The 251,512-nt window shown below is 49.2% G+C and overlaps 2 protein-coding genes across 3 annotated transcripts; both read right to left on the bottom strand.

The window, feature by feature from the left end:
- Positions 1-16,971: 16,971 nt before the first annotated feature.
- ZBTB16 (zinc finger and BTB domain containing 16) lies at positions 16,972-224,193 on the bottom strand. 2 transcript variants are annotated; one of them, XM_055548124.1, is made up of 7 exons: positions 223,910-224,193; positions 219,228-220,585; positions 125,446-125,543; positions 90,453-90,539; positions 30,308-30,478; positions 24,958-25,125; positions 16,972-22,581 (listed from the first exon to the last, which is right to left on the bottom strand). In XM_055548124.1, the coding sequence occupies exons 2-7, from the start codon at positions 220,493-220,495 to the stop codon at positions 22,352-22,354; spliced, it is 2,022 nt and encodes a 673-aa protein (XP_055404099.1). In that variant the 5' UTR covers positions 220,496-220,585; positions 223,910-224,193; the 3' UTR covers positions 16,972-22,351. The 2 variants fall into 2 exon arrangements, with proteins under 2 accessions (XP_055404099.1, XP_055404101.1); XM_055548126.1 differs by lacking the exon at positions 223,910-224,193 and adding an exon at positions 223,650-223,902.
- Positions 182,720-213,161, bottom strand: LOC129628650 (histone H2B type 1-C/E/F/G/I-like). Its single transcript, XM_055548127.1, has 2 exons — positions 209,238-213,161; positions 182,720-196,353 (listed from the first exon to the last, which is right to left on the bottom strand). Exon 2 carries the CDS (start codon positions 194,203-194,205, stop codon positions 193,825-193,827), a length of 381 nt encoding a protein of 126 aa, XP_055404102.1. The 5' UTR covers positions 194,206-196,353; positions 209,238-213,161; the 3' UTR covers positions 182,720-193,824.
- Positions 224,194-251,512: the final 27,319 nt, after the last annotated feature.

The raw sequence follows: 251,512 nt of genomic DNA, 5'->3' as shown, positions 1-251,512 counted from the left end.
CCATCGAGTCGGTGATGCCATCCAGCCATCTCATCCTCTGTCATCCCCTTCTCCTCCTGCCCCCAATCCCTGCCAGCATTAGAGGCTTTTCCAATGAGTCAACTCTTCGCATGAGATGGCCAAAGTACTGGAGTTTCAGCTTTAGCATCAGTCCTTCCAAAGAACACCCAGGACTGATCTCCTTTAGAATGGACTGGTTGGATCTCCTTGCAGTTCAAGGGACTCTCAGGAGTCTTCTCCAACACCACAGTTCAAAAGCATCAATCCTTTGGCACTCAGCTTTCTTCACAGTCCAACTCTCACATCCATACATGACCACAGTCTTGACTAGACGGACCTTTGTTGGCAAGACCATAGCCTTGACTAGACAGACCTATGCTATCTAGGTTGGTCATAACTTTCCTTCCAAGGAGTAAGAGTCTTTTAATTTCATGGCTGCAGTCACCATCTGCAGTGATTTTGGAGCCCCCCCCCCCAAAAAGTCTGGCACTGTTTCCACTGTTTCCCCATCTATTTCCCATGAAGTGATGGGACCAGATGCCATGATCTTCATTTTCTGAATGTTGAGCTTTAAGCCAACTTTTTCACTCTCCACTTTCACTTTCATAAAGAGGCTTTTTAGTTCCTCTTCACTTTCTGCCATAAGGGTGGTGTCATCTGCATATCTGAGGTTATTGATATTTCTCCCAGCAATCTTGATTCCAGCTTGTGTTTCTTCCAGCGTTTCTCATGATGTACTCTGCATATAAGTTAAATAAGCAGGGTGACAATATACAGCCTTGACATATTCCTTTTCCTATTTTGAACCAGTCTGTTGTTCCATGTCCAGTTCTAACTGTTGCTTCCTAACCTGTATACAGGCTTCTCAAGAGGCAGGTCAGGTGGTCTGGTATTCCCATCTCTTTCAGAATTTCCCACAGTTTATTGTGATACCCACAGTCAAAGGCTTTGGCATAGTCAATAAAGCAGAAATAGATGTTTTTCTGGAACTCTCTTGCTTTTTCCATGATCCAGCGGATATTGGCAATTTGATCTCTGGTTCCTCTGCCTTTTCTAAAACCAGCTTGAACATCTGGAAGTTCACGGTTCACGTATTGCTAAAGCCTTGCTTGGAGAATTTTGAGCATTACTTTACTAGCGTGTGAGATGAGTGCAATTGTGATAGGGAAATTAAAATGGAGGAAGTCTTGTTCAGGCTTTAGAAGCCTGATCTGCTTCTGATCTGCCTGGATACTGTCCAGATTCCATGCCTGCCTGCAAACACAGCAAGTCAGGAAGCACTTTAGACAAGAAAAGGAGTGTGTCTTGGAATTCTTGAGCCCCTAAGGGTCTGGCCAACTCCCGGGGTCTAACTAAGTCCTATAACTTACAAGGTGAGACAAACAGCATTGTAAAATGGTTAAAGTAAAACCAAAGTTGCATTTTTGCACATGAATTGATGATGATATCACTTTATTGCTTGGGATTATAAGCCAGAGCCCCAAAACTGCAATTTGAAGTCTGAGTCATGGGGTGGAAGTACTGCCCAGGACACTTTCCCAACTGGGACTCCAGATTGCTTTTAACAAAGGACTTCCCAGCCCACTGTCTAAGTCTGGATTTAGCTTGGCCCAATATGGTGATGTATCCACTGTTACCTCTCTCTATTGTTTCTATTTCTTTTCTTTTAATGGCTGTATATTGAAATAGCGTCAGGTAATCTTCTATAAAAAATTGAAATTATTTATGTGTGTACTGAGTAGTTTCTTTTGTTAATGAATCCTTCAAGGCTAAAACAAAAGTAAAACTTTCAGCAAAACACTACAAATTTATTCAAGTAGATAAAGGAAAACACAGTCTTGATGAATAGCAAACAAGGAATCTCAAAGAGAAGACTTTTTAAAGAGAAATTCTAAACTGAAAATATAATATCTAAATTGAAGAATTCACCGAATTGTTTTAACAGCAGATTGGAGATGGCAGGAATAAAGAGTCCCTGAACTTGGAGAAGGAGCTGTAAAAATGACCCAACTCAAAGAAAAGAGAAAAAAAAAGGTTGAAACAAAATGAACAGAGCCTCAGTAATCTGTTGGAAAATATAAAGCTAACATTTACATAATTAGAATCCCTGAAGGAAAAGAGGAAGAGAATAGTATAGGAAAAGGTACATGAATAAAAATGATAAAACTTCCTTAAATTTGATGTAATATATCAACCTACAGATTCAAAAGCTCAGCAAACTCCTAAGTTACAAGGCATATCATAGTTGCTTGCTTGCTTGCTTCTTTAGTTGCTAAGTCATGTCTGACTCTTTACAACCCCATGAACTGCAGCATACCAGGCTTCCCTGTCCTTCACCACCTCCCAGAGTTTGCTCAAACTCATGTCCATTGAGTCAGTGATGCCATTCAACCATTTAATCGTCTGTCACCCTCTTCTCTTGCCTTCAATCTTTCCCAGCATCAGGGTCTTTTCCAAAGAGCCGAGTCTTCACGTGGGATGGCCAAAGTATTGGTGCTTCAGCTTCAGCATTTGCCTTTCCAATGAATATTCAGGGTGGATGTCCTTTAGGATTGACTGGTTTGATCACCTTGCTGTCCAAGGGACTCGCAAGAGTCTTCTCCAGCACCACAGTTCAAAAGCATCAATTCTTCTAGCCTGGCAGACTATAGTCCATGGAGTCGCAAAAGAGCCAGATACAACTTAGCAACTAAACTACTCTCATGGTTAAATGAAACAGAAATATCATCATTAGACTTGTGCAAATTGTGAAATCATCCAAAGGAAAATGACATGTTATACATAGGAGAACAAGGACACAATAAATGGCTGAGTTCTCATCAGAAACAGTGGAGGTCAGGAGATAAAGGATAATGTCCTTAAAGCCTGAAACAAACTTAAATAAAATAACTGTCAACACAGAATTCCATTTCCAGCAAAAATATCCTTCAAAAATGAGGGTGAAATAAAGGTATTTTCATATAAATGAAAGCTGAGAGGATTTGCTACCAATAAACCTGTAGTATAAGAAATACTGAAGGAAGATTTTCAGGCTAATGGAAAATGATACTGATAGAATCTTAGGTCTACAGGAAGGAAGGAGGAGCTCTAGAAATGGCAAATTCTAGTCTTCCTTACCCCAATGTGCCTTCTTTTTCTTCTAGACCCTTAATCGCCTTTTCTCCTTCTTTAGGCTTAGGTACATCCATTAGGAAATTTTCATGTCCTGAGCCCCCTCAGATCCAAGAGGTGACAGGAGGAATGGAAGATTTGGGTCCAATGAAACTTGGAGAGCTGACATAACTTTTTTGTTTGCTCAGCAACTAATTTGGAAAGTTTCCATGGTTGAACAGTAGAGGAAAAAAAAAAAAAGCAACCAAGGTGAACCAGACACACCTCTCTCCAAGCAGGATTCAAGGTTATGAAAAGGACTGTTAGAGAAAAGAGGAGCTTTTCAATGATATCTGGAAGCTTATCAAATGGGCCCCTTGGAGGAAGACTTGGGCAAATAAAAATTGGCTGAAAATATCCCAGAGCAGTAGTTCACAGATGGGCAGACATCCAAAAAAGAACCCACTGGGCTTCAAGAAGCAAATATTAGAACTTCTATTTACTTGCTAAATCTTAAAATAAACTTTTTTACTTTAGTGTGTTTTATACTTAATATGGTAGTACAGTAATACATGTATATAATGTGCGGAGAAGGCAATGGCACCCCACTCCAGTACTCTTGCCTGGAAAATCCCATGGATGGAGGAGCCTGGTGGGCTGCAGTCCATGGGGTCGCTAGGAGTCGGACACGACTGAGCGACTTCACTTTCACTTTTCACTTTCATGCATTGGAGAAGGAAATGGCAGCCCACTCCAGTGTTCTTGCCTGGAGAATCCCAGGGACGGGGGAGCCTGGTGGGCTGCCGTCGATGGGGTCGCAGAGTCGGACACGACTGAAGCGACTTAGCAGCAGCAGCAGCAGCAGTGTGCATTAGTTGCTCAGTTGTGTCTGACTCTTTGCAACCCCACGGACTGTGGTCCGCCAGGCTCCTCTGTCCATGGAATTCTCCAGGCAAGAATACTGGAGTGGGTGACCATTTCCTTCTCCAGGGGACCTTCCTGACCCAGGGACTGAACCAGGTCTCCTGCATTGCAGGCAGATTCTTTACCCTCTGAGCCAAATGTTGAGGTATATGATTAAAATTTAAATTAAAATTTTCATATCCTTTTTTAACAAAAAATGTGGGAGATGATTGACCTCAGAGGAATTGCGACTTTGCTGGCAGAAACTGCCTTACAGATTTTATCTTAGGACTCACATCATTGGTATATTCTACAAAGTTTCTGATCCAGGTCCATAATTACATCACGGTCATCCAGAAAGTGGTTTTAAAATACACATTCCTATGGCCACAGGTGCTCATCCCAATGGCCTGGGATAGGTAGTCAGATATTTGAGTATAATTTTACAGAAGCAGAAGAAACTCCATGAGTTTTGGTGCACAATTGGTGTGAGAACCCCACCATGTACAGTGTGTGGGGACTGACCCTTCCCAACAAGCTTCAGAGCTGCAAGATAAAGAAGGAATTTTGTGAAGAAGTGGGAGGATTGTACAGATGTTCTGTCCAGCTGGGAGAGGCTTAGTAAGGGACTAAAACAAGAGATACAATTAGCTGATCTGAGGCTTCCATTCAGCTGTCATAGCAGGAACCCTCTAAGGGGGAGCAAGGCGATTACTATTCTCATAGCTCCTGAGTGCTTCCAAGTGGGCAGTGATGTCGCCACTCTATGGACCCACGTCAGGGTCAATCAGATGACCCTACTCCACATGGTCTCTTCAGAACATTTCCTTCTTTTCATCCCTATTATCCAGCCCCATTTCCAGCCTTCATCATCTCATAGCTGAAATGTTCGTTATAATAACCACTTTCTTCAACAAGTCATCAGTATGGGAGACAGGGAGAAGGAGATTTAGGAGACATAACAAATGTGTGGACCTAGCTTGGTTCCTGTTTCAAACAGGCCAACATTAAAAAGTTAGTTTTGAGGTAATCAAGGAAATATGAATATGGACTGAGTGATAATACTAAGAAATCATTTCTAATTTTTTGAGGTGTATGAATGGCATTGAAATTCTATAAGAAAAATTAACTTTTTAAAAAATGAAGGATACAGTGGGGTGGGGGAGGAATGACAAAATGCCTGGGATTTTCTACAGAAAACTTCAACAGAAGCAAGGAAAGGGAAAGAGAAATGAAGGAAGGAAAGAAAGAAGGATAGATAAAGAAAGTGTTTTTCTTGATAATGTTGAATCTGGGTGATGGGCTTTGTGAGGTTCATCATATTATTCTACTTGTGTGTATCTTGAAATTTTTCATTAAAAAAGTTTTCAGTAAAAAACTAAACCAGTGTCTGGCACACAATACGGACAATTTGTCTTCATAACAGCTGTATGGCAAGCCCAGTTCTTAACACCAGCAGGGGCAAACACAGCCAACAGGATCCTGGTTTTCACACAGCCCATGCTCAAGGGGAGTGGGGCCTGGGCCATGATGAGTAAGCAAATAAAGAAGATAATATTGGATGGTGGTAAATGCTGTAAAGAAACACACTTGAATGGGATGGTCAGGGTAGACTCCACCAAGAAGCAATGTCTGAGCTGAGACCTCAATTATATGTGCAGGAGGCAGCCTGGCAAAGGCTTAGACAGAGGGACCAGCTGTCTAGGAAGTGATGGAAGGCAGTGAGGCAGGGAACACTGGTAAAGGACAGTGGGGAAGACGGAACAGGGAAATAGACAGTGGCCAACAAGGAGAGAGGGATGGCTGGCTAGAGAGATGGAGTCCCATGGTAGGCAGAAATAACACAATTAGGAAAACTCTTGTCTGACAACCTGAAAGACAGACCAAATAGGTATTGAGTCTATAGCTCTAAGAGAAACTTTGGGGGAAGGACCAGAGTGTATGTTAGAGTTTGTTGGTTGTTCTCTAGTGTTTACAGCAAAATATTATTGACAAACTTTCCAAGAAGAAATACAAGAAAATAGGGTGTATCTAGATATTTGTGTGTTTTTGGATGTAGGTAAGCTGATTGTTTCTATGCCCTATGTAATTACAGGAAATAAGACTGAGAAAGGCTTCAAGCATTAAAGGTTCATTACTTAAAATTCTCTTACAAAGGGATTCGGCTTCATGGCAAACATCAAATTAAGAGTGTTATGATTCCACCCACGCCAGCCCTCTCAGGTAGCCACCAGGAAGTTCACAAGGAGGCTCGGATTTGAGAATGAAAAATAATTACTAATAACAATAATAATGCCAATGATAAAAGCAGTTTTGACAACTATGTGTCGGAAGGAAGTTTGGGTGTGTCTACTAGCACGAGGAATGGATTAGAAGCAAATGGATCTAAAGGTTGTTTTTCAAGAAACTGAATTGCCAAAAAAAAATCCATGCACCTAGCCTAGTAAAGGCCTTGGAAGTTCAGACCTTAAAATCATGCTCAGTCCCCCTGAACTTGTACTGCTGGTGCTGGTGGTGAAAGAGGTGCTGTCCTAAGGGAGGCCCACCTCCCAGGACCACTTGAGACGGGCCAGGTCAGACAACAGTCAAGAAATGATTCCTCGGAGGCTGGAGCCAGGGCTTTCTGAGAACATCGGACAAGGCGACTCCTCCCAGGCTAGAGATTCAGAACATTCCCCACTGCTGGGGCAGGGGTCCTTCACACGTACCTGTGCATGGGGCCTCCACCATCGCTGGGGTCTTGAGACTTGGATGAGCCCCTTGCTTCCCATTGCAGAAGAGGATTTTTATTATAAAGCGGGCTGTAGAGGATTAGATGGTTTCTTCCCAAAATTCATGTCCACTGGAACCTCAGCATATGACTTTACTTGGAAATGGGGTCTTAAATGTGGTTAAGATAAGGATGGTGATGAGTTTATACGGGATTTGGGGTGGTAGTTCAGCTGGGAAAGAATCCACCTGTAATGCAGGAAACCCCGATTTGATTCCTGAGTCAAGAAGATCCCCTGGAGAAGGAATAGGCTACCCACTCCAGTATTCTTGGGCTTCCCTGGTGGCTCAGTTGGTACAGAATCCACCTGCAACGCGAGAGACCTGGGTTCCATCCCTGGGTTGGGAAGATCCCTGAAGTAAGGAATGGCAACCCACTCCAGTATTCTGGCCTGGAGAATTCCATGGACTGTACAGTCCATGGGGTTGCAAAGAGTCAGACATGACTGAGTGACTTTCACTTTCCAAATCCAATGAGAGTGTCCTTAAAATAGACAGAAACAAAACAGACACAGGGGAAAAGGTCATGTACAGAGTCAGGGATGCTGCCACAAGCCAGGGAATGTCAGGCGCCTCAGGAGCTAGAAGAGACAAAAGAAATTCTCTCCTGGAGACTTAAGAGGGAATGTGGCCATCTGACATCTTGGTCTTGGATTTCTGTCTTCCACAACTGTGGGAAAACTAGTTTCTCTTGGTTTAAGGCATCAAGTTGTCACAATTTATCATGAGAGCCTTAGGAAACTTCACCAGGGGATAGTGCCTTTAAAATCCTCTTCCCGACAGTAATACAAATAACTCCTACCCATGTGATTGTTAGACATCAGTCATCTGGCCACACCTAACTGCAGGGGAACTATAACCTTGATTTAAACCAAGAAGGGGAGAAAACTGATTACTGCACAGCATGGGCAGTTGTCATTTATTTTAGCCATGTACCCGCGGATGTGGGTGGGATACACGTAACTTGCTTTTAGGTCACAGAGCTGATGGTGAAGACTGAACAGCAACCAGAGACCCCCGCGTTTTGAAATGGGTACAATGATAGGATAGAATTGGGGGTTATTTCTCTTTGGGAATGTTTTACATGTGGGAAGAAGAGTGTAAACACACTAGAAGGACAATTGCAGAAGGAATCTCTAGCTTTTCACCAAAACTCACTCTCCTCCCTCTGAACGTAGCTGAAAGGCATTTTCCTGTTCCCCTTGCCCTTAGATGTAGCCATGTGACAGGATACAATCCAATGGAACGAAAGCAGGAAAGATACATATCATTCCTGGGCCAAGGTTTTTAAAAAGCAGGAAAACTCCCTTCAGACTCTGTCTTCCCTTCTTCTAGAAGATGAAGATGATGACAAGACCTCCAGGGATAGCAGAACCACAGGATTGTAGAGAAGAGCCACCTGCCAACCAAAATCATCCACCTTCAGATAGCTAAAGGAGTGAGAAATAAACTTATATTGGAGGCCCCTGGAGTAGGTGCTGTTTCCAGCACCCACTGGAAATGTACTCCAGCATTCTTGCGTGGGAAATTCCATGGGCAGAGAAGCCTAGCAGTCTACAGTCCATGGGGCCACAAAGAGTCGGACATGACTGAGTGAGCACACAAAGACACATCGGAGGCATTGTGTGTTTTGGATCTATTTGTTACTGCAGCTAGTGTTATCCTGTTTAATATATACCCAATGGAAGAAACAGGCATGGATATGTACAGACAGGCTTTCTGATAAGGACATGGTACGTGTGAGATACCTGTTTGATATTAAAATTTTGTGTCAATTAAGTAACTGAGTCTGGAACTCAATGGAAAATTAAAGACAAGGGAGAAAGATTTGGGAGTCATTAGCCTGAATTGGACACAACTGAGCGACTTCACTTTATTGCATTGGAGAAGGAAATGGCAACCCACTCCAGTGTTCTTGCCTGGAGAATCCCAGGGATGGGGGAGCCTGGTGGGCTGCCATCTGTGGGGTCACACAGAGTCAGACATGACTGAAGCAACTTAGCGGCAGCAGCAGCCTGATGCTGGGAGGGATTGGGGGCAGGAGGAGAAGGGGATGACAGAGGATGAGATGGCTGGATGGCATCACTGACTTGATGGACGTGAGTCTGAGTGAACTCCGGGAGTTGGTGATGGACAGGGAGGCCTGGCGTGCTGCGATTCATGGGGTCGCAAAGAGTCAGACACGACTGAGCGACTGAACTGAACTGAACTGAGCAAGTATAAAAGTGACAGGAGTGGATGCCACAGGGGACAGTTGACAGTTAAGGCAAGAGGGTCAGGGGAGCACTTAGAGATAGTCTACTATTATATCCAAAATTCCAGAAGAGGAGTCAGTGAGACTCAGAAGCAGCAGGCTGTGGGGTAGAGGCTAAAGCCAGGAGAGTCAGTGTTTCCAAAAGGAGCCAGGGATTTAGAAAGCTGCTGAGAGCTCAAGCAAGATGGAGACAGCAAAGTAGCCTTAGTCTCTTGGAAGCCACTGATGACCTTTACTTTCAATGAAGTAAAACCAAGATAAAACCCAGGTCAGAAAATGTTGTAAGAAAAATGACAGAAGGCAATGTGTATGGGCAAAATTCTCTCTAGAATTTTGCTGTTCAAAGGAGGAGGATTCAGTTGGTAACTAAAGAGGGACTTTGGGTCAGGGGAAGTTTTGATAACAGATATTTGTAATGCCGATAGGAATAATCTGGTTAAAAGGGGGAAATGGGTACAGCAGAGAGAAAAGTACAAAAGCAAAGGGTTTGGAAGAAACAGGGAGGATGAGACCCAGAGTCCAGGAGGAGGGGCTGACCTTCAATAGGATGGACATGTAATCCATTAGACGCCTCACTCTGGGTCTCACTTTATTGGGTTTCTTGGTTCTAGGGATTAAAGATGGCATGGTCTCATGAAGGTAGGCAGGCAGAGAGCTGGGCTAATGTTATGTTGTTCTTGGTGCTTATTTTCTGCTGTTGTCCTTGAGACTTCAGAGAAATCTAATTTAAATGTTACAGGCTGGTCTCAGCTGTGCTCTGGGGAGTTAAGGGAAAGGTCAAGGCAGCCGCTTGGGACAACTGGTGTTAAGGAGGAATGCTAAATGGCAAGAGATTTCTGAGAATAAGGTGGATATCAATCAAATCTAACTTGCATGGTCCAACCGGTTCCTGCTCCCCTCCTTTTGACTCCCTCCCTTCCCTGTTCCTTTCTCTGCCCATCAGACCAACCATCAAATGTGCGTTTCCCCCTTCTCACCACCTGGTGTCACTAGATGCTTGCTCTAAACTGAGGCTCACCCGATCCAGGCGGAGGGAGAAACAAGTGCTAACAGGTGATGTGGAGCCAGAGGTGTCTTTTGCTCTAAGGATCTTCATAGTTGGCAAGAGTCATAGAATCTCAGAAGTTTAGCGTTGGGAGTGAAGTGAAGTCGCTCAGTCGTGCCCGACTCTTTGCGACCCCATGGATAGTAGCCTGCACCAAGTTCCTCCATCCATGGGATTTTCAAGGCAAGAGTACTGGAGTGGGTTGCCATTTCCTTCTCCAGGAAATCTTCCCAACCCAGGTCTCTCACATTGTAGACAGACACTTTACCGTCTGAGCCACATTGGGAAGGGTCTTCTAAACCATTCCGTTGAATCTGTTTGAGACGGTCAGAGATGCCAAGAGTCAAGAAGAGAGACAAAAATGTCCCAACCGAAGATCTGCTGCTGCTGCTGCTGCTAAATCGCTTCAGTCGTGTCCGACTCTGTGCGACCCCATAGACGGCAGCCCACCAGGCTCCCCTGTCCCTGGGATTCTCCAGGCAAGAACACTGGATTGGGTTGCCATTTCCTTCTCCAATGCAGGAAAGTGAAAAGTGAAAATTGAAAGTGAAGTCGCTCAGTCGTGTCCGACTCTTCGCGACCCCATGGACTGCAGCCTACCAGGCTCCTCCATCCATGGGATTTTCCAGGCAAGAGTACTGGAGTGGGGTGTCATGGCCTTCTCTGAACCAAAGATCACTTCCAATCAAATACCTGCAGACCCAAATGTCCAAGGAGAGTCCACTACCTCCCAGAGAACTCAGGTGTTAAGCAGCCAGAGAGGGGCCGTGGAGGGCTTGGGGACAGGCACAGGTCAACCCGCTATACGAGAAGGGCAGTTCTATTTAGAGGCAGGAACTGACCTTAGCAACCTTCCATGACGGCTCTCCTAGGCTCTCTGAAGGTTCTCAGGAAGTAAGAGTTGGTCCCACCGCCCCTTGCCCTTTGCGGTCGCCTCTCAGGCCCTCGCGTGTGGAGCTGGGGACCTCTGAGCTCCTGTGCAGCCCTCTGGCCTGCCTGCTTCTCTCCCAGCAGCAAAGCTTTTGAGGGGCTGGGTCCCCTCGAGGCTGATCTTCCCTCAGTGTCAGATGAGGCCGCGTGGATCCCTGGGGTGTGGGCTGGCTGATGGCAGCCTTTGGGGACGGGAGGGGCTGGATTTGACAAGGCCAGTTGCTCAGCCGGGGGGAAAAGGATGAGGGTAGAAATACTGACTCGGGTGAACTTCTGGAAAACCCAACTGCACCATCTCCCAAGTAGTTTAGCATTTCCTTTCTGGTGTAAAACTGGACCACTTTCCCCCCTTACGAAGCCCAACCTGGCCCATGGACTGTAGCCTGCCAGGCTCCTCTGTCCATGAGGATTTTCCAGGCAAGAACACTGGAGTGGGTTGCCATGCCCTCCTCCAGGGGTTCTTCCCAACCCGGGGATCGAACCCGCATCTCTTGTATTTCCTGCATTGGCAGGCAGGTTGTTCAGTACTAGCACCACCTGGGAAGCCCTACCTCAGACCCGGTATAGCATGGGGTGCCCCCAAAGAACCGAAGTTCCTTGCAAGGGCATGTGCTTTCCCAGTCTCTTTGCAGACCTGCCTGCCCAGTAGAGGCACCTGCAGTCAGAGTCCACTAGGTGGTGATAGAGTCCTAGTGATGCCAGCAGAGCCCAGGAACCCACCCCAAGTCTCCTAGGTCCTGGCTCCAGGGCTCCAGCTCTGGGAATGAATGCCTAGGCCATTAGCACCACTGCCCCCTCCCCCAGCTCAGGCCGGCCCTGAGCCTGCCCTCTCCCCCACTAATGTATAAGTTTCATTTTATAGCACCGTGGTGTTTAGAAAGCTGATTCACAGGCCTTGCTTCAGTTGGCAATGTCCTGAAGGTAGACAGGGCAGGCATTTCTGTACCCCATTTTACAGCTGAGGACATAGAACCTCAGAGTGGCTTGGAGTTCCAGTCGAGGTCACATGACAAATGGCAGAGCTGGTCTCAGACCTAGGTCCTCTTGACTCCGGACACTAGGTTCTTTCAGCCAGGACTCAGTTGCCCCTGCTCCTTGCGGGGAGCCCAGAATAGCAGCCACCGCACATCAGTCAGAGTGGAGCTGGGTGCTCGATTCCATGGGTCCATATGCCGCACCCTGATGGGACCCATCTGGGCTTCAGTTGCTGCCAGGCCCCAAGGCCGGAGCTCAGCTCTGCCTCATGGGGCCTGAGGGCACTAGGTGAAGCAGACAGTGCCAGGCAGCCTGGTGACACCACCCTGCAGAAGCCCACAGCTGGCCTCGCTCTCCAGACCCGCCCAGGTGTGAGTGGCGGAGGGATGTGGTCCTCTGGCTAAGGCTGGCCTTAGGTCTGCCCTGGGACAGGCTACTGAGAGTGAAGGAAAGGCTCTAGGGCCCGGGTTTCCAGCAAATTCTGGGCAGGTATGTCAATGAGGCAGAAAAGCTGGGAGATAAAGGCTCTGAATCAACACAGGAGTGGAAGCTGTGAAAACATATCACTAAATGGAAATGATCCAACCTGGGTTGATCGGGCCAGGAGTGGGAGGGTGTCACCTGGACAGGTGGCCTGGCGGAGAGAAGAGACAGAGCTGATGGAATGACAGATCTCGGCGTCCAGCCTCACCTTCACCGGCCACCACCACGAGTCATAGTCTCAGTTTACCCATCTGTAAAATGCAGCCAGCGCTCAGCACCTCACAGGAGCTATGAAGAAAGGGAGGCTTCCAAGAGTCCCCCAAATAGCAGAACCCCCTGGGGATGCAGGGTGTTGGGTGCTCCTGCTCTTTTGAAGAACCAGAACAAGAGAAGCAGCCCTGCCGGCTCGGCATACGCAAAGGCGGGATGGAGCCTCACAGCCCCACCGCTTGGGTCAGGGAGTATGAGGGGGAAGGCTGTGACTTTCATTGTGGCCCTGGGCTCCCGGATGGGCTTTCCAGGCTGTATCTCTGCACCACCAACCCCTCCCCCCACCCCCCACCCCCAGGAGAGGCAGCGGCAGAGGAACAGGGTGCAGCCAGCGGGGTACAGTCGTGAGCTGCAGAAAGCAGCGGCTTTGCTATTAATGTAGTCAGTAAATAAATAAAGGAGGGCTTAAGCGTAGTGTACAGCAATCAGTTTAGAGCTACAGGGTAATTAGCGCTGCAGGGGGCTGCAAGGCTGCAGAGTCAGGTTTAAATGAGTGAGTTCACTTTCACTGAGACGCCCCCCCGGAGAGCAGAAAAAAACACAGCGCAGAGAAGAGCCTGCCCTCCCTCCAGCCCATGCGAGGGGCAGGGGCTGGGGCGGGGGATGGCAGGCCTGGGTCTGAGCCACAGCGAGAGCTGGGGGATAACCTCTCCCCAAAGTGGCCGGGGACCAGGTGTCTACACCCACATGCTCATGCGCACACACGCACCCAGAGTGATGTCCAGGCTGAGGAGCACCGCTGTCCTGGGCTGACTGCTCCTCCCCTGCACATGGCTATGAGCTGACTCTTCAGGCGTCTCTCTGAACTGACGTGGGCACGTGTGAGGGGAGGCACGGTCGCTTCCACTGTAGTCTGCACGTGGTGACACGCACGCTCGTGGAGGTGCCTGGGCAGCATGGGTGTGCACCTCTAACCTCAGCCCCTGATGCTGCCTCTCCTTCCCTCCTTCTCCCATCTGTTTATCCGGCAAAGCTTTACTGGGGGCCTTCTACGTGCCGGACGGCGTCAGCTCTGGGAATATGAAGACGTACGATGCTCCCTCTCAAGGAACTTAGCGTTGGGGTGATGGTGACAGTTAAGGAAGTGAGTGATCACAGTGCGTGAGGGCCATGGGACCAGCGAGGGAAGGGGTGACTCTGAACTCAGTCTCAGCGGCCCCTTGCAGAGCTTTCCTGGGAACCTAGGGTTTGTCCGGGACCTGAGCCAAGACCAAGGGGAGGCCGGCGTGTGTGTGCATGATGCAGTTCCCAGAAGAGCACACAGAACAAGCAAAGGCCCATGGGGGACAGAGCTCAGTGTCTCCCAGAAGCCCTCTGCATTCTGGAGCACAAGGGCAGGGGAGGTGGGGACAAGGGCAGGGCAGGGCAGAGTGCAATGCTGAGATGAGTCTGCGATGGCCGGCAGGGGTTCTCTCATGGAGGGTCTTGCAAACCTCGTTGAGGAAGGAGTCAGAACTCCATCTGCAGAGTAACGAGGGACTTCAATCACAGGAGTGACGTGATGCTGTTTGCATTTTTGGGAAATCCATCTGGCTGCTGCAAACTCGAGGGTGGACGGAGAGAGGAAGAGCACGTTGGGTCAGTACTCCTCAGTTTCCTGCCTTCCTGGTGGGGACGAGGGGCCCCGGTGCGGCCAGGCAGAAACCCTGGCAACGTAGACCTGGGTGGAACGCCCTGGCCTCGGACTCAGCTGGACAGCTCTGTCTGCTCCTCTGCCACAACCTGAGTCTTCAGCAAGGCTCTGCTGGCTCTGCCGCTCGGCGCTCCGACCTCTGGCGGGAGGGGGGCCGCTCAGAGCGGCTGAAAGGAGAGCCATTAAGGTTGATCCATGTGACCCCAGCACCTACCAGAACTCCAGCAGCCTCATCCAAGAAGGGACAGTGTGCCTGTGTGCAGGGAGGGGCAGGCTCCCACCTAATGTCCCCGGAGACACAGTCAGGAGGAATGGAGCCTCCGCCCCGCCCTGCCAGCAGCCCAGCCCCTCCTCTGAGCCCAGCGGAGCATCCTCTGGGCAAGCCCAGTCCTGGAGGAGGTGGCCCCAGGCTGAAGGCTGGAGCCGAGGGCTGCTGCACCTGGGCTGGCCGTGGACAGGCAGGCGGCCGGCCCCCTGCCCTGGGGAGGGAGGCTGGGGCGGCTGGGGGGGGTCGGTCGGGGGTTGAGTCAGGCCATGGAGCGTTTTCAGGCTGGCCACGGCCAGGGCCCCTCTCTCTCCATGAGATCATATCTGGGTCAAAGAGCATGTAAAGCAGGCAGACCCCAGCGGCCACACAAAGCCCATTCAGTCCGGCCCTATTCACTCACCTCCTCTCCCCCAGAGCCCGCGCACTGCGACCCCAGCACAGCGCCTAAGCCCCAGCTTTGATGTCCAAGAACAGAAAACGGCGATTAAATGTTGTTTTAAAGAGGGAGCGCTCACTGCCCTCCCATCTGTCAAGAGAACGCTGAGGCCTGGGGGGGAGCGGGGAGGAGGGAGTGTGGGGGAGGGGCGGGGAGGCTGGGTGGGGTGGGGTGGGGGGGCATGGGAATGAGCAGGGACCAGGAGAAGAAAGGCCCGGCCCAAGGGCTCCGAGGAAAAGGGCAGGGGCTCGGAATAAAGGGGCAGAGGGTTGTTTTCCAAGACGAGAAACACGGGGAAGGGAAAAGAGTATGGGACCCAAAGGAACCTCAAGAGAAAGGACAGACAGAGAGAGAAGGGGAGATGGGAGAAGGACTGGGAAAGAGGGAGAGAGAGACGAGGAGGTGAAGGAAAACGACCAGAGCGGAGCACAGAGACCAGGAAAGGAGAAAGGACAGACGGACAGAGCGGCCACCCGCAGAGGGGCTGCCGCCCACCCAGGCAGGTGAGTGTAGCTCCAGGCGGTGTGCAGCTCGCAACCCCAGTGACACACCGACATCGGACCGGAGGGCTGAAGGGACGGCACCCGGAGCTGGCAGGTGAGGCCGGAGATCGGGCCCCACCGCCTGGCTGGTGCTGGGAGGGCATCACGTGGAGGACGCTTCCCGGTGATGCCCAGGACGCCGCTGGAGGCCAGGCCGGCCCCTGAGGCCTGGCACTGGTTTCACACCCAGGGGGGCGGCCTGCTGTGTTCTTAGCTAGGTCTCGGTGACCAGACGGATTCTCCTCCTCCTTTTTGTGGTCAGCGTCAGGCAGGTAGGTGGCCTCGGGCAGAGGTGTTGAGCCAGTGTGTCTGGGATTGGGTGACATTGGCTTTCTGGCTTACACTTACCAGTGGGGCAAATGCTCCTATCCCGAAGGAGAGGAAAGCAGACAGACCCTGAGACAGGGCAGCGCGGGAGGAGCCATGCCATCCCAGTTTGTACAAAGGCTTTATTCTGCGAGTGACGATGCTGGGCTTGTGTCCCCCCCGCCCCACCAGCTCCAAACTCCTTTCTCCCCTAGGCCCGGCTGGCAGACCTAGGGACCTTTAACTGAGGGGCAGCGTCTTGATGAGAACAGATGAAACGCACTTGGCTGTGAGCAAAAAGTGGAAAACATCTCTAAGACCAGACAAGGGCCCCCCTGCTTCTGGTGTCAGGAAAAAAAGGAACCTGATTTAGAACGGAGAGTTCTAGATGCAGGCTATGACCCTGCCACTCACCAGCTGTGGGATCAAGACAAGTTATAATCTAAGAACGTTCCAACCCAGCAGCTCAGAATATCGGCTCCTGAGGGGAGGGGTCTGTCTGCTCCCTTCTCACTATATTCCCAAGGTTTATGATAATAACTGCCAATTACCGGATGAACACTTATGCTGAAGCGATAAACGGACAAATATCTGCTTCACACATCCTGTGTGCTCAGTCGCTTCAGTCGTGTCTGACTCTTTGAGACCCCGTGGACTGTAGCCCGCCAGGCCCCTCTGTCCATGGGATTCTCCAGGCAAGAATACTGGAGTGGGTTGACATGCCCTCCTCCAGGGGCATCTTCCTGACCCGGAGATTGAACCTGCGTCTCCTGCACTGCAAGCAGATTCTTTATCCACTGAGCCACCCAGGAAGCCTGCTTCACATACCGTACCAAGGGTCAAATGCCGTTTGTGTATTTAATGCTATTTTTTAAACGAAAACTCATCAGGTAAGTATGTCATGAGGTGGGTATGAGCCTCTCAAATATGCATAAAAGTGCCACATAAGTGAGGCTGACGGGTAATGCACTCTCTTTACCATCCCCAGACAGAAACCTCAGTTCTTCCCCACCCAGGAAAAGGCAGAAAAGGCAAAGCACATTTAAAAAAAGGGGGGACACTTCAAGCCAGAGACAACTGAATTAACTTTATTCTCTTCTAACTGCAGATTCAAGGTATACAACTGAACATTGCTATTTTTCTTATGAGACTTATAAATAAAAATACAAAAAATGTTCACTACAAAAAAATCTACTGTTAGTAGGATGTAAAAAATATTCTCTTTGCTATAGAAGGCACAAACTTCACTTAGTGACACATGGAGAGAGAGAAAAAAACCTGCAGCAGTAAATTCATTTTTTTTTCTTTTTTCCTTTTTCTTTTTAAATCTCGTCAGAAACACTGAAATTACAAAGAAACGCGTCCATCTACACGAAACGAAGGCAGATGCGGCAAGCTGCAACCAGGACCGCACAAGTTCGGGTGAACTGCTTCGGGCTTAGAACAGATAGGGGCCGGCAAGCACAACGTGGGGGTGCAGGGCTGGGTGGGGCCGGGGCGGGGCAAGAAGGGGAGAGTGAGAGAGAGAGTAAGACAAACAGAAGTGAGAGGGGAGGGAAGAGAAAAGGGACAGAGGGAGCGAGGGGAGAGAAGTGGGGAGAGAGGAGAGGGAGGGAGAGAGGGAGAGAGAGATTTGTACAAAAAGTAACCAGTAAAATTGAAGAAACAAAATTGGGCAACCTCCTAAAAGTAGGCTAAGAGGAGGTGCTGAGGTAGACATGAACTAGAACATCAATTAATTAAAAACACTACTCTGTAATACAGCGCGATCCGACTGGCACTTGTGCCGTCATGACAGAAGACAAGCCACACACACACAAAAACAAACAAGTAACAAAACAAAACAAAATACCCAAACCAAAAGGCTGAGTTCTGCTTGGTCCAGCAGGGCAGCAGAGCCCACAGTGCTATCATTTACATACATATATATATATATTTATCTTTATATATATGGGTCGGATGTCATGGTGCACCACCACGGCGTCTTAACCTTACAAAGATCATGCATAACACTATGTGAACAACTCCTATGACACACCCCAGGAGGCCGGTACCCTGTCTGCAAAGTGGGATGCCAAGGGCTCAGGGAGGCAGGGCTGCGGGGCCTGAAGGCCCTCTGCCCCCAGCCCTCTTCCCCTGACCCAGCTCCCCTGGTCTGTCTTGCACACCTTCTCCTGGCTGGCTGTGCCTTTCCGCTCCACCCAGCAGCCCCACCGTATAGGCCTGGTCTGGCCTTTTCCCCTCCTACTGAAATATCAGGTTAAGTGCCACCAACGAAGCTCCAAGATGGAGGGAAAAAAGACGGGAGGGGGAAACTGATTTGACATAGGCCTAGGAAAAAACGAACACAGGCTGCTCGCTTTCCACTTTTCTGTCTTAACGTCCAGTGCCCCCAGCTTTTGCCCTCTTGGGGTTTGCAGGGAATTGGCCACCAATCTCCCCCAGGACCCCCCAGAGTCAGAAGGCTGCCCCCCACCACTGTTCAGTCCCCTGTAAGAAGGTGAGCCAGTCAGCTCTGTCCCTCCTAGGCCTTGAGACCTCAGCAGCCAGTTGTACCAACAGCATCCAGAAGGGTACCATACACTTGTGAAAAATTGCAGCAGTTTTTTTTTTTTTTTTTCCTTTTTTTTTTCTTTTCTACACGTGGAAAAACTGTTCAGGCACAAAGATTAAACAAGCCCGCGTTGCATCCCTGGATTGTACTGAATCACTGGGTCCCCCAGCCTCCCTCCCCACCCCTACACCCCACATCTCCCTTCCCCGTATTCGTGGCCTCCTCCAAAGCAGCCCAAAGCAGCAATGATATTTACTATTTTATATCTCTCTCTTGCTATATATATATCTCTCTATATATTTGTCTATCCTATATACACATAGGACTTTAATGCTTTGAATGAGTGAAGGAGTGAACAGGGAAAGAGCGGATGAGTGAGGGGGGAAATGTCACCAAAAGCATTAAGGGGGCACAGTTCTAGGAGCTGAACACAGAAAAGGGACTGTTAGTCAACTTGGACTTCCCAGACTGGACAAGCTCACTGTGCTGGATAAGGCAGTAGCAAGTCAGGTTGTCAGCAGTACCACAGCCAGAGGCAAGGGGTGGCCAAGGAGCCAGGTGGCAAAGAAGAGGCAAGTAAGAACACTGGGGTCTCACCTGGGCAAAGAGCGGCCTCCGCCCTCCTCGTCTCCTTAGCCCTCTTTGTGCAGACACGTCTAAAGCCTCCAGATCACCTCTGACCTTCACCTTGGCCATCAGGCCCGACCACCTTGGCAAGGTCAGAATCATTTTGTCTTTGTGAGCAGGAAGCTGGGGCAAGAGGCATGCTGCAGTCTCTTCAGGAGTCTGGGGCTTTGTGGGAGAGGAGGGGAGAGCCAGGTACAGAGATCTCCCCGCTCAGCATCCTTCAGAGACCCCACGCCCAAACCCTCTCTCTCCCCATCTCTCGACCAGGATCCCTCTGTGATGATGGGGGCTGGCAGGGGCTGATTAAGTACCATCCAGCGCTGCAACACCAGATTACGACAATACTGCATGACTGAACACACAACCGCACACAAGCACACGCACGCACACGCATGTACAAAGGGACATTTTGGTGGCGGTGGTGGTGAAATTTTTTGTCTTTTTTTCTTTTTCCTATTCACATTACAAAAGGAAAAGGGCAAGGTCTGGTAGAACTGATGAAGGAACTAACAAATATTACAAAAATATTACAATTTGTAAATATTAGCTCAACCCTCTCAGCTTTTATGAACAGGGGAGGAGACCCAGGCTGTGTAGGAAGGGTAGGGGGAGGGGGAGAGGGGCCAGCTGGGCCTATGGAATAGTTTGATTTTTTTTTTCCCTTCCCCACCTAAGGTGAATGATATCTTGCTGTTCAAACACTGTTTTCTGGGATTTATAGATCCCCTGAGGGCCAGCCTGTCCCCGCTTCTTCCAGGACTGGGGGAGGCTGCAATAGTGCACAAAGATTTCTTACGGACTGCCCCTCCCCCAGCGATTCCACTCTTTTCACATTATAAACACGACAACTGTTCTAGTTACATATTTCAAGTTTAACTTTTTTTCCTTTCCAAAGCACTAAATCATTATTATAGTTTGCAAAACAGCATCCTCCCTACGTTATCACCCCCAGTCAACGGTCTAGTGACACAGTCCTCCCAATCCATATCCCCCCAACACACCACTTTTAAGGCCTTCAGATTTGGTGGGCGAGATTGCAGGGGAGAACAGAAGGGATGGGGCCCAGGAACAGAGGGTGGTCAGAGCAGCACGCACCCCTCCGACTTCCCTGTATGCCTCACAACCCTTCTCCCCAAAACCACTTCCCTAAACCTCTTTTTAAAATCTAAAGATAAAAACGCAGCCACAATTTTCTCAGAGAGAGAAAGGAAAGAAGAAGAAAAAAAAAAAACCCACAAACAACTCTTACAAATAAAGCATGAGATGAAACGGAAGACCCGTCCCAAAGCAAACACAAATATTGCAAATGTGCTTTCCAAAAATTCAGGGGGCGGGGAGGTTGGGGAGAAGTGGGGGACGCAGAGCAGCAGGATGGGAGGTGTGTAGGGGAACAAAAGAACTGGACAAACGTAAGAGGTAGCTTTGAGAAAAACAACACCCCCGCCCCATTGCAACAACTCACGGGCCGTCTCGTCCCCAACCAGCCCTGCAAAGAGACCAGAGGCCAGTTTTGGCAGTGATAATGCACACGGAGGTGGGGCCACACGCGTGAAAAAGGATTTGAAGAACACAGGCCCCCAGACCTGGAGGACCCAGCAAACTGTAAGAAAGGTGGGATTCGCTCCAGAGCGTTCTAGGCCTGGGGACGTCATGCCTGGTCGGAGCCAGCTGTGGTCCTGCGGTGCCCCCGGCGGGCACCCACCTCCTGCCCCGGCCTCCCATTCAGATCCTGAGTACTCAGCTCCTTCTGCACGGCTCCCTCCATCTGGGAGGCTCGTCCGAGGGGATGGGGAGGGCCTTGGCCAGCTGAAGTCTATTAAACCAGCTATTAATTTACACAAGAAACTGAAAAGAACACTCTCCCCCATTCCTCCAACCCCCAACCAAAACAGAGATACAGGGGTCAACAAAGCTCATGAGGTCACAAAAAACTGAGGTAATTCAAGTACAATGTGCTAACAGGTGAACAGAGGACAAAGAACAGAAGCAAAACGGAACACAAGGCAAAGCGCTTTCAACGCCTCCTCTCGGTGGCCTGGGGGCCCCTGGGAGTCAGGAATTCTGCACAGCCCTCTGGACCTGGGTCTCCCCGCAGAGAGCACCAGGCCTGGGGGGGTCCCATGAGTTACAAGGGTCCCCAGCACGGCTCCCCAACTCCCTCCCAGGGCAGGGGTCCCCCCCTCCAGGTGTAGGGCACCTCTGGAGAAGGACATCACATCCCTCCACGGGCCACGAGCCCTTTCATGGACGGAACCCTCCTCCTAGGGGCTGTGTTTGTTTGGTGCGACAGGATGTATTTAGTTGTTAAATTTTTCCATTTTGGAAGCAAAAGCAGCTCAGCAGGAGTCTTGCTCAGGATGGCTGGACTGGGATGGGCTATTCCACTGAATTTGTCTGCATTTTTTCAGAAAGCAAAAGGGTGCAAGTTGGGTGGGGGGGTGCTCTCTAGTCAGACCCAGCTTCCCCATCAGGGAGCCGGAGGAGGCAGGAGACACTCCGATCCATGGGGGGTTGGGAGGACAGGAATCAAGGGGAGCCGGGGAGCAGGCAAGAGCCCCGAGGCTCCTAAAAGATTGTGAAGGGACACCCAGGTGTGGCGGGGTGGCGGAGGAAGCAAGCAACAGATGAACTGAGCAGTGGGAAGGGCGGGAGGGCTCCTCCCCACCCCAGTGTGCCCCCCAGCAAATGAGAGCTGCCATTGTGAGTGTCAACCAGTGACCCAGCCCAGCCCCCACCTCTGCAGGCCCCCCTTGCACACCCCCACCCATCCCTCAGCCCCCCACCTTCTGAGGAGTCAGTGAGGGGACGGCAGGCAGGGATGGTCTGACTCTGACCAGAGGGCCCCACAGCCCTTTCCTAGTTTCTAATTCCGGACACAAAAGAAGGATCTGGGTGGAGGGAAGAGAGAAACATCCCACCATCTGAGCTCGACAAACACCCCCCTCCACCCCCACCCAAAAAGAGCAGGCCGACGACCCCCAGGCAGAAAAGGAGGGACGGAGGCCTGGGTGGAGGGGCTGGGCCAGGCATCCGGGTCACCTGGAGCCCCAGACAGAACCAGAGCCAGACAGCTCCGAGACTTCCTTTTCCTCCTTTCTCTTTTTCCTTTCTGCTTTTTTTCGTTTGCTTTTTGTTTTTTGCTGTGTGTGTGTGTGTGTGTGTGTGTGTGTGTGTGTTTTCTGCCCTGCACGGTCCTCCTGGACTCCACCCAGCTCCATCGCTCCTCCTCCTGCTCCTCGCTCCCCTGCCGCGGACTCAGGCCGGCCTCACACGTAGCACAGATAGAGGTACGTCTTCTCTATCCTCCAGTCGGGCGGGATCTCCTCGGGCTTGTGGCCCTTCATGTGCTTCTGCATGGAGGACAGGCTGGGGCAGTACTCGCTGCAGATGGTGCACTGGTAGGGCGACGCGCCGTTGTGCGTTCGCAGGTGCTTGATCATGGCCGAGTAGTCCCGGGAGCGCTGGTGGCACAGCTTACACTCGAAGGGCTTCTCACCTGTGCGGGGAGAGGGGTCAGGAGAAGCCAGGGGAGAGGGAGGGGGCTGTGGGGACCCCCACTCAGGCCGGAGACGCTCAGTCCCTCTGGGCCAGCACTCTTCCACGGTGATGGGTGCACCACCCAGCGTGGCGGCCACAAGTCACATCCGGCTCCCAAGTGCCTGAAATGTGGCCCGTGCGACTGCAACCCTACGTTCTTTTTCTTTTTAATTGAAGTGTAGTTGATTTACAATGGTGTGTTAGTTTCCGGTATATTACATTCTTAATCTTGTTCACCATAGCTAATGTATTGTGTGTGTGTGTGTGTGTGTGTGTGTGCAAAAGTCACTCAGTCGTGTCCGACTCTTTGCAACCCCATGGACTATACAGTCCATGGATTTCTCCAGGCCAGAATACAGGAGGGGGTAGTCTTTCCTTTCTCCAGGGGATCTTCCCAACCCAGTCTCCCGTGCTGCAGGCAGATTCTTTACCAGCTGAGTCACAAGGGAAGTCTTGGGTATTGGGACCCTGCAGGAACTTTTTGGCCAACCCAATAAATAGCCAAATGGAAGTAGTGGTCATGTGTGGGCCAGCTCCAGCCCATGGACTTACTCTTAACTCTCTCTAGCGTGTGGACTCTCTCCTTCCTGAGAGAGGAAACAGAAATCTAGAAAAGTGCCCTCGAAGCCTCTAAAGTCCTTAGGGATGGCTCTTTAGCACACAGCTCCTTCTAGGGGAGCAAGGGGATAGAGTTCTTTCAGGGCTACAGATGGTGGGGAGCAGGGGGTGGTAAGAGTGAGAGAACCCCAGTCTGGCAAGCATGCTACCCCTGGGTACCTCCTCCTCTAAGACTCGAAGAATCTGCCCTGGACCCTGCTTTCCCTCTCGAGCTAGAATGGGGGAGGGATGGAGACCCTGGGAGCCTGTGGCCCACGCCCTAGCTGTGACCACCCACCCTTCTGTTACAGTCCCCTGGAGCTGAGCAGAGGACGCAGCAGAACCTTGTTTCGATACAGTAATTAACTGGCCAGCCATCTCGCTATCGATACTCCTCCGTGCAGAGGCCCCTGCAAATAATGAAGTAATGAACAGCCAAAGTGATCTAACTATCGACCGGCTATTTACGATAGTCAGTGCCAATGCATTTAATGATCCACCTGCCAGGTCACATCTCCCACAAGGGGCTAAGGAAGTCCCTGAGGCTCTGCAAAATCCTGGGGGTCATTCCAGTTGTCAGCAATGACCACCCCATCCTCTCCATGTGGCCCAACGCAGACCTGAGACAATACATATCCTGTGCTTACTGCCCCCTCCATCCACCTCCCCTCCCAGGAATTCACACCCTCCCCGCCAGTGCCAGGGGAATCGCCTCTCCCTTCTAACTCTGCTCAGGCAGCTATTTCCCCTGATCAGGGGAGGCTTTCTGTTTGGCCACATTCCACTGCCTTCCACCACTTCTTATCCTCAAAGGAAGTCCTTCTGAATATCTACCTCCAACCCAGCAGTGTGCTGGTGGTAAGTGTTTAACAACGGGCTCTCCACAAAGCCCTGATTTTGTAGCATTTGCAGATGGTCATGCCGTGAATGAAGAAGGAAATGGCAACCCACTCCAGTATTCTTGCCTGGAGAATCCCATGGACGGAGGAGCCTGGGGGGCTACAGTCCACGGGGTCGCAAAGAGTTGGACACGACTGAGCGACTTCACTCACTTGCTCAATCATGCCGATTTTAAGCAAACAAGGTGATAACAATGAACAAGGAGGTGGGGGGCGGTGCTGGAAAGACGTGTGAATGGTGGCTCTGCCAGGCAGGCTGGGGCTGGGTCCAGCTTCCCCTGCTCCCAGCTCTGGCTGTGCTGGACATCGGGACCACTTCCACCTGTTCTGTCCTCAGGCCCTAAGAAAACAGTTGCTCACATTCACGTAAAAAGGAAGGGGAAGGCCCTTTGAAATGGTAAAACATTATACACATGGAGGGGTTAGTAAAAACATCGGCTTTTCTAATCTTTCAACTCAGTCGAACATACGATTTTTCCCAACCCTCATTGTAAATCCTAACTTAATGTCCCCTAGGGTCTTATTCTAACCCTCAAGTCACATGAAATCATCCTAGCCTTCATTTTCAGCTAATCGGGCCAAGTGAACCCTAATTAAGGATTCATGAATGGACATCATCTGCGAGCTATTGGTGTGGCTGCTCTGGGCTGCTGGAAAGTGTGATCGATTAGCGATGTCTGCCTCGCCCTCTCCAGGAGGTGGTGGCACTCAGGTCGCCATACTAAGCCTTAAGAGGAGCCGTTCCTCCCTGGTTCAGCCTGGGACCATCCTCGCCTGGGCCTCTCTGGGGAGCCACCTGCCCCGCCCCCAGCCCGGAGCCGGCTGTTTGTCCCGGGTACCTGTATGCACGCGGTAGTGCGTCTCCAGCTGGTGCTTGAGGCTGAACTTCTTGCCGCAGCCGTTGCACTCGTAGGGTTTCTCGCCCGTGTGGATGCGCTTGTGGCTCTTGAGTGTGCTCTCATCCCGGAAGCAGCTGCCACAGAACTCACACTCGTACGGGTGGTCGCCTGTGGGGACAAGGGGCTGCATCAGGCCCTCGCCTCGGCCCGCCCTCTCCTTAGGGCACATGAGGGCAGGATCAGAGCACCAGAAGGACGAGGCTGCTTGTCCTCACTACCTGCAGACAGGACCGAGGAGCCCCCCGCCGTCGGCCCCTTAGCATTAATGGGGAGCACACACGGCCTCATGGTCATCCATGCCTCGAGGGCTACTCCCGGGAAAAGAGAGCCCATGTAAGTCAGGGAGGACAGAGCCCCCAGAAAGCAGGCGCCCTGGGGGCAGAGCAGACCCAGGGGCTTCGAGACCCTGCTCCCAGCTTCCTTTCTTCTAGGTCAAGGCTGAAAGCCATTCCAGCCTGACTCCACTACCCTCAAAAAATCCCTCCAATGTTCTCAGTGGCTCTGCTCTTTCCCTCCTCCACAGTTTCATGCATTTGTTCTTTCTGTATGATATGCTCTTCTTAACAAACTCCTAGTCACCCATCAAAACCCACGTCACGTGTCACGACGGTTCAGAATTTTCCCTTTAGCGCCACCTCCCATCACCCCAGCCCAGGCAAATTGAGTCACTTTCTCCTCTATCTCCGGAGAGAAGAAATGTCCAGCATTCTATCCCTTTTGTAGTAACAGTACAATTTTCATGGCGCTAATTAAAATGGCCCACACTGAGTGCTCACCACTGTGCTGAGAACCTCACACGGATCGTATCACATAATCACTTCAACAACCTTACAAGAAAGACAGTATCATTCTCATTTTACAGATGAGAAACATGAGATCTTTAAAGACACTTAAACAGGGTCCCTAAGGTCAAAGAACTGGTAAGGAGCCGAGTTGGGATCCAGATCCAGTTCCAGGGTCTGGACACTCGTGTCGGTCAGCAGACTAATGCCTGACATGCCGTGTTGTATCTGTTGTGACACCCCCTGTGCCCGTAGAACAGAAGCACCACAAGGGCCAGAAGGAAGCCTCGCTCATCCCTGTGGCCTCAGTACGTAGCACAGAGTCAAATCCAATCAAGGTGCTCAGAAAATGTCAGTACGTGAAGCTGGGGGACAACGGCCTTTCCCTTTCCCTGGCCTGGCATCTATGCCCATCAGCATCCTGTTTGTAATGCACCTTGAAGTCCCCTACTGGGTCAGAGGCTGGGGCGTGGGGATTAAGTATCCTTCCTTTTGTACCCAAAGTGGGGGCTTCGGTGGCGGGGGGGGGGTGGGGGGGGGATGAAAGGTGAAGACTTCAGCTACTTATTTATTACAGGAGTGAAGGCACAGACAATAAAGATAGATTGATCACCCCAGACTTTGTTCATGAATATTTAAATATCGCTGATTCGTCTTGTCACTGTAATTACAATTTCTCTGGGCTGCATCTCCAACAACCACAGTTTATGGTAAAGAATGGCCACTGTATTTCACTTGTCCCTCTGCAGATGTGCGAGGCTGCCAACCGTGTAATGTCCTCTGCATTTCATACATTTTCTTCAGCCGCTGAAGGTTTAAGTCATCCACAATGACCTACGTTTTTTCATTATCCCCATGTCAAACTGCGCTCGTGCCTGGGCATAAATTGTCCTTCTCGTTATAGACTTGCATGCCTGCGCCTTCACTTCCTCTTTAAAATGATATTTTACTCTCTTCTCTCTCTCTCCCCTCCTCAGGCCTCTAACCAAACCTCCCCATTCTCGAAGGCAGGCCTCCGTACCCACATATATTCTCATCTCTTCTGATGGCTCTGAAGGGTTTTTAAGGCTTTGTGGGGAGAGGACGCTGGGGTCCGCTGGCTGGTGGGCTCTCTCACGGGAGGAAGACTTGCAAGATGCTCCAAGGGTGTAGAGGGGTGGGTGGGAACACTTCCATTGAGACATCGGATGGAAGAAGCTCAAAGAGGAGAGCTATCCTTCCACGCCAGTCCCCACCACCCTAGGGGCCCTGCCCTGGGCTCAGAGGAGAGGACCCCACGTGCAGATCTGGGGATGAGCAGGGGTCTGGGTTCCCGGCATCTGCCTGCCCTCTCGCTGCGGGGCTGTGCAGACTGCCCGGTCCCCCAGCCCCCAGCCTCATCCAGTCCCAGGGGAGATGAGGCCCAGGCAGACCCTGGTCCTAATTAGTTGTGTGTCTAAGAGACTGAGGGGTGATCTGCATGTGCCTGGCCCCACACACCACTGTGTGTGTGTAGGTGTCTGCGCTCACCGCCGTCTGACATCCAACCCCACCCGCCTTAGTGAATCGGCAACGATTACGACTTTAATCAAGGATTCAGTATCCTCATTAAGATATAAATAAATAAATAAGGCAGGGCCCACGTGAGACTTCAGCCAGAGCCGGTAATTAAAACGTACATCGGCAGCCACTCGGCAGGTGGGTGGGGGGCACTGCCGTCTGTCTGCGTCTTCCCCCCTCCAGAGGGGGCCCGGAGAGTTTAAAAAACAAAGGGTTAAGGCAGAGAGGTTGGTTTGATCAGACTTTTATGAATTTAATCATGAAGTGGATCACATTAAATGAGTTTAAATAGGAAATCTCTAGAGGCAGTCCAGGGAAAGGAATAAAAAATTTAGGAAGGAAAAAAAACACAGCAACGCACCAACACACACACACGAACACACACACACACACACACACACACGCACGGATTTTGAAGCACCTGGCCCAAAATCCTCACCCTGAGAGTTAATCGTGTCAGTGTTGCCATAATGTACACAAAACTGGCTGCAGAACTCAAAATCCAATTTGTGGTATGTTGATTAACTCTGTAGCCTCTTTAATGAGCTTGACATTAAGTGCAGGACAAACGAGACTAATTAGAGCCCCCTACGGCCTGCCCAGTGCACCTGTGACCCCAGTGGTCCGTCCTCACCTGGTTGGTTTCCCTGGCACCGGCCAAGCCCAATGTCCCCTTCCCCACCCCAGCCCCATCCCATCAGCCCCTCAGCCACCCCTCCAACACAGCTGAGAGTTTATTATATGATGAGCCATGTGAATCAGGGATCCATCAATGCCAACAGCGCGGCTGGACTAACCTACCAAACACAGCTGCTGATGCTAAACACCCGGCCCCAGCAGCAAATGGGCCAAGAACAACGGAATATTAATGAGGCATTGTGTGGGGGTGTGCTCGGCCTGTGAGGGCTGTGTGCACAGGCCCTGGCTGGTGTGAAATTGATGGGTGTGGGTCTGTGTGTGTACAAGCAGCGCACACGCTCCATGTTTCCTAGATTAAGCAAGTACTTCTCCCAGCGATGTCTGGAAACAGTCCCTCCCAATGGATCCGAGCCATGACTGACCCAGGGAACCGTGACATTTCGGTATCTGAGCTCTGAGAAGACAGCATGGGCAGAGCAGGGCGACCCTGGGTGGGATCATCTCAGGCAGCATGCTCAGAAGTGGCCAAAGGGGGACTTCCCTGATGGTCCAGTGGTTAAGAATCCTCCTGCCAATGCAGGGGACACGGGTTTGATCCCTGCTCTGGGAAGACCCCACATGCCACAGGGCATTTAAGCCCATGCACCATGACGGAGCCCACGTGCCGTGGAGCCCATGCTCTGCAAAGAGAGGGCCCACTGCGATGAGAAGCCATGACTAGAGAGCAGCCCCCGCTTGCTGTGACTAGAGAAAGGCCTACGCGCAGCAACCATGGCCAAAAATTAACAAATAAAAAGTAATAAAAAAGAAGTGTCTGAAAGGTACTGGCCATCTTCGATAAGCCGAGCTTAGGGACCCAGCGGGGCAGGTCCTGACAGAAAGTGCTGATACGTGCCAGGGATGCTTAGGCGGTCACTGCAGAGAAAGTTCTTGCCAACATTCTCTCCTCCTTTGGCCTTCTTGTCGGACCTTACCCTCTGGGACCCCTCCTCGTCCTAAGCCAGCAAATCTGAGAAGTTCTAAGCAAATCTGGTGATGCTAAGGCAACATGCTCTCCTGAACAGAATGGCATCCAGAAATAAGAGCCTGGGAGGCTCCTTGGTGAGGACGCCTACTGCCAGCAGGACAGGCCAGGTTGTGATGAATAACCACCTCTCCCATATTCAGCAAAGCCTGCCACTTAATCCTGGGGCTGTGACAAGACCCAAGAGTGAGGAAAGGGTCCTGCCAAGTCTGTCATGAGGCATCCAGAGTTTTTTATACCCTCTCCAGCAGCCAGGAGAACACACCCTGTTACACCCCCCAGAAAGAGAATCTGCCTCTCTATCTCCCCGGCCCCATCATCCACCTCGCATCCCAAACCCAGGACAGAACACACACAAGCAGAGACACATGCAGACTTAGAAATGGGCAATCCTTTATCGACATACAGTCAGAGAAAGGGAGGCTTTAAGTCACCTGTGACATTGTTGGGGGGTAGGGGATGATGCAAGTAAGCCAATGCCCCTTGGGTCTCAGAAGCAAGCACCCCACCCCCTACCCCTGACTCATAGCTACTCTCCTCCCCCAGCATCAGTGACTGGCTGAGCATGGCTCACAATTTATACACTCGCACTGTCTCCCCTAAGCAGGGTAAGGCCCGATGTGAACATGTGCTTCTGTTAACTGGTAAGCAGGACCACTTCCACCACATTCCCTTAAGAGCCCAAGGTTGACCTAAGAAACATATGTGCACAGTGTGTGTATGTATGTGTGTATGCTGTGTGTGTGCAGAGTGTGAAGTGTGTGCACAGCATGTGTGCACAATGTGTGTGTACAGTATGTGTGTACACAGTGTGCGCATGCACAATGTGTGTGTGTGCATGTGTGTGCAGTGTATGTGCCTGCACAAGGCGTGTGAGCACAATATGTGTGCATGGTATGTATATGTATGTCCATACAGTGTGTGTGTGTGTGTGTGTGGAGTAGGACCAGTGGTGGGAAACAGAGACCAAGCAAGCAGATTTTTCTCAAAATTCATTTCAGGTCCACCTGCATCAGAATCTTTGGGAATACTTATTAACCATGTTGAGTCTTAGATCCCACCATGCCCACTAAATGGAAGTTTCTGGGGTGGGGGGGACCCATGAGCCTACATTTCTAATGAGAGCCATCTCTGTTGGGCACAGAGATATGGAGAACTAAACGTCCCCAAGGTGGGATGGGATAAGAACTGTCCACACTGGCCTGTACCTCAGAGGCCCCTGCACGCCAGACCTTTGAGCAGAGAAGGGCCGAGGGCTCCCCCACTGGAGAGACCCCACCCACCTGCCCGCCCGTGGCCAGCCTACCTGTGTGTGAGCGCAGGTGGCGTTTCAGGGCGGTGTGGCTGGGGAAGGTGCGGTTGCACTCGCTGCAGATGTAGCTGCGCACGCCCGCGTGGACCTCCATGTGCTGCTGGAGCGCGCTCTGTGCCTGGAAACGCTTTCCGCACAGCAGACAGAAGACAGCCATGTCCGTGCCTGCGGGAAACGGGGCAGAGCCTCAGCTGGGCTGGAGCACGAGCCAGCGTCAGGACAGCACCCCCAGCCCCACGCTCAGCAGCAAACCCAGAGGCAGCGCGGGCCACGCGATGCTGATGGAGCCCCCAGTACACGGCTCCACCGGTGGACAAAATCCACTCTTTTCCCATCCTCATGGAACCTAAAGTCTAGTGGGAGAAACAGAGATATTAATCAAAAACATCATGGCAGCAAATGACTCTGCAATTGTCTGGAGTGCTGTGTCAAAGGCAGGGTACCAAGAAGCCATCTATCAGAGGGACTTTTCAAGCCTGGGCAGGAGATGGGGTGTCCGGGGGCCTCTGTGAGGAACCACAATAGCGAAGATGAAAGCCATCATTGGAAGGTAACACTTAAAACATCCCATCTGCAAAATGGGACCTCTGCAGCCTCACCCTTCAGCTAAGGAAAAGGAGACACAGAGAGATTGAGTAATTTGTCCAAAGTAGTGGAGTTTACAAGCAAACAGGGCTGGGATTCAAGCCCAGGCAGCCTGGATCTGACCCTCCCCTGATGCTACAGACCCGATTCTCTTAACCACATCTCCACTCATGAATGCACACATCCTAAGGGTCCGTTCTTTGAACAAATGCTATTTTAGTATCTACTACAAGTAGGACTCTCTTTTTGGCCCTGGGGGTGTAGCCATGGAAAACTGTACAAAGTGCCTGCCCTCATCACAGATGATTCCCAGCACACTGAGGACATGGGGACAGCATTCTAGGAAGAAAAAATAGTATCTGTGAACTGGAGAGAAACATGGCCGGTAGAAGGATCAGACAGAACAGTGCAGCTAGGGAGGCAGAGAAAAAACAGGCAGGGAGTCAAAGAAGTGGGCTGGGCCAGCTTGTAAGGCGTCTTGAAAATCGTGGTTAGAACTTTAGGCTTCATCCCAAGACCAACATGCAACTGTCATGGGATTTTTTTAAAAGATTTTTTTGATGTGAACCATTTTTAAAGTCTTTATTGAATTGGTTACAATATTGCTTCTGTTTTATGTTTTGATATTTTGGCCATGAGGCGTGTGGGATCTTAGATTCCCAATCAGGGATTGAACTCATACTCTCTGCATTGGAAAACAAAGTCTTAACCACTGGGCCATCAGGGAAGTCCTCTGTCAAGAGATTTTAAGCTAATGAGGGACATGAGATTTTCATTTAACTCTGGTTGTTTCCTGTGCTGATCAGAAGTAGAGGTAGCTAGCCCACGAAATCCTACACAGTTGTTCTTGCTGTTTAGTCGCTAGGTCGTGTCTGACTGCAACTCCATGGACCGTAGCCCACCAGGCTCCTCTGTCCATGGAATCTCCCAGGCAAGAATCCTGGAGTAGGCTGCCATTTCCTTCTCCAGGGGATCTTCCTGACCCAAGGATCAAACCAACATCTCCTGCATTGGCAGGCAGATTCTTTACCACTGAGCCACCAGGAAAGCCCTACAAAGACAGGCTGCTCTTTTCTGTTCGTCAACCCTCTTTCCGGTACTGCTGTGGAGCCATGGCTTTCCAGGGATCAGCACCTAAGGAGGAAGCACCTAAGCCCTCCATCTGAGTCCCAGCTGGTCTTGGGCACTTTGGCCACTATTTTGGGTTCCATTTTCCTGAGCATGTCAGCTCTCCCTGGAAGCTCCCAGTCTGCTCACCTCTCTTTGCTGGCATCTGGGCTTGATCACTTGTGCTCAGCCCAGCACTGCCTCCCCACCCCCTGTGTAAAGGACACAAGCAGGAAAGAGGCTGAGGCACAGCACCTGTCAGTCCAGAGTGGAAGATGGGGCAGAGCTTGGCTGCTTCAAGTCAAGGTCTGCTCGGTGTGGCATCAGGGAGCTCCCAGTGGGAATGGGGGGCGGTACAAGAAAGATAGCACGGACAGCCTGCTATCTCACAGGTCTATCAGTGGAGACAGCAAACGGGGGGTCTCTTTTGGCTGCCTCAGTCCCATTCATGGCTGGGTCTGCGATGGACTAGCAGGAATGCAAGGACACCTTCTCATTTCCCCACGTCCCCACCCCTCAAGGCCCTTGTAGCCATGCTCCATCCCACCCATGGGCATCACCTGCACCCAGGTCCAGGGAAGGCTGGGCAGGGGACATGAGTACCAGCCAGGGCACGAACTTCCTCCTGGCCTCAAAGAGCAGAGGGTAAGGGAACAGCTATAGGCCTTGCTAGGCGCTTTATTTATGCCATCATCTCATTTAAAACTTGCAACAGTACCCGGCAGGATGCTCACGCCCCTTTTCACAAATGGCAAAACAGAGTGGTTAAATAACTTGCCTGAGATCACACAGTCAGAAAGAAGAGGAGCTGGGATTTACAAATGCCTCAGTTTGTCTGATTTCAGAAACCACAGAGTTGGGTTAATGTCTCCCTATCTGCCTGGGCTTCTCTGGGAAGAGGCACAGTGATGACATAGTGAACCAATTCCAACCCAGCTGGCTCAGGAGCCCCCGTGCATCCAAGGTGCACCCTAGAAACGGACAGCCCAGGCCAGGAGGAGCGCCCTAGTAGACGTCACGAGGTAGGGCTCTCTGAAGCCTTCCAACCCCTCTGGGAGCCAGCAAGGCCTCTGCAAGAAGAACTGAGGTGCTCCATTTGATTGAGGGGAGCACAGTGAGAGAAGTGGTCTGCCCAGCAGACACAGACAAGGGTTGACAGTGAATCCTCAAAGTCCAGTCTGGCCTGGCCAGCACTCCCCAGGGTGGCATCCATCTGCAACACATCCAGGGGCACGGCAGCTCCGGCTGCTTCATCCCACAAGCCCCCAGCACCAGCTCTATCTCTGGCCTGAACCTCAACATACAGAGAGTCCCGATGAAGCCAGACATCAAACATCTGCCTTTTATCGCTGAGAGAGAACAAGCTTCCTGGGCAAGCCATGCCCTTTAAGAGCCCAGGTTTGTCCTTATGGATCTCCCAAAATCCCCAGTGTGGAAGGAGCCTGGGTCAGAGGGAACATGAATGACATCCCCAGTAGGAGATCCCAAGCCTAAAAAGCCAAGCCCGGAGGAGTTCTGAGGGTCAGTCCCAGCCCAGGGAAGACTGAGAACCCTGGCAGCCTCACCCTCCGGGTTTTCCCAGGGCCCCAGAGCTGCCCCACTGTGCAGGCCCTTCTTCTCAGGATCCCCTGAGCCTATTTCGTGTCCATTCAGTCAACTCTGTGAATATCACCCGGTGCAGGCACTGTACTAGGTGACAAGAGGGATGCTGAGATCAACCAGAGACACGGGGTCCCGGCCGAGTGGAGGACACAGACAAGCCAACCACCAGCCAGAGGATAAGACAGGCTGATCCCAAGAGGGCTTTGGAGATTCTTTCTAAGACTTTAAGAAATAAAGTGTACTGAGGAGCTAAGGACCAGAGCGGGCACAGGAGCCAAGCTAGAAACAACGCAATCGAATATCAAAGCAGGCAGGAAGAGAGGACAGACCACGCCCCCAAGGATGAAGATAAGCAGAGACAGTTATTGGGGGTCAGATGGCAGAGGGCCATATCGCCAGGTGGGACAGGTTAGATTTCATTCCTTAAGAGGTGCCGGGAAAAGATGTGGGGAGCGGGGGCTAGCATGTTCCAACCAGTACGTGAAGGCAATGCCCCAGGGGGCTGAGTGGGGACCAACGGCATAAAGTGGCTGAAATCAGGGACAGAGGTGACGGCTTTTGTGCTACCACTGGAGGAGTGTTGGGACCAGTCTAAGGTAGGGGCTGGGAGGACAGAGGAGGACTGGAGAAGTGGAATCCCGGGGCAATGGCAGGACAGGACCCTCAGCCTGGGCTCAAGTCAGGAAGCCTCATGCATCTGAAGTTCTGGATATCGGCTCTGCACCTTGGTGACAAGTGTGAAGTCATGCAGTGACCACCTGGAAAGGATCTATTACAGTGTCCCCAGGGCGGTCCCCTCCTTCCTAGGCATTGCACAGGGCACAGGGGTTCCCCCGGTCACTGATGACACTGCCTGAGGCTCAGAGATGAAGAAAGGAGGGCCCCCCGTCCACTCCCCATTCTTCTGTTTGGACACCAGCAGCTGAGAGGATAGAAAATATCTTTAAAGGAAAAATGAAAGGGCGGGGGTGGTGGGGAGGGGGAGAAATGGATGAGACACAAGAAAAGCTAGTGGTGCATGTAAGTTAAAAATCCAGAGACTAGATTTGACTTATTAAACAATTTGCTGTAGTTTCTGCCTAGCTGATTGTTCGCATGTATGATGAGTCAGGGCAGATTCTATTACACTGGGAGATTAAGCAAATAAATGCTAGCTTTTGGAAACACATTAAAATGTGGGACTATGGAAATAAAATTATCTAGAAAATTGTATTAGCAATTCATTAGCTGCCGTGAGATGTAGGGCAAAGCAAGGGGGCCCGGCAGTGTTAGAACCCTGTTCCCTTCAATGCCTGAGACCCTGAGACGCGCACTGCCCCTTCCTCTGCTGTCGGGGGAACCTCATGCCTGATACCACTGGGGAGAGGCAAGGAGCCTCCACTGGTTGCAAAAGACCTTCAGAAATCAGAGGGCCAGCAGGACACGGGGGAGACCAGAGAAACACGTGGGTCCTGCCTCAGCGACTCCCTTGCCTTGCAACCCAGAGCAAGTCACTCTGCTTCTCTGGACCAGAGTCTGCTCATCCTTTGCCACCCTGCTTGTGGCAGTTGACAGCATCCAATGAGATACCCAAGTGGAAAAGCTTCTTAGCTATGAAGTGGTAGCAGAACTAATGCCAGCCCAGAGGATGCCTTTGTCTGAATTAGAAAATAATGCCTCTTTCTCTAGCCCAACACAGATCCTCGCCTGGGCACACAGCTCTGGCACGCAAAGACGGCTGGACTGCAGCCTCTGTTTCTCCCTCAGCTGGGCATCCTCCTGCAGTGAACAGCCTGGATACAGATCACGGCCGCTCTGCACGATACACAAGCTGATGTTGTTTTATCGACTCTGGGCTGCTTCTTTCAGGAAACTGACCCTAGAGAAGGTGTCTTGGATGAGAGACACTGTTTAGGACTCAGGGCCAAGGATACCTTCTTCCTCTGAGCCCTCACGACCCCAGCACAACTATTAAACCCTTTGTTGTACTTATTTTTGACATGTAGCTCTGCCCAGGAGATGGTAAGAGATGGTAAGCAAGAAGCACGTTCTTCATCATTATATCCCCTAACATAAATCACAGGACCTGGAATACAGTAGGCGCTCAATAGCTGCATGTTGCTTTCAAGAATAAATAAGGAGGGACATCCCTGGCAGTCCAGGGATTAAGACTCCAATGCAAGGAGGCAGGTTCAATCCCTGGTGGGGGAACTAAGATTCCCACATGCCACACAGTATAGCCAAGAAAATATAAAATAATAATAATCAATAAAGAGCTTTTTTTTTTAAAAAGAATAAATAAGGGGTTGTGGGACAATCACAAAGAGCACAGGGGGTCATGGGATGGGGAAAGTCATGGTACAGAGCAATGGATGGCTAGAGCTGGAGAAAGCCCAGACTGAATGCAGAACTTCCAATAAGATGCTCCTTGGAAATGAGTAATGCCCAGTAATCCCTAAAGAGTTGATATCTTTGGGGCCTCTCATGTCTGTCTAGTGGGCTGAACAGGACACCTTGGTTCTGGCTCCATGTCTCAGCTCTGCTGCTCAGAAGCAAAGACCCAGCCCACAGAAGGATCAGTTTTACCACCTCATGCAATGATACAGTCAGCAGACCCTGGTTCTCGCCCAAAGGTGAAGCCCTTCCTGGCTGTGACCCTGGGCCAGCTACCTGCTGCCCTTGGCCTCATTTCTTCATCTAGGAAATGGTATTCACGACTCAGCTGCCCTTTCCAACACCAACTTCATAATGATGTTAATAGGCAACTGGCAAAAATTATTGAGTATGTAAATCCTACAAAGGTATTGTTTTCAATCAATCTGTAATTTCAAATGTAAATCAGATACATAAATTAGGCTTGGCCCAAAGAAATCATGTATCATGTCAAAGAATAGAACCCCCTCTGCTCTTATGAATGGGTCTCCATCTTAGGCTGGACTCCAGGGGTGTCTGCCTGGTCTGAAGGGAATATGAACTAGGAGGAGGGAATGGGTGTGGTGGGATTGATGGAGAGAGGCCCCAGGTAAGGCGGGGAAGGGCATGCAAATATCTGTACCCTCATTAGCATCAATTCTACCTGGAGATGGTGGCCCCCAACATACCTGCCTTCCACCCTCAAGGGCAGCGGAGCCAATCTGGCTGCAGGGCATGTACGACTCAGAGATTCCCAATTTAAAACAAGTTTAATTTTAGCCAAAAAATAAAAAAGAACGGGAGAAAGCCAAGGCTAGGATGGAACAGGAGGCAGGAGGGGTGACACAGACCCAGGGTATTTATTTCACCCCGGTGATGACTGGGTCTGAAACTATGAGACACAAAAACCCTCATGTTTACACCTGTGCCATTTCCATACCAATTAGCTCTTTAATAGAAAGGCAGGAACAGGATCAGAGGGGCACACAGCTGGAGAAGACGCTCAGGTGCTACACCTTCTTGGAGCAAGGCTCTTATTATCCCTAGACATAAGCAGGTTCTTAATCAAAAGAGCAGAGGGATCTAAATATATTTGGGCTTTTTTTGGTAAGCCGGCTGTGACTATTACATGTGTGTGCGTGTGTACAAGTCTGTGCTTGCACATGGGCCAAGGATGGGCTTCTGATGTCCAACTCTACCCAAGCTCACCCAAGAAAGGAAGAGCTGCTTCCCCACCCCCTGCAACTTCTTCTTTCCAGAGGAAAGAAAATAGCAAATTTGGGCGGGGTAGGGGGGGCGCGCCGTGTGAAAATCTTGATTTAAACTGGAACCACCTCCCACCCCTCCACCCCCACCCTATCCCCAAGTCCTCAGACAGGCCTACCTACTTTACTTCCTCTGACCTTCAGGAGTACTCTTTCCTAAGACACCATTTCCAGTCCTGTGAAGCCTTGTAACCACACACCAAAACTGTCACAGAAACTGCCACCTCTCCCTCTTCCCCATCTTTCTCCTCACCACCTCCCCCCGCCCCAGGTTACTGCTAAAAAAGCGGCAGAGCTGCGTCATCTACTGTGCAGGAGAAAAAGACAGACAGAGACAAGCAGCCCAGGGCTGACTCACACGGAAGGCAGGAAGGCTCTGTCTGCATCTCAAGAGGCTGGAGGTGTGAGTGTGTGGGGGGGAGGACAGGACCGGAAGCAGACAGAAAGGAAGCAAAAGCCCAGCGCATGACATGGGCAGGGGTGCCTCCCTTTTGACCCCCCTGAGCCATCACTTGGCTCCTTTTCAAGGGATCTACTGAAGAAAGTACCCAACGATCCTGCTCTAGAGCTCTCCTCCTGGGCATAAGCTGAAGCATCATTTGGGATGAACCCTCAACTCCCAGCCTTCCTGAGAAGGCTAGCTATGTGCACGAAGAGGGCCCAGTCCACCCAGCCCAAGAAAATGTCAGCCCACCAGCCCCCCACTCCCGCCCCAGGAGTGACAGCTGCTGGAGAGTGGGAGACAAGTCCCACTCTTGCCTTTACTGCCTACAGCCTCTCTCCCAGCAAGGGTAGGGAAGGCTGAGAAAATAGCTTTGGTAGGCTTGCCCCAAACCAAATTAGCCACAAGCCTGTGCACCAGTACTTGTCTGCTACATATAGTCACCTACTTGTAGGGCACCTTTAATCATCGGCTTCGTCACATCTTCCCAAACCAAGCCAGGAGCTAGAAACCATAGCATCTTAACCTTCTTGTCAACTTCAGTCTCGTCAATTCCAGTCTTGTTATCTAGCCTCACCTGCCACATTTTCCTTTATTTCTTATCTGCTTAGAATCTTGGGAGGCACCCATATATCAACATAACCTTCCATTTCCACAGGGAAAGGGGGGATGTTGGGGTTTCCTATCATTAGCCCAGGGAGTAGAGTTCTCAATGAATAACCAAAGGGGGAGGAGCTGGAGCTGGAGCTGCTGATTCAAATTTGTTTTGGAACTAAGACATGGATTGGTGAGTGATTACAAGTCTCAGGGCATGTGTGTGCCCTACACACACACACACACACACACAAAGGCACACACTCACTCACACACCCCTCTCAGTCTCTTGGGGAGTGTGGCCACATCCTCAAGCAGCAGCAGGCAATGCTGGATCCCAGAAAACTGTGTATTTGTTTAGCAGTGAGCTGCAGACACAAATGCATTTCATTACTCGGCACCTCCAGCTACAGTAAACAAATTTGTCAGCTCACTAGCTCATTAAGGTGCACCCCGGACACGGGGGGGATTTATTGAGGCCTGCACAATAAAAGTTAACATGAATGGATTTACTAATTTTGTCAATCATTCCAACAAACGGAGCCGAAGAGGGGGAGAAACTGGGGGAAGGGGACAAGAACAGGGGAGGAAGGGTGGAAAAGAAAGGAAAAGCAGTAAAAAGGAAGAGGAAAGTTGAATTTGGTTGGCAAGAGAGAGTCCACGGGTTAAGAGGGAGTCAGATCTGTGCTCTGCTGCCTGGTTACACAACCGTCTCCAGTTCGCTTATGTTGGGCTGCTTTGTCCAGGAGGCGCGGGCCCGGGCAGAAAGGTGGCCAGGGCAAACTCAACTGCAAGATGTCAAACCGAGTCCCGGGGTCCCGGGCAGCACTGTTCTGATGGGAACACGCCCTCCCTGCCCGGCATCAGAGAGGGAACTTAAGGGATCAAGGACGAAGAGCTCCCCCCACCACCCCATCAGACCGCTTGCCTCTCCTGGAACCTCCCACCTGCCCCTCATCCCCATCCCAGCCCAGCTCCCGGACCCTTCCAGACGTTCTAGAAGGAGCCCAGACTGCCACCGCCAAGAGCAAAGGGAGGAAAAAGGGAAGGGGCACGGTGCGTGCAGAGTTGGGGGGAGAAAAGTAAATCCGGAGAGGTATGCGGCCCTCTGGTCTGTAACTTTCAAAAAGACAGCAGGACTGGGGCAGAGGTCAGGGGGTCCAAGGCCTTAAGCACCTCGGCCAGCTGTGGCGGTGCCGCAGGACGCCTGCCCGTATAAATCAGCCGTAAGCAGCCCCCGCTGGGGGCGAGGACAATGGGCCCCCACGGGGGTGGGAGGCAGGACAATGGGGCCCGGCCAGTGCGCAGGCCCGGAACAAATGCGCCCTGGCACCACGGGGGCCCCCATTTGTGAAACTAATTGGCCCACGATTGAAAAATTGGACGAACTTCAACAGCCTTGAGTGGAGAGGGGCGGCCGGCAGTCCCTTAAACCTAGCCCAGCCCAGCAAAGCCTGCCTGGCCCAGGAGCAGGGGTCGGAAATGGGAGCAGCTCCGGGTGCTGCCCACTCTGGCGGAGGGACATGGGCCTCTGAGACAAGGCCATCTAGAGAGGAGGGGCCTCGAGCTGTCTAGAAGGACCAATACCCGGCTTCTCCTCCAAGAGGCAGAGAAGGACCGACTTCCGCAATTTCTCTACGCTGTCTCTTCTGCAGGACTGAAGATCAAAGGAGACAGGCAAGGCACCTGTCTGTCCAGAGGGTTCCTGAAACCCAAGGGCTCCCAACTTCCTTCCTTTGGTGGGTAGATGGGTGCAAATAAACCCAGAGCTGCAATGGGTTCCTTCCTCAATCCAGCCTCCCTGGCATGTATTCAGCTCTGCACCTGTGGCCTATAACCCCTGCGAGAAGCCTGCCGCTCTCTACCAGGCTGTGTGAGAGCTGGCTTGGAAGAAGCCAGGAGCCTCCTGGTCCTGAGGTTTCTGGCAAAGAAGCCCTGAAACGTGCGATGGGAAGCCAGGATGACATAGAAAAGGACACGCCAGGGTAATCGTCCTGCCATGGTCCTCTTGCCCTTCCCTTTCCGGTGACTTCTCACTACCGGCTCCCAGTTGAAGAAGACCAGAAGGGTAGAAAGCACTGGAAGGCCCATCCTCAGGTCCTGGCTCAGCAGCTCACTTGCTGTGCACACTCCGGTAGGTTCCTGGACCTCTCTGGGCCTCAAGTTTCTCATCAGAAAAATGCAGGTAGAAGTCAGTAATCTTCAAGTTTCCCCTCACTCTGTGTATTCAGTCACTCAGTTGTGTCCAACTCTTTGTGACCCCATGGGCTGCAGCACACCAGACTTCCCTGTCCTTCACCCTCTCCCAAAGCTTGCTCAAACTCAAGTCCACTGAGTCAGTGATGCCATCCAACCATCTCATCTTCTGTCGACCCCTTCTCCTCCTGCCTTCACTCTAACAAACAGGCAGTAATCCTAGGCCTGTAAGAGGGTGCTGGAAGCTGAAAGGCCTTTCCCCCGGTAAGATGCGTTCCAGACATTTCTCCTTCAAAGTCTCCCTTGACAGTTTTTCTTTGGTTAAGGAGACTCTCGGGGCTTCACTGGGAAGCCACCATCTTTGGCTCACAGAGAGACAGCCCCAGGAGAGGCTTAGAAGACAGCTAAGCTTGACTGAGCACCAGCTTTGGGAGATCCAGGTCTCTCCCTCCGAACCCTCCACCAGTCCTGAGAGACAGGGGTGTTTAGGAAGATGGGGCAAGCAAGACTCGAGAGACCCTGCTAGGTCCTTTCTCTCAAGGGGCCACCAGTTACTTAGTACCTCCTAGAATTAGCCCTACGCCCAGAAGGGCAATTCTTGAGCTGCTGGGTCCGAGAGTCCCTGCCAGCCTCTCTGGACAGGGCAAGGGCCAGGCTGATGGGGAGGGGAGAAGGGAGAAGGGGCTTTCTCTCTCAGGCCCCCAGCACTGGGTGACGGAAAACACAACCAAGATGGTGGGTCAGAGAACCAGACCCTCTGATTCCAGTGGCCTCATTTCCTTAGCATTTTGCCCGACACACAGTAGGCACTTCAGTTTTCAGCTGTGTGTCCAAGGCTTCATGGGAGGGTGTTGCGGTTCCACCTGAAGATGAGACCCAATTTCCTTATTGCAGTGATACAATAACTTATCCCCAGGCAGCTTTCCTCGCTGATCTTCTTCAGGTATACAAGATGTTTTCAACAGAGCCCACCTCCCTAGATCCAGGCATCCCCAAAACCACCTTGAGGCCCCCCGGGCTAGAATTGGGACCCAGAAGAGGGATCAATGGAAAAGAAGATATCAGCTCAGCTGGGGTCTTATCTAAACGGTCCTGTAAATCCCAATGCATTTCAGAGATGATGAGGATGAGTCAGCAGGGAGGCCCACCTAGAAGAGAAGGGACAGAGGAGGAGACAGGCCTCTGCAGACAAAGACCCAGGGACAGAACAGGGTGGGGAGGGGAGCAGGGACTGGGGGAGACGGGAATTCAAAATCAAATGGAATACTGGTTGTTTCAGACAAACCTTGGGCACTGCAAAGGAAAACCACCCCATATAAATAAACAAAACCAAGCCAAAGAGACAGAGAGAGAGAGAGATGGATGTATTCATTTTACTGACATTTTAATGGCTCCTCTCCTTCCCCCCCACCCCACCCCCAAGAAGATGATTACAAATTAAGCAGCATTTAAACGCTTTTTACTGTCAACAATTAGAAGGAGGGCTGTGAGCCTGAGAGTGTGGTGGCCATTCATTCCCACGGTAACCAGGCTATCAGAGGCACTGCCAGGCCTGCCTGTACTGTACCGCACACAATGGCCAAAGAGGGAAAAGTCCGCACACCGTTAATTTTGCAGGACATTCAGAAGCAAATTAAAAGATAAAAAGCTTCTGGTGCACAGACAGAGAGAGTGAGGGCAGGGCAGGCAGGTCTAGCTTGTGGAGTAAAGTCTTAGCAACAGGAGAGTTTATGCACAACCTGATTACACCTTATTCAGGGCTGCCTTGTGTTCAGGTTATATAGTGTGTGTGTGTGTGTGTGTGTGTGTGACAGAAAGGATGAAGGAGTCTCCTGTATTGCAGGCAGATTCTTTACCATCTGAACCACCAGGGAAGCCCTCTGGGGACAGAGGAATAAACAATTAAAGAGAGACCAGGAGCTCAAGTCTGGACTCCAGACCCCAGCAAGTGGGTAGAAGAAACCGGCTAAACCCTGACGCAGGCTACACGGTGAGTACGGGTCCACAACACCCACTCCTCCAGTGCCTGAGCCACAGCTTCTCTGCTGGACCAAAGGGAGGAACCTTGGGATTGGAATTTCACCCTGGTGAGAAGAAAGGTTTTCATTCCAGGGTGGACTGAAGAACAAATTTAAGTTTTCAGAAATTGGCTCTTTCATCACCCACACTGTCACTACCAACTCAGGCCCACCCACCCAATGCCACCAATATTCATTTCTTTCAGAAAAGTTAAACCCTAGTCCACGCTGCTCCTGCTAAGTCGCTTCAGTCGTGTCCAACTCTGTGCGACCCCATAGATGGCAGCCCACCAGGCTCTGCTGTCCCTGGGATTCTCCAGGCAAGAACACTGGAGTGGGTTGCCATTTCCTTCTCCAATGCATGAAAGTGAAAAGTGAAAGTGAAGTCGCTCAGTCGTGTCCGACTCTTTGCAACCCCATGGACTGCAGCCTACCAGGCTCCTCCGCCCATGGGATTTTCCAGGCAAGAGTACTGGAGTGGGGTGCCATTGCCTTCTCCGAGTCCACGCTGGGTATCATCAAATTTTATTGCTAGAACTCTGTGTTATCCAACTCAAAATGAATTCTAAGAACTCATATCATCACAGGGGTCTTTTAAAATAATCAAATAATTAAAACTCACCCCTAGAATACAGGGGAGAAACACAAGGATTAAAAAAGAAAAGGAGTGTGGGAGGGAAATAAAGGATGTAGCCGCCAATTTCCTTTCCAGTCCTTCAGAGAGGGAGATGGAAAGCACCAGAAGTGAGCTGGTTACTTGGTGCAGGGCGCGAGGAGGCTGGATTTAGAAGCAGCCAGGTACATTTCTGTGCCACAAGGTTTAATATGCAGAAGGGGCACCACAGAAATAAAAGAGACACGTCCCCTTTAAAAGGAAATATAATTTACAGTGTGCAGCCAGGCGGCCCATAGTTTCAATCTCGTTTACTATAGAGAAAACTCTGCTAGCTGTTCTCTATCCCACAAATCCGATTTAATCAGACAAGCCAGCCAGCGTGGCTTGGAGTAAAAACGGATAATTAGTAAACAGAGAGCTACTCCAGTGCTTCATTGGCATTCGAGCTGGGCTACTGTGTCGCATTTAAAATGCAGTCTGATGAAGTTTACAAAATCAAACCATTTGTTACTCCTATTGAAGAGGCTTCAGGCCACTTGCAATTAAATTGGAATTAGTGCTCAGAATGAGACACAGCAAATTCATACTAAAAAGGGATCTGACTTTGAGACATTTGACTTCAACAGTTTCTGTGTGAGTGCGTGCGGTACTAAAAAGACGCCTCACTCACCCTGACTCTGCAGGGCTCCCCAACTCAGTGAGCTTGCCCCCCACAACCTGCTATGCTCTGGGCTGGCGATGGGAGATGGGGCATCGTGGGGGAGGGGACAGACAGCTGACACTGGGGAGCCAGACCCTTGCATTCACACCAGGAAGATACTGTACTGGGGAAAATGTGTCCACAAAGGACCATATGGCTCCCTTCTGCATTGAGCCTTTGGACAAGGGGGTAGAAGGGGGGTGGGGAAGCTGCCAGAAGGCACGCTTCCAGAGGGCGCTGGCCCCGCCCACCTCAGACAGCAGGCTGGCAGCTTGGGGAGAAAGGGGGCACCTCGTCCCCTGTTGGCTGGGTTCCTGGGATGTTCCCGCCATCCCTCTCTCTTGAGAGCCGGTGCACAGGGAGGGTTTCTGTCACTCGTCCTACCCATCAACATACTCCTGGCCCCAGGCACTGCCCTCTCAGGCGGAAAAGGTTAGGCAAACTGGCTCTGCAAGGCCTCTCTGCACCTCCAGGCCAAGAAACCCCAATGCAACTCAGGGACAGAATTCAGGAGGCTGATGATCGTGGAGAAGAAAATATTCCCTTTTTATTTTTACCAACCTCTAACCAATGGTGGGGAAGATCAAAGGTGAAAGGAAAAGGTGGCGGAAGAGGGTGAGATGGTCGGATAGCATCACCGACTCAATGGATGTGAAACTGAACAAACTCTCGGAGACAGTGGAGGAGGTTGGTATCCTGCAGCCCACTGTGTCGGCAAAGAGTCAGACATGACTTAGCGACCGAAAAACAACAACAAACTGAAATTCAGCAGTTCCTTCAATGGGGGAATGAAAGCGACAAAGCAGCCAGATGAACTGTACTTGTGACCTGTTCATGCACAGACAGCTGGATGTGTTCACACCACGACAGAAGAAATGTTGCAGTTACCTCGAACTATTCATGCCAACTGCAGATGCCCAACCACTGCTTGAGCCTGTTAACAGGATGACAAAGGATCACACATATTAACTGTATTACAAATGGTTTAAAAATATTGTGCTATCTGTATTTAAAGTTTCCCTTTGTAATCTTAGGTATTTCATTCTATGCAACTAGAGACATTATTCTGAGGCAGGGTTCCTAGCTTTCACCATGGCACAAAATGTGAAGAATTCCTGGTCCAGGGGCTCGGGGGACTTAGGGAGAATTACTGTCCAATGCAGACAGAGTTTCAGTTTGGAAAGATGAAAAAGTTCTGTGGACAGACGGTGCTGATGACTGCACGACAACACGATAGTACTTAATGCCACGGAGTACTGTGCGTGTGAGCAGTCGTGTCCGACTCTGTAACCCTATAGACTGTGTGGCCCACCAGGCTCCTCTGTCCATGGGATTCTCCAGGCAAGAATACTCGAGTGGGTTGCCATTTCCTTAATGCCACTAAACAGCACTCTTAAAAATGGTTAAAACGCTAAATCCCTATGCTCGATACATTTTACCAAAATAACGGAAAGAATCCTGTCTCAATTGGTCAAAAGTTATGTGGAGTTCCAGGACCCTCAGCTGCTCAGAAGTATCAAGGCTAAAATCCAGTTTCAATCCTTCTAAATGTTTCCATCTGCTTTTTAGAGAGAACTGAAGCTCAGGCTCCAAGGAAGGTAGGCAGTCATCACGCACCGGTCCCGGAAAGGGCACTGCAGAAGGTCCAGGCTCAGCTCTGTGGCCGCCCACTAGCCTTGGGAGAGCTGCTTCAAGTTCAAGGTTTATGGTGTCTCCCTCCTCATCAGAACAAAAGCCGACTGAGAGCAGGGGACCTCGTTGCTGTGCCTCTTGGATCTGACAGGCGTTTGGTGAATCTTTATTAGACAGAGGGAAGAACGGACCAGCGGATGAAAGATTAAACAGATGAATTTTCTCTCTCTGACCCTCAATCTCATCTGGGACATAAGGAGGACGGGCTCTGTGATCCTTTAAGGTGCCGACAGTCCCCGCAGGGCTCCATCTGCCCACCAGGCTCCCCCTGCCTACTGCCCACACCTCGCCTCCAGCACGCAGCCCTCGGAAGTAGACAGTGGGTGGTGTGGGGGGTTCGTGCACACAGGTTGTGGGGGATGGGCTGTGGCAGGAGTATGCCTGACATGGAGACTGAGGGCAAGAGGCCACTGCGCCCAGGCCCCACGACTCTCCCCTGGACCCCAGGCCTTGCCCCATGGAGAGGAAATGGGCTGGTAATGATGGTGGGAGACAGAGGACGATGAACACGTAGACCTGCTGGACAGACAGGCGACAAGAGGGAGGCAGGGAGGCCTGAGGACTAGGCCCTGTGGTAGCATCAGGTGGCGTGCGGTGGCCTTTAAAGCCTGGAAGGAGGAAACTGTCCTTTTTGCTACTCAGGGAGGGTGGGAGAGAAGTATGCGGTCAAGAACAAAAACCAAACCACATGGTCCACGAGCCTTCCCCACTTCCCCCAAACGTGGAAGTCCCCTCCCTTCAAGCAGGCTGCGAACCTGACCCACCAAATCTTTCCCAGGGGCAAGCGATGGGGCAGCCACCCAGCAGACATTGCCAGGGCCTTAAGCCTGCTACCAGGGAGTGTGGGTGCTCTTCAGACAACTGGTGAGGAACCTGGGCCTTCCTTGCCCACGGCCTCACACACACGCGTGTGCACACACATGCCCCTTGACAACATGATGGAAAGTCTGCAGAGAATCCCCAGCCTCACATTCTAAAAAGGAAACACAGGACAGTGTCAGGGAGTGGTCGGGGCTTCTCATTTCTCCCCTGCGGGTTCTATTTCCTAGGTCCCTCCCCTCTCAGTTCCACCTCTGGGGACTCTAGGCCACTCCCTGCCAGGACTGGAACTTGAGGCTGGCCCCAGTGCAGATGGGAAGGCTGACAGTCGACTCTCTCATGCCACAGCCAAGCTCCCAGCAGCCCGCTCACAAAAGAGCCTGAGAAGACACCTCTGTTGTATTCATTCAACATAAGCGCCACTTGATTGCCAAACCTGTCCCTCCTTCTTTACAGTGATCTTCATGTCTCTCTTGGGGTGGCAGTACTTTTATTTCCCTTGGGAGATAGCATTGGAGCGTCACTCTTAGCATCACTCACTCATTTTCTCATGCACCCTGGCACCTGGCGTTTCTTGAGCTCCAATTCTGCACAGGCATCAAATTACCAAGGCTTTAGCCCTAAGAAGACACTTCTTGCCCTCACTAAGCTTGCAGTCCAAGAAATGGAGAGACAGAAGTCTAGACTCTGAAGTCAGATAGAACCTGGCTCTGCCATTTACTTCCTAGCTAGAGAATCGTAGGCAAATTTCCTAATATCTCTGGGTCTTGGTTTATCTTTATTAGAGTGATAACATCCACAACTCAAGCTCGCTGGGAGGGTTGGAGGTAATATATGAGTCTACCACAGTGTGAGAGATTCTGTCATAGCTCAGTCGGTAGAGAATGTGTCTGCAATGCAGAAGACCCAGGTTTGATTCCTGGCTTGGGAAGATCCCCTGGAGAAGGCAATGGCAACCCACTCCAGTATTCTTGCCTGGCGAATCTCTTGAACAGGGGAGCCTGGTAGGCTACAGTCCATGGGGTCATGGACTATGTCAGACACGACTTAGTAACTAAAACCAATAACAACCACCACAGTGTGAGACGGTAGGGAGTGGAGAATTGGTAGCTGGTTAGAACAGGGATCCAGGGACCTGGTTGAAGGCCGTAGGCAGAGAGCTATGTAAATAATGGATTTGTGTTTGAACTTAGGTACCCTGAACTGAGGGTTTCCCTGATGGTTTATATGGTAAATAATCTGTCTGCAATGCAGAAGACCCGGGTTCAATCCCTGGGTCGGGAAGATCCCTTGGAGAAGGAAATGACAACCCACTCCATTCTTCTTGTCTGGAGAATTCCATGGACAGAGGAGGCTGGCGAACTGTAGACCATGAGGTTGCAAAGAGTCCAGAGGTGTTTGCAACTAACACCTTCACCTTCACCCTGAACTGTGCAGGCCCACTCCAGGTGATGCTGACAGAGAATACTCCAGGCCTTTCATCACCAGTAAGAGCTACTCCTCTGAAGTATTACACTGAAACCTGCCCCGCCCCACCAGCTCTCCCATCCAGTTACTCTCACCAGAACTGTTCTCGGAGCCCCAGTGATCCCCAGCATGTCCTTCCTTTCTGCCTTCTTTATCCATCAGCCCCTACTTCAGGGCCCATGGTTCAACTCCCATCTGCTTTCTGGCCAGTTCGTTAACTCCCTTGCCCATTATCCTTCCACTGTACTGCCCCACCCCCGCCAAACACTACCCTTGGATCAGTCTAACTCCTTGCCTCCTCCACTCCTAGAGCTGCCTACACATGCTGCCTCCCCTTCCTTCCCACGTGCCCAACCCACCATGATGTCAGCCCTGCTTCCATCATTCCATGAAGACCAAGACTGTTCGCCTCTGATAACCAATGACCCCATGTCACTAAATCCAACAGATGTTTCTAGTCCCTCTTAGGGGGCTTAACGGCAGCATAAGACTGATGACTACTTTTTCCCTTTAGAAACCTCTTTCATGACACCACACTCTCCTGGTCTCCATCCCGTTTCTTCCAGCAACTCTGTTTTAATCTCCATGGTGGGTTGGGACTATCCTGGAGGGCGCAGTATGTTGGAGCTCCTTTGGATTCTGTTCCAGGCTCTCCTCTCTTGTTTTGTAAACTCACCAGCTTGGAGAATCATTTATATGCTGATGGCACCAATAGATACATGGCCAGCAAATCTCTCTCTTTCCCGAATTTCAGACATAACAATGAATCCAAATGCCTCTTATGGGTCCCGGACACTGGATGTCACACAGGCCTCACTGCTGTGCCACTAAAACTCTTCATCATCTTAACAGCAATAACAAAGTTCTTCTCCTTCTTCCCCTTCACCCCCATTTCAGTAAAGGGCTTCCACTGTCACCCACTGGGCCCCAAGTAAGAAAAGGGGCCATCATCTTTGATTCCTTTCTCTCTCATCTTCGACAACAGATCAGTTATCAAATTTCTTCAGCCTCCTAAGTACCGTGAACTTTTCCCACTTCTTATCCATCCTCGCTGTAAATACACTGGTTCCAGCTACCACAATTTCTTGCCTGGATTATGGCAACATTTTCCTTACTAATCTCCTTGCCTTCTGTGTAAACCCCTCCAGTCTTTTCACAACTATGTAGTCCAAGTCATTTTTCTAAAACATAATTTGATGTCACTCTCCGAGGACCTTTTAACTGCTCCCCATCACCCTCAGGAAAAACACACAGTTACTTAAGGCTTTTAGGGGTCTTTCACAGTTAATGTCCATCATCTCGCCACACTCAGGCCTCAGCCCTACTCCCCATTCCCATTTTTCCGTTCACACACCAGCCTAACTTGACTCCAAGTCTGAGCGTTGACCTCAGTCTGGCATTCTTCCCTTTCTCCCCCAGTAACCTATCTTCTTTACTTAATAACTTCTCATCCTGCAGAAGATACCACCTCCAAGAAGCCTCCCCAATTCCCCATCCATGTGGAGGCCTCCATGTGTGCTCTTATAACATCTTATGCCTCCACTGTAACAATATGTATCCTGTACGTGACTTGCTTACTTACCTGTCTTGCCTCCCTGTAAGACATGAGCCCCATGAGGACAGGAATTCTATTTACTCACCACTGCATTCCCAGAGCCTAATACACTATTAGGTATATGACGGGTGTTGATAAATATTTACTGAATGGATAAATAAACGATACATAAAGTTTTAACCATTAATATCTCTGTGGGTTTGGTCCACAGTCCTTGGCAAGTTACGATTTCTAAAGTCCACGCCATTAATATTTTATTCTTACCGACTTCAAGTAAAACATGCCTCCTTACCCTCTTCAGCCATTCCACCACCAGCCCAGATTCCCTGTAAGTTGCAGGCTTCTGGGCCTGTCTGTTTCTATGATTAGTTTTCCTGACTGCAGAATAATCTTTAGCAAGACGTCTGCAGTCTTTTTGTCGTGGTGTTCTGGAAACAGTGTATTCTGGTTTAGTGATCATCTGAAAGCTGATAAATTGAGATTTAAAAAAAAAAAAAAAACCTACCAAAAAGTGTATTGTAAACGGATCTCTTAAAAGCTTGAATATTTGTTACAATATACTTACTAGTATGACTGACAAGTGTGAAGTCGTATCCGTATGCTCCAGAATCTGGGCATGGGCTCTCCTGGGCTTGGCTTCGCCTCCCAACCTGGAAGCCCTCCTGTGCAGAACTACCCAGGGGGTACATGTGGAACCCAGTGCAGAACTACCCAGATGTCTCTTCAAGATGGAAAGTCATCCGCACCAAAGGAGGATCCAGCTCTTTGAATGAAAGGACTGTAGAACGGAGTTACCAGATATTACTTTCTGGCCAAAGCTGTGAGCTGGCAGCCAACAAGTCACTAACAGTTTGGAACCTGATGTTAAAGCTGGCAACTCCTCCTGGCCCCTGGCAGGACGTGGACCCAAGGCTATACGTGCACCTGGTGTCTACTTGCTACCTCTTCCTCCTCTAAGATCAGAGCAGGCCCTCAGCTCTCCCCGCAGGACTTGCTCTGAGCTGCCCAGAGGACAGAGTCCTCTACACTCAGGCAGTACGTGTCCCCAAATCACACTCTGGGTGGGCTGCTTTCATCCTTCTTCAGAGGGTGATGATGTATACTGTCCTATCCTGAGACTCCATCTCTACAGCAGATGGAAAACGTCTAGAACAGAGCTGCTAATGGAAATGCCCAAAGCTGTGTCGCTACCACACACGTAAGTTGTGACCTCCAATACTATCCTGCTCGGAAACTCAAGATTGATTTTTCTTCAAGAGTTCAACAGGCTTTTGCAGATCTGAGTCCAGGGCTGCTCTCTGACCTGGTCAAAGACCCAGTTCCTGTGGCTCTACGGGTGACCTGCCAGCGGTGAGTGTAGTACCCGGTGTCCTTGTAAGCAAATGTGACAACACGGGGAGCCCCTGGGAGATACCAGGTCCCAGGCAAAGGGGCCTTGGCATTGCCCACATCCACGCAGGTCCCTTTGTTTGTCCAGCTTGTCCACAACTATTTCCCTATCCCCCACTTCTCAAAACCCTTAGAAATGAGAAAGCAGTGTTTACTCATTCATCTTTCCTAACTTTTTGCAGGGGCAGGGGGTGAGAAGGTGGGAAGCGTATGATTTTTTAGACTAGTGCTAGGGGCCTTTGAGAATTGGCAAATACTGAGGATGCTTTCTGTTTATTCATGTTAGAGTAACTGTTCATTTGGAGGATTTTCACAAAGGTCTTTGAAAGGAGTGAGGAATTGTCAAAATGTTCCCATCTGAACTCAAACAGAAGTACTGTGGAGCTTCTTAAAGCCTCTGGGATCAGCAGCAAAGATCAGCAAGAAAGACCTTATCCTTCCAAAGGACTTCAAGACAGGTTCCCCACCACCACTCACGCAAGACGTCTGGTTCCAGGAGGGTTTTCCACGCAGGGAACGCCAGTGACAAGCCCCAATGGACGTCGTGTGGTCACACCCACTCCTTTTCACGGCCTGAGCCTTCTCTTTGGACAGACCAGTTTCTTACTCCTCCCTGACTCCTCCAATCTCCAAATGCTCCCCAGGTCACCCATCCTACTCCCTTCTCCCTGGTCTTCCCTTCCTCCTCCTCACATCAGCTGTTTTTTGGAAACAACGGCCTATTGAGACAAGACTAGTTCGTTAGTAATACCAGCACAGAGAAAGCTTACACCACCTCTTGATGTGAGGGGTCTGGACAACAGAGCAGTGGGGAGGGGGCCGTGCGGACTGTACAAGGCCTCAGACAAGGACAGCACAGACACAGCCCTCAAATCTTTCAGCTCTGACAACCTGGGCAGCTCATGAGCTTTGGGTTTTCTGAAACATTGAGGGCGGTGCACAAGCAGGACAGGCTGAGAGGAGGTTGGGGGACGCACGTGGACTCCCTGCAACGTTTTCTATTTTTTATTTTTATTTATTTATTTTTTTAATATAAATTTATTTATTTATTTTTTTAATATAAATGTATTTAATTTAATTGGAGGCTAATTACTTTACAATATCGCATTGTTTTGCCATACATTGAGATGAATCCACCACGGGTGTACCCGTGTTCCCCATCCTGAAACCCCCTCCCACCTCCCTCCCCATCCCATCGCTCTGGGTCATCCCAGTGCACCAGCCCCGAGCACCCTGTACCATGCATCAAACCTGGACTGGCGATCTGTTTCATATATGATAATATACACGTTTCAATGCCATTCTCCCAAATCGTCCCACCCTCGCCCTCTCCCACAGAGTCCAAAAGACTGCTCTATACATCTGTGTCTCTTTGGCTGTCTCCTGTGACATTTTCTAACTCAGCTGCACTGATGGCTAAGCTGTCTTTTCCTCTTTCCACTGTGATTTTTTTTTATGATGTGCTTAACTTCAGACAAAGCAACTTCCATCTCTGACAGAATCTGGCTTGATTCCCCCAAACTAGTTCATTCTCCAAAAGGCGAAGATCCCGAAGAGTCGGTTTACTCAGGGCTGGATGGGCGGTCGTGTACCATTTGCACAGGAGACTGCCTCTGAACATGAGACCAGAATGCTCATATTAATTAACATCTTCATAGAAAGGAACCTCTCCAGGGAGTATCTGTTTGATTATTCTTATTTACTCAGTGATTTTGCCACGTGGTTCTTCCCTCCCCTAAATCCTAAGGAGCCTAAACAGATTCTGTGAAAGGAAAGGAATCTGTGTAGCCTGTGGATGGAGACTCTAGGGCCAGAGATTGGGGCAGGTTGACTTTTCTGCTGCCTGGGGGCCTCCAGGCTGGAAAAGCTGCCACCAAGCATCAGGACGCTTACGTATATTCTGCGTCCATGTATGCCTGCAAATCGTCAACACGGGAAACTGTGGAGACATCTACCTAGAGAACGCTTATGACAGGAAGCCCTGCATCACCCCAAACCTTCTAAAGTGGCAGCTCTGGTGGGTGTCCTGCCCATCTCATTCAGTGCTCGTGACTGTCCCTAGACGGGAACCGTGTGAGGAATGCCAGGATCAGTGTTGGGCCACTAAACTCAGGTACCAATTCCTAGGTGGCGCAGAGGGTAAACAGTCTGCCTGCAGTGTGGGAGGCTCGGGTTCAATTCCTAGGTCAGGAAGATTCCCTGAAGAAAATGGCTATCCACTCCAGTATTCCTGCCTGGAAAATTCCATAGTCAGACCAGCCTGGCGGTCTACAATCCACAGGGGTCACAAAGAGTTGGACACAACTGAGCGACTAATACTTTCACTTTCAATTATTAGTTTAATAAATGAATTGGAGGCTACCATGAAGCTACAGAGGAAAATAAGAATGCTGCTAACGGGACTTCCCTGGTGGTCCAGCGGCTAAGATTCCCTGCTCCCAATGCAGGGAGCCCAGGTTCAATTCCTGATCAGGGGACTAGATCCCACATACCATAACTAATCAAGACCTCTTCTTACGCCACAGTAAAGATCCCACGAGATGCAACGAAGACTTGGTGCAGCCAAAAAAAAAAAGAGAATGCTGCCAGAACTTTCCCTGTGTTTCTATTTATTAGGCACCTTGTAGGAAGCAGCTGCTGTGCAATGCATGTCTTAGGGACATGCTGATGAATCAGACACATACAGTCCCTGCCCTTGGACAGCTTCCTGTCTATGGAAGGAGGCAAACCAGCGTGACTACTCCTAAAACTCTAAAGGGTTGGAATCTAAAGTGGGGCTCTAGGTGATGTCTCCTGATATCTACCCCTCACAACATGGCCTCATATACTCTTCTTTGCTGCTGCTGCTGCTAAGTCACTTCAGTCGTGTTGGACTCTGTGCAACCCCAGAGACGGCAGCCCACAGGCTCCCCCATTCCTGGGATTCTCCAGGCAAGAACACTGGAGTGGGTGGCCATTTCCTTCTCCAATGCGCGAAAAGTGAAAGTGAAGTCGCTCACTCGTGCCCGACTCTTAAGCGACCCCACGGACTGCAGCCCACCAGGCTTCTCCGTCCATGGGAGTTTCCCCACAAGAGTACTGGAGTGGGGTGCCATTGCCTTCTCCGACACTCTTCTTTAAGAGGCTATGAAAGGATATATTTTCTCTCTCTCACACATACACCATCGCCCCCCCCCCCCCCGCCCCCATTCCAACACCCACAGTACAGATATGAAAGGTCTGCTCTTCCGGGCCGGGCTGGGTTATGTGGCTGGAGAATAGCAGACAAGCAGTTGCTCCAACGTCCTTGTACTGGAAGTCTGTCTCTGCCTGAGCTGATTTATTCCAAGGACCATCTGGGCACAGAGAACAATGTGCTCTCCTATCTGAATGACCGGCCGTATTAGTCATACCCTCTTAACTCGACCCCTCCGTCCCCTAATCTTCACACTTCCCTTCATTCCCTTTGACGGAGGCCAAGGACTGGCTCTCTTTTCTCACCTCTCCCTAGGCTGAAGAAGTTCGTCCGGGACAAAGAGCTCTGCCCTCATGCCTGTGGGTCCAGCAGTCACACTGGGACAGGCTGGATGAAAACCAACCCCCTCCACTCTCCTGTTTGAATATGGGGATAAAGCCCCCAACAATGCTCACCCCAGGCTTCCCAGGCACCAGACACGGACGGACTTGAGTATCAGCTCTCAATTCCATTAGCGACTCATGTCCTAAAAGCTCTCCCTGAACTGGCCTCACTTCACTCCGATAATCCACACGCTGCCCAGATGGTGGACGTGTGACTTGTCCAACAGCGTCGCATCCTTACCCACATCACAGCTGCCTCAAGTTGTCCTCTAGCGGTTTAACAAGGGAAGTGTCATATCTATTTTTTCTTTTTAAAGTTTTGTTGAAATGTAATTGATTTACAATGCTGTGCTAATTTCTGCTGTACAGCAAAGTGGGTGCTCACTTAGTTATGTCCAACTATTTGTGACCCCATGGACTGCAGCCCACGAGGCTACTCTGTCCGTGGGATTTTCCAGGCAAGGATACCAGAGTAGGTTCCCATTCCCTTCTCGAGGGGATCCTCTAGACCCAGGGATAGACCCACGGATCAAACCCATGTCTCCTGCATCTCCTGCCCTGGCAAGCAGGTTCTTTACCACTGAGCCACCAGGGAAGCACACAGCAATGTGATTCAGTCATAAATATATATATGTGTGTGTGTATAGATATTATTTTTAATGCTCTTTTCCATTATTGTTTTAAGCTATATTTCTTCCAGAGCAGGGGGAAAAAAAACCCAGTCTTCTGCTTTGATCTCCCTCATGGCCTAGCAGTAGCTAAGTCAGGCATCACAACCTGATTTTGCAATAAGAATGAATGACCCCAGCACAGAAAACCTGAATCTTTGAGCCAGATTAAAGAGTTTCAAATGCAGCCTCATCTCCCACCCTGGCCCTGTACCCAAGGGAGGGCCTGGGTTTCTCTGGGATGGAAAAGAGCCAGAACTTATTCAGACACCTAATCCAAGATCATATACCTGCTAAGGAAACTCCCTTTAAGCATTTCACTTGGATGCTACAAGATGCTGCTTAGGTCTGTGACCTGTGGGTTTTGGCGTGGTGATTTTGCTATATTTTGGCTTAAGTGCTTAACTGGAAACGGTGCATTACAAAGAGAATTCTGATCCATGGGGACAAGCAAACCTTCATGCCTCTTCCCCCGCCCCGGTTTCCACCACATTCACCCCCTGTTCTTGTCTCTACCATTCAGACGAGGGGGTCTCAGTCAATCTTCCCCTTGCTCCAACTCCACTCCACACACACACACACACACACACACACAACACGCACACGCATGGCTTTCACTTGATGTCTCGCCTTGTACCAAGGCAGAATTGATGGTGATGAGCGAAGGAGACAGGAAAAAACTCAAGCGGACGATTAGCTGGGTTAGGTTTATGGCAACAGGCAGCAAACTCATTCATTTCATGTTTTGCAGAATATAAAAGCGCTGAAACATTTTAATTTTAAATTCTTATCATTGGATTTACTGCTTTTCTCCCGCAATGATTTGTGTTGCTTTTTAATTTTTACAGTCTCTACAGAAGCCAGATGCTACTGCCTAAGGACAAAATAATAAAAACCTACTGCAGTCATGAGTTACAGAACAAAAAAGAAACAAGCAGTTGACAGAAGTTAATATCTCAATTTAACAGTGCTGCTCTGCTAATGATCCTTTGATATGTGTTTATTTAGAAAGGTCTGATCTTGACCTTGAAGGCAAACTCAACCACAAAGTCTTTATGAGAAGAGAAAAAGACTTTATTTATAGATTGGCTTTATGTCAATCACTCTAGCAGCTGGTCCCAAAATGCCAAGCCACCAGAGAAGGACATCAGGGAGAGTGGGACCCACATGCCCAGAGAAGTGTTCATTTGGGGATCAGGGTGAGAGCGGGAAAGTGGGGGATGGGGTTTAAGAGAAGGTCAAACCCAAATGGGGCCATGATCCCAGCTTCCTCTGGAAGGAAGCGGGGGCGCTTATATTCCTTCCAGAATATGCGACATAACCTAGCACCATAAACCTCAAAAAAGAGACACACGTGCAAAAAGATGGGGCCGTGGGAAGCGGGACCAGCTTAAGGGCTCACTGGACGAGACTCCTAGGAAGGGCCGCGCCGCCGGGCAGGGTCGGGTATTCGAACCGTCTAGAATGGCCCAGAGGACTGACTGTTCCAACCCAGAAGAGGAGGGGAGATCTGACATCCCGTAAGGCCCCAGTAGTTCTGAAATAATTCCTTCAGCCTGTCTTCTCTCCTGCCTGAGACCAGGGCACGGGTCAAAGGAGCTCCCTGGGGTTCAAGAACACCAGCCGCTGGGACCCTGGACCTCCTCCTCAGTCTCCTCTGTGGGTGTCTCTACACACGCCACACCTGGGGCCAGCCCTCCAGAGACAGCCCTCTGCACCCCAGGCCCGTGCTTCTTTCTGCAAAGTCTGAGGCTGATGAGGGCTGAGGCCTTCCTCAGCTTTTGGCCCTGCAGTGTTCAGCTCACGCTGCTCCCCACGCCCCATGGTCTGTCCCAGTGAACTCTCCTCTCCTGGTCTCACTGGCCCTCAGAAGCTAACAACCACGCCTGTCGCCCAGACCTCTGGGAGCAAAACCCATAAGCGCGAGTGCGCCAGCATGCTCCACAGGCACCCTAGACTCAGCGTGTCCAAGCCTGAAACCCACGTCTTCTGCTCCCAATCCCGCCCCCGTTCCTGGATCTCTGTCTCAACTGCCAGCACTGCCACACACGCTGTCACTCAGGCTAAATGCCTGGATGCCATCCCGAGGCCCCCGCCCCCGCCCCCTCCGTCCCAATCTGGCTAATGTTTTAGGACCTAAGACCTTGCCATGCGTGTCCCTTCCTTCTCCTACCAGAAAGGCACAGCCTGGACCCAGCCACCAGCATCACCACCAGGATTCCTGCAAGAGGCTCCTGAACACAGCACATCTTCCCCAGCGCATCTCACACAACCACCAACATGGCCTCTAGGAAACTGATCTGATGTTGCAGCTTCCTTTTAAAGGCTTCCCAGGACTCTCCATCACCTAGAGAGAATTTCTAGGCTCCGTAAGACAGTCTAGGGACCTCCCTGGTGGTCCAGGGGTTAAGAATCTGCCTGCCAATGCAGGGGACACTGGTTTGATCCCTGGTCTGGAAGATCCCACATACTGCAGGGCAACTAAGCTCAGCTGCCACAACTACTGAAGCCCAGGACCCTGGAGCCCATGCTCCGAAACAAGAGAAACCATTGCAATGAGAAGCCCACTCTCTGCAACAAAAAGTAGCCCCGACTTGCTGCAACTAAAGGAAGCCTGAGCATAGCAATGAAGACCCAGCACAACCACAAATAAATAAATAAATTAAAAACAACAAAAAAAAAGATGGCCTAGCGAGACCTCTGTGGTCTGGGCCTGTTTTTCCCTCCAACCTTATCCAACGCATCTGTCTCAGATGTGATGCTTAAGCTACCCCACAGCCGTTTCTAAGCACACACAGGTCTGTTCCTTCTGTCCAGCTCTCCCTTCGTTTTGTCTAATTTCCACATCTTCTTTCAATCCTATGATGTCTTCTCCAGGATGTCTTATCTGTCCCCTGAGTATCCACTGCGGACACTTCCTCTGAGTGCCCACAGTACCAAGTACAAACGTCTCCATTAACCAGCACTGTCTGTTATAACCACCTGCTTACTGACTGTCTTCTCGACTCTGAGTCTCCGGAATCAAGACACCAGGACTTATTGGCCCTTGTATCCCTAGCATTTAGCACACAGCAGACACTCCATGAGGGCTTCCCAAGTGGTACTAATGGTAAAGAACCTGCCTGCCAATGCTTGAGATGTAAGAGACACAGGTTCGATCCCTGGGTTGCGTAGATCCCCTGGAGGAGGGCATGGCAACCCACTCCCGTATTCTTGCTTGGAGAATCCCATGGACAGAAGAGCCTGGCAGGCTATGGTCCAAAGTGTTCAAAGAGTTGGACACGACTAAAGTGACTTAGCAAACAAACATGCAGACACTCAATGAATGTTGAATGAATGAATTAATGTCGGGCTATTTTGCTTCTGAAAATACTAGCGGGAAGCGGGGGTCCTTTAGGAACATGCCAGCACAGTGAGAATCTGGATTTGGTTCAAGGAAGGGGCAGCGAGGCCTCACACATCCTTTGTCTCCAGCCGTTCATCAGAGGATGGAATGCGTGTGCTCTCGCTTGCCTTCAGCATAAATGTTTTTAGGCTGATAGCACCCAGTTTTGTCAGGTTCTCTGGGGCCCAAACAAGTTTTTCCAGACCAGCTAGGTGGGCATTCCCCTGCCAAAGTTCATCAGCCTCCAAACCTGGTGCTGGAGCAGTAGTTCTCCCTGTCCTTTTCACCCAGACTCCTTCTGATCGAAGATAACAGCAGAGTCAGAGCCCCAGTGCATCCCAAGAGCATGTCATCAGCCTGGTGAAGGTGCGACAAGGAGAGACGGTGGGGACAAGGGGAAGGAAGGCCCACCAGACAGTCTAGGCACAAGGCCAGCTAAGGCAAGACTCAAACCATGGCCACAAAGGTCCCAGCCCAGCCCCACTCTGCCAGGAAGTCATCAGCACCCAGATCAGGGACTTTCTTGTATTTGTCCCCACCCACCCCACATACCAAAGCTGCAGCCTTTACCAGTACAGTGTGTACAAGGGAGAGGGGTGTGGGGAGACCGGGCGGGGTGTCCTCTTCCCCACTCAGCAGCCCCAAGGAAAGATTCGCTCAGGGCCCCAGGGCCTGTTCTTACCTTGTTCTTACCCCAGATAAAGTGGGAAAGGTGATAACCCATGGAAATCACAGCTTTATCTTGGCCTGCCTTCATGACGCTCCCACACCCCCACTCTGGCTGCTCTGTTCAAGGGTTTCCCTCCCCAAAGCCCTTCCTGTCCTGGATGAGCACCGTGGGTAGGGTCCTGGCCACTGAGTCCAGCCTCCTGCCTCTGACTTTCCAGATGGGGAGTTCAGCCAACCTTTCTTCAGTGGTCTTCATGAATGATGCTTGAATTGTATGGCTAAGCTCCATTACTTTTAAGATGTGTGATCACCAAACCATTTAAATTCAACTTCTAAAAGATTTAAAAAAATAAAAACTATAAAAAGCTAAGAGCACATGTATATGTGCAAACTCTAGTGATGGACATGCCTCAGCCTCTCTTAAGAATAGCTCTTCAATTCAGAAGTTCTCACCAGCATCTCACCTAGATTTCTTTTCCTTTTTTTTTCAAAAGCTCACTGTCTTCATCGTAGGGTATAGATAAGAGAAACTCCTTTACAGCCCTTGTACCTCTTTCTTTGTGCTTCTCTTCTCTTCCCTAGCACAGTTAGCCACATCTAGGTGGGACTCCAGCAGAGAGGGACTGGGATGAGCCTCCATGTTTTCCTTTCCCCTTCTGGGTCAGAGCCAGTTAGGAGAGGCGAGAGCTCTCAGTCGTCCCGGGCTGGCAGGCCAGGTGGCCCTTCTCCACAATCCCCCTCGAATGAGGAGCCTGATCGTGGACGAGGGAACAGCTGCATGCCTCGGCCACTCAAGAGGAACAAGATGGCAACTTTAAAACAAGTTCTTTTACTGCAGGCAGCCAGCATAACTGACTGAGTTATGAGTCCTTTGTGTTGAACAACTACTAGTTATCAGGTAAGTCATAAAGGGTTATTCATAAAATTAGATTCACCACTTGTTTTTATAGCACTCATTAAGGAACATAAAAAACGATTCTTTTCAGCATTTGGGGGGCTGAATTATAAATTCAATTAACTGGTCACAGTTAACTTCACAGATCCAGATATCCTTATATCAAAGAGGCAACTCCCAACCACAAGCAGAAGAAAAGAGGACACGCTCTCCTCCCTGGTTTTCCAGGTCCCCGGTGCCAAATGAGCAGTCTCTGCAGTCTACCTCTGTCACTTGTATTCTTTTTACCCTTTACTTGTGCCTTTTTCTTGGCCTTGGGGAAAGGAAATGGATTTTGAAATCATGGGGAGAATTCTTGGTCAAGATACAGAGCTTCTTTTCAGCCTCAGTTTCAGTTCAGTTCAGTTCAGTCGCTCAGTCGTGTCCGACTCTTTGCGACCCCAGGAATTGCAGCACGCCAGGCCTCCCTGTCCATCACCAACTCCCGGAGTTCACTCAGACTCACGTCCATCAAGTCAGTGATGCCATCCAGCCATCTCATCCTCTGTCGTCCCCTTTTCCTCCTGCCCCCAATCCCTCCCAGCATCAGAGTCTTTCCCCATGAGTCAACTCTTCGCATGAAGTGGCTAAAGTACTGGAGTTTCAGCTTTAGCATCATGCCTTCCAAAGAAATCCCAGGGCTGATCTCCTTCAGAATGGACTGGTTGGATCTCCTTGCAGTCCAAGGGACTCTCAAGAGTCTTCTCCAACACCACAGTTCAAAGGCATCAATTCTTCGGTGCTCAGCCTTCTTCACAGTCCAACTCTCACATCCATACATGACCACTGGAAAAACCATAGCCTTGACTAGACGGACCTTTGTTGGCAAAGTAATGTCTCTGCTTTTGAACAGCCTCAGTTTACTCTAGGGATAATAACAGCCACAGGGCTGATGTATAAAGGTTAAAGTATAGCATAAACATGTGCTTCCCAAGTGGCATTCCTGGTAAAGAATCCACCTGCCAGTGCAGGAGATCTAAGAGATGCAGGTTCAATCCCTGGGTCAGGAAGATGCCCTGGAGGAGAGCACGGCAACCCACTCCAGGATTCTTGCCTGGAGAATCCCCATGGACAGAGGAGCCTGGTGGGCTACAGTCCACAGGGCTGCAAAGAGTCAGACACGTCTGAAGTGACTTAGCACACACACGCACGCATAGAGCATAAATAACATACCTGGCATGCAGAGGACCTGGCACCTTGTCAGCCCGCCATGAAAGGGAGACAGCTAAAAACACCATTTTCCTAAAACAAATCCACTTCACTCCACCTCCCCCATGCAATCCTTCCTAGTAATTTAATCAGCATTTGTGAAGAGCTAACGTGTACCAGTCCTGGGTGAGGTCTAGTGATGGAAAGGTGAGGAACAGTGCCCTTACTGCGGGAGCTTAGAGATGGGGCTGGGTGATGTCCTCGTTAACATATTGCTCCTCTAAATTCCTCTCCATGCACCACCCAGGCTGGCATCTGATTACACAGGGACCTTTTGCTGGTCTCGGGTTGATTTATATATGTCTATATATAGTGTCTCCCAGCAAATTTATGTTAGGATAGTGAGAAAGAACAATATGAGCACTGACATCTGAAACTCTTGAGTTCCAGCCCAGCTCTGAAACCTAAAGAGACAGAGTGGCAATGCAGTTTAAGGGGAAACCCTTAGTCCCAAATCCAGCTTGGCCACTTACTTCTGCTGTGTGGTCTCGGGAAAGTTACCTAACTCCTCTGTGCCTGTTTAAGGCTTTGTAAAACCAGGATGATATCAGTACCTACTTCATAGGGGTTTTGTACAGATTCAGGAAGGTCATGTGTTTTAAAAGTTTAGCACTACCCAGCATGAAGCAAATGTTCAATCAGTTTTCACTATAATGCTGCTGCTGCTGCTAAGTCGCTTCAGTTGTGTCCGACTCTGTGCGACCCCATAGACGGCAGCCCACCAGGCTCCCCTGTCCCTGGGATTCTCCAGGCAAGAACACTGGAGTGGGTTGCCATTTCCTTCTCCAATGCATGAAAGTGAAAAGTGAAAGTGAAGTCGCTCAGTCGCGTCCGACTCTTAGCGACCCCATGGACTGCAGCCTACCAGGCTCCTTCATCCATGGGATTTTCCAGGCAAGAGTACTGGAGTGGGGTGCCATTCCCTTCTCTGTTCACTATAATGGTTATTAGATTTATCTCCAGGGAAAGCGGTTCATGCCTCCCTCATCTGGAGACAAGAATGTTCACTTTGAAAAGCTGATAAAAGCACTAAATAAAATTATTACAATTAAGCATTAGAACAGTGTCTGACACTCAGCAAATTCTATAAGAACTCAATAAATGCTGTTCTTCTCTCACCAGCAAGAACCAGGTCCCACACAATTTCAGTCTCTTCCTCATGGTGATGCCCCGTCTGCCCAAATTAGCATTCACTAATTTAACTGGAATAGGAATGAGGGGAATAGAAGGAATTGGGATTCCTAAAGCAATTCCCAGGAAGACAATTCCTTGTACTGTATCTTCTTAAGTGGCAGCAAGAAGGACAAAATCAGGAATATGGCCAACAGGAATATCATGTGACTCCCACAGACACGTAACTGTAGGCAAAGAATTTCTCTGCCCGGGTTTCCACTGGTGTTCAACGAGCTGAAAGGCATGACCAGGTGTCCCTTTGCTATCCTGGGGCATCACCAGGTAAGTTAGCTGGGTGAGATTTGGGGGGTTAAACATCCCCCTGGGGTGCTGAGTCCACAGCAGAGAACTATACACAGTGAGGTGCCCTGGGAAGTCCCGGCCCTGGGTGACCCCTCTCACACCCGTGGACAGACAGTCAGCCTCCACTCAGGCCACTCCTGAGCTCCAGGCCAGGGGAAGCTTACTGTTCAGAAGAACACCTAGACCATCAGAGTGACAAAGACTGGAAGAGGGATGCTGCTATTTTCTACCAAGCAGAGTACACGGAGCACCGCCCTCCAACCCCAGACGTTTAGGAAGGGGGCACAGAGTGAGTCCTCTGGGCCATGTGAGCACACACTGTCTATATAGAGATGGAGGCGGGTCCTTCCAGCCCAAGGAACCTAGGAGAGGTCCCCAAGTCTCAAACATCTAGGGTTTAGAAGCAACAAAATAGTGGGCTGGCCGAAAAAGTTTGGTTTGCGGAACAGACCCAAACGAACATTTTGGCCAACCTGATGCCATCACTTTATCTCCACTTGGCATCCAAAACTTTAAGAAACAACTTCATGTGCTCAGAGGAGCAGCAGAAGTGGGGTCAGGAGAACAAAACCCAGTGCCTGCCTCTACAACCAACCAGCTGCATGACTCTGAGTAAGTCCTTCCACCTGCCAAAGCTCTGTTTCTTCATCTAAAACAGGGGGACGCTGGAGCGCAGAGACCTTTGCTAGGTTTTTAAGGTCGGTCCTTCCTGCTTCCCCAAGCTGGGACCACACTTAGGGACGGAGGGCAGGGACCTCCAGGGATCCTCAAACATGTCTGGGGAGGGCAAGAGACACAACAGAACCCCTTCCTTCCTTTCTTTTTTTTTTTTAAATCGAAAGTCACTCCCAGCTTCTAGGGACACAAAAGTTATCTGTTAAGGTAAGTTAAACCTTCTCAAGATGAATTTTCCTGCTACTTTTAATTAAAAGTTCTTTAGAATTAAAAGGACACTATTCAGAAAAGGTTGAAAAAAATTTTCCTTGACACTCCCTCCCCACCCCCTCCCCGTTTTCCCAAGGCAAAGAAAAAGCTGTTTTGTGCACCGCTCACCCGGTCCACACTGTACAAAAGGAGGTGGATTGGCGGCAAGACACATGAGATGACCCTTTGACCCTGAACCGCTGACAAGTCCTCAATGGCATAAATACCAGATAATCAATCACATGCCAGGAGGGCGAGTCCCCCTGCCCTCGCCCCAGCGTTGGGGTTTATGAGAGATACACTGTAAACAGACGCTGGCTTCTTAAGAGAGGCCCCCTCTGCATTCCAGGGGCCGGCCATAATCCTGAACCAGGCCGGCCAGACCCTTGACCATCTCATTTTACAGCTTTCATCGCGAGCTTATAAAGCGCTCTGCCCTCCCAATCCCCCTCTGCACGCTGGACTTTCTGGTATGAAATGAAGACAGTCCTCACCTAGCCACCCCCACCCCCTATCCAAGAGAGGACTCCAAAAATCACTGCAAAGAAAGCTAGGCTAGAGAAGCCAGAGATGGGGCAAGTCACCCAGAAAACTTGTGGGGTGCCAATGTGGTGGGGACTGGGAGGGATGGGGGTGTGGCCAAAGACACGCAGGACCTGGGGAAGTAATAAAGAATCAATACTGATACTGAAGACAACAGGAATAACAATAGCTAATGTCTGCTAAACAGGGAGTACACTGATTTAAGTGTCATGCACCATTCTAGGCTCTTCCCATGCTATCCAATTACATACAATACCCTATTATACATTATATATTATATCTTGTCATGAATGTGCCCACCTTACAGATAAGGAAGTGAGGCTCAGAGTTCACACAAATTGCCCATTTAGTGACCAAATGACAGGGGAGGGATTTATACCCAGAGAATTGACTCAGGTCCAGATACCCGCCCTGCACCATCCTCCAAGTCCACGGATTTCTGCCTGGAGGGGGAAAATGTCGGAAATCAATCCTTTGGATCAACCAGTACTTTGAGATCACATAGCAACCGGGTGGAAGGAGGCATTAAAAAGTTCTGACGAATGTGGGTCTAAAAATCAATGTACCATCTGACTAGTGTCCAGTTTCCAAGCTAGCCGAGAACTAGGCCAGTTCCAAGAGAGAAAGAGTGTTAAAAGGAAGCCCATAAATTCTGACGCCCACTGCAGCACAAGACTCTCAGCTCTGCCCTTTAGCTCACCTTGGACCCCAGGAGCTCGGACAGCCAGCACCAGGCCCGGACGTCTCTAAGGCAACAATGGTCTTCTGGACCTTTGCTCTTGCTCAGAAGTTTACCAAGGTCCTAAACCAGTCCAGGCAAACAGGGACATGGGGGGCAGGGAGAGGAAGACAGAGCCTCTTGGCAACTAATTTTGATAATGCTTTTGTGTCAGGGTCAAAGGTTAAATATGGCCACACTAATCCGCTTCTTCCAGAATTAAAGCACAAGGGAGATTTTTCTGTAGCTTAGCAAGACGGCTTTTCTCATGGCTGGAGAAATGGTCCTGAGCAAGCCCACTGAATGGGGACGCCTGGCTACTGGAGACATTCTTGCATTTATTTGGACAGACCATCCCAGGCCCTGGTCACTCAGTCAGTTATTTATTATTAAGACCAAGGTGAAAGGAATGCAGAGTGGCACTTAAAAAATGTAAGAGTCCCTCTGTCCAGCTCCACCCGCTTCTAAATAATGTTTTCTGAGATGCCGGAGAAAGAAGGGGGAGAAAATGCTGGGCAACCTCGCCCTACATACAGAAACTGTAAGAATCATATATGCAAACCGGCAGCAAACTGTGGTTCTTAAAGAAACTCTAATAACCTACCATAACATTGGCTTCACAGGGTGCAGGGCGCTCCATACCTATTATTCTCTGAGCCTCACAGCAGGCCTGTTAGGTAAGTGAGCTTTCTGGATCCCTTTCTACCAATGCAGAAACTGAGCTTCTAAAAGGGCAAGCGACTGACTGGTCCAGAGTCTTGTGCAGCACCAAGGTCAGAAATAGTCTTTGTTGCTGTAACTGCAGGAGACAGACAGACATCCTTCACGCAGAAACACGGGGCTCCCCCGCAAGCAGGAGACACACGACAAGAAGGCCAGAGGGAACATGGGCCCGAAATGTCTCCTGGATTCGTTTTCTTGAAGCTCTCCCCACCTGGGGAGGGGGGTGCCACTGAACTGGCAGGTGAGAGAGGAAAGGACACGGACACATCTGGTGAGGGGGTGGCTGCCGTGGGGGCGCCCCCTCCGTTCCTCCCACTCCGGCTGGGAGCAAGCTTCTCCTTTGCCACCCCCCTTCCCAGCTGGGGGAGCCGTCACCACCCCAAGGCAGGCAGGGGAGCTCCCGAGGGAGGCAGTGGTCCTGCGAGAAATGATTGTCCCAGTGTCAATAACCTGCTGCTTCTCAGAGCCTTGGGGTCAGAGGCCAGGACGGAGCACAATGGCTTTCTCGGGCTGAAGGGTCCAGGGAGCGGGGCCTCTGGGGGGTCCCGGAATGCAGAGGCTCTGAATCCAGGCACCGGGGTCTCCTGTCTTGCCCTTTTATATCCTTCCTCCCTGCACAAACGCCAGACACCGCCAGCCTCAGAAACAGGAGACTGAGAAAGGAAAGGGATTAGCGACAGCCTCCATCTGCAAGCCTAAACACGCAGGTTTTACTCTGCAAGATACAGGGAGCAACTCAGTCACCATCCCCATGAGATAAATTTACCCTAAAGCAGCATGAGAAGAAAACTCAGCCTGAGGGTCTCCTCCTGCCTCCAAGCCCTTCCTGGCCCCATCACGGCTGGGCACCTGCCCATCTTGCTCCCGAGCTCACCAGACACAGCCATCCTCTCATCTGCAAGCTCCTGAGTAGGGGTCGGGGGCAGGTGAGGCAGGCTACCCTCAGATGCTGGCAGGCGGGCACCTGCAGCATGCCCATGGTTGGTGCTCTAATCACACAGGGCGGATGAGCAAGGAATGACTGAACTCAGGTTCCTTCCGGAACTTTCTCCACACTAGAAATTATGGATCTGGAATGGATGGCATGAGGGATCTGACCTATTCAGATCATATTTAGTCAAACACCCTAGGACACCTCTCCCTCTAACGTCTGTCCATCATGTTACACTGAAGAGTTAATTTCCGGATGGACCAGCCTGCATCCCCCCCTTACTTTCTGTGTAATTCAAAATATATGATAATAGAATTTGACTTTTTTTTTCATGCAGCATTCATGTATGTGCAGGATGGTAGGTGCAACAGAGCAAGCCAGGGAAGGAAAGGGCCAGGAAGAGCTGGGAGGGGTGTGGTGCAGAGGGTACAGACTGGGTATCTGAAGGGCAGAAACCAAGGCCCCCAAGGGTCTCCAGAGCTGGTACAATTAGAACAATACCTTACATTTTAATTTGCTTTTCACCTCACAAGGACGTTACTGCTGAGATTATTCTAGTTGTCACATCCATCTTTGGCGTGACTGGGGTAAGCATGAAGTTCTTGTTTTTCAGGTAAGGAATCTGATACTTACAAAGGTTGAGTGACTTGTCCAAGGCCATACAGCTGGCAAGTGAAGAGCAAAATTCTGAATTCAGACAAGAATAGATTCCCTTTTCCTGCTTTTCACCAGGAAGCTCCCCTTATTGTTTTTGGTTAATCACACAACAAATACTGATTGGGTGGCTGCTCTTTTAAAAACAGTCAAAGGGTCCAGGGACCAAAGATGCTTCAGACACTGCCCCTCCCCAACACACGGAGTAATAAGATGGCCAAGTGGTACAAGTGGAGTTATGCGCATGGTGCAGGAGATGAAAAGGAGGGCATGCTTTCCACTGCTTATTTGGGGAGAGGGGGGTGACAGAGGGGGACCCTGTCTTAGTCTGCTTGGGCTGCTCTAGCAAGATGCTGTGACTGGGCGGCTTAACCATCGTTTATTTCTCATAGTTCTAGAAGCTGGAAGTCCTAGATCAGGGTGCTAATGTGGCTGGATTCCTGGTGAGGGCTCTTCTTGACTTGCAGATGGCCACCTTGGAGCTGTGTCCTTACATGGAAGCGAGAGCTCTAGTCTCTCCTGCTTCTTCTGTTGTTGGTAAGTCGCTAAGTCATGTCCGACTCTTGGCAACCCCATGGACTGCAGCACGCCAGGCTCCTATGTCCGTCACGATCTCCCAGAGTTTGCTCAAATTTATGTCCATTGAAGTAGTGATGCTATCTAACCATCTCGTCCTCTGCTGCTCCCTTCTCCTTTTGCCTTCCATCTCTCCTAACATCAGGGTCTTTTGCAACAAATCAGCTCTTTGCATCAGGTGGCCAAAGTATTAGTGCTTCCGTTACAGCATCAGTCCTTACAACAAACATTGAGGGTTGATTTCCTTTTAGGATTGACTGCTTTAATCTCCTTGCAGTCCAAGGGACTCTCAAGCATCTTCTTTAGCACCACAATCCGAAAGCATCAATTCTTTGGCGCTCAGCCTCCTTTATGGTCCAGCTCTCACATCCATACATGACTACTGGAAAAACCAAAGCTTTGACTAGACAGACCTTTGCTGGCAAAGTGATGTCTTTGCTTCTGCTTCTTATAAGGACACTAATCCCATTATGGGGGTTCATCATCCTTATGATCTCCTTTAAACCTGCCAAAGCTCTACCTCCAAATACCTTCACCTTGGAAGTAAGGGCTTCAAGACATGAATTGGGGCAGGGAACAGGGGTGGAGGGCAGACACAAACATTTATATGACATAAACAATGGAGCTGAAAAGAAATAGTCTACAAAAACAAGACACAGGAAAATGAAGCAGTCAGGGGAAGATACAAGGAGAAGAAAAGCAGCAAAGGGAGATAGGAAATTATAAGTGACTCAGGATGAACACTGTAGGTGGTAGTATGAGATGGCCTGAAATTCTGATTGGAGGCATTTTCTGGGCCACGCAGTACAGTCTGATCTTATCTCATCCAGAAGTTCTCAACCCTGATTTTACATGTGAGCCTCCTGGGGAGCTTTAGAAAACATCCATGCCTGAGCCCCTCACTGGCACCCACGCTGAAGATTCTGATTCAGCAAGTCTGTGGTGGGAATCCTTGCTTGCTATTTCTTTAAAAAAAAAAAAAAAAAAAAGCTCCCTTCAAGTGATTTTAGTATGTAGCTGATAAAAGACAATGAGGACCTTCCAGAGGAGGAACATGGGAGAGACAACACTGGTGTGGGCTGCCATTTCCTCCTGCAGATTGAGGGATCAAACCCATGTCTCTTGCATCTCCTGCATGGAGAGACAACACCGGTAAGGATGCCAGAGCCAACCTTAGCTAAGGTAAGTGCATGAGGCTATGCCCTAAAACCAGCCTGGACCCATCAGCTCCACACCCATCCTCCACTGCCATCTCCATCTGACAGAACTGGGCAGGAACGTGAAGACAGTGGGGCTCTCCATGCCACCATCCTGGGTCTTATGTGATAAAACCATCACGGGGGGTCCTTTCCCAGAGTCAGCTGCCTTCAGACCAGTGACTTCAGTCTAATCATGTGCTCCTGAGCAATCAGGCAGAGACGTAATGTGGGGGATACTGTGGGCAGGAACTATGGGTTTCTGGCTGCAGCAGAAAGAATTTCAGGCAGACGAAGGGATGAGAGATACTCCAATCACCACCCCTGGATCCACACAGCATGCATCTGATTCAAGTGCCTTGTATCACTAATTACCTTTTCAGCTATGTCTGTGTTTTTTCCTCCCTAGCAATTGTTCGCTTTCTGAAGGTAAGATTCCAATCTGATTTTTCTATTTTGAAAAAAATTGATAGAGTAATTCAAACAATACAGCTGATGGGCAAGTGAGGTCTGAAGAAGTTCAGAGCATCTGCACCATTTTTGCTCTGGGCTTCTCAGACCCCTAGGGGCCCTGGAAGCTCTCAGTGCAGACCCTGATGCATGGATAACCAAGGAAGGCCACGTGGACAAATCTCCTACTCTGGAAATTCCCAGGAAAGGGGCTGAGGATTATTTCTAGATCGAAGAGTTGTGGGAATCCTGTGGGACAGGAGAAGTGGTCCAAGACCAGGATTCCTGGGTTACATACCACAGTGCATGCATGAAAGCTAGGTCGTGTCTGACTCTTTCCGACTCTACAGATTGTAACCCACCAGGCTCCTCTGTCTTTGCAATTTTCCAGGCAAGAAAGTGTGTTGCCATTCCCCTCTCCAGTGTATCTTCTTGACCCAGGGATTGAACCCACATTTTCTACATCTCTCACATTGCAGGTGGATTCTTTACCACTAAGCCACCTGGGAAGCCCCCTAGACCACAGTATGTCTCTCTCTAACTTGCTGTGTGATCCTGGGCAAATTCACTGAACCTCTCTTGAGGCTCAGTGTCCCACTCCTTAATGCCTCCTGCTCCAATTCTGAAGTCTAGGATTCTAAATATGTTAGAATTCGAGATCTGGAATTAGCCTCTTCCAATATGAGTACACCCCAAAGCTGGGCTAATAAATGTAAATGGTGATTCCAGGCTCTATTTTGGAAGGTGGGGCTGTAACATCATGACTCACTGTTGGATGAGGCAAGTTCTCTTTCTGAGCAGCAACCAGGCCTCCTTCCATCACCCAGAAGCTTAAGATGTTGTTGCTGTTCAGTCGCTAAGTCATCTCAGATTCTTTGGGACCCCATGGACTGCAGCACGCCAGGCTTCCCTGTCCTTTAACTATCTCATGGAGTTTGCTCAAATTCATGTCCATTGAGCTTAAGATGGGGAGGCCGGAAGGCATCCCAGGACAGGGGGTCCAAACTTGGGAGCCAGATGAGAGCAGTGGCCAAGATGCTGCCTTCTGGACCCCCTCCCCAGAGACAGGGGTTCCCAAGTCATTTCAAAACAGAGAAACACTTGGTGCTCCTTCATTTGTCAAAAACCTCAAGAGTGTTTCCCAGAGGAGAGAAGTCAGAGTGACTCTAGGGCCCAAGGGGCAGCTTTCCGATGCAAAGTCTCCCCCTTTTCAATTCCTGTAACTAAAATGAATATGGAGAAGATAATTACCTTTAAAACATACTTAATACTTGAACACATTATCTCTACCTGCAGAAAAAGAATGTTATCTGATGGGATCTTCCCCATAAGCTTAATCAAATTGCTATCTTAAAACTCTCTGGAGTCCTGTGAAACAGTAATAGAAAATCTGAGGCAGAGGCTGGAAGCATTTTATATTTGTTTGGTGGAGGGGAATGTGTATTCCATCTAACAATGGGCACTTAGAGACAAAGTCATTTCCAATCTGTAATGGATCTTCTCCAAACGGGGGCAGGGAACACTTCATCTGACCCAAACCTGTAATCCCCCTGTTAGGTAACTTTTCCTAATGTTCAGAGAAGGAAATGCCAAAAGAAAAGCCTTTTTCTTAATACCTGTTTGGGGTGGTTCTTCGGTAGGAAATCTACTCTAGTTGGGCCTGGGACACTTAACGCATGGAGATGCTTACCTTGCTACTTAACTCTGGGCTTAAACTTGGCAAATAAATCGATGCCTGTATTTTCCTTGGTCTGCCCAGCCCCCAGGCAGCGCCATCCGTTATGTTAGTGGAGGAGGTAAATTACCTGCCCAGATCGTGCCCAGGGCGAGTGGCCATTTGCAAGGCTGGAGAAAACCAAAGGCAAACAGCTTCTAAGAAGATCTAATGTTGAGGACTGGCTGTGTTCCCAGCATCTCAAGCTTGCCTGGAATGACCAAGTAAACAGCTGCCGCAGAAGTGCCTGGCCAGCCCAGTTCATCTTGTTGACAGAAGCAGCGATAGGTAAGAGGTGATAACGTGCTGTATCTGTTAGTCACTTCTCCTGCCTGCAGCCCCCCAGAAGGTCCTTCATGTGTGGGAGTGGTTCCCCACCTCCCACGAAAGCATGGAGAGCAAAGGGGGCATCCCAGTGCACAAAGTAAGGCAATCAGAGGCTTACAGAAAAAAAAAATATGGGGAGTAGGGGACAACACTAGGGAAGCATTACAATGATCATCAAGATACAGGTTTGCTGGCATGCGAGCAACAGATTACAAAACAGCATGCACTGCCTATTATCGCCCCAATGTTGTTTAAAAGACAACAGAAAAAGATGGTGCGACTACAGGAGACACATTTCTTTTGTTTACATGTATTTTCTAATTTCCCCACATGGAGCGCATATTACTTGTGTGATTCTTTGCTTAAAACGGGCTGCCTGGGTCCACGCTGTTCACGTACGCCCTCTGGTCAGAGTGACTCCTCTCGGACATGCGAAGACCTGGCTGTACTTCTGAAGATGTACAACACAAGGCAACTCCCAGTCTCCACTGACTGCGGTCAGATTCACATCTTTCTCCTACTGATGATCCCTTCTTTTTTCCCGGCAGTTGATATACAGGAAGGACAGGAGGAGATCTCTGAGCCATCCTGCTCCCCACTGCCTCCAAGAACAGAACGATCCCGAAGGCACCAGAGCCTCCTGCATTGTCTGGTCACCATCCTGCAAACTGCTAGCTATCTAAAAAAAATCCTGAGATGCAGCAGGTAGAGGGGATTGGGCCGAGGGTGCAAAAACCAACAAGACCTGGAAGTTGCTTTTCATTTCAGTGAAGATATAATCCACAAACCATGAAACACACCCTTTTAAAACACACAATTCAATGGTTTTCAATGTACTCAGAAAGTTGTACAACCATCATCAACACCAACTCCAGAACATTTTCATCACCTCTCAAAAGAAACTCCATATTCATTAGTTCTCACTCCCCATTTTCTGCTCCCCTCCGCCTCTGGCAACTACTGATCTGCTCTGTTCCTATAGATTTGCCTATTCTGAATATTTCACATGAATGGAATCATACATTATGTAGCCTTTCATGCCCAACTTTTTTTTTTCAAGTTTTTAAAATTTTTCTTATTGCCTTTATTTTTTTATTTTTTAACTTTACAATATTGTATTGGTTTTGCCATGTATCAACATGAATCCGCCACAGGTATACACGTGTTCCCCATCCTGAACCCTCCTCCCTCCTCCCTCCCCGTACCATCCCTCTGGGTCGTCCCAGTGCACCAGCCCCAAGCATCCAGTATCGTGCATCGAACCTGGACTGGTGACTTGTTTCATATATGATATTATACATGTTTCAATGCCCACCTTCCTTCATGTTGGTTTTAACATTCATCCATGGTGTAGCATGCAAGTGTATCTATTCCTTTTTAGGGCTGGATAATGATACAGATATACCACGTTTTGTTCATCTATTCCTCAGCTGATGGACATGTGGGTTCCAGTTCCTATGTTGAGGGTATAAATGAAGTGGCTATGAACACTGATGTACAACTTTTTGTGTGGATGGATGTTTTTCAATTCTCCCGGGCTAGAAGTTGCTTTTTAAAAGTAAATTCTTGTTATTAGGTTGTCATTTGTGTCTCTCACACATTAAAAAAAAAAAAGAGCACAGGATATTTAAAAGATAGTTTGAAATATCTGAGACTTTCAACTACATACTTGGGTTCCAAGAAACTGACAGCTGTGGGTCCTTGTTGTTCCCCAATCCCACACACGTATTTTTATCGCAACTCCTCTGCCCCTCCACCCCAGGGGCCACCGTGTCGCCATCCTTACTCTGTGGGCTTCACCAGTCCAGTTCATCCTCTAAGAAAAAATCTGTGCTGCAACACATGAATTATTTAAGCTGTTTTTCTAAATATATACATTATTTAGCTTACAGTCTATAAAATATTTACATTGTTTGTTCCTCCCACCCCCAAATATCTGCATTATTTACAGTACAATCAGGAAAACATTATCCCTTGTAGGGCTTTAAGTTGTTGCTTTTAATTTATCTTGGAGTACAGCCAATTAACAATGTTGTGAGAGTTTCAGGTGGACAGCAGAGGGGCTCAGCCAAACATACATGTGTATCCAGTCTCCCCCAAACTCCCCTCCCATCCAGGTTGCCACATAACGTGGAGCAGAGTCCCCTGTGATATCCAGTAGGTCCTTGTTGGCTATCTATTTTACAAGGCATCCATTTTACATGGCAGTGTGTACATGTCCAGTCCAACCTTTGTTTTGTGACCTGTGCAATTTTCCTGGGTGTTACTGGGTGCACACAGCCGTGAGAGGCAACAGTGACTTCTCTGGCCCAAGTCACAGAGCAAGCGCTGGGGACGCAGGAGCTAACACAGTGTTCAAAGCCAGACGGACAGAACGGGTCACACCTGTCACTCCATGGGACCCGAAGGCATAGACCATAGCATTCCTAGGGAGGCACTTCTGGATGCCAAGCTCAGTACCCCGCCCGTGTTGACATTTAGTTGCTCTCTGAAAAATGGGAGCTCATTCCTATTGAGCCCCGGCCTGGGTCACCCGTCCAGGTGTGACGTCAGTCCTCACTTAATTTTAAGGAAAATCTCCCCTGCTACCCACATCCTCTATCAGGCCGTGGTGAACACAGACAGTGGTTGTGACCCCTGAGCGCTGGCACAGCCCCTCCCAGGTCCGGAGTTCTCCATGGGGCAGTCACCTGCCTTAAGAGTGGGAAACTGAGGTCGAGACAGTCATGTCCTACATCTGCCTCAAAAACCCATTTACTTGCACTTGCAACCTTTTTTTTAGAAATTCTCCTCCATGGAAAGAATGAGGCTCAAAGGTGATATTTTTTATTATTTATAATGTGACCTTAATTTTTAAAATCAAACAAGGGACTTCACTGGAGGTCTGTGGCTAAGATTCTGAGCTTCCTCTGCAGGGGTCATGGGTTCGATTCCTGGTTGGGGAACTAAGAGCCCACATGCCATGCAGCATGCCCAGAAAGTAAATATATAAAGTAAAATTATATAAGTAAAACATGCCAATAAGTCATTGTTATTATATAATAATAAAAAATACTAGTTCTTATTATTATTCAGAAATAGATAATGCAGAAAGTAAAACCCGCTTTGCTCTGTGATCCTATTCTCTAAAGACAATCACTGTTAATAGGTGGACTGTAGAGCCTTATAGAATCTTACAGGATGGCTTCTGTATTTTACATGAAATGAGACGACACTAAACCACCTTCTCCTCTAATCACCTTTTATCGCAATAAACATCACGGCTCTTTTTCCATGCAGGTGCCATAATTAACAGAGTCCCTATCTTTGGACATGGAGGTTGGTCTCAGGCTTTGTAATTACATATAATGCTGTAATCAGCATCTCTAAGGGAAGCTAAAAAACTGATCCTTGTGACGTAAAGGCCAAAGCTGGGCATGAACCACCAAGGGTCCCTGAGCATCTGTGGCATTGTCATAGGGGTGACCTGCCCTGGGTTTCCAGCCCAGCTCTGCTGCATGCCCCCCCGACTCAGGCACCTCTGATGAAACATCAGGAGTGTGAAATCAATTCTCGCATCTCCTGGTTGTTCAACTCAGGAGAGATCTCCTCCTCCTCCTCCTCCCCCCCCCCCCACCCAGTACCTCTACTTACCCTGCTTCTGTTTTGAATCTCTAAAATAATGTGACAAGTTAATGATGGTACAATTATCTAAATGTTTAACAGACATGTTATCTAAGTGAGTCGGATTGAGATTCCATCCCGCTGACAATAAACATCAGTGGTGGAGCAGAAAGCGATAGGCAAATTATAGCAAACCCTGCAATTTCAATGCTATTAAATTTGGAGGAATAACAGCCTTGAGGCCTGTAAACTCTGAATAAAATAGGCCCTTGTGTTTGTCCAACTATTAAATCAAAATGCTACCAACATCCTAGAAAAAAACAAGGCGATTTATGGCTTTTCAAGTTTCAGTTACACATTGGTTTTTATTAACTCCTTTCTGTCATCAGGCAGCAGTGGTATCACGAAGGGGAGAAGGGAGAACAGCCAGAGAGGAAGGGGCAGGAGCTGAAAAGATGGAGGGGATACACGGGGCCAGCAGGAGCAGGGGGTGGAGAGGTGAGTGGGAGCCCCAAGGCTGACCACGCGGACTCTGGCGTGAGGATGGCATGAAAGGGAAGGGGCCATTCTGAACACAGGCAATTCTGAATCCAGTTAAGTCCTCTCTGCATATGAACCTTCGAGTTGCGAACTTTCAAAGATGCGAGCATGTGTCTGGTCCCACCGAGGAACCAGAACCCTTGCCCCCCACGTCATGTGTGACTGAAACTGCAGCTCGCCCCCGTCTCCCGCTGCTGATGACCCGCGAGCTCTGCCATCTCCCACCTCCTCCAGTCAGGAACCCTTCTTGCCTGCTTACTCAAGGCCAGCCCCCCGATGCCAGCTCTTGTATTGTACTTTTCAAGGTACTGCACGGTAAGATGTTTTATTTTTTATGTTTGCTACATATTACACAGTCAAAGGCTTTGGCATAGTCAATAAAGCAGAAATAGATGTTTTTCTGGAACTCTCTTGCTTTTTCCATGATCCAGCGGATGTTGGCAATTTGATCTCTGGTTCCTCTGCCTTTTCTAAAACCAGCTTGAACATCAGGAAGTTCACGGTTCACATATTGCTGAAGCCTGGCTTGGAAAATTTTGAGCATTACTTTACTAGCGTGTGAGATGAGTGCAATTGTGCGGTAGTTTGAGCATTCTTTGGCATTGCCTTTCTTTGGGATTGGAATGAAAACTGACATTTTCCAGTCCTGTAGCCACTGCTGAGTTTTCCAAATTTGCTGGCATATTGAGTGCAGCACTTTCACAGCATCATCTTTCAGAATTTGGAATAGCTCAACTGGAATTCCATCACCTCCACTAGCTCTGTTCGTAGTGATGCTTTCTAAGGCCCACTTGACTTCACATTCCAGGATGTCTGGCTCTAGGTCAGTGATCACACCATTGTGATTATCTGGGTCGTGAAGATCTTTTTTGTACAGTTCTTCTGTGTATTCTTGCCATCTCTTCTTAATATCTTCTGCTTCTGTTAGATCCATACCATTTCTGTCCTTTATGGAGCTCATCTTTGCATGAAATTTTCCTTTGGTATCTCTGATTTTCTTGTAAGAGATCCCTAGTCTTTCCCATTCTGTTGTTTTCCTCTATTTCTTTGCATTGATCGCTGAAGAAGGCTTTCTTATCTCTTCTTGCTATTCTTTGGAACTCTGCATTCAGATGTTTATATCTTTCCTTTTCTCTTTTGCTTTTCGCTTCTCTTCTTTCCACAGCTATTTGTAAGGCCTCCTCAGACAGCCATTTTGCTTTTTTGCATTTCTTTTCTATGGGAATGGTCTTGATCCCTGTCTCCTGTACAGTGTCACGAACCTCATTCCATAGTCATCAGGCACTCTATCTATCAGATCTAGGCCCTTAAATCTGTTTCTCACTTCCACTGTATAATCATAAGGGATTTGATTTAGGTCATACCTGAATGGTCTAGTGGTTTTCCCTATTTTTTTCAATTTAAGTCTGAATTTGGCAATAAGGAGTTCATGATGTGAGCCTCAGTCTGCTCCTGGTCTTGTTTTTGCTGACTGTATAGAGCTTCTCCATCTTTGGCTGCAAAGAATATAATCAATCTGATTTCGGTGTTGACCATCTGGTGATGTCCATGTATAGAGTCTTCTCTTGTGTTGTTGGAAGAGGGTGTTTGTTATGACCAGTGCATTTTAGCCTTTGACTGTGTGGATCACAATAAACTGTGGAAAATTCTTAAAGAGATGGGAATACCAGACCACCTGATCTGCCTCTTGAGAAATCTGTATGCAGGTCAGGAAGCAAGAGTTAGAACTGGACATGGAACAACAGACTGGTTCCAAATAGGAAAAGGAGTTTGTCAAGGCTGTATATTGTCACCCTGTTTATTTAACTTATATGTAGAGTACATCATGAGAAATGCTGAACTGGAAAAAACACAAACTGGAATCAAGATTGCCGGGAGAAATATCAATAACCGCAGATATGCAGATGACACCACCCTTATGGCAGAAAGTGAAGAGGAACTCAAAAGCCTCTTGATGAAAGTGAAAGTGGAGAGTGAAAAAGTTGGCTTATAATAGCTCAACATTCAGAAAACGAAGATCATGGCATCCAGTCCCACCACTTCATGGGAAATAGATGGGGAAACAGTGTCAGACTTTATTTTTCTGGGCTCCAAAATCACTGCAGATGGTGACTGCAGCCATGAAATTAAAAGACGCTTACTCCTTGGAAGGAAAGTTATGACCAACCTAGATAGCATATTCAAAAGCAGAGACATTACTTTGCCAACAAAGGTCCGTCTAGTCAAGGCTATGGTTTTTCCAGTGGTCATGTATGGATGTGAGAGTTGGACTGTGAAGAAGGCTGAGCGCCGAAGAATTGATGCTTTTGAACTGTGGTGTTGGAGAAGACTCTTGAGAGTCCCTTGGACTGCAAGGAGATCCAACCAGTCCATTCTGAAGGAGATCAGCCCTGGGATTTCTTTGGAAGGAATGATGCTAAAGCTGAAACTTCAATACTTTGGCCACCTCATGCGAAGAGTTGACTCATTGGAAAAGACTCTGATGCTGGGTGGGATTGGGGGCAGGAGGAGAATGGGACGACAGGATGAGATGGCTGGATGGCATCACTGACTTGATGGACGTGAGACTCAGTGAACTCCGGGAGTTGGTGATGGACAGGGAGGCCTGGCGTGCTGCGGTTCATGGGGTCGCAAAGAGTCGGACATGACTGAGCGACTGATATGATCTGATCTGATGTGTGTGAGAAGTATTGTAAACCTATTACAGTACAGTACTATGGGGCCGACTGTGTTAGTTGGGTACCTAGGCTAACTTCCAATAGACTTACGAACAAACTGGACTTACCAACCCACTCGTGGAACAGAACTTGTTCATATGCAAGGGACTTACAACCATAGGAGAACGACACATACCCTGGAAGTTGCATCAGACTCCCAGCTGGGGGCCCTGAACTTGAAGCCCAGTCCTTCCACTGAGCAAGTCATGTTACTTAAACCACTCTGAGCCCGCAGCTCCTCAGCAGCGATAGGGGCAGTGGACCTGCCTCTTAGTGGGCTCTACCAGATAATATATAAAAGCACCAGAGCCAGGCACAGTCCAAGCTCTGAACAACAGTCCTCAAAGGTCAAAATCGTTTCAATCCCCTCAAACTTCTGGAATAGTTCTTAAAAGACAAAAGATCTTCACCTTTAATTTCTTCTTCAGACGCAGTATGCATTTAATTTTTTATTGAATACGCATCTAAATAAAATGAAAGAAGCGGCTGTCTACTGGTGAGACAGAAACTGTAAATGTCTAATGTGCTTAGTTACGTCTGGCTCTTTGTGACCCCACGAACTGTAGACCACCAGGCTCCTCTGTTCATGGGGTTCTCCAGGCAAGAATACTGGAATGGGTTGCTATTTCCTATTCCAAAGGATCTTCCCCACCTAGGGATCAAACCTGTGTCTCCTGTATCTGCAGAGGGATTCCTTACCACTGGGCCACCTGGAAAGCCCCTGTAACAGCCATAGGTACAAATGTGCTGAAGTGGAGAAAAATGTAGACCATCCATCCAAGATCGGAACTTTAGGCTGGGCTTGGCACCATGCAACCTCTCAAACAGCAATTTTTCTTACCTAATTCCCACTCCCGATATTTGAGAGAGGCAGAGAAACAAAGCAATTTGTCCCATGTCATAAAGCAAGCCTGTGACAGAGCCAGGATAAGAATTCAGTTTTCCTTTCCCCTAATTCATTCTTGTTTTCCCTAATGCCAAGCTGCCCCCACACGACAATGATGTTCATCATTTCCACTATGATGGGAGATGGCTGGAGGTGGGGACTAGGTGAGTCCTGCTCACTGCTGTATCCTTATCCCAGGGCCCAGCATCAATGTCCAGCACAGAGCAGATGCTCAAGATGTCTTCTGAATGAATAAGCTTTAACCTCTTTTATCCCAAATCAATCTCAGTTCAATTTTCCTCGCCAATCCCAAGAGAGCTAAACACCACCGATCCCCTCAAAGTGTTAACGCTTCATGCAAAAGTATTGGGGTGATGGATGGGGAGAGCTCAGAGGTTCTGTAGGGCAGCAAAACTCTTCTGCATGATACAATGGTGAATACACATTATTATACATTTATCAAAACCCAGAGAATTTACAACAACGAGAGTGACCCGTTAACATAAACTTTTCGGGATAATGATGTATCAACCTGGGTTCATCAGGGGTAACAAATGCACCATTCTGATGAAGGATGTTGACAGGGAGGGAGTTGTGTTGGGGTGGGGAGTAGACAGTATATAGGATACTCTATGCTTTCCACTCTATTTTGCTATAAATCTAAAATCACTCAAAAAAAAAAAAAAAAAAAACCCAAAATCTATTCGTAAGAAGCAGCACTGGAGGTCAGTCCAGAAGGAGCCAGAGGGACCCTGGCACCGCTAGGGTGACCGGTGCCAAAGGAAGGCGTGGCTGGGCAGCAGGTGACAGCCAGGCTGCCATTCCCTATGCCCTAGCAAGCAGCTCCAACAAAGCCGAGAGCCCTGGGCTTGGAAAATAAAACTCTATATTAGGCATCAAACATGCTTTGATAGTAACAGCAGAAAACGAGCTCAAGAGTAAGTCTATGCTGGAGCACTGACTGTACAAACAGGAGCACATGACTCTCCCTCCCCAAGTGCCCATGACGTCCTGCAGCCGTCCCGAGCTCGGGCTTTCTCGGGTTCAATTCCCTGGCACACCACGTGAAATGCTATACCAATCACCCCTGATATTTATAAAAGTCAAAAGCTATTATGCTTTCAATGGGGGAGGTCACGCCAATCTAAGTGGAGCACACGTGTCCATCTGATGACCCCTCCTCCCCCCGGCCCTCCAGCCTGGGCCGGGGTGAGAGGCTCGTTCTGCCTTTTTTCCATGTCAAGTTTTGGAAAGAAGAAGTTCTTTCTCATCTGCTGGCCCTTCTCCCTTTCCCTCCCCCATCTTCTTTGGGACCAGGGGAACAGAGAGACTGCCCTTGGGAGGAGGAGCCAGAACAGTTGCTGGTTTTCCTACTGCAGGAGGACAGGAGCCAGCCGCCCTGACAGGGCTCCTCCATGCCCAGCACCACCCCTCGTGCCAGGCCCAGGGCAAGAGCGGGGGCCAGAAGGCCGGCAGCCACCCCCAGGGAAGGAATGTAGCTGCTCACCCCCTATGATTCTCTGCCCCGCCTGCTCATCCACCACCGAAAGTCCTCCAAACAAGGACTTCATTTTCTTCTCTGGAGTTCAGGGCCAGAGACAGTCCCCGCAGCTCTTTCCAAGCATCCTTAATATATCAGGAGGGACAGAGGGGCCAGTTCAAGCAGGCAGCCAACAACACCAAGGTGGGGGAACAGCTCTCTGCACGATCAAAGGGTGTGCATGTGTGTGCGGGCATGTGTTTCTGTGCTGTCACTGCCTTCTCCTCCCAAAGCCACGGCAAGGTGCCTCCGAGCCTCCTTCACCCTGAGGAGGAGAGGGCCCCAGGGAGGGCACCTCCAGCGCCTGCTCCGTGCTTCCAGGGGCGGGCAGGTCCTGCAGCACCGCTGCCCTTGGCTGCCGGGTGCGTCAGCTGTTCTGGGCCGCACGACCCTCCTGAGGCTGACATGGAGGAGCTGAGAAGGAGCATCTCAGCATTTGCATCCGCTTGAATGGCTTTCTCTGTGACGCAGGAAGGTGGAAATGAAGCAAGTTTTTCTAGGCCAGCAAAATAAAGTCCTTATTTTGTAGTCAAGAGTGGAGAGTACTTTGGCCTGGAAGTAAGAACTCGTGGGTCCTAATTCTGGTTTGGCTTATTTGTTCTCAACTGACCCCCCTCTGCAAATATAGGCCTCTGAGCCCTAGTTTTTTAGGCTGTTGAATGGGCAGAGCTGAGCCCCCGGCTCTGCACATTAGGTATGATGCCCAGGCCCACACGGGGAGGGGAAGCAGCATTAAAACACAGGCTTTAGGGTGCAAGAGCCCGAAACACACGTTCTAGCCATCCTGGACAGGTCATCCTTAACTTCTCTAAGTTTTAATTTTCTCTAGCAAAGAAGAGGGAAAGAAAATGTCTATGTTTTAGGACGGTAATAAGGACTTAATAAAATTATATCTCTAAACTATCCAATAGAGTACAGCTACTGTATTATCTGTGCGTACGTGCTAAGTTGCTTCAGTTGTGTCTGACTCTCTGCGACCTCATGGACTGTAGTCCGCCAGGCTCCTCTGTCCATGGGATTCTCCAGACAAGAATACTGGAGTGGGTTGTCACGCCCTCCTCCAGGGGATCTTCCTGAGCCAGGGACTGAACCCGCATCTCCTATGTCTCCTGCATTGGCAGGCAGGATTTGTTTGTTTGTCTGTCTGTTTTACCACTAGCGCCACCTGGGAAGATGATATTATCTGTAACCAAAGCAAATTCACCCTCCTTGTTCATTTGCTCCACAACACACTGTAGCCTTCAGGAAGGCAGGGACCGCCCCTTGCACACAGTAGGTACTTCAAAACTCAGTGGATAAATGAATGAAGGAAGGATGGGACAAATCAGCCGCACAGGCTATTCTGGTATGTAGCGAACACAAGTCACTAGCCTGGCCAACCTCAGGGGGCAGGGCGTGGGCTGGAGGCGAGAATGGAATTGCTTTGGAGCAAATCTGGAGATCAAGTGTCCTGGGCTCTAAGGCGTCCATGAAGCTTCCTAGTCCCAGAACTCCAAAGCTCAGGAATGACTTTCTGTCTCTTTTCCTTACCAGGGCACTATGAGGGCATGAAGTGGGATGACCCAGGTCTGACTTATATTTCCAGAATACCCAGGTTCCTAATGGCAACAGACATGGGCCAGGACACCAGTGGGGGACCCAAGCTCCTGGAAGGGGGAACACAAGACCTTGCTCTGTGCTAACCCCAGCTCTGCAGCCTGTCCGGCCTAGTTGGATATGTCATCGGTTTAAACATCAGAAGAGGGCAGTCCCCCCGGGAAGCTTCGGGCATTCTAGAAACTAGGGCCTTAAATAAAATCCACGAAATCTCTGAGAGGCTGTTCCACATGCACAACTCCATTATGCCCTCACCTCTCCCCGCTGTACATATAGCAGGGGCTGTTGGCTCTATAGGTACACTGGAAACATCCTCTTGACCAAAGGACGCATCAGGGATCCTCAAGATCCCATCCGCTCAGCAAGGCAGCTGCACCCCATTCTTATTCCTTTCTTACCATATCAGCCTGCCCCTTCCCCTCTCACCTACCTAGTCAGGGGAAAGGATACCCTCCAAGGGCATGGCGAAGACCACGATGGCGCAGTGTTAGTAACCACCATCACCACTGACTGAGCGCTTACTCCATGCAAGGCCTATGCTGAGTGCTTTCCACAGATCATCAAATTAAATCCTCACAACATCTCTTGTACGACAGCATCATTGCTCTCACATTTCCAAGGAGGAAACGGGCTTAGGCAAAGTTAGGCAACCTGCCCAAGCTCATAAAACGTGGAAGTGATGGGACGAGATAGGACTTGAATCTAGACGTCTGACACCAGGTCCCAAGTGCTCCGAATACCCTGAATGTCACACTCAAGACTTTGGGTTCCAAAGGTCCCGCTTCCTTGAAACCTGCAAGACAAACCTGAACCGCGCTATCAGGGCCCCAGCTTGCCTGGTGAATAAAGCCCTCGAGAGTTCATCCTCCCTGAGTAGCCATCTGCACATCTGCCTTTCCTGCTGTGGGTTCTCACAGGCTCTCTGGCCTGGGCCCCAAACACCAGCATTGGCCCCATCCCTTTTATGTTCAGGTCGCACACAGGGAGCTGTCCTGAGTCCCCTACATGTGGACGTGTTAAGTCACTTCAGTCGTGTCCGACTCTGTGCGACCCTATGGACTGCAGCCCACCAGGCTCCTCTGTCCATGGGATTTTTCAGGCAAGAATACTGGAGTGGGTTGCCGTGCCCTCCTCCAGGAGATCTTCTCAACCCAGGGACTGAAGCTGCATCTCCTGTGTCTCCTGCGTTGGCAGGTGGGTTCTTTACCACTAATGCCACCTGTGAAGCCTCTGAGTCTCCTACATATGAATTAAAAGAGCTGAAGGTTCCTTCAGCTCAATTCCAAGGCTGCCGCACTGAGATCTCCCACCTCCCCCACAGGGCCTGCTGCAGATTGCCCCAGCCTCCTCGCCCTCAGCTCAGCAGCTGAGGTATCTCCCCTGCCCTCTAATTAATGCCACCCGATCCCATCTGTTGCCCCCAGGCCTGTTCACGTCCCAAACGGGGATGTACAGTGGCTCGGACAACATTATGCTTTGTAAAACCCACTCCTAATTAGTTTGACTTTGAATGAAGAGGGTAATTATTTTTAAATTTATTAACTGCTGCCTGGCCAGAGAAGTTTCCAGATCAAGTGACACAGGGAAGCTATTTCTGTTCAGTGATGCAGCAATTTATATTACTGATCGGTCATTAAAACCTCTGGCACAAAACCACTTGTGTTTCCTGAGCCAAGATACTGTCCGTGTGTCAAATTTCAAACCCGGAGTATAAATTAAGCCATTAATGGTATTTATCAGTTTATCTGGACTTTTAAAGAACTACTTACTAATTTAAGACATTCCTGATATAGAACCCAAGTGGTGTGCTGGGCGCGCGTGTGTACGTGTGTGTATATGTGTTTTCTCGCTTTTTATTTTACTGAACAGTGTAAAAAAAATTCTGATGTGTAAATGAAGTACAGGCATCTTGGGGAGCTGCAGAGCTGTTAATTCCTGACTGCTCTGCAACCCAAACATTTTGGAAGCAGCAGTGTTTTGCAATATGTATTTGTCATAATATAAAAGGTGTAAAGTGATCTCTGTTTATCTCCTCAAAGTCTTAGCTGTAGCAAAACAGAAAACTGAAGTGTGACAACGAAGCCTGAGCCCAGCCCAAGCATAAGTGTGTCGTCCCTGAGCACCAGCTGGAGCCCACCAAGATCCTGGAGGGCGGGGACAAGGAAGGGTCACACCCACAGGGACAGAAGTCCTCCAGGGTAAGTGGAGGAGCTGAAAGGGTGAGCCCTGAAGATGATGTGTGTTTGGGGAAAATGGGATTGGAAATACTTTCTACTAAATTCATTCTGCAGTGTCAAGAATATCTGAGAAGCACCCCGATAACCCATCCCAATGCCATGCTACACGTCAGCTCTGTGAATTCCCCACATGGCAGGGTGGCCTTGGGCATGGAACTCCCAGACCCTGTCTATTTCAGGGATATTGTATACTATCTCCTGAGGGGCACACGGTCATCAGGGTATTGAGGATGCTTTGTTAAATAGGTCACAGGGATCCAAAAGAGCTCTGCCCAGGACATGGCCATGAGCTACACAAGCTCTCCCTAAACTGTTCAGCCACAAACCCATGGACAATAGTAAGGCAATGAGCAGGCAGCTGGGGATTGGTAGAAAGAGCACTGAAGTCAGAGTTGGGTCAAGTTCCAGCTCTTCACTTCCTAGTGCTGGGCTTCTAGGCCTCCATGGTCTCATCTGTGAAATGGGTACAGTGGAAGAAAGTGTTTGATAAACATAGATATCAGAAACATAAGATGGCAATTCCATGACTTTACTCTCCCAGGGTCTCTTTCTTCTCAGAGCTTCATCCCTGCTCTCCTGTTCGCTCTGTTAAAGGATATCTGGTACCCCACTGGCTTCCCCCAGTCCGACAGCTTTAACATCACTTTCAGCATTCCTTATAACCAGGCCTCTCTCTTCCTCAGAGGCCCCCTTTCTTAGAACAGAGATGGCATCTAGATGTCATGCTGTATTTTTTCATGGATTATTAGGGGAGTCTGAGAACCCATCTGGGTTCTGCAGGTTCTACAGGTGTGTTCCCTATAGTACTGTCCCCAGGTCTGCCTGTCAGCAGAACTGCCTCGTTGCCAACCTGATGCTGATAATACGGCCACCACCACCTCTGTCCCCAGCTGAGGACAGCCTGCCCAACACCAGGAGGGGCCAAATGCTTCTCATGGCAAGGGAGCTTGCCCCTCGGTCACAGCCACGGGGGAAGGGAGCCCTTCTTAAAGCATCCACCTTGGTTTCTTCTGCACAATTTGGATGTAACTTGGAGATAAAGCAGAAGTAAGTCTGAGGGTTAAGACTCCAGTGGTTAAGACTTACTTCTAATGTAAGGGGCACAGGCTTGATCCCCAGTCAGGGAACACTGATTCCCACATGCCTGCTCCACAGTACTGTCCCCAGCCCCCAAGCAGGTCTGAAGGAGCCGGGCTCCACCTCTGCTACAGGAAGGATGGGCACTATACCCCTTTGCAGGTGAGAAGATCTGAAGGGCAGAAAGGACGAGGAACAAGGTTATCCACCTGCTAGACAGCAAAGTTAGATTCCACCCCCTCCCCAGCTTCTGACTCAAACTCCAGGTTCTTTCCAATCATTCTTGTTCAGTCTCTCCGTCATATCTGACGCGCCAGGCCTCCCTGTCCTCCACTATCTCCCCGAGTTTGCTCAGACTCATGTCCATTGAGTTGACGATGCCATCCGATCAATCTCATCCTCTGTCATCCCCTTCTCCTCCTGCCCTCAGTCTTTTCCCAGCATCAGGGTCTTTTCCAATGAGTTGACCTTTTGCATCAGGTGGCCAAAGTACTTGGAACTAATATTCTTTTCTGAAAAATGTCGGTCACTTTGAAGTCCTCACTAACTTAATAAATCCTGGAAGGGCATCAGTCCTAAGACACCTCCTGGTTTTCAAAGCCCAATCAATACCAAACTCTAAAAACAGGTTGCAATGTCATTTACACCACTGAATTATACACTTTAAAGTTAAAATGGTAAATTTATATATCTTTTATGGCAGTCTTAAAAATACACTAATATATCAAAAACTGGGGCTTCCCTGGTGGCTCAGAGGTTAAAGCATCTGCTTGCTATGTGGGAGACCTGGGTTCGATCCCTGGGTTGGGAAGATCCCCTGGAGAAAGAAATGGCAACCCACTCCAGTATTCTTGCCTGGTGAATCCCATGGATGGAGGATCCTGGTGGGCTATAGTCCACGGGGTTGCAAAGAGTTGGACACGACTGAGTGACTTCACGTCACATATCAAAAACTACAGAACTGGATCCTTTAAACATGTGACCAGGATGTGAATTACATCTCACTAAAGTTGTCTGAAAAACAACATAGGGAACACATCTGCGCTGCTCACTGCCGTGTCCCAGTGGTGCCAGGCACACAGAAGGTGCTCAATAAGTGTGTGGGGGTCCTGTCTGTGAATGACATCCCCATCTGCTCACCCGGCAGGGACTCAGTCTCTTGCCCTGGCCCTGGCAGTTAGGGCTGCTTGCTCCCTGCTGCTGCAAATTTAATCTGGACAGACAGAATTAAGCTGCTTTGCAAAGCTGGCTCAGAGTTCGGTGTTCTCAGCCCCCAATTGGAATTCTCAGAGCAGGATTCTCAGTTACACTTGCGGTCCAGAGGCAATAAGAAATAGCCGGGAGTCTGGGAGACATGCGTCCTTCCCTGGCTTTTAAGAAAACCAGCTCTGGGATCCTGGGCAAAATCTTCTGGCCAAGTCCCCTTCTCTAGAACCGAGCCAGGGAGACACTGACTGGGCTCACAGCTCACCTAGCAAGTTCTGCTTAATGTCACAGGTCAGGGCAACACCAGCCCAGAGTGCATGATACCAGGACTATGACATACGTCTTCCACATGGAGAGGCTGATTTTAAGGCGCAGGAAGACAAGAAAATACTGATGGCGATCACGAACAGCAGCAGCAGCTGCCTGGTCTTCCTTCTTCCCTTCCGGCCCCGGTAGCAGCTCAGGGGCCTGCTTCCACAGAGGGCTGCCACCAGTCCCTCTTTCCCTGTGTGTCCGTCAGTCTCCACAAAGAGAGGGAATCTACTCTTCCATCCTTCGAACCTGGGGTTGACCTGTGCCTGCTGAGAGCAATGAACGATGCTGGAAGTGACGCTATGTGCTTCCAGCCTACCTTTTAAGAAGGCTGGCAGTTTCTGCTTCCTGAGTCTTGAAGCCCTGAGTGAGAGGTCCAGGCTGCTCTGCTGCAGAGACAGGCCACAGGGAGGAGGACTGGGAGGCAGATACGAGAGGGAGGGCGCCTTGTGGACACCCAGGCCCACACACCACCCAATGCAACCATGCGAGAGACCCCAAGTGAAAACTGCTCAGCTGAGCACAGTCACCTACAGAAACGTCTGATATGTTAACACAGTGTGGCTTTACTCTACTGTTAAGAGTGGTTTTCCTTGCATACCAATTGGTAACAAACACTCCTGCGGTGAATTATCAACACCGGAACTGGGGTGATATTTCAAACCCATAAATCAAGTCATGTCATCCTCCATTCAACACCCTCCAATGGACCGTTTTGCCCATTTTCTACAAATGTTTGTGTAGGTGTGTGTGTGTGCACAGTGTGTGTGTGTTACTGAGTCATAATTCATATACAATATGATACACCATTCACGCTTTTCAAGGACAAAGTCAGTACTTTTTAATGTATTCAGAGATGCACAACCATCACCACATTTTAGAAGATTCTAATCACCCCAAAAAGAAACTCCATACCCATTAGCATTTACCATTTCCTCCCAAATCTCCCAGCCCCTTACTAATTTACTTTCTGTCTGGAGATTCGCCTATTCTGGATGTTTCATATAAGCAGAATCATACAACACATGGCCTTTGTGACTGGATTCTTCCACTGAGCATAATGTTTTTAGGATTCCTCTTTAAAATGTTTAGAATGTATCAGCATTTCATTCCTTTTTATAGATGAGTAATACTCCATTGTATGGATAAACTACATTCTGTGTATCCATTCACCAGTAGGTAGACACTGAGTTATATCTACCTTTTTGGCTATTATAAAAATGCCGTTAAGAACAACTTATGTGCAAGTTTTTGTGTAGATATATGTTTTCATATACACAGGAGTGGAATTCCTGGGTCAGAGTACCTGTTTACCTTTTTGAGGAACTGCCTGTTTTCCGGGGCTGCACCATTTTACACTCCCACCAGCAGTGTACGAGGGTTCTGATTTTTCCACAATCTCAACAACACTTCTCACTGCCTGCATTTTTACTAAGCTACATCTTGGTGGGTGTAAAGCATTTAGTATCTCATTGTGATTTTGATTTGTAGTTCCCCGATGGCTAATGATGTCAAGCATCTTTTCGTGCGCTCAATGACTATTTGTTTATTTTGGAGACATGTCTATTCAGTCAGATCCTCTGCACAGTTTTTGCTTGGGTTATTTGTATTTTTATTCGAGTCATAAGAGTTCCTGATATTTTCAAACTGAAGGTTTCTAATCAGATGTATGATTTGCAAATATTTTACCCTCCCCTCCCCAACCCCAACAATGGACTCTTGGCACACGCAGAATAAAATCCAAATTCCGTGCCAGGATTGAGAGACCCACCTGATTTCTGACCTCATCTCCCACCACTCTCTGCACCTCACTGCCTGCCCCCTACCACCACACTGCTCTTCCACGAACCTGTCAAATTCAACCCACGTGCAGGAGTGTGTGTTCCCTTTACTCAGATCTCTTCCCCCGAAACCTTTAAGTAACTAACTCACTTTCCAACTTTACGGCTGGGCTCAGATGTCACCCTCTGAGAGAAGACTGACCATCTGATCTAAAATACCCCTTTCCTCCCTTATCCTGCTATATTTTTTCTCACTTGTGCTTATTACAGCCTGGCATTATTACTACACAATCATGTGCCTATTGCCCTACTGGAATCTCAGTTCCATGAAGAATGCTATCTGTCTCATATGTTACTAGACCTTAAAGACCCCAACAGTTCCCAGCATATTACAGGAACTCAATAAATATTTATTAAATTAAATGCATCTACTACTATTTATCGAACACTTATTATGAGCCAAGCGTTCCCCTAAACACTCCAAATAAAATATCTTATTTAATATCAACAAATCTATGCTACACGGTAGATGCTAGTGTTACCCTACTTTTCCAACAGGTGCTGCTGCTGCTGCTGCTGCTAAGTCGCTTCAGTCGTGTCCAACTCTGTGGGACCCCGTAGACAGCAGCCCACCAGGCTCCCCCGTCCCTGGCATTCTCCAGGCAAGAACACTGGAGTGGGTTGCCATTTCCTTCTCCAATGCATGAAAGTGAAAAGTGAAAGGGAAGTCGCTCAGTCGTGTCCGACTCTTCGCGACCCCATGGACTGCAGCCCACCAGGCTCCTCCATCCATGGGATTTGGAAACCCAAATTAAGAGAGCTTAAGTAACTGATTCATGGCTCCACGAACAGTAAATGGCAGTGTCAGGATCAAACCAGTACCATTCCTGTCCCCACTACTCACTTCAGCAAGTCACTTACCCTCCTTTGAATCTCGGTTTCCTTATCCATGACACGGAAGTAGCTTTCTACTTTACAGAGTTATGGAAAGATTGGCTAACTGAGATCAGGTAAAGCAGCAAGAACAGGGCCTGGCATGTTGTGAACGCTCAGTAAGTGTGAGCTACAATGATGAAGATGACGCCAAGTACCATGATGAGATGACGCTGATGCTATGAAATCAATGGTTTGAGATCACAGCAATATCACTGTTGGATAATATTGTTCACATGCACGCCTGTGGACAGACTGCTTTCTTTTAGACAATGACTAGACTCTTGCAGACGGAGGGACAGCCCACTGGGCCGCACAAAGGCTTCAGAGTTAGACAACATCACTGACTTTCTAAAGCCTCTGAAAGTACCAGCATCTCCATGGAGATGGGCTCCAAGTGGCCTATTAGAGACAGAGACCTTGGCCTGAACCAGGGCAGCTGTTCTTCTGGAGCAAAGTCATACTTATAAGTTCCTGCCCAGCCAGCTCCACAAGCAAGGGTAGCTGAAGATGGCACAAACCACCCCACTCACAGCTCCCCAGGGAAACAAGGGCCAAGATACTCACATCCATGCGCCATCACAGTGCAGGACCTGGAGGATGGGGTCACTCACTCACCAGTATGGGTCTGCCTGTGCGTCTCCAGGGCTTCCTCCTTCGAGAACTGGGCACCACACTGATCGCAGACAAAGGCTTTGGCACCCGCTGAAACAAAGGGGAGGCAGTTACCTTATTATTAACAGTGACACTGCATTAGGAAAAGGGGTCCTGGGCAAAATCGTGCAGGTGGACCCTGGGGGAAGGGGCTGAACATCTGTGAAGATCTCAAGTCAGGGATAACCCATGGCCCCAGAGCCAGCCTGGCCCCACCTCCAAGATGTGATCACCCACCCAACTGAGCTCCCAAATGCCCCCACCGAGGGCTCTCCCAGACGGAAGAGGGAACAGAACCAGAACAGCCATAACAAACAGCGAAAGGATCCGGGAGAGATGTGCAAGAACAAGGGGGATCCTGAGGGGCTGGCACCCAGTGAGGGATGGAAAGGAGTCCCTGATAGTGTGAGGGGAAACATACCCTGCTGCCCAGACTATACGGGGAAAAAAGAAACTGCTGACACATCAGTACCTGGAAATTCCCTAACCGAGTATGCCTGGGGGCTTCCCTGGAGGCTCAGATGCTAAAGAATCTGCCTGCAAGGCAGGAGACCCAGGTTCCACCCCTGTGTCAGGAAGAGCCCCTGGAGACGGAAATGGCAACTCACTCCAGGATTCTTGCCTGGGAAACCTCATGGACAGAGGAGCCTGTGGGCTACAGTCTGTGGGACTGGAGAGAGTTGGACACATCTGAGTAACTAACACTTCCACTTTCTGTGTGTCTAAAACCAAACTGTCCAGACTTTCCTGGTGGTCCAGTGTCTAGGCTTCCAATGCAGGGTGCTCGGGTTCAATCCCTGGTCAAGGAACTAGATCCCACATGCCACAACTAAGAGTCAGAATGTGTCAAAGAAGTTCGAAGGTCTGCAGCTAAGACCTGGAGCAGCCAAATAAATAAATAAACGTAGGTATTTTTAAAAAGTCAAACCAAACCACATCTACCAAAAAATAAACTTAAAATATTAAACTGTCTACCCCCCAGGCACCACCGGCAGCTAACAATTTAAAATCTCTGAATGACTCTCCTTCAGAATTAAGTCCACAGCCCACAGGGTAACTCACAAAGCCCTTCCCGCGCTTCTCTCTCCTGCTTCTTCTCTCGCTCCTCATCCTCGTTCCCTGGTCTCCAGCCCTCCTGAGAAGCTCTGGTCCCCTGGAGGAGCTCCGCACTTCCACACTGTGAGCTCTCTGAGCATCCTTCTGTACCGCCTCTGGCTCTGACAGTCCACCCCTCTCCCTAGCCCCACAGTACATCATTAGCTCCCACCCTTGCCCCGGGTCTGGTGAGGGGGCCCCTCTCCAGCCTCCCACAGCACCCTGTTTGTTCCAGGTCGCGGTCTCACCAGGCTCTCTCCTAAATGCCTGTGGACCCGTCTCCAGCTCCCCGAGGGAGGAAGTAAGTCATCGCATGCACAGTTGTATCTGCTTAACACCCAGTGGGAATGAATGACTATACATATCTGTGGAATAAACAAAATCAGTTCAGTGCAATTCAATTGGATCAGCTTTTTTGGAACCATTTTTACAAGCATCAAAATTAACAGTGCCACAATGTGACGATGACTTTTTACCACTTGCTAATGGCTTTCAAGGCTCTGTTACTTCATCTAGGGGGCACCCGTCACAAGCTTTGGCAGGTTTCCCTCCAAATGTCTTCTAGATGCATCTCGCCCCCTGCATGTCGATAACCACTGCCCCTACCAAGGCCCTTGTGGTTCGTGCCCAGAACACTGGATGACTCGAGGAGGACTACCACACCACAAGCCGCCCTCTGATCCACCCAACAGAGGCAGGTTCCTGATTCCTCACACTTCCTTGCTCAAAAGTATACAACGGCTCACAATTTGCACTGACTCTAAACTCCTCCTTGGGCGTCCCTGGTGGCTCAGCTGGTAAAGAATCTGCCTGCAATGCGGCAGAGCTGGGTTGGATCCCTGGGTTGGGAAGATCCCCTAGAGAAGAGAATGGTTACCCACTCCAGTATTCTGGCCTGGAGAATTCCATGGACTGTACAGTCCATGGGGTCGCAAAGAGTCGGACACAACTGAGCGACTTTCACTAAACTCCTCTACTTGGCTTTCAAGGTGTTCCATCAGCTCACCCGGTCAGCTGTCCAACTCCACTGGGAACTGTCCTTGCCAGCCCTCTCCGGGCTTCGTGGGGCCCTACTGGGTCACAGTGACCGAGCAACGCCTCTCTTCATTCCTGTCCATTCCAGTCCTAGCCCATTTCCAAGACCAAAGTACACATGTGCCAAACACGCCAGCCCCTCGCGGCTCTGCCCTTTCCAATCTGCTATCTGCTGCTGCGCTTTGCTCCTTTCGACGAGTCTGAGCACTTCTTTTAAGTGTGCCTGTGTTTTAGGTTTGTATTGAAGTTGTGTGAGAGGCAGAGCTATTTCTTTCACACATTTATAGCAGAAAGCAGTCTAGTGCTGTTTGCAAACCACCTCAGATGTCCTGGTGGGCTACATTTCTTGGGGTTGCGAGAGTCACACAAGACTTAAGCAACTAAACAACATCAGAGCATATACCAGGCGTCAGGCAGGGTATTTGGCATGTATCGTTTCATTTACTCCTAACAAGCTTTTAAAGCACATAGTGTGATTACCCCCATTCAGCGGATGATTCAACTCAAGTCCAGAGAGGTCGAGGAGCTTCTTCAACGTCACACAGCGGCTAACTGCAGTGGTGGACTCGAACACAGGCAGCCCGACTTCAGAGCCTTTCCTCTGAACCCCTGTACCCTTCAGCCTCCCCAGGGTTTCATCTGCAAAGATGCCTCATGAATATGAAGGTGGGCTCTAGACTTTCTCCCCCTACAAAAAATCCAATGTATCCCTTTTATACCTCAAAGTTTTGTGTAAAATTCTAGTCAGGAAGAAAAAGTTCCACTGCTTTTCAGTTCAGTCACTCAGTCGTGTCCAACTCTTTGCAAACCCATGAACCGCAGCACGTCAGACCTCCCTGTCCATCACCAACTCCTGGAGTTTACCCAAACTCATATCCATTGAGTAGGTGATGTCATCCAACCATCTCATCCTCTGTCAACCCCTTCTCCTCCTGCCCTCAATCTTTCCCAGCATCAGTGTCTTTTCAAATGAGTCAGCTCTTCGCATCAGGTGGCCAAAGTATTGGAGTTTCAGCTTCAACATCAGTCCTTCCAATGAACACCCAGGACTGATCTCCTTTAGGATGGACTGGTTGGATCTCCTTGCAATTCAAGGGACTCTCAAGAGTCTTCTCCAACACTACAGTTCAAAAGCTTCAATTCTTCGGTGCTCAGCTTTCTTTAGAGTCCAACTCTCATATCCATACATGACCACTGGAAAAAACCATAGCCTTGACTAGACGGATCATTGTTAACAAAGTAATGTCTCTGCTTTTTAATATGCTGTCTAGGTTGGTCATAACTTTCCTTCCAAGGATAAGCGTCTTTTAATTTCATGGCTATAATCACCATCTGCAGTGATTTTGGAGCCCAAAAAAAATAAAGTCAGCCACTGTTCCACATCTATTTGTCATGAAGTGATGGGACCAGATGCAATGATCTTATTTTTCTGAATGTTGAGCTTTAAGCCAACTTTTTCACTCTCCTCTTTCCCTCTCATCAAGAGGCTCTTTAGTTCTCCACTTTCTGCCATGAGGGTGATGTCATCTGCATATCTGAGGTTATTGATATTTCTCCCGGCAATCTTGATTCCAGCTTGTGCTTCTTCCAGCCCAGCGTTTCTCATGATGTACTCTGCATATAAGTTAAATGAGCAGGGTGACAATGTACAGCCTTGATGTACTCCTTTTCCTATTGTTGTTCCATGTCCAGTCTGTTGTTCCATCTCCAGTTCTAACTGTTGCTTCCTGACCTGCATATAGGTTTCTCAAGAGGCAGGTCAGGTGGTCTGGTATTCCCATCTCTTGAAGAATTTCCCACAGTTTATTGTGATCCACACAGTCAAAGGCTTTGGCATAGTCAATAAAGCAGAAATAGATGTTTTTTCTGGAACTCTCTTGCTCTTTCAATGATCCAGAGGATGTTGGCAATTTGATCTCTGGTTCCTCTGCCTTCTCTAAAACCAGCCTGAATATCTGGAAGTTCACAGTTCATGTATTGCTGAAGCCTGACTTGGAGAATTTTGAGCACTGCTTTACTAGCGTATGAGATGAATGCAATTGTGTGGTAGTTTGAGCATTCTTTGGCATTGCCTTTCTTTGGAATTGAAATGAAAACTGACCTTTTCCAGTTCTGTGGCCACTGCTGAGTTTTCCAAATTTGGTGGCATATTGAGTGCAGCATTTTCACAGCATCATCTTTCAGGATTTGAAATAGCTCAACTGGAATTCCATCACCTCCACTAGCTTTGTTCATAGTGATGCTTCCTAAGGCCCACTTGACTTCACATTCCAAGATGTCTGGCTCTCAGTGAGTGATCACACCATCATGATTATCTGGGTCATGAAGATTTTTTTTGTACAGTTCTTCTGTGTATTCTTGCCACCTTCTCTTAATATCTTCTCCTTCTGTTAGGTCCATACCATTTCTGTCCTTTATTGAGCCCATTTTTGCATGAAATGTTCCCTTGGTATCTCTAATTTTCCTGAAGAGATCTCTAGTCTTTCCCATTCTATTCTTTTCCTCTATTTCTTTGCATTGATTGCTGAGGAAGACTTTCTTACCTCTCCTTGCTATTCTTTGGAACTCTGCATTCAAATGGATATATCTTTCCTTTTTTCCTTTGCTTTTCGCTTCTCTTCTTTTCACATCTATTTGTAAGGCCTCCTCAGACAGCCATTTTGCTTTTCTACATTTCTTTTTCTTGGGGATGGTACTGATCCCTGTCTCCTGTACAATGTCATGAACCTCTGTCCATAGTTCATCAGACATTGTATCAGACATAGTCCCTTAAATCTGTTTCTCACTTCCACTGTATAATCATAAGGGATTTGATTTAGGTCATATCTGAATGGTCTTGTGGTTTTCCCTACTTTCTTCAATTTAGGTCTGAATTTGGCAATAAGGAGTTCATGATCTGAGCCACAGTCAGCTCCCAGTCTTGTTTTTGCTGACTGTATAGAGCTTCTCCATCTTTGGCTGCAAAGAATATAATCAATCTGATTTCAGTGTTGACCATCTGATGATGTCCATGTGTAGAGTCTTCTCTTGTGTTGTTGGAAGAGGGTGTTTGCTATGACCTGTGCGTTCTCTTGGCAAAACTCTATGAGCCTTTGCCTTGCTTCATTCTGTACTCCAAGGCCAAATTTGCCTGTTACCCCAGGTGTTTCACTGCTTTGAGGTAATTTTAAAATCTTTGTTATTCAGTCCCTAAGCCACGTCCAACTCTTTGCACTCCATAAACTGCAGCACTCAAGGCTTCCTTGTCCTTCACTGTCTCCTACAGTTTGTTCAAACTCATGCCCATTGAGTCGGTGATGTCATCCAACCATCTCATCCTCTGTCACCCTCCTCTCCTCTTGCCCTCAATCTTTCCCAGCAGCAGGGTCTTTTCCAATGAGTTGACTTCTGGCATCAGGTGGCCAAAGTATTGGAGCTTCAGTTTCAGCATCAATCCTTCCAATGAATATTTAGGATTGATCTCCTTTAGGACTGACTGGTTTGATCTCCTTGCAGTCCAAGGGACTCTTAAGAGTCTTCTCCAGCACCACAGTTAGAAAGCATCAATTCTTTGGTGCTCAGCCTTCTTTGTGATCCTCACGGTTCGTCCTCACACATGGACGAACTCTCACATTCATCCATGACTACTGGAAAAACCATAGCTGTGACTATATGGACCTCTGTCAGCAAAGTGATGTTTCTGCTTTTTAATATACTGTCTAGGTTTGTCATAGCTTTTCTTCCAAGGAGCAAGCGTCTTATAATTGTCTTGGAGTATTTAGCATACTAAGGGCGAGAATTCAGAATACAAGTTATACCAGTATAGACCTAAATACTAATAAACATTTAGGGCACTGATCTTGTCTACATTCCTGACAAGGAGCAGGATATACCCTCTATTAGGGGCCCAATGGAGAAGGCAATGGCACCCCGCTCCAGTACTCTTGCCTGGAAAATCCCATGGACGGAGGAGCCTGGTAGGCTGTAGTCCATGGGGTCGCTAAGAGTCGGACACGACTGAGTGACTTCACTTTCCCTTTTTACTTTCATGCATTGCAGAAGGAAATGGTAACCCATTCCAGTATTCTTGCCTGGAGAATCCCAGGAACGGGGGAGCCTGGTGGGCTACCATCTATGGGGTCGCACAGAGTCGGACACGACTGAAGCGACTCAGCAGCAGCAGCAGGGGCCCAATAAATATTACACAGCTGACTAAATAAATGAATGATAAAGTGCCCCAGGAAAAATATGAAATTACTTTTCCTTAAAGAGTTTCAAAAATAAATAGTGTCATTTGTCTTCAGTGGCTGGAGTAGAATTTTGCCTCAAGGCAGGGAGAATACCATGATCCCCTCCGGGTATCCCTACAAATTGCAGGGTGTCCTAAGGCCAAGCATCTGTAAGCGGCTTCAAGAGCTTCTAAGAAAGAGCCAGGGAACTTGATGGCAAAGCAGTCACCATGTACATCCACCCTGGAGGCAGCCAGGCCACTTTTCATCCATTCATATGGGAAATGCAGCAAGTACCTCAAAGGGCAGAGGTGGGAAGCCTCGGAGCGGAGGAAACCATCCCCGCTTACAGTGAGAAACTCCCCCCAGCTCCAAATCATCAGCCAGCAGTGAATTTCTGCAGATCTGTAAGGAACTGGATTTTAACCCTAATTTTTGCTTTGATCCTACCAGTTCTCACAGCTCCCTAAAGGATTTACAGGTTTTGTTGGCCATGCCATGTGGCATGTGGGATCTTAGTTCCCTGACCAAGGACTGAACCTGTGCTCCCGGCAATGGACAGGTAGAGTGTCTTAACTATTAGACCACCAGAGAGGTCCCCTCCTGGGTCTCTAAAGAAGAAAGGGAAGGAGGGCCTCAGGAGGGAAGCAGGGGCTGGAAAGGGGAGGGCCCACCATTACCCTCGCCATGATGCTGGAGCCCTGCCTCTGGGTGAGGAGCCCACTCGGGCTGCAGCTTCAAAGGGCTGTGGTGATGAGGATTCTTAGAAAACAGCCCCCCGTGTGGCTGCAGGAGCATCTGCTTTAATGACTCAGAAGCAGGGAGAGGCCAGGTAGGCAATCATGGGCCGGATGTGTGACATCGTAGAAGCCAGATGAAGATAAAGCAGATGATACCACACGTGATCTTAGCAAGGGTAGCAGCTTGGCCCAGGCCTGACCACATCTGGCTGCCCTCAAAGTCCTCTGCTCTCCACCCCCTGCCTTGCCGAAGTCACAAAACAGAGCTGAGTGTGTGAAAGTCCCCCATCCTCAGTGACTGTGGGTGACGACCCCCTCCCACGTGGATACCAAGGACATAGGCTCCCACGCCCGCCTCCACTCACGAAGCCTCTGTACTCCCCATCCCCACCCAGACTCCCTCGGCAAACCCCAAGCCCAGGAGCAAGGGCAGGCAGTTACAGGATGTAAGAACCGGGTACAGGGAGGCAGAGAGCCCCCCTCTCCCAAGGAGGCGTGTGCCTTTAAATTGTCTCTGTAATGGCTGGCTCAGAGGCAGAAATATTTGGCAACCCTGAAATTAAAAGTGATAAATTTCCTCACCAAGCTTTGATCGATAATAGAGGCCTCATCTGTTAATCAATAGGACAGTCTCTGCCTGTTTACTGTGCATATGTTGTTTGCTGCTGCCTCCAGTGTGATGTCAGGTTTGAATTCAGAGCAAGTCAAGTGTGCATAAACCACATGGCCATTCCCAAAATGCATTACGCTGACATCACCCAGCCACTAACACATTTATAAAGCATCAGGGTAAGGGGGTGGGCGGGAAGGTCCTGCCAGCTGAACACAATGGGCACATAAGGACACAGCAGCATTTACAGCCCCCCAAAAAATTTCTTAGGGCTCATGCAGGGCAGGGCTCAGGGACAGACATTCCTTGCCATCCCCTCCCTACACAAAGGGGATGTTCTCTGGATGTCTGCTAAGTAGTTGCCAAGAGGGGGAATTATAGCACATGGAGAAAGAAACACATCCTGGCCCTCAAGAAGCTTATATTCAAGAGGGGAAACACTGTTAAAAGTCAAGTAGATATAAAACAGGAGGCAATAAGCCATAAAGAGAGAACTAAATACGTGAAAAGGGCCAAAGAAGGCGGGGGCTGTTTTTATGCGATGAGCTGACATCTGAGGAGGTGAGCCCACAGTCTTAAGAAAGTCCATTCCAGACAAAGGAAGAGCAAGGAGGCTGGCTGGCTGGCATGTGTCAGAGAGCGGAGAGGGACAGATAGGGTTTGGAACACAGGAGGATAAATTCAATAGCAAAGAGGCAGAGCCACATGATGATCAAGCGGTCTAGACCCTCGCTGTTCCCCAGCTATTACAGATCAGGGTGGACCAGAGGAGAGAATGGCTTGATCCAGAGCGGTGAGAACGGGTCCCAGGCCTGCCTCAGCCTCGCCCCGCCATGGACCTCACACCCCTCATCACACCTCAACACACCTGCATCTCTGTCTGTAAAGTGGGAATGATCGGATCCATCTGCCTCACTTGAGGCTATGAGAACCCAAGGAGATCATGTAGTTAATGACTACAAATCTCTGGTTAATCACCAGGCACTCTGTGGACAGGAGATTACTGATGTTCTTTATACCTTGGCGGGTGGAAGGGGCACAGCAGAATGTGGTTAGGAGCACAGGATTCAGGTCGGACAGATCAGAGTTCAAATCCCAGCTAACCAAATCACCAGCTGTGACCCTCAGCGAGTTGCCTAATCTCAGTGAGACTGTCGCTCCCTCTGTAAAATGGGAACAGCAAGAGACAGTCCCAAAGGGGCTGTAAGAAGCTGGGCAAAGTGCTGGGCCCCATAGGCCGGGGCAGAGCCATAGAACCGGTCAGTGACACTGACCACCAGCCCAGATGGGCTCGGGGCCAGGACTCCTTTCAAGAACTCCTTTGTGCGAAGTATGATTGATTTTACTGAAATTCAATGTACAGCTATTTGGGGGCCATTTATCTTTTGTAAAGTGAGCTCACATTTGTAAAGACATATTTCACTATAATCACACACACACACGCACACACACACATGCCTTGTCGTGCTAATTTAAAAGGTGAGGGATTGTCTTGTTGAGGGAGCAGAGCAATCTATCAGAGGACCAACATGTCAGTATTGACAGCTCTCCGTATCCTGCCCCCTTCCCCACACACCCCTGCAGCTTCTACATCGCTGCCCGAGGGGCTCCATTCACAGGTCTGGCTGCCTGCCGGACTCCTTTCCTCTCTCTGTCTCCCCAGCAGACTGCAAGCTCCATGAGAGCAGGCAGGGCTGGCATCTGGCTTGTCCTCTACTCCAGGGGTCCCCAACCTCTGGGATCTAACATTTGATGATCTGAGGTGGAGCTGATGTAACAATAACAGAAATAAACTGCATAGTAAACGTAATCTGCTCAAATCATCCCCAAACGAGCTCCCCGCCCCCCTGAATCATCCCCCAAAACTGGTCCTAGTGCCCAAAACATTGGGGACCACCACTCTACTCCATCCCCAATTCTCTCCACAGTACCTGACATGTGGGTGGCGCTCACTAATTGCCCCATAAACAAAGAAACCCTCAGGCAGGTTCCTGGTTTGCAGAACTGGCCTGTGAAGGGGGCACTGGGCACTCAGGGCACTGCCAGGCCATCCCCTAGGGGGTGGCAGAGTCCTTGGTCTACACGTGCTGGGCTGCCTGCTGTCCCTTTTTCAAAACTCAAGGACACGGTCTCCGCCTGGAACTCAAGCAGTCTGGAGGAGAAGGAATGGGAAACTAAGGAAGTGGGGCTGTCTGCTTCCCCTGGAGCAAGATGCCCCTCTCCTCTGCCCGCCCTCTGGCTCCCTGTCCAGCAGCCCAGGGCTCACTCCGCTGCAGCAAACAAGCAAGCCCTCCCTCCAGCCCACTCGGCAGCCTCTGGTCAGCCCAGATGGACCCTCCACAGGCTGGCAGAGATCTGCTGAGCACACCCACTCCCAGTCCAGACGCTGACTTTAGCTGAGAAAAATGGGGCTATGTTAGCCCCTCAGTTGTGGCCGACTCTTTGGGGCCCCACATATTGTAGCCTGCCAGGCTCCTCTGTTGATGGGATTCTCCAGGCAAAATTCTGGAGTGGGTTGCCATTCCCTTCTCCAGGGGATCTTCCCGACCCAGGGATCCAATGGGAGGTGGGGGGGGGGGGCGGTTGCGGGTGGGAGGAGCCACCTGACCATTCTGAATTCTCCCCTTCCTCCCTGATGCCTCCAGAAAGTGAAACAAGGGCCAGAGGAAGGAGGAGGGCTTGCAGCAGGTTAAGACTGGGTGAAAAGAAAGGAGGCAGTTGCCACAGCCCACATGGAGGCGGCCTCTGTGTGTGTGGGAGCCACTTCACTCTGGGCTAAGGATCACCCCGACTCACAGGAATCAAAGGCGAGACATGCCAGAAAAGCACTTTCAAAACCATAAAGCTTTCTATCAATGCCCAGCATTCCAACAACAACAGAGCTGCAATCCAGTAGAAGCATGTCAGGCAGGCTGCCCACAGCTGCCCTCCTCTCCTGCCACCCCCTCGGGCCATTCCTCCTTGGCAAAGCACAGCGCCTTCTTGCCCAGAAATGGGGTTGGGGGTCCTGAGCACCTAAGGGAGGGGACGAGAAGGCACTGCATACAATCAGATGTGGCCTGGAGCCTCTCTGAAGCCAATAAGGCACAAACCAATGATAAAAGGAAAAAATTTCAAAATCCCTTGTCTCCCAAAACTCTCCCACCCCCGTGCTAACAAGAAGGGGCGGGGAGGGGGCAGGGAGGAACCAGTGAAAAAAACACCTAACGTTTGCCAGCATCTAATGTTGAGTACTGTGTCCTTTTTCTTTTAATTCCTTGAGATTTTAAAATAAACATCTTGACTGTTCTGATGAGATATGCATGCCTGCTTACATAAGGAAGTACAGAGTGTACCAAAACAGCAGACCCAAAAAAAGCATAAGCTGTCAGAACAATGAGTACAGACTCCGGGCATTTTACAACAGGCCATGGTGTACAGTTTTATTTACAGTACCTCTTATCTGACAGAGAACAGTACACTGGCTGCCAATTCCAAAGGCCAGCACTGCATGTTCTTTCACTCAAGGAGATGTGTACTCCCTAAGAGGAGCTGGAAAGCCTGTGCTCTCTCTCTCTCTCTCTAGCTTGCTCGCGCACTCTCTCTTTCACCTTTATCAACAAAACAAAAACGGATACAGAACCAGCATCTCTGTAAGAGACACAGATTTAGGGGAGAGGGAACAGGGAAGGCAGGTGGGCAGATGTGGGCTGCCCGGAAAACAACCAGCCCTATCGATTGGCTCAGGATATGGTTCAAGGGTAGTTCTCCGTGACGACCAAGTAGGAGAAAGGTCCTCCAGGCCTGGCCCGGCTGGCAAGATGGGGGTGGCGGGGTGAACTAATAACCCTGGGCCTCAATCAAAGGTAGGACTCAGAAAGTCACCAGGACAGACTCCCTGGCCAGGGGACAGAGATCACGGAGTGACCGGGGATTCTGGGCGGCGGGCTCTCCTGATCTCTAGACGTCAATTTCCCATCAATGTACTGCTAAGTGCCAAGCACAGTGTACCTCATCCCTGTCACTCAGTTCTCAGCCCGGAGAGGCGGAGAACAGCTCCTCTGTTACCACTTTTAACACCAGTAGATAACCCACTAGGCTTAGAAACACAGTCCATGGTCCATAGAAACACAGACACTAAATACACAGCTGCATAGCAGGGAAGAACCCTTGCTCTGGAATCAAAACACACACAGGTTCAAGTCCTGGGCTCTACCATTTCTAGCTACCACCCCCAAGTAAGCTAATTATCTTCTCTGGACCTGTTTCTTCCCCTGTAAAACTGGGCACAGAGTATCTACTTCACAGGGTTGACTGGTGACTCATTTAAATACTATATGTAAAGTCTTTACCACCATGCCCGGCATGCAGTAACTGCTCAATAAAAGCTGGTTGTCAAATTGACATCCTCATCATTACCACTGCTTGCTCCCCTTCCCTCGGTGTCAATGTCTGAGACCCACACAGACATCAAATGAATGTAATACACATCTCATAACATTGAAAACATTCTTACCACTCCAGACCAAAGAACAAGAGAAACAGAGGAGGAGAGACTCCCTCTCTGGTCCAGTCTCTAGGTGACTTTCTCTGGGGAGTGCAAGATAAAGGCAGATGACACCGATGATTACACACTCCTAATGAGGCCCCATGGAAACCAACAATGCACATTTCCGGCCACGCCCCCACGTCCCAGGACGAAGGGCTCTCTGCACCAGACCCTGGTCCCTACACACTGCGGGGCACAACACCAGCCACAGGACTGTCAGCCTCCTACTGAGATGAGTGCATACCTATCTAAGGTGAATTACTTTGAGTAAAATACAAGTGGGATGATAAATCTGTTGCAGTAAAAACAACATACAAACGTCTCTGAAATCTTAGGGCACTGATATGGGGGTTCACCTTCCCACTGCCGTTAACCCCTTTCTTTCCTGGGCAACTTCCATGTCTGGCTAATCAAGGTATAGTGGGAACTGGTGCAATGGCACCAACACCTCTCTTACCATGGAAACACCAGCCTTTGTTGTGAGCAGACTTCCTTCCAGATAATGCCGTGCCAACTCGGAGATTTCCCTGAGGTACAGCCCTACAGTGGCCACTGGCCAGACACGGCTCTGGGGTTCTGCCATTCATTGGCGGTATGGGCCTGGCATCAACTTTGTGGCCTTACTTCCCTCCTTAAAATGAGGTTATCTATCCTCATAAGATAGCATGAACAAGAACCTGCATGAAGCACCAGACACACAGTAAGTACCTGGATAGTTATTATGATTACAGAATAATTTCACTTCATCAAGTTGATGAGCTCCAGGAGACCAGCCTTTGGACAGAAGTCTTCAGGAACTCCAGTCCGTAATACTCTAGCCCTATAGTTCCCACCTGTGATGAGCAAGCAGCTCAGAAAGGAGAGACACTGCATTCTCTGGGGCCCCTGAATGCACGGTCTTCAGCTGTTTGGGATAAGAGAAGGGGCACCCTTGGATGAGGCAGGTGAACTGGCCCTGTCTGAGCTGTATAGCCGTGGGTGAATCACTTCATCCTTCTATCTGTAAATGACTAGTTTTAAGTGGAGACCCGAGGGGAAGAAGAAAAGACAAACGGGTGTCTCTGGGGAAGCTGGAAAAACAGGGCAAAGGAGGCTTAAAGTGGCTGTGAGTGAAGTGAAGTCGCTCAGTCATGTTCAACTCTTTGAGACCCCGTGGACTGTAGCCCACCAGGCTCCTCCGTCCATGGGATTCTCCAGGCAAGAATACTGGAGTGGGTTGCCATTTCCTTCTCCATAAAGCAGCTGTAAAGGGGCCCAAATGCTTACAACCCTTGGCAATGGGACAGTGGTGCTGGATCAAGTTGAGGCTGGGTTCCCTGGTTCCAGCAGGGGATTCCTTCCCCAGGGGCAGACTTTGCTCCATCCGGCAGGCAAAGTGGGGCAGACAGTCCAGACACTGAGAGAATCATTAACCAGACAGAGCTGGGCTGAGCCAGTGAGGCTGAGGCGGAGGCTGACCCAAGTTCCAGGGAACACCCAAGCTTTCAGGTATCCATGGCTTCATCCTGCTTAACAGAGGTTGCACTGTGCTCTTGGTATTTGTAAAGGACGAGGTAAAAAGGCCACAAAAACTCTAGCGGCGGGGGGACTTCTGCCATGATTTCACTGGACATCCCCTCAACGAACCCCTGGTCACCAGCAAGGATCTTCCTCCCTGGTTCCCACTCAGGGATTCTCAGATGAGAAGTTCCTAAAGGACAGAGGGCTCTCTGCTGGCGTCCAGCAGCCTCGGAGCCCTGTTTGTGATCTGAGCCTCCGGCCTCCTGCTCTCAGCCTCAACCACTCTGCTCCTTCTACTGGAGTTCCCCGTCAGGGGTCTGCACCCAAAATCCGGCATGGCGTGGGCCCACCCCCCACCCGCCTCCCAGGGGAAGAGCATGGTAGTACCTGGACAATGCATGCTAAGTCAGTTCAGTCACATCTGGCTCTGCGACCCCTCGGACTGTAGCCCGCCAGCTGTCCATGGGACTCTCCAGGCAAGAATACTAGAATGGGCTGTCATTTCCTTCTCCAGGGGATCTTCCCACCCCAGGGATCAAACCTGCATCTCCTGTGTCTCCTGCATCGGCAGGCACGTTCTTTACCACTAGTGCCACCTGAACAACAGAGAAAAGCTGAACCAGGCTACTCCAGGGGAGACAGCCAGAATCAAAACCCCACCCACCCCACAACATCACAAGCTGATGGTTGCCAGCACCCCAGCCCCCCAACATCCCCTGATACCCCCTCCAATTAAATTGTCCCTTGAGGTACTTTCAGAGAAGAGGGAGGGCAGACTCGCTCAATCCTGACTGCACTCTGGCCCTCCCTGTCTCCTGGAAGGATCCTTCCTCCCCCCCTTCTCACTGATTGCAAAGTACGCCAAGGTCTCTCAACCTGGGAAGCTCTTTGAGATCCCTACAGAGGGAATGCCCTCATCCCCACTCCTCTCAGACCCTCCTGCTCTCTCCCTACAACCAGCATCTCTCTCCAATTCCACCTCCAATAGTGCATGTGTTCTTTGATTTTAAGCTAAAATACCCGTGTGTGTGTGTGTGTGTTCAGTTGCTCAGTCGTGTCTGACTCTTTGCGACCCCATGGACTGTAGCTCGCCAGGCTCCTCTGTCCATGGGATTCTCCATGCAAGTAATACTGGAGTGGGTTGCCATGTCCTCCTCCAAAGGAATCTTCCAGACCCAGGGACTGAACCCACGTCTACTGTCTCCTGCATGGCAGGAGGATTCTTTACCACTGAGACCCTGGGGAAGACTAAAACACCCATAGGTAATCCTATCCCGACAAGTTACAAGGAGCAAAGCATTTCAAAGGGCTTCAAATGCTGTCACAGCGTAATAACCACTGCACTCTCTAAGAACCCAGTGGGCAGGGGTCTGCAATATGAGCGTCTGCTGACTACTCCCTTCGCTGTGACCTGTAAGAGCCCTGGAAACAGGAACTTCCCCCCTCCTGAGACCCCACCAGGACACCATGCCACAGTCCCTGAAGACAGCCTGCCAGATTACCAGGAAGAGGCAGGATTCACCCACTGTCAAGTCCATCCCCGGCTTTGACTGACATATTTCGGCTCAGGTGCCCACTAGCTGCATCAAGAGTGGAAGCCGTTTAACCTCCCTGAGCCTCGGTTTCCTCACTGGCTAAAGAGGTAGTATTAATAATACACCCGTCATATCCTACAATCTGCAAGTGTACAACTCCAGGGGCACCACTCAGTCAGAAACGAGGCCACAAGTTTGGTAGGACGTGCAGATGAGATGATGCACATAAAGATGCCCAGCAACAGGAACTGGCGCTTGGCAAGTGCACCCTAACTCCTCCCTTCCCAGGATGCTAGGAGTCCTTCCTGCAAGGGCTGCCCTGCCGAGAGAAGCAACAGTGCTGCTGCGGCCTTGAGCATAATAATAAGGATACTGATCACATTATTATTTTATAATGGATTTATTTAATTTATTTGGCTGCATCAGGTCTTAGTTGCAGCATGCAGGATCTTCCACTGGGGCTCAGGCTTAATTGTCCCAATGTGGGATCTTACTTAGTTCCCTGACCATGGACCAAATTCCCACCCACTGCATTGCAAGGCAGATTCTTAACCTCTGGATCACCAGAGAAGTCCCTGATAACTCAATTATTGAATATTTATTACAAGATAACCACCACCCTAACTGCTCTACATGCCACAGAGCAGTTAACTCTGCCATCAATTCTAAGATTACTCCCATTTTATAGAGGTGAAAACTGAGGTCTGAAAAGCTTAGTTCACATACCATTTAATTCTGCCATCAGTTCTAAGCTTCTTCCCATCTTATAGAGGTAAGAACTGAGGCTGATTCCAATTAAAATCAATTAATTAATTAAAAAAAAAAAGAATTGAGGCTGAAAAGCTTAGGCTTGTGGCCCAAGGTCTCACAGTCAGTAAGTGAAAAGAAAAAGACACAAACTCAATCAGGGTGACAGTATGGGAAGCCCACCTAACCTTCAGGGCCCCTGATTATGTAAAAGGTTATCGAGGAAGAAGTTCACATCAAGGGGAACAGAACACTCAGAGGCAGCGAGCTCTCAGCCTCTGCTGTTCTCCACACTCTGGCTCATTCCTGGAGGTAGGTCTTTCTCACAGGCTCCAAGGCCACATATCCTCTTGTCTGAAGAACAGCTCTCCTCTCCGGGTCCAGGGATGCACCATGCCCACTGCACAGCATGGACTGATCTGGCCCTGCTGTGGACTCCGCTGTAGTGCTCCGCCTCCATTTCTCCACCTCTAAGGTGGACAGCATGTTCCCAGCCCCACCCTTCTACCTAACCGTGGAGGAATTAGTTCAAGATAAGAAAACATGTAGGGCCTGACCGAAGGTACCACCGATCTTTAAGACTGACATCCAGTGAAATCACAGTTGGGGATATCCCTTCATGACTAGCTCCCTTCCAGGGCCTTCTTTTTGTGACTGCTAAACCAGCAAGGTATTTTATCATGAAAAATAGTCAACTGGATTCATTGAAAGCAGAAAAAAATAAAAAAAGGCCTCTCCCATTGATGAATGACAGTGAACTACAATAAAACAGACAAGGCTTTCTAGGCTGACCTTCTGTTAACCAAAAAGTCCCTTTCTTTCACCTTCCCTGAGCATTCCGGTTAATCCTAGCTTGACAGAGCAGACGCTCTGTGGTCTCTCCCCTTCCCCAGCTCTGTCTGCAAGTAACCCTTAGAATCTGCCCTTTGCTCACTGCCCAAACTGGATTCCTCACCCATCCCCACACACCCCCCACCCCCTCACCGTAGCAGTGGGTAAATCCGACTAGTTCAGGGCTGAAATATGTAAATTTTAGGTCAAGGTGTCCATCCTAGACTCAAGCATTGTCAGTTACTTTAATACAAAAACACATATGGGAGGTGGGGTGAGGGAAACCAAGGCAGAAGCAACCAATCCACAGCTTTCTATTCTTTTTTTTTTATTATTTTTTATTAGCGTATAATTGCTTTACAATGCTGTGTTAGTTTCCGCTGTACAATGAAGGAAAGCAGCTACGTGTATAAGTATATCCCCTTTCTCTTGAGCCTCCCTCCCACACCCCCACCCCACTCCTCCAGGTCACCACAGAGCACTGAGCTGAGCTCCCTGGGTCACAGAGCAGCTTCTCACTAGCTGTCTATTTCACACAGGCTACTATACAGTCAGTGTTACACTCCAGTTCAGCACCCCCTCCCCTCCCCCACCTCTGTGTCCACAAGTCCACTCTCTATTCCTAACCTGCAGATGTTAAGGAATGCCTACCCATGCGAGTATTCTTGCCTGGAGAACCCCATGGACAGAGGGGCCTGGCGGGCTACAGTCCATGGGGCTGCAGAGAGTCAGACACGACTGAGCAACTAACACCATTTTTCTAGACTCCATATACATATATAAGATGATATACGGTATTTGTTTTTCTCTTTCTGACTTACTTCACTCTGTATGATAGACTCTAGGTCCATCCGCATCACTGCAATTGACCCAGTTTCATTCCTTTCTCTGGCTGTCACTCTGTTCTTAATGACAGCTGGGAAAGAGGCCCACCGCCCGGCTAGCCCATCACAACATCCACCACCCCATCTCAGTCCTGGGGCCTCGGGGACTGCCACCCTCCCTCCCCTTCCTCAGGCCCCCTCAGTGGCACCTCCAGGCTGCCAGTCTCTCCAGGCCTGCTGTGGCTTTCAGAAAACAGAGCATTTCTATTTTTAGCGCTTCTCAGCCTAATAATACTCCCCAACACCCATTCAGCTTAATCACTTTATTGAGGGCAAGGAGCAGGCTCTCTAGCCCAAGTGCTTCTGATGTTAGGAAGTAGTAAAATGTTCAAACTGGTTAAAAATGACACTCACTGGCTTGCCTTTGGTGTTTCTGAAACCTTAATTGTGGCTCAGGCTGTGGATCTAAAGAAGCTTGCAGGTTTCAGAGTCTTTCTTCCTTACCCCCTGCACCATAATTGAGGTGTTACATTACAACCGCCGCATTGACATTTCCAGGCTCAAAATTCAGGAGCCTTAAGACTCCACACTTTTCCAAACGGAAATATGGCTTGTCATACTTAATGCCCATTCTTAGTGTGAACCATCACCCTCCATACCAGCCAAGAAAAAAAGAAAAACAAAAACAACCCTCTCCTTCTCTGGCTGACCTCATGCAAGAGGCCCAAGCAGGGTAACTGTGTCTCATGCTAACTCGTATGAAAATGCACCCGACAACTAAAGCAACAGCGAGCTGCCGCTTGAAAACTGGAGGGTTTGTCGGGTTTGTCTGGTGTCGTTAGAGGACCTGAGAATTTGGTGAGTGCAGAGTATAGGCTGTGGGCAGCTCTTCTGCAGGTACCGTTGAGACCGTGACTTCCAAAATTTCACAGGGAGTTTTTGCAAGCTTGCAGTCTGTGCCACGCGAGCTAGGGGCTGGGAGAAGCGGGCAGCCCGGAAAGGAACTGCAAACGATTTTTGCCTCCAGGGTTAAGACCAGGGGCGTGGGAGGCAGGCAGGCCTGCATTTACGGCCCCACGCTGCCTTCTTCCTCGCTGAACGATCCTGGGCAAGTAAACTCAGGTTCCTCATCCATAAAGTGGACATAATAACAGAGACCGTCCCAGGGCTCTTCTGGGGATCACAGAAGATGACGAATAAAGCGTCTGGCATAGTAACGGGCACCTGTTGGGTCTCAGTAAATGTCAGTCACCATTGTAACTGTCGCTTTCGGCCTTCCCTCTTCTGCCATGGACACCCTCAAAGACAGGTGTTTGGTCTCTGTCTCTTCAGCCTTGCACAGCCACAAAAAAGGAACGTGGCACTAAAATAGCTAACCATAGGCAGCTGTGTGGCCTTGGAGTCTTCAGACAGGAGGGAGGGCGTCCCTGTGGTCCACAGCAGCTGATAGAGGCTGTCCCAAAGCTGAAGCTTGGAGGGACAACTCCTCAGGCCCCTCCCAGCGAAACAGGCCACAGCCGGGTCCCAGGCCTGCAGGCTCACCTGGACAAGGCCATTCCACATTCCTGGCCCACTCCCACCTTTCTTTCTCTCCCTCCTAGGCGAGGGACTCGAGGTACTTCCATAAACTTTCTGCTCTTCGGAAAGCAGAGGCGGAATGCCTCATTAACTTTCCTAGCTAATTTTACAATTTAACCAAACAACACATTCCTGCCTCGATGCAGCCAGCCTCTGACTGGGACAAATTTATAACTGTGAGATGGAAGAAGAAGACAGCCCAGGCCAGAGAGTGAAGGCAGTGTCCTGAAAACTGAAGTGGGAGATGGAAAAGAGAAGAAAATGGATGGACCACATACTTTTAAAAAAAAATAGCTCTACATTTGCTCGCAGAGCGGAATTCTAGGCTACGCCAGGCTGAGAAGGGAGGGAAGAAAGCCACATGGGTCCTGCAGCATCAGAAAGATGGAGAGCTCCATAACAATGACCCTCCCTGTCCCCCTGGAGGGAGGGAACTATATCTGGAAGCAGAGCTACACGCTGTCCTCTGAGGGGCATGACTCAGTGCAGGTGGACAGTGGGCTAGAGGCTGGGCAGGGCCACCCAGAGGACAAGGTCGGCTTGGTAAGGCCCCAGGCCCCCTGCCAAAGGGTACTGACAAGTCCTCCCCAAGCCACTTAGCCCAGACCTGCAGGTGGCAGGTTCAGGCCGCAACCTCCTGATTACAACTCTGGCCAGGGATGCGGCACCAGGGAGCGTATAGCTTATCTAAGAAAGTTTTACCATAAAGAATTCTCTGGGACAGAAAAGACAACATTTATGCAGGCCCACACCTCGCCCACCCAAGACAGACAGATCCCAGTTGAGACAGAGGGCACGATGCCAGCCTTGTTACCTGTGGTCAGGCATGTTCTCAGCGCACACATCAGCAAACAAGATGCTGGCCTGTGAGGTTCCCTGACCCTGGTCAGCTGTCCCCAGGCTCCCAGTGCTTGCCCTCATTCCTCTCCAGCCTGTATCCCAGAGCATCTGACTCTGGACCTCAAATCTCAATCCACGTACACCCGGCCCATCACGGGCCAGGTGTGCGGGATGGCTCCTAACAGGCCCTCACAAAGTGACCACGCCATCAGGGCAGGGACGTTCACGCAGAAATCCCCAGTAAGCAGCAGCCTCTCAGAAGAGCTCGTCTCCGGGCCTCTATCTCTTCTGGGCTCATCTTAATGAAGAAATAAAATGACGAGGATTCCAGCAAATCAAAAGTTTCAGGGAGTTCTCTCCTTACCTGGAGTTACCTTGTTACTGACGACTGTGGCCTTTGCATAATTACTCCAGCAAAATGCTCACTGCAACCGCCAATGAGCTCCTGGCACTCAATTAGCTTGTAATAGTCAGTGAGAGCCACCAAGCTCTAATCTGACTACCCCAGAAGACTTCTTATCCCAACTACCTAATGAAAAGTTTAGAACTTAGTGGGGTTTGTTTTTTTTTTCTCCTTTCCCTGGCAAGCAAAAGAATTCCAATCAAGAATTCCAATCAAAATAGGATGGTTAGTAGGGAGGAGGAAGGATCATGTTAAAGGCCAGGGAGAAGTCTAGAAGATATGTCTCTGTCAGGATGAATGAGGAGAGGGCCCCAGGGAAGAAGCACCGACCTTCACCTCCAAGAGGCAGATAGGTAGGGGTCTGGGAAAGGAGGCTGGGGCCTGCGGGCCTCAGCCTAAGGAATTCCTCTCCCTTCCCCTGTACCCTCCAGGGCTCTGAGTCTGTCCTCCACCTCAGAGGTGCAGCCCTCTACAGTATGTGTTCTCAGCCTGGGCTTTGTGGAGCCTGGACACTCACGACGTATTCTGGGGGTCATCTAGTCTTGCATGAGAAACACAGAACACCCCGGATCTGTGTCCAATCTGAAAGCCCATGTTCACACGTGTGCTTATTCCATGGATACCGTGCAACGGAGAGACTGCGTGAAGTGCCAGCTTTTCATTTTTAAGGCAGTCGTTCTCAACCTGCAGCCCAAGGTGGGCCATAACATCCTTAGAACTCTTGAGGATTCTCCAGTATGATAAGCTGGACTTCAAAGTCTCTTCAGGATTGCTATGAAGAGAAGGAGGAGACAAGACAGGAGGAGGAGGAGGAAGACATCTGCCCGGCTGGCTGTTGCTCATGGAAGCTCTTGCTTCTCTTGTCCAGAGACACAGATCCACTGCCCACCTCGTGGCTCCACGTGGACACTCCAGCAGGAGACAGTCCATCAAAATCCCAGGAACCTCCTCCCTCATCACCCTGGTCCTTGGGACTTCTCACTTTTGTAAACTGCCACACTCACTCTTTCCCGTTTGCGGGGATGGGGGCACACCCAGCCTTGCTGGGGTCTCATGGTACCCTCTCCGCCAGACCAACGGCCCGTGGCAGGTGAGGACCCTGACTGCAGCCCTTCTGTCTGTCCTGCCGGGCGCGGCATCGATGGGCCCTCCCTGGCCATCAGCTAACTGATGAACTCATTCACGGACGATTTCCACCCACCCCACCCATCCCCCCTGCAAAGAGAACCACTTCTAGTGACCCAGAATAGTCACTGAGGCTTCTCTGCTGCCCCAAGCTTCACCATCTGGTTCCCATTTGGTTGATGCTTTGGTCCCCAGAGAAGGCTCCAGCATCCCCAGCGCGTGCCTGGGGAAGATGAGGTTGCTGGAGAACAGACAGAAGGAGCCTCACGCCAAGTGGTCCGGCTCCACTGGACAGAATCCGAAAGACCGGGAAGGCCTGCAGCGAGTCTCACTCCCAAGATGGAAAGTCTGAGGAGCCCCGAGTCACCACAGCTCCCATGTGTGGGGATGGCCAGCTGCCCCCTTCACTCTTGATTCAGCACCACAGAGCAGAGGGCCTCCACTCAGCAGCAGAACACCCCGCTGGGTCTCCTTGCAAGGGGGACCACCGGCGACAAATCTCTGGACCTGCCACTCCTCTCTCCGTGAGAAAGCGGTGGGAAGAAGGAATAGGCAAAGGACACCACCAAGCTCGCACCCGGGTGGGAGGCCACATCCTCACCCACAGACCCCCTAGCAAGGCTCCCAGAACCACCCTGTCCACTGCCCTGCAGGGGGATGGCCAGGGGCCACCGCAGCATCCACAAATGAACACACGAGACTCGAGACTCGGGAAGAGCAGGAAGAGGCTCATGAGCCGCACCCCCGCTCCTGGTGGCCCAGGGGCGAGGCCCCCAAGCAAGAGCCGGTGACCTCCTGCCACCCCCAGGATCCCCGGGGACAGGGCCTTACTGGCTCTTCCTGTCTCCCCCAGTCACTGAGACCCTGGTTATCTTTATAAACAGGAAAGCAAGCCCTTGGGCCAGCACCACAGTGAGGTATGGGGGTATGGAGGGCAGAAAGCCCTGGCGAGGAATCTAGCTTCGCCACTCCTGGCTGTGTGACCTTCCACGAGTCACTCCGTGGAAGTGTCTTTAAGGACACTCTAGTGTCCTCACCTGTAAAACAGCATCAGAATAACTACCCTCCAAGATCAGTGTTAGATAAGTGAGTTCGGACATGCAGAATGCCAAGCACCAGATCTGGAACACAGGAGGCATCCAATATATGTTCTGGGGGGATTTTTCTCCTCCCGTCCACCCAGTGGTGCATCCGGAGACATTCACTTATTCTACAGGATTTCCTGAGGGTCTGCTGGGTGTCGGGCTGTGGAGAGGCCGTGGAGCACGCCCCGGATAAGGTCCTGCCTCCGCTCCTGTCTCCCCGTCCAGACGGCTGACCCTCAGGGCTGGCAGGATGCAGGGCAGCGCTTCGGGGCGTGCCCCGCCTTGCCACATGCATGCGTATACTCTCCCACTAGTTCATTCAACGAGCAACTGAGGTGTACCCACCTTGCAGGTAGCTCTGCTAGGTAGGATGGGAGACATGGAAATAAATCACGTGTTCTGAAGAAGCTCAAGAGTCTGGTAGGTGAAAAAGGACAAGCAAATAAATAGCGATGGCACAAACAAGGTGACAGGTGCCATAAGAGGGGACAGATGAATGGCCATGAGCAATTAGATCAGGGTGGGGTGAGGTGGGCGGCCTCACGTCCTGCCCAAACCGACGCAGCCCGTGGCTAAGCCAGCTGACTTTAAAAAGAGGAGAGGAAAAAGATCACTGGCCCACTGGCACTGTTCCTCGCACGGGAAGCAGGCAGGATCTATTTAAAAACGGCTAGAGGCAGGTTAGTGCCTTTTCTGGCAATTCCCAAAATTCGTGCTTCCTTGAGCCGACTGGCTAGCGGGACGGAACCAATCCTGTCAAAATCCTACAGATCTTAAAAAAGAAAAATCATTTAGCTGTCACAGCCGGGATGATAAAAGAGCCCTGCCATTCAAAGGGAGGGTCAGCGTGGGGAGGAAGGTGGGGCTGGGGGGGCCAGGGAGAAAAAAGTGGGGGATTGAGAAAAAAGGGGGAACGCCCCCCAAATATGGATCAGGGCAACCGGCAAAGGAAATGTATGCATTGTAGTGGCTTTAGTACCTAATTAATTCGGTAATTTCAAAAACAATTTTATTTATGTTCCATTTACCACATCAAAAGTTAAAAAAAATAACCATACTGATGCTAAAATAATACCTCAAGGTGTCTATTTTTAATCAGTTAAAAAAAAATTGGGAGGGTTAAAAAAAAAAAAAGCAGTCCTGGGTTTCTATACAATCTCTCCCGGGCAGACCACCAACCCTCAGAGAGAGAGAGGGAGCGAACACAGCCAAGCCCTCTCTGAGAGCCTTCCTGGCTGCCGAACACCGAGCTTGTCAAAAAAAACAAATCCATAATGGCCCGAGGCTCCTCTCCAATCTATTTTCTGCTCAGCTGGTTTTAAATGAAGTTATTATGAGTCATTAAAACACCCGCAAGCCAGTGGAAGTCAGCCAATTACAATTTTAAATTTAGCCTGTTCTCTGCCCCATTCTCTTGTTTTCTTCCTTTGCCCACAGAATACTGCTGCTGTTATTTCTTCCCTCCCTTCCTCTGCCCAAAGTGGAAGAGACAGTTATGAAAATGCAAGAGTACTGCATGGAACGCAGAACCATTCACAGGAAACCCAAGTTATTAAATTAAAACATGTAAAAACTTCTGCCCCCTCCAAAGTCAATCCCTCAGCCCAAAGTACCACCTCAGCCCACTGGATTCCTCGGAAACTCTAGACGCCATCCTAGAGATCACGGGGCTATTTTTTAAATGAAAAGCTTCTTGAGAACCTACCGCATAGCACAAGGAACTCTGTTTGGTGGTGCTTCTGCGGTGACCTAAATGGGAAGGAAATCCAAAAAAAGAGTGGACATATGTATGGAGGGGCCCCCAACCTCTAGGATGGAAGGCTCGATGATCTGAGGTGGAGCTGATGTAATAATAACAGAAATAAAGTTCACCATAAATGTGACACACTTGAATCATCCTGAAACCATTCCCCTCACCTCCAATGGTAGAAAAATTGTCTTCCACAAAATGGGTCCCTGAAGCCAAAAAAGTTGAAGACTGCTGGGTATGTATGGTTGATTCACTCTGCTGCACAGCAAAAAGCAGTGTAACACTGTAATGCAACTAAACTCCAATAGAATTTTTTGTAAATGAAAAGGTTCTCGAGTGGGATCCTGTTGAGAAACATTTCCATTCATCACACCAAACCAACATGTCCACGGTAGAATCCAAGAAGAGGGAAACATACCACCCATATCTAAGAATTAATAACAAACAACGAAGTCGAAATTCAAAGGTAACGTGGGCTTTGCAATGCATGCATGTCGAGGGAAGTCACTAGATATGATGAGCTCATTTAGTTTTTAAATCTGCAAGGTAATGGTCTGTGCGGAGCCATTACAGCAAAGGAACAATTTTGAGTATTTCATGTAAACGCTTCTTCTTAATCTCTTTTTCTTACGTGTGCACACACAAGCATGTACATGCACACACGCACAGAGCTGCCCTCGTGACTGGGAACATAACTGCAGCTTTTCCACATCTTCCAAGAAGTAAGGAGTGTCCTTCCTGAAAGATGGTCCAATCCTACTTCTGCCCCGACCCTAATTAATGGATGAGTCTGGAAGCAGAGCAGAATAGACCCCTAGACCTCAAGGTACACTGCTCATCACCTCCAGGGCCACTCACCTTCCTGGTTCCTCTCCAAGACACACACACACACACACAGAGACCATGAAAGGACCAGTGCTCTGCTCCAGTCAGACGTGGCCCAGGCAGACGGAGCACCTAAGAAAGGGGTGGCTGCCATGCTCCTTCATTGAGAGTCACTGAAGCCCAGGGTGGAGGCAGGAGACTGCCGCATGCACTGATGGACCTGGCAGCTCTGGGTGAGATGGGACTTAGGGTCCATCTGCAGCTCCCAACCAGGCTCACTGAGAAGAGGGCCCTAAAATACAGAGGTGGCCACCAGGTCCACTGGGACCAATGGCAGCTTACCAAAGGCAGGAGAATCTGTCCTGCCCCTTGCAGAATGCAAACCTGAGGTCTGCAAACATGGCTGCCCCCACATTCTGAGGGTCCCCAGCATGCATACTAAGTCACTTCAGTCGTGTCCGACTCTTTGCAACCCCATGGACTGTAGCTCACCAGGCTCCTCTGTCCATGGAGATTCTGCAGGCAAGAACACTGGAGTGGGTTGCTATTTCCTTTTCCAGGCGATCTTTCCAACCCAGGAACTGAACCTGCATCTCTTGTCTCCTGCACTGGCAGGCAGGTTCTTTACCACTAGCGCCACCTGGGAAGCCCAGGGTCCCCAGAGCACAGCAGATGTCACCATCCTATCCTTAAACTTGAATCTCCCCACTCAGTCGCTCCAACTCTGGGGACCCCAACTCATGGTATGTATGGAGGCCCCTTCTTTCTGAAGTTCAAAAAGCAGAAGTTCCAACAACAACTGCCCGCCTCCACTGCATGGGTCCATTCCTTGAGCGGGGGTGGGGAGGGGGCTCTAACATTTGATATTCATCATCTTTTTCTGAGAGAGGGTAGCCCAAATTGTAGAAGCTTCACCAAACCCAGATCTGTGCCCTGAAGTACAAAATCTTTAGTAACAGGGTATTATCCCTTATTCAACAAACCCTCATCAAAAGCCTTCTGTGTGCTGGGTATTCTGCCAGGCCACAGGACGTGAGGGTAAGCACACTCCCAGGTGCCCAGTGGGCTCTGCATTCAGGGGCATGGTACAGACCTCTGGGAGCATGATGCCAGCAAGATGCACTTTTGTAGCAGCAAAGTCCAACAAGGGTTTTACCAGACCTAACCCTGCTCCTCCACTCTCCCACACTCAGTTCAACATGAGGAAATATCCAGGGACCTAGGAAAAGCAGGAACCAAGCTAGAGAAGCCCCACTCTGGTCCCCGAGAGGTATGGGGCAGGAACACACAAGGCTAAGGTGCCAGGAGCACTCTGGAGTCCTACCGGGCCAGAGGAACAATTTATTCCACACCCCAACCACCCTCTACTTCCCAGTGAAAAACCTCCGAACTTTGTGAGACAGCAAAGGCCTCCCCTGCATGGCAGGAGACCAAGTCTAATGAAGACATAAGAAAGAAACTAGGAGATGCACAGGAGCACTGAGCGAAGGCTGAGCCCGACACAGATGCAAAAACAGAGACAAAGAGGTGAAATGCGATGAAAGGAGATGGGGGAAGAAATGGAAGCGAGGAGAATGGCAGAGCTGAAAATAAACACCTGCTACCAGAGAGAGCTCAGAAGACCACATGGAGAAGGACAGTGGGCAGAGAGAACCGTCACGCCTTGGTCTGGGGGCAGCTGGTCTCTTGGGTACAGCCCTGGACACTGGGACCCAGGACAGACCGGGAAGAGAGCAAAGTGCAAGGGCTGAGGGCGAAGAGGGCAGCGGAGGACCACCCAGCAATCCTGGCAGGGTGCACACCCAGGAAGGTGAAAAGAATCCCGGAAGTAAGAATATGGCATTGCCTTCGGGCAGATTCCTCACCAACATCCTCCCCTGCCACCCCACCAGCCAGCCAGACCCAGACAAAAACAAGGGCCGGCAAGGCAGCCCAGAAGGCAGCAGGGTGGTGGGAGCAAGGGAGGAGGAAGGACAGAACAGGAGGACAGACAGACAGACAAGATGTCCCGGCATCCATCTCTCGAGGGCCATCATTTCCTGATACGCATGTCATTATCTCACTCGACAGAATCAGATGGCACGAAAGGGAGTGTGTGTTGGGGGGGGGGGTAGAAACCACCCTATTTTGGGATAGAAAAATCAGAGAGAAAGATACACACACACACGCAGTGAAACAGAGAGAGAAAGAAGGTTATTACATAATTTCCACTTTCTTCCCTCCACCCTTAAAGTAATGTTCTATCTGACAGGCTCCTCTCCGAGGGGGAAAAATGACAAATCCAATCCAAAATTCAACAGCCTGTGTTCTGTTCGGAGAGCACACAGTGTACTGTACAGCCCATAAAACTCCAAACAGCCTCCAGACACTGCCGCAATCGTCCTCCATCAAAACACTTTGTCTTGCATACAAAAATAAGATACAGCGCTGAACAGAATACAAAATCAACCCATTACAGTACAGGGAGACTGCTACTTAGCAACGAGGGGGCTCTAAAGCCTCGATGCTCTACAGGAAGCAAAATCTGTCGAGCCTGTTGGGCAAATGATAAACATTAGCGGTATTAAAAAACACAAAAGCCATGTAAATGGATAGACATAATGTGGAAACGAATTTATAGAATAAATTGGGACAGGGGGGACTTGAACACAGGGGGAAAGGCTGGGCTCCAGAGGGGTAGATGCATGCGCTTCCCAAACCCCTGCTAAGGCACCATATGGAGGGAGAGACGTGTGTGTGTTTGGGGGGGGCCGCTATGTGAACCCCTTTTTTCACACAGGGGCTGCAGGTGAAGGGGCGGGAGGGAAGTGGTGAAAACACTGTTTAATACAATGACCTGCCATGAACTTTCTGAACTTTCTCTGTTCAGCTGGCCCAGCGTGACATCTGGGGACCCAGGCACACACCTCCAGCAGCAGTACGGTGGGAAGATGGGGGGTCTTTATCTACCCCGGGGCCCCCATCGCACCCCATGCCACCTCAGGACCTGCCACTTGCTGTAAACAAGATCCCTGGCCAAAAAAGAAAAAAAAAAAAAAAAAAACAGAAAACAAAACCAAAAACACCCCATCTGGGCTGGAAAAATCAGTATATTTCATCAGGTAAAGGGGAAAAATACCCTGGCTGTGAATCAGCAGTGGGGTTTCGGATCCCAGCCAAAACAGGAGCTAAAAGGCAAAAACCATATTCTTCTGGTCTCCGTTTAGGCTCTTGAGGCAGAAAGGGAGAAGGGGCGGGGGTGGGGGGCAGCAAGGGGCAGCGAGGAGGAGGGGGGGGAGAAATGTATTTTTCATCAGCCAGTGTATAATTTATAAACAGCATTAAACAGTTTTTGTTTTCTTTTTCCTCTCTCCCGTGTATGGGCTTGGACGGCAGTCAAGCCCGCATTAATTTCTGCTTTGGGTACAGTGTGTTCTTGGAGGCACATCTGCAAGTGATCATAAACTCTCTGGAATGCTGGCAGAACATCCAGACCTGCCGGCAGGCCAGTGACGACACCACTCTGGGAAAAAGTTCGGGAAGCAGGCCAGATTCAGAGCAGAGAGGGGGAGAGAGGAGCGTGCTGGAGACAGAGCCAGGGATAGTGGCTTCTCCTCATCCCTGCGCCCCCTAGACCAAAGGGAAGGTGAAGGCGGTCTCTGAGCCACTCACACCCCAGCTTAACCCTCGATCGGGCCCACCTCTGCAGATCCAGGACCTGGGAAGTCTCTTCTTGGTTATCTCCTGCTTTTACCCCGATGGCAGAAAGCCAAGAGCAGGAGGGAGCGAGCAGAGAGGGAGCAAATGGACCCTGGGTTCAGAGCCGCCTAGACAACCCCGTTCTCGTGTTCCTAGCAGATGGGTAATCTGGGAGGAAAGAAGAGAAAGACAGGAGAGAGAACGCAAGGTCGGGAGAAGCTGCAGGTCCTGAGCAGCCATCTTTGCATCCTCAGATGCCTCTCCATCATCAGTGTGGGACCGGCTCATAAGCTCCACCTCACAGTCACAGCTCCTTTGCCCCCTCCCCACATTCTCTGTCTTTGCAAAGAAGGACCCAGAACCCCCAAACGTTAGTGGTTCCCAAAAGGAAAAAAAAAAAAAAAAAAGAGTCCAAGTACACAATCCACAGATTTTTGACATCTTGTAAAATTTTGTGACTTCCATCCAATCAGGACGGGGGAAAGCAAGAGAGGAAACAATTGCATTTCTGACTCCAACCCCACCTGCCCTTTTCCCTGCCAGCCGGTGGCCCAGCCCCGGATGATACGCCCGGCCACACCATGCTGCTGCTGCAACCAGAAAAATCTGTCGGCCGAAGACCACGCTCTTTCCTGCTGCTTCTAACTATGGGGAAGAATCTGCTGTCGGGGTGGTCCTCAACGGCCATGGCTCACAGAGCCCGGAGAAGGGCAAGGAGGAGGGAGCATGCAGATGGGACTCCCAAAGAAAGGCTGCGTGCCCCCAACAAGTGCAAGAGGCAGAGACCACACCATACTCCAGCCATGCCTCAGGACCATCTGTCAGTCGCACCATTTCCCCTAAGAGTCTTATGAACCCTATACTCCAGTCTAGAGTACATCAAAAAGACCAAGTCCTTTCTATTCCAGAGGAATAAAAGTGTCCCTGCCTTATCCAATCTTCCAATGGTTTCTGAGTGCCCTAGGTAAAGCGCAACTCACTTTGCAACTCGAGGCCCCTTCAATCTTGCCCCTCTGCTGCCCCATGCCCAGCCTGTACTCCCCAGCTACACTGCGCATCACCCCGGGAGGCATGGGCTGTCCCCATCAGGTCGTCTCAGAAATCCATTCTACCACCTTCTCCAGAAGCCCCCTTCCTCTTCTGAACTCCTCCTAGAACTCTTTCTTAGCGATCTGCACATATCACCTTCTTTTACCATAACTTCACAGTATCAGACATCCTTCCTACTAGACATAAGCACCCAGAGGGCAGGGGTGCTGCCTGTTCTCCAGGGTTAAGTACACAGAGCCTGAAGCATCTGCTGGCTCCAAAAATGAACGACACTCCCAGAATAGAAGCAGGCCACAGAAATATGCAAGTCTCTAAATAGTATGCAGCCAAGGCAAAAAATAGGGGCAAGCAGTGCTGGGTGTGCTCAGTTATAATCCACCAGGACATGAGGCCAAGCTGTGGGAAACACTACCTAATGGGAAACCTTACCCCAGCACATCACAGGATCAACTCGAGTCATCGCCCGAGTCTGTGGTTTCTGCACGGACATCCCAGAGCGACGATGTTCTCTCAAGAGAGAACAAGAGTGGCAAAGACACAGCGGGTCACAAATGCCCAAACAAGGGAAGGGGCAGCAAAGGACTGGGTGGGAGACTTCAGAGAGATCTGGGCGCACACAGGGGCTGGGACCCTTCCCCTGTTCCCTCCACCTGAGAGTCACATTCCGCGAGGAGCAGCTTTGCAAAGCACTCCAGTGGTCGCTCTTCTCACCCCAAATCTCCTTCTCAGGGCTCAAACCCTCCTGATCTCCAAACCACCTCTGAGAACGCCGGGTCTTGCCAGATCAATCTCATTACTGAGTGAGTTAGGTTATTGTTTGTTAATTTAAACTTATTGTTATCATCAGGTATAACTCACAAACACTTGGTTAGTTAACGCATTCAAATCGAAATCAAAACTTCAATTAAACTGAACATTCACTACCACCATTTAGGATCTTAAAAAAGAAAAAAAAAAGAGACGGAGAGAGAGAGAAAGAATTGTCTCTAAGAAGGGCCTCCTACAGGGCAAACTTCTAATTAAACAAATTGTCAATTTCAACACAATGCAAACTGATTTAGGAGTATAAATTTGGTATTCCAGTCACTGGAAATAAGACCTCACAGTGTCGGTCTCACACAGGCTGATTTCCTCGGGTAGGGAAACGCAGAGGAGAGGAGGAAGATAATTCGAGAAAGAGGAACGCTGGGGAGGAAGGGTGAGCCAGAGCGCTTTATCTTTTCAGAAATAATATCTCCGCAGAATTCAATGAGGCCTGTTCTCAAGCACTGGAGAAACTCCTTCTTGCCTCCTCCTTCACCCCACCCCTACCAGATGAGAAAAAAAAAAAAAAATTAATCGTGTATGATGACAAACTTGGCTCAGCACTCTCTGTACACACTGTACCCGCAAGGCTGGCGCCCAGCCAGGCCTGGCCCAGCGCCAGAACTACAATAACAAACACAGGCCACGCTCGCCAAGAGGGGGTGGGGCGGCGCACGCACAGCCTGCAAGCAAGCGAGCCTGTGCAGTCCCAGGAGGAAAGGCAGTGGGGATGAGCCTTTGCGTGGCAGAGACGGCCTTCAGGGCAAGTCAGGAGCTCCCTGACCTCGACCCAGAGCCCAGACCCCCTTTGCCCACGCCTGCCCCCTTTTGAAAACACGGTCCCCAGGGCAACTCTAGTTCTGTGCCACTCCACGCTGCTGCTGCAGCCCCTGGTGAGCTCCTCTAAGGCGGGGGTAGCCCCCCAGATGCTCAGGGGCCATCCTGGCTGTCTGCTCCCTGCACGGAGCCTTCAGAACAGAGCGGCAAGAAAATCGCACGTCATCTAATTAAACGTCTCCTCGAAGACCGCACATAGTTCTGTTACCGTGCAACTGGGGGGAGGAATTGGAATGAGGAAAGTACAATTTCTGCTACTGGAATCTGGGAGAAGGCCTGGCATCCCGGCCCAGCCCTCCCACCCCACCTCCCCGACACGGCCAGGTCTCTCTAGAGGCCTCAGGGCCTTCACTGTTTAAAGGGCGGGTGGGGAGCAAACAATTCGAGATCTAGCCTCACGAAGCCCTTGTCGCTGTTTCCTTCTCAAGCCATCCTGACACAAGGGTGAGAGGTATGTGGGGCCAGAGAAAGAAAAATCAGAAGAGAAAAATCTGAGTCAAAGCAAGCTCTGAGCTCTCTGCAAGGGCGAACTAAGGCCCTGCTGTGACCTCCCCCATCATCAAATCCCCTTTTACAAGGGCAGTGGCAAGTGAATTTCAGAGGGACACATCATTTGCACAGACTCCAGGGACCCAGAGGAAAACCTAGGAAAACAGGCCCCAGGGTTTGCACAAGACGAGACTGTGGGACCTTGAACCAGCACTCAGTCATGGGGTGATGCATTACTCATCTTGTCGGACCTGGGGCCCCTGGACCCACCTGAATGCGTGTAAGCAGCTCCTTCTCTTTCTGCCACTCTACCCACCCTACCCACACTCCTGAAGAACTGGGTTCACAACAGAGACCTCAGCTAACTCACACGTAGCAAGTGCCCTGCAATGAATCCTGGGACACAGTCTAAACTCTTTCTAAAGCAGGAGAGACCCAGTGAGAGACTGGAGCTTTCTTAAGTCGCCTGGCTTCCCAGGTTGTAGTAATCCATTCAAGCAGTGTCTATAGACTCCAGCACTGTACCAGGTAATGTGCTACACATCATGGGGACAGACCCTGTCCCCAGGGAGCTTATTCCAGTCTATTAGGGGAAAACTGAGGGAAAGGGAAGTTACATTTCCTGAGAACCTATCATGTGCCGGGCGGAGTGCTAAGTATCTAATGGAGCCTTGTGTTCAGAGGTTCAGATGGTTTACATTTCTTGCCCAAGGTCACGTGGTTAGGAAGAAGATGCCCAAATTCCTAATCCTGACTCCCAAGAAGGAGGAAATAAGGCAATTCCATTAGTAACAATAATACAGAGAAGAAAGACTGTACCCAGAGACAGCTTCAGATAAAGAAATACGGATTTGAGAAGAAGGCTTGATCGCTTCTGGCTGGGGGTGGGGGATAGTCAAGGATGGGATCATTTTAGAGACCTTGGAAGACCTGGAAAGACTAGGGAAGGGTTATTCCACACACAGAGATGGGGTAAACAAAGCCACAGAGCTCAGCGAGCAAGCTGTGCTGGTAGGCACACCAGCACCAGAGCACACCAACCAGAACACGAGTATGGCTAGCACACTAGACCCCAGAAAACAGTAAGGACCAAGTGAGCTTACTGGGCTGAGTTACAGTGTGCGAGGAAGCCTCATCCGTGGGCTGCATCACCCGCGTGGAAGTGCCCGACAGCACCTGGGGCAGAGACCAACACAGGCGCCAAGAAGCACAGAACAGATGAAACGGAAGGCCCAGGAAGGGTGGCCAACCTGTGGGCAGACAGCTCGCGGGACCCCTCACTAAACCCTGAACAACCTGCAAAGAGAAGGGGGAGCAGGAAGACTGCAAGTTACAAAAACACACACCAGAAAGCGCATGGGTACCCAGCGTGATGCCAAGCTCAGGAAGGCCTGGACTCAGAGCACTCCGGGCCAACGCGGGGCAGGTAGGGGGTGGGGATGGTGCTCTGGGGCCTGGTGTGGGGGAGGGGAGGCCCCAGGGGAAGGAAGAAAGGAACAGGGTGGACACAGACACACCCAGCTGCCTGGCGTGGCCCCGTTCCTGGATCTGGAAGAGGGAAGAAAGGGAAGGAGTTAGAGCACTTGATGCAGGGCCATGAAGGCCTGTGGGAGGGACAGCACCCCACACGTCGCAGAGGCACACGGCTCTGCAGGAAGGCAGCGTGAGCAGATACACATAAAGCTACCAGCAGCACGACCAAGGCGATGAAGACAGCGAGACAGACCACAGGCGTTCAGACTGTCCTCCAGGGGCATGGCGACGGCAACGCTCCAGGAGGACAGCTTCAGACCCGAGGAAAAGGCGGGAAGGTGGAAGCAAACAGCTATCAAACACCAACTGTAGTTTAAGAAGGGCATGATGCCTTCATCATGCATTCTGGTACCTAACTGATAGGAGTTAGCAACAGCTTGCCCTTTCCAGATACAGAAACTGGGGTGCAGAAGACAAACCTGCCTGAGGTCACAGAGATGGGGATCTGGCCAACCCCAAAGTCCAGACTCACTTCACAAACACTGAACTGCCAGCTGCCTGGAGGGCCCCGTGAGGGAGGCAGTATGGAAAGGGACAGCAGATGCTGACCGTGGACAAGATGGGAGAGAGTAAGACCAGATGAGAAGACAGTCGGCTCTTCTCCCCTAAAACATGACTCCAGAGCTGAAAAACAAGGAAATTAGAGGGAAAAGAGCACTGGCCCCGGCAGGGAAGTGTGGCGGCCTCTCCCACCGAAGCCAGGCAACACCCCCTGGCCTCGAGGCAGCAGCCTTGGACCTGCCGTATCCGCCCCTCCACCGAGAACGCCAGGGCACACTGCCTGCTTGCTTCGCCTCCCTTCACGCCTCGTGAGGCAGAGAAGCTTTGCCCGAACACAAGCAAAAGCACCAGCAGCCTCAGAGTCGACCCCACCAGAATTGGATTAAAATTAACTTGCAAAAGACAGCACGCTGTAACTAGCTTTGTGTTCCAACCTTTCTATATCTATTTAATTAAAGGCTCCTGTATAATGTGAACCAATAGTCAGATTCATTAGACAGCGAAAACCTAATTCCACAACTGTTCTGCTAATGAAACTGCAGTCTACTTGGGAAGGTGGATCACACAGGGCACTGGGTACCCACGATGCCCCAGGAAGCCCGGGAGGGCAGAGTATGGACCCATCCAGACGGTCATGTGGTCAGGATGGACCGCTCATTCCAGCAGCCTGGAGGGAGCATCCACGGGACGGGACAGACCAAGGCCCGCTGGCAGCAGAGACGTTCACGCTCTGGGTGGGGGAAAGGCAGGCAGGCAGGAGGTGGGCGTCCGTGCTCAGGTGGGCCGGTCAGGGCATCTGTGCCTACCTGAGTGAGCCAGTAAGTGCATTCTCAGTCGCAGACTGTCCAGGAACCGCTTTCCGCAGAGCTCACACCCGTACGTCTTCATCCCGCTGTGCAGTTTCCTGCAGGAAAGGAGAAGACAGGTTGCTGCCGCTCTGGTTGCACAGAAAGCAGGCCCACCACCACCGGGGGAATTCGCAGCCAGCCCTCCAGCAGGTGGACAGGAGGAAGGGAGACACAGGGCGTGGGAGCTGGAGGTGGACCCTGACACATCCACAACCCCACAGGCGGCCGAGAGCCCCCTTTCCCGTGGACGGCTGCCAAGGCGGCATCTATACCTGGTCCTGTCCAAGGGCTAGAAGGATAGGGCATGCCCTAGTGCCTCACCCTGTGGCACAGAGACCAAGGGAAAAAGTCAGATTCAACTGTGGAGAGAGGAAGGAGGGAGCCCCAGGACAGTGAGACAGACACAACCTTCACAGTCAAACTAGCACAGGCCATTCGTAAAGGCCGAGGTGCCTCTGCTTACCAGGCTCACAGCACGGCCCACGCTGCGCTGCCCTGTGAGAGCCCCCGGCTCCCCCAGACCACCACAGACCCCAGAGGGCTGCCCTGTCCCTTCTCTGTCTTTCACAGCCCAGCGCCCACCCAGCGATGGGCACACAGCAGGCTCTGAATAAGTGTTCTTAGTGAACCGAGGCCTTCAGGGACATCAGATGCTCCTCTGAGAGCATCCAGGTGTTCTTAGACCCGCAGTCACTTCCCAACACACAAAACCTCCCCAAAGGCCCAGCTTTTGATGTGCTTTCCCTCTACTTCCCGATAAAGGTTGAACCCAGATGGAAAGAAAGGCTTGAAGAAACCAGATAACATCATTCTATAAAAGGCTGGTGGGAGCCGTTGGTGCTGGCTTTCCAAAGTACTTTCACGCACGTTATCTCATTTTACCGTCACTGCCATGTGAGGTGGGCCAGCCACCCACGATCACCCCAGCACCCCAGGAAGACAGGGGCCCCGGTAACCACTGTTCACAGGTCCAGCCTGTGATCCTGGTCCTTGCCCACGGGACCCCACTGCTAAGGCAGGAGACAGCAATGGAGCCAGTGAGAGGCAGGGAGGCGGGTGGCTAGCGGGGAAGGTCTAGAGAGTCGGCTGCGGGCTGGCATGGGGGCCGTTTGGCCCGGAACTCTGCCTTTCCTCCCACCCACACTCCTGTTCTCAGGCCTCTCTGTGCCTCCACCGGATACGGGATCCACCCCCGCCTTGCCCGCCGCCTCCCCAGGGGCCTCCTCAGCCCCGAGGAACCGGGCAGGTACTGCAGCCAAAGGTAGGAGCCGAGGGCGGTGGGGCGGCAGGCAGGCACTCTTAGGGGAACCGCCCATCACATCTGGGACGCTGATGTGTTAGGCCCACAGTCAAAGGCTGGAGGGCTGCTCATACAGGACACTAGATAAACGCAGGTGGGAAGGGGAGGATCGTACATTCCAGTCAGCGGTGCCCAGATCATGACACTCAGGCCAGCCACCCACTGCCAGCACCTTCCAAGTCCCATGAGAGCCCAGAGTCCATCACCGCCCTGAGGGCCCCGAGGTGAGTACGAGCCCAGGCTGGTGGCTTGAAGACCGTATCTGGGGTCCAGTGTGGCCAGCTTCTGTCGGCCATCGCGCCCAGGCCCTTCGCAGAACTCTTTCTCAATCACAGTGGTGTTTGCTTGCCTTCCCTTTCCCTGTGTGCCAAAGACAACACATGATTTCTCAATCACAAGTACACACACACCCTCATCTGTGACACGGCCGTGCTCCCCACCCCCATGTTATCTGATTCGTGGCCGAGGCCGATCCATCCCAATTGAGAAATAGTAACTAACAGTACAGAACATTTCCACCGAGCATTCTCAACTCTAAATATATTTCACAATGCCGGGCACTAGGACATGTCTTAATAGCATTCTGGGCAAAGCGGGTTTTAAAATATGCACCCAGGCGTGTGTGTGTGTGGGTGTGTGCGCGCGCGCGCACCCATGCATGTTCACACGTGGTAGCTGACTGTGCCTGTCACTTGCCCAGGCAGGACAGGGGTTTGCTTTCCCAAGAGCTGTTCTGTGAAGCAGCAAAAGCTTTGTCCACAGGTGGTCCCACAGGTGACTCTGGTGCACACGCTCACGGTCTGGTCAGCATGGGTTCCAGTCTTATTTATCTCCACCTTTGTCTGCACTAATGCTTTCTTAGCTTCCAGGAGTGCCCACCTCTGGGGTGGCTGTCGGGAGGAAGAGGAGGACAACACCCTTTCAGGTTGGCTTTCCCAAAGGACACTGGAGTGTCCGAGCCTTGGGTTTCAGCAGCCACCACCAGGAAAGCACCCCCAGCCCACCCTCGGGTTTCTGTTTCTTCCTCCTGCAGGTTCAAGATCATGTCTCTCACCCAAAAGAACACGTTCAGGGTTACCCCATCGCCTTGTTTGGTGCCAATGGATTTGCCTGGCCACTGGTGTCAGCGGCTTTCTTGACCAACAGGAATGGCGTGGTGTGTAAGGTGATGCACTCTTGCCTTCTACTACAGGGGGAGCAGGAGGAAGGGAAGGATGGCAGGGGAGCAGCCAGAAGACCTGGATTCTGGTCCTAACTTGGTCATTAACTTGCCTTACGACCTTGCAAATCCTGCTCTCACGATCTCTCTGCATTTTTTTCTTTTCACCTGTAAAGTGATGGATGATATCTAGTGAAAATCACTCGGTCGTGTCCACTCTTTGCAACCCCAGAGACTGTAGCCCACCAGGCTCCTCTGTCCATGGAATTCTTCAGTCAAGAATACCAGAGGGAGTTGCCATTCCCTTCTCCAGGATATTTTCCCAACCCAGGGATGGAACCCAGGTCTCCCACATTGCAGGCGGATTCTTTACCATCTGAGTCTCACAGGGTCAAAATTTTATTATTCAAAAGTCTTACCCATACCCTTTTATCCAGACTCCAAGGGATTCCTCTGAGGGGTATTATCACCTCTTTGGTTGGGAAGATCCCCTGGAGAAGGGAATGGCAACCCACTCCAGTATTCCTGCCTGGAGAATCCCATGGACAGAGGAATCTGGTGGACTACAGTCCACGGGGTCACAAAGAGCTGGACGTGACTGAGCGAGGGCACATACATTCTCTCCCTGAGCCATATTCCATTTGTGTGATGCCTCACAACACCTAGGCCGTCGGGCCAGGACAACCCAAGCAAAAAACTGACACCCATTCCCAGAAATCTGTTCATTTTAAATCCTTCTAATCCAGACAACCTAAGTTCCCTCCTTTACCCACTTGCAGTCTATCTTTCAGTGAAAGAAACTTCCAGAACTCACGACCAGCCTTTCTTTGGAACCATTCTGCTGCCCTGCACTTTCCAGCCTCCAGAGACACAGGTGTCCTCTCCTGCCCAAGCCTCAGGGTAAGGAAACTGCCCTGCTCCTGACCCACTAACTCAGCGCCCCCATACAGGAGCCGAGGGTGGTGTCCAAGCGATTCCAGGTGGAGTACAAGGACCGGGGTCCTCCCTGACTGGCGGAGAGAGTAGGAAAAAGCAGATGGGGTCCAGAAGAGAGAGGGAGGCACCTCACGGGCCCGCAGCTCAGCTTGAGCCGGTTTACCCATATCCTTTGCTTCTGTTTAGATGCCAAGAGATGGCTATAACGAGGCAGTGACCTCTCCTAATTCAAAGCAAAGGGAAATGGCAGAGAAGAATCTGAGTGTATTTAAGGGTCACCAATAGATTCTTTTTTTTTTTTTTTTAATTTTTTATTTTTTTTTAATTTTATTTTATTTTTAAACTTTACATAACTGTATTAGTTTTGCCAAATATCAAAATGAATCCGCCACAGGTATACATGTGTTCCCCATCCCGAACCCTCCTCCCTCCTCCCTCCCCATTCCATCCCTCTGGGTCGTCCCAGTGCACCAGCCCCAAGCATCCAGTATCGTGCATTGAACCTGGACTGGCAACTCATTTCATACATGATATTTTACATGTTTCAATGCCATTCTCCCAAATCTTCCCACCCTCTCCCTCTCTCACAGAGTCCATAAGACTGTTCTATACATCAGTGTCTCTTTTGCTGTCTCGTACACAGGGTTATTGTTACCATCTTTCTAAATTCCATATATATGCGTTAGTATACTGTATTGGTGTTTTTCTTTCTGGCTTACTTCACTCTGTATAATAGGCTCCAGTTTCATCCACCTCATTAGAACTGATTCAAATGTATTCTTTTTAATGGCTGAGTAATACTCCATTGTGTATATGTACCATCACTCATTATCAGAGAAATGCAAATCAAAACCACTATGAGGTACCATTTCACGCCAGTCAAAATGGCTGCGATCCAAAAGTCTACAAGTAATAAATGCTGGAGAGGGTGTGGAGAAAAGGGAACCCTCTTACACTGTTGGTGGGAATGCAAACTAGTACAGCCACTATGGAGAACAGTGTGGAGATTCCTTAAAAAACTGGAAATAGACCTGCGTTATGATCCAGCAATCCCACTGCTGGGCATACACACTGAGGAAACCAGAAGGGAAAGAGACACGTGTACCCCAATGTTCATCGCAGCACTGTTTATAATAGCCAGGACATGGAAGCAACCTAGATGCCCATCAGCAGATGAATGGATAAGCAAGCTGTGGTACATATACCAATAGATTCTAAATGGAGCCGTCTGTGGGAATGATCAACATGGAAACAAAGTCCCAACTGGTTTCTAGAGCAATAGAACAAACTGTCAGAACTCAGGGTCTGTCTCTCTAGAGCAGTGGTCCCCAACACTTTTGGCACCAGGGACCTGTTTCTTGGAAGAGAAATTTTCCATGGACCACGGGGTGGGGTGGGGGGAATGGTTTGGGGACGATTCAAGTGCATTACAATTATCGTGCACTTTATGCCTATTAGTGTTATATCAGCTCAACCTCAGCTCATCAGGCCTTAGATTCCAGAGGCTGGGGACTCCTGCTCTAGACCACAGCCCCCATCACCTCTGTCCCTCACGGTGCCGCTGCAAAGTATCTGATGAAAATGGAAAGTCTGTCCGCCTCTTTCTTCCTGAGCCACACACACCTATATTTTCCCAGCCCGGCCATGCCTTCTCACAAGGTCGAACTGCTCGTGGCCATCTGAGGTCCTCAGCCTCCACTGTAACACAGGCAAGGAGGGCAGCTCGGGACATCTCTGCACCTTTCTACGCCTGCTGCCTTGGTTCTCACACTCTCTTCTCTGAGAAGCAAGAGCACCGGGCATGGTTTTGAGTGTAACCCAGTTCAAGACGGCCCAAGCATCTCCACACTCTAGTCAGCGGAGAGTCCATTCCCCCACAGGCTTCGGGGCCCCACTACCCACTCTTGGGGAGCAGGCCCAGATGCTCCCCCACCCCCGCTTCTGCCCCAGCATGTCCACACCTGACTCATTGGGTAAACTCACCCTGAAGGTAAGAGATTTTCAATTCGGTCCAAGAAGACAAAAAAAAAAAAAAAAAAAAAAAAAATTAACCTCTAACAGGTTTCTAGCTATTTTCTCAAGAGAGCTGAATCATTATGAGAAATCAGAGGTAAGCTAAGACGAACTTCTTAACAAGTTAACTGGAGGGAACGACACACTCCTCACTGATTCTCAACCACACAATTCTTGCCCAGTAAAACCAAGTCAGCAAGCTGCACGCTCATTCAAACCACTTTCGTGCTGTTGTGAGCCTGAACGTTCATACTCATCTGCTTTCGACTGTGACTATGTAATGGCAGAAGGCCTGTTTCGCTTTCCTTTTCTTCGTAGGGCCTAGTTTAGAAGCGACTGCTCAGTGCTGCCAAAGAAATCCCAGACAGCCTCCTCTCATCTGAACACTGCGCCAAGCACAAGAGCCTCATGGGCACCTCCAACCCAGAGCTGGAACTTCACTTGTGCCCCTGAAGTCCACGGGTGGAAGGCCAATGGTGACATCACAGCTGCACAAAGCCTGAGCTTCAGGCCAACCTCCCCTCGGGATGAGGCTTCATCTCCCCACTAGAACACAACAGGAGAGTAAGTGAGAGCAGGGAGAGGCTGATGCTAGATGCCATCCTCACCCACCCAGCCTCCAGGGACAGCGGTTCATACCAGCTGCTCCCTAAGGGGCACCCTCTGCATCTGCGCCCTGCTGGAGAAGCTCAGCCCTCCTGCACCCCACACAGCCAAGGACTAAGGGGAGAACGCTAGGAGCAGGGCCAGCACCACTGCTTGCCTCAGAGAGAGAGGTTCAAGGCCCAGCACTGCCAATATTCCATTTCTTCCCAAACTCCTCTGCCAAAGACAAATGGCAGTGAGAACAGACCAACAAGAGGGGAATTCTGTTCCAGTAACCTAAGGGCTGTCCCTCTTCGCTGTCTTCCTGGGGAGGTCAAAGTGCCTGCCCTGTGACTTTGCTGGTCACACCACACCAGCACTGAAAACTAAGATCTGTCCTGAGAGTTAAGTGAGTGGGGGAACCACCGACTCACCTCTGTCTGAGAGAAGATGCAGTGGGGAAACCATCCTAGAAGGGCCTTTATAAGATGATGCTTTCTTTGTTCTCACCCTTCACGACTCCATCCCCCACTCCCACCAACACTCTAGCTTCAGCAGCTCTGAAGGTCTTTCCAACTCACCCCTCTACTTGGTGTGAGCTCCCCCACGAGCAGAAGTCAGCCCAATGCTTGATCTTTCACTTCCTGATCCCGTGACCATCAACCTGACCTACACAGTGCTTCTAGGGGTACTCAGAAGAGATGAGGACAAGAAAGAAGGTTCTGACTCAGCTCCCCATGATGGTTTCAATGATCCCTTTCTCTCAAAAGCCTGCTGCCTCCCGGGAGTTAATACTGCCTAAGGCTCTCTACTGATCATGGGATGGCGGCCCCATGCAAACCTCCCGCTCCCATCTTGAGCCGGACCTGTCCATTGGCCCTGACTGGCAGCCATGTCTCCCCACCTGGGCACCCTGTGAGCTGGGTCCCTTCGGGAGCTCTGACAAGGCTCTCAGTCTGCAAAGCAACAAATGGCCCTTAAACCCAGTGGTAAGAGAACCTTCCCGGCCTCCCTCACCTCTCCGAGTGGAAACAGAACTGATAGAGGAAAAGAGTTTATGCACTTCCACAATGGGCTTACTCTTCTTCCCCAGACCATTAAATTCACAATGTGCCTTAAATGTCCACTTTTCTTCAATTCAAATGCCAAGAGGAAGGCCAAACAGTCAACGCCATTCTGGGCTTAAACTTTAAGAAGAGATGAGTGAAAAGCGACTGGGTTATGAGGGATTTACTCCCAAAAGCAACTTCTAGGGAGACTGCAGAGTGGTTCTGTACATGGTCCAGGCTTCTGTTCTCTCTCCACATGCCTTTCTGTGGTGAAAGAATACTCTGAACAGAACTGTTCCGCTAGTAGCCTCCACCCTAAGCCAGGGCAAGTCATCCACAGGACACCTGGGATGCTCACGGAATGTTCTGTACTTTCGAAGGGTAACAGGGAATCTTCTCAAGGGACATCTCTCTCTCCTTTTTAGTCCATACCATGCAGCACGCAAGCATGTGAGATCTTAGTTCCCCAGCCACGCACTGAAACCGCCTTGAGAGTACCAATTGAGAGTACCAAGTCTTAACTATTGGACCACCAGGGAAGTCCGACAAGGAACATCTTTTAATGCTGTCAATAGTGAGTGATCTATTTCAGTCACCAAGGGTCAACAGGCACATCCAGTGTCATCCTCCTTAGGTACTTTCTTGGAGTATCAAGTCCACAATTCTGGACTAAGCCATTTGTAAGTTCTTCAAATCTCCAAGCTCCTGGAAGACAGGAACCAGGACTCCATTTCTCCCTCCAATCCCTCAGCACCGACACAGGCAGCCAGAGCAGACCCATGAGAGGCTACAGCTCCTGAAGCAACTGCCAAGCACCCCGAGACCAAGGGATAGCCGACACTCAAAGCCAGCCCTGGAACTGCCTGGGTTCAGACAGGAGGCCTGGCACCCCCAGAGAAAAAAAGAAAGCATAGTTCTAATCTTGGCTAGGGAGTGGGTCACATTCATTTTCTCAAGGCATAAATAAGGGAAATTGTCCTTCTACCCACTTTTTTTAAACGTTGAGATTAGACAGTCATTTGACAAGCTGTGAATGCTTAGCTGGTATTACCGCAAATTATCCTTCTAGCAATAGAGTTCGTTGCTCTCTGACTAGTCAATATTAATAAACATTAGCGAATGCTTTTACAACACAATTTATTTTTTAATACAGCTCTTTATGTATGCCATAAAGTAAATATACCAATAAAAAGCAAGGATTTCAAACAACAGATTAAAAAAAGCAACCAAGAACTAACAGAGTGCTAGTTAACACCTTCTGTGCTGCTAAACGGGGGGCAGGATGACAGCAAGCATCCCTCTGCTGGGGATCCAGGCCTATGGGCCATGGAAGATGGAGGCCATTTGGTTGCCTCAGAGCTTTTTAAAGAGGCGTGTTTTCTCAGAAGTCTAGATTAGAAGCGTGGTATTTTGACCACTAGTGGTAAAGAACTGCCTGCCAGTGCAGGAGACATAATGAGACATGGGTTTGATTCCTGGGTCAGGAAGATCCCCTGGAGAAGGGAATGGCAACCCACTCCAGTGTTCTTGCCTGGAGACTTTCATGGACCTAGGAGCCTGGTGGGCCATAGTCCACAGGGTCACAGAGAGGTGGACGTGACTGAGCAACTAACACACATATTGACCAAAAAACTGGACAGGGAGTGGGGGACACAATGTTCACTCTAGCTTTTCCAGGAACCGTCCCAACGACCTTGGTCAAATCACTTACCCTCTCCAGATTTCACTCTGCAGCTTTGGAGCCAAGCAAGAATTGAGTTAGATGACTTCCTAGGCCTTTTCCAACCAGGTTTATGACATTAAAGGGCTGTGGGATTGACAGGGGCCTGTGCTAGCCATACTACAATCTTCTTTGTGAAGAGTCCATACTGGTAACATCCCCTCAATCTCTGTCACTGAGCCCAGAACATAGGAGGGACTCAGTGCATCTTTGCTCAGTGAACAGACAAATATGAAAGGGAATTCAAGGAGAAAAAATGTAGAGGTTAAAAAACCACACTGCCTTTTACACATGCATGCACGCACACACGTGTGCGCGCACACACACACACACACCAGAAACAAACATTTGTCCCTTTAGATGGCCAACAGGCACATGAAAAGATGCTCAACATCGGTAATTATTAGAGAAATGCAAATCAAAACTACAATGAGGTATCACCTCACAAAAAGTCAAAATGATCATCATTAAAAAGTCTACATTTAACAGATGCTGGAGAAGGTGTGGAGAAAAGGAGAGAAACTCTCCTACACTGTTAGTGGGAATGTGAACTGGTGGCAGCCACTATGGAAAACAATATTTTGTTTTCAGAAAATTTAAAACAGAATCACCATAGGAATGAGCAGTACCACTCGTGGGCATATATCCAGAGAACACTATAATTTGAAAAGATACATGCAACCCAATGTTCAAAGCAGCACTATTCCTAATAGCCAAGACATGCAAACAACCTAGATACCTAAATGTCCATCAACAGATAAATGGATAAAGAAGATGTGATATATAGATGCAGATAAAGATATACACACAGAATGGAATACCACTCAGACATAAGAATGAGATAATGCCATTTGCAGCAACATGAATGGACCTAGAGATTATCATACTAAGTGAAGAAAGAGGAAAACAAATACCATGTGATATCAGTTACATGTGGAATCCAAAATATGACACAAATGAACTCGTCTATAAGACAGAAACAGACATGCAGACACAGAGAACAGACCTGCGGCTGCCAAGGGGGAGGAGCGAGACGGGTGAACCAGGAGTTTGGGATTTGCAGATGCAATCTATTATATAGAGAATGGATAAGCAAAAAGGTCCTACTGTACAGCACGAAGAACGCTATTCAAAGCCCTGTGATAAAGCGTAATGAAAACGAGTATGTCAAAGAATGTATGTATAACTGAATCATTTTCCTATACAGAAGTTAACACAACATTGTAAATCAACTATATTTCAGTAAGCTAAATTTTTAAAATAGAACAGTTGTCCCTGTTGTCCAAAAGAGAAGACCTCCCTGGGCTTCTTGGAAAGAAAACCATGCATTCTGCCTTGGCCCGGGATCAAGGCCAATCTGGAGCTGAGTGAAGAGTGGCAGGGGCTGTCCTGAGCCTTGAAAATATGAGGAGGAACAATGTCATTCCCCACGGCATAACCACACAAAGTACAGTGCTTTCAGATAAGGCTGCCCCAGAGTGTTAAAACACAACGTCAAAAATGACAAAGGGCCATGCTAATCTCCCCGCAGCAACTGCTCAAAGAAGGATCTTCGTGGCAGCCCAGCACCGGGAGGCCCAGGCTTCTGGCTGTTATGTAACCGGCCCTTTGTTTTAAAACACCAAGTTCTCCCAAGTCATTTATTTGAAATATCTCTATCAACAAATTTCACCAAGAACAAAAGTTTTTCATTTGTGCACCAGGCTATAGGATGATCTTATCGCACACAATCTCATACGGTCTTCTTTCAACAAGGTCTTAGCGTGCTTATCTGCGAAGTTCCTGGTAGCCAAATATGATTGAAATGTTCTATTTATGCTCACTGGATTAAGGAGATGTTGCAAAACTGCACAAAAACCTGGCAGATGTAAGCAAGGTATTACAGCCAGGCCAGTTAAGATGTGAGGGAAAGAGATCAATACACACTTTTGTAGTTTTCTTTTTTTTTTTTTTTATTTTATTTATTTTTTTTTTTAAAGAAACCAGAAAAGTTGTGCTTTCAGAAAAGGGAAGAGGAAAAAAAGTAAAATACCTTAAGATTTATAGCTTTTCGGAGCTTTTTTCCAAACCCAAAACAGGGCACCATGAGGCATGCTTCATGATGTCAGCCCAAGGGAAACAAAAATAAACCCAAAATATTCTCTCCAGATCCCAAAAGGCCCTATAAGGGAACTGAACTGATTACGGATGAGCAGCGCTTTTTTGCTCTGTCACTCCTATATGAAGCTTTCAACCAGTAAAAATAGCCAATTTCTAGGAAAACCCTTTCAAAAAGCTACAGATTCCCCCTTAATCTTCCTGCTCTGCCCGGGTGTGCGGAGGAAATGTCGTTCTCGTAGTTATCTAGGCTCATTCTGACATGCTCTCCCATTAGCCAGGCAGCCAAAATTCTACCACCTTCCCATCCCACAGACCAGCCATGGATCCTTAGAGACTATTGAAAATAACTGAGGTTTATTAAGGGCCTGAGGAGAAAGTTCCTGTGGAATTAAACCCTTCTGAAAATCTTCTTAATGTATACTGCCTCATTCTTTCTGCTTTAGCACACCGAAAATTGAATTACTTCTCTATGAGGATGCTGAGCTTTTGGAGCCATCATTCTGAACATCAGTCTCGAAACACAAGATGGGGAGTGCACAGATGAACCTGTATGGACATCCAATCACACTGCGAAAGTCACTGTCATTTTAATGAAGGAAAAAGGCAAAGTCCCACCGAGATTTAATAATAATACGGCTAGTGCGTTTATAAATCACATCCGAGTCCGAAAGGGTTTGCTGAGGACGGTCTCAGCCACCTCGTGTCTGGGGAAGGGAGCACAGTCCGCTTTCCGTGGAAGAGGACACTGACAGTGAGTCACTGATCTTCCCGTAAAGCAGGCAGAAGTCTCCAGATCTCCCACCTCCCGCTCCACATGCACACTTGCCCACCTGAGAGAGTACGCGCTCCACCCGTAACGTCCCCTCACACCCCTAGAGGCCCCAGAAAACAACCAGCAAGAGAGGAGACATGAGCACACGCCCAGGACTCACCCAATGCGCATCGGGAAGCAAACGGGGCCACCAAGCGCACAGGTGAGTCTGATGACGACACCCAGCGCCCACGGCAGGCTGGCTCCTGAAAGGACTTCATCACCTCCTACTGGGAAGACCTCAGGGAATACTTGCAGCCTCACCCCCAACGGCTGTTTAATATCTGTTAAGCACGTTCTGGGTGCCAGTTCTGGGAAAGCTAAGACTGCACTGGAGCCGAAGTCCATGTGGGTAGGTTCTGCATCAGCGTTATTCTCCATCACTGCGCTCCACTGATTTTCTGCATATCCATTCCTGCACTTGCCACGACTGACAGCTATACACCGTGTTTTTGCTGCTATTCCTTATCTCTACTAGACTGTAAGCTCCCTGAAAGCAGAAACTATCTGCTGTAGCTTCAGAGTCTGGCGCAGTGCCTGGTACAGAGTAAGCATTCAATACATTTTTTAAGTGACGGCTTTATTAAGATCATTTACATACATACCATAAAATTTACCCCTTTAAAGTTATTCTGATGGTTTTTGGCCTGGTGAGCTGCCGTCCATGGGGTCGCACAGAGTTGGACACGACTGGAGCGACTCAGCAGCAGCAGCAGCATATTCACTGAGCTATGCAACTATCACCATTATTTCCATTCCCAGAACATTTCCATCACCTCCAAAAGAAACTCCCTACCCGTTAGCAGTCATTCCCTATTCTCCTGTCCCCCAGTCTCTGGCAACCACCAATCTATCTTCTCAACGGATTTGCCTATTCTGAACATTCATGGAATGGAATCATACAGGAAGCCTCTTTTGTCTGGCTTCTTTCACTTGGCATAATGTTTTCAAGGTTCGTCCATTCAGTAGCATGCATCAGTACTTCATTCCTTTTGATTTCATGGGATGATATGTATATGCATGCTCATGACCAACTCTTTGTGACCCCATGAACTAGCCCTCCAGGCTCCTCTGTCCATGGGATTCTCCAGGCAAGAATACTGGAGTGGGTTGCTGTGCCCTCCTGCAGGGGATCTTCCTGACCCAGGGAACGAACCTCAGTCTCTGAAGTCTCCTGCATTGGCAGGTGGGTTCTTTACCACTGGTGCTGCCTGTTATGTATGTATGTGAAAGTGAAGTTTCAATCACTCTGTCATGTCTAACTCTTCTATGATTCCATGCACTGTAGCCCGCCAGGCTCCTCTGTCCATGAATTCTCCAGGCAAGAATACTGGAGTGGGTTGCCATTTCCTTCTCCAGGGGAGCTTCCCAACCCAGGGATTGAACCTGGGTCTCCCGCATTGCAGGCAGATTCTTTACTGTCTGAGCCACCAGGGAAGCCCTGTATGTATGTACATATATAGGGCTAATTTACACATCTAATTTATCCACTCGTCAGCAGATGAACTTCTGGTTGTTTCCCTCTTTTGACTATTATAAATAATGCTTCAGTTATGTCCATGTGTGTACGAGTTTTATCTGTGGACATCTGCTTTCACTGCTCCTGGGTGTTCACCTAGGAACAGACTTGCTGGTACCTCTATGTGAGGACTCTTCCAAGGCCAGACTCTTGCACGGCAGCTATACCATTTTACATTCCCATCAACAATGTATGAGGTTTCCAATTTCTCAGTATATTTTTGGGCTAAACGAATAAATGAATGAAGATTCTTTCTGCTCTAAAATCCTGCGGAGAAGGGGATACATTTCCAAGGCCTCAGCACTAAGCTCGCATCTTCATCTGCAGACATGACATGCCACACTCATGTTTAACAGAAACCCCAAAGAAGGCTATTTATATTTAGCTCATTCTAGAGAGAGAGAGAATCGAATGAAAAAATGAAGACACGGAAAATAAAACTCCAGACAGCTCAAAGTGGGTTCTACCTTCGCATATGATTTCAACCCCCACTCTCCACCACACGTCCAGACTCAATAATTTAATAACACACACGCCTTAAACAGATTTAGTTGAAAAAAATATGCCCAGGATCCCAGCTCAACTGCAGCTGACTCTGATTTGGCCAGCAAGGAGAGCAGCTTTATTTGATAGCCCTGCTTATCTAAGATGGGAAGTTTGAAAATATACTTAAAATCAACACATACAAACAAAACTATCCCAGGAAAAGGCTAGGAGAGACCCACAGAGATGAGGACACATGCAAGCCAAGAGCAAGGTTGGCCTCTCTTCCCAAAGTGTGGGAGTTGGGGGAGAAGCTTCGAGAAGGGCTCCTCAAACTTCTTTTGCTCCCCTTGTCTCTCTTTGTAAAAGAAGGCAGCCCTATGCTTGCTGCACAGACTCCTCGCAAAGAACAAACAAACCAAGGCTGGAACAGAGCAAGGCCCCTTGCAAGCTGCAGGTAATTAAAACGGCCTGTAAATGCCCCAGCAGAAAGCACTTCAAAGAGACAGTAATTCCAGCAATGGCCAGTCAAGACCGTGTGGTGTAAAAATTATGAGTTTTCCCAACGGGGAGCTTTGTGTGAAAAGGACAAGGGTTGGTGGCAAAGGGAGGGCGAGCCACACGGAGGAGGCTGACAACAGCATCCACACCGGGTGTGCGCAGGACTGTGTGTGCAAGTGTGCATCTGGGTGTCACGCACGAGGGCAAGAGAAAGGAGGGTTCTGTATGTGTACAAGAGTGCACATGTATCGACAATGAGACAGTCCAAGCACGTGGGCATGAGATAAAAGGAAAAACAAAATAAAAGCAGTAATGCATCCTCTCCCCGTGCTGGGCCTCATTTCACAGGGAGGAGTACCAGGCAGCCTGCTTGCTCCGCCAGCTCCTAACCTGTAAGCCTGCCCAGCTAGGTGTGCAGGAAATGCATAATACCCAGGATGCTGGGCACGGCCGGCAGCCACCACACGGCCGGCTCTCTGGGTAGGCTCGTACTTTCCATCTCACAGACACGCACTCAGGACCGCAGACCACAAGCTATGTTATCATAAAACAGAGGATGGAGAAGAGAGATTCTTAAAAAGAGTCAATGTGGTCATGACTCTGACCACATTTGCTAAATCTTCTGCGTTACCTGCCTGGTGGCCCCGCACCCAGGGGATGCGGTGACCAGTCCGTGGCATGGAGCCAATGCACATGACAAGGGAGGTGGCAGCCTCGATGCACAGGGACCCTGGCCTCACTTTTACAGTACACGGCACAGAAAACCCACACCGACACACCTCAGTGATCACCTGGCCACTGCATCATCACCATTTTTAAAAAGCCTATCACTAGGGTATTATTTTTCCTATATTCTCCCTACAGGATCTAATAGCCACAAAGGGACATTTCTCCTCGTAGGAAAGCTAGCATCACCTCTAGGGTGCTTCCACGGTCCTTCCACTCCCAAAGCTGATAGGCATCCATGTCGCCCCATCCTCTGCCTGTGCACCTACTATGGCAGCAGCAGCACTTGGGGCTGCATGGCTCGCTTGTCTGACTCTCCTACTAGACGGAAAACGACCCGAAGACAGACACAGCCTCACTTCTCCGTCATCTCCAGCCTCACAAAGGGGCTGGATCTGTGGCTGCTCAGGACATGTTCTGGGGAGGAGTGAGTGGGCAGAAGCATCTTGGCCAGCCCGTGGGCAATAAATAAACAGAAGAGGGATGGGGTACATACAGCATAGTGTGCAGAGCCTGGTACCCAACTCTTCTTAACCTGCATCAGGCAGTTGAGGGGTTACGTGGCCCGTGGAAGCCCCGGAGCCCATGGAAGGAAGGTGACAGCAAGCCGGTGCTCGCCGGGGTGGCAGGGAAACGGAGGCTGACGTGAGCCGGTGGCTTTATTTCCCCATAAACAAAATCGCACTCTGCCTCCCTCCTGGTCCCACTCACTAACTCCTCCCTGACATCACTGGCTTTAAGCCCACACATAAAAATGTCCTTTACTATTTTTATTTAATGAGCTTTCATTTTCCTCCCCTTCTTTGTAAATGAGAAAGGAAAGTCCACCTCCTAATGGGGATGGGGGAGAGGAAGCCAAGTGGAATCTTTTTAATATAGGCCATAACTTCACCAAAAGGCTTCTCCTGGACAACACCCCCGACGCACCCCCAACCCTCTCCCAGCCCCTGCACCCCGCCACCCTCCCCCTTCTCACCACTCAAAACAAGATGCATGGATTTTGGACATTTGATTACTTTTAAGTATATATTTTCCCCTCAAATAGACTGAATACAATGGTTAGGAAATGTGACAGAAAACTATTCTGAGCCATTTATTGCCTTAATACCCACCTTTGTCCAACAGGCAGTTTTGACAACAGCGATAAATTCCAAATTTATGTCAACAGAGCATATGTTGAACACCTCATTTCTGAGCTAAAGCGGCATGCTGCCCTATAAATCACCGTTCTGTTTGAAATGAAAGTAGATTACAGGCCTGTGTTATTGAGCAGTTAGAGCTATACTCATATAAATCAGAACTTTTAACTCTAGGCAATCCGTTGTGCAATTAACTAAAGGGTACTTTGTCATTTCAAGGCTTGTGCACAGACTTGGCAGGGCTCAGAGCTACTGGGGAAGGGGGTGGGAAGGAGAAAAAGTTTTCAGGCTGCAGGAAGGTTCTCGCTACAGCGTCCATCACACCACCACCACCCACGTCCCCTACCCCCAACCACCACTGCAACAACCTGCCAAGACTGAACACTGGCAAAGACAACCTTGTAATCCGTATCTGTCACGAAGACAACATCACACCGAGTATTTGTCACTAAGTCACCTCTGGAAACCGAAGGCTCTTCTCATTCATTCATTACGCATTTCCTGAGCACAAGCCACACGCATAACCTTGTGTTAGGTGCTAAGGGGATACGTGAGACCTGAGAGGTGATGATGTAACACAGACAACAATACTAAGATGATGTTGGTAATGAAGGAGGATTAGGAAGATGGTATCCAAGACATATTTGAGCACTTGCTATGTGCACAGTCTCATTCAATCCTCAGAACAACTCCGTTGGGCAAGGGTATTTGCGTTTCTGTTCTGCCATGAGGAAACTGAGCCACGGGAAGTAATCAGCTTGTCTGAGGTTATCAAGTTGGTAGGTGGCAGAGCCTGTTACATTTCTAGTTGGCAGAGCAAACACATTAAAAACTCAAGACTCTGATACCAGCCCTCACTGTAAATTTCAGATTGACAACTGACAAGCTTTAAGATGCTGTGATTCTCTAAGCCTTGGTTTTCTCATCTGCCAAGTGGGATAACGACATCATTACCCCAGAGGACAGAAAAATGAGACTGTGCATATAAAAAGACACAACAAAGAGCTGAGGACATGTGCTAAATAAATCAGCTAGTAGAAGGCTGAAGAAGAAGATAGATCCAGTTCCTCCAGTTGGTTCATCACGTAGCTGCTGAGAAAGAGACAAAGAATCCCAAGTGGAAGATGTGGCTAGGACAGAATGCTGACAAATAATCCATGTTTCAGATGTGCCTGAAGAGGAGCAGCTTAAAAGGTGAGTGGTGTGGCTAGAGATGGCTTGAGGGCATGGTGAGACTGAGCTGGTCCTTTCAGGGGCTTTGTAAGCTCTGAAGCTCTACCAACCCATGTTAGGGACTATTAAGAATAGTCCCTAGGAACGGCCTCGGATAAGGGAGAAAGTTCCATGTGATAAGTGGCATCACATGAGCCAAGACTTGCCAAGTCATGCTGGACCAGCCTCTGGGAGTCTGGCTGGCTATCCAGAGGGGTCAGGTGAAGAAGTGGGTTGCAGAGGTCATAGCAAGGGCTGGATTGTGCAGAGTCCTAAGACAGAGGCGGACTTTGATTTGAGCACTGCAGTCGTTGACCAGCCACCAAAACCCTCCCTGAAACAAACAATGGAACTGGCTTGGAGTGGAAGGCTTGGTGTGGGCAGGAACCATGGAAGGAGAGCGACAGAAAGAAGTACCCAAATTCTGTATTGAGAAGGAGGATATTTCCAAAGATGGTAGTTAGATCAGCCTCCCAGAATAAAATGCCAACACAGCATCCCAGCTATGCGGGTATAAGATACTTTAGTCCCCTAAGAAGACACAAGAGAGAGATTAGAATAAACCACCCATCTCGAAGATACTTCAGTCCCACAAGAAGGTACAAGAAGTGAGAGATCAGAATAAACCACCTGTCTCAATGCCAGGCACCTGGCTCCATGGAGTCCATGTTACCAAGGCAGGGAACTCAGCAGATCCACTGCTTCTGTTACCCAACAGCAGTGTCCATGCAATTAAACAGACCATCATCTCCTGATGGGAATGCAGAACGAGAACGTGCAACGGAGGAGCTACTTCTCTTAGTCATCTTGGGTTGGTCACCAACTCAGTGTGGCGGGAAGCAAAAACATCCAAGTCGCTTTCCTCTCTCAGCAGCCCAGACAGGTTGAGAATCAATCAGGTATGGACACAATGAAAGATACAACCAAAGCACAGGACAACGTCTGCCTCCCTGCAGCTTGCCATCCAGTCAAGAAGACCATTCACAGAAGAATGTAAACCGGTTCTTACTCCCACGCTTAGGCGTCAGGTCCTCACTTCAACCGCCACACCCAGATTCAGCAGGAACCAAAACCTCAAGGACTCCCCTGAGGATGGACTTCCTAGAAGGCAAGAAGGATGCGTAGCAGGCAGAGAAGAGGAAAGGCATTTCAGATGAGGGCAAAGCAAGCCTGAGAATCCCACGGTTCCCGAGCAAAGGGCGGCCAGCCAGAAGCCCGGCGAGGGGGAGCTGAGAGTCGTGGAGCGGCATGGGAGGCTGTAGACCAGATGCTCAAAGAGACCAAGGTGGGACTGGGGAGCAAGCTCACAGGGCACCATCGCAGGCCCCTGGCACGGGGAGGGGCACAGGGCGCGGGTGGTGCCACAGCAGAGGCCTGCCGTGCCCCAGAAGCCCTCCCACCAGGACACACGGCACTAAAGCACATCTGGCCTTGGAGACTGGCCAGGCACTTGCTCTGCGACCTCCTGCACAGCCGCCCCTTCGCAGACAAGTGGATTCCTCACAGGAGTATCAGGGTGACGGGGCCTTCTTGCCGCCCACTCTGTCTTGGTCTCTTGCCAAGGGTGCTCTATCTTGCTCCCTAGCTGGATGCCAGAGAGACAAGCAAAGAGTGAGCAGAAACCACACCCGCCCCAAGAATCCCCTACTACAGGGCACACACAAGCAGGCACGTCCCCACAACACACTCCATCTCTCACCATCTGGCTGAGCAAACTGCTGGTCTCTGAGGAAAAAAAAAAAAAAGGTAAAAAAAGAAAGGAAACCTCTTAGAGATTATTTGTTTAATATCTGAAAAGTGAGGGAGCAGATGAAGTATGCAAGTTTCATTTAGAAAATCATTAAGGAACTATTATAGTAAAATGAGGCTTCCCGTTTCCAAATAAAGCTGAAACAATCACACTGAACACACTGGCAGAGCTGGTGGATAAAGGAGCTTGGAGAGGAGCAGGAAGGAAGGAAGGACAGTAAAAATAATAACTGGAGAGGTCAGGGAATTACAGGCCGCCCCCTTCCCCCTTCAGGAGAGAGGATCAGTTTGATCGATGAGCTGAGAGATCCACAAATCAACAGCAACAGTCTGGAGAAGGGTCTCCATGGGGTTTCAGAAGTGCGGTTCTAGGCACCCCTCTGTTTGGTGGCTGCCATTTGCATCACACGATGTTTGTCTTACAAACTCTCACAAAAGCACCTCTGCAGGAGGAAGAGGCTGGCATCAGCTTCTTTTTGAGACATAAAGCTGGCTGGGGGACAGGTGATGACTGAGACCATGGGAATATGAGTAACTAGCTCCTCTAGGAGGAAGGGAACAGGGAGGGGCAGTCCCGTTCACTCAAAGTGGACAGATATTTATGGCCCACTAAATGCAAAGCATGCTGTTAGCCACTGTGGAAAGGTTCAAAGAAATGTAATACACAGGCTACACCCTCAAGGACCTTAAAACACAGTAGGGAACATAGCATGTAAAAAGTTAACAACACAGGACAAGAACAGGGAAGAGGAGATGCAAGGCTCAACATCAGATGGAGGGTGCTCCAAGTTTCACATTTAGGCTCCAAACAACAAGGCAAAAGACAGCGCTCCTTCTCTGTCCAAGGTTGTTTGCTGTCTGCAAATACCACAGCCATATCTAAACCCCCATGCATCCCTCCCTCAGCTCTTACATCCTTTCCTGGCTCCAGATTCTGTGGTCTGTCAAGCTGGGGATACCAACCCTGGCCACTCTTCAGGCCTGCAACGCTCTCAATGGGCAGCTCCCAGGGTTAGACCCTATCATGGGGTTGATAAGAGTTGCCTCCTGCTCTCCCTGCCACTTGCTTTTCTTTCCAGCTTAGGAACAGAGGACTTATAGGTGGGCCTGTCAACAGTCCCTGAGCACCCTTTCATCCTGGTCCTCGCCAAGCTCCTCTCCAGGGCCCCACAAGCCAGTCCTCACTTGCTGCCTTCTCTGTGGCTCAACCAGGAGGTCAGTGCTCACCTGAGTGGTTCCCTCTGCACCTGTCACATGCACAGCACAGGGCCTGCTGCATTCATCACCCAGACAGGGGGATGTGCTTAGAGCAGCCAGCTAGGATTTGTCCCCAACTCTGCATCATCCACTTGGGGAGGAGGGAGACTCCATTGGGGTCTCAGAAAGCCCCCTACCATCCACAGAGTCGTTCTCCAATGCTACTGCTTCATTGTCTTCTCCACGGAACCCATCTTCACTCTCTTTGCCCGAAGAGAAGGACATGGTCAACCTTAATGAAATCAACTATCCCACAGTGAGCAGGGAACTCTGGCTCCCTTCCAGGAGACATAATTTAATTCATGTGCTAATTGTCTTGCTGGAAGCCTCCAGGACTCTCACTGTGAGGAGGCTGGAAGGATTTGGAAGCGCCTGGAAATCCTTGGGTCTGGTCATATAAATACTTAACTGCGTCTGGACATCCACATCATGTCACCTCCCTATAGCCAACAAGTGTGTGGCCAAGTTCCTTCTCCAGCAAGGCTGATAGATGGAAAGGACCACAGGTAGCCTTTTCATCTTTCTTGCTTACTCTCCACTTTCTTTCTTTTCCAAGGCACTTGCATCTTGGAGAGGATGGGAGAGCTGGGGAACGGGGAAGCACTGTGAGTGGGGGAGCACTGACTTCTTTACCTGGCTATCAGCTGTGACCTTAATCATGACAATAAGGTTTAGCTTCTCTTTTGGTAGAGAGATGAAGAGAAGCAGACTTCAAATGGGAGAGAGAATGGTTGGTCTGAACAATGTGCCCCCAAAGGTCACCCCTGCATGCAGGAAATAAGAGAAGACACAGAGGCAGTTTCCATAATAGTTTAACCTTCCAAGAATCAGAGGGCTTACACAGCCTGGGAGGTCCTTGGGCCTTCTCTGTATCCAGGAATAAAGGAACTTAAGCATTACAGACAGAAAACCTAGAATATTTTTATAGACTTCCAGGAAAGAAATGTCAGAGAGAACATGGGACCGTTGTGGAGATTTGGAGGCAGGAGAACGGGACAATAAGAGACAGTACTAAACATATCATCCAGCAAAAAGAGCTAAGTCACAAACACCAGAGACAGTACTTATGACCTTCAAGGAGGCTGATGCCCTTCACTTAAACCTATGCTAGAATCTTAAAATAAAACTGAAACACCCAAGACAAAGTCATCCTCAGTAGATGTTATTCTCAGGTTCCATGATGGAGAGTAATACCTCACCAACCAAACCCTTTGGGAGGCAATATTCTATCTGATTAGTTTCATTCATCTCTTGGGGGAACCCTGAGAACCTGAGCTCTGTCTCTACCACCACAATTCACCCACTGCCCCCAGACTGGCAATATCAGAAGGCAAAAACCTTAAACCACAGCAGAGCCAGAAAAAGGAAAAGCTCTCAGATGGCCACAAACTTAAAAGGTTTTCCATGGGTCATATAAGCTCTCCAAGCCTCAGTTTCCCCCCTCTGTAAAAGGAGGATGCTCCCCCTCCCCCAACTCTGACAGCCTCTGGAAAGATCTGTGGTTGATGAGCTCATGAGACCCTCTCACCTATGGGGGCAGGACCTCATTTCCACAGCTGCTCCTAGATAGCACCTTACCCTCCAAATGGCAGTCAATAACCTTCACAAAATGCCAAGACTTTAAAACAAATGCTATTTTTAGCCCTTCCTGGGAGAACCTACTTATTTTTTTAAAAACTTCAGGTTGTTCACACAAGGAAGATAAGTTCAAAAGAGAACCTGAGTGAAGGAAGGTGGAGTAAGGCATTGGAACCCCAGGCACCACGCTGGCCAGGGTCCAAGCCTATCCCTCAAGGCAGAAAAATGTCAACCTAATTTCATGCAACCCTCTTCCCATCTTTAGCCAGCGCCCCACCTCAAGAATCTGTACCCAGTCAGTGAGTATAGACCCGGGGAGAGAGGAGACATCCCACAGAAGGAAGGGAGGTACAGACAAGGGTGGGCTTGTTTTGCTTTGAGAATCTGGGTGGGATAAGGGTCAGTCCTGTCTGGTTCCCCAGAAAGAGATGAAAAAAATCACTTGTGTTGCAGGAACTCCCGAGAACAGTAAAGAGCACTGTTTCCTCTCCCCAGCCATTCACATTCCCTCCACCCGGCTGCATTAGTTTCTTTTTGCTGCTATAACAAGTTACCACCACGTTAGCAGCTTAAAATAAAGCAAATGTATAATCTCGCAGTTCTACAGGCAGGGAGTTCAGAGTGGGTCCCCCTGGGCTAAAATCACAGTGTGGGCCGGCCAGTGTTCCTCCTGGAGAGTCTAGGGGAGAGTCTGCTCCCTCACCTTTCTCAGCTCCAGGGGCAGCTCTCACTCCCTGGCCTGTGGCCCTTTCCTCCATCCTCAAGGCCAGCAACTCCAGGCTGTCTCTCCCAGGCTGCCATCTCTCTGGCTCTCTGCTTCCGTCCCCGTATCTCCTTTTCTGACTCTGACATGGACTCTTCTGCCTCTCTTTCTGACATCTTAAGGCCTTTGTGATTACACTGATTATCTTGGACCCACTTGGATAATCCGAGATACCTCTCCATCTCAAAGTCAGCTGATTAGCTGTCTCAGTTCCCCACTGCCAGTAACATCTTCACAGTTCCCAGGGAGGACACAGACATCTCGGAGGGCGGGAGGCACCATCCTGCCTGCCACATTCATTAACCATACAACTTCAGGAGTGAGTTTTTGTTTGACACCATGATCTTCTGCTGGTGTCCACACTTGCCATCACACCAGCCCATAAGGCTTTGCTAAGGAGGAGGAGGAGTGTCTCATATCACCTTATCGATACCCCCAGACAACACCTGGTGAATTTCTGGGGCACTAACAGGATCCACAGGCTACATCCACCTCTGTGTACACACGTGTGCATGTACGTGTGTGTGTGTGTGTGTGTGTGTGTGTGTGTGTAGTGTGTGGCCTTAACCCCTGAGAGAAGGGATTATAGCATATACATCTTTGAATCTTCCACAGTATCCAGCACATCTCTAGATACAGAAAAAGACACTCAATACTGGTCCTTATCTGATCCCTGGACCAATGATCCCATGAGTAATGTGGATTACTCAAATCCCAGAATCAGGGAACTTCTAAATCTTAAGCTTTAGAATTAACCTGAAAGGTATTCATTTAAAAACACAAGGCAGTGTTTATTATAAAACAAATACTTAATAAAAGTTTTCCCTCTTAATTCTCTCTCTGGTTACATTTCTTTTATCCATCACCATTGTTTACTTCCCAGATGGGGGAAGTGTTAGCAGCTCAGTCGTGTCTGACTCTTGGCAACCCCATGGACTGTAGCCCGCCAGGGTCCTCTGTCCATGGGATTCTCCAGGAAAGAATACTGGAGTGAGTTGCCATTCCCTTCTCCAGGGGATGTTTCCGACTCAGGGATCGAACCTAGGTATCTTGCACTGCGGGCAGGTTCTTTACCATTTGAGAGCCAGGGGAGAGCTAATCAAAATATGAGTAAAGACCAATAATGATGCTTTAAGAACATTTGAGGATTTCAGTTCTTCTGGCCTTGCCTATATCCATCCCACCCAACAACCTGGTGAGCTGTAAATGCTGACATGTTAAATACCTTCGCCGTGCGGCCAATCCCAGGTAGAAAATGCTGCGCTCAGTGTCTCTGGAGGGCCATCAGCTGGCCCCATTCCCATCTGTTAAAAATAAAAAATAATCCTTTCCTCATCTTCATAACTGAAGACACAGCTGAGCTTGTGAGTCTAGAAGCCCAGAAGCCCTCTACACTTTGCCCGCCCTGTGCCACCGCAGAGTGAAGATGGAAAAAGAGGAAAGATGAGGGGGAAAGGAGGACAGAGGAAGACCCAACGCAAAACTGTAGTGAGGAAATACAGCTCTGTTTGGTGGTAATGCAACCAGAGCTGGGAGAACAAATCAAAGCCACTGGAGGTTTGCAAATCACTCTCTCCCTGGACCTCCTTTGGCACCAAGACCAAACACCAGGCACAGAGCAGAAGGCAGATTCAGTGAAATGCCATCGTCCCTGAGCCCTGCTGACGACGCGTGGGGTCCACGTGCAGACTACGGGAAGCGACTTTCACAGATCCACCCTAGCCAAGGGAAAGCTGTCCTGAGCCCGTGGTGGGGCCCAGCCAGGCCTGCTCCTGTGTCTCAGAAGCTGCATACAACCCCACCATGCTCTCCACACCAGGGCTCTCTGGGCACTGGAAAAAAGACCCAGGCTGCCCTCCCGACACCCCTGGGAGACCTAAGTACTGTGCCAGCTTGTGGGGGCCTCCAGGGAGACTTCCATGGGCCAACCACCCCGGGCACCATAGCAACAGGGCCAGAAACCTGGCCTGCGATGCTGCTGCAGCCATGGCACGTGTACGAGGACCACCAGGCCAGTCCAGCTGAACACCTGTGCCAGACGGGCAATTTCCATGGACGCCGACCTGCCAGGAGTCTCCTTCTTAGAGGCTTGGACCTAACAAGCCAGGGCCAAGACCGCCCGGGCCCCATTGTCCAGCCTTACACTTGGGGTCACTGAAGGGACCTCAGTAAGAGGGCCTGGGAGGAAAATACCATCAACCCTATGGCTCCTCACAGTAAGACCTTCAGCCCCAAGCTCAGGCCTTGAAAGGCAAGAGCTCCTGGGGCTCTGTGCTGGACCTCAAACTCATGATTGCACTTTGAAATCCAAGATGAAAGCAGCCTTTGTAAAGACTGGGCCACATCCTCTGGTGGGTGCTCAGCAAAGGCAGCATGGCAGGAAATAGAGATGGAGGCCTTCAAATGGAGAGCCCAGAGGGCACCCTGCCAGCACACCTCCCCAGGGGCTGACCAGAGCGACCCAGTGCCAGGAGGGGTGGGGCGGAGCTGGTGAGCGGCCAACTCCTCCTGTTCAGGGCATTAATTAGGATCGGAAAGTGTACCCCACACATCGTGTAAATGGACCCATTCACCAAGAGAGCACGAACACCTCGGCAAGGCAGGGCAGCGATGGGCTTTGTGAAAAAAGGAGACGAGAGATGGACAGGCAATGCTTTTGATTTTGGAGAGATCTGGAAGGTTACCAGCCCTGTGCGTAGCTGCACTATAAAAAGAGTCAGACACTAAGTATTTCCTTTCCCATAAAATATTCATTGCCGCATGGAAGAGCCAAGAAGCCGAAACCTCAAGCATGTCTAACTTTGTGCTGCAGTAATAGCAGAGTTTTATAGGAACCTTCTGATTGTATTTATACCAGGCTATAAATACAGTTCCATCTGAGAGACAGGAGAGGAGACACAGCTAGCCCCCCACAGAGGATGCACTGGAATGAGAAAGACCCCAGGTACACCCACGATTCCAATGAGCATCTCAGCTAGACTATGTCAGATGGAGAGATCCGTGGTACCCATCCTCCTTAAAGAAGTATGTGCAGAGAAGCCTGGAATCCTCTCCCAAAAAATGCTTGGGATGTACTGAAAACCTGGGTTAAAAATGGCACTGCTCTTGCTTAACAACGGAACAATGTCCCAAATGCCTGATGTTTACTCAGCTCCTTGCAATTTACAGGGTGCTTTCCCATCCCTTGATCCCTCCCAACAAGCCTACACAGAGCAGTATGGGTCTCTATGAGCCTCAGGAAGGTTAAGCAACTTGTCCAAGGTCACACAGCTAGAAGGTAGCAAACCCTGATGAGATGCTGGGCACCTAGCTCCACCTCCAGCCCTCTTTCCTGCAGTCACCCCTTCTGATGGACACTGGAAGGCAAATCTCTAAAAATTCCACTTGATGACCCCATGCTTCCGCTGCACGACTTCACCCCCTGTGTCTTACAGGGACAACTTTTTCCTTTCTAGTTTATATGAAATAATGAACCCCTGCCAGAGATTGCCATGGATTGGTAAATTGCACATTAAACCAAGCGATGAACATCTTTTCTTCAACTACTCATATGCATTCACCAGACACAAACCACACAGACTTCATTTAACTAGATTCTTACAGCATTCCAGACATAAAGGGTGTAGCTTAATAAAATGACATGTAACAATTTCAGAACATTTGACATCGAAGTTTGAGTTGAGCTTAAGTTCACAGTAAATAAATTTATTCTAATAAGACAGGCCCCAGTCTTCCTGACTCCCCCAAACCAGTTGGATTTTGCTCAAAAGACTTTTTAGCGTATGAATCCATTGACTTCCAGGGATGTCCTCAGAGAGTCAAAAATGCAGAGTATGCAAAATCCCCATCATTCGCCCTTGGGTACACCCACCAAACCCAGACCAGACAGACACTGCCAAAGACTCGCTCGGGGCCATTCAAAACCAATGAACATGTCTGCCTACTCTAGAAGCACTTTAATGTGTTCCAAGGCCAGATCATCCGTGACCTGCAATGAGTATAATAAATTCTGCCTCAACAGAAAGTTCTGGAAAGTCTCTGAGAATTTAGTTCAGGTTGTAAAGACAAAGAGAAAGGGGTAAACTATGGCCTCCTCTGGGATTATTTATTCTGCTTAGTTCAATCTAAAGCTAGTGTGGCCCTAATGGTTTTTAATGGTCCTAAATGATTCAATGAATCTGGGCATTCACTGGCGGGCCATCTGGGCACAGGCCTGCCTATCTGCAAACTGGCAGGCTTCCCTATTTGTTCTGCAGAACAATAAATGTCAATGAATTAGAGGCTTCAATAATTCAGTACATTTCCAGCACCTGATTCTTCGGAAAAACCAGACCCATGAAAACAAAATATTTTGTGTGCAAGAAGTTAGTAAGACTTTTTGGACAAAAGTGTTTAAAGATGTATCTTAAATTGGCACCTCTCAATCTCAGCATTATGGACATGTTAGACCAAATAATTACTTGTATTTATGGAGTAGGGGTGAGGAGGAAGACTGCCCTGATGGTTGTAGGGAGCTCAGAAGTGGCCTTGATCTCTACCCACTTACATACCAGTAACAGCCTCCCTCAGTTGCGAGAACCAAAAATGTCTCCATACATTGCCTGGTGTGCCCTGGAAGATAAAATTGTCCCTGGGTAGGAACCACCTTCTTGGAGTACATGTTAATTCAAACCAGATCTACACCTTCCATATGACATGTACAATCATAGGTAATAACCAAAGGCTAGCTCTCATATGCTGTCAAAGGATTTAAATATCTCACTACACAGTACTTACAAAAGAAAATGTACTACACTTCAGTTTTGCAAGGCATTTCAGCAGAGCTTATAACCAAAAGGATTTTCTAGTTAAGCCTCCGTTAGCCAAAAAATGTAATGAATTACCATAGCTTCATCCTCTCTGTTTTATTACATGAGTATACACATGCATGCACAGTATCACCTTAAGCTATGCTTATTTAACCTCATAAAAGGATTCAACCACCAGCTCACTTCTAGGATCGAATAGAGGGGCTGAACGCATCTATTTTATTTAGGAGCGAGAATTGGGAAGGCAATTGCAGAGAAGAGAAAATGAAGTTTTGATCACCTCACTGGATACTGTCCTTTCGGGTGTCCAGAGCTCACTAATAAAAGCCACTGCAAGCCTGGAGACTGTTGTCTATCTGAGTTCACACTCAGCCCCAACACAAGGCTCACACAGCTCTTCATATGCATATACGTGAAAGCACACGCCCATGCACTGATGCTGATACATATGAATCACACCTGGTCAAGCACAACCTCATGGCTCCTTTGGGCCACAGCATCAGTCCTGGATTCAAAAGGGCCACATCTCAACTAACCTGACAAATGAAAACGGAAGTGGCCGGGGGGGCGAGTATAAAGATCACATACGAATCCATCGGCCCATCCAAGACCTTCCATCCTGCTGGGCCTCCAACAGGGCTGGACAGTTACTCAGCTCTCTTCAGTGACAAACCAGCTGGGGACATCCAGATGCTTGCTCACCCCAAAGGTCCAGACAGTCACTAAGACAGCACGGTTCTCTCTGGGATCTGGCCACGCCCTGGTGACATTTACTTTTTCCCCCCTGACAAAGAGGGTGGGCTGACAAAGCCAAGAGGCTCTCTCCCAAGCTAACAAGCAGAAACTTTTCGAAAGTGAGAGAAAAACAAAGCCTGCCCTTTCTGCGGCATCCTGCCTCTCTCCAGGACTACCGTTAAGAGACATGATTTCCACACACACCTTGCTCGTCTGAGGAAATCAATATGAAAATCAATTCATCCACTGATATATTTTATCAAGATACATGTGGCGATGCCACATTTCATTTACAGTGCAGCCCTCGGGAAGGCCAAGGTCACTGGCTAGAAAGCCGGCTGCAGGAGGGGGGCGGCCCCACACTCCGCGCCGGCTGCAAATAGAAAAGTGAATGAAATAGGAACACAGATAGAACAGGGAGCCTGGGGATGCAACAATTACTGTACGGAGGAGGCGCAGAGCCGGGGCCAGCTTGTTTAAATGTGAAATAGTTGGGAGATTTAGAATTCTGAGTAATTTTTCTTCTGACCGTGGCAAACGCAAATGATTTTCATGGGCGTGCCAGTCGGTAGAATATAAAATATTTGTGAGCAGGAAATGAAGAGGGAGGAAGAAAAAGCAGGTGGGAGGGTAGGGGGGGGGAGGTTGGGCGAGGGAGACCAGACAGAATCTGGCCAAGAGGGCCAAGACAAAGAATGAAAGGGAGCAGGCAGGAGGGCCACGGGACACGTGCTGGGCACGAGCGAATGGCAGGAAGCGAACAGGAATTTCAATAAGCCTCAGGGAGGAAAATTATGATATCTGCATGGCTGCAAAGGGACATATTTTTAGTAAATTTGAAAGTGATTTGCCTCACACGGCACCGTCCCACTCGGAGGGCTCTCTCCGCCGGCTCCGGTAGCTGCGCCCTGGATCAAATGTACTCGGTAATTGCAGAGTCACTGCTTCCCTCTTACCTCTAAACAGAGCAGATTAAAATAGCATGAACAGCTATAATAACAGGTTTGGGATTCAGCTTTTTACAGCCAGAAAAATGCTTATGGAAATAAGGATTTTGCTGACTCTCTTCAAAGTGAAGTAAAGAAGAGAGACGTGAGCGGTCCCGGAGCCGCAGAGTGAACGGTACAGACGGACCCGGTCCAAATGGGCTTGGGGGTGCAGCGCACCACCTCCCGAGCAGACCCCAGGCTCAAAGTCAAGGCTGCAGGACAGATTCTCGGCACCAGTATAGGGCAAATGGCACATCAAGGGCAGACGGCAGGTGCGTGCCCATTCCTGGGGAAGGCAAACTGCACTAACTCAGGCGTCTTCTAAAGCAGCCCAAGGTTCCACCGGCCAGAACCCCAAACCAGATGCTGGTTATTCTTGAGGAACTGAGCTTCATGTTACAAGCTCATGAGTGTCTCGGGAACACACCCAGGGCCCCAACTGCTGCTAACCCGCACTGAAGGCTGAGTGTGGGCCAGGCGCTAAGAAGGGTTTCATGGCTTCACCTCACCAAACCCTCATAACATCACATATCCTAGGAACTAGCTGCTGTACCTTCCTCCCTTTTTATAGGTGAGAAAACTAAGGGTCAGGAGTTTGACTAATCTGCCCGAGACTCCACAGCTAAACGCACTGGAGCCGAGATTCAAAGCCAGGACTGTCTGAGTCCAGAGGCTGGCATCTTCATCCCTCCCACTGTGACCTTGAGGATGGCGTCCCCCTTTCCCAGAACCAGGGCTCAGTCACCATTCACGTGGCCTCTGCAGAAGCAGCTGGGGGTCTGGGCATCCAGCTTGCCTGCTGATAAGCACAAGCTAAGCTGCAGACTGCCCAGCCTCGGCCTGGGAGGGACCACCCTCCCTGAGCCCCAAACAGATGTTTCTGGGTGTTCCTGCTGGCATAGGGCAAGCTGATACCACAGCTCGCAGGAGCACCATGCCGCCAAATCACTAACATCTCGGGATCCTCCAGCCTTCCTAAGAAAGGGATGCGGCTCTAGAAGTGTCTCACTCCTTGCTGCAGCCATGGACACTGAGCTAAAAAAGCAAGAGGCCAGATGGGGTGGGAACAGGGGACAGGAAATTAAGCTCCCAGAAGGGGAAAGAAACTGTCCAAAGTCCTAGGAGAACTAAGCAAGAAAGGCTTAGACCCAGGCAGGAATGAGTCCTGGTCCTGCACCCTTGCAGTCGGATCTTTATGAACTTGCCTCACATCACTAGTGACAGTCGAAAGGCAAGGGATGAAGGGAGGACCCTCAGCATCTAGTCTCCAGGCCTTAGACAGGTGACAGCACAGATTCTGCAACTCTAAGACACGTGCTCAGCTGCCTCGTCCAGGGCTCAAGATTCATCACATAACCCTTCCCCAACTCCATTTCAGGACTGCCCCGGGGGGCGCCGTGACACCCGATGAGAGAGTCAGACTTCTGTGTGTCCAAGGGGTGGCCATGTGGGTGGCAGCTCCAGACTTCTGCAGGGATGGAGCAGGCCCCTCCCTGAGCCCTCCTGGCTCCCCAGCAACCCCAAAGAACCCCATTCTGAGATCCCCCTTTCCAACCCTTCCTTCCCCTAATCCCTGACATGAGTCCGACTGAAGAACCCTCACTCAGGCACTGAGTCACGCACATACCTGTCTGTCTGTCTGTGATGACAGGGGCGGGGTGCAGGGGCTTCAGACCACTCCCACGGTTCTCTAACTCCAGTCCATGGGGAACTTACTGAATACAGATTTCTACTCCCACTCCAGGGTTCTGATTCCAGGCCATCCCTGTGGGCCAAAAGGCTTTAACACCTGCCCCGTGGGCTTCCAGTACAGGTGGGTCAACGGGTCACCCTGAGAACCCCATGATCTACGGGCTGCAGTGGAGGAGAAGGACCACCTCGGGCAGGTATGCTCATGAGAGGAGCTGCACCAGGAGAACGCATCAATATCCCCTCATCCCGGGAAGGCCCTGACCTGGGAAGATGCTGCTGTCACCAGGGTGTGTGACTGCCAGGTGGGGGGTTGCAGGGAAGCGGGCAGGGAACCAAACGCAGTGCAACCCAGAGCCAGGAGCCCAGGTGGGGTCCAAGAGCCAGCACTCCCCACCTCTGTCCTCCCAGAAGAAGAGAGACAAGGTCTTGGCCTTTGGGATGCTTACGACCCACTAGGGGAGATGAAGCTGTCATACCCGGAACCATGGAGGATGCCACAGCTGGTGGTAAAGTGAGTGAGTGTGGTTTTGTGGAGCCGGGACTCTGCTGGTGACTGGAAGGTGGAGAGACTATGGCAGCCTCTCACAGGCACAGGCGCTGATGGGCCAGGAGTGGCTTCCCTGTTGCCACTGAGGACACTCAGAGGGCCTGCTCCCGTCTGTGAACATCTCTGGGGCGTGAGCTCTCAGACCCTCCCTCACAAGGCAGGAGCGCCTGCCCGCTGCCCCAGCTCTCATTCCCATGCTAACTGCAGTCCAGGGGCACAACCCCACTTTTTTTTTTGTTTTTTTGGCTGAACATGTGGGATCTAGTTCCCTGACCAGGGATCAAACCTGGGCTCCCTGCATTGGGAGCACAGAGTCTTAGACACTGGACCACCAGGGAAGTCCTCCAACCCCACTCTTGACGAAGACAAAGCCAGCACCACTCTCAGCAATAACACTGAGCTCTCTGAATCAGACAGGAAGGGCCTCACTTCCTGCTCTGTGAGCAGGTTTCTGGGACCATCCACACAGGACCCAGCTGAGTTGGCCGGCTCTCATCCTGAGAAGGCCTTGACCCTGCAAAGACCTATGTTGACACCCACGGCCACCACCCCAGTAACCTGACCTGTCCCCGTGGGGAGGAGCGAGGCCAGGGGGACAGCTGCCAGGAAAACTCCGCGTGGATATCGGACCAGGGAGGCTGGAGTCACGAGGTTGCTGGTTTGTGGCCCCTTCTAGGGATTTCGGGGCAGAACAGTGGATTCACCTCGTTTTAAGAGCAGCTGAGACAGAGCTACCATTAGATGAAGACACCATCCACACCTGGGCAGAAGGGAGGGATTCCTCGAGACCTCACAGAAGCAACAGTTCGGAGCCAGAGAGATCCTCGGAAGGGCATAAGCTCGGGGTGCATCCTGTGCAAGCTTTCCACCTCACTGTGAGGACACGGGGAGCAAGGGCAGGGGCAGGACGGTGCACTGTGGTCCAATCCTTTCACCCAAAGGACGGGTGTTTGTGCGAACCCGGGTCCAGCCCAAAGGCAACAGCAAAACCTCTCTCCATGAAAAGGGATACCCCGTTCATTTTGTTCTTCTCTTGCATCTTCATGAGAAACAAATGCATATGTGGAGTGAACTTCCTTGATCTCAGGTTTGGCCCTGAAAGACCTCATTTAGCTGTCTGAAGCCCAAACGGTTCAAAGCAAGGAGCCGCTTCAGCAACATGCACCCTGCACCCTTCCCATCACCCAAAACCAGAACGGGGAGGGGAGGACCAAGGAAGGCGGGGTTTTTCACCTCCTACTTCCCTACCATCTCCTTCCTGCAAAGCAAATGGATCCACTTTCTGCAGTCTTGACTAAAAACAAGGTCCTGGGAGGAACGACAAAAATGAAAACATGGGTGACATCATGGGGGAATGGTGGGAATCCTGGCGGTGCCATCTGACAGCTATGCGACCTTGGGGGCATTGCTCAACGACTTTGGGCCATGGCTTCCTCACGTCCAAAAACAGTAATCCCACCTACCTCCAGCTGCCAAAAGCATGAGATCAGGAAAGAAACCTAGGGGCAAGAAGTTAAAAACCAGTAAACTCCAAATTGGAACAGGCAATATGGAAGTTCTCTGTGTCATTCTTGAAACTCGTCTGTAAGTTTGAAATTATTTCATAAAAATAAAACACAGATTAGTTTCCTTAGAGGAGGAACTCTTTATATATCTTTGTATTGCTTCATTTTCTTAAAAGAGTGTGTGTGTTCCTGTTATCTTTTTTTTTTTTTTTTTTAACTTGAACAAAGTTTTCAAGGGAAATAGGCAGATGGGGAGGGAGAGGGTTCAGGACTTGCGCCTGGCACAGAGCACGGTCAGGAAGGGTTAGTGCCCTGTGGTCCCCTCCCCTTGGCCACCCCCTGGGTGCTGGATGAGCCTGAACACACCCCCAGACACGCGCAAGCTCCCTGAGGACAAGAGACACAGCCTCCCTCTAGCTCACGACTCCCCTCCGCCACGGCCCCTCGAGCCGCACTCTGCACTGGGGCGGTCATTCAATACCTGGGTCCATCTGACAATGAGAGCAAGTGAGAGGATGGAGCAGGTGTGCCCGGCAGAGTCATTAAGGACAGAGAGATTTTCATCAGCCTGGCTTGGCTTAACCGTCTCCTTCTGGCGCACGCATCTCAGGTTTCAGGGATGTGGCCAAGACACGCAGATTTGCCCGTGGCTGAAATGGTGAGGCCTCTCAGCGCTGTGGGCTCAAGGGGTTAATGTTTGGGTATTCTTTCCTCTCCCTCCATCTCCTTTCCCAAATGACCAGCCCTAATCCCAAAGCTTAGCAAGGGCGGCATTCCAGAACACCTCAGTTCCGGACCTTGTTTGGTCGGAGGCTGGGGGAGAGATGCCGGGAGGGAGGGGGGAGGCACTGGGGGACAAGCCTGAGAATTCTGTTGCAGGCTGCTGCCTCCTCAATCATCACAGCCACGAACACTCGGCCGCCAGAGCCCACCTTCTCCCAACTCTGCTGTAGGCAGTGATGTAGGCTGGTGACACTGATGTATTAAAAAATAAAGAAGGCTGTGTGTTTCCCCGCGCTGCCTGACCCTGCAGCAGTGTGCCTCGCCTAACACTCACGGGGACCGGGAAACTGACCACGCGTGACATGGACTCCTGCGAGTCACAGACAGAACCAAGCCAGAGACCTCACTCCCCCGTCAGCCCCAACCATCTCCCCCAAATAAGTGACCTTAAAGGCAGAATACATCTGCAGAAACCCTGTTGAGATTATTCGTATGTTTTGTGATTCCTAATTCAGAAATAATCAGTGGTTCTGGGTTCCAAGTTTAAAAATATATTCATCATCTGGTCTCTGCAGAAGCATGTTATCTCACTGGCTTGGGAGGCTCCCTGCACTGGTCCGGCAACCTCAGATCTATTTAGCCATAGGTGACAAGAGTGTGTGGCCCCATGTCACCTTTTTTATTTTATGAAAAGCTCTTATTTTAAGGCCATTGTCAATAAGAGTCTGAATGCCTCTGGATCATAGAGCCAAGAGGCTGGCAAACTGTAAACCCAGCTCTTTCTTCACAGCTCCTCTGAGGGACAGAGAACCCATGAGCGTGAGAAATGGGAATTTATCCTTCATTCAAACTCTGTGTGTAAACCAGTACGGACAGCAGCTGATTACAGTGTGATGAGGGATGACAGGGACCCAGGGCCATCCTCAAACATCCCTGCATTCCTTCTCCAGAAAGTCCTCTCTAGCTTTACAGAGAGACGTATACGTGTGCATATATATGCACACACACAAGTACATCCATGCACGCATATATACACACAGCAGAGTCATCCACCCCAAAGGCAGTATACTGACAATGAGGTTCAGATTCTAATACGGCATGTGGGGTTGACTTCACAATGTATTCAGCCCCTCCATCTATAGCAGTCTGCTTCTAAGAGCCTGATAAAGCTCCCTTCCAATCTGCTGGGCTCAAGGGTAGAATCTGAAAGCCGTACTACACTTAGATGACTGCCATGGACTGAACTGTATCTCCCTCCCCACCCCAAGTGCCTATGTTGAAGCTCTAGCCCTCACTTCGACTGTATTTGGAGATGGGACCTTAAGGAGGTAATTAAGGTTAAATTAGGTCATACAGATGGGGCCTTCATCCCACAGGATTAGTGCCCTTATATGATGAAACACAGACAGCAGCTCCCTTGCTCTCTCTCCTCTCTCTCCTCTATCTCCCTCTCACTCATCTCTTTCTCCCTTCCCCTCTCTGTCTCTTTCTCTCCCTCCCTCTCTCTCTGCCGTGTGAGGACACAGCAAGGAGGTGGTCATCTGAAAGCCGGGAAGAGGGCCTTCACCAGAACCTGACCATGCTGGACCGTGGATTTTCCAGCCTCCAGAACTGTGAGACAACAAATTCTGGTCAAAACGCCCCAGTCTGTGGTGTTCTGTTACGGCGGCCCAAGCAGACTCAGACAGGACCCTTACCACAAGGCCTTCGGTGAGTAAGCAGCCGAAGGCAGACACCTATGCAAGATGCAGCAACAGATTTCCTCTCTAGAGTCTGGGACACAGACAGGGAAGTTCAATTAAGTCCTGTTACAGGTAAACCCAGGTGGGAGTCCTGGGATGGTCATCTTCAGACCACCCTGAGGCCACAGAGAGACAGAAATGCAACTAGGTGCATGCGCTTAAGTGAGGCTGAGAAAGAGAACACTGCCCAGGTTTTCCACAGGGACTTTTCAGTGCTGCTCACTTGCCTTTCAAAGGTGGGCTGTATCCCTACCCTCAGGCACCATGGAACACTCCCGTGTTATGACAACAAATAGTCCTGTTTATTTTAAGCCGGCACAAATCTTTTTTTTAAAGCTACAGCCCAAAAAAAGCCTTGAGTAATAAACACGAACATAGACACTGAGGTCTTTAAGAGCCAAAGCAATGTCTTCTATGTGTTTATTTAACTGCCCCACCCCCACAGTAAATGCCCACATTCTACAGAAACCAAAGTGACGAGTCTCCATTGAACTGAAAAACCAGGTTCATCTGCCAGAAAAACACTCCTTAAAGAACCAGAAACCAAAGGTGGCCCAACGCAAGCTTCAGACAAAAGTCAGTCATAAACAACAACTGCCTCTTTGCTCGGCCACAGATCTTACACAGACTCTAAGGATGCCATATTTTCCCATCTTATGTGCCTCACACGCAGGGTGTGCATTCAGTAAATGAAGAATAAAAGGCCGTTTCCATTTCTGATCCCACCCTCTGCCAACCATACCAGGCACACATCTGCTAGAATAAATGGTTGCTATAGAAATCACCATTTTTGGAACAGGCAAACCCAGTGTCTATGAAGAATGCAGCCATCTCAGTCCTCGGTGAAATCTGTGGTCTTGGTGCTCAGAAGAGTCTTAGAGGACAGCCAGTACCTTGCAACCAAACTGACCAAAGCCAAGGTCATGACACCTCACATCTCTGAGAATTTATCTTAACAGCCCAACATGAAGAGTTGCCAACTGGAGCTGAAATTGTGTTCAAGGACCCTCCCTTGGGAGTAGAGCCAAATCTAGAGATGTCTGTGAAATGCTATAAAACTGGAAATACGATATAGTGGGTGAAGGCTTGGAACCTGGGATCAGACAGTCTTGGTTTCAAATTCAGGCTTGACCACTTAGAGACCTTGTAGCATTGAGCAAGTGAGTTAACGATTCCATGTCTCAGTTTCCTCATCTGTAGAATGGAGATAATAATAGTCCGTAGTTCATGGGATTGTATCGTTATGATTAAATGTGATAATGTGTGTGTGTGTGTGTGTGTGTGTGTGTGTGTGTGCATGCTAAGTCGCTTTAGTCATGTAAAGCTTTTTGCAACCCTATGAACTGTAGCTCTCCAGGCTCCTCTGTCTATGAGATTTTCCAGGCAAGAATACTGGAGTGGGTTGCCATTTCCTTCTCCAGGGGATATCCCCGACCCAGGGATCAAACCCACGTCTCCTGCCTCTCCTGTGTTGGCAGGTGGATTTTTTTTTACTACTGAGTCACCTAGGAAGCCCAGCAATGTCTACAGTATGTTTGCTAAATAGCCATGGTGCTGGCCAGAATTAAGAGCCAGACAATCAAGAAAAAATCTGTAATTCATGGGATTATATCAATCCCACGAACAATCAAGACAAAGAGCAGAGCCAGGATTTCATGTTCTGATTTGGTGAGGAACTACCCTCCCCATCTTATTTCCATTCTGGAGGCTGACCAGGATTGCCAGGACATGGATGCTTGCCTCAGAAGCAGTGATCTTCTGGGACCAGCTCACACCGCTGTGAACCTCTCCTCCCAACTCTGCCTCCATGACTCCACGTTCTCTTCTCTCTCTCTTCTCTTTAGTCGCTCAGTCGTGTCCGACTCTTGTGACCCCGTGGACTGTAGCCTGCCAGGCTCCTCTGTCTATGGGATGTTCCAGGCAAGAATACTGGAGTGGGTTGCCATTTCCTTCTCCAGGGGATCTTCCCAACCCAGGAATCGAACCCAGGTCTCCTGCACTGCAGGCAGATTCTTTACCGGCTAGACTATGAGGGAATTAGCAGCTTCAAATCAGCCAGAGTGGGAGTATTTCTACCACAAAAGTTAGAAACGCTACAAATCAGGTGTTGTTCATCTTGTAGAATTAGTTGTTAAACATTTCCTAGCTTGTTAATGAAAAAGCTCCCTCAAGTGGGATCTGAGATTTTGTACCTAAGATTCTGTGCAATCCTAAGGTTTCTCAGGCAGGATGTCATAGGACACAAGAACTGCAACTGGGCATCCCAGAGAGGGGATCTAGTTTTCCTCATTTCCTAGTTTCATCTAGCTTTCCTCCACCCATCAGACTGTGGGGACTGGCTCCCTGATGAGATGCCGTCTCAGAGGGGCTGAGGTTACACGGGTTCTCAGGAAAGCGAAGAAGACCCCTGAAGGATGGGCAGAAGATTTAGAGACAAGGGCTGACAAGAAGGGACCCTCGGGTGCCTGCTGGTCCTTCCCTTTCTCATCTTTCTTGTTCAATTCCTACACTTCACCAGAGCTCCAATTACCATCTCCATAACCCACAGACTCTGTCAAAGGTTCTCAGGTCCCAGAGAAGGCCCTGACTTGGTTCCTACCACGACACTGCCACCCTTTAGAGCTTGTGATCAGGATGAATAAAGAACTCATCCAAAGAGATGCCAAGGAAGAATGCCAAGGAACGCAAACTTGGTGGTTTCTAGGGGTGAATATGTAGTGGGCATCAAGAGGGTACTACTGCAGTCCATGGGATTGCAAAGAGTCAGAAACAACTTAGCTATGGAGCAACAACAACACACCAAGAGGGAGAGGAGTTGAAGAAAGTGGAACAAATCAGAAGGGAAACTTTCTCCCATTTCAGAGTATAGCAACTTGCAGATACAAAGAGAATTCTGTTTTAAAGGATGAGATCAAGAATGGACTACGCAAAGGAGACAGAGTGACCCAGGGGAAGAGGAGACCTAGGTTCAAGGTAAACGAAGCTGCAGGGACCCTAAGGAAGTCTGATGGAGGGGACAGCCTCTCCATCACCTACGCCCCACCAGATGCTCTGCCCCTCAGCCCCGCTCATTAGCAAGAGCTGGCTGCACCGCCAGAGTCCTGAGAGGACCCTGGAAACACAGCGGTTTGGGGGTGGTTCCAACGGCTCTCTGGTTCCCAGGAAATTAGAGAAAGTCTCTGCTGGTCTCTCAGCAGCTCCCCTCATGGAAAGGCCCCAGAAACCCACCTAGGTCATTCCCCTCCCTCCAGCTCTGTCTACAGGACTCTACCCTTCATATCGTTGTGAAGGAAGACTCTAGTCTTTCTTCTGAGAAATCCCTCCTCCAAGGAGAGCTGCTCCTCACTCCTGAGGGAACAGCCCAGGCGATAAAGAGCGATCCTCACCAGCAGCAGGCGTGGTGGCGGGAAGGCTGGGTGTCAGTCAAGGTCCCCGCCCTACCCACCCAGCTGGGTGACATCAGGCCAGGCAGTAACCACTCTGAGCTTCATGCTATTATCTGTACCCCGACATAACAATACCTACCACAGACCTCTCGTGACGATTAATAAAGTCTGGTTTTTAAAGTACCTGCAGAGGGACTGACACAAACACCAGAGGAGAGGCGGTGCTTTGGCTGCTGTTGAAACCCATACTCCGCATCACTGGAGAGAGCCAGGTGGGCCCAGACAGAAGCCCCCATCACGCTGTCCAACCCAAACCTTCTGTGGCCCCACACCCCTCACCACACACACAGCCCTGTGCAAGCTCTCTCTGGTTTTGCAGGAAGAGAGACTTCTGTACCATGCAGAAACACAGTGGAGACCGGGTAGCGGGTCCCTAGTAGGGGTTCTTCCCAGGAAATCCTACAGGCAAGCCCAGGCTTCCCAGAGAAGGCAGTGATGGAGCATGAACGTGCATGTGCGTGCACACACTCACTCTCATATACTCTCTCTCACACACACCCTCTGTCATTCACTCACATATGACCCTCAGCATCCTTCATCACAAAGGTCAACCTGAAATGTCAACTGAACTCCAAGTCACTGTCCAAGTGATCCATGCTTCCCTCTCCTTCACTGCTCCAACCTGGAGACAAGCAATACCACGAGAACTCAAAAACACACTACAGACACATGCCTCAGGCTTTGTTTTTTTAAGAAACGCTCTTCTCTTCCTAACCCCTCACTCAAGACTGACTCCTCAGTCAGAACTATGAACTGCAATGAAACTATGAAGCAGGAGGCCAAGCTTCTGGTCGCTTCCTATCTCTGGACCTAAGTTTCCTCAGGGAAGACAACAGCATGGTCTCCAGGTTCTAAGATTCCATGATACGCATTCAAGAATTAGTCAAGATTACCATAATAATAGCTTCCCCAGTGGCTCAGGGGTAAAGAATCCGCCTGCCACACAGGAGACACAGGAGACATGGGTTCAGTCCCCCAGTTGGGAAGATCCTCTGCAGGAGGGCATGGTAACCCAACTCCAGTATTCCTGCCTGGAGAATCCCAAGGACAGAGGAGCCTAACAGGCTACCGTCCAGTGGGTCACAAAGAGTCCGACACGACTGAAATGACTGAGCACACACAAGCACCGTAATAATAATAATAAACCTTACCCAAACTCCAGCCTGTCTTCTCCAGAATCTGTGGATTTTATAAAGTCATCAAATATGCAATAATTCAACACTAATTTCAGACACACACCTGGGGTCCTGTGATAAAGTCTGGTGTGTCTATACAGCCAAGGATTAGAATTTCAGAGTCGTGATTTCATCAGTCACTAACTATAAAGGATTAATTAGGAGCGAGGGAAGAGCCCATGGCTCGGGAATCCAGACCTAAGGAAAATATCTATCTCTGTTCTCCAGATGTCAGCACACACACGAACAAAGGTCTTTGATGAACACTTCTCATTATGCAGGGGACTCCAAAAATACTGTTTTCTGCCATGGAATTGAGATACTTCTGATTCTTATGCACTCTAAAGAATCATCAAAAGTCAATAAACACAACTGAATTCATATACAGAAAACTTCGACTTGTCAAAATATCTTTCCTTCAAGATCCACTGCAAATACACAGACAACTTCTACATGGTTTTTCCCCAAGATCTCCTCCAACAGCACGTTCAAAACATCAAGTTATTTTTTCCATCAAGAATTTCTTTTATATTCCCACCAGTTATCCAAGCCAAAACTCAGGGGTCTCTCCCAACTCCCTCCTCACAATCCTGCCTAACCAAGACCTGTCCATCTCATCCTCCAGCTGCCCTGTTCCCTCCACCTCCCTTGCTGCTGTCATAATCCAGCCTGCATTACCTTGCCAAAAACCACTCAACAGGCTCCTAAGTGGTGCCCCTGACTCTAAACTAACCCCCACAGATCCATCCTCAATTCCATACTCCACAGACTCTTGCTAAAATGTATTTCCTATTATTTCACTCTCCTGATTGAACGCTTTCAACACTTTGCCCCACATGTACCGAAAAAAGTGCATGTCCTTTTGCTGGCAAAGTCCTTCCTAGTAGACTCACTATAGCCTGCAACCACGGCCTCTACCTACCTCATCACACATCTCAAGCTCCAGTGAAATCCAGTGGCCTGCAGTTCTCTGGTCCTTCCTCCCCTGGGCCTTTGCACATGCTGTTTCTTCTACCTGGAATGCCCTGCCCTCTTGCCTAACTAGTGATCTTTCTCTCGTCTTCCCAAACTCCGCTCAGATGTCACGTCCTCCGCAAAGTCTTACCTGCAGCCTCTCGCAAAGCACAGTCACGGCTGGCCTCTAATCCCCCTATACTGTGCTCTTCACTTTATCACCACTTATATTATGCTCTAAGGGTTTGGTGTGTCCCGTTACTAACTTACAAGATTCCCGGCGACAAGGACCATTTCTTTGGATACCTGTATCCCCACCGTCTGTTATATAGCAGGACTCAATAAATACCTGTTGAAAGAATGAGTCAGATGGGGCCACACTGGTCTCGGAGCTTCCAATGCATTTCCTAATTATCTTAGAGAATGTGTTTTTACTCTGTCTTCTATTACAGCCATTTGTTACTAGTTCTAACCCCAAATCATGAGTGAGGAAAAGGCTTATGCTTCACCATTACCTCTCCAATAAAGCCAAACACATCTAGTAGGTATTCAGTAAATATTTGATGAATTGAATAAAGTGAGTTCAAAGCAACTCGCCAGTGGAGATGTAACTTTAAACACACATACACACACAATGTTCAATCACCTACTTAGGAGGCCCTGAGAGGTTTCCAAAGGTCCAAATATCCATCTTCTGAGCTGAGGGTTACACAGGGTCAGATTCCAACCTGAGAACGAGGAGTAATTCAGCAAAGCTGAAAAGGAAGACTGTACATTGCAGGTCAATAGCTCCCAGGTATTAACACCTCCCTCTACCCCTCACTTAAACACATGCATGGAGACTCTTGTTTCTTTCTTCTAGGTCTTTATGCCCCCAATTTCAGCGAACACACACTTGCATATACCACCCGGAAGTTGGAAGTGAAAACGCCACAGGCAAGTAAAAAAGAAGACCATGTAAACCCATCTCCAGAATATTCCCAGTAGTTGTGATCCCGTGGCACGCGGGCAGGGCGGGGAGGGGATGCGGCCTGAGGCCCAGCACTCTGCACACACACGTGAAAAGCCAGCATGTGCCCGCACGTGCGCACCCTGGGAGCCTGCGTGGTCAGCCCCCGCTTGCCTCCCTGCCTTTCACCCTCCCTTCCTCCGGGAAAGATAAATTAGCGGCCTGTCAGCAGAGGACAGCCACAGCAGTTGTGTTTCTGTAAAGGGGCAGTCGAAGTGTCTTTGATTAATGAAACCCTAATACGCGCCTGTTAGACAACGTCTCTTCAGCAGCTTTGAAGGAAGACAGATCCTTTCCAACAGGCTTTAAAAATAAGAGGAGAAAGTCCCGTTGTGCACCCACCACTCCATCAGGTACGGGACCCCCGTTCCCAACTCCAGCTCCCAGAAGCATGGCCTGGGGCTGCCCCGGGGGAAGGGCATCGAAAGGAATGGGTTGGACCCACTTCTCTCCCTGCAACAGAAGAACGTGGAACTCGCGCCTGCTCACTAAAAGCAACACCTGCCCATGTGCTGAGAGTCCTCTTGAAGTCCCAACAATAGACATCAAAGCTGACGCTTGGGAGCTGAGATAACAAGGAAAGGGAATAAAAAGCGGGGGAAGGGAACAATACCCACAAAAAGTCTACCTCACCTTTGACCTCCCGAGAAGCGGCAGACCCCCAAACACTTTCAGCTGGGCTGGAGGGTGCACCCGCTCCCCACTCTGGTCACATCCACATAAAAATGCAACGGTCCCTTTTTCTGGAAGGTCTTTTCTAGAGACAGTAATACAGAGCTTCAGCTCCTTGGGTGAAGGTACAGAAATTAAAGGGGTCCTTCAGGCTTTCAGTGATATTACACCCTTACACAGCTTGGTCCTACCTCCCCTTTAACAAAAGAAGGAAAAGAAAGGAGGGAGGGAGGAATAAATGACCGCATGAATCTGTGCTCCTGAGATCTTTATTTCTCTGCCATCAATGTGGAATGATCAGCAGGACTTCTATGAAACGCAGTTCAGGACCAGAACATTCTAGGGAATACATTAATATCCACCCTGACTTCCATCCCAAGTCTTGAAAAATAGCATATATTCTGTAAAATAACATATGTTCTGTTTCTGGAGAGAACTCTGATAAGAACTGAAGCAAACGTTTTTTATAAAACTATCGCTTAACTCATCTCCCTGCACCTTCTATATCACTAAGGCTGGAACTTGGCAGCAAAGACACAGATCAATCAGATGAGAGAATATATATATTTTTTAATATTCCAAATATTCCAAGGTCTAAAGAATGATATAATAAGCCTCCTCCCATATGCAATGAGGTCCCCCGTGGGTCTTTTCCCAATCGGATTTTCCCTCCCAAACCCACAACCCAAAGTAATTTCTCTCATCAATTTCCTGCCTTCAATCTTCATTATTCTGTCTTCCAACAAACATTTACTGGTTCCCTACTTTGTGACAAACATCGTGCCAAGTATTAGGAACACATTCTCCAGAAATCATCTCCAGTTAGAATATCAGGTTACTCTAGACTCTTAAGAGTATTTATAGTATGTTCTACTCATGGTATTTCTACTTATTTCCTGAAAGTATGTCACGGAGACAGAAATAGTATTCTTTCTACTGAATCACCTGGAGGTTATAAGACAGCCAACAGGGAGAGTTTTTCAATAACAATTTTATCCCTACCATCCATTACTTCCACTAATAAATCAGCTTTTTAATAGAAAGAGAGTAGGAGCTTAGTTGCTTCAAGTACTTAAAACTAGACTAATCTAATATCGATTAAACAACGTTTTGTTGAATGACTAATTGAATGAATAAATGAATATACAAGTAAAAGAATAAATGCCAGGTTTCAAGTGAAGACTATCGGGATGACAAGACAGCTAACTCTGGCAGCCCCAAGAACCTCAACAGAGTTGGCTCTGAAAAAGACACCCCCAATCAGCTTCATTTAGGGAGAGGAGATGAAAGGATGGGGAATAAAAGCAGAATGAGGGTTAACTCAGAAGAGCCATTTCATAGAATGTCTGCATTTTGTAACCCCTTTTCCCAAAGAGATCTCAAACTAGAGAATACCTCGCGAGGGCAAAGATCATGACATTTCTATTTGCCCTCCATCACTTCACTCAAAGCAAAACACTTGTCTGGTGCTCTGGGAGAATAAAAGGTCATGATTAGATGGGTTTTAGATTGGGAATATCCTGAGGTCAACGTGAGCAGCTCTGAAATTCCTTCTTCTCTTCCTTTTTCTCTTCCCAAAACTCCAACCAAGTCCCAAGTCAACACCTCAACCTTACTTACGCAAAATACATGCAATGTTAAATCTCCAGGCCCCGGAAGCCTTTGGGGAAGGCTATACTAGTCTCAGAAGAGAGTGTAGGAAAAAGGAATGGATGAAAGTTGATCTGTCTGGTAAACTGCTTACTTATAAATAATTATTGTACAGTGGTGCCGAAGAAAGTGAAGAATTTGAAGACAAGATAGAACGACAGAAAAACGAGGTCTCAAAAAAAAACAAAAAACAAAACGAGGTCTCTGCTCTCAAGTAAAGGTCTAAAAAGGAAGGTTAGGGAGACTTCCCTGGTGGTCCAGCGGTTAAGACTGCACTGAGAATGTAGGGCGCATAGGTTTGATCTCTGGTTAGGGAGCTAAGATCTCACATGCCATGGGGCTTGGCCAATAAAATAAAATAATAATAAAAATCAAAGTTAAAAAAGAAAAGAAAGCAGTCTGCCCTTCTGCCTCAAGTATCCAAAAAAAAAAGGAAGGTTAGATATGCAGAAGTATTTCTGTCAGAACCTCGAAAGCAGTAGGTCCTTTGAGAGGTCAAAATAAAGTGTATAGAAACAGAGGTGGCTTTATGGAGTTTTTACTTCAAAAGCTTCAGTAGGAGAGAAGACCAGGAGAGAGAATGGGGCGAGGCTGCCTTCTGTGGATGGGCAACTTGTACGTAGGAGGAGTCCCTTCAGCACAGGGAAACTTTCGTGAGGCAAGTACGTGCTGAAATCGCCAGAACAACACTCCCCTTAGAGAAAGGGGGCCTCAGGTGACCATGGATTTCTTTGTAGGAAAAAAATCAACCTTTTGTCTTCACCCTCTCTTCTTCTTCCCTTTCTTCCCCTTCCCTCTTTCCCTCCCTCTCTGTTTCAGTATCTGCTGCTGCTGCTGCTGCTAAGTCGCTTCAGTCGTGTCCAACTCTGTGCGACCCCATAGACGGAAGCCCACCAGGCTCCCCCGTCCCTGGGATTCTCCAGGCAAGAATACTGAAGTGGGTTGCCATTTCCTTCTCCAATGCATGAAAGTGAAAAGTGAAAGGGAAGTCGCTCAGTCATGTCTGACTCTTCGCGACCCCATGGACTACAGCCTACCAGGCTCCTCCATCCATGGGATTTTCCAGGCAAGAGTACTGGATCTGAATACTCTACAAATCCAAACTTTAAAACACGACCATTAAAGGCTTTATACTCTCCATTCGATAGACATCATGGTGACGTTTTAAAATTAGATAAATTATAGGGATTTCCCTGGTGGTCCAGTGGTTAAAACTCTGCCCTTTCAATGCAGGGAGCATGGGTTCAATCCCTGGTCAGGGAACTAAGATCCCACATGCTGTGCAGTGTGGCCAATAAATAAATTTTTTTAAAAAATTAAATTAGATAAATTATAAAAATGGTATATGATACAAAAGGAACCATAATCAGAATTACAGGACAAATGATAAACTGGAAAAATATTTGCTATGCCTTCAACAAATAAAGGATGAACATTTCTGATTTATATAGAAAAAGAACCAACAAATATATAGGGAAGAGACAAAAACCCAATAGAAAAACACACAGAATGTTTAAAATTTTGATGTAGTCAAGTACATAAAGGTAAAACTCTATATACCTCGGGTTTTGTATATGACCTGTTAAATATATATACATATATATATATATATGTATATATATATAATTTAAAATGTATACTTCCCCTGACACTGAAGAAAACATATCTGAGAAGTGCTCACAAAACAGAAATTCTTTATTGATGTGGTCTAGAAGCCTCCAAAAAGAGTTAGGGTAAAGAGAAGAGGAAAAAATGTGTCTCAACAGCAGCCAACAAAAACACTAGAGATAAATAAATTCAGCATTCTGGCATCTGCAGACCCAGAAAAACTAGACTACAGATTAAATTAATTAGGAAAACCACCCACAACAAACCAACTGCACCAGGAAAGGGAGACGAAAGGGGGAGAGGCTGAGCGCTGTCAAAACAGAGGTGTCAGAAGAGCCTGGGCACAGTAACTCCTTGGAAACTTCAGACCATCAGGACACAGTGGTCTTGGTCCCATTCACAATGTTTGCCTTGGCTGAGGTTCTAAACCACAAAAACATCTGTACAGAAGGAAGCAACTGATTTCAGTGAAATCATTCTGGAAACTTTTCACATGTTGAGAGTCATTTCAGGAACAGACAACGCAGTTCATGGTATGCACTGGACACAAGAATGACGTTGTCAGCAGCACTGGCCAGCTTCTCTCTTCTCTTTTGGTGTGAAAGTGAAAGCGGGGGGTAGTGTTCAGAGATGGAGAGGGGATGCGAGAAACAATTTAAGGAGCACAGGCAATTATATAGGTTGGTTTTAATTTTGAAACTAGTGCTTAAACACCAATGGTATTGCCTTCAGCTCTCTAGAAACAACAGTGTAATTAGGTTCACTCAACTTAACTTAAAACATGTCCAGTCATTAAAATTTTTCTTGATCCAGCCAAGTTATTGCACACACACACAAACACACACACACAATCTCTAAGCCAAAAGTACATCAAGTCCCATCAAGAAACAGCAAAACATGTCATTGCTTTTCAGAAACCACGCTCGCCTGTCATGACCTTTCTTAAAGATAACATTCTCACGATTAATTAATTTATGACTAGCCCCTCCCCCAACATGCACAACAGGTTCTATGCAAATTCTTGAGCTTTTAAATTATACTGTTAATGAAAGCAAATAAAGGCAGTTAAAAGGCAATTTGCTCAATTGGTGTTAATATTTAAGCACAGCATGTGTAAAAACAAGATCACAGAATTCAGTTTTTACCAAGAAAACTTTAACCCAACTTCATTTCCAACAGATCAGACAAGTTACCAAGAATCAGTTTTTTCCCCCTACCCTTCAGCATCAGGTAATGAGGCTTTTTATTAAGTAAATATTTCACATTAACCTCATCAGTTTCTATCACTTAGAAATTCCAATCTATAAAATCAAATCAGCTTAATCATGTTTAGATTAGAGCCTGCATCCCGAAGGCAAACTGAATTGTTTATATCTCCGGTCTCCTTGGCACACTCAGGCACCAAGATTCCAAGGTGTGAGAACAGGAACTTTCCCACCACCTCGCAGATCTTGAGGTCTCTCCTGTTGCCTGATTCTTATTCCTAGAATCTGAACCAGTGAAACCAACCCACCGGTCTTGGCATCTCTGCCAACTGTTTAAAACTAGCCTCACGCAGAAGTCCTAAAAGTTTACCAGCCAGGAAAGAGCAGCTGCTGTGACGTTGCCCGGAGCACACCTAGACTCTCCCACATAAGAGGAAACTATCCAGGTCAGATTTCTAACATCTAATCTCCCCTGGGGACTCCAGATGGACTGCTCTAGGGGGTTTCTGCACACAGGTTACTACAGAGCTTTATGACCAATCTTCCACTTCAAGGTCTGAGTGAGGTACCAGGATCTCCCAGAAAGCCTGAGCCCCCTAAAGGGAGATGAAAAAGAAGTATGCAGGATGCAGTAAAGAGGGTCAGCCTCTCTGGGATGTGGAGGCTCCCTGCCAAGAGCCTGAGACCACCCCCAGCTCACACATATTCACCTAACTCTGCCATACTCTCCACACTCCTTCTCCGGGGGTCTAGTGCCCATAAAACACAGCATTTCAAAGAGTACAATTTTGAATATGATGTTGCAGGCCTTTAAAGTACTTGAGGGACTTCCCTGGTGGTCCAGTAGTTAAGAATCCGCCTTCCAACGCAGGGGACATGGGTTCAATCCCTGGTCGGGGAACTAGATCTCAGATGCCATGGGGCAACTAAGACCTGACACAGCCAAATGAATGAATAAATTAAGAAAAAAAATTTTAATAATAAGGTACTTGAATTTGCAGGCTCCCCCAGAAGTCCTCGTGAGGCCCCTGCCAGCTCCTGCCTCTAGTCCTGGCTCATCCGGTGCACCTCTGTACGCCTCACTGCTCCGCCCGGCTGGTCAACTGAACCACCGTGGCCTCAGCGTCTTATCCCATTGCCTAAGAGAACCGGCCAGGTCCACCCTGCACCAGCTCCAGGGAGGCTGGTCCTGCTTTGCATCAGCCTGGAACCCACTGGGAGAACAGCCCCCGACAGACAGTCTTGTCTCTGAATTCGGTCACTAAATCTCTCCCCTCCCCTCCTTCCCTTTCCTCCCTCCCCTAAGCCCGCTTATCCCCGAACCGTTTCTATTCGATTAAGGGGACTGGCCACAGCAAGGATGTTTACATTAGGCTCACTTCCAGGCCATAACCCGTCCTGAGGGAACACATTCCTAATGGGGCAATGGAAAAAACTATGCAAAACATCTGGGCCTCTCTGTGCTCCCAACCCCAGTCTTGGGGCACTCCATCAACCTCCAGGTCTCCCCAAGAGTGAGTGCCACGGCCAGGGCAGTGGGGGACAGGGCCTGGGAGGCCAGGGAAGTTACAGACATTTTCAGTCTAGCAAAGACTTGGCACAGCCAAAGTTGTCCCTCCTCAACGCACAAAGAACTAATCTCACTCACCACAGCATTATTTCTGGAGAAAACAGCATTTTCCAGAAGCCCGGTTCAGGACTGGGACAAAGTTCCTTAGAAAAACTGCCACTTTCAAATGGAGAGCTAATGAAAAGACAAAGCTAAATCCACTAAAGAAGGAGCGACAATGTTTCCCAAGGATAAGGACATGCCCCATACTCTTCCTGCCTCTGCCTGTGTGTGTGTGTTCAGTCACTCAGTTATGTCCGACTCTTTTTGACCCAAGGACTGTGGCTCCCCAGGTTCCTCTGTCCATGGGATTCTCCAGGCAAGAATACTGGAGTGGGTTGTCAAGCCCTCCTCCAGGGGATCTTCCCAACCCAGGGATCAAACCCAGGTCTCCTGCATTGCAGGTGGATTCTCTACCATCTGAGCCACCAGGGAAGCCCAACATGGAATAGGATGACCCATGTGCCCCATCCACAGTCCCCACAGGGGACAGACTCACTAGAAAATAAAACACAGAAGGTGAATAATTGCAGTTTGGCAAAGCTAGTTCTGTCCGGGTGCCCACGTCTAACCATCAACTCTGAAGCCAGACTATCCCAATATTCACAGAGAAAATCCAAGGCATTAGGAGCACAGGCTAAGCAATTAGACAGACCTGGGTTTGATTTCCAGACACCCAACTTAAAAGAATGGGCTAAACAGTCTAATCTCTTTGAACATCTCATGTGTACACATGAGGTTTCTCATCAGTAACACCAGGATGCCAAAGGTCTGTCGTGGGGACTGAATGAGGTAACGTGATGTGGACCCAACACTGACCTCAGAGCCCACTGCACCCCATGGGGTCAACCCAGGGGAGCCGCCTCCATCATGCCTAGGGAAATCAGTCACCACTACCAGCTACCCTCCTCAATCCTACTGGCCATTTCCTAATCATTGAGGTGTCCTACAGAGTGCTGAGTGGGGTAGGAGTAGGTGGAGGGGGAAGGAGGGGGATGAGCTCAAAGGTTCACCGTGATGTTAAAGTGAACTCCTTCCAGAACAGAAGGCAGGGAGCTATGACGGAGAAAATCCATGTTAAAGTGAACTCCTTCCAGAACAGAAGGCAGGGAGCTATGACGGAGAAAATCCGTGAATAAACACATGGACCTCAATTCCATTCTAAAAATCAGAGATGTACTGTGACCATTTCTGTAATAATAAAATCTGGCACACTGATTCATGCTGGGCTTTTTTTAAAAATGGGAAAAGTAAAGGAAAAAAAAGATTCCTAAGATGCTGGAGATGCTAGGTGGTGTAGCTAGCTCCAGAACATACTTCCTAAGGGCCGCAAATATTTTGTACACTCACCTGTTCTTTGTACCCTCCTTAGTCAAGAGCCTGGGGTCTTGGAGCTAAAGCTGGCACCAAAAGACCATCTGGGGCTTACAGACAGAGGTTTAAATAGCTCAGTGAATGAACCCTAGAATTAATGAATGAGAAAGCCACATGGTCCCTATCTGCCTGTCCTCTCCTGAGCAGCACTCAAACCCTCCCAGTATCTTCTATAATGAATGCTTCCAAAGTACAAACCAATAATAAAATAATAAAGGTAGGAGGTGGAAAAGATATCCCATTACAAGGAAGGACAACTTAAAAAAAAAAAAAAATTAGTCCCAAATCTCCTGCTAAAGTATTCTATTCGCTCCAGGTTAATTAGAAAATCTCCCTCCCCAAATAGGACAAGGGAAAAAAAAGTGCAACCGCACACTCGCCAAGCTCTAGCCATTTCAGTCCAGCACACATCTATCTCTAAGGTCAGTCTGACCAACCTATTCTGGAATCAAGAGTCTATGGCTCTCCCAAGATGCATATGTATACGTTCACAACACACAGTGGAGAAGGGGTCAGGCTACGCACCTAACCCCAGGGAAAGAAACAATCTTTGGGTCACTTGAACAGCTTTACAACTGTTCTTCTGAGGTGGAAAATCTAGCACTGCCCTCACTTTAATACACTCAAATATCACGTCCTTTTGGAAAAGAGACACCATGGGAGAAAAGATCTCTCTCCGAAGCGACCTGCACGGCTACACCTGGCGGTCGCTGGATTTATTCATTCTAAACGACCGTGCGTTTCATCACCAGGGAGGCCAGAGCATGAGAAAGCAGGGCTAACGCGAGAAAGTTAAATTAGATCTAAACACAAAGTATTTTATGTAGGGTGCTCTTACAAGGTCTAAAGAGCTCTTCTCTGGACATTATCAGAATCAAAATAGGAGGGATACCCAGGCAGGTGTCCAGGTAAGTGAGTCACATGATGCCTGAGGTCCCTTTCAGGATCCGGATCATAATGACGCAACAGAGAAAAATCCAAGAAGATTGTAGGCGGACAGACTGAGCGATCAGCCAAGCAAGGGGACCTCATTCAGGCTTGACCCCCATTGACAAGGAGACTGCAGACAAGTCATTGCACCCTCAGGGGCTCCACTCTCAGCTACAAAATCAGAGGGATCACCAGGATCCCTCCTACCTCGCGGCTGGGTTTGCTGTACCAGGTAAGACTGTCTTTCTCGGGGCGTCCGGCTGTGCAGAATTCCCATGTGTACTCCCAACCCTTCCCAAGGCCAATTGGTGAAAATACAACTGTGCCTTCAAACCACCATCGCGTGGGCACGAGGCTGTAAGGGTTGGCCCAAGTGGAAAAGCCTGGGCTGGGAGGAACCAGGATCAGAAAAGCAGACAGACCAAAGGCACAGGGAACTCACACGGTAAGAGAGGAGAAAGAGCTAGCCTTCTTTGACAAATCAGAGAATGGAAGACAGTGAAATCGTTAACCCTCAGGCCAATTTTCACAGGCTTCTTTTAATGAATTGACTAAAGAAACCACAGTCAAGCATTAGGATTTTATTTCCTTTTTCATTTTTCTATATAATTCACCATGATTTTTTTTTTTTAAGTCAGGAACAGAAGCAAGGTTCTTGTGACCTCAAAAGAAGGTAAATACAGCCCTGCAATGAGCCCAGGCAGAAGGGATGAGCTGCCTTCTTTTCCCAGAAGAGACAGAATGCTTCATAAAGGGCCAGCCATCCTGTCACTGATGGGAGTACTTGTTCTGTGGGAAGTGGAATCAGACACATAGCCAGGACCCAGCATTTTCTTCCTAACAACCCTCGGCTGTTAAAGGTTAAGACGGACTGGAGGGAAGGTGGGAGGAGCGGGGAGAGAGTAAGGGGAGAGGAAAACATTATGCAATATTAGAATGCTACTTTTATTTTAAAAGCCATCATGTGTAAAGCATTAGTGTTTTTGAAATTGCATTCTTGAGTTAATTAAATGGACAATCTTTTATACATAAAAGTGAAAGAAAGCAATTAAAAGCTAAATGAAGAAAAACTGCTTTCCCCTGGTGATCTGGGCTACCCTGATCCCTTTGTATTAACACGGAGCCAAGACAGGGTCTCCAACACCACTGTCCAAATGTCTCTTTTATGGCCCTCTCGGTGACAGTTTGAGAAGTATTTGTCTTCCTTCTAAGTTTACCTATGAGACTGTTAGGATAAGAGGAGAAGGGAAGAGCAGTAAGGGGGGAGAAAAAAAAACATCATCTAAGCACAGCCAGCAAACGGGAACCCAGAGACAGGCCAGCTCTCTCTGCCTCCAAGGAAGCCTTAGAAGATACCTCACCTCTCTTTTGTCACCTCCACCAAAAAAACAGCCACACCCAACATTTCAGCCAGAAGAATTAATTCAGAGTTTCAGGCTGCCTGGCTAGCCTCAGCTCACAGGCTTGTTCCAAGAATCAGAGATTATTCAGATCACAAGAGAAACTAAGATGAGTAACCACGTGCTGCTATGTCCACCTCTCAGGTGCCAAATACCAACTGGTCTAATTTTTCAATCACACAGACATGTCTTGCCCAGGTGGGTGGACTGCTGTTGTTCAGTCGCTCAGTCGGGTCCAACCCTTTGCGACCCCATGGACAGCAGCATGCCAGGCCTTCACTATCTGTCCTTCACTGTCTCCCAGAGTTCAAACTCATGTCCACTGAGTCGGTGATGCCATCCAACCATCTCATCCTCTGTTGCCCCTTTCTCTTCCTGCCCTCAATTTTCCCCAATATCAGAGTCTTTTCCAATGAGTCAGCTCTTCATATCAGGTGGCCAAAGTATTGGAGCTCTATGGGTTAAACTGTTACTTTGCCTGCCAATATGGATCAGGAAAAGGCAGGTCTGGTTTGCAGTCTGGTGACCAACCTTGACCTCAGGGAAGACAGGAATGGCAAACTCCCCTTCTGATGGCCAAATGAACTCAATCCTGCTATCAGAGTGATGGAGAAGACTCTGGTGCCTCTAACAAGAGTGTCCCAGTGATGAAAGGAGCTACTTTTCTCTTTTGTACAGCGAGAAAAAAAGTAAGAATGAGTTAATATCCATTCAACAGGATGGCTGGCTTTCCAACGGAAACATGCTGCAGAAGCTAAATGGATGCTCTCTGTTTTAGAGGCTGGGTGAGCTGAATGCTATGATGAGATGCCTCCAGAGCCCAGGTCTTCTGATTCCCAGGCCACAAGATCTCCTACTTCGTGGCTTCCAGGAGGTCCATCAATTTCCCTGAATCTGAAAATCATACCCAAAAGATTTTGGAACATGCATGCAAACCCCCACAAAAAAGCACCAATTCACTCTCTCATCCCTGCTCACCCTCCGACCTAGTATTACAGAGCGTTTTAGGAACAGGGTTGATGGCTAGCTATTCTGGGGTACTTTCTTCTCCCTTCCTGCTATGGAAAAAGAGGGGTATATTAGAAGAAAAGGCTACCAAGAGATGGCCAAGTCCAGAAAGGGTGAGAAATATTCAGTCTTAGGTGAGTAGCAGGACGGAGTCCTGATATCTTTCATCAGTGGTGTCCTTCGCCAGCTAGCAGGCCATGTCAACAGGCGGGCACATGCTTGCGAGGTTCTTGCAGAGCTATGCTAAACCACTCCCGAGTCTGTTTCCATCCTTTCTGCCTCCAAAGTAGGAACTCTTGTGAGGCTGAAGACGAGAACGTAGCTAGTTGCCAGTTTTCCACGCATGTTCAGCCTTAGAAGAAAATCTCAACCTCTATGTAATCCAAACGCATCCATGTAGAAGAGAGCCTCCATGGCTACAGAGGTGCTTGCTTTGGTTTCTGCTCCCTCCCCTGTTCCTCTTTGGCCAATGATCTCAAACTGGGCACCTTGACCAAAACGCTGGTCTGAGTAGGAAGGAAGGAAGATGAGACCAGAGAAGAAACTGGCACGGATAACCCACAAATTCAATTATTCAGCCCACACACAAGAAAAGAATAGCTTGTTAGATTTCTCTTTGATTCCCTGGGCTCCAAACCCACACACTGATGTCAGGGAGGGGCGCTAAATCAGCCACCGAAATGAAGCTCCTTTGTGCCGTAACACCACAGGCACCCACACCTCCCTCTGAGATAGAAAGCTCAGCACCATTCACTCCAGCGAAACCCCACTCTGTGCTGCGGCTGAGTCGGTCTTGGGCCCCAACTTGTGAAAGAAATTCAGGATGGGTTATACGTTACCTGTATCTCTACCCCACATCTCCTAAACCATCTGATAAGCACTAGAGAAAACATCCTGTGTACAGAGCTTGAGATGCTGACACAGGGTGGGGAAGCACCAACGACAGAGGGCCGACGAGGAGTTAACCCCCCAAGAGTCAGGGGCCCACTCTTTGGAAAGTTCAGAGAAAGCAAAGGGAAGAAAGATTCCACTGGCTGTTACATGTGGTTACCAACACACAAATGCAAGCAGAGACTTCTGTGTCCCAAAGTTAAAAAAAAAAAAACCCAAACCTCTTCAGTCCTAGCAGACGGTACATGCTAAAAAAGAAATGAAAAAAAAAAAAACCTAAAAGTGTGTTTAAGCAGAATGTTCAGCCGCATCTCAGAGCTGGTACAGCCCCTGCCCTCTGAGTTCATCTCCAGGTTAAACGGTGCTTTGGACCCAGGCTGGGGGAGGAGGTCTGCTTCCCGAACCTCAATTATTTTCTGCTCCTCTTCCCTGCCTTCAACAGACAGTGTCAGTAGCTCAGTCGTGTCCGACTCTTTGTGACCCCATGGACTGCAGCCCCCCAGGCTCCTCTGTCCATGGGATTCTTCAGGCAAGAACACTGGGGTGGGTTGCCGTGACCTCCTTCAGGGGATCTTCCTGGCCCAGGGATCGAACCCGGGTCTCCTGCATTTCAGGCAGAAGAGGATCCAGCCTAAAGGCAGGAGACTACTCTCAATGACCTCAAGGCTCTCTCAGCCCCTACATTGTAACCTCATTGATTACAGCATTAGGGCTCAAAGCAGGAATAATCATCAAGGAAACGTGCTGTTTTACAGACCTCTGGTTCCAGCATCCTTGGTTCAGTCATGTTTGCATTCAAATACGGTCTTCCAGTGTTCCCAGCAGCTGAGACAGGCAAGACGTAATGGTTTGGAAGGACACTCACTTTTGATTGGATGTGGTTCCTCGGGACACACAAAACAACCTAGCTCTGGCTGACTCTACTGTCCCCACCTGACACTTGGCTGGCACTGGGGGCTATGATGAGTATCGGGGAGCATTAAAAGCTTCAAGGCCAGGGAGGAATCTGCACAGAAAGCTCCAGGATTGGCCTTTTTTCTAGAATTGCCCTAGGCTCTCCTGCCTATAAAGTTTTGTAGGCACCTAATAAATAATTAAGTGACTGTTTACCTCTTACTAAACCACACCTCAGGGATATGGGACTGATCCCAGGGCTATCTGCAAAAGGCACCGCTCTTCCTACGTATGCCAGGATCATCCCAGAAACACTGGCCCAAGCATTTCCCAACTGGTTCATTTCCAGAAAGATTGGGGTTGGGGGAGGGGTGCGGAGTAGCGAGGCGGGAGATGGGGACTGACTTATCAGGAAGAAGGAAAAATCTGAACAACTGATTCCACCCTGTCCCTGGAAGCACTCTAACTGCAGTCATGATGGATGAGGAGCATTATGACAAATGACAAACCTCTCTCCTAAAAGCCCCACAGTGAAACGCTCACCGAGGATCCCAAGCTCGGTCCATGCATAAAAAGGCAAGAGCGTGTCAGGAACGGCCGCTGAGCATCCTCAAACCCCAGGCAGATCCAAACCCAAACTTGGCTGCCAACGAAGCACCAGCACCTTACAGCTACAATAAGAAAGCCTTCCCAAAGCATTTTTTAAGGATTTTTTTTTCCCCTGGAAAGAGAAATTGCAAACCTGCAGAGCAAAGCAGCTGAGGCCCATGGCTCAGAGGCCTGTGAATGAGGACACGCAGCCGTCGGTGATGTGTTTAGTGCCAACCCCAATATACCAGACAAGACTCACGAGACCAGACACAGACCACCAAACGAAAGAGGTCCCAGGTGCGGAGGCCAAAGGCAAGGGAGCACGTCTACCCCAGGACTTTCATTCCTTGGAGCAGGGCCCAATTTCCTACCGAAGAGAAATGAAAAGCCACTGGGAAAACCTTGCCTGTTCTCTCCCCATTTGAGACACCACCAGTTCCTTTATCACCACCGTGATGGATACAAAACAGAGCCCCAGTACGTGAAAGTATCTCCATTGTGTACCATGACATCAAAAAAAAAAGAAATACAAGCAGGTCCCTGGCTCCCAATGGACAGAAAGGAAGACAAGGGAACTAACGTTTACTGGCCCACTACAATAATAGCAAGGAGAACTACATGTGTTTTTCCATTTGATCCTCACAATAACCTTACAAGCTAGGCGACATTATCCCCATTTTACAAGAGGCTAGGAATGTGTAAGTGACGTGTCTAAGGACACACAATTTAAAAAGTGGACAAACACTCTCTCGATCTAGTCTATCTTGATTCTAAAATTTGGGCTCTTTCTACCATATCATGTTTCTCTCTTCAGTCATGCAAGACTCTGAAAACCCCTCATATAGATCTGGTTAAGTAGATGAATTACACACAGTCCTAGGAAAATATGCTTCCATAGCTCAAAAAAACAACAATGCTGAGCTGGAGGATATGGGGAGGGCTCATAACTGAGTGGATATTCTAAATCCTTTTATAGGAGGTAACTGTCCAAAATAAACACTCACCAAAAAACCCCAAAACCCAGATTGCAATGTTCCTGGCCTTAAAAGTCCCTCTGGATCTCCCGAGAAGCTTGCCATGTGACTACATCCTCATTAAAACTCCTCTAGGGTTTCTCCCCACCCCAAAGGTCCTTCTGGATTCCCAAACCAGCACTAACTTTTGTGAAGGCAGTAAACACCTGATCTTTCCAACGGAGGAATCCAACAGCCATTGTCTGGTCTCACTCTGCATTTATATCATCCCAGTCTTATAAAAGGTTAATAATTTCATAAAGCTAAAAGTGCCACCTCTCACAAAAGGATCTATCAGAAAGGTCAGAGTCACCTCAGTTCCCAGCACTGCTCAGTGATTAAAAACCCCTGGAAAACTGAAAGCACTAGAAGGGTCCTCGTTGAGTTTCCTCTCTTTCCATCAGTGGCTGAGCAAATTCAAGAGAAGGGAGGCCAGCCTGCCAACCCCCAACCCCCTCCCCCACCCTCACCGCCAAATTCGCACATATGCTCTATGACCACATCCCATTACCAGCAGGATAAAATGCTTCCTAGAATCAGTTTTGGTTTAAACACTTTTGTCATCCAGCCAAGCCAGGACTACAAAAATTAAATAAATCTCAAATATGTTCCAGCGTCCTCAGGATAAGTCACCTATCATGCCTACCATATTATTAGACACTAAAGGCAGTGGAGAAATCATTTTTTGACTTTGACACCTGGGCCTTTCAATCAGTTGCATAGGTCCAGCTTCATTCACTTTCTCCAGGTTTGAGCTGGTACTCAACTCACCAAGCCCTCCTGCCCATCACCTCCACCTAATGTTAAGCGTCACCTTGGGCTGAACACAGCAGACAGAGAGATGACTGGATAAGCCATTTACCAACCCGTGGAACACAGAAAGGAAAGCAACGCTTTGCCACTGTTGATTAAGGAGGACCTGACAATCTGGGTTAAACACACGAACAAACAAAAATCAGGGCTCAGAATATCTCCGTGTCGTTAAGAGATCATCTCGCCCGTCTTCGGGACCCCAGTGCAGGGCAGCAGCTCAGGGGTGGTGCCTCCAGGGTGCTCAATAAGGAGCTCGTGTTTCCTTTCAGATCTTTAACTCACTTTCTGGCTAAACAAAGCAGAACTGACTGTTTACGTGTGTGCATTTGAAGTCACAGAACACTAACCGGGCTGGAGACAGAAGAATGCTTCTTAGGTGTAGGGACACTAGGAGGGCGTGTGCCACTGGCAACCCAACTGCACCAACACAATACACGCTTTACACCCTGACAACCAAACGTATTTGAAATATATTTTATAACCACTGAATCCCTAAGGCAAGGACAGAAGCTGTGTCATTGGTGCTCTTTTCCAAAATGGAAGACCAAATGAAAGATCTGGACTGCTTCCCTACTCTCTCCAAAGCTGACCCCTTACCCTAACACACGCACGCACACACACACACTCACACACACACACACACTTTCACTCACTTGAGTTGACAATGCACAGCTCCAAGAACCATTAACTCACCAGCAGGCTGGGTCACAAGACAATAGCATTATCCATTAGTTAAAATACAACCCCACTGGAGACTGAGATTAAAATGCTTATTTACTGTCGGCCACAGATATGTTTCTTGTTGCATTTTCCTCTTATTGTTGGAAAAGCATTTATCAGAGAGGATCAGGAGTCTGGAGGGAACGGAACTGGTGTGAGCCAGGTACCCGGAGAAGAGATAATCTAAACAACACCTACACTTCCTTATTATAAGCTACACTCCTTCTTTTAACTGACCACATCATAAACATTCTAAAATATATTTATGATCTACATGTTCAGGGGGTCAGAGTTATCTACCTCCCTTCTTCAACGGGGGGAAGAAAAAAGTAGCCTGTGAGACCACTGTTTAGAAGGGCAATTCCATACTTAGAAAAACTAAAATCAATATCTGTTGTCGCACTTCTCTCTCCCCCTCAGTAAGATCGTGGTTGTTTTAGGAGGATATAAGCTTCTGAAATGCAGCCTTAACAAACAAAACATTGCTCAACTGTTCCAGAGGCAGGTGTCATAAACAAGCAGCCACATGGCAAACATATTGATTTCCCAGTCCTTATCTCACGGCAACCAGTGCTCAGTTACCAGGCTTCTTTAATATGTAATTTACTGCAGGGGAAGGACAGCAGGGCCCAGGATGTCTGAAATATTTACTGGAGAATTCGGCGGTGGCATGGAGGCTTCCCACAAGGGGTGGCGACATGCAAGCAACTATGAAACCTGGCTTGAAAACCACAGTTGATCAGTTTCCAAACTGTTGAACGAAAAGGCTTGACCTCACCCCTCTCGTCCTAGCCAACAACCCATGACTCTGGCACCATTGATCTTCATCAACTATGTTCAGGCTCTGAAAACCTAGCTTCCCGCCGCTGTTATTTACATACAGACGTTTAATTTCTGCCAAAACACTACAAATAAATTACCTTTTATCTGTTACATGGGTTATACTGGACCCTTCACTTGCTTCGCAGCCCACCTGACTCAAGACAAAAATAAAGAGGACCCCGGCAGGGTGCGGATTTCAAAAGCTCCCATGCCTCGTGAGAGTGTCGGAGTTGGGTTTTTTTTTTTCCCCCTTTTAATTTAAGTCAGACTTCTTACATATCCCAAGCTGCAAAGCACCAAAAAAGATCCAACGCTAATTAAAAGCAATCAATGTATGGTTACATTAAGTGGGAAAGCAGTTCTGTGTCTGGCGTTAAAGGTTGTAGGTTTAAAATAAACCTAGAAATGCCAAAGTTAAGCATTTTCAGATCAGCGCCAAGGCGCCCACACGCCTGGTACTATATATACGGCGAGCCCCATACCTACACATGCTGCCCATTAAACCCTCAGACGCACAGAACGAGGCTGCTGGCTGCAACGCCACCACGGGGTAGAGGAAACTTCCATTTCCAGAACTGATATTTTCATCTTGAGATGCTAACTTATTTGGGCATAGATTTTTTTCACTGTGAATTTCCTTAGGAGTTTTAAATCTTTCATTTAACTAAAAATCCAACTAAGAGGAGCTGAAAAGTTTCTGCTCAGAAGCTCACAAAAATCTCTGGCTCTGTCTGCAACCCTTGGCGGGGGACGAGACTCACCACAGATGGGGAACAGAAAGCTTCTAAAAACCTGGCCATACAGGTACAAAGTCAAAAAGCATAAACACCTCTTCCACAATTTTCAGAAATTTTGCAAACCCAGAATGAATTTCCTTCCTCACTGAAACCTCCCTGTGTTTGTAAAACCACAGACATTTTTAAAAATTATTGACGTAGAATAAAAATCAGGGGGGGAGATTTTCCTCAGCCTTCTCTCTGGGAAGAGGTCAACCAGAGAAAGTATCAGAGCCAAAAAGGGGAGACTTTTCTAGAACCACATGAGTAATAACAACACAGAGCCTCAGCAAGTAATCATACCACCTGAGAGGTAGATGAAAGCATTTTATCCTGCTGATAAACAATACTGATGGTTTAAGGGTGCCAGGCTACTGGCTGATAATCAGCACTATATCTAGGTAACTGTTTCTTTAACATTTAGCAGAGGGCTTTTAACAGTATGATAACCTAAGTGTTTTCCAAGAAATTTTGTTTCAAAAGCCAGGTATCGGAATTAATGTAATTTTTTATCATGGTAAATCAGACATTACATTAAAATGTACTATTTTAGCTATTTTTAAGTGCATACGTCAGTGGCACTAAGTGCATGCAACCACCACCATCATCCATCCACAGAATGTTTTCATCATTCCAAACGGAAACTCTGTCCCCATTAAACACTAACTCCCTATTCCTACCCCCACCAGCCCCGGTAACCTCTATTCTACTTTCTGTCTCTACGAATGTGCTTCTTATAAACCTAGATACTTATAGAAATGGAACCACACAAGACTTACCTTTTATGTCTGACTTATTTCATGTAGAATAATGTCTTCAAGGATCAGCCATGCTACATCAAGTGTATGTGTCAGGACTTCCTTCCTTTTTAAGGCTGAATAATATTCCACTGAATGTATTTACCACATTTTTATCTATCGATTCATCTGTCAATGGACACTTCCACTCTTTTGTTATTGTGAATAATGCTGCAACTAACGTGGGTGTACCAGTTATCTGTTTAAGTCCCTGCTTGCCATTCTTTTGGGTTCATACCCAGAAATGGAACTGCTCATGAAACACATTTTTGTTCCCTTAAAAGGAATCTGTTGTTTGTGTTTTGGTCTCCAACACCTTCATCAGAACCAAAACAAAAAAAAAAGTCAGAATCAATTTGGAAAACTGCAGTCAACAATGTTGCTAAAGCAGAAGGCCATGCAGAGAGTGCCTCTGAGGTTACAAAAGTGCCAGTGAAGTGTGACTCCGGCCACAAACTGGGAGCTGCAGCTGAAACCCTTCACTTCCTCGCTTGAGGGGTGAGAGTTTCACGTTCAACACCAGAAGTGCACCTGAATAGAGGGAGGATTTGTAGGGTACGAGGATTGTAGCTCAACGCTTAATGAATGATCTGAATATGCCATTACTGCCTGGCACCTTTATGAGCTAACAGTGTTAAAAACTCAGGCATATTTTTCTGACATGACCTTATTTAAACCTGCTGGAGACTTACTGTACTAAGCAGCATGTGAAAACTAGCATGCTGACATTTCAGGTCATGCAAACATGCAGGAGACTTCCGAGGTCTGTTCTCTCATCTCCTAACAGCTTAATAACTTAAAATGCCAAGGTAAAAAATTACATGTATATCTTTTAGGATACACATGTTTAGAGGTCTATCTCACCACAAATCAAAAAATCATAGACAATCCAAACTCTCCAAATTAATGAAAACCCGGACATTAGCTTTCCACCATCCAAAGCCTGGCAACATATTTCAGCTCCACTAGAGATAAAATGAGAGACAAGAGAAAAGGCAATTTTAGGTTCCTCCAAGGGAAGTCGCAGCTTTAATATTAAAATGGCCCTGGGATGTTCAGACTATGAGGAATTTACTTTTTCATAGAACAAACTTTTCTTTTAAACTCCTTTTTTTTTTTAAATACAGTGTCTTAAGTAGATCTTTTGGAATTTACAAGATAAATACTGGTAATTTGATTCTTATCTTCTCTAAATCCAATTCTAAGCCAATTTTGTGTAAAGGACACTAATTATAGCCTACAGGGAGAGAAAAGGTAACCTATCAGAGCGAATACATTTGAAACATTTAAAAGGCTATGGGACCCTGAAAAGTTAAATAGATTTCAAATCTATCGGAGTAAGAATAACAACTAGTTAAATGGAAATTATTCTCAGGCCCTGGTCTACTTACCATGGGCCCTTCAGAGTCTTGTCAATACAGCACCCAAGGGCGCTCAGGCTAAAGGGACCTAGGGTTACCCTACCACTGGCCTAGGCCTGGCAGTGGCTTTTTAAAGACCCAACCTTGATGAGCAACACTACAAGAAAAGAGCAAATCGGATCTTCCTGCAAAGGGCTGAACTCTGCCTTGCTAACGGGTCTCCCCCTCCCAGCTCCATATCCATGCCGAGGAAACTGGTTGCATAAGCTGCTGTGCTTTTCCAAACTCAACCCCACATACGGCAACGCCAGGGACTGGGGGCTGTGTGCATGCGCATGGCCACTCCTACCCCTTCCCGTTGTTTTTCTTGGCCTTGATCACCAGAGACAGTCATGCTACGAGGATGCCATAAACCCCACCTGACGTTTCTGGCAGCTTTAAGGACACCAGGACGGGCAGAGAGGCCCCTGGCCCCCGTGGAGTTGAGCCGCAGCAGCTCGCAGCCTGGTGCAGTAGCTGTAGGGCCCTGACTGGCTCTGGGCTGAAGGAACCCAGACGGGTGGAGGGATCAGTGAAACCCTCGGGAGGCCTTGGCTTTGGGAAACTCTGGCTCCCGCTCACTGACACTCAATGGGCTGATGGCTCGAAACATCTCACTAGAATAGCTTTCATTTCAGGACCCCTCCAAGCACAGAAGCCTCCGTGGACCAGCAGCCTTGCATACCCGACTGAGGGCTGACCAGATGCGAACCCACCCCATCCCACCCAAGGGAAAAGGGACACCTTCTCTAACTCATAGAAAATCACTGTGTGGAGTGCTGGCAGCCAAGTTTGAGACCACACAGAAACTTCCTGAGCAGCAGTGACTCTCGGGAGGCCCCTTTCCATTGTCTGCACACCCAAGTTCCCCCTCTGACTCCCAGAAGCCGGGTGCCCAATCGGTCACAACACTGCAGTTCATGGGGTGGCCTGTGCCCTCACCAACCGTAAAGGAAACTAAACCTTTCTGAGCGGCCTGTGTGAATGAACCAACATCTCAGACTACTGGTGGACTAATCAGGCATGCTCTCCTGAAAAGTCCAAAAATATACTTTTAAGGGCCGATGTGGAAGAATTTAACCAGACAAGGGCTTCAAGTCTGAATCAATGACATCATCACTATTTCAAATGCAGCAAGACAGAGGGAAAAAGTGTCTCTTGACAACGCAAGAATCATCCAGAACCATTCCTCATGTATGACAGATAGTCCCAAAGAGCTAGTGTGAGGCCTTTTTTATAAACCATCTAGAAAACAGACGTGGGTTAAGTGGGAGAAATAAGGTTCTCCATGTTTCTTACAAATTAGTCCCTCAGAGAAGCCAGGCAGCAGAGAAATCAGTGCTGGCTAAGAAGGAAAACCCCCTTGGCTGTGTCTTTCCAATCTTTTTCTCCTTTCAGCTGGACAGGACGTAGAAATGGCCTGAAGGGTGAACACACAGTAAGGAGATTTTCTGAGGCTCTTTATAAGTGTATTAAGGCTCCACCACCCTTCTCCGGGCCTTTTGCACACTCCCTCGAGGTGTCTTCTTGCTTCTGCTTGTGGCTGTTTATTAACTGCCTCTTGGGAAGATGGGCGAGAACATGAGGGGGTTGCCCCCAAAAGAGAAGCCGGGGTGGTACGTGTAAGGGGGCAGGGAGGTGCAGAAAACAAAAGCTGAGAGGGAGATGGCCCCTCTGTAGCTGGGGAATACCAGCTTCCCCAACTGCACGACCACCCAGGGCTTCCAAATGTCCCGAGGCTCTCTAAACAGGCTTGAATTTAGCCATTCTGTGCCACCGCTAATCTGTGGCCCTGATTTTTGGTTCTGGACATTCAAAGATAGAATTAAAGGGCAAAGGCAAAGACACCTGAGGCTTCCACACCTATCTGCACTCAACCACTGGAGTTACAGCAGGTCAATGAGGAAAACACTGTCGGGCTTCCAGGATTTACAATGCACGGTAGGTACTTGTGGTTTTTTTTATCTCCTTTTAACAGGTAATTTTGGGGTGGGGTGTGGCATGGGTGTGCTTTCATCTGTTCCACAATCTCGAACCTTAACGTTTTGAATGTTCTTCTGGAAAACTTCTCTTCCCTTGATCAAGTAACGCAGACCAGAGGGTGACAAGGATAAAGAACCCCAAGAGCCAGGGAGGATGCAAGGAAGGCTGGGGTCACTACAAAGTGGGGCCCCCAACCTGGCTCCTCAGACTGAGAAAGGGACTGTGGCTGGTTAGTTTGAAAGAAAAGAACCCTATGTGAGCCAACCCCACGTGTTATCTGACCCAGAGGTTACAACAGTCCTATACATCGGGCAGATGCTATCACTGCCCCCATTTTATAGATGGGATTAACGAGGGGAGGCAAAATCAGGAAACGGCAGCTACAAGAATACAAGAGCTCATGGAAGTTGACTCGCTGCCCATGAAATTGCTCTTTGCAGAGAGGAGAGTGGGGGAGGAGACTGGGGTGCCCGCTACACTTTACTCCCAACCATAGCTCCTGTGAGACCAGGGGCCCACTAGGAGAAACCCTGAGGAGAAAGGAAGGCTTTCCTCCAATAAAATCGAGAGGATCAAGATGTGCAGTGCCCGCCCCTGCCCCCACCCCCAGACTGCAGAATTAGCCCTAAGGAGCAGCCCAGAGCTGTCTCCACACACACAGGCTCAGAATCCCAGCGGCGACCCTCGCCCTCTCGCCCTCGGCCAGCCCAGGCCAAACTGCTGGTGACAAAAATCCCTTCAGAGCTCCGGGTGCCCCCACCTTTTGTAGCAAGCCCTGGAAGGCCTGAGTGCACAAACACAGCGCCCTTTCACGGCAGCCTCTCGGGGCTCCCGTTTCACTGGGGCCGTGAAAGAGAGTACTGTAAATAAAAGAGGCCTGGCTGACCTGTCCCAGCCCCGGCCCTCCGGCTCCTCGACTGTAACAGAGCTGCCGGTCAGCAGAGCCTCAGGGGCGCTGCACGGCCCCACACCCACTGGGTACCATGGGGCAGGAAGACCCTGGCTGGTCTGGGGGTGTCAGGGAGGAGGGGTGCACAGGCGTGGCCAGTCTCAGTGACTTGGAGGCATTTAAGCACGTGTTTCAATGGCTGCAGGAAGATCAGCTCAGAACACCAGTGCATGACTGGTTGAGGAGAGGGGGGAGGGGAGGCCATTTGGTTTTGTTCTCTTTGTCCAGTCAACTGGACAAAAGCAAGGAGAAGGGGAGTGGGCGGAGAGACGGGAGTCCACCCTGATCACAGCCACAGGACACCATCCCCGGGAAGCTAAAGAAGCAGAAAGGAACCAACCGTATCACACTGGGTACAGTTACATAATTACAAGAAAACATCAAGCAAAGAAAGGTAAGATAAGATTAGGAAAAAGGAAAAAGGCACAAGGAAGTACAGAAGTAGCAACCCAACTCTCATCCCCAGAAACAGAGGCCAAACCCCACACAGGAGACGCTCAGCCCAGAGCTGGTCAGCAAGGCAGTGATGGAAGTTGGCACAAACAGGCTAGGAGAATTCACTTCTATTGGCTATTTGACGGAGCTTAGGGAAAGACGCGAGAATATGATGAAAGGTTCTCTATTAAATGCCTGTAGCTTGTCTTCTCTGCAGCCAGGTAGGAGGACAAAGATGTAAGGACCTTGAAACACCCCATGACACCCACTGTAATTTCCACTAACTCCACCTTGGGAGGGAGCGGGGGATAAAATCAGAAACTTGGAGGACAAAACAAATAAGCAGAAACAACAAAGTCAGATACATTTTGCTTAAACTTCCCACAAAGATAAAATGCTGCAGGGGAAAAAAAAAAAAAAGGCAGAAAGAATCTGAGAGTTTGGTAGAAATATTAGTTATCTTACGAGAAAAGGGCATTAGTTATCTTACGAGAAAGGGCAGACAGCCATAGGGCATACACCCCTATCTTGGCCAGGAAAGCCAAGGTCTCAGACCTTTCTTACTGACAGCCCGGAGCTGGTCCACACGGCATCTAAGAAAATGAAGAAGTCCTTTTTTAAGTTTGCCAATGAGCTTCCCAGGATGGAGGGATCATAAAGCCTGAGTCTCTAAGCCATGGACAGGGAAGTTCTTACCCAGACCTCAGACAAGCCCCAGACAAGGCCTCAACCACACAGGCTCTCCAAAACTACCTTCTGACCACCGGAAAGTCCAGGCATTTCTGTGATGTGGGGCTGGCGGACAGGAGCCTGGGAGCTCTCTGGCTAGGCCACGCTTCCCTCCTTCGCTTCCCAAACCACCAACAGCCTCCCAGGGCCAGCGAGGCAAGGCCTCAACTCAGAGAAACCCCAAAGTTCAAGAGGCCACCCTGTCTTCCCACCCACTCTTTGCCTCAGGCCCCTAGAAATATAGCAAGGGCATTCTTCCTGGCCCTCTCAGGCATCGAATGACAAGAATGGCTTCACCCCACAGAAAATATACCTCACCAGGGAGACAGTACCTCATCCACAACCATCCACAGCATGTCACGGCAGGGGACGGAAGAGAAGATCGGAGGGAGCCATGCTGAATGACCTAAGGGCACTCCATCACGCTGGGCCTTCAGGTACCTGCCCGTGAAATGGGCACGAGACTATTGGCACCGCTTTTCAGGCCCGAAGGCCACGAGCTGAACTAGATCATCTCTTTGTGTCCCTTCCAGATCTAAGATCTTGATTACAGGAACAATCTCAGCAGCAAACAAGAGCCGCCAAGTGACCCAGAATCAGCCATTTCCTGCCCTGAGCCTGGCCGGATGCCCCAGGGAGGCTGCGAGTGGAGTTAGAGACCTGCACCTGCCATCCGGGTGCCTATAAAACCCGTGGACCTTTACAATGCAAACACTTTGGGACTTACTTGCCAAGTCGAAAAGGACAGAAAAGGGAAGGAGCCGTCCAGCCGCCCTGCCCCTCTCATCTCGAGATCTAGCTCATACCTACACCAGGTTCGCCAGGCCAGCAGAGAACACACAGCACTCTGGCAAACTCAGGTGCAAAAGGATGATTCCCCTGAGCCCTTCAGGACAGGAGCCAGATGGTCCCCCCTCTGCCTCCTCACCAGCTAGCTCAACGGCCTCTGCCTCTCCCCGTCTATGCCTGGTCTGGAACAGGGACGATTTCTAGTGACCGAGAGCAGGCTGATCCCTACCCCTAGGTCTTGGGGATCAGAGGCGCCCTCTACAACTCAACCCACTGAACACATCACAGGTAACCACCCTGTGCCAGGCTGGGCACTGGGAGGAAGAAAAGCCAAAGTCTCAGCTCTCTTACTGGAGCGATGGTATGGAATTCAGTGCAGTAGTACCAGCGTGCTCACCAGGTGAGCAGGTGCAGATGAGAAGTCCTTATATGAGTCCTTCCCTTCAGGATCAGCCCCTTCCAGGTTCCCTTAACCCACAGGGAATCCCCAGCGGAACCAGCGAATGTCCACCCCCTGGGCCCTGCCACCCCTCCCAGCAAAGCTCTCCCTGACACCTTTGCTCCTAGGATTGCTGCTCACTGGAATGTGGATCTCCTCTGGGGTGCTGGAGGGTGAGGGAAGAGGAGGATCCAGTTGCAGGGGCTCGTGGCTCTTGGCCCCGGGGGCCTGCTCATTGTCACCTCGTGGGTAAAGGCAGGCAGTTGTATACTGTCTGCCTGCGCTTACGCAACAAGGCACTGTATCCACATTCCCAGCCACCTCCCTCCTTCACACAGCGTTCGCACACCCCAGCCCTTGCTGCTGCCTGGCCGATTCCTGCCGTAATAAAGATGCCAATTAGGACAAATTTGGCACCGATCAAAAAAGGGGTGGGGGAAAGCAGACAGAAAAAAGAAAAGATAAAAGAAAAAGCTCCAAGCAAAGATAGTTCTGCTTCGACAGTCCCCAAGCCTGGGCCCACTTTCTGGGTTTTCTTTTTACTACCAGCTTTGCCTTGATGGCTCACCATTAGGTGCTGTTGTGATTGTTCAGTCACTAAATCGTGTCCAACTCTGTGAGCTCATGGGCTGCAGCATGCCAGGCTCCTCGGTCCTCCTCTGTCTCCCGGAGTTTGTTCAAATTCATGTCCATTGAGTGATGGACATGCTATTTAACTATCTCTAACTCCTATGGTTTTTCCAGTAGTCATGTATGGATGTGAAAGTGAAAGTCAAGTCGCTCAGTCGTGTCCGACTCTTAGCAACCCCATGGACTACAGCCCACCAGGCCCTCCGTCCATGGGATTTTCCAGGCAAGAGTACTGGAGTGGGGTGCCACTGTCTTCTCCGTTAACAGCGGCTAGGCATATTACATTTACTTGGAGCTGGTATACTTGGTGACAGCCTTAGTGCCCTCAGACACGACGTGCTTGGCCAGCTCCCCAGGCAGCAGCAAGCGCACGGCGGTCTGGATCTCCTTGGATGTGATAGTCGAGCGCTTGCTGTAATGCGCCAGGCGCGATGCCCCGCCAGCGATGCGCTCGAAAATGTCGTTGACGAAGGAGTTCATGATTCCCATGGCCTTGGACGAGATGCCGGTGTCCAGATGGACTTGCTTCAGCACCTTGTACACGTACACGGAGCAGCTCTCCTTGCGGCTGCGCTTGCGCTTCTTGCCATCCTTCTTCTGGGCCTTGGTCACAGCTTTTTTAGAGCCCTTTTTAGGGGCAGGAGCAGACTTAGCCGGTTCAGGCATGTCTATAATGACAACACCCAACAACACAGAAAGATCTTGAAAAAATCTTCAAGGTCTTTCAAGTGGATGTGAGAGTTGGACTATAAAGAAAGCTGAGCACCAAAGAATTGATGCTTTTGAACTGTGGTGTTGGAGAAGACTCTTGAGAGTCCCTTGGACAGCAAGGAGATCCAACCAGTCCATTCTAAAGGAGATCAGTCCTGAATATTCATTGGAAGGACTGATGGTGAAGCTGAAACTCCAATACTTTGGCCACCTGATGCAAAGAACTGACTCATTTGAAAAGACTCTGATGCTGGGAAAGATTGAAGGCAGGAGGAGAAGGGGACGACAGAGGATGAGATGGTTGGATGGCATCACTGACTCAGTGGACATGAGTTTGAGTAAGCTCTGGGAGTTGGCAATGGACAGGGAAGCCTAGCATGCTGCAGTCCATGGGGTCGCAACGAGTCAGACATGACTGAGCGACTGAACTGAACTGAAATAAACCCTTAGTACTACACTGCAGATATTCAGAAAGCTCAGCCCACCCATTTCATAATAATGCCACCATCCATCAGACAACCTCCAGTTCACTATGCAACAAGATTCGTTGAACACTTACAATATCCAGGGCATGGTACTGGACTTGGGGGAAAGAGGAGAGGAGGAGGGATGGCTATGGAACTGAAGAGCACCCAGATGGTACTCAGAAAGGGTGTCGGAGGGAAGAAATGAACAGAAGTGGCAATAATAAGCATCAAGTTTTACCTATACCCCTTTGCATGGGAGGTTTCCGAGGGCATCTTATTTCCCACTGGCAGCCAAGGGGAGGATGCACCAAGAAAGGCTGGGAGGAGATAGATTTTGTGATTGAACTTGAAATCTCTGGCCCTGCTGTGATGAGTAGAGAAGTTACAGCAGTTGAAGGAACAAGTCTGATGCAATAGTAACATGTACTGAGCCTCCATGTGCTGGATGATGGGCTAAAAGGTTATAACTCAGACATGAAAAACATGGTCCCTCCGCTTGAGGGGCATATATCCTAAGGCACGTGCTGAGAAAGGGAAGAAGCATAGAAACGTAGCTGGAATCTAGGATCCCTGATGGCTCTGAACACCAAGCTAAGAATTCTCCAGTTGCTTCAGAAAGAGGTAATGGCCACTGTGGGTTTTGAGCAGGGCAGCAGCATGCTCAGAGCCCTGGTCGGGAGGATGTGGTGATAAGCCACGGTCAGGGGCACTGCAGGAAGGCCGGTTGGGAGGCTGGTATATCTATCCGATCGAGAGGGAGGAGATGAGCCAGAGAGGCAAAGGGAAGGCAGAGGACACGGACAATGCCACAGTCTGAAGAAGGGGGCAGAGCCTCTGGCAGAACTTGAGGACACAGAGGAGAAGATCCCAGAGGGGCAGTGCTGAACTCAGCCTGTGCACACCAAGTTCTAGTTTCTGGCAGGACTGGTGTACCCGGCAGGCAGCTAGAAAGGCATGTGTGCAACACAGGGAAGACAAAAATACCAGCGACAGAGATCTGGAAGTCTTCCACAGAGATCAGACCACAGAAACCATGAGATGGCCAAGGAGGAGACTGGAAAGAGGAGCAGCAGTAGGGACATCATCTCAGGGCCACCTTCAGCCACCACGGACACACAGTGACAGCCCCCACCCGCCTCTGCTGTGAAGAGGAGACGCTACCAGCACTTGGCAGACGAGGAAGCAGGCCATGGGGACCAAAGTGTCTGCCCCTCAGCAAGAGGCAAAGACATGTAGAAAACAGATAACCAACAAGGACCTACCATACACCACAGGGAACTGTATTCAATATCACGTAACAATCTACAACTGGAAAGAATCTGAAAAAGAAGTGTGTGTGTGTGTGTGTGTGTGTGTGTGTGTGTGTGTAACTGAATTACTTTGCTGTACGCCTGAAAGTAACACAATACTGTATATCAACCACACTTGTTTTCTCAAAAAAATTTTTTTTAATAAAAAAGTTCACCAATGAAGATTTTAAATAAAGGCAAGCAGAGATCCTGCAGAAGTCACGTAGTAGATCACACTGCCTCTAGGGAGGGAGCTTCAGGAATCTTGAGGCGGATGGGCAGGGGGGCTGATGTTACAGAGTCCAGGAAGGTACACTGCTTTCGAGAACTAGGAGGTCACAGGCAGCCTTTGAAATAAGAGCATCAGCACAGTCACCCTGATGAAGGCTGGATGGAGATAAACCAAGGAGCATCCTGGGGCAGGAGAACCTAAGTCCAAAGCTGAGGAGAGGGAACCTGGAAGCCCAAGTATTTCTGCAACAGCACCTGGGACTTCCGTGGTAGCACAGTGGACAAGAATCCACCTGTCAAAGCAGGGGACGTGAGTTTGACCCCTGGTGCAGGAAGATTCCACGTGCTGAGAAGCAACTGAGCTGGTGAGCCTCACCTACTGAAGCCCCCCCGCACTCACAGCCCAGGCTCCACAAGAGAAGCCCACGCACCACAACCAAGAGTAGCCCCCTGCTCACCCCAACTAGAGAAAAGCCCCCGAGCAGCAACAAAGACCCAGTGTGACCAAAAATAAATAAATAAAATTATTTCTTAAAAACCCCAGCACCCACCCCCGTGGGTGGTTGTGAGAATGAAGTATATTCACGCTCATGAAGGGCTTACTCCAGAGCAGGTGCCCACTTAGCTGTAATTTATGGAATCATTGCCACATGTTCAGCAAGGCATCAGGTAGTTGAGGGACAGAGGATGGATAAACCACCATCACCGCCCTCACAGAACCTGTGCGGTAGCTGGGGAGACGAAACGCGAGCCCAAACAGCCTGGTAAGAAGGCCGTGGAGCTTATCCTGAAATGGTGTATATTTAGAAACGCTTAGAAACACTTGTCCAGGCAAGCTGGGGGGGTGGGTGAGAAGGAGCTTCCACAGAGGCCTGGGTCAGAGACCACAGAGAAAGAGGACAACTCAGGTCTGGCGGGGGTGGGGGTGGGGGTGGGGGAATAGAAAACACCCCAAACAAAAGCACTTTCATTCCAAACCCTGCTCTCCTGGAAGGCCCAGGGCTGAGTTTGAGCTGCTGTGTCATGTTTGCCAAGAGTAGAGATTGAATGTGAGAAAGGACAGGTGTGCGCCAGGTCTAAGGGGGCCCATTCAGTGTCGCTGACCAGGCGGCTCCATGAGGCAGTGAGTGTCGCTCAGTTGTGTCCGACTCTTTGCAATCCCATGGACTGTAGCCGGCCAGGCCCCTCTGTCCATGGGACCCTCCATGCAAGAATACTGGAGTGTGTAGCTATTCCCTTCTCCAGGTGATCTTCCTGACCCAGGGATTGAGCCCAGATCTCCTAAATTGCAGGCAGATTCTTAACTGTCTGAGCCACCAGGGAAGCCCCAAAGAGACAGTTCTCTCTCCCAAAGTGGGGTGTGGACTGTGGGAAGGAGTTAGGATGGGAAAGAACTTTGGGGGAAAGCCAGCATCCAATCAAGGCTGCTCATAAAGCTCTACACCACTTCCATCCCACTCCCAAATACTCAAGAGAAGGCTGGATAACAGCAGAGGGGGGTTAGCATTCTGAGCGACTTTATGGCCTCTCCTCTCCCAGGTGTGTCTTCTACGAAAATCTCAGTTACCCAACCTCCAACCAACTCAGCCTTGCCCAGAACTGCTAGCCTGGCATTCAAAGAGCTCCAAGACCTGGCCCCGATCCATTTTTTTCTGCCTGCTCTCCCATTCATCCCATGTCCATCCCCCACTCCAGCTCACTGAGCTGTCTGTGGGCCACCTGCCCAAATACATACACGGTCAGTCACCTTTTCTCACTTCCCAGCTAGAAATGGCAATATCTATCTCTACTTCTCCAAATCCTTGCCATCATCCAAGACCAGCCAAATGACACCTCCTCCATGAATCCCTCCTGAAGCTTCAATTAGAACTGTTCAATTCCTCTCCTGTGCTCCCCTAGTATCTCACTAATACAATAATTGAGCATATTTCTGATAAACACACCCACACAGAGCCATATACATGTGTGTGGCTATCATATGTTTTACTGTGAGCTCTTAAGAGGCTTTATTAACAGCTGTGTGCTACCTCACAACACTTGGTAAGCACCCAGCACACAGCAGGTGCTCAGTAAATGTCTTTTGAATTGAATACCCATGGCTAAATCCTCACTTTATTAGGGAGTTCTTTAAACTATGGTAACAGTCCATTAGTGGGTCTTGATTAACAAATGTTAAATGAAACAGGAGAGATAAAAAGAAGAGAAAAATATCAGCACCCATAACATATAATACAGATAAAGTTCTGCTGAACCTTCAGTTTCAGGTATACTTGTGTTAAGGCCTGGGTCTAGATGAAAAATGTACTGTTCTGTGGGCCACAGCCTTCATTCTAGGATAAACCAGCAAGGAAAAAAGCTAGTTATCACAGGTTTCATCCAAAACGTAACTTCCAGAGAATTCCTGGGGGGAAAGGGGTCACTACCCATTCACTCGCCCTTGACTCCACAGCTTCAGAACAGAATCATCATGGTTCAGTTCAGTTCAGTCGCTCAGTCGTGTCCAACTCTTTGCGACCCCATGAATCGCAGCACACCAGGCCTCTCTGTCCATCACCAATTCCCGGAGTTTACTCAAACTCACGTCCATTGAATCGGTGATGCCATCCAGCCATCTCATCCTCTGTCGTCCCCTTTTCCTCCTGCCCCCAATCCCTCCCCGCATCAGAGTCTTTTCCAATGAGTCAACTCTTCGCATGAGGTGGCCAAAGTACTGGAGTTTCAGCTTTAGCATCATTCCTTCCAAAGAAATCCCAGGGCTAATCTCCTTCAGAATGGACTGGTTGGATCTCCTTGCAGTCCAAGGGACTCTCAAGAGTCTTCTCCAGCACCACAGTTCAAAAGCATCAATTCTTCGGTGCTCAGCTTCCTTCACAGTCCAACTCTCACATCCATACATGACCACTGGAAAAACCATAGCCTTGACTAGACGGACCTTTGTTGACAAAGTAATGTCTCTGCTTTTCAATATGCTATCTAGGTTGGTCATAACTTTCCTTCCAAGGAGTAAGCGTCTTTTAATTTCATGGCTACAGTCACCATCTGTAGTGATTTTGGAGCCCCAAAAAATAAAGTCTGACACTGTTTCCACTGCTTCCCCATCTATTTCCCATGAAGTGATGGGACCAGATGCCATGATCTTCGTTTTCTGAATGTTGAGCTTTAAGCCAACTTTTTCACTCTCCTCCTTCCCTTTCATCAAGAGTCTTTTTAGTTCCTCTTCACTTTCTGCCATAAGGGTGGTATCATCTGCTTATCTGAGGTTATTGATATTTCTCCCGGCTTGTGCCAGGAGAAATCTTGATTCCAGCTTGTGCTTCTTCCAGCCCAGCGTTTCTCATTTGGAATTCAGACAAGAGTCACTGATCATTTTGGTAGGTCCTCTAGACTCGCCCACCAAAGCAGGAAGACCCGGCTTCAGAGCAGATCTGTAACTGGCTTTATGATTAAAAGGGGGAAATGTACAATTTAACCCTTGGCTAACTAGATGACATGCCGGAGCTGCAGTTAATCTAAACACTGTATTTTAAACCTAGAGAGCAACATTTCTAGAAGACCCAGGATCAGTCTGCTCCCAGGACTGCTAATTTGGGCCCCCTTGGAGAAGGGCAACTGATCCCTGCTAGGCTGCACAGGGCTCTGGATGCTTCCCCTTCCTGACCCTTCACCCCTCCTTCTCCCTACTCATGTCTCATCAACTCTCTCACCCTCATCTCCACTTGCTACCTGGGAATCCCACAGTCTGGCCACAGATTTCTAAACTGGTTCAAAGTCTCCCTCCTCAGAAGCGCTTATCCCTCTAAATGATGAATTTCCCAGTCCTAATTAATGCAAAGAAAGGGATGATATACATTTCTCTGTTGCTTTAACTTACAGCTAGTAAGACACTTTGAGGGAAGAGCAGCCTCTAGCTAAAGGGTCAGATAAGCTAAAATCAATATAAGCCACCACCTCGAATCTTTTAAATCACCACCTGCCCTCCCCTGACTATCCCTGAGCCAGACCCCTGCAGTGGGCACACAGCAACCACCAAGCCTACAAATGACCATCCGTTCTAGCTAATATTCAGAGAGATCATCTCCCATCCAACCCCTCATTCCTGCTACCCCCAGTGACCTATCCTACAAAAAGAAAAATCACTGCCGTCTCTGGGAGCAATCAGACAGCCAAGAACAAGGGAAATAACCTCAGGGCAGCCAGAGGAAAGAACAGAAGGCAGACACTCGGAAGACCCATTAATAGAAGTATAACATCTCAAACAACGGAGGTGAGTGTCTGGTTCTTCACCTGCTCATGTCAATGCATACAACCCTTCTGATGTCTGCAGTGATATAAAATTGACAAATCTGGAAGCACCTAAAACAGTGTTATGAGAATGGTGAAGTGAACTAAAATCATGGTATATGGCAAACCACTGCCTAACTAAGGAAGACACGTAGCTATCCTACAAAGATCTCAAAGGCTGTGGCCCAGAGTCTTTGTGACTCCAAAGAGCAGAAGTAGTGGTGGGGCTGTAAGAACTCTCTGCAAGAAGCATTGGCTGCTCAGGGAACGGCAACATCCCTGCCCTGAGGGGTCCATGGAGAGACTCAGGGGCATGGAACACACGAGAGCCTCAGAATGGGGGCTGGCCGCCAAAGTCCTTTCTAGCCTATCACCCATCACAACAGGGCAATGCCAGAAGCCAGGACGCTAGACCCCATCATCCTTTCAAGAGCGGGGGACACATGCTATGGCTCACTTATCCATCTTGAAAGTGGCTGGGAAAGACAGAAAGAAGAAGGCAAGCACAGTACAATTATTTTCTAGCGTGGCTCCCTGGACCCAGCCACTGGGATAGTAGAAAAGCTGGCCTGGGGTTGAGGTTCCAGGACGGGGGCTTCTAGTCAAGTTGTCATTGTGGTTTAGTTGCCAAGTCGTGTCCTATTCTTCCGCGACCCCATGGACAGTAGCCCACTGGGTTCCTCTATCCATGGGATTTCCCAGGCAAGAATACTGGAGTGGGTTGCCATTTCCTCCTCCAGAGGATCTTCCCAACCCAGGGATTGAACCTGCATCTCCTGCACTGGCAGCTGGATTCTTTACCACTGAGCCACCAAGGAAGGCCCCCTCCGGTCAAGTCCCCAAACCGAATTCTCCAAGCTGGCCTCTAGGGACCCGGGGATATCAGGCAGGGAAGGAGAATGTTTTTCTTGCCTGGTTTAGGAACTGCTTGTTTTCCGTCGTTTTGGGCTATGGGCGGTAGGTGCCAAGCAAGACTGTCCCCCTTTCAGCTTCTCTTTTTTAAGAAAGACAAAGGAGAAAAACAAAACAAGCAAACAGCCGTAGCCCAAGCCCAAATGTGCACTGTGGGCGGCCTACATGAGCTTCCTTTATCCAACCACAAAAAGGCATCAGTGGAACCAGCGAGGGGCCCTGGAACGGCCTTTCCCAGCAAGGGCCCACTCCTCCGTTGAGGTTAGCAGTTAACCAGGGGCCGGGAGCCGCGGGGCCAACAGACCGAGCCCCTCTTACACAACGCAGCCCTTATCTCCCCCAGCCGCTGTCGCTCTGCAGACGCGGGCTTCGGCTGCAACCACAGCCCAGACTGGCCCACGGGAGATACCGGCCCTCCGCTCGCTATCAGGCAGGCAAGCGGGGCGACGGACGGTTAGACTGAGCTCAGACCTTCAGGTTTCTATTAAAAGAGCGTCAGACGGCCGGTAACAGTCCAGCTGGCCAGCTTTTCATGGTGGTGGTTCCTCTGATCCCAGGGCTGCAGTCCCCTCTCCCCAGGGCCTCTCCCAGCCCCTCCGCCCACCGAGAAGAGGTGGCAACGGTCCATTTCATGTCACGTCATTCCATCTTGGTAGATGCTGGGTGCAAGACGCAGGGAGAGGGGCTGATGATTAACTGCTAAACAAACTCCTTTGCAGATCTGAAGGCAGAAACAGCCAGGGTAGCTTGGGAGCCAGGACACCGGGGGACAAGACGACCAGCCGGGACAGCTCGGACCTTGCCACTTTCCTCCTCAAACACCTTCAGAGGCTCCTAACTGCCCCAGGATAAAGTCCCCGAACTAACAACAGTTACGTTTATTGAGCAACTACCTTGGTCCAGGTCCCATGCAGAATGTGTTAACTGCATTATCTGAAATCCTCAGGCAAGCCCCCATGACATCCCGCATGATAACCCCACCGTAGGATGAGGAAACCACAGCTGACAGTGTTTCGGGCATGTGGCCAAGATCGGAGTCTACACGCGGCAGCGCGACAATCCATCCTCAGGCCGCCGGTGTTCTCCCCATCCTTCCACCCTGCCTTGTCCCCTCCCTAGCCTGGCACTTTCTGGCACCCCCACCTGACCCCAACCTACCATTCCAGTATTAACCACCCTCATTCCAGCCAAAGAGAGTTGTATTATCCAGGATCCCAGCATTTACCGCCATTGCAACCCCACAGTTTTTCCGAAGAACACTAGCTACATTTCTCCCCCATCCAGAAAGCCCCACAAGGCCAGACACTCTTGTCTTGTGCACCACTGAATTCCAGGGGCCTAATCTGGGGCCCCTCACACAGTAAGTGTGCAACAACAACAAAAATTTTTTTAATTAAAAATGAATCCCTCCAGGTGGAAGGCATTTCATCTCTGAATTGCCTTGTGTTTTTTCTTTTTCCCTGTATATCTGCCATAATCTTTCCATTTTCTACTTTCTCTCATAAGTTATCAATCTACTCATACACATTTGCAGTATTTTAACTCAACTGCTCACGTTATAAGCTCCTCAAGGGCAAGTCCCAGGTCTTACCGATACTCAAAACCCCAAAGCAGTGCACCACCCGCAAATCTAAAGAATTCAGTGCACACTAGTCCACTCGGCCTGAGCGGGAGAGAGGTTAATGAGAACCCCACAAGGCCAGTCACCACGCCAAAAATCCACGCCACACAGCCAAAAATCCACACCACACAGCCAAAGATCTGAAACTGCCCTTAAGTAAGATTCTATTCTTACCCTACTTTAACTCCTCCTTGGGGGTAGAAGCAGGGAGCACACCCCAGCAGTCACTGGGAGGTTTGTGAAGAAGGAATTAAAGTAGGCAGGGATATGGATTCTAGTCCTTACTAATTTGCTACGTGACCTTGAGTGAATCACAGCGCCTCTCTGAACCTCCATATTTTACATCCTAAATGAGCATGCTGAAATAAACAATGTATGGGTCCTTCCCGGTCTCTCAGTCTATGATTACTGGTCACCTTGAGAACCCACAGCTGGGAGGCAGGTGAGGGTTCTGAGAGCTTTCCCTCCACAGCAGGTGAGAAGAGGGGTGAAGACTGGGGGCGCACAGAACCCCCCTTGCACCATTCCTCAACCTTCCAGAAATAAACCAATCCTAGCGAGAGAATAAGCCAGTCTCTCTCATTAGGAAGGATGACAACCAGGATTTGAATATGGATCGGAAGTAAATAAAAGGGAGAAAGCAGATACCGAAATAGATTTTCAATAACTAACTTCCCTCTGGTTAAACCTGAATTTTTTCCCACATATGTATACTTTCACAGATCCAGTCGGGGAGCATTCAAATTAGCACCACCTGGCCTTAAATACTGCGCAAAACACATAGTAAGCATTTTGCTTTTATTTATGACATCAATGGTTTCAATGCAATGACTCATCCTTCCTCTTTAACACTCGGTCCTAATATGTTTTACTAAAAATAATGTAGAAAGCGAGGAGAGAGAAGGAGAGGGTCTGAGCATTACCCCCCTCTCCGACCCCCTGCACAGCCAGGTCACAAAAGATCCAGGTCTGACTGACAATCCCAAGGTGAATGGGACTGACTGACAGCCAGTGGTGGTTCCCACGGAGAGGCAAGTCAAATACTCCTCCCTCCAGCCTCTCGGTGTTAAGGCCAAGTAAGGATGTCAGAAAAGGGGACTAACCACACTGAGGATGTGCCGGGCACCAGGACAGGATTTCAACACACGAGCTCCTTTAACCTTCCCAAGAGACGGAAGTCAGGATTCACTGGGGCCCCTCAAGCCTCCTGTGCCCGTCCCCTAGGAGAATATATGTCCAAACTCAATCCATTCTTCCTGACTCCCAGCAACACTGACTCGTGATGGGCTAGATTTTTTTTTTTTAAACACCAGAAGTGCCTCTTGGGAGCCCAAACTCACAGGAGGCCAAACCACAAATGCAGAAACACTCCAGCAATGAGATGAGTCTGCCCCAGTGGGGGCGCAGTCAGTGGCAGTGACTCCTTCAGGGTCATTGGCGGTTGGAAGTCACAAGTCCCTTGGCCCTGTTCACCTCCCACCCAAGAAGTAAGGCCCCATGCACCCTGGGCTGAGCTAACATGCCCTCTCTACACACTCTCTCCAAAAATCTGCCTTCAGAGTCAGCCACAGTCACCCATGTCATCACGTATTATATTCACCAGATTTGTCACTGAATTATTTCGACCATTTCCAAAAGTCAAATCTACCCTCCCAGAAGACGAGGCAAAAGAATGTGGCACAGGCTTCAGAAAGGACTCCGAAAGATTTCAAAAATGCTTGGGGCCTGGGCCACATCAGAGGATTCAGTGATCACTTATGAGATACAGAAGCTTCTTTGCAAGTAGCACTTCACAAATGGAGACCTTCATATTCACTATGTGCTCAAATTTGTTTGTTTGCTTAATTACTAAGTCGCGTTCAACTCTTTCTCGACCCCCTGGACTGCAGCACACGAGGCTCCTCTGTCCATGGGATTTCCCAGGGAATAATGCTGGAGTGGGTTACCATTTCCTTCTCCCGGGGTTCTTCCCGACCCAGGGATCAAACCTGAGTCTCCTGCATTGGCAGGGGGATTCTTTACCACTCAGCCACCTGGGAAGCACTCAAATTATTCATCTATTATTTCACCTGCTGACTGCTAGCACAAGATCAGTCAGTACTACCTTCCACTTAGCAGTGCCCAAAACAAATGATTTCACTGGTTTCTTTCATCGTTGCTCCCTTGGGCCAAAACAGAAGGCTTCTAAGAGCCTAGGCTTCTAAGGTTCAGTAGTGCCTATTTATACAGTGCCTTCTCTCGGTTATACCTTTTTTTTTGGCCATACTATGCAGCTTGTAGGATCTTAGTTCCCTGACCAGGGATGGAACCCAGGCCCACAGCAGTGAAAGCATCAAGTCTTATCCACTGACCCGCCAGGGAATTTCCTCTTTAAACATTATTTTATCCAAATAACCACCTAAAAGGTATATACTGGCCACATTTTTTTTTTTTTTTTTTTTTAAAGAGAACAAGGAAATAAGGGCACAGAAGGCTAAGTAACTTGTTCGAGGCATCCAGCTAGTAAATCTGGAGTCTGGGTTTTCATCCAGGATGTCTTACTCTGAACTTTGCATTCTTCCCATCACTGCATATCGTTCCTAGAGATCACCACTTCCATCACCTCCCAGAGAGCCTCTTTCCTGCCAGCCCCACCCCAATTCCTGGGCTGTATTTCACTATCTTCAGCATCTCCTGGACTTTGTGCTCACTGTTTCAACTTCCCAGTAAGTCTGTCCCCATAGATACCCCTGCTCTAAATAGCACCCTCTGTGATCTGCAAACATTACAAGGACATCAAAACAAAGCTATCAGTTGGGTTCCAAGCCTAAGCAGCCAGTCCAAACTCTTTTGTTTGATTCTCAGACAGCTTATTGACGAGGCGATGGGGTCAGAAGTTTTCACCTCGCTTCTTCCCCAACCAGGCACTCTGCTTAAAGCAGCAAATTCAGGGCAGGTAGGAAAAGTCCATCCCTTGAAGATTTCAGACTTACATATTTTTAGTAAGCACGCATTACTTATCAGCCTACAACTTGTGGGAGGGGGAGAGGATGGAGAAAAAGACAGGAACTAAAGAAGCAAAGATTACCTACACCCTCTCCCACCTTGTATGAACACAGGCCTCAACAGCCCACTCAGTGAAACATTCTCAGAGGCTGCCTGTCCACACGGAGGGGGAGAAAGGCAGAGGAGGGCAGGAAGCTGATAAACGGTGATAAACACGGCAGCTGTGTTTTACAACATACCTGTTTTCTGCTGTCAGATGCCCTCACACACTTCCACCCTGATCTGAAAGAGGGTCCGAGCTCCCCACCTGGTCTCTCTTTCCTCACTCCACCCCTCACCCGGACCCCAACGGTTTATCTTTGCATATTGGAAAAACTGGCATTTATCAAGTAATCTACTCCTCATAGATTGTTAAACAGACCACAGGGGTTATCAGTGGAGTTGATACAGGAAGATAAACAGCAATCTCTTATGCAAATAGCACTAATAACGTAGGACGGGCCACAGGACAAAATCGGAATTTAGGAGAACGTGAATCTTAACCCTGTTCCCTCGATTCCAACCCTAGAAACCCACAGGAATGTGGAGAAGATTCCCTGGGTGGATTTGCCTCTCCTGTTTCTCAGGGAGGGGCAGGTGTGTGTGTGTGTGTGTGTGTGTGTGTGTGGTGTGTGTGTGTGTGTGTTGTGTGTGTGTGTGTGTGTGTGTGTGTGTGTGTGTTGGTCCAAAACCTGCTTTGCAAGAGAGGTGTGTGTGTGTGTGTGTATGTGTGTGTGTGTGTTGTGTGTGTGTGTGTGTGTGTGTGTGTGTGTGTGTGTTGGTCCAAAACCTGCTTTGCAAGAGAGGTGGCTTCGTACCTAAGAGAACCGTCCATGGCTGGAATCCACGGCCCAAACTTTCTCCTCCTTGCAACAGCCATTTCATTTTTCTGGGATTCAGAACCACTGGAGTGTGCTCTGTTCAGAAAGTTTGAAAAAAGGTATTCTCCAAGGTGAGAGTAGGGGTCAGCTGGCAGCAGGGGAAAAAAAAAAAAAAAATCCAAGGAAAACCAGTAGTTGTGGGTTCTGGACACCATCCATGGGACCAGCAGATACAGACTACCTGCCCCCGGTTTTGGCAGATCTGCCTTTGTCCAGAAAGAAGCAGGCCTGGCTGGCATCTTTTCAAACCCTTCTCATTATTTTAAGGGCAAATTTGCATCAAGTACCAAGAGGTGAGTGGCTCCAAGTGACAAGAGAATTGTACTCGGACGGATGGACAGACAGAGCAAGCTGCTTCTCACACCAGGCTGTGGGCTGGGGAGGGGGAAATGGGAGAATGACAGAATCCAGGGCTGGCCAGAATGAAAGCCTGAATGGAATAGGCTAATTTACACAGGAAGTAAGCACTTACCAGACCCTTCATCTCAACACACAAAACCCTCCGCCATATCTGGAAGCAATTACATCCAGTTAACATGATCTGCTTGCCACTAAAATTAACTGCAAACAGAAATATTTTTCACTTTTTGCAACAGGAGATGCCAAGATTTGGCCTATCCCCTCCCTCGAGCCATTGAATCTGGCTTCTGGGGAATATTTAGCAGCTACTCAGCTCAAAACACAAAACCCACTCTGTAGCTGTCAGGACACAAAAAGTAAAATAGTGGATAATTATGAAGGGGGGAAGGAAGGGGGGACGCCGGTGGCAATGAAAACCATTGTGCCAGGAATTGAGGAAGGGGCCAGCCCCGGGCCCTAAATGGGTCTGCAGCGCTCGAGAGTCCAGCCCTGGTTTTCCACGCTCAACTTCAAGGAAAGAAAAATGTTTTTAGAGTCACTCAATTTAGCAGCGGCTTCACATTGTTTTTAGGTACCGGCTTTATCCCTTCTGCCAAGGGGACGGGGGTGGGGGTATATAAGGAGGTAGACTCAGAAATGTTAGCGGATCCTTAATTTAGCAGAGAATCGAGGGGACAACTGTCACGATTTCACTTTTGCATCGAACATTTCCAATCCCTGCTCTGCGAACGCCCTCAAAGCAGCTTTCACCTGCTCCAAGAGGGGCAGGAGCCGCTGTTTACATAAAAGGATGGAGAGAGGGTTGAGGGGAGTAAGAATGTCCTCCCAGAGTGTGTGTGCCCCGCAACGACCCAGGGTCCCACTCCCCAAAACTCTGGGTAACAGAGAGTTACCGTGGTCATCAGTTGCCGCCACCGCTGACCACGCCTGTCCTTCACTCTTTGCACCCAACCACACAGTTGGTAAGAACTTATTTTTATTTTTCCTTGAACTACTGTCAACGATGCCATAAATGCCAGAGACGGAGGGACAGGTCTGTTTCACAGTTCCGGAGGCCTCCCGTCCCAGCCCTCCCTCCCCGGCCAGGCCCACCCTTTCCTGGCGACCCTGTTGCAGTTCACCCCTTTGTCACCAGGGGCCTTTAGCAAGGCAGCAGCCGCAGCAAAAGTGAAGACCTATCCTTTCGCCAGACAACTCACAAACGCCTCTTCTCAAAGAGTCAGGCCAGAGTTCACCTCGAGAATGACGTCAAACGCTGCTGTTCTCCACAAATGTCACATTTACAAACGTTACTCACAGGTTGAAAAAGAAAGAAGGAGAAGCCACCTAAGCAGTCTTTCCGTAAAGATTTTAGCCTGTGATGAGGGAGAGAAACGGTCTTGATACTCAAAAAAAGTGCTCTGCCATTCTCTTCCGTTTTTCAAATCATGTTACGATCAGCAAAGAGGAAAAACGCACGTCTCTCCCAACACTGTGCCCTGAGACCAGGCCACGTGCCTGGCCCAGGGGTCCCTTGTGTACCATCCTAGGAACGTCATCATGGCAGCATGCGTGAAATTGACATTATTAACTTCCTGGTGCAGATGAGGAAGCAGGTGGCTGGGTATCTATTGCGGAGCTCCAAACAGGCAGAGAATGGATTCAAACCCAGGTTCAATCGCAGACGCAAACCATCCCAGGTTCCCACCCTTCCACAGGCAACAAGCACCCCTGAACATCCAGATGTCCCGGGAAGGAAAAGCAAGCAAAGTGTCCTCCTGACGTTCTAGCAGCCACTCCGCCGGCCAGCACGAGGGATCCATCCTCCGCCCCCCAACACCTAGGCGCACACCCTGGGCTCTGTCACCACACGGCCGCCCAGGCATGGAAACGGTTAAGTCGCCCTCTCTGCATAAATCAAAAGTTCAAGGCTGCAACATACCACAATGATTCCCTCTTTACATATGACAAGAACCAGAGAGGGGCTGAAATCCCAAGCATCCTGAGCGGGGTCTCCCCAGCCCGCACAGGTTACGCCGCCAGGGTCAGGGCCGAGGACCTTTAGCGGCAGCATTCATTTCCTGAACAGGACAAGTTCTCCTGACCATAAAGCTAATAGGAACTTCCTCGCACGGCGAGCTCCGGCTGACAGGGCTACTTGTCACTGGCCACGCAGGAGGAGAGCGCTGGTTCCCATTAGCGGGTTATGATGCCAGGTGCTACTAATAAGGTACATCGGCAAGAAACAAGAGCCTGCTAAGCTGTCTCTCCAACTCTGGAAGCAATCAGGCCTGGGCTGCAGGGCTGGGGAGGGGCCTTCTTTAAAGGAGGGGTTCGGGGCGGGTGGGTGGAGGGAGGTGGGAGCCTCAGCCACTGTAGACCCCCGGCAGCATCTAACCTGCTGAACGGCTTAAATAAATACATTTCCAACAATCCCTCCACATTTCCCCCAGCTACCATAAAAAGACTCCCCCAAATTAACACTCATAATGTTTCCCCCAGCACTCCAGGCCTGATGGATCACCGAGGGCCATTACACTCAGCCACATCTGCTTCTCACTATGGCAAGGAGAGTTGTGCCAACAGGCCTAATGGCATTAAGATCACAACACTCGGCTAATCCACTTAGAGACCAACGGCAGGAGAGGGTGGCTGGGAGCTTGGAGTGAGAGGCTCCCTTGTCAGGCTGGGGTCACAGGAGAAGTGGGAAGCGTGGCGGGGGGGCAGCCTCACATGTGAGTCCCTGCTGGGTGCTTCGTGTTACATGGCACCCCATTTAACATGCTTGCACCACATTGAGAGGTAAGGGGCTACAACCTCACTTTACAGAAGGGGCACCTGACCATTCAGACAGGTGAAGCCACCTACCCAAATCTGCCCAGATCCACCATGAGGCTCGGGCATTCAAACCCAAGTTTGAGATCAGTCTTTATGGCCCTGCCCTACACATCTTGTCTGCCTGCAGAGTCAGAGGTGGTGGGGTGCCTGTCTCATTCTTAGCATGCCTGGTGTATACACCCTTACTTATCACCTCGGAGGATCTAAATGACCCTAAAGAGGGGAGACCTCGAAACACTCCTTCCAACTGGCCCACGACTCCTCCTCCTCCCATCAAAATTTCTGTGACTGCATACTCTAATAAAATCGCCAGTAATGCTCCCACTGTTTCAGGGAGTTCTTTCTCTCATCTAACCTGGATTCTTTCCACTACAAAGCCAGACACATTCTGTCCCTGCCGAAGAATGTCATGTCTTGAGGACAATAGTTGAAAGAGGGCAAGAAATTTAGAACCAAGCAGGTTTCTGTGAGTTGTTAGCCGAAGTTTCCGTGCTGACGATCAAGTACTGGATTCCCTCTTGGCAGCTGCAGAGATAAGCCTCACATAGGCAAAACCCAACCAGAGTTTTTCCAGACTGAGCCAGCATAATAAGGACACGGGGGTTTTTAAGGGGAAACAGTAGAAAGGGGTATTTCTGATTATGCTGGCATGAAATTAACGGCACGGGATTTTTATTTTTGTAAGTGAGTTTCTTTTTTTCTCTTTTTTTTTCTGTTTTTGAAGTCAGCATAAACCCCCTTTATCGCTAGAAGCTAGCCTCTCCCTGTGTCTGTAAGAGATGATGGACTCCTGTGACCCCAGCCCCCTCAGACACAAACCCTTCCAGGTAATCAGGACTCTCCCTCCGTCTTCTCAAGCCACCAGACAAAGCCAGGAGGCCAGAACTGACCAAGCGGTGAGTCTCCTGGTTAGCAACTTCAGGGAACAAGGAGCTGGTCCTTCCTGTATTCCCCCTTTCCTTCTGATTCCATCAGGGACTGAAGATCCAAGCGGGACATTGTGGAAACAAGCATGAACATGAAGCCAGAAGACCTGGGCACAAGCCCTGGTGCCACCCTTCACCGTCACCAGGGAGCAGTCTGTTAACCTCTCAGGCTTCCCTCTGCCCATCAGGGAATGGGAAACAAATATCTAACCCCGGCGGGTGGCTAGAGGTTCTCAGCAGATACTGACCACGAATGCACTTAGCATATGTATCAAGCACTCAGGGTGCTATTTGCTGAATCTGCCCTTAGAAGCATCCTGCACTGTAGGGTGGGGATGGGAAGGGGCTCTGCAGCATGCCACCCCCAAAGCCCAGACTTCTCTAGGTCAGGAGGCATCTGTGCTCCCATCACACTGATTTGCTGGCCTGGCCACGTACACACGCGATAGGGCCCGGCGCTGGTGAGTGGCCTCAGCATTCATAACTGATGACAGTGGAGGGCTGCCCAGCTAAATTTAAAAGAGAGCTGCAATGACTCATCAGGCTTCAGGTCAATGGGACAAAGAGTACCCTGGCCACAGTGCCTCAAGAGATCGGCTTTTTGGGGGGGAAATGCGGGTGCTCACTGTGAACCAGCTGCAAAAACACCAGCGGTTTTCAGGTGCTGGATAAATGGACACCTCTGAGGGCAAGCAGGACCTCAACCAACAGGAACACAAATTTAACCCTGCACCACCAGCTTCACACCAACAAGGGCCGCAAAAATACAACCGCAAACGTTGGCTCTCTGCTATTCTTCCATGCTCGTGACAAATATTTAGGGATTAATTCCTGCAACAACCCAGTGAGTAGGTACTGGGTTATTATTCCCATCTTACAGACAAAATAAGCAAAGAGAGGTTAAGTAACGTAACCATAGTCACACAGCAGGTAAGTGGTGAAATCGAGATTCTGACCCAGATAGTATAAGTTGCTCAAAATGCCCATCACTAAGTGAAAAATGTGGTGCTGGAGACTGGGGAGCGGGGATGCGCTGGTAGATTTTCCTTACTAACAAAATAAATGCCACTGAGTCAGAGTTTTCACTTAAAACCGCCAAAACAGAATTTGACTACAAAAACCTTTACTTATCGTGGAAAATTCCAGAACCTTCCAATAGGCAAACTGAGGCACGCCTGTATTCACTTAGCAAGACTTTTTATGTTTCACACGTGGGCTTTCGGTTGGACTTGTTTTAAAGTCATTAATTTTTTTGAATTAAAATAACTGGAAATGTTTTTCCCCTGAATTAGCAAGAAATCCGAGCTGTGAATGGAGGTTTGATTTTAACAGTTTAGGATAATCACTATTTTAAAGAGTCATAAATAGCTTTCCTAGAACAAGCAGGAGGGAAAAGTACTGCTGAACTAAAGCTTTCTTCCCCTCTCCTTCTAGCAATTAGCAGCTCCAACCAATAGTGACAGCGAGTTAAAATGGGACTTTTCACTGAGATGAAAGAGTAGGCAACTTTCTTCCACTAGAAAGAAAATAAAAGAATTCATCTTAAAACTTCCTAAGAGTTCAGTCTATATTCCAGATGACTCAGTAACCCTAAGCAGGTTGAAGCATTAAAAAACAAAGTCAGAGCAGACATAATCAAATCAAACTGACCCCCTATTTCAGCTGGCTGACTGCCAAACCAGATTCCAGAACAGAGCAAAATTCAAATAACCAAAATGACTTCATGAAGATACAAGTGAGTGCCAAAGAAGTTTTTTTTCAAAGAGTTCAAAAAACCAGAAATAGCTCATCCAAGGGCCTGGTTTTACAAATTAAGATGTTAAACTCCAGATTAAAAAAAGAGACAGTAGTGACAGAACTGAAAAATAAAAAATACAGAACCGGCCTCCAAAACGGCAGGACACAGCACCACAAAGCCATCTTCCCATCTTCACAGCCAGTGACCTCTTGAACAGACTAGATTTCCAGGAGCTTATAAACTGAAGTCATTCATCATCCCCCAAAGGATACTTCCTGGAAACAGAAATGGTTTCAGAAAGGATTTGGGCAAATCTGTGAATGACAGAGCAGCCATAAATAGCTATTAAGAGAAGCCGGGCTCCACCTGACCTTTAGGATTGACGTCAAGGAGGAGAGTTGCAGGCTCCAACGGTGGTATCTTCGGGATGGTATTGGCGCCCAAAGACTAGGTCAGATGGATCTGACCTAGAATGGCAATGCCCATGTGCTTATATGGCCTGGCCTGGCGCACCCGGGACTGCGAATTAGAAGGCGAGCCGAGCTCCTGTCTCTAGCCATTTATAGACAGCTATGTGACCTTGGGCATGTCACTTACTCACTCAAAGCCCATTTTCCTCATCTGTAAGTTGGAGCTGATGACGGTGACAATCCCTCACCCAAATCCTTGGTGCTTTGGAAATCCGAACTGTTCAGATTTTAAAAAGGTACTATGGGCCCTTGAGTGTTCACCAGGCCCAGAGAAGTCTAGGGAACTACTCCGTAATCAAACACATTAATATTTTTGCAGCAAAACATATGAATATTCAAAATAGGCGAGATAAATATAGCCTCACATCAGTTCAGATCAGGTTTTGCCACTAAATGAGTGCGCTGCAAACTTACACAAAGCCTTTTTAGCTTTCAGAGGTTCTCAGACTTCACCATCAGCGGTATGGAATGAGAGATCCACACCCCCTAAAGGGAGGCTGGGCAGTTAAGAGAAATAAAGTCATTAAGGGTGCTTTGCAGGGGCTTCCCTGGTGGCTCAGGAGCTAAGAATCCGCCTGCCAATGCAGTAGACACAGGTTCGAGGCCTGGTACGGGACGATCCCACATGCCGCAGAGAAACTAAGCCCACGCGCCACAACTATTGAGCCTACGCTCTGGAGCCCGGGAACTGCAACTACCAGGCCCATGTGCTACAAATACTGAAGCCCATGAGCCCTACAGACCGAGCCCCACGACTGGAGAAGCCACCACAATGAGAAGCCTGCGCACTGCAACGAAGAGCAGCTCCTGATCACCATTTCTAGAGAAAAGTCCTGCTGCTGCTGCTGCTAAGTCGCTTCAGTCGTGTCCGACTCTGTGCGACCCCACAGACAGCAGCCCACCAGGCTCTGCCGTCCCTGGGATTCTCCAGGCAAGAACACTGCAGTGGGTTGCCATTTCCTTCTCAAATGCATGAAAGTGAAATGTGAAAGGGAAGTCACTCCGTCGTGTCCGACTCTTAGCGACCCCATGGACTGCAGCCTACCAGGCTTCTCCATCTATGGGATTTTCCAGGCAAGAGTACTGGAGTCAGGTGCCGTTGCCTTCTCCGAGAGAAAAGTCCACACAGCATCAAAGACCCAACATAGCCAAAAATGAATAAAAACAGGTGCTTTGCAAAGGAAAAAGTGGGACAACTGTTAAAAGGCATTATTAACATTACTACTGGGACTTCCCGGGTGGTCCAGTGGTTAAGAATCTGCACTTCCATTGCAGAGGGCATGAGTTCAGTCCCTGGTTGGGGAACTAAAATCCTGCATACCACAGGGCGTGGTCAAAAAATAAATAAATAAAAATAAATTTAAGTACATTAAAAAAAAATATTACTACTGTGGCTATCATTACCCCACTGAATGCTCTTTTCCAAATAGAATCTGGTATGACCTCAGCAGTGCCTAAAGCTGGCAGAATGATGAGAAGGGACCAAGAATTCAGGGGAACAACTAAATTCTCCAAGTGGCCTAAACCAAGGTCAACAGTTACCTGCCCTCTACATGGTCAACCGCTGAAAACCGTGCAGCTGGCCACCTGAAGAGGCCAAGGCAAGGGCCAGACAGGACCTTATGGCTCTGCAACATGGTCATGCACTCTAGACCTGGCCTGGGGAGCCTCTGAACAGGGCTGCAGTCCTGAGTGCAGAGACAGGGCTGGGACCGCCTCTAGGGTTTCTGAGCATGCTTGCAAGAACCAGACAAGCGCTCCTCCTGTGTGTATGCAGGACACGCAGTGCTGATCCGAGGGCTTGTCTGCAGGAGATCCAGAGGTTCCTGGGAAGCCAGATCCCACCTGTGATTCTGTGGCACTTTAATTCAGAAACGTATTAAGACCACGCTGGGAATTCCCTGGAAGTCCAGCGTGTCAGGATTACTCGCTTCCACTGTAGGAGGCACGAGGGTTCAGTCCATGGTCAGGGAACTAAGATACCTCAAGCCATGCAGCATGGCCATAAAAAAGAAAAAAGACTTAGGCTCATGAGCCTGGGGAGACTGAGGCCCAGGAGGGCTATGTTGACTTCTAAGTCAATCACATTATTCCTGATAATCTTATCACATGTATGTGGCTCTGAGAAGGAGACTGTGCACCTGGCCTAGTTCAGCTGGTCCCCAGATCAGATCCAGACAAGGTGACACGCAGAACAGGCCCAGCCTTCCAGGGAGAGAAGGAGACAGAACAGAGATCAAGCTTCAACAAAGTGCTAATTCACTCGGTCGTGTCCGACTCTTGAGACCCCATGGACTGGGGCCCTCCAGGCTCCTCTGTCCACAGAATCCTCCAGGCAAGAATACTGGAGTGGGTTGCCATTCCCTTCTCCAGGGGATCTTCCTAGCCCTGGGATTGAACCCAGGTCTCCCGCACTGCAGGCAGATTCTTTATCCTCTAAGCCACCAGGGAAATTTAAAGAAGGAGAGTCCAACCTTCCCAAAGAGACCCTCCCTCCCTCAGACATTATCTTCTGTGATGCGAGCCTGCTGGGGAGGTTTTAGAACACAGCACTTGCTCCTGCATCTGCCTGGAGACAGATCTGCTTATCCAGCAGGCCCTCTGATTGTTCTGACTTCCTTCCGGATCCTTTAGGCAGGTAAGCCCCATTTGATTTACCCAGGTAGCATCTCTGTGTGGGCTTTCCATCAATCCATCAGGCTACATCTGACACTGCTTTTACATCTCACCGTGCACTGCAGGGACCATAACTTTACAAAGTTTCACTCCAACTGTCTGTCACCCCAACAGGCTCCCCTCTCCCCAGCTTGGAACCAAGTCACAAGCAAAGCACACTGATGTGATTATATCACACACCTTCCTGCCTGCCTCCCTTCCCTGCACTCTCCCCCTCCTTCCTCTCCGTGCCCTTCTGCCCATCACCTGCCGTCCCCGCCCCGAAAGAAGAAAAGCGACTACCGCCAGCAGGTACCTAACCTTTACCAACGCTCTAGCCTACTGGCTTACCAACAAAATAAAATAAATCCTGTGGTCTGTTATTTCATCATGTTCATCACTATCACATTCACAGCCTCCTGACATCAGAATCTCCCACTCTGATTGTTTTGTCTTGACTTTTTTGTTTGTGTTATGCTGGCAGCTTTAGTAGGAAATCGGGAAGCAGCACCTTCATCCTGGAGGTCTGAGAGACAGGGAGAGAGGTGAAGCCTCCTGAGAGCACGTCAGATCGGGAGCCAGGGGCTGCCAGTGAGAGCGAGGGAGGAAAGCATGCGGGAACATTCTCTCCGTCCCTGATCTCCTCGGACCCCACAGCTTTCCACCCAGGGCACAGCCCCAGGCTCCAGCCTCTGGGGCAGCGGCAGCCCACTTTCCACCCTCAGTCAATAGCACATTCTCCCATGTCAGCAGCCCAGGGCACGACGCCAAGGATGCCAGGACCGGCGGCTCACCATCACAAGCTCAGAAGGACGGCGACATCCTTTGCACCACCTCCCAGCCAACTCAACCCCTTGATGGCAGGGCCGTGGGCACCACACCATAGAACTCAGACCTGCGGGGGCGAAGCAGAGATGAGACCCAAGCCAGGTGGGGAACTGAGGGTCCAGCCCTCACCCTCTTGGTTACGAAGTGCCAGTCACAGCTCCAGGGATTTCTGGAGCTTCGTTAATCCACCACCCCACCCTGCAGAACACCTCCATTATAAAGAAAGTAAAGCAAGACTCAGAAAGGTTACATAACGTTGCCAAGCTCTCAGTGCTAGACATGGCTAGTTCTGTTACCCATGCTCTGGTGGGGAGGGGGGTGTAGAATACAACCAACCTTCCAGCTCTCCCCAGAGGAACAAGGGTCCCACAGAAAACTCCTGGGAGAGTAATATCTTTTGCAGCCCTCTCAGGTAAAGAGAAGCAAAAAGGACCCAGGAAGAAGCCAGGAAAAAAAAACAAAAAACCTACTTTCCAGGGCACTGGGGTTGCGGAAAATGGGAAAAGGTAGTCAAAGGTAGTCAAAAAATAAATGAATCCGGGGGTTATAACACACAACATGATCACTATATTTAACAACACTGCATTACATAATGAAAGTTGCTAAAAGAGTAGATCTTACAAGTGCTTAAGAAAAAAAATTCTCTATCTAAAGTGATGGATTTTAACTAAGTCAACTTATCATAGTGATCATTTCATAAAATATTCAAATACCAAATCATTATATACCTGAAACCGTTATACGTCAATGAAATCTCCATTTTAAAATTACTTTCCACTATAACCCATTTCTCTTAGCACATAACTGAAATAATTCACATCCGGAGAAGGCGATCAATGTATCTGGTCAAGTCTGGGGAGCGGGTTTCCTCTTTAGGAAAGTGTGAGCAAAAACAAACACAACCTCGGCCTGTTTCTGAGCAGTACAAGCATCACGAAGACACACCTTAGTGGCGGTTATTTTTCGCACCCGACCGGAAGAGAATCGGCTACGTGGAGCTCAGTGGCACTTTCCAAAAGGTAAGTCTCAGAAGACCTGATTAAGCGGTGTTGGAGGAGGTTCTGACTCAGCTTGGTGGAATCAGATAACCTCCAGGTGCCTCCAACTTCATGCCCCCACCTCCTCTCCCCCACATCCCCTCCTGAATGGTCAACAGAAGAATTGGGGGGGGGCAGCGAGGAGAGGAGTGCAAAAGTGAAGAATCCACCCAAGATCTGCAGCACAGCAGGCAAGAGAGTGTGCAGGGAAATGTTATCACAGATGACAAAGAGAAACTGGATTTCTTAACACCCCTCGCCTGACCCAGGAACTGGAGGGTAATGTGACGGGCACATCAAACTCACTGCAGATTCCCTCTGTGTTTACTCCACTTCTGATGAGCAATTTCAAAACCCTTCGTTGTGCAGACAAGACACTCTTTCGGACTGAATAACTCCGAGAGGCAGCAAAGTGCAAGAAGGTTAAGACCTGAATTTGAATCCAGCTCTGCCTCTCGGTATCTACCTGACCCTGAGAAAAGGTCTTATTATCTCCCTATGAACAAGAACATCATCTACCTGGGAAAACTGCCGTTAACAAAAATATGACTCCACGAAAAGCATTTGAAGCAGGCATGTCATAAAAGCTATTTCACAGAGAAGGAAACAGAAGCCAGAGGGAAGCCAATGCTGGCCCAAAGTGGTATTTAATTCAATGTGAGTAGGGATGGGTTAAGAATAAGACTGCAAGCTGCAAAACCAATGTTTCTCATACCCATCCTTCTCCCTTGAATTTAAATCAGCTCCCCCGAAACGTGTTTACAAGGACAGAGAATGAAAAGGGAGAGGAGGCAACATTCCTGGTGATGAAGGTTCACCAGGAACATCGTTTAGAACCTGCAGTTGCTCTTGGGTCTAAGCAGACTCCAGCCCCTCCCCTCCTCCTGAGCTGCCGGCCTTGGCAGGAACCACCACAGGGGAACTCAGGTACCTGAAACTGGGCAGAGTGGCCAGACCCCGGCCGTGGGCCCTTCCTCCTCACCCCACCTTTCCCTCCCTCCACTTTAGGAGTCTCTCCAGGCAGAGGAGAAAAGACCCAACAGCAGGAAAAGCAAAACGGGAGCCCAAATGCAAAAAGAACGCAAAGAGCTTAGTGAAGACTGGGCGACAGGAATTCCCTGGCAGTCCTACTACTGAAGGTGGAAGTTCAATCCTCGGTCAGGGAACTAAGATTCTGTAAGCCACTTGACATGATCTAAAGATTAATAAATAAAAATCAAATTTTTTTAAAAAAAAGGAACTGGGCGCGTAAGTTCCCCCGTGTTCAGGAAAGACCCAAAACTCTCTCAACAGACCTGAAAAGTGATCCCCCCAGGTGGTTTTTCACAAATAGCAAAGAGAACAAGGGAGCCAGGCCCCAGGACTATGGGACAGCTGGGAAGAAAGGCGGGGCCGAGGCCAGAAATTCGGGGAGGGGGTGACGGGCGCAGAGGGGCCTACCTGTGCTGCTCCACAGCCTCGTTGTCAGGAAGCTCCACGCCGCACACACTGCACTGCTCCCCGACGGTGCGGCTCTCAGCCTTCATGCCCACAGCCAGCTCCCCCAGCTTGCTGAACAGCTCCCGCTGGATGAAGCCCTGGGGCAGCAGACCCCCGTAGGTGCTGAAGTCCATGGAGACAGCCAGGGCGGGCTGCACGTGGAGGCCTGAGGTCACTGAGGACGGCATGCTGAGCACGGCATCGGCCTTGTGGTTGGGCAACACGGAATAGAGGCCCAGGTGCTTCTCAGCTGGGGGCGCAGGGGGCTCCAGTCGGCCGGGGGGCCCCTGGCCGGCCTCGACCGGAGGCGGCAGCTGCTCAGCACTCTCCTCACGTCCGTAGTGCAGCTCCCTGGCGCTGGTGATGACGCTGCTCCGAGTAGGGGTCCCGGGCCCTTCCTTGCCCCTTTCTTCCACCTTGTCCCCCATCCCAGCTGAGATGCTAGACTCCACGGTCCCAGGGCTTTCCTGGCCAGGCACCTCATCCACCTGCATCATCTCCGGCTTCACCTCGGCCACCGCGGGGTGCCGCCCACCCCCAGCCAGGGTCGGCTCCTCAGGCCCGGTGGGCGGCTGAAGAGCCCCCTGCAGGAGAGACTGTCCTATGGTCATCAGACTGTCCACCGCCGCCTTGGTGGGACTCATGGCTGAAAGGCCAAATGAGGTGGAGACGGAAGGGCTCTGGTCCACCATGGGCCCAGGGAGGCTCTGGGCCGCCACGCTGGCATAGCCACTCTCCTCGCTGGAATGCTTCGAGATGAAGATGTTCTTCAGGTAGCGCGCCTTGCGGTCCTCTTCCTCCTCGGCCCCGCCCTCCGCCATGGTGGCCTCCGTGTCATTGTCATCTGAGGCCTGGATGGTCTCCAGGATCTTCAGGCACTGCTCCTCCAGGTACTCGATCTCCAGGATCTCAGCGGCATACAGCAGGTCATCCAAGTCCTCCGCCTTGGCTTGCAGTGTGGCCGTGTATGCATACTCCAGAATCTGCTGGAAGGTCTTGGGAGACAGGAAGTCCAGAGTATAGTGCTGGCTGTTGCGGTGGAAGAGGATCTCAAACATCTTGCTGGTGCAGGCCAGCACAGTCCGGTGGGCATGGAACTCCTGGCTGTCCACCATGATGACCACATCGCACAGCGTCCCGGCCAGCCGCATCTGGTTGGCCTTGCACAGGAGCCCCGTGGGGTGGCTGGGGTTCTGCAGCTGGATCATGCCCATCTTTGTCAGATCCATGGTGCTCCCCGAGGCTTAGGCATGAGGCTTTCTTTCCTTCCTGGCTCTGCGTGGCGGGGCAGGGTGTGTTTCCTGGGCCAATGGCAAGGGCTAGAGGGGAGAAATGGGGAAAGAGGCAAAAGAGATGCAAGAACAAAAGATAGATTAGTTACTGTCCCTAAAAATAAGAATTCAATCAATAGCCCCTGACCCAAACCCGCAGCAAGACAGTCCTGGAGATTTTAATAGAGGGAAAGGGCTTCCTAGCAATCTACATGACTGCCTTTACAGGCCCAAGGATGATAGGAGTAAAAAGAAGGTTCTGCTATGTAGCACATGCCTAATTCACTGGTCTATGACATCTGTTAGAAGAAGTAAAATGAAAATTACAATGGAGTCTTGTGAGTCCTGAGCTTTCTTTAAATCTGAGTGTGGGGGGCTCCTGTGCAAAGTCAACACTGATTGTGAGAAAATGCCCAGTGCTTAATTTAAATGAGTAAGAATTTAACCCCCTCTTCTAGTCAGTGTAAGCACTCAATTTCACTTTCAATCCCCCGTGCAGCAAATCTCATCTTCAAAACGAAGTTTCTCTAAATCCTGCCTCATTGTGGTAGCCCCAGGAACAACACCCAGCCTAGCTGTGGCTAGCAGCCTAGAGTAGCAGCTCAGGGAAATCTACAGGCAAGATTCTCCTCCTCCAGCCCACCTTTTCACCCTCAGTTAATGCCTTCCTGGGCCTCTGCCCTTCCACTCTTCTCAGGGTTGCAAAGGGCTGATGAACCCACGCCCTGACCCTCTCCTTAGGCCCTAAGAGAAATACACACACATAGTCTATGTACTAGCTTGGCTCACTCCCAATCATGGGTACCTCAAAGTGATTGTATAAGTAATCCAAAATCTCAACTGTGTATTATGCATGTATGTGTGCGTGCACCAACTAGAGAAGTAGAAACAGTTAACACACGTGCGTGCATGCATGCTTAGTCGTGTCCAACTCTTTGCAACCCCATGACTGTAGCCTGCCAGGCTCCTGACCAAGGAGTTTTCCAGGCAAGACTACTGGAGTGCGTTGCCATTTCCTCCTCCAACAGATCTTCCCCACCCAGGGGTTGAACCCATGTTTCCTGCATCTCCTGCATCGGCAGGCGATTCTTTACCACTGCACTACCTGGGAAGCCCCAAACACACATGTCCACACTTATATAATGTGCCACACTTATATAATGTGCTGCACTTATCTCCTGCCCACAAGTACCCAGTAGTGAGGAAGATCTGTAATATGCAGGCTAGGTATTGAAGGACCTTCAGAGAGATCCTAGGAAACATGCACCCCCTAAACCCAGGAGTGCATGTGCTGGGAACCCAAACTCCCAGTGTCTCCCACAGGCTCCCAGGAATGGGCAAGTCCCATGACCCGAAGAGGAATTGATGCTGGACTGCTAGACCTGGCTCAGAGGGGTGAGAGATGATATTGGCACCAGCATCTATGGTGTGAGTTACCAGCATGAAGGGAAGACTGAGCTGGAGACAAAGGCCTCTCTCCAAGTGCCGTTTGGGATCAGTAACAGGGCTCTGGGTCTCCCAAAGCAGTCTAAAGCGTGTCTGAAAGATCTCACAGGCCCAGGTCCCTCCCAGCCTCGGCCTTGCTGTGGCCAATATTGCTGTGAAATCAATTGGGAGCAACGCAGAGCAAGGGCTCTTCCTCTTGGAACACTGCTGGCCTCCGCCCCCAAAAGGAACCCTATTGACTCCAGAGCCACAAATCTTACTTAGAAAGGGTTAACAGGACAGTCAATCAAGAAGACACTTTTGCTCCCCACCCTGGGGTGAGAACGGAGGCCATGGTGGGGGTGGGGGGCGGTGACCATTCACAAGCGCCTTGCCACCATGCGCTTTCCCCGCAGACTTTGGGCTTCAGAGAACTAGGGGGTAGGAATCGAAAGAATGGAAGCTGGTCTACCCGAATTCCTTCCCCAAAGCAAGCACCGTAGGTTCTGAAGGAAACCAGGGTGCCCTGATCAGCCATCCCCGAAACCCGCGGCTCGGCGCCCGGGAGCCGGCTGGTGCTGGCTGCAGCGCCGTGCCCCTCGTCACGGCGGAAAGCCCGAACTAACCAGCTCGAGCTCCGGGGATCGATCGCGCTCTCACACCTTCCCGCCCCTCACCCCCCACCCCGTTTCCAGCCACCCCCTACGGAGACTTGGAGACGACTTCAGCAAACTTGGGGAAGCAACTTTTCCGAGGAAGCCAGATGGCAACGAGAAAGGGAGCCGGGTTAGGAAAGAAGAAAAGCGAAAGAGACCCGGGCTTAAGGCAAGAGTTCAGGCGGGCCGAACGCCGGGGCGAGAGAGGCGAGAAGGCGGACTCGCCTTGAGGCGAAGGGGAAGCACAAAAGCCCGACAACGAGTTGTGGGAGGAAAGACGAGAAGGGATCTGAGGGCCCTCTCTCTCCGACCCAGGGCGGGGATCCCCGCGAGCGACGGACAAGGTCCCCGGCCTCGGGCGGGTGGCGCCAGCAGCAGGCGCGCCCGACCCAGGCACGTTGCGAGCGTTCCGGGGAGCGGCCAGCGAGTCGGTGCTGAGCGCGTCTGTGCGTTCCAGCGGGTCCGCGGGCCGGCGAGATCGTGCGCATTTCGAGCGCGTGCGGGAGTGTTCGAGGGGCTGTGAGAGCGAGCTGACGGCGCGCCGGGGTGGGAAAGGCATCCCGAACGCATCAGGTGCAGAGCGGAGCACCCACCGAGCGCGGCCGGGAGCGCACAGCGAGCTCCGGCGCCACGGCCGGTCCCGCCGAGAGCCGAGGAGGGCCCGGAGCGCTGGAGACACTCCAGCGCTCCACCACGGAGCCCCTCCCCCCCAAAACCTGGGGGGATCAAGTCCAATCAAGAAAAAGGAGCCCACCACGTTTTCCAAAGAGAAACAAAACCCAAGTGGGTCCCAGTCCGGCTCCCCTCCGCCCCCAAAACCACTCCTCCGATCCTAGCTTCCCAGCTGGCGGGCGAATAAACACACAAATAAACCACAGCCCTATCTCTCGCCCGCGCACCGGTCGGCATACATATGAGCACCCACAGGCTCCCGGCTCCTCCGCCGGCCCCTGGTGGTACAAAGCCTCCTATTCCCAGCCCTCCGTTTGTGGCCCCCGGCCCCGCAGACCGCTCTGGCCCCCACCTCTCACCCCGACTGTGCCCTGGAGTGGAAGGGTTGGGGAGGCAACTGCGCCCAAGCTGACAGCCAGGGCTCCCCCTTCCAGCCGACCCCCAACCGCCGGCGGCGACGGCTGCAGCAGCAGGAAGGGAACAAGCCGAATAAAATAAGGCAGAAGCCCAGCGGTCGAGTGGCCGAAGCGAGCGCGCCCCCCCAGACCTCTCCAGCCCTGGGGCGCCCGGGCGCACAGCTATCTCTGGGCGGTGCGCCTCTCCCTGGCCCCCAACTCACCACTGCCGAGCCGGGTGCCGTGGGGTGGGTGTGCGTGCCTCTTGGGGGTGTGTGCCTCTGTCTGGGAGGGGTGTTGCTGGGGAACTGTTGCTCTCGGTATCACGGCGGTAGCGGCGGCATCGCCCGGCAGTTCGCAGTACCCGCTCTCATCGCCCTCAACTCCTCTGTGCTGCGAGGTTAGCAAATCACCACCGGCTGCGGCGCCTCCGCCGCGTCCCACGTCAACGCCGAGCCCCCTCCCCTGCGAGGCCCCGGCGCCTCTCCATCTTTAGTGCTGGCGGCCGAGCCCGGCTCCCTGCCCACAGCTGCCCCCCTTCCCTCCCCCCTCCCGCGCCGTCCCCCAGCTCAGCCCGCCCACCCCCCGCACTGGCCGAGCCCGCGCGCGCTCTCCGCCCCACCCCTCCCCTCCCCTGCAGTCCCCTCCCTTCCCCGCGCGCCGCGCTCCGGGCTTCGCCTGACATCTAGCTGCTGCTGGGGCGCTGGCGGCCGCAGCTCACCGGCCAGGCGGAGAGGAGAGAAGGAGGAGCTCGTAGAGAGGCGCACCAGGGATTTGGGCGCCTCGGTGAGGGCAGCGGAGATGAGGGGCGCTGCCCCCATCTTCAACCCCCAGAATTTTAATCTCCAGTGGGAACAGGTTTTGTGTTTCCCTGCTGCTTCCAGGCTCGGAATTTTTTCTCCCAACGTTTGCCCCATGAGTGCGTGTCATCTCGCCTTTCACTTTTTTCTCGGGGCTCGGGACGGCACCCCTGGACCCCGGCGTCGTCTTTAGAAGCTCGTTTTCATGGTACCCAAGCCCAGCGCTTTGGGGCCTCCAGGCCTTCTGAGCATCCAGACTGCGATTCGCCTCCAGGCGCAGAGTTCGCGGGCCCGGGTGAACCGAGTGCCATAGGCTCCCGCGGGGATTTGTCGTCGAGGGGAGACGCCCCCATTTTAGCTGTCGCGACCTCTGGAGGCCAAGATCGAGGCGCGAGGGAAACTTTTCTTCGCAGTCTTGAGCATCCCCTAGATTTCCCCACCCCACCCACCGGCAACCCTCCCTTGCGCCGGCAACCCTCCCTTGCGCCGCGGCCCCCGCCTTCCCCCCGCCCCCGCCTTCCCCCCGCCCCCGTCCCCCAGGGAACCTTGGCTGGAAGCAGTTCCGCAAGAACTGCGCTCAGTTCGGGACAAAGTCTTTAGGGGGCGGTGAGACGCTCCAGGCTCCCCAAAGTGCCTCCTCTCTGCTGACCGCTCCACTTTAGAGGGCGCAGCTGAGGTCAGGAAGCCCTAGAACAACCAGAAGACATGCGCCCTTCCGCGGGCTGCGGAGAGCCCCCGTCTTCACCCTTTCCTTGGAACTTGGCGAAGGTGGTGGGCGAGAGGTGGAAAACGCCCATTTTCTGGGCACACACCTTGACTTCCGGCTATGGTGAGGGTAGTGGTGGAGAGCGCCCTCGCTGGGTCTCCAGACAGTCGTCCCTGGAGGTCATACGATCTTCGCAACGCGGGGCTTCAATCACTGAATCCGGAGTCCCCACACTCTGTCCCTGACGAGGGGGTGGGTCAAAGGTTTCCCACCGGACTCACGCATGAGCATATCCCGATGCGCCCTCTGGCACTGCCCCAAACCGAGGGTCAGGCCCCAAGAATTGAAGCGTCTTGGAAGATGGCAGAGGCCCGCTAGAGGCAAAAATCCACTTCCGGCCTGGCAAGGCCAGCTGGCCAGAGTTTCCATCAGAACTGATCCGGGTTCACAAGAGCTGCTAATGGACCAGTCCCGAGAACAGGCAGCTCCATCCCAGCAAGCCCGCCCCTGTCTCCTGCTCACAGGAAAAGTGCTCAGACCTTCCTGCAGGAGTCAGGGTAGAGAAGACCGGAGAGAAGCCACTTGAAAGTGAAGAAAGGGAGTTAGTTTTCCTCTGAGAGCAGACAACACCGCAGTGTCTGACGGATGCCAGGGAAAACCCAGTCCCTGGGTATTCTGATGAACAATAAAGAGCAATCTATGATAGGGCTACTTTTCTAGCTAAGGTCTACAGACTGTAAGAAGAAAGAAATTTAAGGAAAGTTGAGAAAGAACTGGTGTGATAAACAACAAGGATTTATTGTGTAGTACAAATGGCTCAGAGGTTAAAGCGTCTGCCTGGAATGCAGGAGACCCAGGTTCAATCCCTGGGTTGGGAAGATCCTCTGGAGAAGGAAATGGCAACCCACTCCAGTACTCTTGTCTGGAGAATCCCATGGAGAGAGGAGCCTAGTAGGCTACAGTCCTTGGGGTCGCAAAGAGTCCGACACAACTGAGTGACTTCATGAGGACGACGACAGGTAACTCTAGGGCTTCCTGGTTGGCTCAGACGGTAAAGAATCTGTCTGCAGTGCAGGAGACCCAGGTTCAATCCCGGGGTGGGGAAGGTCCCCTGGAGAAGGGAATGGCTCCCCACCCCAGTATTCTTGCCTGGAGAATTCCATGGACAGAGGAGCCTGGTGGGCCACAGTCCATGGGGTTGCAGAGTCAGACACAACTGAGAGACTAACACACACACACGGAACTTTATTAAGTATCTTGTAATGACCTGTAATGGAAAAAATCTAAATATATTATAACTGCATCACTTTGCTATGCACCTGAAGCTAACACAATATTGTAAATCAACTATAATTCAATTTTTAAAAAAGAACTGATCCTTAAGGAGAACAAGAGGAGAGAGATGGAAGAAGAGAGGATGGTCCTGGTGCTTCACCAGGGAAATAGAAGGAAGCATTTAACTGAAGCATTTAGCTTCTGCCTAGATAGCACCTTCCGAAGGTTGCTCCCTCTCTCCACGTCCACCTACCAGCCGCTCCTGGGTGCAGTAAGAGGCGAAGCACACAATTAACCCCTGATCTAATCTCCTATTAATCCTCAATCAGAGGCAGGGAGACTCTCTGGGGAAACAATGGGAAAGAAGAAATCCTCTGTGGCCCTGGACCCCTCCCCCCCAACCTCCACGCCATACTCATGCTATGTGAAAATCTCCCTTGCTTCATAAACTCGACCCATTAAAAAGCCCGGCCCTTGTTAGTAAGTGTTAAAGAGAGATTAATGCCCGAATTTAAGAGGTGGTGAAGGTAACAAAAAAGGAGGCAGGCAGGCGAGGCTTTGGGCTGAGTGCCAGCGTTGGGCTCCAAGCATTTCCACTTAGTGCTGAAGGCTGGCTGCACAGCAGTTTGATAAGGTTTATTGGGCCCAGATAAAGTGGCAGCAGCTCCCTCACCAAAACTGGCACCATTTATAGCCAGAACTGTGTGTCCTTGGGCCCCAGGAAGGCTGATGAGAATCTCCAGTTCAGAGATTTCATATGGCAGCACCTAAAAACCAGCAGGATGGAAAATTACAGCAGAAAATTTTCATTCTCTCTCTCTCTCTCTGTCTCTCATGTTCAAGTATCTGTAGTAGATTTTTTTTAACTTTTTTTTTTTTCTTGGGTGTGGTAAGAGAAACTGGGACATCAGTTTTGACAGATCCTAAAAATAGGAGAGACTTCAATCTTCCAGGGACATCATCCTGCTGGAAACAGAGGAACAGATGAGTTGACCTTTGGGTGGAATTCCATCACTAAAACATCTTATCCCTTTATCTCCTCCTTTACTCATGTACCTCCCTCTGGTAGCAGCCCTTCAGAACTCAGGTTGTGGAAGAGAAGGGCACATCAGGTCTAAGTGATCTTACAGGAGGGAGACCATGGGGATTATACCTCATTCTGAGCACTGCCTGTGAATCTTAACAATTACCTGTATTATTTTATTTAATCCTTGTAACAACTCTCATAATGCACGTATTGTCCTTTCCCCCATTTCTACGGATGGGAAACCTGAGGCTCAGAGAGGTTAAGTACTTACTACCCAAGCTGTTAAATTATCAGAGCCAAGACCTAAATCAGACCATTCCAACTTCAAAGCTCATGATCATAATTTCTAGATTATATAGCCTCTGTGCTGTGACCTAACAGAAGCAGAAGATATTAAGAAGAGATGGCAAGAATACACAGAAGAACTGTACAAAAAAGAGCTTCATGACTCAGATAATCACGATGGTGTGATCACTGACCTAGAGCCAGACATCCTGGAATGTGAAGTCAAGTGGGCCTTAGAAAGCATCACTACGAACAAAGCTAGTGGAGGTGATAGAATTCCAGTTGAGCTATTCCAAATCCTGAAAGATGATGCTGTGAAAGTGCTGCACTCAATATGCCAGCAAATCTGGAAAACTCAGCAGTGGCCACAGGACTGGAAAAGGTCAGTTTTCATTCCAATCCCAAAGAAAGCCAATGCCAAAGAATGCTCAAACTACCGCACAATTGCACTCATCTCACACGCTAGTAAAGTAATGCTCAAAATTCTCCAAGCCAGGCTTCAGCAATATGTGAACCATGAACTTCCTGATGTTCAAGCTAGTTTTAGAAAAGGCAGAGGAACCAGAGATCAAATTGCCAACATCCGCTGGATCATGGAAAAAGCAAGAGTTCCAGAAAAGCATCTATTTCTGCTTTATTGACTATGCCAAAGCCTTTGACTGTGTGGATCACAACAAACTGTGGAAAATTCTGAAAGAGATGGGAATACCAGACCACCTGATCTGCCTCTTGAGAAATCTGTATGCAGGTCAGGAAGCAACAGTTAGAACTGGACATGGAACAACAGACTGGTTCCAAATAGGAAAAGGAGAACGTCAAGGCTGTGTATTGTCCCCCTGCTTATTTAACTTATATGCAGAGTACATCATGAGAAACGCTGGACTAGAAGAAACACAAGCTGGAATCAAGATTGCCGGGAGAAATATCAATAACCTCAGATATGCAGATGACACCACCCTTATGGCAGAAAGTGAACAGGAACTAAAAAGTCTCTTGATGAGAGTGAAAGAGGAGAGTGAAAAAGTTGGCTTAAAGCTCAACATTCAGAAAACAGATCATGGCATCCGGTCCCATCTCTTCATGGGAAATAGATGGGGAAACAGTGGAAACAGTGTCAGACTTTATTTTTTGGGGCTCCAAAATCACTGCAGATGGTGATGGCAGCCATGAAATTAAAAGACGCTTACTCCTTGGAAGGAAAGTTATGACCAACCTAGATAGCATATTCAAAAGCAGAGACGTTACTTTGCCAACAAAGGGTCGTCGAGTCAAGGCTATGGTTTTTCCTGTGGTCATGTATGGATGTGAGAGTTGGACTGTGAAGAAGGCTGAGCGCCGAAGAATTGATGCTTTTGAACTGTGGTGCTGGAGAAGACTCTTGAGAGTCCCTTGGACTGCAAGGAGATCCAACCAGTCCATTCTGAAGGAGATCAGCCCTGGGATTTCTTTGGAAGGAATGATGCTAAAGCTGAAACTCCAGTACTTTGGCCACCTCATGCGAAGAGTTGACTCATTGGAAAAGACTCTGATGCTGGGAGGGATTGGGGGCAAGAGGAGAAGGGGACGACAGAGGATGAGATGGCTGGATGGCATCACTGACTTAATGGACGTGAGTCTCAGTGAACTCCGGGAGTTGGTGATGGACAGGGAGGCCTGGCATGCTGCGATTCATGGGATCACAAAGAGTCGGACACGACTGAGCGACTGATCTGATCTGATCTGTGCTGTGCTGTGCTGTGCTTAGTTGCTCAGTCGTGTCCAACTCTTTGCGACCCCATGGACCGCAGCCTGCCAGGCACCTCTGTCCATGGGGATTCTCCAGGCAAGGATACTGGACTGATTGCCATACGTTCTCTAAGGGATCTTCCCCACCCAGGGATTGAACCCAGGTCTCCCGCATTGCAGGTGGAATCTTTACCAACTGAGCTACCAGGGAAGCTCCTATATAGCCTCTTGGGATAAAAAAAGGAAATAAGGGCTTTTAATTTCCCTTCTCCTCTTACTTCACAAAAGACCAAGTCCTCCGCAACAGCCAGCCAAGCTGGGAACTGAACAGTTCTACATTGAATCAGGCCACCAAGGAGGCAGACTTAGATGCCCAGATCTCTGCACTTTCTTTCCTCCTCAGAAATCTCAGTCAAGGAAGTCCCTGGAGATCCAGTGGTGAGGACTCTACACTTTCACTGCCGACGGGCCCAGGTTCACTCCCCAGTCAGAACCGCAAGCCGAAAGCTGAGTGGCACAGTACTGGGGGGAAAAAAAATCTCAGCAAAAGTTGAGAAGGGAGTTTGGAATTACAATAAAATTCCAATTAAGTAGATGCCCAGGAAGAAGGTGATTGTGTTGTTTTGAGTATTCTGCTTGAGGGTTAACAAAATGTTCCAAACCATTTTGTTCCAGCTCCTTCATTGGAAAATAGTCTTAAAATTGAAAGGTAAAATTTCCTATCATGAAAATGAAATCAAAGACTCCTGTCTTTGGGGGAGAAGCAGCCACTTCATATTTCTCCAAAACCTTGTGATACAGAATGAAGAATATTCAGGGAAGGATGCTGGCAGTGAAGGCCCTGAATGGAAAAAAATTAAAAATGTAAATAGTCTCCTCTACAATGGGGAATTCCAAGTTGCCACCAGAAGATGCAGCAGGCAGTCATGTGTGCATGCTAAGTCACTTCAGTTGAGTCAGACTCTGCAACGCTATGGACCGGAACCTGCCAGCTTCTCTGTCCATAGGATTCTCCAGACAAGAATACTGGAGTGGGTTGGTTGCCATGCCCTCCTTCAGGGGATCTTCCCGACCCAGGGATTGAACCCAGGTCTCCTGTATTGGCAGGTGAGATCTTTAGGCCATCACACATACTCTCAGATCTTTACCCCACTGGGGACCCTTGAGGGAAAAAACACAGTAAGCTTATTGTGTCCATTTTTAGAGTCAAATGATCTTATGGTGCTTCACGGCCATCACTGAGATATCCTCTAGATAGATACTGATAATGTCAAAAACTAAGCGGAGTCGGGAATTCTCTGACCATCCAGTGGTTAGAACTCCACACTTCTACTGCAGGAGGCCCAGGTTCAATCCCTGGTCAGGGAACTAAGATCCTGAAAGCCATGAGACTCAACCAAAAAAAAAAAAAAAGCTAAGCAGAGTCATATTTGCCCTCAGTGCATATGCTGATAGTTTTCTTTTGTTTGTTTTCTTAATTTAATTATTTCATCCCACTTCCTTTCATCCCCCCTCTAAAAAGCAGAGGAAAAAAAAATCAGGTGAGGTGTAGCTTCTGGTTATTTGAAGTCTAGAAAAGAAAATAAGAAGATAGTTTCTTTGGTAATTGTCATCTTTTCCCAGTGGACGTCTGGTTAGTGATATTTACACCTAGGCTTCTCTTCCAAGTACCAAGATTGCCCTTCTTTTCTGTAAGGCAGAGAGTGTTTCAAAGGGAGGAGAAGAGGGGTTATTTCTCTTAGCCCCAGAGGCCTTGGGTCACTATGACCCCAAGATTTTGTGACTGAGGAAGAGAAAGCTTTTTCTTCTGTCTCTCCCACCAGCATATTGCAAATGGTGTTGGGACCTAATGTTGTCAACTCAAATAGCAAATCTGAGTTGTTATTAGTGCAAAGATGCCCTGAGGGGGTAGGCAGTGTGGATGAAATCTGCAACGGATGCTATGGGGAAGTGTGCTTATAATTATAATGGGATTTAATGTACACTGGAACCAGATGATGACAGCCATTTAAAATAGAGACGCTTAATAAGAGAGGTCCCTTAATGACAGGCAGCAGGGCTCCAGTTACTAGGGAGAGGCCCTGTGTTTCACTGGGTGTCACAAACCATGTGCCAGGTTTTATGGGGTTCCAAACAAAGCTTTGGGGTGAGGCACACAACCATGGCTGTCAGCTCTTGGGCATAATGTTTTAATGCTGTTGTCTCTGAAAGGGACATTTGCACGCTAGGGAAAGGCAGTTCTCCTCTTCAGATACACACAAGCACAAACCCTGGCCCCAGGCCAACACAGAGTAGTTTTGGCATTTTCTTGTAATCTGATTTGTTCTGAAAAAGACGGCCTCAATTTCAAAACTAAAATTTTGTGGCTGTCGAGGGGCACCTACAGTATGCATGAAATGAAGCAGCGAGACTCCCATGACAAGTAACGGGAGTCCCACAGTGAAATCCCCAGAGCAGTTCTTAGTCGCTCAGTCGTGTCCAACTCTTTGCAGCCCCATGGACTGCAGCCCACCAGCCTCCTCTGTCCATGAGGATTCTCCAGGCAAGAGCGCTGGAGTGGGTTGCCATGCCCTACCTCCAGGGGAGCTTCCGAACCCAGGGATCAAACCCATGTCTCTCGCATTGCAGGCGGATTCTTTACCAGCTGAGCCACAAGGGAAGCCTGCAATCCCCAGGCACCATGCTGAAAATTAACCCCTGAGTCTTCATCAGAAACAGGATTTTTTTTTTTTTTTTTAACACTTTGGTGTTTCTTTGTGGGGAGGTCAGGAAGAAGGGAAAAACGTAACATTTTCTTGTGCTTTTAAACTTTAGTCAGTTGTTTAAATTGTGAGGGGTTTAACTTTGCACGTTGGAATCCGGGGCAGCTGTTTTACAGCAGGAGCAACCTGCACAGTCTAGAAGGACTGTAGGAGGAGGATCATGCTCCTTGAAGGTGTCCCCAGAAGCACCACCATCCAGAAATAACAACTCGTATCCAAGTTGTATTATTTTGTATATTTCTTACCAGATGTGAGAGAAGTGTATGAAAACTAGCCTGTTTAATACAAAATTCATCAATGGTTATTGTGTTATGTGTTCACAAAGCATATGGCTAGTCTCAGAATCCTTAAAGCGGAATCTTTCCTATATCCTGAGGGAGAAAGAGAAAAGAGATAAAATAAGTGAAAACTGAATTTCCAGTCCTACGCTTGCAGAAGCTAAATTTCTGGAAAATGCATGCATTCATGCTCAGTCTCTCTTTGTGATCCCATGGACTGTAACCCGCCAGGCTCCTCTGTCCATGGGGTTCCCCAGGCAAGAATACTGGAGTGGTTTGCCATTTCCTTCTCCAGGGGATCTTCCTCACCCAGGGATCGAACCTGCATCTCCTGTGTCTCCTGCACTGGCAGGCGAATTCTTTACCGCTGAACCACCTGGGAAGCCAAATTTCCCGAAAAGGTACTCTTCAAACAGAAGTGGTATGTTGAGGGTACATAAGCCACAAGATGAAATGATTTTACTCAATGACAGGTAATTTAAGCCAATTATGTTAAAATTATCACAGCAAAACAAACGTTAGTATCCTGTGGAGTGGAATTCAAATTTTGTGTGAATTTTTAAGATAAAATGAGAGACTGCCTTGGAGTTCTCCCTTGAGGAGAGCTCACTGCCTTTCTTCCGTTGGGCCTGAGTGGGTGGGAGACAAGCAGATGCCTGTGAAGGGAGTTGTGGACTCTTTGCCTGAGGCCCTGTCTGCAGGGCAGGTTCATTTGTCTCTGGGAAGTTCATTGTTGGATCTTTGGGCTTTTTTTTTTTTTTTTGCCCCTGCCATGTGGCCTGTGGGATCAAGCATGAGCAAGTATGGAGTCTTAACCACTGGACCACCAGTTAAGTCTCCCTTGTTGGATCTTGATGCAGTGTTCTCCACTCCACCCTCCAGTTAGAATTAATTTCTCCTTCCTCTCCATGTTGACCACCATCTGCCTTGTATCTGGCTGAATTATGTGCATTCTAATCACTCCTTCTTTTGAGAGTTTCTAGAAGGCTTGGTCTCAGTCTTGTTCAACTTGGATTCCCTGTCCCTGTCCTCAGAGCCTGCCCACTGTCAGAGAAGGTCTCAATCAATGTTCACGAATGAACTCATTGAACAAATGCATATACACATGGATGAATGAATGAATAAATGGACATAGACACCAAAAGTTTCAGGAATTTAGAAGAGGAACCATCCTGTACCCTAACATTTAGGGCAGAATTCTTTGTACCTGTGGGTTTTTCATCAGCTTTTGAAAAATCCAAAGGATGTAGATAAGGGTGGAGGATAGCTGTTGAATTTAATTGTATATAGCTTCTTGAGGCTATAATTGGGTTCTAGATCAGTTTATGTCTCCCTTGGGGGCCTAGAACCAAGCTTTTGTCAGTATCCTAAGAGCAATGATAAATATTTATTAAATTGCACTGGATCAAAATGAACTCATATGAATTCATGGTAACACTTATTACTCCTACAGTGGCCTTGTACCCCTAATCCCTGTGCCTATTAGTTACCTAGTCCAGGGCTGAGAAGAAGCATCTGATCTGCTGGGGACCTCAGTGGGTGCAGGACTGCTGACTAAGCCTGAAACTAGCACAGGAGATTAGGCACCAGCACTGACAGGTTAGTTCTGCTGTTACCCAGTGTGGCAGAGACTGGCTAGCTGTTTTCCAAATATCTTCCTGAGCACACACTGGATTACATTTTTCAGCTTACCCTGCTGCCAGGTACAGGCCATGTGACTGAGTTTTGGCCAGTGAATGGATTGTGATCAGAAGTCCATTGTGCCGCTACCAGGACCGACCCATAAAGACTCCCACGTGGAATTCTCCAGGCCTTTCCCCTTTCTGGGACTTGGCCCCGTGAGCCTACAGATACCTTGAAAACTGAGTGATGAAAATGACAGAGCCAAGATGGAAGGAGCCTTGGAGGGCGGCTACCTGTCTACTGAGAACTCCCAATGTGGGCTTTATATAAACAAGAAAAAAAACCTTTGATGTCGGGAACTTCCCGTGTGGGCCAGAAGCTAGAACTCCCCATTCCCAAGGCAGGAGGCTGGGGTTCAATCTCTGGCCGGGGAACTTGAACCCAAATATTGCAACTAAGACCTGGCACAGCCAAATAAATAAATAAATATAAAAAACAAACAAGCCCAAAAACCTTTGATGTCTTGAGAAGGCTTGGCAAAGACAAGCAGGACACTTAGGCAGGACACTCAGTTAAATTTGAATTTCAGATAAATAATGAACAATTTTAATATAAGTGTATCCCAAATATTGCACAGCACATAGGAATGCTAAAACCATTTGAAATCCAAATTTAAATTGATGTCTTTCAGCTATTATGTATTTTACAGTTTGTTTATTATAGTAACTAGGAGAAGGCAATGGCACCCACTCCAGTACTCTTGCCTAGAAAATCCCATGGACGGAGCCTGGTGGGCTGCAGTCCATGGGGTCGCTAAGAGTCGGACACGACTGAGTGACTTCACTTTCACTTTTCACTTTTATGCATTGGAAAAGGAAATGGCAACCCACTCCAGTGTTCTTGCCTGGAGAATCTCAGGGATGGGGGAGCCTGGTGGGCTGCTGTCTAAGGGGTCGCAGAGTCGGACACGACTGAAGCGACTTGGCAGCAGCAGCAGCAGCATTACCTTATTACATACACCTAGTTTCATTTGTCAGAGCAGCAGGGTCATGGCGCCTGAGCTGGGATCCTGGCCTGGGACAAGGGGTTGACCCCAGGCCCTCTTGACAACTTAGGTTACATGTAGAGCAGATCCATTGAGAATGGAGCATCTTGTATGGACAGGGTCAAGGGGAAAACCAAGAGAGAGTCCAACAGCTTTTAGTTCACCCTTTTTTCTATGAACATACTTTTCTTAGCTGTCTCTCTATTAGACTGTAAGCCTGGGGACAAAGATGGTTGTGAGTTTCACCTCTATATCTGCCGTACTTGGCACATGGTAAAGCTGAGTCCTTAATTTGTGGTGGAAGAGCAACATGCCCACTGGGGAAGGGTGGATGGGAAGGCATCATAATGTGGACCTATCTGAGCTTTTGAGGGCTAAAACTAGGACTAGTTGAGAACACTGTTAAGCCAATCATTGTGTCTTCCTCCACTTTCTCCTTTGTCCCTTAAACAGCTAGTGTAGCAAAAAGGCTGAGAACTTGGGCTCTCATTTACTCACATGGATCTGCATTCAAATACCATATTCCCATTTCCTAGATCTTGGGTGATTCGGGGTCCGTTATTTGAACTCTTGTCTTGTACTGTCCTCACCAGCTAAATCGAGGACAAATAATGGTGCCCATCTGATTGAGTGGCTAGGAACATGTACCAGGGTGCTTGGCCACAGTCAAAGTTCTGAAAATGTTAGCTATTATTAGCGATGATGTCAGATACTCTTTCTTTTCTCCCTTCCCCCTACAAAATGCCTGATTATAAATATTTGGGGTAAGGTCTTATGAGAAATAAAAGCTCTTTGAAAGAATAAAGGATGACCTGTGATTATTGATATAATAATAGCTGTAAGCATCGGTTTGCAGCCCCGTTCTCCCAGTCTTGTCCCATTTATCTGGTTGGGATGAGGCAAGCGGGCAAATGGAGAGCGGAGTGGGGAGTGCAGATATAAAGTGCAGGGGGCAGTGTTAATTTTCACCTCGGAGCATGACATGTTTATTAACGTGTACCTAGACTCCGCCGCAGCAGCCCAGTTTCCTTGAGTTAAATAGCAGTCATGCCCAACTGGCTCTCCATGTACCATTACTCCAAGTGATTGAGCCAATTTCTCCCTCTGCCATGAGTTTAAGTTGTAAACCTCTCAGCCAGACAGGGAGGCAATGATGGGCTGCCTGTTGTGATTATTATTAACCTTTAGGATTGCGTTCGCAAGACCAGAACGAGGCAGGGCACGGACTGCAGACACCCACTCACCTCCGCCCAGTCTACACACCGATGTTCACTTTTCTTACAAAGAGGCTGCTGTCCACCAGCCTGGGAGGTGGGGGGGTGGGGGCGGGGAGTAACCTCTGGTGCTGGGTGCATGTGTGCTAACATGCTTCCATCGTGTCTCAGTCTTTGCAACCCTACAGACTGTAGCCTGCCAGGCTCCTCTGTCCATGGGATTCTCCAGGAAAGAACTGGAGTGGGTTGCCGTGCCCTCCTCCAGGGGATCTTCCCCACCCAGGGATCGAATCCACGTCTCTTATGTTTCCTGCACTGGCAGGCAAGTTCTTTACCACTAGCGCCACCTGGGAAGCCCCTTGTGCTGGGGGAAATGGTGAAATGTTGAGTGTTTTCTGTTGCATCTGGCCAGCGGTTGTGGGAAAATTGTAAAAGAGGAGAAAGAGTTGTTCTAGAGGTGTCTTTAAAATTTTTTTTTAATTCATTTATTTATTTTTGGCTGCACTGGGTCTTCGTTGCTGTGCACAGGCTTGCTGTAGTTGTGGAAAGAAGGAGCTCCTCTCTGGTTGTGGTGCTTGGGCTTCTCAGTGCCATGGCTTCTAGGTCACTCAGATTTCAGTAGTTGTGGTGTGTGGGCTTAGTGGCCCCATGGCATGTGGAATCTTCCTGGACCAGGGATCGAACCCTTGCCCCCTGGATTGGCAGGCGGATTCTTAACCTTGAAATTCGGATTTTTTTTTTTTCTATTGGCCATGTATTTATTAGTCAGAGACTAAGTTATCCAGCTGTTCCCTGCCGGGTCCATTGCTAACTAGTTAGCCTGGACCAGGTCTATTTAGCCAGAATTGTACTGGAGACCAAGCGTTACAGAGGGTGGCAGGGCTGGAGGAGAGTGATAAGCAAGCTCTCTCTCTCTTCCGGTCCATATTTCTTTTCTTTAAAGGAAACTCCTTCCTTGTTGATTAATCAGGAATTGGCAGGGATGGCAGATCCCTGACTGTGGGCAGCTCATTTTGCTTTTCTGAACAATTTCGTCTCTGCAAAATCTCTAAGAAGAAAGGAGGCCACCCTGGAGCCTTGGGGTGTTTGTGTTGCTTCTTTGTTAAAAATCCAAGTGTATCTGTGATCCCTTACTGGGTGAAGGATGCAGTCAAAGAAAAAACAATTCTGCCCTCAGAAAGTTCCAGTCTAATAAGTAAGGCTGGAGTCAAACAGGACAAGTGGTGGCGGGGGGCAGGGTAGGGTGTTGTAGTGTTGCTGCTTTTATTTTTCCTTTCAAAATAAAAGTGAATGGGACTTCCCGGGCCATCCAGTGGTTAAGACTGCGCTTCCAATGCAGCAGGCAAGGGTTTGATCCCTGGTCAGGGAACTAAGATCCCACATGCCAGAGGCATGGCCGAAAAAAAAAAAAAGTGAATGGTTGCGGGGAGGCATTTGACCAGACAGGCACCGCATAGGACCTTCTTGTGAATGAAGATAACAGAGTAACCAAAGAAGCATGAATCTGACCTCTCATTTCCTCTGATTTTGTTAAGCCCCTTCCCACAGTTTCTTGCCGGGGGCCGGGGTTGGGGGCGGCAGGGCTGCCAACAGGATGATAAACGCTGTAGTTTATATAGAATGAGTATTATTTGATAAGCTTAAACAAATTTAAGTCATGCCTTCAATTTATTTTTTTCCACGATATGCATCGAATACTGCTTCCAAGGTAATAACCATGGCTAATAAGCAAGCACACTAACCCTTGACACAGGTCATTTCCTTTACTCCCCTGGATAATCCTTTGAGGTGGTACTGTTGTTATTCCCATTCTTCAGCTAAAGACACTAAGGTGGAGAGAGAAAACAGCCTCCCTTTAGTCACACAGCTAACCGGAGGAAACAGCCAGCTCCCAGCCTCCCAAAGCCACCTATGGAAACACTGCTGTGTTCTCCTCCTCCCTGGTTAATTCCCATTCCCAGTGGCAAGGTCTTTTGGTCTTTCATCAACAGAAGGGAAGGAGGGGGACTGAACCAATCTGCAAAGTACCGAGCTTTCCCATTCTAACCACCAGGCCATGAGATGCTCCTGTTTCTCAGGGACCCTCACCCATTCGCTGGGGAGCGAGAGGGCAGGTCTGTTATTAACAACAAGCTGTTCTGAGTTTCTTCACAATTCTCTATAAACAATGAGGGAAAAGCAATTTTCCAGCATAAACAACTGGGGAAGCAGAAGAGGAAACATTGGGGAAGATCCTACCAAGGAGCATCCTTACTAGTGAGAGAATTCGGGGACAGATATTCTCGACACTAGAGTAACACTGCAGGAGTCAAGAAGAGGGAGCCCCGATGTCTGAAGGAAGAAGTGAATGGGCTCTGAAGATGCTGGTTGTAGGGAGATGGTATATCTAATATTTTTCTTTTGCACCCTGTATCCTCTAGGGTGAAGGGAGGAAATGAGGCAATGCGCTAGTATGAAAAATGGATAGGCTGGTGGAGCTGTTACATTTACTTCTAAATGAGGACTATGAGGTCCTCCCGACCATTCATTAGGGCCATTAGGCATGACAAGAAGGCAAGGCAGTCCACTTTTCGATGAGCATGCTAGGGCTTAGATGACCTGATAGACTCAAACCTGAAACGGACTGAAAACACCATCTCGTCCAATCTCACCATTTTACAAGAGAGGAAACGGAGCTGAGAGGCCGAACAATGTTCCCAAAGTCGTGTGTTCAGTTACAGCCAAAACTTGGGGCCAGAGTTCTTTTGGGGGCCATCACAAGAAATGTCATCGGAGCCATTCAATCCTTCCTGGAAATTTTGTGAAATTACCTTCAAAGTCTCTCTTTCGGTTTCTTTAGCTGTAAGGGGAATAGCAATGGTACCCACCTCATGGAAATTCATAGCAGTAATCTTCTGAGTCTTCGGTTGTAGCATAACTTGCCCATAAGAGGGAAGATTTGACTTTTTAAAAAGTTCAAGAAGGTGAAGTTGGAGAAGAAAATTTGAGGTCAGAAGAACATTTGAGGGACTGGAGAGCAGCGAGGCTGAGATTCTTCTATGGATCCAGATCCACCAATGGTAACCATGCAGTTATAATAAGGAAGTCATCTTTCCCAACGTGATAAGTTAAAAGCATGTAATATATATTTGGAGATACATTATCTATCTATATCTGTGTGTATGCACATATATGTACATGCATATATATCCATTCAGACATATAAGCTTAAAATTGAATCTGTTATTTCATAGTCATGCTTCCTATGTGCACAATCCATGAACGCGTTCCTTTGGGGGTTAGCAATGGTGACGATCTTACAGAGAAGCAGCAGGCCATACCATCTTGGCTGTAAAATCAGACCCCATGGGTCTCAAAGCCAGATCTGTAAATAGTGATGTAAAATGTGACATATTTCTTGACTCAAGTCTCGGTTTCCTCCTCTGTATATTGAGGCTGTCTAAGATCTCTCTAACCTTAAAGAAGTTAAAGAGTTTGGCCATGATCACACAGTTTGTAAGGGACAGAGCTGGGACAGAAACCTTAGTTTATTGGATTTCCCAAACTGCCTCGGTCCTGGACTCTGCTCTGCCTGCTCCCCACGCTTAGGGAAGCAGAGGGTGAATCCCCATGAGGAAACTGGCCAGAGAGATTGGAGGGGAGGTCTGTACTCTTCCCAGTCTTTTCAAAGCTGTCTCTTACACCCTGCATGAAAGAAGCTGGTAGGTTAAGATCAAACATGACTCTAGCGATGTATTGGGTTGGCCAAAAAGTTTGAGTTTGGGTTTTTCTATACGAATGTGTGGAAAAACCCGAATGAACTTTCTGGCCAACCCAATATATGTTAGACAAGTTTAAAAAGAAAAAAAGCCTCTCCCACTCCCTCACCAGTGTCTAAAATTAAAATGCCAAAAATACTACCAGGAAAAGAAGTTTGGTGAAAAAGCAGGAAAGACTATAAATTGACTGCAGAGTGTACTGCAGGACATGGATTTCTCTGGTTTATTGAAGCCCCATTCGTTCTGTAGGAGCTCCTTTCAAGGAGAATCATTCAAATAAATAAGCACTGATATTTGACTATGTGGAACTTCTCATCAAAGACTTTACATCCTATCTTTGATAGGACAGTCATGTTTCCCAAAAAGAGAGAAAGAGAATATCCCTTCTTTTGAGTTTCCTGCCTATTGAGTGCCTTTAGTAACAAAGAAAAAGAGTAATTGTAAATGATGGCAATTTTTCTCTCCCCTAACATTTCTTTGGAACATTCTGGAATGTTTACTTATTGATTTTTTTAGTTAAGCAGATTGGAGAGGCATGGTGAAATTATAACCATGATTTCAAGACCTGAATTCAATGCCAGCTTTGCCAAACGCCTCCTGTGTCACCTTATGCAAGGCACTCTCTTTGTGCTTCAAAATTTTCCTCTATAAGAACAGAGATATTTATGGGAAATGTCTGTGAGCATTTAAAAGTGCTGCCCAGTTCTCTGAGAAGAACCCTAAGACCTGTCCTTAATTTACTGTCTGCCTTTGAGCAAGTTACTGCCCCCTCCTTGGGGCATCAGTTTCCTTGCAGATAACATGAAAATCACCAACTTGAGCTATGGAATCCTATAATACTCTGTGAACTCTCTCAGATACAGGGAAATCAGGTGCCAGCACCTTCTGATGGAGAGAAGGAATGATGAGGGTGTCTTTAAGGGAAGATGTCTCGCCTAATCATAACTTTGATTCCCAGCATGAAGGGACCCAGGTGCTAGGGAGCCGTCCACCTGTACACAGATGCAGGCAAAGCACAGGAGGGCGAGCTGGGCTTCGGCTTGTGCAGGAAATGCTTCTGTCAGTGATGGCTGCCTGTGGTTCTAGAAAGGGAAGGAAATATCAGTGGTGAAGCCATACGCCAGGTCATAGAGGAAGGAGGGGGGCAGGGCAGCTCTAGTTAAGAGAGTGTGCAGCTGTGACCCAAATAAGGTGTGCTTGGTACAGAGAGGGGGATGGAGAACTAGATAGAAATACAGATACACCACTTTGAATCAGGTCTAGAAACACATTTTTTTTCTTCCCTTGTTCCCAACTCAGGGATCGAACCCGTGTCTCTTCCGTCTCCTGCATTGGCCGCTGGGTTCCTTACCACTAGCGCCACCTGGGAAGCCCCTTGTTCAGAAATCATGCCCTAAACCTTATACACCTGACTCAAAGCAGATGCCATAACTAAAGGCTGCTAGTTACCACCTCAGGGCCTTTGCACTTAAGGTTTCCCTTCCATCCGCCACCAGCCCCATCCCAGCCCCCTGGCAGACCTTCCTTCCACCACCCAACACACTTGTTGCCAAGTTCGGAACTCAACAACTGCCTTATCTGGAGCTGCTTCCTGCCCCCAGGCCCTCTGCCCTGCTTTTATTGTTTTTGTAGCACTTGTTACTACCGGAAATTGTTTCCTGTGTTTATAGGACTGCTTGTTTATTTCCTGGCTTCCCTCCCAGAGCCTCCCTGGTGCTCCCTCCTACCTAATGTAAGCTCTGTGAGGGCAGAGGGCTGGACTGTCCTGCAGATTGTTGTGTGCAGAGCTCGACTTAGCGGCTAAACCACCACCGCGGCATCCAGCGCACCAGGACAATGCTAGCACATAGTAGGCTTCTCATAAATATTTGTTCAAAAAGTGAAAGAACAAAGCAAGAAATGTGGGGCTTTTTTTTTTCCCTCTCCCCAGGAAGACTTTTTTTTTACAAAAAGGCAGAATTTCTTGAGACCAAGAGACTCGGGGCCCAAATCGTTACCAGCCAGGGAAGTAAGAGGACTCTGTCCTTCCACAGGCTCTGAGCTAACAAGGCTGATGAGGCTATTTATTTTTACTTATACTGTTTGCAAAAGAAACCTCCTCACGCGTCACGATGTGCCCGTTCTCTGAGGCTGTGCCAGCCAAGGAGAAGGCAGCCTGAGTGACAACGCCTGCGTGTGGACAGCAGTGTCCTCAGAACTTTCACATCATTTAACCGGTTCTTCCTCTCTCTTTTTTTTTTTTTTTTGGTTGCAATGCCTGTGCATGCAGGCAAGCATCGCAGGGCATGTGAGATCTTAGTTCCCCAACCAGGGAAGGAACCCTACTCCCTGCAGTGGAAGTGTGGATTATTAACCACCAGACCTCCAGGGAAGTCTCTTTTGACTGTTTCGTAAAAACATCCAAGCTCATGAGGCTCATCCTTCTGAGGAAGATCAAGTCTAGAGTCAGGACTTGAATCCAGGTCTCCCTGCACCAGGTGCTCTGGCCTCCGCGTTTCAGCGTCGATAAATGAACACCTGGCTCCGCATGCCCACCCTAGGACAGATCAAGAGTGCCTAGCCACAGATGGGGCTGGTAGTAATAGGCTCCTCAGAAGGGCCAAGACTGGGGGGCAGGTAAGGCATGGAAAACAGGGACAGAACGGAAGGAGGCATCACTCTCCAGGCCCTTGCATGATTCTGAGAAATGCCTGGTTAAATTTTGGATCCCAGGCACCAGGCTTGCCTCACCTCATCCTGGTCCTGCTCATTGGAGTTTTTGTCTGTCCTTTTCTCTCATGTCATACGATCCTTCTTTGTCTAGAAATATCATCAAAATGACTAGATGGCTCTTGGAAGGACTTGGCTCTCATTGCCAGCTAGCTTCTAGCCACCTCTTGGCTACCTTCCCTCCAAATGGCCATTGGAATTATTTATCTACAGGACTGATCTGTCATTGCCCCGCTGCAAACACTTCAGTGCCTCTTCCCATGTCTACACTGTTGTAAGACCTAAACGACCTGGCATGGCCTTTAAGATTTTGACACATTGGCACCTTTCTGCCTCCAGAACATTATCATGCTTCCACAACTTTAGATAGGCTCTGCCTTCTGCCCAGGGGACCCCCTCCCTGTCTGTCTGGGTCAGAATCATTTGCCCTTCAAAGTCTAACTCCAAAGTCACTACAACATTCAGAAAGGCTCAAGACACAGAGCAAACCTGATGTGAAGCCAGCTCGCCAGGGATGGACAGAGGAGTACCTAATCAACGAGGTTAGTGACAGGCAGAGGGTTGAGACCCAACAAGCCAGGGAGTCAGGGCCTCTGAGGTCTCCTTCCCACATTCTCTGCACAGACGGGGTCGTTCCAGGAAGGTTACCCCCAGCACTCAGCCTAGCCAGTGCTGACTTTATAGACAGGCTTGGTGTGACTCCAGTCTTTGAACTAACTATATTTTTCTTTGATAATGTGGATCCTAGTTGTTGGCAATGAAAAGAAAGGAGGCTCTCAGGTACCCTGGAAACTCCTCATTCAGTTCAGTTCAGTTCAGTCGCTCAGTCGTGTCCAACTCTTTGCAACCCCATGGACTGCAGCTCGCCAGGCCTCCCTGTCCATCACCAACTCCCAGAGTTTACTCAAACTCATGTCCATTGAGTTGGTTATGCCATCCAACCATCTCATTCTCTGTCGTCCCCTTCTCCTCTCGCCTTCAATCTTTCCCAGCATCAGGGTCTTTTCAAATGAGTCGACTCTTCACATCAGGTGGCCAAAGTACTGGAGTTTCCACTTCAGCATCAGTCCTTCCAATGAACATGCAGGACTGATTTCCTTTAGGATGGACTGGTTGGATCTCCTTGCAGTCCAAGGAACTCTCAAGTGTCTTCTCCAACACCACTGTTGAAAAGCATCAATTATTTGGCACTCAGCTTTCTTTATAGTCCAACTCTCACATCCATACATGACCACTGGAAAAACCATCGCCTTGACTAGACGGACTTTTGTTGGCAAAGTAATGTCTCTGTTTTTTAATATACTGTCTAGGTTGGTCATAACTTTCCTTCCAAGGAGTAAGCGCCTTTTAATTTCATGGTTGCAGTCACCATCTGCAGTGATTTTGGAGCCCCCAAAAATAAAGTCTACCACTGTTTCCACTGTTTTCTCCATCTATTTGCCATTAAGTGATGGGGCCAGATGCCATGATCTTAGTTTTCTGAATGTTGAGCTTTAAGCCAACTTTTTCACACTCCTCTTTCACTCAGAGCCTATTTTTAGACTTTGCCCTTTGGCATCAGCTTCCCAAGCTGTCAGGGTCAAGAATGTTTAACAGGTTTGTAGCTTTAACACATGGGCACTGCAGAGCCCAGCTTCTGCCTGGCTCCCCTCACCTCCACTTTCTAAGTTTTCATCTATTTGTTTTCCTTCCTCCTCCATGTCTAACTCTTCTGTCTGTTTTGCATGATCTTGAGAATCAATCCAAAGTCAGGCTGACATTTTGGCCCAATCTCCCCAAGGAGTTCAGATCTGAGAACTTTTTCTCCTGGAAAGAAAATTAACGTATGTGTTAGTTTGGGAGAGGCCTAGAGAAGAAAAGATATCCATGCAGGCTGGATAATAATAATGGCAGTAATAATAAATAATAATGATACCTATATTTGCTGAGCACTAACTACATAGTAACTGGGTTGAGTGATTTTTTTATGCTTTTTCTCATTCAACCTCCTAGGTGTGACTGCTGTGTACCCATTTTAAAGATGGTTCGTGGGACTTCCTTGGTGGTCCAGTGGTTAAGAATCTGCCTTGCAATGTAGCGGACATGGGTTCGACCACTGGTTGGGGAAATAAGGTCCCGCAGACACAGGCCCACTAAACCCGCGCACCACAACTTAAGAGCCTGCATGCCACAATGAAAGATCTTGCATGACGCAAGGTAGATTCTGTGTACTGCAACTAAGACCTGATATAGCCAACTACATAAATATAAAAAGGATGGTTCCTATTGTACCCATTTCTAAATGAGAAAGTCGAGCCTCAGTTACATAAAGTTAAGGTGTTAGTCGCTTGGTTGTGTCTCTTTTTGACATCATGGACTGTAGCCTGCCAGGCTCCTATGTCCATGAGATTTCCCAGGTAAGAATACTGGAGTAAGTAGCCATTCCCTTCTCCAGGGGATCTTCCTGAACCAGGAATCAAACCTGAGTCTGCTCAGGTTCTGCTGCATTGCATGCGGATTCTTTACCATCTGAATCACCAGGGAAGCTCACATACAGTTAACCCAGGGTCAAATAGTAAGGATGTCTAGACTGACCCCAAAGACTTTAGGTCTTTACTAACTGGGAGACACTGAACACATCACTTCACCTCTTTGCATCTCAGTTAAATTGCATCTGTGACAAAGAAATAAGAAGGTTGGTCCTCCTTACTTTACAAGCCAGTTAGGACAGTTGAATGGGATAAGCAATGGGGGTGCTGTGTAAGGGTTAGTAATTATCTTTATGAAATCTGAGACCCCCCCTGAGATTCGGGATCGAACAGAATTACTGGGAATTGTTTTTCACATATGAAGATTATTTTTTCTGTTTATTACTGTGATTGGAAACTGTGTCTTCTATTTTGGGAGGTGATCATCCTTTACCATCCAGGCTCTTTGGACAGACTGTGGGACTTCATGCTTTTCAAAAGATGGTCTTATTTGAGCCTAATGACTGTTGGGGAGTTAGGCAGGACAAATATATATCCCCCTTCTGCAGGCAGGAAAACAGAAATCAGAGTAGCTCTCAGGAGATGGTCAGAGCAGGAGCTCCTGCCACCTACTCTGGTCATCTTTGAGTTCCTTCCTTTTCTATTCCAGGACCCTGGGCAGCTGACAGTACTGACAGATGAGTAGGGCCCTGGAGGTGGGGGAGGTTTTGGCAGTGGGGACGGAGGGCAACCCCTGGGTTTTCCTCCTTTAGGACATCAGAATGCGCACAGGCCCATCATCAACATGATTTGTTTAAAACTCTACCTGATGCGAGCTGTGGTTAAATAGTGTTTTTAACACTTCAAGTTTGACATTCTCCTTTTGTGTTTGGGAGTCAGTGCAGGTTTCGGGGTGTCAAGCAGTTGCTGAGTTTTGTGGCCCTGGGCACTTAGCCTGGAAACCTCTGCACAAACAGCCCGGGCAGAGTAGCCAGAGGAGCTACTTCTCCCCACCCCCGCCCTTTCTTTTTTTTTGAAGTATATCTTTGACCAGACACATCAGAGTTTAGATCTCTGCCACTTACTAGCTGTGTCCTGGGCAAGTTATTTTAGCTGTCAGTGTCATCTGTAAAGTGGAAAGTTGTCATGTGAGTTTCACTCTAATGTCTAGTAAGGCGCCTAGTCCAGTGCAGTCTGCCCAATACTGCGGCTGTTTTTACTATAGTTTCTTTCTTTCTCTCTAACCTACTTGGACTCATGGAGATGGCTCCCTGCAAAGTGACCCTTCTGACAGTGTCCTTGTGAGAAGACAGAGTGGACTGGATAACTCATCCTAATTATGCCTCTTGAGCCATCATGAATAGGGTCTTGGTGGAGGTCCAGGCAGTGACCAGGTGGGAACCAGGTTGATCTAGTCCCTCAGGCCCCTTTATCCTCTGAATTTAGAGAATTTATCCTCTAAATTCTTTCATTCCATTAGGGACCAGGTTAAGATGCAGAACATAAGAATACAAGTTCCTAAGTATACAAGGGTCCCAAGTGTAGTTTTCCAGGACCCTCCCAATGGTTACCCCGTGCTGGGATGGAGGCCCGGCATGTCTGTCCCTCCCCAGCTGCTGGGGTCGATAAATGAATCCAAGGAAAGGGGAAGTATACAATAGGAGGACTAAAGAAAGAAACTGTGCTGGTGAAAGTGAACAGACCAGGTGGAAGAGAAACTGGAAGCTGAGGTTCTCTTGCTAACGAGGATGGCACACCACAGTTCTCCCTGCTGGCTGAATGCAAGGCTGAAATCCCTGTTGTTCAATAGCTCAGTCGTCTCCAACCTTTTGTGAATCCATGAACAGCAGCACGCCAGGCTTTCCTGTCCTTCACTGTCTCCCAGAGTTTACTCAAACTCATGTCCACTGAGTCAATGATGCCAACCAACCATCTCATCCTCTGTCGCCCACTTCTCCTCCTGCCCTCAATCTTTCCCAGCATCAGGGTCTTTTCCAATGAGTTGGCTCTTAGCATCAGGTAGCCAAAATATTGGAGCTTCAGCTTCCACATCAGTCTTTCCAATGAATATTCAGTGTTGATTTCTTTTAGGATTGACTGGTGTGATCTCCTTGAAGTCCAAGGGACTCTAAAGGGCCTTCTCCAGCACCACAGTTTGAAAGCATCTATTCTTTGGTGTTCAGCCTTCTTTATGGTCCAACTCTCACATCCATACATGACTACTGGAAAAACCATAGCTGTGACTATACAGACCCTGTCGACAAAGTGATGTCTCTGCTTTTTAATATGCTGTCTAGGTTTGTCACAACTTTTCTTCCAAGCTAGCAAGTGTCTTTTAATTTCATGGCTGCAGTCACTGTCCATAGTGATTTTGGAGCCCAATAAAATAAAGTCTGTCACTGTTTCCATTGTTTCCCCATCTATTTGCCATGAAGTGATGGGACTAGATGCCACCATCTTAGTTTTTTGAATGTTCAAATCAACTGTGGGATCATAAAACCCATTCTGGATCAGCCTGAAGTCAAGGTTGGGTAAAGAGCCCAGCCAGGAACTGGGGGGATGGGAGAGGGAAGAGCTCACTGGCCTGACAATTTCAGAATCACCTGAGGCTTTCGCCAAAAATGCGTGTCCCTGAACTCTACTCTAAAACATACCCAGTCATTGTTTCTTAGGAGTGTGAGACTTAGAAACGTGTATACTTAAAACTTCCCACAAATGTTTCAGGGTCTTTAGAGTTGAACAGAAAAAAGATCTACAACATTTCCCCTGTGGGTTGATTTTTAAATGCCATGCAAGTTAGACTGAAGACAAGACTGGCAACAAGCATTATGATCCGACAAATGTTTACTGTACACCTGCTCTGTGCCAGGAATGCATTCTGCCCTCAGGTGGACTTCGTAAAGAGTTATTACCACAGGGACTTGAGGTAGGAGCCCAGGAGCAGGCGTGAGCAGTGTGCCAGCGGGTGTCCAGGAGCCGGAACAGGAAGGAGGAACTGGAAGCAGAACAAGGGGATCTCTGAATTTTTCATTTCTGAGACGGAATATTGTCAACAGAAGGCGGTAATACCGTAGCTTTCTCTTCTCTTAGGGGGACATGTGTCCACCCTTGACATTATCCTTGGACATGACAAAAGAAATTGAACCATAGGTTGACCGCCGGTTGTTCATCTGAAATTCGGGTTCTGTGCGGTGCTGCATGCCACATCTTAAGCCAAAGTAAAGGGACTTTCGGCTTTGCTCTTCTCCAGCAAAAGCAACAGTGAGTCAAAATAAACAACCTCTGGAATCCAAACGCTGACTCCTCCTACCAAAAAAGCAAAATAGTTTATCTTAATTGATAGAGGCTCTCTCGGTGTGCCATGCAGGCCCACCTGCACCAGAGCTCGCTGGCGACCAAGTGGAGAGGCGCTTGATCCGGGATTGAGAGCTTTTAATCGGAACAGTTTTTTAAAAATCTTGTAAGTGAAGTTGACCTTCCCTGGCTCACAGGCCTTGATCCTGCCAGCAGGCCGCCTCCGCTCCCTCGCGGTGTCCGCTCTCAGCCGGGGACCCGACCTCCATTAGCTGCAGGCCGCGGGGGCGAGAAGGCTGGACGGCACCCCCCTCCCACCCCCTGCGCCCCGAGAGCCCAGAGCCGGGCGGGGCTTGGCCTGCCCCCCGCGGCCGCTTCCTCCAAACCCTGCTGACCTCTAGTGGTCACATGGTGGAACTGACAGGACGCTGGGCCAGAGTGGGCAGCCGGGATTTTGTTTTCAACCTAGGCCTTCTCATCCTTACTTTGCGCGGTAGATTTGGAACCTTGGAAAATATCCCATGGGGGTCCCTGTGCGTGAGCGTGTGGCCACATGCAGTGAGAGATCTGGGTGGGACTCAGACCCTAGGAAAAGACTGAAGAAGCGAAGGGTCATGGCAATTTGTCCTTACGAGTCAGTGAAGATGGTTTACAGCCTTTCCTGTAGTGACATAATTCACACTCTTTGCTTTTGGGAGGTTCTTCCTGTGGTCTCACCTTGTCCCCTCTTAAGAAGAAAAAAGTCTCTAATGAAAAAAAAAACAAAATGCCAGTTTACCCATCAGTTCTGGTAGCAGCTGCAGCGTAGGGAGTCGGCCTGAGGCTGCAGAGCTCGCGGCAGCCTGGATGGGCTGGGTGGTTTTCTCCAGGCTCCAAACTCCATCAGGCCCTCGGTGATATGGGTTAGAAGGGAGAAGAGCCAGCCCCAGCAAAATTAATTTCCAGCAGCTGCATGGGATTAAAATTACCCACTTCTCGCTGGTCTCTGTCTAATGTTCCTGAAAACGATCTCCTGATCCTCCACTTCTACTCTTTTCTCTTCCTCATGGTCTCAGCTTTTGGTAAATTACTCCTGGTCTTCTGTCCTCCATCCCTGTAGGTGTGACTGGAGGACACAGCCCCCGGGAGACCCATCCCTTCCTGGACTTGCCCAGGGAGCTGTGCTGGGGTGACCTCGGGGTGCAGCGTGACCCTCAGGAGTTGGACAGGCTGTGGGGGTGGCTCAGCCCTCACGGAGTTCCCAAGAAGTGGAACCTTGCGTGTCCCGTGCCTGTCCTTCCAGGGAGCTGAGGAAAGCAAACCCTTGCTTAGAACAAGCACCAGACGGGGTGGAGGGTATGCGTTCACGCACTGTGCTTGCGTTTGCCAGCTCGTCTCCCTCCTAGCCTTAGTCGTGTCCTCTGTAAAATGGAGAAGAGACTGTGCTCCAAGTTGTTGTGAAGACTAAATGAGATCATACGTAGACAAAAATATGTTTATGACATGTAGATATAAAATGGATAGAACCATTAGATGATCATACATAATGTTAATGATTATAGTAATAGCTGTATAAATACATAATAAATAGTGTTTCTTGAAGGCACATTACAGGATCATGTTCCAAGCTTTTTGCATGTATCATTTAACCATCACAGCGATGTGCTGAGGCAAATCCTTTTATTATCTCCATTTACAAATGAGGAAAATGAGGTTAGAAGGTATTGGGAGATGTGCCCAAAAGCACACAGTAAGTGGGGGACGTGGAACGTGAAATGTGAGCCCTGGAAATCTGACGACTTTTCCTGGGAGAATGTATCACTGGGTTGTGCCCAGACTGAGGTATAATGTTTGCTTGTCTCTGCGTGTGAGAGTGTGTGCACACCCCTACACATGCACACCCACACATATGCAAACACAATATGCATACACACATGCACACAATGTAATATATGCACACATGTATATAAACATACAACAACATATTCATGTGCACATATGTGCATCATGTATACGCACATGTACCCATACACACATGTCTTTGCACGTTGCCACTGCATAACCAGAGACCCTGCACCTTTCCTCCTAGAAGGAGTTTCCCTCAGGGAGCCACCTCTTGGAGAAGTAAAGGGGAAACCACTGGAGCTAAAAGGAGAAAACTAGCAGGACAGGAAGCCAAGTGCCTTTGGACAGAGGGAGAGATTATCCAGGAACCAACTGGGCCACCCACACCTCAGACTGTGAAACCAACTCATGGGAACAGAACCAGGCTTCCTGTGATGCTATCCTTGCCCAGATGAGCCTGCTTCTTTCCAGGGCCTCTGGGGCCCAGCTCTTTAAGGGACAGCGCTCATGGCATTGCCATGCTGCAGTGAGCTCATCCCAGAGTGAGCTTCATCCACTCATTCCAACAGGGGGCCTGATCCTTTCTGTGCTTTGCATGTAATTGACACTTAATGGAATTTGTTCAGTTTCAAGTTCTCCTCTGCTGCACTCTGGTCCCTTCCTCACTGGTCTGCAGCATGGAGCTGGGGGTGGGGACTGAGACTAGGGACTTGCTTGCACCCTTTTCTAGCTGTACAACTGTGACCATGTCGTTACCTTCTCTGGTCAGCTCTAAGGTCCCATCCGGCCTGACTTTCTCAGTCTAATAAGATTCTAATCAGGTGTCCATCAGCCGTGGTCCACTGTGGTTGGTAGCGGGTAACATGAGCAGGGTGTTCAGGGAGGTCACTGCATTTGTGAGCCTCAGAGGACATCGTGTCATCACAGCGGAGGAAATGGTGTGTGAATGGGAGCAAATGCCATCCTGGCAATGCCCCTGTCCACGAGGCTTGATCTCAGGGTCAGAATCAGGGTTTGGGGATAATGCAGTGTGACCATGGAGTTATTTTCTTTCC

Source organism: Bubalus kerabau, chromosome 15, assembly GCF_029407905.1.
Source record: "Bubalus kerabau isolate K-KA32 ecotype Philippines breed swamp buffalo chromosome 15, PCC_UOA_SB_1v2, whole genome shotgun sequence".
In the NCBI taxonomy this organism is placed as follows: domain Eukaryota; kingdom Metazoa; phylum Chordata; class Mammalia; order Artiodactyla; family Bovidae; genus Bubalus; species Bubalus kerabau.
The sequence above is the reverse complement of the archived record's forward strand: the minus strand, read 5'-3'. Positions and strand labels throughout refer to the sequence as shown.

What these genes read in the sequence shown, in the direction of transcription:
- LOC129628650 (XM_055548127.1), bottom strand. Translation starts at nt 194,205, where the DNA reads ATGCCTGAACCGGCTAAGTCTGCTCCTGCCCCTAAAAAGGGCTCTAAA.
- ZBTB16 (XM_055548124.1), bottom strand. Translation starts at nt 220,495, where the DNA reads ATGGATCTGACAAAGATGGGCATGATCCAGCTGCAGAACCCCAGCCAC. An exon ending in GCACTTACTGGCTCACTCAG is followed by an intron (nt 90,540 to 125,445) that starts GTAGGCACAGAT and finishes CCTTTGTTTCAG; the next exon opens with CGGGTGCCAAAGCCTTTGTC. An exon ending in CCACCTGCGCTCACACACAG is followed by an intron (nt 25,126 to 30,307) that starts GTAGGCTGGCCA and finishes TTGTCCCCACAG; the next exon opens with GCGACCACCCGTACGAGTGT.